The sequence below is a fragment of the Vulpes lagopus genome, chromosome 8 (assembly GCF_018345385.1).
Source record: "Vulpes lagopus strain Blue_001 chromosome 8, ASM1834538v1, whole genome shotgun sequence".
NCBI classification, from domain to species: Eukaryota; Metazoa; Chordata; class Mammalia; order Carnivora; family Canidae; genus Vulpes; species Vulpes lagopus.
The window spans coordinates 72,683,808-72,907,344 of record NC_054831.1 but is presented as its reverse complement, the minus strand read 5'-3'; the positions used below and the strand labels follow the sequence as shown (position 1 = coordinate 72,907,344).

General features: G+C 40.3%; 1 protein-coding gene across 1 annotated transcript; it reads right to left on the bottom strand.

Annotated features, from left to right (window-relative positions):
• Positions 1-52,930: 52,930 nt before the first annotated feature.
• CCDC3 (coiled-coil domain containing 3) lies at positions 52,931-178,648 on the bottom strand. The gene is made up of 3 exons (XM_041768173.1): positions 178,220-178,648; positions 175,557-175,731; positions 52,931-55,574 (listed from the first exon to the last, which is right to left on the bottom strand). The coding sequence occupies exons 1-3, from the start codon at positions 178,591-178,593 to the stop codon at positions 55,299-55,301; spliced, it is 825 nt and encodes a 274-aa protein (XP_041624107.1). The 5' UTR covers positions 178,594-178,648; the 3' UTR covers positions 52,931-55,298.
• Positions 178,649-223,537: the final 44,889 nt, after the last annotated feature.

The window sequence follows — 223,537 nt, the reverse complement described above, 5'->3', positions numbered from 1 at the left end:
GGTATTTCTGTTTTTAATTTTTTGAGGAAATTTTTCCCATAATGACTGCCCTCATTTATACTCACACCAGCAGTGCATAAGGGTTCCCTTTTTTCCATATCCTTGCCAACATTTGTTATTTCTTCTCTTTTTGATAATAGCATTCTAACGGGTATAAGGTGATATTTCCTGTGGTTTTGATTTGCATTTCCCTGGTGATTAATGATGTTGAGCATTTTCTTCATATGTCTGTTGGCCATCTATGTTATCTTTGAAGAAATGTCTATTCAAGTCTTCTGCCCATTTTTAAATTGGATTATTTTTTATTTTTGGTGTTGAGTTGTATGTGTTCTTTATATGTTTTAGATATTAACTGCTTGTGAGATATATCATTTGCCAATGTCCTTTCCCATTCAGCTGGTTGCCTTTTCATTTTATTGATGGGTGATTTTTTTTCATTGTGCAAAAGCTTTTTATTTTAATGTAGTCCCAGTAGTCTATTTTTGCTTTTGTTTCTCATGTCTGAGGAGACCTAGCTATGGCTGATGTTAAAGAAATGAATAGCTATGTTTTCTTTTAGAAGTTTTATAGTATTGGGTCTTACATTTAGGTCTTTTATCAATTTTGAGCTTATTTTTGTGTATGGTGTGAGAAAATAGGCCAGTTTCATTCTTTTACATATAGCTGTCCAGTTTGCCTAACACCATTTATTGAAGAGATTGTCTTACCCCTGTTGTATATTTTTGTCTCCTATGTCATAAATGAATTGACCACATAAGCATGGATTTATCTATGGGCTCTCAATTCTGTTCCATTGATTTATATGTCTATTTTGTGTTGTGTACAATATTGTTTGATTACTACAGCTTTGTAATATGTCTTAAAATACGAGATTGTGATACCTCCAGCTTTGTTCTTTTTTCTCAAGACGCTTTGCCTATTCCCAGTCTTGTGTGGTTCCATACAAATTTTAGGATTTTTTGTTACAATTTTGTGAAAAATGCTGTTGGTGTTTTGATAGAGATTGCATTGAATCTGTAATTTTCTTTGGGTAGTATGAACATTTTAACAATGTTAATTTCTCCAATTCATGAATATGGAATATCTTTTCATTAGCATGTGTCCTATTTTATTTCTTTCATCAGTGTTGTATAGTTTTCAAAATATAGGTTGTTCACCTCCTTGGTTAGGTTTATTCTTGGGTCTTTTATTCTTTTTTGGTGCTGTTGCAAATGAAATTGTTTACTTAATTTCTTTTTCTGCCATTTTGTTATTAGTATTTAGAAATGCAAGCAATTTCTATATATTAATTTTGTATCCTACAACTTTACTGAATTCATTAATTACTTCTAATGTGGTTTTTTTTTGTGGGGTCTTTAGGATTTTTTTTTATGTATGGTATCATGTCATCTGCAAATAGTGACCACTTTGAATGCTTTTTATTTCTTTCTCTTATCTGATTGCAAAGCTGAGACTTTCCAGTGCTATGTTAAATAAAATTGATGAGAGTGGACATCCGTGTCTTATTTTTGATCTTAGAGAAAAAGCTCTCAGTTTTTTACCATTATGATGTAATCTGTGGGGTCTTCATATATGGCCTTTATTATGTTATATTCCCTCTAAACCCGCTTTGTTACAAGTTTTTTTTAAATCATAAATAGATGCTGAATCTTGTCTAATGCTTTTTCTGCATCTATCAAAATGATCATGTGATTTTTATCCTTTGTTTTGTTGATGTGATGTGTCATAATAACTTGTGAATATTGAACCATCCTTGTATCCCTGGAAGAAATCCCACTTGATCATGATGAAAGATCCTCTTAACGTATTATACAGTTGACTAATATTTTGTTGAAAACTTTTACATTTATGTTCATCAGGGGAATTGTCCTATTTTTGTTTTTGTAGTGTCTTTGTCTAGTTTTGGCATCAGAGTAATGCTGGCTTCATACAATGTATTTGGAAACTTTCCTTCATCTTCTATTTTTTGGGAATAATTTAAGGAAAATAGGCATTAAACATCCTTTAAATTTTTGGTGGAGCACACTTCTTATGGTTTGCCTCCCTCTCTGTTTTTATCTTCTTTTATTTTTCCTTTCTTTCACCTATCCTATCTGTTTTGTTTCTTATTCCATATATGCATGAAATCATATGGTATTTGTCTTTTTCTAATTGACTACTTTAGCTTAGCATAATACCCTCCAGTTCCATTCACATCATTGCAAATGGGAAGATTTCATTATTTTTGGTGGCTGAGTAATATTCCATTGTGTGTATACCACGTATCTGTCAATGAACATCTGGGCTCTTTCCATCTTTTGGCTATTGTGGACATTGCTGCTATAAACATTGGGATGCATGTGCCCCTTCAAATCAGTATGTTTGTATCTGTTGGATAAATACCAAGTAGTGCAATTGCTGGGTCATAGGGTAGCTCTATTTTTAACTTTTTGAGGAACTTCCACACTATTTTCCAGAGTGGCTGCATCAGTTTGCATTCCCAGCAACAGTGTCAGAGGGTTCCCCTCTCTCCTCATCCTAGCCAACATCTGTTATTTCCTGGGTTGTTGATTTTAGCCATTCTGACTGGTATGAGGTGGTATCTCATGGTGGTTTTGATTTGTATTCCCCTGATGCCAAGTAATGTTGAGCATTTTTTCATGTGTATGTTGGCCATTTGTATGTCTTCATTGGAGAAATGTCTGTTTATGCCTTCTCCCCATTTCTTGACTAGATTTTTTTGTTATTTAGGTGTTAAGTTTGATAAGTTCTTTGTAGATTTTGGATACTAGCCCTTTAACTGATAAGACATTTGCTAATATCTTCTCCTATTCCACAGATTGATTTTTAGTGGGGGGTTTTTTGTATATTTTTATTGTAGTTTGATTTGTCAACATATAGTTTGACACCCATGCTCATCCCATCAAGTACCCCCCTCAGTGCCCATCACCCAGTCACTCCATCCCCTCCCCCACCTCCCCTTCCACTACCCCCTTGTTCATTTCCCAGAGTTAGGAGTCTCTCCTGTTCTGTCACCCTCTCTGATATTTCCCACTCATTTTCTCTCCTTTCCCCTATAATCTAATCTCTTTCACTAATTTTTATATCCCCCGTATGAGTGAGACCATATGATGATTGTCCTTCTCTGATTGGCTTACTTCACTCAGCATCATACTCTCCAGTTCCATCCATGTTGAAGCAAATGATGGGTATTCATCCTTTCTGATGTCTGAGTAATACTCCATGGTGTATATAGGACCACATCTTCTTTATCCATTCATCTTTCGATGGACACCAAGGCTCCTTCCACAGTTTGGCTATTGTGGACATTGCTGCTGGAAACATTGGGGTGCAGGTGTCCCAGCATTTCATTGCATCTGCATCTTTGGGGTAAATCCCCAGCAGTGCAATTGCTGGGTCATAGGGCAGGTCTATTTTTAACTCTTTTAGGAACCTCCACACAGTTTTCCAAAGTGGCTGCACCAGTTCACATTCCCACCAACAGTGCAAGAGGGTTCCCCTTTCTCCACATCCTCTCCAAAATTTGTTGTTTCCAGTCTTGTTAATGTTCCCCATTCTCAATGGTGTGAGGTGGTATCTCATTGTGGTTTTGATTTGTATTTCCCTGATGGCAAGTGATGTGGAGCATTTTCTCATGTGCTTGGCCACAGCAACTTCTTGCAAGATACACCTATGAAGGCAAGGAAAACAAAAGCAAAAATGAACTATTTGGACTTAATCAAGATAAAAAGCTTCTGCACAGCAAAAGAAACAGTCAACAAAACTAAAAGACAACCTACATAATGGGGGAAGCTATTTGCAAATGACATATCAGATAAAGGGCGAGTATCCAAGATCTATAAAGAAGTTATTAAACTCAACAACAAAGAAACAAACAACCCAATTATAAAATGGGCAAAAGACATGAACAGACATTTCACCAAAGAAGACATACACGTGCTTTTTAGTTTTGTTGACTGTTTCCTTTACTGTGCAAGAGCATTTTACCTTGATGAATTCCCAATAGTTCATTTTTGCTCTGTTTCCCTTACCTTTGGAGACATGAAGTTGCTGAGGCCAACGTCAAGGAGTTTGCTACTTGTGTTCTCCTCTAGGATTTTGGTGGATCCTTGCTCACATTTAGGTCTTTCATCTATTTTGACTTTATTTTTGTGTATAGTGTAAGAAAGTGGTCCTGCTTCATTTTTCTGTATGTGACTGTCCCAATTTTCCCAACACCATTTGTTGAAGAGACTTTTTTCCATTGGATATTCTTTCCTGCTCTGTTGAAGACTAGCTGACCATAGAGTTGAGGGCCCATTTCTGGGCTCTCTATTCTGTTCCATTGATCTATGTGTCTGTTTTGTGTCAGTACTATACTGTCTATTACTACAGCTTTTTAATACAGCTTGAAGTCCAGAATTGTGATGCCTTGAGCTTTTTTTCTAGCATTCCTTTGGCTAATCAGGGTTTTTTTCTGGCTCTATACACATTTTAAGATTTTTTTCAGCTCCTTGAAAAATGCAGATGGCATTTTGATAGGGATTGCATGGAATGTGTAGATTGCTTTGGGTTAAGTAGACATTTTAACAAATCTTTGTTCTTCCAGTCCATGGGCATGGAATGTCTTTCCATTTTTGTGTCTCTCAATTTCTTTCATAAGTGTTCTATAGCTTTCAGAGTACAGCTCCTTTACCTCTTTGGTTAGGTTTATTCCCAGATATCTTATGGTTTTTCGTGCAATTGTAAATGGGATTGATTCCTTGATGTTTCTTGCTTCTACCTCATTGTTGATGTATAGAAATGCAATTGATTTTGTGCATTGTTTTTATATCCTACAACTGTGCTGAATTTCTGTATCAGTTCTAGCAATCTTTGGGTGAAGTCTTTGGATTTTCTTTTTTTTTTTTTTTTTTTTTTTTTTTTTTTTTTTTTTTTTTTTTTTTTTTATTAATTAACTTTTATTGGTGTTTAATTTACCAACATACAGAAAAACACCCAGTGCTCATCCCGTCAAGTGTCCACCTCAGTGCCCGTCACCCATTCCCCTCCAACACCCGCCCTCCTCCCCTTCCACCACCCCTAGTTCGTTTCCCCGAGTTAGGAGTCTTTATGTTCTGTCTCCCTTCCTGATATTTCCCAACATTTCTTTTCCCTTCCTTTATGACTGCAGAAGTCTTTGGATTTTCTACATAAAGTATCATGTCATCTGCAAAGAGTGAAAGTTTGACTTCTTTGCTGATTTGGATCCTTTTATTTTTGTTGTTGTCTGATTACTGTGGCTAGGAAGTACTATGTTGAATAACAGTGGTAAGGGTAGACATCCCTGTCATGTTCCTGACCTTAGGGGAAAAGCTCTCAGTTTTTCCCTTTGATGATGATATTTACTGTGGGTTTTCGTATATGGCTTATTTTCCTTCTATCCCTACACTGCAGAGAGTTTTTATCAAGAAAGGATGCTACATTTTGTCAAATGCTTTTCTTGCATTTATTGAGAAGGTCATATGGTTCTTGTGTTTTCTTTTGTTAATTAGTGATTGATTTGTGGATGTTGAACCACCCCTGCAGCCCAGGAGTAAATTCCACTTGGTCATGGTAAATAATCCTTTTGATGTGTTGTTGCATTCTATTAGCTAGTATCTAGGTGAGAATTTTTACATCCATATTCATCAGGGATATTGGTTTATAATTCTCCTTTTTGTGGGTTCTTTGTCTGGTTTCGGGATCAAATTAATACTGGCCTCATAGGATGAGTTTAGATGTTTTCCTTCCATTTTTATTTTTTGAAACAGTTTCAGAAGAATAGGTATTAATTCTTCTTTAAATATTTGGTAAAATTCTGCTGGAAGACCATCTGGCTCTGGACTCTTGTTTGTTGGGAGATTTTTGATTACTGCTTAAATTTCTTTGCTGGTTATGGGTCTGTTCAGGTTTCCTATTTCTTCTTGTTTCAGTTTTAGTAGTTTATATGTTTCTAGGAATGCATCAATTTCTTCCAGATTGCCTAATTTGTTGGCATATAATTACTCATAATGTTTTTATAATTGTTTGTATTTCTTCAGTGTTGGTTGTGATCTCTTTCCTTCATGATTTTATTTATTTGGTCCTTTCTCTTTGCTTTTTGATAAGTCTGGCTAGGAGTTTATCAATTTTATTAATTCTTTCAAAAAACCAGCTCCTAGTTTCATTGATCTGTTTTTTTGTGTGTGTGTGGGGGGGGTTAGTTTGTTTATTAGAGAGAGTGAGCAAGAGAGAGCACAAGTCAGAGAAGGGGCAGAGGGAAAGGAAGAAGCAGACTCCCTGCTGAGCAGGGAGCCCAGTGTGGGACTTGATCCCAGGATCTTGGGATCATGACCTGAGCTTAAGGTGGACGTTTGACTGACTGAGTCACCCGGGCACCCTGTTCTACTGTTGTTGTTGTTTTTAATTTCTATATCATTGATTTCTGCTCTAATCTTTATCATTTTTCTTCTCCTACTGGATTTAGGCTTTATTTGCTGTTCTTAATCCAGCTCCTTAGGTGTAAGTTTAGGTTGTATATTTGAGACCTTTCTTGTTTCTTGAGAAAGGCCTGTATTGCTATATACCTCACTCTTAGGATCACCTTTGCTGCATCCTAAAGGCTCTTAACTGTCATGTTTTCATTTTCATTTGCTTCCATGTATTTTTTAAAATTCTTCATTAACTTCCTGGTTGACCCATTCATTCTTTAGTAGGATTCTCTTTAACCTTCATGTATTTGTGTTCCTTCCAAATGTCCTCTGTGGTTGAGTTCAAGTGTTAAAGAATTGTGGTCTGAAAATATGCATGGTATAATCTCAATCTTTTTGTACCAGTTGAGACCTAGTTTGTAATCCAGTATGTGATCTATTCTGGAAAATATTCCATGTGCACTCGAGAAGAATGTGTATTCTGTTGCCTTAGGATGAAAGGTTCTGAATATATCTTTTAAGTCTATCTGGTCCAATGTGTCATTCAAAGTCCTTGTTTCCTTGTTGATCTTCTGCTTAGATGATATGTCTGTGCACAGGGTGTTAAAGTCTGCTAGTGTTATTGTACTATTATCAATGTGTTTAATTTTGTTATTAATTGGTTTATAGTTGGCTGCTCCCAAGTTAGGGCATAAATATTTATAATTGTTAGATCTTCTTGTTGGATAGAGCCTTTTATTATACTATAGTATCCTTCTTTATCTCTTGTCACAGTATTTGGTTTAAAATCTAGTTTGTCTTCTATAAGGATTGCCACCCCAGCTTTCTTTTAATGATCATTAGCATGATAAATGGTTCTCCACCCTCTCACTTTCAATATGGAGTTGTCTTTGAGTCTAAAATTAGTCTCCTGTAGACAGCATATTGATGGGTCTTGTTTTTTTTAATCCAATCTGATAACCTATGTCTTTTGATTAAAGCATTTAGTCCATTTACATTCAGAGTAATCATTGAAAGATATGAATTTAGTGCCATTTTATTACCTCTAAAGTCACCATTTTTGCTGATTATCTCGGTTCCTTTCTGGTCTTTGTTATTTTGGGGCTCTCTCTTCTCTCAAAGCATCCCCTTTAATATTTCTTGCAGGGCTAGCTGAGCGTTTACATATTCCTTTCATTTTTGTTTGTCCTGGAAACTCTTTATCTCTCTTTCTAGTCTGAATGACAGCCTTGCTGGATAAAGTCTTCTTGGCTGCATATTTTTCTCATTTAGCACATTGAATATATCATGCCAGTGCTTTCTGTCCTGCCAGGTCTCTGTGGACAGGTTTGCTGCCAGCCTTATGTTTCTACCCTTGTAGGGTAAGGACCTCTTGTCCTTATCTGCTTTCAGGATTTTCTCTTTATCTCTGAAATTTGCAAGCTTCACTATTATATGTTGTGGTGTTAACCTATTTGTATTGATTTTGAGGGGGGTTCTCTGTGCCTCTTGGACTTGAATGCCTGTTTCCTCCCCTAGATTATGGAAGTTATCAGCTATAATTTGTTCAAATAAATCTCCTGCCCTCACCTCTCTTTTCATTTTATGGGATCCCTATTATCCAGACATTCTTTCACTTGAAGATCTCGCTGTTTTCTTGAAGTATCCATGATCTAGTCTTCATGATCTAGTAGTTGTTTTTCTCTCTTTTTCTCAGCTTCCTTATTTACCATCATTTTGTCTTCTTTATCACTGACTCTGTCTTCTGCCTCGTTTATCCTCATTGTTAGAACCTCCATCTGTGACTGCATCTTAGCATTTTTAATTTCAGCCTAATTAAATTTTAGTGCTTTTATTTCTTCAGTAAGGGATTCTCTGGTGTCTTCTATGCTTTTTTCAAGCCCAGCTAGTATTTTTATAACTGTTATTTTGAATTCTAATTCCAACATTTTGCTTATATTCATATTGATTAAATCCCTGGCAGTGAGTACTATCTCTTGTACTTTTTTTAAAAAAAGATTTTATTTATTTACTTGACAGAGAGAGCTAGCGAGCAAGCGAGAGTATAAGCAGGGGGAGTATCAGGCAGAAGGAAGGGGAAAAGCAGGCTCCCTGGTCTGCAGGGAACCCAATGCAGGGCTTTTCATCCCAGGACCCTGAGACCATGACCTGAGCCAAAGTCAGACACTTAACTGACTGAATCACCCAGGTGCTCCCATTCTGTTCTTTCTTTTGGGGTGAGTTTCTCCATCTCTCATTGTCCAGAAAACAAGAAAGAGAGGGAAAAGACAAAGTAAACAACAACAATGCCAGAAAAAAACCAGAAGAAAAGAAAAACAAAACAAAACAAAAATCAAGCAAAAAGTAAAATGGAACAAAACACTAAACTAGATCCTAGGTGTGTGTTTTTGTCTGCTTGTTAAAAGAAACTAGATCTCAAAATAGAAAAGAAAGAAAAACTTTATATACACATATATATGTGTCTATATGTGTGTGTATATATATATATAGAAAATATAATTGTATATATAATAAAATACAGTGAAAGGGAACAAAAATTAAAAATACACATATATAACATACATATAAAAATAAATTTAAGGGATCCCTGGGTGGCGCAGCGGTTTAGCGCCTGCCTTTGGCCCGGGGCGCGATCCTGGAGACCCGGGATCGAGTCCCGCGTCGGGCTCCCGGTGCATGGAGCCTGCTTCTCCCTCTGACTGTGTCTCTGCCTCTCTCTCTCTCACTGTGTGCCTATCATAAATAAATAAATAAAAAAAAAAATTTAAAAAAAAAAAATAAATTTAAAAGGAATTTTTTTTAAGAATTCAAAAAATAAAATAGCTTTTAAAAAAAAACCCTTAAAGACTAAAGAATAAGAAGAAAACACAAATGCTTATACTGTTTTCCCCAAGAGCTGAAGTTTTGCAGTTTTCTATGGTTAGTAAGCTTGGTGCTAGCTGACTGTTCCTGCCAGTCCTCTGGGAGAGGGGCCTATTGCCCTGACTTCCAGGTGTCTTTGCTCCGGAGGAATTGCACCTGCCCTTACCAGGGCGCGGGGCTCAGTATCAGGGGCTCCAGATTCCACTATGTGGCCCTGTTTTACTCCCTGAAGGCTTTCAGCACCAATGGGGGAGGTGGAAATGGCCTGCAAGCAGGCTCTCTCCCCTTCTCCATATCCACTAATATATCACCCCGATTCCGGTTTCTACCTCCTATATTCCAAAAAGTCAATGCTTTTCTATTTGCAGAATTGCAACAATTCTTTTCTCAAATTATGGATTGATTTCACAGGTGTTCAGAATGGTTTGATAACTAGCTGAATTCCAGGGACCAGATGAACTTAGGGTCCCCTACTCCTCCACTGTCTTAACTCCTCTACCTCAGGTTTTCTCTTTTTCTTGATATATCCTACTAAAGGTTTATTAATTTTATCTTTTCAAAGAACCAGCTCTTGGTTTCATTGGTCCTTTACATGTTTTTGGTCTCTATTTGCTTTATTTCTGCTCTGATCTTTATTTCCTTCTTCTAATCTTGGGCTTGGTTTACTATTCTATTTCTATCTCCTTTAGAGGTTAGATTGAGATTTTTCATGTTTCTTGAGTTAGACCTGTATTGCTAGAAATTTCCCACTTAGAACTGCTTTTGCTGTGTCCCAAAGATTTTATTTATTTATTTATTTATTTTTGTCCCAAAGATTTTAGACCATTGTGTTTTTATTTTCATTTGTCTCATTTCTTTTGTATTTTTTGTATATTTTTTATTGGTGTTCAATTTGTCAACATATAGTATAACACCCAGTGCTCAACCTATCAAGTGCCTCCCTCAGTGCCTGTCACCCAGTCACCCCATCCCCCTGCCCACCTCCCCTTCCACTTCATTTGTATTTTTTTTTATTTCTTGGCTGATCCCCAGGTTGTTTAGTAGCACATTGCTTAGCTACTACATATTTGTGTGGTTTTTGTTATCTTCTTGTGATGATTTTGTAGTTTCATCCTATTATGGTCACAGAAGATGCATGATGTGATTTCAATCTTAAATGTATTGGGATTTATTTTGTGTGGCCTAACATCTGATCTATCCTGGAGAATGTTCCACATGCACTTGAAAAGAATGTGTCTTCTGCCTTTGGATGGAATGTTCTGTATATACCTATTAAGTCCGTCTGGTCTAATGTGTCATTCAAAGACACATCTTATTGGTCTTCTGCTTAAATGATCTATCTAAAACTTTAAGAAAGGTGTTAGAGTCCTCTACTATTATGGTGTTACTGTCAATTTCCCTTTATATCTGTTATTATTTGCTTAATGTATTTAGGTGCACCAGAATTGAGTGCATAGATATTTATAATTGTTCTATCTTCTTGTTGAATTGACCCCTTTATCATTATATAATGTCTTTTGTTTCTTATTACAGTCTTTTTTAAGCCCAGTTTTGTCTGGTGTGAGCATTGGTACCTCAGCTCTTTTTTCACTTGCGTTTGCATGGAATATCTTTTTCTATCATTTTACTTTCAGTCTATATGTGTGTTTAGGTCAGAAGTGAGTGTCTTGTAGGCAGCATATAGATGGGCCTTGTTTTTTTAATCCACTTCACCACCCTATAAGTTTAGGATTTTTTTTTTAAGATTCTGCATATAAGTTGAATTTTACAGTATTTGTCTTTCTTTGTCTTATTTCACTTGGCATAATCCAAAGTCCATCCTTATTGTCACAAATGGCAGGATTCCTTTTTCATGGCTGAATAATATTCCATGTGTTCATATAGCACGTTTCTTTTATTCATTTGACCACAAATGAGCACATATCTTAGCTACCGTAAATAATGCTGGGACAGTCATGAGGGGGTACAAATAACTTATTGAGATAGTGATTTCTCTTCCTTTGGATAAATATCCAAAAGTAGATTTGCTGGTTCATATCCTAGCTTTGTTTTTAGTTTTTAGTGAATCTCCATTCACCAAAATTTTTTCATAGTGGCTATACCAATTTACATTCTCACAGGTCACAATTTATAAAGATTTTTCTCCCTTTCAGTAGGTTGCCTTTTTGTTTTGTTATGATAACCTTTGCCGTACAGAAGCTTTTTAGTTTGATGTAATGGTATACTTGCTTTTGCTGTGTTTGTTTTTGGTGTCAAAAACAAAACAAAAATCATTGCCAAGACTGGTGTCAAGGAGCTTACTCCCTACATTTTCTTCTAGAAGTTTTATGATTTCAGGTTTTATATTGACATCTTTAATTTTATTCTGAGTTGATTTTTATCTATGGTATAAAATAGTAATCCACTTTCATTCTTTTGCATTTGGCTATCCAGTTTCCTCGCACCATTTATTGAAGGAGCTATCTTTTACCTATTGTATATTTTTGCCTCTTTTGTTGTAAATTAATTGAGTGTGTGTGTGTGTGTGTGTGTGTGTGTGTGTGTGTGTGTGTATGGTTATTCCCGAACTCTTAATTGATCTACATGTCTGTTTTATGTTAGTACCAAACTGTTTTGATGCTTCCAGCTTTGTTCTTTCATAAGATTGTTTTATAGTTTGGGTTTTTTTTTTTGTATATCCATATAAATTTTGTTTTTTTTTTATTACTGTGAGAAATGCCATTGAATTTTTTAAAAGATTATTTATTTATTTATTTGAGAGAGAGAGCACAAGTAGGGGAAAGGGGGAGGGGCAGAGGGAGAAGAAGACCCCCTACTGATCAGGGAGCCTGATGCAGGACTTGATCCCAGGACCCCAGTATTACGACCTGATCTGAAAGCAGATGCTTAAATGACTTAGCCACCCAGGTCCCCCCACCATTGAATTTTTGATAGGGATTGCATTGAATCTGGAGGTCACTGTAGGTAGAATGAACATTTTAACAATATTAATTTTTCCAATCCATAAGTGCACAGATTATCATTCCATGTATTTGAGTCTTCAATTTCTTTCATCAGTGTTTTCTAGTTTTCAGCATACAAGTCTTTTACCTCCTTGATTAAATGTATTCCTAAATATTTAATTGGTTTTGATGCTATTGTAAATGGAGTTTTTTTTTAAAACACCCCCTCTAGATAGTTTGTTGTTACTGTATAGAAATGCAACTGATTTTTAATGTTGGTTATTTTCTTGCAACTTTATTGAATTTATTTAGCAGTTCTTTGTGGAGTCTTTAGGGTTTTATATATAAGATTATGTCATCTGTCAATGGAGAATATTTTACTTCATCTTTTCCTTTTTGAATGCCTTTTATCTTTTCCTGCCTAATTGCTCTTGCAAGGACTTCTAGTACCATTTTTGAATAAAGATAGCAAGAGTTTTCTTGATCCTGATCTTATAGGAAACTTTCAGCTTTTTACCTTTGACTTGATGTTAGCTGTGGACTTGGCATATACAGCTTTTATTATGTGGGGTAAATTCTCTATCCACTTTGTTGAGAGTTTTTATCATGACTGGGTGTTGAATTTTGTCAGATGCTATTTCTGCATCTCTTGAGATGATCTTATGGTTTTTTATGCTTTATTTTGTTAATGTAGTATATGACTCATTTATGGATGTTAAACCATACTTATATCCCTGGAATTAATCCCACTTCATCACAAAATAGGATCCTTTAAATGAATTATTGAATACATTAAAACCATGGGAAGAGCACCTATTTAAAATCAGGCATGTGGAAGTTTCTTTACCTATGTAATCTTGTGAGTACTTGATTCAATTCTATGGGTTCCTATCATCTTCATTTCACAGATTCAATTCCAGAGCTAACTGACACAATAGCCTTGCCTTTCTACTACTGTCAACTTTCTTCTCTCTGTAATTGAGATCAGACAACCACCATGTAGGGTTACTAGTCAAATCACCAATTCTACAAGGAAATATGGTACATATTTCCACTATCATTATTAATATCATTCCAATGGCTTTAATAAAGGGGGAGGAAGACTAGAGCAATGGAATAAGCATGTCTGCAAGGGCCCTGGGTCAAGTCTCAACTCTGAAGTTTACTAATTGAATGACTCTATGATAATAATAGCTTCCATGGGTCAAACTGTGACTCTCCCAAATTATATGTTGAAGACCTGATTCCCAATATGATGGTATTTATAGATGGGTCCTTTAGGAAACAATAGAGACAAATGAAGTCACAAGGGCAGGACCCTAATCTGATGGGCCTGGTGTCCTTAAAAGAGAAAGTGAAGACACCAAGGAGCTTGCTCATTTGCTTTATCTCGTACCTGCACAAAGGAAAGTCCATAAGAGGACACAGAAACAAAGTAGCCATCTACCAGCCAGGGGGAGAGCTCTCATTAGGAGCTAAATATCATCTAGAAACTCAGCTAGCACCTTGATCTGGGACTTCCAGCCTCCAGAACTGTGATATAATAATTTTTTAAGCTGCCTAGCTTGTGCTACTTTGTTATGATAGCTAAAGCAGACTAGTACATATTTTGATACTGAAAAGTGGGATGCTGCTATAACAAATACCTAAAAATGTGAAAGTGGCTTTGGAATTGGGTAATGGGTAGAGGCTGGATTGCTTTGAGGAGACCATGGATAGAAAAATGAACATTAAGGTGATTTTGGTGATGTCTCAAATGGAAGTGAGGAATATGGTTTTAGAAACTGGAGAAAAGGCTATTCTTGTCATAAGGTAGCAAAGAATTTGGCTGAATTGTGTTCTAGTGTTTTGTGGAAGATAGAACTTGTGAGTTATAAAATTGGATATTACCTGAGGAGATTTTAAAATTTAATGTTTTTTGAGGTATATTGGACATAGCTGAGGAGGTTTTAAAGCAAAGTGTTAAAGGAGTGGCTTAGCCTTTCCTTATCACTTACAGGAAAATGTGAGAGGAGAGAGAGAAACTGAGGGAATTATTAAGCAAAAAGGAACCAGAACTTGAAGATTTGGAAAATTCTCAGGCTTATCTTTATTGCAAAAAATGAGAACATATACTCTGAAGAGAACACTCAGGATGTGGGTGGGACAGAGATGTGATTATCCCAACAGAGACTGCCAGCTTAGACCAAAGGGAACAATTTGGCTGTAAACATTTTCTTTATGCTACACAAAAAGAGAAAAATGACCCCAAAGGTGATCCAGAGATCATCCTGGATGTCACTCCCACCCCAGGCACAGAGTGTGAGGAGGTTTCCTTCTTAGTTTCAAAGATTTCAGAAGATACGGTTCCCCTCCTCAGTTTCTCCATGTCAGGTGGCCCACCAAGGACCTCAAGAGTGGGGCCACTGCAGAGAGCTGGGGGCAGGGCTGCCGCCTAAAGCCATGAGAATGTTGTGGACACTCCAGTGGGCACAGCATTCAGCAAAAGAAGATTATTCCCTATCCTTAAGGTTCAGTGGAATTTGTCTTGCTAGATTTTGGAAAAGTTTGCAGCATGTCTCCTCTTCTTTCTTTCCAATCTCTCCCTTTTAGAATAGGAATGTCCCCATGCCTATCCCACTGTTGTATTTTAGAAAGCATATCACTTGTTGGGTTTCATAGGTTCATAACTGGAGAAGAATTTTGCTCCAGGATGAATCCTACCTCAGGTCTCCCCTATAACCATGATTCAGTTGATACATAGGTAAAACTCTGGACTCAGTGAATGCTGGAATGAGTCAAGACTTTTGGGGCTGTTGGGATGGAATAAATGCATTTTACACGTGATAAAGATATGAATTATAGGGGCCCAGGAGGCAGAAGGTTATGAACCAAATTATATTATCTTCCAAATTTATATTTTGAAACCCTAACCCCCAACATGATTATATCTGTAGTTGGGGTCTTTGGGGGGTAATTAGGATCAAATGAGGCCAAACGGATGGGCCTTGATCCAATGGGATTTGTGTCCTTAGAAGTGGAGGAGGAGGAGACACTAGAAAGTTCACTCTCTTCTCCATGTTTGCCCAAAGGAAAAGTCTGTGAGGACACAGTGTTAAGGTCACCTTTTACAATCCAAGAAGAGAGCCCTCACTAGAAAATGAATCATTTGGTTCCTTAATTTGAGCTTTTTAGCATCCAGAACTGTGAGAAAAAAAATTACTGTGGTTTAAGCCACTCAGTCTGTGGTATTTTGTTATGTCAGCCCAAGCAGTCTAATGCAGTGGCTGACACCATTAGAAGCATTTTACATATGTAACTATTCTGATGATGGATAGGCTGACCCTGAAATGATGTAGGGGTTGGGGGTGGCAATTCCTCACACAATCGGAAGTCCATGTATAACTTTGAATTCCCTGAGAACTTAACTACCAATAGCCTACAACTGACTGAAGCCTCACCAATAGCATAAACTTTATTAACACATATTTCATGCGACATATGTATTATATGCTGTGTTCTTCTTATCATAAGCTAGAGAAGAGAACATTTTGTTAAGAAAATCATAAACTATATTGATAATTCTCTATGTATAATTATTGAAAAAAACAATCTGTGTATAGGCCAGCCAGGCTGGTGAGACAAGGGTGACAGCAGTGGCAGGGATCTGGCTGTGAGATGGTGACGTCCCACAGCCTGGTGGCCTCAGCTAAGCCATGGCAGCTGCTGGGTGGGTCTACCAACCTTGACAGCAGCCTAGAGGCACAATATAGCTGCTCCACCTGCCTGAAGGCATACTCCTAGGCTGTGACCATTGGCAATTGTGGCCACATGTGTGTGTGTGTGTGCTGCCCTCTGGGAGGCCACGGGTGGGGGTGGGGGTGGGGGTGGTGTGTAGTGGGGAAGAGTCTGTATCTGGCCCAGTAGAGGCCTGAGGCAGTTGGCTGGCCCTGTGCAGCCAACTGCACAATTGAGCAGCACACAGAATTGTGGGTGTAAGGGAGCAGAATTTGCTGTACAGCACTGTTCCTGCTCTCTGGACACATCTGTCCACTCCAGCTAGCCACCTGCCTGCCAGCTGCAGGCCCTCTGCCCAATCACCTTGTCAGCACCTAGGGCAACCAGCAGTCCTGCTGGTCCTGGGAACTCCAGGGGCTTCTGACTGCTGTGCTGGCCTTCCTCAGGTACTCAGCAGGGAGCAGATGTGTCTTCTGTGATAGTCACCTTAAATTTGGTCCTGTGAAGACTGGAGCTAGCAATTATAAATAAATGCCATGTGTCTTTTGCTTTCAACTCAAAAATCTCTATAATTCAAGCCTATGTTATTCAAGGATCAGCTTTATACAATAAGGAAAATAATATAACTATCTACTTAATACAAACGAGAAGCCTGAAGCTTAGAAAGGTCATATCCTTTAATGCTGAAAACAGTTCAGGCATGTGCATGCACACACACACACACACACACACACACACACACAATAAAGTACAGGCACTGATGAAAAGATCAGTAGTTGCCTAATGAAAGTCAGTGGGGATTGGCTGCCAAGGGACACAGGGAAACTTTATGGGATGATAGAAATATTCTATATCCTGTTTTATATCATGGTATTGGTTTCATGGGTGAATATATTTGTTGAAACTCCTCTAACTAATATGCTTAAAATGGGAATACTTTATTAAAGGTAATCCATAACTCAATAAAAATGATTAAAATTTTTAAAAGAAAACTCAGATTCTTGCTATTAAAAAAAGATAACTAGAATTAGACTGCTTGGGTCTCAATTCCTGCTTCATTACAAATTGTGTGATTTTGACCAAGTTACTTAATCTCCCTGGTTCTCTCTGTCTCCAGTTCCTCATCTGTAAAATGAGGATAAGAATTTCTACATATACATTTTATTTTTTATATTTTTAACTTGTATTCTTAATATATATTTTAAGACTGTCATAAAAATATTTTATACTATATTTTATTGTTTATGCATTTATCCCACATATATAAATGAGTATGCAACGTGTCAGGCTCCATTCTAGGTAGGAAGAAGGACCCCACTGTTCTAGGAAGTGTAGCAGTAAATAAAACAATATTTCTATGTCCATGGTGCTAATTTTCTAATGGGGGTAGGAGACCGTAGACTAAAAAAAAAAAAAGAAAGAAAGAAAATTGCAAGTAGAGATAAATGCTATGAATGAGATTAAACAAAGTAATGCTATTAGCTAGGGAATGTATTAGAGAGCACACTGAAGGAAAAGTCTCCTGATGGGTGACCATCTTAAGGAGGAGGAGGAGAATTTGCAAAGATCTGAAGGATGAGGGCTCCAGGCAGCAGGAATAGTGTGTGCAAAGACCCTGGGTTGGAACAAGCATGGACAGTCAAGGAATGAAAATCCCAGTATGCCTGGAATGGAGGGAGCAAAATTGCAAGTCAGGAATAAGGGGAATGGTCTGAAATAGGTCCAAAGTGGGCATGGATTAATGACTTTTCAGGAATTATGAAGGCCATGAGAAGCCCTTGGAAGGTTTACAAAGGAAATTAAGAAGATCTAATGTAACATTGAAAGAAATTAGTTATAGAAGCCAGAAAGTTTGTAGGAAGCCGTGGCAGTGGTACAGGCACCAGGCCTTGGGCCATGGTGGTGGCCTTGGAGAAGGAAAGATGTGGATGGATTCTGGATAAATTTTGGTGAAAGATTCAACAAGTCTTGCTTATATATTACATAAAGGGGATGGGAAAAAGAAAAGAATCAAGAATGACTCTTGGGTATTTTTAGCTTGGGCAACTAGATAGATGTTGGTGCCATTTGCTGGAGGTAACAGAGTCTTAGGCAGAAAATCAAGGATTCTGTTTAAACCTGCTAAATGTGAAATTCATAGACAACCATATGGAAGTGCCAAGCATGCAACTTAATATGAGAATCTGGAGCTCAGGGGCAAGATGGATGCTACAGACATGAGGAAATGTCCCTAGCAATATAAAGTGTATTGTTATCACCTCTTGGAATTGCAGGGGCCATCATTTCTCCTGTCTCCTCCTAAGGTACAGTTCCGTCTCCCCGGATGCCTACTGGGAGCTGAAATGTGGGGCAGGAAGGGGAGGTAAGCACAGAAATGGTTCTCAGTGGGCACTGACAACCAGTTACCACATGCCAATGAATATTTCTCTTTCCTGTGGGATCATATATATACTGGCAAACTCCTAACTTCTCCTAGTCTCATGTTCAAGGTCGCTTCTCAGAAAGACCTTTTCTTTTTTTTTAATTTTTATTTATTTATGATAGTCACACACACACACAGAGAGAGAGAGAGAGGCAGAGACACAGGCAGAGGGAGAAGCAGGCTCCATGCACCGGGAGCCTGACGTGGGATTCAATCCAGGGTTTCCTGGATCGCGCCCTGGGCCAAAGGCAGGCGCCAAACCGCTGCGCCACCCAGGGATCCCAGAAAGACCTTTTCTAACCATCCTATGTAAAATATGTCTCTTTTCTTGGTTTCTACCCCCCCACTGCAACATTTCCTCATTCAGCATATGACGTCATTCATATCATTCATTTATAATGATCAGTTTATTACAGTTTTTTGTTCCTAGTCTCCATTGGAGAGAGAATTAAACTGCATGATGGAAAGTAGTCTGCCAGTTTTGGTCACCATTATCAGCCAGAACTAGCACAGTGCCTGACACATGGTAGGTACTCAGTAAATATTGTTGATGAAATGAATGAACTCCTCCTGACTGAGATATGAGTGAATTAATTAGACCTCAAAGCATGTAATGGAGTAGCATTATTCTAAATCACCGAGCCCTCAGCCCAAGATAAGGAATGGATTTTGTTTTGTTTATTGTGGTAACATTTAACATGTGATTTATCCCCTTAACAAAATAGTGAAACTCATAGAAGCAGAGAGTAGAATGGTAGTTGCCAGGGCTGGAATAAGTGGGGAAGGAGGAGATGCTATTCAGTAGATGCAAACTTTGAGTTACATAAGATGAATACAGTCTAAAAAACTGTTTTTTTAAGGATGGCACAGGGAATAATAATGAGGGAATATAGAGGCAAACAAGATGCTAGATTTCCAAGACGCTTGAGTGCTGGGCACCATTAACATCAATTACTAAGTATCATGGTATATGCATCCTTTTTAGGAGGATCATGGTCTGGATATAGATGGATCTACTCCAACTCCCTGCTAAACTTCTCAAACAAAAGACTTTTAAATGTTCGTTGTGTTGTTCTCATGAAATGTCAGGGCCAGCAAGCTGAAAAACCATGTGGCTATTTGCCAACTGCTTGATTTAAAATCTAGTCCCTTCTATGGAAAAGGAAATTGAGAAAATATTTCAAGATTTCTAATCAGGATCTAGCCCCTGCAGGGGAGAAGGCTATTTTTATGTTCCAAGCCAACACACTAGAGAGTTCTGGGAATGCAATATGTATCCAACTTCTTTGAGAAAGACTGGAATGAGAAGCTAAAGGCTAGCTCTCCTTCCAAAGAAGAAGCTGAAAATATCACAGAGGTCTCTGTTTCTCAGCAAGGTCTGTTTTCCAGATCTATTGCAAGATAACAAGAAGGGACACAGTCCAGTTAAAGTAGACCACGAAGTGGCAGAAAAATTATAAAGGGATGTTGAAATGGTGAAGACTTTTGTTAATCTGAACAAAGGGCCTCATACCATTCTGAAGAGTATTTATTTATGAGTGTCAATTAGCCGATAGGGAGGCATAAAGGCAGAGCAAACCTGGCAAAACTTCCATCATTCTAGAGAGATCAGAGTTCATGGTCTGAGAGAAATCATGATGCGTGCGGGAAATTGTTAGCATTTGTTTTTCTTTTGAAATGTTGTTTATGCTCCTCTTTGATGAAAAGCTGTCTCTTTCTCACTAAATAGTTAGTATGATAAAGTGCTGAAACATCTGTATGTATCTATTACAGTATTTTGTAAGGAGAAGGAAAAGGGAGGGCTCAAATCTTTGCAGCCTGAGTTTCCAGGAAGAAGGAACTGGTAACTCTACAGGCCAAAACTTTGCAATAGTGGATTGAGAGTCAGAAAATGGAAAGTGCTTGATTTGTACAGCCTGCTGGCTTTTTGTGCTTGAGACCAAAATGGTGAAACAAGTTAAAAGTGGAGACTTTTCTTCAGAGGTGTAAGAATAGCTCTTTGTGACATGCTTTGTAGATTTACTTTTTGGGTCCTCTGCTTTGTGTGTGTGTGTGTCTTTTTTAAATTAAGATTCATTTGTTTATTTTAGAGAGTATTACCAGGGGGAGGGGCAGAGAAGAGGCAGAGAATCTCAAGCAGACTCTTCACCGAGTTCAATCACAGGGCTCAATCCCAGGACCCTGAGATCATGACCTGAGCCAAAGTCAAGGGCCATCCAGGTGCCCCTGATTTGTGGATTTTAATGTTCCTTTTTATCACTACTGCCCTCCAAAATGCAAAGGACAAAAATCCAATTTTTGAAATGAAAGTCTGAGTGCAAAAGTAAAATTAAAACATAACCCAACAGCATGGGTTGAAAACATGTATAACCGTGACCACCATATGATTTTTAAGCAGAAATGAGTTCTATGTGATGGGAAATAGGATTGTGGGAGAATCCTCCCATTGATTTCTGCTCTTCCTGAGCTGAAAGCCAGTTTAGCTTCCCCAACCCCAATGGCTTCCACCCCCATCATTCCACCCCACTGCGTGTCACTAATGGGCCATTGGTCATGGTATGCACATGAAGGAGGGCTGCTGGAGGCTCAGCCTCATACTGCTTGCAGGGGTGGAAGGTGGATGGGATGAGAATGCTGTAGTAATGGCAGGACAGATAGTCTTCCATCATCGCTGATGCTCATGACCAAAATAAGAAAAAAAATAGGGAAATTTTTTTAAAATCATGTCTTTTAAACTGATGTGTTGACTTGCTCTCAGAATTCTCCATGGTGTGTAATTCTTGGCAATCATGCAAACTGGGTGGATGTGAAAGGCTTATGCCTCTGGGACATTGACAGGGGTTACCTGGAGGAGAGCCATGGAAGGGCTCAGTTAGCTTTTTCCCTCCAGTTGGTGCTTAGAAAAACTTTCCACTTGGCCTTGGATTAGGTAATCTAGAGATTGGCTACAGCCTCCATCTTCCAAACTAAGCATTTGGGTCTGAGTTATTAACTCCAAGTAAAAAACTGCCTTGGGGAATCCAAAGCAAAATCAAACACAGAGAAAGCCAGCTTTAAACACTGCCTATAAACAACAAGGTGCAGGCAGAGCTGCTCTTTGGAAGAGATCCATGTATTTGAACAAGTGTAAAAAATTCAGACCTCTTTATATAGATACAGAGCTGATATATAGATGATATATAGATGATATATAGATACAGAAATTATAAATTGATTTTTTAAAATTTATTGATAGGGAAATAGTACAGAGAAGCTAAATCACCTCCACAACATCACAGAGAAAACATCTCTAAGGAATGTGAATAAAACTCAACACTGTGTGTTTGCCTTTCATAATGATGGCATTCTGCTTGGAAAGCATTCTCTATCATTGAAAGTTCCCCCAAGGACCCTGAACAGTCAACAGAGAGTGCTATAGTCTGAATGTGATGCCTGCCTCAAAACTCATATGTTAAAATTCTAATCCCCGATATGATGGTATTTGAAGATGGGGCCTTGGAGAAGTGATTAGGTCATGAGGGTGGAACCCTCATGATGCAATTAGTTCCCTAATAAGAAGTTACACAGAGAGCTTGCTTCCTCTCTGTTTTCTACCATGTGTGGATAGAAGAAGACATCCAGCTGAAAAATGAGGAAAAAATGTCCTCAACAAATACCAAATCTGCAGGCAACTTGATCTTGGACTTCTTAACTTATAGTAATGGTTTTTTTTAAAGTTTGCTGTTAAAGCCACCCAATCTATGGTATTCTGCTCTAATAGACAAAACTAAGTTAGAGGGCTAAAGAAGGGATTCAAATATAAAGCTGGTCTGCAGTCTTTAGTTCCTTTTCACCCTGGACCTCTATGAGCTTTTGATTGACTCTCATGGTCATTTTTCCCCTGGATGTTGGACTACATCAAGGAGACAATGGGTAATTTATTAGTGCTTCTGATAAACCTGGCAACCTTGGAGGTTGCCAGTCATCCTTCATAAAAATATCTAGCCATGAAAATGGCGAAGACAGTGATCAAAAATGTGTTTATAGGAATCCTCAGTCAACATTATTCTCAATGGTGAAAAGCTGTGAGTTTTTCCTCTGACACCAGGAATAAGACTTCTCGCTACATCTATCCAACCTTGTATTAGAAGTTCTAGCCAGAGCAGTTAGGTGGGAAAAAGAAATAAAAGATATACAAATAGGAAAAGAGGAAAAATCTTATCTTTTGCAGATGATATGATCCTATATAGAGAAAACCCTAATAACTCCACCAAAAAAACTGTTAGAATTAATAAATGAATTCAGTAAAGTTGCAGAACACAAGATCAACATACAAAAATTAGTTGTATTTCTATATACTGAAAACTATCCAAAAAATAAAGTAAAAATCCTTTTAAAATAGCATCAAAAACAATTAAAAGGTTAAGAATAAATTTAACTAAGGAGGTAAAAGATTAGTGGTACAAGAATTGTAAAACTTTGAAAAAATTGATGAAGGCACAAGTAAATGGAAAGATGACTCATGTTTGTGGATTAGAAGAAATAATATTGCTAAAATATCCATATTACCCAAGCCCATTTACACAATCTGAGCAGTCTCTTTATCAAAATTTCAATGTCATTTTCCACACAAATAGAAAAGAATCATGAAATTTTTATGGATCCACAAGGTACCCCAAATAGCCAAAGTAATCTTGAACAAGAACAAAGCTGGAAACATCACACTGCCTGATCTCAAAATAACAACAAAGGCTACAGTAATCCAAACAGTATGGCACTGGCATAAAAACAGACATTTAGGCCAATGGAAGAGAATCAAGAGCCTAGAAATATATCCACACATTTATGGATAACTGATCTTTGACAAGGATGCCAAGAACACGCAAATGGGGGAAAGGATGGTCTTTTTAATAAATGGTGTTATATAAGCTAGATTAATATGCAGAAGAAAGATGATAGACATTGTATTCAGGAATTAACTCGAGGAACATCTAGGTAGCTCAGTCAGTTGAGCATCTAACTTTGGGGTTTACCTCAGGTCATGATCTTAGGGTCATGAGATCGAGCCCTGTGTCAAGCTCCACACTTTGCGTGGGGTCTGCTTGTGCCTCTCTCTCCTCCCACTCACTTGTGTGCTCACACTCTCTCTCTAAAACAAATAAAATATTTTTTAAAAGAAACTAACTGAAAATAGATTAAAGACTTAAATGTAAGACCTGAAATTATAAAACTACTAGAAAACAAGGCAAAATATTCTTGACATTGGTCTGGGCAATAAGTTTTTGGATATACCCCCAAAAGCACAGGCAACAGAAGCAAAATGGGCAGTGGGGTTGCATCAAAATAAAAGGCTTTGGCACAGTAAAAGAAACAATGAATAGAGGGAAGAATCAATATATGGAATGGGAAAAATATTTGAAAACCTTATGTCTATAAGGAGCTAATATGAGAAATATATAAGGAACTCAACTCAAAAACAAGAGAACAACCCAATTTAAAAATAAGCAAAGGATCTGAATTAGACATTTCTCAAAAGAGGTCAAATGACTAACAGGTATATGGAAAGGCATTCAACATCACCAATCATCAGGAAATGTAAGTAAATCTCTCTCCACAATGAGATATCACCTCACACCTATTAGAATGACTATTACCAAACAGATAAAAGATAACAGATGTTGGCAAGGATGTGGATAAAAAGGGAACCCTTAACACTGTTGGTGGGAATGTAAATTCATATGACCACTATGGAAAAACTCTGTGACAAATCCTCAAAAAACTAAAAATAGGAGTTGGGATCAAAATGGTGGCATAGCATGATCCTGGAGTCACCTCTTTAAACAGACAAACCAAATCTATGAGCACATATGTAATAATAGCCTCTGAAATGGACCTGTAAATGGAATAACAGAGCCTACACCCAAAGGATTTTAAAAAAAGCAGCATCACAAAGGGAAAGAGAAGCAGATGCGCAGCACCATCCATGAATGCATTGCAGCAGTAACAGCCACATCCCACATCAGACCAAGGACCAACCCCATCCAACAACGTGCCACAGTTGTGTTCTTGAAACAACAGGAAGGCTACACAACCCACATACAGCAGACCTTTCAGGTGCCTGGATCTGGTGACCAAGAGAGGTTGTGCTCCTGGGCCTCATAGGACATCTCCTACATAAGGCCACTCCTTCAAGATTAGAATAGGTGTCTCACCTACCAAATACACAGAGAGTAAACCAAAATAAGCAGAGAGAAGAGTATATTCCAAACAAAAGAACAAGACAAAACCTCAGAAAAAAAGAACAAAATGATGATAATAAGCAATCAACTTTATAAATAATTCACAGAAATGGTCATAAAGATACTTACTTAACTGGGGAGAAGAATGGATGAACACAGTGAAAACTTCAATAAAGTTATAGAAGATATAATACTGAAGAGACATTATAACTGAACTGAAAAATACATTTCAGGGTTGAACAGCAGACTAGATGAAGAACAGATTAGCGAACTGGAAGACAAAGTAATGGAACTCATCCAGAGAGCAGCAAAATAAAAACATTAAGTGAGGATAAGGGGCATTTGGGACAACATCAAGCAGAATAACATTTGAATTATAAAAGTCACAGAGATGAAAGAGAAAGGGCCAGAAAATTTATTTCAAGAAATAATTGCTGAAAACTTTTCTAATCTGGGGAAGAAATCAAACAGCACATCCAAGAAGCCTAGAACGTTCCAAATAAGATAAACCCAGAGAGATCCACACCAAGACACATTATAATTACAACAATAATAGCTCAGGATAAAGAGAATCCTAAAAGCAGCAAGAGAGAAACAACTTGCTACATATAAGAAAAACTTCATGAGGCTATCAGATTTTTCAGCAGCAATTTTACAAGCCAGAAGAGAGTGGCTTGACAAAGATCTGGAAGGAAAAAATCTCCAACCAAGAACTCTGCTCAGCAAGGTTAATAAACAGAATCTCTCTCAATCGAGAGATTGAGCTTTCCAGATAAGCCAAAGATAAAGGAGTTCATCACCACTAAAACTGTATAAGAAATGCTAAAAGAACTCCTTGAGGCCAAAGAAGAAATGGCACCTACAAGAAGAAAACATACAAAAGTAAAAATCTACTGGAAAAGGTAAATATGTAATGAAGATAATTGATGAATCACATAGAAATCAAGCATAAAGGTTAAATGACAAAGGAGTAAAATTAACTGAAGTTACAATACTTAGACAAAGGAACATAACATAAAAACAGGTAAAATGTGTTCATCAAAAATATAAAATGCTGGATGAGAGCCAAAAGGTAAAACTCCGAAATGTGTTTAAAATTAAATTGCTATCAACTTGAGACAAATTGCTATTTACATAAGGATATTGTATACAATGTCAACCTCATGGTAACCACAAGGAAAAAATTTATAGTGAGATCACAAATTAGGAAGAAGTGTAAACTTAACACTAGAGGAAGTCATCAAACTGCAGAGAGAGAAAAAAGAACAGAGAGGAACTAGAAAAACAGCCAAAAAATTTTAACAGCATGGCATAAGTATGTGTCATCAATAATTACTTTAAATGTAAATGGATTGAATTTACCAATGCAAAGACATGGAGTGGCTAAATGAATAAACAACAAGACCTATCTGTAGGCTGCCTATAAGACACTCCCTTCAGAAGACAGGACACGCAGACTGAAAATGAAGAGATGGAAAAACATATTCCATATAAATGGAAATGGAAAGAAAGCTGGAGTGGCTATACTCTTATCAGACAAAATACACTTTAAAACACAGAATGCAATAAAAGACAAAGAAGGGCATTGCATAATGATAAAAGGATCAATCCAGCAAGAAGATATAACATTTACAAATATGTGACATAGGAGCACCAAAATATATACAGCAAATATTAACAGACCATAGGGGAGAAATTTATAGGAATACAATAATAGTAGGACACTTCTAATACCCTACTTCCATTAATGGAGAGATCATCTAGACAAAAAACATCAATAAGGAACATTGGCTTTAAACCACACATTAAACCAGATGGACTTAACAGACCTATATAGAAAATTCCATCCAAAGACAGCAGAATACACATTCTTTTCAAGTGCACATGGAACATTTTCTGGGATAGATCACATGTTGGGCCACAAAATGAGTCTCAGTAAATTTAAGAAGATTGAAATCCTATCAAGCATCTTTTCTGACCACCATGTGTGAAACTAGAAATTAATTACAAGAAGAAAAATGGGAGAAAACAACAAAAAGGTGAAGATAAAACAGCAGGATACGGAACAATTTATGGATCATCAAAGGAATCAAAGGAGAAATAAATACAGAGAAAGAAATGAAAATGGAAAGATATACTAAAATAAATGGAATGCAATGAAAGTGAGTTTAAGAGGGAAGTTCACAGCAATACAGGCCTATTTTGATAAAGGGCTTACCTCAAGGAAACCATCATCAAAATGAAAAGGTAGGGCAGCCCCAGTGGCCCGGTGGTTTAGTGCCACCTTTAGACCGGGGTGTGATCCTGGAGACCCGAGATCGAGTCCCACGGTGGGCTCCCTGCATGGAGCCTGCATCTCCCTCTGCCTGTGTCTCTGCCTCTCTCTCAATCTCTCTCTCTCTCGCTCTCGTGCTCTCGCTCTCTCTCTCATAAATAAATAAATAAATACATAAATACATACATACATACATACATACATACTTTAAAAAAATGAAAAGGCAGCCTACTGAATGGAAGATTGCAAACCATGTATCCAATAAGGTATTAATACCCAAAAAATATAAAGAACTCCTATAATTCAACAACAAATAAAGCAAACAATCTAACTTAAAAATGGGCAGGGAATCTGAAGAGACACTTCTTCAAAGAAGACATACAGATGGCCAATGGGATGTGAAAAAATGCTAGACATCACTAAGTATTAGGTAAATCAAAACCATAATGAGATATCTATCACCTAACACCTATTAGAATGGCAATTATCAAAAAGACAAGAAATAAGTACTGGAGAGGGTGTGGGGGAAAAGGGATTGTAAGTTGGTGCAGCTCCTGTGGAAAACAGTATGGGGTTTCCTCAAAAAATTACAAATTAAAACTACCATATGACACAGCTTTTCCTCTTCTGGGTGCTGATCTGATGAATATAAAACACTAATTCAAAAAGATATGTGCGCCTCTTATGTTGGTTGCAGCATTATTTATAATAGCAAAGACATGGAAACAACCTAAAAGTCCACCAGCAGAGGAATGGATAAGGATGTGGCCTATTTATACAATGCTCTATTACTCAGCCATAAAAAATGAAACTATAGCATTTGCAACAACATGGATGCACCTTGAGGATATTATGGTAAGCAAAATATGTCAGACCGTGAAAGACAAATACCATATGATTTCACTCATATGTGAAATCAAATAAATAAATAAGTTAATTTTTTTTAAAACCCCTAGATATAGAGAGCAGACTCTCTTAGAGAGAGAGTCTTAGAGATATAGAGAGCAGTAGTTACCAGAGGGGAAGGGAGCTGATGGGTGTGGGAAATAAGTGAATGAGATTGAAAGTATGGTGATGGACAGTAACTAGTCTTGTGATGATTATCTCTTTGTAGTGTATACAGATGTTAAATTATAAAGCCGTACACCTGAAACTCACATAATAAAAAAAATTACAAATAGAACTACCATATGACCCACTAGTCCCACACCTGGGCATATATCCAAAGGAAATGAAATCTCAAAAAGAGATTTTTGAGGGGTGTCTCAAAAAGATACCCGCTTTCCCACATTCATTGCAACATTTACAATAGCCAAGATATGGAAACAACCTAACTGTCCACCGATGGATGAATGAAGAAAGAAGATGTGGTACATATGCACACTGGAATATTATTAAGCCTTAAAGAAAAGGAAATCTTGTTATTTGTGACAACATGGTTCAACCTGGAGGTGAGATGAGCCAGAAACAGAAAGTCAAATAGTGTGTGGTAACACTTACACATAGAATCTAAAAAAGTCAGTCTCTGAGAAGTGGACAGTAGAATGGTGGTTACCATGGCTGGAGGGTTGGGGGAAAGGGGGAAATGTTGATCAATGTGTACAAAGTTTAATATATGCAGGATGAGTGAGTTCTGGATATCTAGTGCACAGGAGGTTGAGTCCAGTTAACAGTACGGTACTGTATACATACTTGAGATTTGCTAAGAGAGTGGATATTGTTATTAACACAAAAACAAAAAAGGTAACTATGTGAGGTGATGAATATGTCAATTAGCTTGATTGTGGTAAACATTTCTCACTAACCATATATCAAAACATCGGGTTGTACATTTTAAATATATATAATTTTTGTCATTTATACCCCCAATAAAACTGGGAAAAAAATATCAGTAGAGATAGATCCTACTCACCAAAGGACAGATTTTTATACCAACAAATTGAATTATTCAAGCCAAATTGTGGCAGGCAAACTCTCAGATGGCTCTCACAGATCCCCTACTCCTGATATTCATGTGCTGTGTTTTATCCTCCCTTTGAGTGGATATGGGATCTGTGACTTGCCTCTAACCAATAGAATATTACCAAGATGATTGGATGTTATTTCTTGATTAAGTTATTAGAACTAATTTACATCTTGCTGGAAGACTTTCTATGTTGCCCTCTTGGCTTGTACACTTTGATGAAGCAATATATACCAGTCTAAAGTATTTGCATTTGGATCAGTTTACCAATATTCAGAGGTGTTCCAAGTACCTGAACTTTTATCTTCTTATCAAGGATCCTCCCCAAAATAATTTGTCCAAAATAAGGTGTTTAGAGATAAATAACCTATTTTACCCTCAGAGTGACTTCTCAATCTCCACTGCATTACCATCATCATATGAAAGGTATTTTATTTTACTTTTTTATTTGATTGGTTTTGTTTTTAAATGCCATGATGCTAGAACCCCATTCAGGTACAACAGAGGGTGGGTTGGGGGTGGCATCCTTTTATTTACATTGTTTCCAAGGACTGCGGGGGGTCGAGAGTCACCAGTTTAGAGTCACATTATATAACTGGCACTTTTAGAATGGCAGTTTTTTTTCTGTTTCCAGCATTCAAAGAGTTAGAAATGTTGAGGTTCACTTTCAAAGTACCCAAGCTACCCAATTAAGAAATGTTTTTAATAAAAGAAAAGAACATTTCAGTGTCTGGTTTGAATTTTCTCATTTTACTGGACAGGAAGAAATGAAATGCCAGGCCATCCAGTTCATGCCCAGCCATCTGGCAAGTGGGGACTCATCTCAGAGGGACATAGCAATGCAGCCAACTCATGATCCTTTAATGGGAAGCAGGATTAATTGGAAAAATCCAGATCATCAAAGTTTCATTTTAGTTCTTTTGTGAGCCTTCAGCAAAAGCTGAAGAAAAGCAGCAAAATTATAGTTTTACCCCTTCCCTCTGTACAGCTCTTAGTGTCAAAGACAACAAGCTCTGTAGACACCAAGGGGGTGGCAGCCAGGAATGAAGAGGGAGGAGAGGAACAAGGGGCTTTTTAATTTCCTCCCTGGAGAGATCATGTCTAAATAACCAGAGTGATTTTGCCACATGGTTATTTTCTTGCATGTTGGTCGTATAAGATGACAAGCAGCTGGGACCACTCGAGGAGGCTTCCTATGGTCCTATAGTCCAGAGAGATGAAAACTAGAAAGGGGATAAATATTTATACACACAAAAGCTTTGGATAATGGCAGTTCACCTGCTCTAGGACATTAGCCATGGAAGAAATTGCTTCAGAGGCAGGATTTTCCTTGAGGCTAGCCGCTGACAGGATGCTGGAACCCATGGAGTAATCCCCATGGCCCCTGTGGTTGGCCAAGGCTGAGGCAAGACATCAGGCCTAGACAGAGCAAGAGGAGGAAGCCTCAATGATAAAGTCATTTTTGCTTCTCTCCCTTCATGTCCCCAGTTGTCAGACTTCTGGGAAGCTCAGTTTCTGATGGAAGGCATCCCTCACCCCTTTATTTTTAGTTCGATGGGCATTCGGTTAGTGTTGCTCAGTTGTGCTCTCCTCTGATAATTCAGAGCAGAATTTGCCACAAGCCCTGCCCTGAAGAAGCCCACAAATTAGTTAGGGAAACAGAAACACAATGAGCCAGAAAGAATCTAGTCAAGACTAGAATGGAAATATGCCCCCAAATGCTATGGGATCACAGAGGAGGGAGTAATTGATTCCAATTAGGGGGATGGGAAAAGCTTCACAAATAGGGTTTAAATGGGTCTCGGTTGTTGTGCAATGTAATGTAACTAACACTACTGAACTGGACTCTTAAAAATGGCTAAGACAAGAAATTTTACATTAGGTTTTTTTATTGAATTAAAAAGAATAATCTTTAGTAAAACTTCACAACATAGATTAGCTAATCACCCAAGGCTTCTCAGTAGATACCCGCTTGTGAACTTTAAAGTGTTAAAGAAGTAAACGTGTTGCTATGGGGAATGAGAATCATGGTAGACTTGGAGCAGATTTGACTTGAATAAGCTTTTCTGAGATGGGACAAAGAGCGAGACAAAAGGCAGGGCAATGGTATAAACAGAGACATTGGGGGCAGATTGAGTTTCATATAGTGTGACTTAGGTTGGGAGGATATAATAAGGGGGGGGGACAGGAAGAACTGAAACCATGCCCTTTTTACTGAGATAAAGTTTGTATAACAAAAAATCATAAGGTGTATAATTAAGCAATATATTCACAACATTGCTCAAACATCATTAATTCCAGATCATTTTTGTCATTCCAGAAGAAACCCTGTACCGACTCTCCATTCACCTCAGTGCCTGGCAACCACTAATCTATTTTCTGCTTCCCTTTTTCTTCCCCTCTTTTCTTGCTGGGATTCCCATTATTGCATGTTGGCAAGCTTGGTGCTATCCTAACAGGCTCCTTAGTCCTTGCTCATTTTTCTTCATTCTTTTTTATTTCTGTTCATCCGACTGGATAATCTCAACCTACCCTTAAGTTCACTGATTATATATTCTGTTTGTCCAAATCGGCTGTCGAGTCCCTCTAGTGAACTTTTTATTTTAGCTATTGTGCTTTTCCAATTCCAGGATTTCTATTTCATTCCTTTTTATAATTTCTATCTCTAACGTATAGTTCCTATTTTGTAAGATGGTGTTCTCACTGACTCTGTTTTGTTCACTATTTATATACTGTAACCTTGCTGAAGAGGAGATGCTTCAGGGTTTTCCCCTGACCTTCCCTGCCATAATAGCCTTAACCCCATAGTTCAGGGATCCAATATGGACATCTACTAGACACTAGGAATACCTATTCTAATCACATACTCAGAAGCTGGGGTAAATAACCACAGTATGGGTTTACAAACCCATAAGATTTACTGTAAGATGGACTTGGGCTAAGACACCATTTACTATATGACCCTCTTAAACATCCCCTCTGACGGTTGGCCCAGGAATAGCTCAGCACCATTATCTAGTCCCATAAAGGTTTTAGGATTTCCTTTTCTCTGGTGCATGTTTATTCTGGTGAGCATCTGCAGGTCCTTGGTAGACAACTAGGAAGGTGTGTGGCATCCTGTAATGTTACTACAGGGTCTTCAAGGGTTTCTGATCTTCCATTTTATCAAAGGACTATCTCAGGTCTTAGAATTCATTGAAGACCTATGACTAACCCATAAGTAGAGACTCAAGGTGAGCTCCTTTTTGAGATATATATCAAATATAAATATTTTATATATCAAATATAAATGAAAATCATGATCAATCCTTTGGATGGCCTCCTTGGTCATGCTTTTCGTTAACTAAACACCCACTCTGTCTCTGCAGGGTAAGCATGGCTGCAGGGTTTCTGTATGCTAGGATCCCATTCTACATTGAAATTAGGGACCCATTTCAAAGACAGCATCCCCCACATTCATCTCTGATCCTCAAGACAGCCACCTCCACTTTCAAGGATAGTAACACTCAATACTTTTATTTTTCATCATTTTTGACTTTGCTGAGATTGTTATGCTATATGTTGGCAAATTGAACTCCAATAAAAAAATTTTAAAAAAGATATAATTGACATACAACATTAATTTGAAGGAGTACAATGTGTTGATGTGATCATTTATATATTGCAAAAATGATTACCACCATAGTGTTACTTAACAGCTCCATCATCTCACATATATACCATTACTTTTTTTGTGGTGAAAGCATGTAAGATTTACTCTGCTAGGATATGATGCCGAGTGAAATAAGTCGAACAGAGAATAGCATATAGCATATGATTTTACTTAGTATAGAATCTAAAAACAGACACAAAAAAGCAGAATCAGACCTATAAATAGAACAAACTGATGGTTGCCAGAGAAAAGGGGGATGGGGCATGAGCTAAATGAGGGAATTGGGGTTGGAGATTCAGGCTTCCAGTTATAGAATGAATAAGTCACAGGGAGGAAAGGTACAGTACAGGCAATATAGTAAGTGGTATCATAATAGTGTCATATGGTGACAAATGGTAGCTACACTTAGGGTGAACATAGCATAGCATAGAGTTGTCAAATCAATATGCTGTACACCTGAAACTTATGTAACATTGTGTGTCAACTACACTTCAATTAAAAAAGGAAAATGTGGTAAATGTTATATTGATAAGTCTAGATAAAGGGTATATGGATGCTCATTGTAAAAAAAAAACGTACTCTTAGCAACTCTAATGTATATAATACAATAATATTATCTGTAGTCACTGTGCCAAATATCAGAACGCCAAGTTAGTCATTTTATAACTGTAAGTTTGTGATCTTTGACAAACATTTCCCCATTTTCACCTTCTTTTTATGTCTGAATAACCATCCATTGTATATATATACACCATATCTTCTTTATTCATTCATTCATTGACAGACACTTAGGTTGTTTCCATATCTTGGCTATTTGTGAATATTGCTACAACAAACATGGGAGTGCAGATATCTCTCTGAATCCTATTTACTTTTTTCCTTTAAATATATACCCAGAAATGGGATTGCTAGATCATATGGTAGTTCTATTTTTAATTTTTTGAGGAACCTTCATACTGTTTTCCATAGTGCCTTGCACCAATTTACCTTTCTGTCAACAAATATACAAAGGTAGCCTTCTCTTCCACCTCTTTGCCAAGCCTTTTAATCTCTTGTGTGTTTTTTTTTTGTTTTGTTTTTGTTTTTTGTTTTTGATGATAGCCATTCTAACAGGTGTAAGGTAATATCTTGTTGCAGTTTTGGTTTGTATTTCCTGATGGTTGCTGATGTTCAGCATCTTTTCATATATCTGTTGGTCATTTGTGCGTCTTCATTGGAGAAATTTCTATTCAGATCCTTTGCCCATTTTTAAATCATATTTTTAAACTATTGAATTGTGTGAGTTACTTACATATTTTGAACATTAGCTCCTTATCAGAGGTATGATTTGCAAATGTTTTCTCCCAACTAGTAGATTGTCCCCTCATTCTATTGATTGTAATATATTTTGAAATCAGACAGTGTGATCCTTCTATGCTTTGTGTTCTTGCTCTAGATTGCTTTGGCTGCTTGGGTCTCTGTGAGTCCATATAAATTCTAGTATTGTTTGTTCTATTTCTGTTGGGTAAAAAAGGCTATTGGAATTTTTATGGGAATTGCATTGAATCTGTAGATCACTTTGGGTAGTGCAGACATTTAAACAATATTCTTCCAGTACAAGAGCATGGAATATCATCCCATTTATTTGTTTGTTCTTCACTTCCTTTTATCAGTGTCATAGTTTTCAGCATACTGATCTTTCACCTCTTTGGTTAAACCTATTCCAAGTATTTCACTGTTTTGACACAAATGTAAATGCGATTGTTTTCTTAATCTCTTTTTGACAGTTCATTATTAGTGTGTAGAAAGGCAACTTATTTTTAGGAGATATACTTGACATATAGCACTGTATTAGGTTTCGGTTACAACATAAAAATAATTTGATAGGTGTATTTATTGCAAAATGATTACCACAATAAGTTTAGTTAACACCCAACATAGCTAAAATTTTTGCGTGTATAAAGACTTTTAAGAACTACTCTCTTAGCAACTTAAAAAAGAAAAAAAAAACAATACAGTATTGTTAACCATACAGTACAGGCACCATGCTGTACATTACATCACCAGGATTTATTTATCTTAGTAACTGGAAGCTTGAGACTTTTTATGACCTTCACTCATTTAACCAACCTCCCACCTCTGCTAGCCACCAATCTTCTCTGTGTGAGTTTGTTTGTTGTTAGATTCTGCATATAAGTGATATCATACGGTAGTTGTCTTTTTTCTGTCTGACTTATTTCATTTAGCATTATGCCTGCAAGGTACATCTATGTTGTCCCAGATGGCAAGATTTCCTTCTTTTTTTATGGCTGAAAAATATTCCATTGTACATATATACACAGTATATTTCCTTTCTCTTTCTCTCTTTGAATGAACTTTGGTTGTTTCCATGTCTTTGCTATTATCAATAATGCCAAAATGAACATGGAGATGTAGATATCTTTTTGAGATAGTGATTTTGTTTTTGGATAAATAGCCAGTGGTGAAATGGCTGAATTATGTGGTAGTTCTATTTTTAATTTTTTGAGGAACATCCATACTGTTTTCTACAGTGGCTGTATCAATTTACATTCCGACCAACAGTGTATAAGAGTTCCTCTTTCTCCACATCCTTGCAGCACTTATTTCTTGTCTTTTTGTTTCTAGTCATTCTGACATGTATAGAGTGATATCTCATCATGGTTTTGATTTGCATTTCCCTGATGATTAGTGATGCTGGATATCTTTTCATGTGTCTATTGGCCATCTGTATGTCTTCTTTGGGAAAATGTATATTCAAGTTCTCTGTACATTTTTAATCAGATTGTTTGGGGGGATTCTTTTAGAGCATTGAGTTGTATAAGTTCTTTATATATTTTAGATATTAACCCTAATTGGATATATCAGTTGCCAATATCTTCTCCCATTCACAAAATTTCATTTTGTTTTAGTTTTTCTTTGCTGTGCAAAAGCTTTTCATTCTGATATCATCCCAATAGTTTATCATTTGCTTTTGTTTCCCTTGCCTGAGGAGACATTGCTAGAAAAACATTGGTACAGCCAAACTTGAATGCTGCCTATGTTTTCTGTTTAGAGTTCTATGATTTCAGATCTTACATTAGGTCTTTAATCCACTTTGAGTTTATTTTTGTGTATGGTGTGAGAAAGTGGTCCAGTTTCATTCTTTTGTATGTAGCTATCCAGTTTTCCCAGCACCATTTATTGAGGAGACTATCTTTTCTCCCATTGTATATTTTCCCCTCCTATGTCATAGACTGACTATTTAAGTGTGGGTTTATTTCTGGGCTCTCTATTCTGTTTCACTGATAAGTGTCTATTTTTGTGCCAGAAGATACTGTTTAGATTACTGCAATTTTGTGGTATATCTTGAAATCTGGAATTGCAATGCCTCAGCTTTGTTTTTTCTCAAAATTGCTTTGGCTATTCAAGGTTGCATGTGCTTATATACAAATTTTAGTTTTATTTATTACAGATTTGTGAAAAATACTGTTGGCATTTTGATAGGGATTGCACTGAGTGTAGATTGCTTTGGGTATTATGGACATTTGCAATATAAATTATTTCAATCCATGAGCATGAAATATCTTTCCATCTGTGTCATTTTCAAGTTCTTTCATCAATGTCTTATAGTGTTTAGAGTACAAGTCTTTCACCTCCTTGGTTAAGTTTATTCCTAGGTATTTTATTCTTTTTGATGCCATCATAAATGGTGGGTTTTTAAAATTTTATTTTGCTGTGTCTTTGTTGTTAGCACTGAGAAACTCCACTAATTTCTGGGTATTAATTTTGTATCCTGTGACTTTGCTAAATTCATTTATTATTTCTAATAGTTTTCTTTGTGGAATCTTCAGGATTTTCTGTGTATAATAACATCCCATCTGCAAATAGAGACAGTTTAACTTCTTCTTTACCAATATGGATGCCTCATTTTTTTTTCTTGTCTGAATCTTGCAGCTAGAATTCCCAGTATTATGTTGAATGAAAGTAGTAAGACTGGACATCCTTGTTTTATTCCTGACCTTAGAGGGAAAGTTACCCATTTTCACTATTGAGTGTGCTGTTAGCTATAAGTTTGTCACGTGACCTATATTATGTTGACGTATGTTCCCTCTAATCCCATTTTCTTGAGAATTTTTATCAAGAATGGATGATGAATTTTGCCAAATGCTTTTTCTGCATCTATTGAAATCTATGATTTTTAAAATTTTGTTGATGTGGTGTATGAAGTTTATTGATTTATCAATATTTGGCCATTCTTTCATCCCAGGAATAAATAAATAAATTACACAGCCATTTAATTTTTCATAGTATTCTCTTGTAATCCTTTAGATTTGTGTGGTGTCAGGTGTTATTTTTCTCATTTCTGATTTTATATATTTGGATCCTTTCTTTTTTTTCTTAATGAGTCTGGATAAGAGTTTGTTGATTTTGTTTACTTTTTCAAAGAACCAGCTCTTGTTTTAATTTTTTTCCTATTATTTCTTTAGTCTCTATGTCATTTATTTCTGCTCTGATATCTATTACTTCCTTTCTTCTACTCACCTTGGGCTTTGTTTGTTCTTCTTTTTCTAGTTCCTTTTGGTATAAAGTTAAATTGTTTGAGGTTTTTCTTGCCTCTTGAGGTAAGCCTGAGTTGCTATATGTTTTCCTTTTAGAACTGCTTTCACTGTGTCCCAAACATTTTGGGCCATTGTGTTTTCATTTTAATTTGTGTACTCCTTTATTTATTTTTTGATTGTTTCATTGACCCATTGGTCGTTTTGTATCATGTTGTTTAGTCTCCATATGTTTATGCTTTTTTCAGTTTGTGTGTGTGTGTGTGTGTGTGACTTATTTCTAGTTTCATACTATTGATATCAGAAAAGATGCATGGTATGATTTCAATCTTCTTAAATAAATTTATTGAGGTTTATTTTATGGCCTGATATGTGATCTATTCTGGAGAATGTGGCATGTGACACTTGAAAATATATGTATTCAGTTGATTTCAGATAGTATGTTCCATACATATCTCTTGTGTCTATTTGGTCCAATGTGTCATTCAAAGACATTGTTTCCTTGTTGATTTTCTGTCTGGATAATTGATCCATTGATGTGATTGGAGGGTTAAAGTCCCCTACTCTTATTGTATTACCATCAACCTCTCTCTTTTTTATTTTTTTTAACCTCTCTCTTTTTTATATTTGCTTTATGTATTTAGGTGCATGTGTTGGGTGGGTAGATGTTTACAAGTGTAACAGCTTCTTGTTGGACTGATCTCTTTATCATTATGTAATGCTTTTCTTTGTCTCTTGCTACAGTCTGTTTCTGAGTCTGTTTTGTCTGATATAAGTGCCGGTACCTGGCTTTTTTTTTTCCACTTGCATTTGCATGAAGAATCTTTTTCCATCTCTTCACTTTCAGTTCAATCTGTATTTGTCACCTTAGATCTAAGGTGAGTCCCTTGAATGCAGTATACTGGTCCAGGAAGCTAGGGTCCATCTGCTTCTCTTCTATTTTTAGAAGAGTTTCAGAAAGATTGGTATTCTTCTTAAATTCTTTGAAAAAATAAATCAGCAAAACTGTCTAATCCTGGGGTTTTTTTAAATAACAAACTCAGGTTTATTGCTCTGGGTCAAACCAGTTGAGACAGGACCTAACAAGCATGAGGGGAATGCAGGGAGTTGGTGAACATTTCCTCCCCCAGTGAAGCTCTCAGCATCTTAGAAAGCTGGCTAGCATACTCCAGATAGACCCAGACATTTTGGGAAGGTTTTTGATTACTGATGGAATCTCCTTACTATTACTTGGCCTCTTCAGATTTTCTATTTATTCATAATTCAGTCCTCGTAGGTGTTATGTTTCTAGCATTTTCACAATTTATTTTACCTTATCCAATTTGTTGAAATATAATGTGCATAGTAGTCTCTTATGACCCTTTATATTTCTGTGGTATCAGTTGTAATGTCCCATCTTTCATTTCAGATTTGTGACTTTTTTTTTGATAACTCAAGCTAAAGGATTGTCTATTTTGTTTATCTTTTAAAAAAAAACAGTTCTTGGTTTCATTGACCTTTTGTATTGTCACTTTGGACTCTATTTCATTTATTTCTGCTCTGATCTTTATCATCTGCTTCCTTCTACAAACTTTGTGATTAGCTTTGTCCTCTTTTTCTAGTCCCTTGAGGCAGAAAGATAGGTTGTTTATTTGAGATATTTCTTGTTTTTCAATGTGGGCATTTGCCATTTGAACTTCCTTTTAGAATAAGTCAATCGGAGAAGGACAAACGTTATATGGTCTCATTCATTTGGGTAATATAAAAAAATAGTGAAAGGGAATAAAAGCGAAAGGAGAAAAAATGAGTGGGAAATATCAGAAAGGGAGACAGAACATGAGAGACTCCTAACTCTGGGAAACGAACTAGGGGTGTAGAAAGGGAGGTGGGCGGGGGTGGGGGTGACTGGGTGGCGGGCACTGAGGAGGGCACTTGACAGGATGAGCACTGGGTGTTATTCTGTATGTTGGCAAATTGAACACCAATAAAAAATAAATTTATTTAAAAAAATAAAATAAAAAAATAAAAGTACTTTTGCTACATCTCATAATTTTTGTGGGGTTTTTTTGTTTTTGTTTTATAAAATTATTTTTAATCAAATTAACCCACCACTAAAATACCATTAAACTATTCTGAATTTATATATTTATCTTTATCAGTCCCATTTATCCTTTCAAATGTGTTTCCTGTTACTAATTCGTGCCCCTATGTTTCAGCTTAAAGTTTTTTTAATATTTCTTATAAGGTCAGTCTAGTGTTGCTGAACTCCTTCAGTTTTTGCTTGTATGGAAAACTCTCTCTTGAAATTATGGAGGACAACTTAAACTTAACTAATTTTTATATATAGATTTTATATCTTACAATTTTACTGAATTTGTCTATATCTGTGTGTGTGTGTGTGTGTGTGTGTGTGTGTGTGTGGTCTTCAGGGTTTTTTTATACATAGTATTATGCTCTCCTTCAATTATAAAAGACAACTTTGCTAGGTATTCTTGGCTAGTAGTTTTTTTTTCTTTGAGCATTTTGAATATATATCCTCCCAGCCCCTTCTGACCTGTGAAGTTTCTGCTAACAAATCTGCTGCAAGTTTTATGTGGGCTCCCTTGTACATAACAAGTTGTTTTCTCTTGGTGCTTTTAAGATTCTCTCCTTGTCTTTAACTTTTGACAATTTAATGTGTTTTTCTCTGTATTCGTCCTTTTTTTTTCAAATCTGCATCTCTAAAAAAAAATCTGCCTAGTGCAAAAAAAAAAAAAAAACCAATCTGCATCTCTTGAATCTACACGTCTGTTTCTTTCTCCAGGTTAAGGAAGTGTTCAGTCATTATATCTTTGAATTAATTTTCTGCCCTTTCTTTCTCTCTTTGCCCTCCAGGGCCCTTATAAATATGTATATTGGTCTGTTTGTTGAGGTCCTATAAATCCTTTAAGCTATCTTTAATAATTTGTCTTTTGCTCCTATGATTGGATGAATTCTACTTCCCTGTCTCAAGTTCATTGATTTTTTTTTCTTGTGATTTATCTAGTCTACTGTTCAATGCCTCTATTGAATTTTTCAGTTCAGTAATTGTATTTTTCAGCCTTGTAATCTGTTAGGTGCTTTATTATATTTCCTTTCTCTATGTTGAAATTCTCACTTTGTTTATGAATTGCTCTCCTGATTTCAATGAGCATCTTTGTCTGTTAATTGAACTCTCTATCAGGTAATTAACTTATCTGTTTCATTAAGATCTGTTTCTGGAGATTCATTTTGTTCTTTAGTTGGGAATATAGTCTGTTTCTTCATCTTTCTTGACTCTCTGTGTTTGTGTCTGTGCATTCGATAAAACAGCCACCTAAACCAGTTTTACCAGTGGTCTCATTGTGGGAGATGAAACTCATCTGTCATCCTAGCTCATGTTCCTGATTGTCTCTTTAACCTTTGTGATTGTCCAACCCACTACCTCTGTTCCTACTGGCTCCCAGGAGTTGAGGGTTGCCAATACTTGTTGGGAGTCCCAAAGGGGAAGACTACAGTCAGCACCTACCTACATGCAAGGTGGACTAGATCCTTAGGCAGTACCTGGGAAAGTATGTACTTAGGTGCCATTTAGGAAGAAATGAAAGGTGGCTGTTTTTGCTTCCTCCCTCTGCATTGGGCCCAGGAAGTATAGCTGTGTGTGTAGGCACACCTTCAGATGCTTTTTTAAAAAATGGGAGTGTAATTGACATACAACAATGAATTACTTTTATATGTATGTCATAGCAAGAGATATTTTTATATACTACAAAATCCCCACAATAAGTCTAATTACCATCTGTCACCATAAGTGTATCACAATATTATTGACTATGTTTCCTAGGCTGTATATTACATTCCCATGACTCATTTATTCTATAACTGGACATTTGGATGTATTAATCCACGTCACCTCTTTCTCTCAACTTCCTCCTTTTCCCCCTTTATTTTTTTTTTAAGATTTTATTTATTTAATCATGAGACACACACACACACACACACACACACACACACACACACGAGGCAGAGACACAGGCAGAGGGAAAAGCAGGCTTCATGCAGGGAGCCTGATGTGGGCCTCAATCCTGAGACTCCTGGATCGTGTCCTGGGCATGAAGGCGCTAAACCGCTGAGCCACCCAAGGATTCCCCTTTTCCCCCTTTCATAACAACAGTTTATTTCCTGTATCCTTGGGTCTGTTTCTGTTTTATTCATTTATTCATTATATTATATTGTTTTATTCATTTATTCAATATATCATTCATTATTCATTTATTCTATTTATCCATTATTGTTGTGTGTATTTTTTAGATTATACATATAAGTAAAATCATATGCTATTTGTCTTTTCTGTCTGCCTTATTTCTTAGCATAAAACATTCATCTTCGATTTCTTTCACTAATGTTTTACAGTGTCAGCATACAGATCTTTCATCTCTGGTTAAATATATTTCTAGATATTTTATTCTTTTCATGCAAATTAATGGCATTGTTTTTTAATTTTTCCCCTACTTCCATATTAGTATATAAAAATAAAAGAGATTTTTGTATATTGATTCTGTAACCTGCTATTTGATTTGTTTATTCCAACATTTTTTGGTGGCATCTTTAGGGTTTTCTATATATAATGTCATCTGCAAATACTGACAGTTTTCACATCTTTCAATGTGATTTGGATGCCTTTCATTTCATTTTCTTGTCTAAATGCTGCAGCTAGGACTTCCAATACTATGTTGGACGAAGGTGGTGAGAATAGTCTTATTATTGATCTTAGAGAAAAGCTCTCCAGTTTTCACCAGTTTGATGTTACCTTTGGGTTTTTCATACATGGCCTTCATTGTGTTGAGGAACATTCCCTCCAGACCCACTTTGTTGTAGTTTTTTATCATAAATGGATGTTTATTTTGCCAAATGCTTTTTCAGTATCTATTGAGAGGACCAAATAGTTTTCTTCCCCTTCTTGCTGTCAGTTTGATTATTACACTGATTGCCTTGGAAATATTAAATCATCCTTGCATACCTGGAATGAATCACACTTGACTGTAGTGAATGATCCTTTTAATGTATTGTTGAAATTGGTTTGCTAGTTGAGAATTTTTACATCTATGTTATTCAGAGATACTGATCTGTAGTTTTCTTTTGTTGTGGTGTTTTTGTCTGGTTCTGCTATTGGGGTAAGCTGGCCTCATAGAAAGAATGAATTTGAAAGCTTTTCTTCTTCTATTTTTTGGAATAGTTTGAAAAGAGTATTTACTCTTGTTTAAATATTTGGTCGAAATCGCCTGTGAATCCAGCTGGTCCTGGACTTTTGTTTGTTGAAATTTTTTTTAATTACTGATTCAGTTTTGTTATTAGTAATTTGTTCAAGTATTTTAGGTCTTCCGGATTAAAGCATTGAGAGGTTGTATGTTTCTAGAAATGTATGCATTTCTTCTAGGTTGTCCAATTTGTTGGCAAATAACTTTTTGTAGTAGTCTCATAATCTTTTGTATTTCTGTGGTGTCAGATTTTAATTCTCCTCTTTCATTTTTTATTTTATTTATTTGGGCTCTGCCTTTTTTTTTTCTTGATGACTCTGGCTAAAGGTTTATCTATTCTGTTAATGTTTTCAAAGAACCAACTCTTGGTTTCACTGATTTTTTCTATTCTTAATCTTCATGTCATTTATCTTTGTTCTAATCATTATTATTTTCTTTCTTCTATTAATTTGGGGATTAGTTTGTTCTTTTCTATCTGGCTCCTAAGGTTAGATTGTTTGAGATTTTTCTTGTTTCTTGAGGTAATACTGTATCACTAAATTTCCCTCTTAAGACTACTTTTGCTGAGTCCCAAAGACTCTGGATTATTGTGTTTTCATTTGTCTCCATGAATTTTTTAAAGTTTCCTCTTCAATTTCTTCATTGACTCACTGATTAATTGAATGTTGTGTAGACCCCATGTGTTAGTCCGTTTTATTTCTAGTTTCATACTGCTGTGGTTGGAAAAGATGCTTAATATGATTTCAGTCTTCTTAAATTTATAGAGATTTGTTTTGTGGCCTAACACATAATCTGTCCTTGAGAATGGCCTGTGTGTACTTGAAAAAATGTATATTTTGCTGTTTGGGGATGTATGTTCTTTTTAAGATTTTATTTATTTATTCATGAGAGACACAGAAAGAGAGGCAGAGACATAGGCTCCCTGTGGGGAGGCTGATTTAGGACTTGATCCCAGGACTCCAGGACCACAACCTGAGCCAGAGGCTGATGCTCAACCGTTGAGCTATCCAGGTGCCTGGGGATGTTTGTTCTGTACATATGTTAGGTCCATCTGATCTAAAAGGTCATTCAAAGTCATTAATTCCTTATCAATTTTCTGTCTGGATGATTTATCCATTGATAATATAAGTTGGGTGTTAAAGTCTCCTATGAGTATTGTATAACTTTCATTACCTCCCTTTATGTCTGTTAAAATTTGCTTTATGTATTTAGGTGCTCCTATGCTGGGTACAAAAATAGTTAGAATTGTTACACACTCTTGTTGGATTGATTCCTTTATCGTTATTTAATGCTCTATTCTGTCTCTTGCTACACTCTGTTTCACAGTCTATTTTATCTGAAAGAAATATTATTACCTCAGCTTTTTTTGGAATCCATTAGCATGAAATGTCTTGTTCTATCCCTTCACTTTCAATCTGTATGTGTCTTAAGGTCTTAAATGAATCTCTTCCAGGCAGCATATAGATGAGTCTTGGTTTTTGATCTATTCAGTTACCACTTTTTTTTTTATTGGAACATTTAGTGCATTTACACTTAAAGCAATTATTAATGGATATGTATTTATTTCCACTTTGTTGTTTTTCTAGTTATTCTCTGTTCCTTCTTTGGCTCTCTTCCCATGAGGTTTGATAGCTTTCTTCAGTGTTATGATTGGATTCTTTTCCATTTATTTTTTATCTATTACAGGTTTTTGATTTGTGATTACCATTGGATTCACATATAACATCTTATGTGTTTGGCAGTGTATATTAAATTGATGGATGTTTCAAACATATCCCAAAGGAACTAAATTTTTACACTTCTCACCACTTTTATGTATATGATGTCATATTTTACGTTATTTTGTGTATACCTTGACTAATTTTTGTAGATATAATTGATTTCATTATTTTTGTGTTGAATAAAACTGACAAGATTGGGTATCCTTATCCTAGTACTAATTTTTTAAGATTTTATTTATTTATTCATGAGACACACAGAGAGAGAGAGAGAGAGAGAGAGAGAGAGAGAAAGGCAGAGACACAGGTAAGGGAGAAGCAGGCTCCATGCAGGGAGCTTGATGTGGGACTCGATCCTGGTTCTCCAGGATCACGCCCTGGGCTAAAGGCAGAGCTAAACCACTGAGCCCCCCCGGGGCTGCCCCCACTTTGTTGAGCTTTTATCATAAACAGAGATCAAAACTGGTCAAATGCTTTTTCTGCACCTTTTGAAATGATCACAGGATTTTTAGCCTTCATTTTGTTAGTATAATAGATCACATTGACCCATCCTTACATCCCTGAAATAAATCCCAGTTGATTGTAATGTTATGAACCTTTTAAGATATTGTTGAATTAAGTTTGCTAACGTTTTGTTGAGGATTTTTGCATGTACATTCATCAGCGATATTATTCTATTACTTTCTTTATGCCTTTGCCAGGTTTTGGTATCAGGTAATGCTGGCCTCAAAGAATGAATGAGTTTGAAGCATTCCTTCCTCTTCCATTTTTTGTTATAGTTTGAGTAGCATAGTTATTAAGTCCTCTTTAAATGTTTGGTGGAATTCACCTGTGAAGCTATCTGGTCTGGAATTTGCTGGGAGGGTCTTGTTTTGTTTTGTTCTTTACCAATTCAGTTTCATTGCTAGTAATTAGTCTGTTCAGATTTTTCTGATTTTTCCCCATTCAGTCTTGGAAGATTTTGTATTTATAGGAATGTATCCATTTCTTCTAGGATTTCCAATATATTTATGTATAATTGTTCATAGTAGTCTCTTATAAACTTTGTATTTTTGTGACATCAGTTGTAACTTCTGTTTTACTTCTGATTTTATTTTTTTAGGCCCTATTCCTTTTTTACTCAATGAGTCTGCCCAAAGATTTATCAGTTTTACCTTTTCAAAGAATTCACTCTTAGTTTTATTGATCTTTTCTACTTTTCTTAGTTTCTATTTTATTTATCTCCACTCTTCTAATTATTTAATTTCTTCTATTAACTTTGGGTATTGTTTGTTCTTCTTTTTCTAGTTTCTTTAGGTGTGAGGTCAGAAACTTTATTTGGGATTTTTCTTGTTTCTTGAGGCTATATCACTAAAAAGAAGTCTTTTAACTGCCTTTGCCATGTGCCAGAGATTTGGAACATTGTGTTTTCATTTTCATTTGTCTGAAGGCATTTTTTTCATTTCCCTTGTGATATTTTTCATTGACCCATTGGTTGTTCAATAGCATGTTGTTTAGCCTCCACGTGTTTGTGTTTTCCAGGTTTCTTCCTGGAATTGATTTCTACTTTCATGCCATTGAGGTTGGAAAAGATGTTTGATATGATTTCAGTCTTCTTAAATTTGTTGAGACTTGTTTTGTAGCCTAACATAGGAGAATGTCCCAGGGGCACTTGAGCAGAATGTGTATTCTGCTGATTTGGAGGGAATGTTTTCTATGTCTATAAAGCCATCTGGTTTAATGTGTCATTTAAGGTCACTATTTCCTTAATAGTTCCTTAATAACTTTCTGTCTAGATGTATCTATCTGTAAGTGGGGGTTAAAGTTCTCTACTATTGGGGCACCTTGGTGGCTCAGTGGTTGAGTGTTTGATCTTTGGCTTAGGACATGATCCCAGGGTCCGGGATCCAGTTTAACATTGGGCTCTTCCTGGGGAGCCTGCCTCTCTCTCTGTGTCTCTTATGAATAAATAAAATCTTTTTTTAAAGTCCCCTACTATTACTGTCAATTTCTCCTCTTGTGTATGATAATATTTGTGTTACGTGTTTACATGCTACTATGTTGGGTGTATAAGTATTATAAATATTATATCTTGTTGGATTGATCCCATTTTCACCATATAATGCCCTCTTTGTCTCTTACAATAGCCTTTGTTTTAAAGTCAATTTTGTCTTTTGTAAGTATTGCTACTCCTGGTTTTCTTTTAGTCTCCATTTGATGGAGTATTTTTTCAATCCTTTGACTTTCTATGTAGGTCTTTAGATCTGAAGTGAGTCTCTTGTAGGCATCATATAGATAACTCTTTTTTTTTAATCTATTCAGCCACCATTTTGTCTTTTGATTGGAGCATTTAGCCCATTTACATTTAAAGTAACTATTGATAGATATGTATTTGTTGCCATTTAAAAATTTTTTGTCAGGATGCCTGGGTGGCTCAGTGGTTGAGTGTCTGCCTTTGGCTCAGGGTGTGATCCCGCTGTCCCAGGATCGAGTCCCACATCAGGCTCCTGCATGGAGCCTGCTTTTCCCTCTGCCTCTGTCTCTGCCTCTCTCTGTGTGTCTATCATGAATAAATAAAATCTTAAAAAAAATTTTTTTGTCTGTTTTGTAATTCTGTTTCGTTCTTCTTTTTCTTTTCTCTTATGCCTTGATGACTTTCTTTAGTGTTATGTTTGCATTATGTTCTTTATTTTTTGTGTATCCCTTATAGGCTATAGGTTGGGGAAATTTTCAGCTGTTATTTCTTTAAATAAATTTTCTGCTTTTCTTTCTCTTCTTCTTCTGGGACTTATATAAGGCTAACATTAGTATGCTTGCTGTTGTCTCAGAGGTCCCATTAACCTCATTCAAAAAATTTTTTTTCCCATTTTGCTGTTCAGTTTGGGTTATCAACCTTGTCTTCCAGAAAGCTGATCTGTTTTCCTTATTGTATAGTCTACTCTTTATTCCCTCTAGTATTTTTCCTTTCTTTATTCTTCAGTGCTGATTGGTACTTTTTCTTTCCAAGTTTTTATTTAAATTCCAGTTAGTTAACATACAGTGTAATGTTAGTTTCAGAAATAGAATTTAGTGATTCAACACTTACATACAACACTGGATGCTCATCATAACAAGTACCTTCCTTAATCTCCATCACTTACTTCACCCATCTCCCTCATCTCCCCGCCCCCCCCCCCCCGCCATTTGTTTCTTAAATTCCATATATGAGTGAAATCATATGGTATTTGTCTTTCTCTGATGGACTTATTTTTCTTAGCAAAATACTCTCTAGTTCCACATTATTGCAAATGGCAGGATTCCATTCTTTTTATGGCTGAGTAATATTCCAGTGTATGTATGTATATACATATACGTGTGCGTGTGTGTATATATGCATATTTACATACCATATCTTTTTTTATGATAGTCACACAGAGAGAGAGAGAGAGGCAGAGACACAGGCAGAGGGAGAAGCAGGCTCCATGCACCAGGAGCCCGACGTGGGATTCGATCCCCGGTCTCCAGGATCGCGCCCTGGGCCAAAGGCAGGCGCCAAACCGCTGCGCCACCCAGGGATCCCTACCATATCTTTTTTATCCATTTAGCAGGCAGTGGACATTTGGGCTCTTTCCATAACTTGGCTATTGCTGATAATGCTGCTATAAACACTGGGGTGCATGTATTCCTTAAAATTACTATTTTTGTATCCTTTAGGTAAATACCTAGTACTGCAATTTCTGGATTATAGAGTAGTTCTAGTTTTAATTTTTTGAGGAATCTCCATATTGTTTTCCAAAGTGTCTGCACCAGTTTGCATTTCCATGATTGGTAACTTTTTATATTTTCTCTTTGTTGAAGCTTTCATTGTGTTCATCCATTCTTCTCCTAAATACAGTAAGTATCTTTAGGACCATTATTTTGAAGTCTTTATTAAGTAGGTTGCTTATCACTGTTTTATTTAGTTCTTTTCTGGGATTTTTATTGTTTTATCATTTGGAACATTTTCCTATTTCCTCATTTTGCCCAGCTCTCTATTTCCATTTATTAGGTAGTTTAGCTATGTCTCTCCATGGAAAAAAATAGCTTGGTACAGGAGATGTCCTACAGGACTCAGAAGTGCAATCACCCTTGGCCACTAGATCCAGGCATTGAAGGGGTGTTTCCTGCATGTGCTACCTGTACTCTCCTGGTGGGTGGGAGGTGGCCTCAGGCCTAGCTGGTTGCCATGCCTGATTGAATCTTTGGGGGCACACTTGTGGGTGGGAGGGGGGTGGCTCCCAGTTATAGCTACTTTTGGGACTTTGATGGGCAAAGCTGTCAACCTGTTGACTTTGAGGCCCAGACAAGGTGTAGGGGTATGTAGAACTCTCAGTAGAGCATGCTTCTAGCATTAACAGTCTAGAGGGAGAACTAAAAATGGTGACCACCAGCAACTGGGATCAGCATGGTAGTATTAGATAGCAAAAACTGTTGCTATCAACACCTCAGTCCCTGGTATTAGGTCAGGCTCCTCTTGGGTCTCTGGCAGGCATTTGAAGATTAATGACTCTCCTTAACCTATGCTCTACACACTCTCTGATCTGGTGTTTTTGCACAGGCTTTTTAAGAGTGGGTTTTCCTTTCCTTACAGTTCTGTAGTTTGCCTAGACCAACCCCCCATTCATTTTCAAAGCCTGTGTTTTAGGGGCTCATCTCTCCTATACAGGACCTAAGGGCTATGGTACCTAAAGTGGAGCATGAATTTTTGCTCCTCAGGGAAAAGTTCTGTACCTTTGAGATTCTTCCCAACCATGTAACTCCAAGCCTGGGGTATTTTGTGCTGTTTTTTAAACTTGGTGAAAACATCTCTCCCTTTTGTCTTTCTTTTTTTTAATTTAAATTCAATCTGCCAACATATAGTATAACATCTCTCCCTCTTCTACCTATCTGCATTATCGTTTGTTGTGGAGGTTCTGTTCATCCAGTTTCCAGGTCCCCTTCAGAGGGAGTTTTTCCACATTTAAGTGTGGACCTAATGGGTCAATGGGATGATGTGAGATCAGGATCTCCCTACACCACCATCTTGAACCCCCTCCTCTGGGCAATTTTTAAAGTATCAAAATGGACCCCATTCTGGGAAATACTAGATGTTCATTTTCTCTGCTGATCCTGATGTGACAGCTGGATTAAGTAGGTCTGTGCTCATTAGCAAGTGCCTTTTTGTTTGTTACAGTCTTGTAGGACTTGTAAACACAAATCCCACTGACTTTCAGAGCTAAGTGTTTTGAGGGCTAGTCCTGAAGTAGAAGTCTTAAAATTTGGGGCTGTAGATGTCACATCCCAAGCCTTCTCTCAAGGAAAAGCCAGTATTTGGAGATTTCCTTCTGATTGTATAGCGCTGTGCGTGGGTGGGCACCATTTATGGCAAGGGCATGTCTAAGCCTTTTCTACTCATTTTGATATAGGTCCTTTTAGTTGTCTCAGCATGGAAGATTTGTGTGGCTAATTTCAGGGTTTCTTTCAGAGGGAATTATTCCATGTGTCACTGTGTCTGTGGGAACAGGGGGGTTCAGAAGCCTTCTATGTTACCATTTTTTTAAAGATTTTATTTATTCATGAGAGACAGAGAGAGAGAGAGAGAGAGAGAGAGAGAGAGAGAGGCAGAAGCAGGCTCCATGCAGAGAGCCTGACGTGTGACTCGATCCCGGGTCTCCAGGGTCACACCCTTGGGCTGAAGGCAGCACTAAACCGCTGAGCCACCTGGGCTGCCCTATGTTACCATCTTTAAAGCTGCCTCAACAAAAGAAACAAAAGCAAAAATGAACTATTGGGACTTCATCAAGATAAGAAGCTTTTGCACAGCAAAGGATACAGTCAACAAAACTAAAAGACAACCTACAGAATGGGAGAAGATATTTGCAAATGACATATCAGATAAAGGGCTAGTTTCCAAAATCTATAAAGAACTTATTAAACTCAACACCAAAGAAACAAACAATCCAATCATGAAATGGGCAAAAGACATGAAGAGAAATCTCACAGAGGAAGACATGGACATGGCCAACATGCACATGAGAAAATGCTCTGCATCACTTGCCATCAGGGAAATACAAATCAAAACCACAATGAGATACCACCTCACACCAGTGAGAATGGGGAAAATTAACAAGGCAGGAAACAACAAATGTTGGAGAGGATGCGGAGAAAAGGGAACCCTCTTACACTGTTGGTGGGAATGTGAACTGGTGCAGCCACTCTGGAAAACTGTGTGGAGGTTCCTCAAAGAGTTAAAAATAGACCTGCCCTACGACCCAGCAATTGCACTGTTGGGGATTTACCCCAAAGATTCAGATGCAATGAAACGTCGGGACACCTGCACCCCGATGTTTCTATCAGCAATGGCCACAATAGCCAAACTGTGGAAGGAGCCTCGGTGTCCATCGAAAGATGAATGGATAAAGAAGATGTGGTTTATGTATACAATGGAATATTACTCAGCAATTAGAAACGACAAATACCCACCATTTGCTTCAACGTGGATGGAACTGGAGGGTATTATGCTGAGTGAAATAAGTCAATCGGAGAAGGACAAACAGTGTATGTTCTCATTCATTTGGGGAATATGAATAATAGTGAAAGGGAATATAAAGGAAGGGAAAAGAAATGTTGGGAAATATCAGGAAGGGAGACAGAACATAAAGACTCCTAACTCGGGGAAACGAACTAGGGGTGGTGGAAGGGGAGGAGGGCGGGTGTTGGAGGGGAATGGGTGACGGGCACTGAGGTGGACACTTGACGGGATGAGCACTGGGTGTTTTTCTGTATGTTGGTAAATTAAACACCAATAAAAGTTAATTAAAAAAAAAAAAAAAGGAAAAAAAAAAAAAACAAAAAACAAAAAACAAAAAAAAAAAATAAAAAAATAAAGCTGCCTCAATACTTTCTTTTTCTAAACTTTTTTTAAAGAATTTATTTATTTATTCATGAGAGACACAGAGAGAGAGGCAGAGACCTAGGCAGAGGCAGAAGCAGGCTCCATGCAGGGAGCCTGATGTGGGTCTTGATCTCGGAACCCCAGGATCACACCCTGGGCCGAAGGCAGGTGCTAAACCACCGAGCCACCCAGGGATCCCAATACTTTCTAAACTATGTGTGTTTGAGGGGTTTTTCCCCCCTTATGATGGGGAGAGTGGAACATGGCCGGATTATGGGAGCAGGAGTCCTCACTGAGGAAAATATTTATGATAAAAAGAAAATATTGTGGGGAGCTAGGTTTTAAGAGGTGCAATATGAACTCAAGAACCTATTGACCCTGGATGTGGTCAATAGGGATGTGCCTGCCTTGAAGGTGGAAGAGAGGAGAGGATGACAGAACCACACAGCGTCAGGGATATTCAAGGAAGTTGAGAAAATATTTCTGAGTGCACTGTGTTTTCTTGGTAAATTTGGAGGAACTACTAATTGTGAGAAAAAGGGAGGTGGCTCAGTGTTAAGGAACATGAAAAAGAACTGGAGATGTGGTGACTGGAAAGAGGGATAGAATTTAAGATAAAGATTGGTAGGAAAATTATATGGAATCCCACCAATACACTCTCATTTCTCACATGCATTGGGCCTTTGTGGTGAGTATTAGAAACAAAAATTATTCTTGTAATAGCTATTGAAGACAGAGGGTCAGGAACCAAGCTAAGCATTTAAATGAACTATTTTATTCAATCTTCTGGATAGCCTTTGAGGTAGAAGTATTTATTATCCTCCTTGTACAGGAGCCAGTATAAAGAGAGAAATCAAGATGGCGCTGAATCCTTGATTGGCCACCTATACTACTTGTATACTACTTGTGTCCACTGGGCAATTTATTTAATCTCTTGAAATTCCAGATTCCTCAAGCATGGGGAACAGGGTCACTATTAGAAATAGTAAATGAGAATATGGATAAAAGAGCTTAATACATGCTGGGTACTTGATTCTTTAAAACCATTTTAGAATATGGACTGTTACTGAACTAACAATTTGATTCAAAGTCACTGATTTGAGTTTATGTTCTCTCTCCCCTAAGAGAGATGGAGTGTTGCACCACAGATGTGAGAATACCTGTTAACTTCTGTTATCAGGCAGGTACCAGGAAAAGTGTGACATAGGCTGGCCTCAAAAAATATTCTTGCGGGGATCCCTGGGTGGCGCAGCGGTTTGGCGCCTGCCTTTGGCCCAGGGCGCGATCCTGGAGACCCGGGATTGAATCCCACGTCGGGCTCCCGGTGCATGGAGCCTGCTTCTCCCTCTGCCTGTGTCTCTGCCTCTCTCTATCTCTCTGTGACTATCATAAATAAATAAAAAAAATTAAAAAAAAAATATTCTTGCAACAGTGGTCTGGAGTCCAAGAAGGGCATTCACATTCAACAACACTGTGGAGGCCTAAGGAACTACCCCACAAAAAAAAAAAAAAAAAAAAAAAAAGGAACTACCCCACACTAGCTGTGGCTCTGTGGCTTCTGTAGTTGAAGGCTTCTAGATGCTGTCTGCCTCTCTTTTGTGATTTGGTGTCTGATGAGGCCAATTGACTTTTCCAAAGTAGAAATCTTGGTCTGCATCTCAGAGATAATGCTACAACAGGTTGGTTAAGCATATCAATTTTGGAGTACTTCTTGGGTTCTTTTCACATAAAAAATTCCCACTAGTATAATAAACAAGTTGCAAGGGCTACAGTGAGATGACAGAGCAGCAGACAACAGGGACCTGGGGACTTCTCTTTGGCAATAGATTCAAATGTATTTTTGTAGACATTGATAAATGAAGCTTCTTGTCCCCCATGAGGAACAGGCCTGGATACCATTGCTTTTCTGCAGGTGTGTGGAGAGGTGGGAACCCTGGGACAGAGAGGGTCAAACCATATCCTCAGGGGAACATCAAAGGAGCTCTGATCTCAGTCTCCTATAGGCCTCAGGTGTGACTCACAGATGCTTCCCCAAACGGTTTTTAAAGTGCTTTTCCAGGCCAAAGCTGGAATCTCCCTGACCCAAAAGAAATACACATGCCTTACCATTGTGGCTGAAATACTGCTCGTATTTATTAAAAAGGTAGAACATAATGCATCTGTAGGGATCCAGGTTCCACAGTTCTCAAAGCACTAGCCGTAAATCACCTTTAGGTTTGTCATTCCCTTGGGTGGAAGCAAAAGTGCTTTAATGAAATGGCCCCAGAAAGAATAAACTATTGTACCATACTATGAAGGATGCTGCTAATAAAGGAGCAGGATAATGTTGGAAAATGAAGCAAAAGCTGCCATTCTATCTAGTTCAGAGTGCAGACATCTCCCCTTACATCTCCCCCTAGCGGCAGCCCCAAGTGACACAGATCCACCCTCCCAACCAGCTGCCAGAGCAAGAATGTGGTTTTCCTAAAGGCAGTGGAAGGGAAATCTGACAGTATGATAGCCATTTCCAATGGAGAGGACAACACTGTCAGGTGTTGCAGTGCCTGGGGTGGTCTAGGGGGAGACTTCCCGATGAGGAACCTGCAGGTTCCATCTGGAACAGCACAGAAGAGAGACTTGTAGATTTGGAGGTCCATCAGAAGACAATTGTGGGAGGATCAGCTGCCTTCTTAATGACAACTGGGACTGGATCAAATGTACCTAAATTAAGGGCTCAGATGTTCTATATAGTGGATACTCTTTGTACTTATAGTACCGTCTTTAAAGGTTTCTTTCCAAACAGGGTGAAGTGCTCTGAGGTCATGTACAAAATCTGACACACTGACAAGTGGACTCTTGTGCAAACATTATTCCCAGGATTGGAAAGTGTTTGCATTCAGAAGCAAGAGTTTGGAATGCCTGGAACCGTGTCTGGCATTTCCACCATAGGCATCTTTGCCACAAGTATTTTCACTGCATAACTCATTGGCCAGAAGGCAATTTGGCCATTGAGGGGCCAAATAAAATAACAAAATATAAAAGAGGGACCTTAATATTATTTCTTCATTTTGTCCTTTTTAAGAGAAGTATCAATTTTCCAATACTGGGATGCATATTTTAACTGGGTTTTGTATTTCATTATGAAAGCCTTCTACATTGTTGTTCCATCTTTAGCATAATGATGTCTGTCCATAGACATTCAAAAGTTCTATGGGACATGCAAAAGAAAAACTATAATGCATTTCTGAGTTATTACAATTGATAAACTACTCTGTATTACAGTATGATATGCAATCTGGCCTTTATACTCTTATTTCACACTTCTAGTTAGTTACTGTATTTTCTATCAAGTCGATATGTGGAGTTATTATCCACTATTTTAAGACCACCCTGTATACTGGTCATAAACTATTAAGAGGCCTAAGATTCATGTAATGTAAAAATGGGAACTTAGTTTGGTTTCATTTCTTTGTCGACAGTTATTTTATCTCTGAAAACAACATTGCCTTTCACCCAATTAAGTGGTGAAAAATGCTTGCACCAAGACTCTGTAGAACTGTGTGAAACAAGATCTTCGGATGCCTGGATGGGAATGAGGCAACATCACTTGATTCCAATAGGTAAGAAGGTGTCTTTGTGGAACAGAAGTTAATAGTGTACTGGGTCAACTCACCTCGAATTCAGAGCAGTTGAGTTAATGAGCAAACCATAAATTTGCATTTAGCAATGGCAGAGATATTGCACAGGCTCCTTCCAGCTCAGGAACATGGTTTGATAAACCACGACCAGTCCCCAACGCACTTCCCCTATATATTAAAGTGGCCCACAGATATCCACTTTAACTCTGGGTAACTGGTGCTGGAAATCAGGAATAATTCATCTTATTCAATTATCTGCTGCTGCTCCCCACCCCCAACTCAAAGCACTACGTGTTATGAGCTATGCTTCAGCTGTGAAGAAATGCTGGTTAGAGTAGGGACACCATGCATGTGTTTATTTACAGACATCCTTGGGTGCTTTGCAAGGCCTCCATCCTCCTTCCGAAAAATGTGACAAATGAGGCACCAGAAGGTTCCAAGACTTGCTGCTCAAAACTAATGGTAGTCCTGGAGCTCAGAGCTGGAGATCACACTGCCTCTCTTCTGAAATAAGGCTCAACCCCTTGATTCTTATACATCTAGAGATTCTAAAATATTCTTTCCACAGTAAGTACACTTTCCTGTGTGCTCCTGAAAGCTGAGGACAGGCCCTCAACAAGCACATGATATTCCAGGATCCTGCCTCTGGATTTGCAAGCAGGGAAGGGAAGGAGCTGAGCAACTAAGAAAATAGCAAGACGTGCCCCCTTAAAGTAGCTAGACACTACCAAATGCATATTAAAAATATCATCCACAAGATTTTTTGACGTAAGTGCACATTAAAACCTATCATCACTTTACATTCCCTGGCAAGAGGCAACATGTTTTAGCAGAGCCAGGCAAGGCCACTACTCAGTCTCTGCTACCCCCGCAGGTAGGTGGCACCTGGTGGCTCCTGCCCCAGGGCATTAATGTGTGGGATGGCACCTGCTGCAGCTGCTAACTTCTCGCTGAGCTTCTGGTTCACCAGCTCCAGGTGGCGACCATTCTTCCGTGCCTGCCTCAAGGACCTCTTGACCTTCTTCACCCGATCCCGAAGCTGCTTGTTACGCTTCTCCAGGGTGGCTACCTTCTGCTGCAGTTTCTTGACATGGTCCTCCTCCTCAAACAGAGCCTTCTGTACTGACGAACACATGAGCTGGGGAAAGAAATGCCATGGGAGAGGCAGGTGAGTTGCTCTAGGGAGGTTTTGTGAAATTTCCCTGGGTGCTGCCAAGCACCCAACACCACAGACTCTGACTTAGCCAATGGCTCCAACCCCAGGATGAGGACAACCCTCAAGGCCTTTTCTTGGTTTCACCCTGTGAACCCTGCCCTAATAGCAAATATAAAGTATCCTCTTTGGGGTACCTTTGATAATTTAATTTTTTAAAGCTGTTGCATGGTTTGTCTTTTTACATGCTTACCAACTTCTATACTATTAATTCCCTGAAGGGGTTGGTGACTTTCCACTTTTTGATTCAGCAATTTTTTGCCTGTTAAATTCTAATCTGGGTTTAAAACATTTTCCAGAAAAGCCAAAATTTGAGGATCAGCCACAAAGGGCCTTCAGGGTATTTCTACTTAACAGGCTTTGCCTGGATTATGCATCAAATACATAATGGAAATTATTCTGGTCATGGCAGGATGGACTTCAAGTACAGGGCATTTTTTAAAACAATTTTTCTTTCTTACCTAAGCCACCTGGTTCTACTTGTGGCTTCAAAAGCAACCAGGCTTATGTCTACCACCCCCTCAGGACCCAGTGCAGAGGCAGCAGCCTCAAAAGCACCCAATCCTTCTGTGAAAGAAGCCTGTTTATCTTAGAGTTTTGGCCTGAGAAACAGACTTCTAATTTAACACACAACTGAAGACCCACTGATAAGACTCTCCAAAGACTGTGGAGGCCAATGGGAGTCATCTTCATACTCCCCCTATGTCCCAAGTTGCCAGTGTCTCCAAGAAAGAAGCTTGTATACACATCTGGCACCCTGGCTTTTGTGTCTGATGCTCAAAGAACACATCCCTTGAGACTATGGCATGTGTGCGAGTTCATCAGGACAGTAGCAACCAGAGAAACACTTCTTAACTGTATCACCAAAGAGCTTGGCACAGAGGGAGCAGACAGAAATGCTCATCTCCCCAAATGGATAGAGATAAATCTGCCAACTTTAATAGTTGCTACCTGAAGTTCTGGTTTCCAACCAGCATGAATCTAAGTGCTGAGATCCTCCCCCTTGAGACACTGAAAGGTCTTAGCACACCCTCCACTACTGGGAGCTGCAAGAATGGAGTAGGCTACTCAGACAGTCACAGAAATTGAGAGACAACCAAGAGTTCATAAGCCAGAGGAGAACGAAAGATGTGGCTTTTTTATCTAAGGCTTAGAAACCAATACAGAGAATAGATCAAAATGAAGAAACAGAGGAATATGCTCCAAGGAAAAAAAGAAGATAAAATCCCAGAAAAAGACCTTAATGAAATAGTGAGAAGTGATTTACCTGACAATGAGTTCAAAACAACATGGATAAAGCTGTCCACTGAATTTAAGAGAGTGACATATAAACCAAATGAAAATCTCAACAAAAAGAAAAAAGTACCTAATAAAAGTGACAGAGTTGGAGAATACAAAACTGAATAGAAAAATAGTACAGAGGAGTTAAACAGTGCACTTGAAGACACAGAAAGAAAGGATTCATGAACTCAATGACAGGTCAGTGTAACTTATCCAATCATAACAGCAAAAATAAAAAAGATTGAAAAATAGTGAAGATAACTTAAGGGACTTGGGGACCCCATAATGTGAATATTGGTCTGCTTGATGTTGTCCCCGAAGAGGAAGAGAGTAATAGGTAGAAAATGTATTTAAAGAATAATGGCTGAAAACTTCCCTAACCTGGAGAAGGAAACAGGCATGTAGATCTAGGATGCCTAGAATAATAAGAGGAACCCAAAGAGATTAATCACAGTATATCTCAGTGCTAAAGTGTCAAAAAAAAAAAAGGAGAGAAGCTTAAAAACGGGGGGGGGGGGGCTTTTTATGTACAAGGGGACCCCCCACCATGAAACAGTCAACAGATTTTTCAGCAGAAATTTTCCACACCCATAGAGACCTGCATGATAAACATGGGCATATCTCATTTTGTTGTGCTTCACAAATACTGCATTTTCTAACAATTGAAGATTAGTGGTGATTTGCTAAACAAGTCTATTGGTGCCATTTTTCCAACATTTGTTCACTTTGTGTCACATTTAGGTAACTCCTGAAATATTTCAAACTTATTAATTATTAAGTGTCATGGTGACCTAGGATCTCTGATGTTATTCATACTTGTTCTAGGGTGTCACTAACCACACCCACATAGGAAGGTGAACTTAAACATGTGTATTCTGACTGCCCCACCAATTGGCCATTCCCCCATCTCTTTCCCTCACCCTGTTCCCTGAGACACAGCAATAGTGAAATTAGGCCAGTTTATAAGCCTACAATGGCTTCTAAGCATTCAGTGATAATTCAGCTTAGTGAGGATGGCATGGCAAAATCTGAAACAGGATGAAAACTAGACACTTTACACAAAATAGTTAGCCAAGCAGTGAATGCAAAGCAAAAATTCTTGAAGGAAATTAAAGGTACTACTCCCATTAACACACAAATGATATGAAAGCAAAAACAGCCTTATGGCTGATGTGGAGAAAGTTTTAGTGGTCTGGAGAGAAGATCAAACCATCCACAGGATTAAGTCAAAACCTCACCCACAATAAGGTTCTAGAGCTCTCCTTCAATTCCATGAAGTCTTAGCGAGGTGAGGAAGCTACAGAAGACAAGTGTGAAGCTAGCAGAGGTTTAAGGAAGACACCATCTCTATAACATCAAAGTGCAAGATGTAGCAGAAGTGAGGATGTAGAAGCTGTAGCAAGTTTTCACAAAATCTACCCGAGATAATGAAGTTAGCTACCCTAAAGAGATTTTCAATGCAGATGAAATAGCCTTCTATTGGAAAAAAGGATGCCATATAGGGCTTTCATAGCTAGAGAAGAGAAGTTAATGGCTGACTTCAAAACTTCAAAGGACTGACTGACTCTTTTGTTAAAGGCTAATGCACCTGGTGACCATAAAGTTGAAACCAATGCTCATTTACCATTATGAAAATCTTAGAGCCCTGAGGTATCATGCTCAGTCTACTCTGTGGTCTATAAATGGAACAAAAAAGCAGGCTGAACACACATCTGTTTACAACATGGTTTACTGAATATCTTAAGCCCACTGTTGAGACTTGCTCAGAAAATAAGATCTCTTTCAAAATATTACTACTCATTGACAATACAACTTGTCACCCAAGAGCTCTGATGGAGATGTACAAGGAGATCAATGTTTTCATGCCTGCTAACACAATAACCATCTGCAGCCCATGGATCAGGGAGTCATCTTATATTTCAAGTCTAATTATCTAAAAAATACACTTTATAAGGCTATAGCTGCCACAGATAGTGAGTCCTCTGATGATCTGGACAAAATAAACTGAAAACTATTCTAGATGCCAATAAGAACATTCATGATTCATGGGGAAATGCCAGAACATCAACATTAACAGGAGTTTGGAAAAAGTTGGTTCCAACCCTCATGGATTACTTTGAGGGGTTCAAAACTTCAGTGGAGGAAGTCATTGCAGAGAAGATGGAAGTAGAAGAACTAGAATTAGAAGTGGAGTCTGGAGATGGGACTGAATTGTTGCAATCTCATGATAAAACTTGAACAGATGACGAGTTGCTTCTTATGGATGAACAAAGAGAGTGGTTTCTTGAGATGGTATCTACTCCTTTTTTTTTTAATTTTTATTTATTTATGATAGTCACAGAGAGAGAGAGAGAGAGGCAGAGACACAGGCGGAGGGAGAAGCAGGCTCCATGCACCGGGAGCCTGATGTGGGATTCGATCCCGGCTCTCCAGGATCGCGCCCTGGGCCAAAGGCAGGCGCCAAACCGCTGTGCCACCCAGGGATCCCGAGATGGTATCTACTCCTGATGAAGACACTGTCAAGATTGTTGAAGTGAAAACAAAGGATTTAGAATATTACATAAATTTAGTTGATAAAACAGAGCAGGGTTTGAGAGGAATGGTTCCAATTTTGAAATTGAAAGGTCTACTCTGGGTAAAATACTATCAAACAGCATCACATGCTACAGAGAAATCCTTCATGAGAGGAAGAGTCAATCACTCTAGCAAACTTCACTGTTGTCTTAAGAAATTTCCCCAGTTACCTCAACCTTTTGTAATCACCACCCTGATCAGTCAGCAGCCATCAACGATTACTACTCCCTGAAAATTCAGATAATGATTAACAATTTTTAGCAAAGTATTTTTAAATTAAACAATTTTTACATACACTAGGAAACAAAAAAACTCATTTTACTTGTATTGTGATATTCAATTTATTGGGGTCATCTGGAACTGAACCCATAATATCTCTGGAAATAAAAAAAAAAAACTGCCAACCAAGAATATCTTGCCCCGCAAAAGTGTCCTTCAGAATACTGAAGGACACTGGAAGTTTTCCAGACAAGCAAAAGCAAAAGAAGTTATCACGTCCAGACCCACCTTTCAAGAAACAAAGTTGTTCTTTAAGCTAAAAAGGAAGGGTGACAATATATGAAAGTATAAATCTCATGGGTAAAGGTAAATATATACTAAAATTCAAAATAATGTATGTTATAAAGGCAGTGGATTAATTGCTTATAAAGCCAATATGAATGTCAAAAAACAAAAACAAAATAACCATACACATATATGTTAATGGATAAAAAGATTGTGACATCAAAAACAAAATGGAAGGAGAGAGTTAAAGTGCAGAGCTTTAGAATGCTTTCAAAAATAAGTTCTTATGATCTTTAAAACAGACAGCTGTACATTGCTTTATATAAACTTCATGGTAATTACAAAGCAAAAACCTATAATAGATACACGAGATAAAGGTCTCTAAGCATACCACTACAGAAAATTATCAAATAACAAAGAGAGCAAGAAAAGAAAAAGGAATAGAAGAATTACAAAATAACTGGCCAACAATGAACAAAATGACAATAAGTACATGTCAATTATTAAAGGTTAGTGGTCTAAAAGTTCCAATCAAAAGACAAAGAATGGTTTTAATGGATCAAATGCATGACCCATCTATGTGCCTACCTATTAAGAACTCACTTCAGCTTCAAGAACACACCACAGACTGAGGGTGAAAGGATGAGAAATGATATCCATGCAAATGGAAACTAAAGGAAAGCTGAGGTAACTATGTTGTCAACAGAAAAATAGTCTTTAAGAGACAGGCTAGTAAACACAGATCACGATATAGTGATAAAGGAATCAATTCATCAAAGGGATAACATCTGCAAGTATTTATGTACCCTTCAGAGGAACACCAAAATATACAAAGGAAATATTTACAGACCTAAAGAGAGAAATAGCGCTATAGTAATAGGGGACTTTACTATTGCCTCCATCAAAAATGAATAGATTATGTGGACAGAAAAATAAGGAAACATTGTACTTAAACTACATGTTAAACCAGATGGACCTAACAGATATATACAGACCATTTCAGAAACAGAAGAATACACATTCTTCTGAAATGCATGAAACCATGGAACATTCTCTATGACCAATCCTATATTGAGCATCACATCACACATCTTAATAAATTAGAAGACTGAAATCCATATATCAAGCTGCTTTTCTAACCAAAATACTATTAATTACAAGAAAATTGGAAAATTCACAAATGTGTGGAGATTACTTGCTTGATCCATTGGTTGAGAGCATGTTTAATCAAAACCAGAAAAAAAAAATACAGAATGCAGTAAAATCTAAGAAGAAATTTCAAACAACCTAACTTTATACCTCAAGGAACTCAGAAAGGAAGAAAATACAAAGTTAATGAAAGGAAGGAAATAATAAAGATCAGACCAGAAATAAATAAGAGAGAGAACAAAAAGACAACAAAAAAGATTAGCAAAACAAACAATAGACCAGGAATCAAAGAGCTGTTACAACTTTTACCACAGATATTGGGCAATGAGAAGAAATGGATAAATTCCTAGAAACATACAACCTAGCAAGAGTGAATCATGAAGAAATAGAAAATCTTAACAGATTACTAGTAAAGATATTGAATGAGCCATCTCTAATCAAAAACTTGCCAAAAAAAGTCCAGAACCAGATGGCTTCAGTGATGAATTCTACCAAACATTTAGAGAAATATTAATACCATTCCTTGTGCAAAACTTCCAAATTGATTTTATAAGGCCAGCAATTACCTTGATACTAAGATCTAACATCTAAGATCTAAGATGACACTACAGAAAATAAATTATAGGTCAATAATCCAATGAACATATGTGAGAAATACTCAAATTATTAGCAAATGAATTTAAATATTAATAAGATCATACACCACAATGAAATAGACTTGTTCCAAGGATGCAAGGGTGGTTTAACATCTTTAAATCCATCAATGTGATATATCATGTTAATAAAATGAAGGATAAAATAAAATAAAATGATGGATAAAAACCATATGATCATCTCAATAAATGTAGAACAAGAAACTGACAAAATTTAACATCCCTTCCTGATAAAAATAGGGAGGGAATATACCTCAACATAATAAAGGCCATATATGAGAAGCTCACAGCTAACATCATACTCTAGTGAAATGCTAAAAGATTTCCCCCTAAGATCAATAACAAGACAAGGCTGCTCACTCTCACTACTTTTAAGTGCTAATACAGCAATTAGACAAGAAAAAGAAAAGGCATTCAAATTGCAGTAGAAAAAGTAAAACTGTCTCTTTACAGACGACATGATATTATATATAGAGAGAACCCTAAAACTCCACAGAAAGCTGTTAGAATAAAAAAGTTCTATAAAATTGCTGGAGATAATATTAATATATTAAAATCAGCTGTGTGCCCATTCTCTAATAACAAACTATCAGAAATAGAAATTAAGAAAACCCATTTACAACTGCACTAGAGTGTATATAAAATCTAGGAATAAATTTAACCAAGAAGTTAAAAGATCTGTACAGTGAAAAACTATAAAATTCAATTTAATCCCTATCTAAATGCCAATGAAATTTTTCACAGAAATGGAATAATCATAAAGTTTTTGTGTGACTACAAAAGTCCCTGAATAACCAAAGCAATTTTGAGCCACAAAGAGGGGACAACACACTTGCTAATTTCCAACTATGTCACAAAACTATGGTAATCAAATAATATGATACAGGCATAAAAACAGACATAAAGATCAACAGAACAGAGTCCAGAAACAAACCCATGCATATACAACCAATTAATTTACAATAGGGAGGGAAGAATATACACTGGGGAGAAGACAGTTTTTTCAATAAAGGGTGCTGGGAAAACTGGACCCCAATCTTAATACCATACACAAAAATTAACTCCAAATGAATTAAATACTTTAATGTAAGATCTGAAAATAGAAAATTCTTAAAAGGACAAATATAGAGTAAGCTCCTAGACACAGGTGTTGGCAATGAATTTTTGGATTTAACAACCAAAACAAAAAAGAAAAAAAACCCCAAAAGTAAACAGGTAAGACTCCAACAAACTAAGAAGCTCTTCTGCACAGCAAAGGAACTATGAACGAAAAAAAAAAAAAAACACCCAGGGTAGACTGGGAAGATGGTATGAGATTCCGGAACTCAACTTGTCCCACAGACACACAGAGACACAGAGACAACCACATGTATTGTAACTCTCCCAGAAAACAACTTGAAGACTGGTAGAACAGATCCTCCACAGCTAGCTGTAGAGAGAAGGCCACACTGAGAAGTGTAGGAAAGGATAGAAATGCAGTCAGGAACCAAACCTCTGATACAACCAACCACAAAAGTGAGAGTCATCACAAGTATGGAAAAAAGAGGACACCAGACTCCACATGGGGCACAACCACCTGCCTCCTAGGGACCCACACAGAGAAAACAAGTCCCTATAATGTCAGGCTTTAACACCAGGAGAGCCTAAGGGTGATAGGAAACTGAGTTCCCACCCTTTAACAGCCCGCATTTCAACTAACTCTGCCCAAACACAGTTTGAAAAGCACCTATGATAGATGTGAAAGAATTGTTGACTAATTTTACGATGAGTGCCAGAAGTGCAGCCATCTGCAGATTTCTCCAGGAACAAAAGTGCTGACAGGTACCATTTTTCCTACCTTCCCCCATCCTAGACAGCCTGATACTTGGAGAGTGTTAACACTGGCTGTCACATCTACCATGATAGCTGCAAACCCCACCCCAGCAGGCAGTCCTCCAATGTGGCTTCTGCCCCACCACACCCAGCAGGCAGCCCAGGATGGGAGTGGTACCTCTCCAAAGTGACTCCTGCCCTGGGGTGGGGGTAGCTAACCCTGTACACACTCTTATACCCACAGCTCCCACAGCCAAGCCTCTCACTGGCTGTGCAGGGAGCAAACCCTACTCATCAGTACACTCACAGCTGTCCTAGTATTAAGTGTAGACACCCAGGTTAAGTGCCAATCCCACCCACCAGCCAGCCTAGCCTCTAAATTGCACAAAAGAGCAAGAATTGTACACAAGTGTGCCCGTGGCATTTACAGTGGGTCATTTCAGCCAGCTGAGCTGAAGGCCAGCTCCACCATCAAGCATACTCACATCAATTATGGTTCAGCCACATACAGGGGACATCCCTGGAGCACTCATGACCAGAGGAAACTGAATCACAGGGCACTAGAGGATCCTATATACAAAAAGCTATCCTTTCAAAACTCAGTCGGCCTACCTAATTCATAGAAACAAGCACAGAGATTTGATGAAATGAAGAAAGGTATAGATCTCAAATGAAAAAAAAAAAACAATGAAACTGGACCACTCTCTTTCACCATACACAAAGATAAACTCAAAATGGATGAGAGATCTAAATGTGAGACAAGAGTCCATCAAAATCATAGAAGAGAACACAGGCAACACCCTTTTTGAACTCGGCCACAGTAACTTCTTGCAAGATACATCCACAAAGGCAAAAGAAACAAAAGCAAAAATGAACTATTGGGACTTCATCAAGATAAGAAGCTTTTGCACAGCAAAGGATACAGTCAACAAAACTAAAAGACAACCTACAGAATGGGAGAAGATATTTGCAAATGACATATCAGATAAAGGGCTAGTTTCCAAAATCTATAAAGAACTTATTAAACTCAACACCAAAGAAACAAACAATCCAATCATGAAATGGGCAAAAGACATGAAGAGAAATCTCACAGAGGAAGACATGGACATGGCCAACATGCACATGAGAAAATGCTCTGCATCACTTGCCATCAGAGAAATACAAATCAAAACCACAATGAGATACCACCTCACACCAGTGAGAATGGGGAAAATTAACAAGGCAGGAAACAACAAATGTTGGAGGGGATGCGGAGAAAAGGGAACCCTCTTACACTGTTGGTGGGAACGTGAACTGGTGCAGCCACTCTGGAAAACTGTGTGGAGGTTCCTCAAAGAGTTAAAAATAGACCTGCCCTACGACCCAGCAATTGCACTGTTGGGGATTTACCCCAAAGATTCAGATGCAATGAAACGTCGGGACACCTGCACCCCGATGTTTCTAGCAGCAATGGCCACAATAGCCAAACTGTGGAAGGAGCCTCAGTGTCCATCGAAAGATGAATGGATAAAGAAGATGTGGTTTATGTATACAATGGAATATTACTCAGCAATTAGAAACGACCAATACCCACCATTTGCTTCAACATGGATGGAACTGGAGGGTATTATGCTGAGTGAAATAAGTCAATCGGAGAAGGACAAACAGTGTATGTTCTCATTCATTTGGGGAATATGAATAATAGTGAAAGGGAATATAAAGGAAGGGAGAAGAAATGTTGGGAAATATCAGGAAGGGAGACAGAACATAAAGACTCCTAACTCGGGGAAACGAACTAGGGGTGGTGGAAGGGGAGGAGGGCGGGTGTTGGAGGGGAATGGGTGACGGGCATTGAGGTGGACACTTGACGGGATGAGCACTGGGTGTTTTTCTGTATGTTGGTAAATTGAACACCAATAAAAATTAATTTAAAAAAAAAGACAAAAGTCCCAGTAAAAGAGCTCAATGAAACAGATAAGCAGTATGGTTGATAAAGAGTTCAAAGTGATGGTCATAAAGATATTCCCTGGACTTGAGGAAAGAGTAGATGAACTCAATGAGAACTTCAATAGAGGCGAAAAGTATAAAACAGACAAAGAATACACTAAATGAAAAGTATACTAGGGAAAAATCAACAGAACAGAGGATGCACAGAAAGGATGAATACTTAACCATTTGCTTCAATGTGAATGGAACTGGCAGATATTATGCTGACTGAAGTAAGTCAAACAGAGAAAGACAATTGTATGGTTTCACTCGTGTGGAATATAAGAAATAGTGAAAGGGACTCTAAGGGAGAGGAGGGAAACTGAGTGGGAAAAATTAGGAAGATAAACCATGAGGGATTCCTAACTCTGGGAAACAAAGGGTTGCAGAAGGGGAGGCAGGTGGGGGAATGTGGTAACTGGCTGACGGGCACTAAGGAGGGCACGTGATGAGATGAGCACTGGGTGTTTTATGTTGGCAAATTGAATTTAAATAAAATATATTTTTAAAAAAGAGGTTGCAGAAGAATGAATCAACTTTCTGGAAGGCACAGTAATTGAAAGTAACAAAGCTGAGCAGACAAAAGACAAAAGTATGTTAAATGAGAAGGGAAGTGGTAGCAGGGTGAGGACCTAAGCTCACCTCATCCCAAGAATACATCTAGAAAACTATCAAGTCATCCTAAACACCCCAGAAATCAACCTGGAGACCAGCAGAACAAACTTCACAGCTAAAGGTAGAGAAGACACCATGCCAAAAAAGGTAGAAAGTATAGAGACATAGTTTGGGAGAGAAAGAGATCATTGTCACTATAGTCATGGAGAAGGATGAAAGACAAGAGTGCATAGAGGAAAATTAATCCCTATAACAAGTGGCTTAGAAAGTGAGAGATACCAAATTTCATGACTTCTGGCAACCAGTGGGGCTTAAAGTCTGAAGTTTTAAAAGTCAGTGGGCTTCAATTGGACAGAGCCCAGAGTGCATTGAAGCTGCTCTTAGAAGGCAGGGCAAAGGGCCTGCAACTTACAGCATGGAAATAGTGATCTTTAAAATACATGGGGAATACAGTAGGGAGGTTATTTGGTTATCTCAGAGTACATCCCCAAAAGGCAGTGTTCATGGAGAGACCCCTTCAGGAACAAGGTGCCATTTCTCTCCCTCACCACTCAGCATAATCAAAGGAGCACCTACAAGAATTAGTGCAGAGCAAAAACACTGGCTACCTAATTTGCTTACATCAAGCCCCCCACACACACACACACAAACACAGACACACACATACACACAGAGTCCAATGGAAGTGCTCTTCCCAGTCATGATTGCTTTAGTCCATCATAGCAGGCCCTGTCCCATAGAAGATCAGCCCAAACCCTTACTGACACCATGTATCCCTACCCAGGAACCAAACACTGCCCATAATTAGCAAAGCCTTACCTTGGCAGATGACTGGCCTGAAAAATAAACAGGCAAGGACTAAACAGCAGAGTGCATGCAGCACACACTGGAGACATTCTGTGAAGTGCCAGGCCTGCTACACAACAGGGTACTACAGGATTTCCTCTTCATAAAGCCATTACCCTCAAGAATAGGAAATGTAGCTGACTTTCCTAACAAAGAAGCAGGCAGAGAGACTTAGATAAAATGAGAAGACAGAGGAATTTGTCCCAAATTAAAGAACAGGAAAAGACCACAGCAAGAGACCTACATGAAAGAGATAGAATAATATACCTGATAGAGAATTTAAAGCCCAAAGATACTCAATGGGCTTGAGAAAAGAATGGAAGGCATCCCTGAGACCCTCAACAGAGAGATAAATAATAATGTAGCAGAAATAAAGGTTAATAAACAAAATGAAAAACACACTTGATGGAATGAACAGCTGGCTGGAAGAAACAGGAATAAATTAATGACCTAGAAAACAGAGTAATGGAAAGAAAACCAAGCTGAACAAATGAGTGAAAAAAGAATTATACAAAATGAAAATACTCAGAACTCAGTGACTGACTCCATCAAATGTATTAACATTGACGTTACAGGAGTCCCCAAAGAATAAGAGAAAAGGAGTCAGAGGATTTATTTGAAGAAATAATAGCTGAAAACTTCCCTTATCTGGAGAAGGAAGCAGATATCCAGATCTAGGAGGCACAGACAACCACCAACAAAAGCAGATCTACACCAAAATATATTGTAATTAGTATGACAAAATATAGTAATAAAAAATAGTAAAAGCAGCAAAAGAAAAACAGTAACATATACGGGAAACCCCATAAGGCTAGCAGGGGATTTTGCAGCAGAAACTTTCAAAGCAGAAGAGAGTGGCATGGTATATTTAAAGTGCTGAATGTGAAAAATCTGCTGTCAAGAAAACCCAACCCAGCAAGGATATTACACAGAATAGAGGGAGAGATAACATCCTTCCCAGACAAATAAAAACTAAATGAATTTATGACCACTAAGCCAGTCCTGCAAGAAATATTAAAGGGGACTCTTTAGTGAAAACAAAAATCAAAAGTGAGAGTATAAAGAAAAGAAACACAAAAGCAGGAAAAAATAAATATTTCTGCAAAAAAAATAAAGGAACTCACAAAATAAAAGGATATAAAATATGAGGATGGGTTCAAACTTAAACAATCATCACCTTAATATAAACTGCTCTATACTGAAGATGTTATATAAAAGCCTAATAGCAACCACAAACCAAAAACCACTAATAAAGGGTGCCTAGGTGGCTCAGTCAGTTGAGCATCCAACTCTTAGTTTTAGCTCAGGTCAAGATCTCAGGGCTGTGAGATCAAGTCCCACAACAGGCTCTATGCTCAGCAGGCAGTCTGCTTGAGATTCTCTCTCTCCCTCTGCCCCAACCCCTGCTTGTCCTCTCTCTCTAAAATAAATAAATAAATCTTTTTAAAAACACTAATAAATATGCAAAGAATAAAGAAAAATCTAACTACATCACTAATGAAAAGGATGAGAGAAAATCTTCAGAAACAACCACAAAAAAAAATAAGGTGGCTGTAAATACATATCAATAATTACTTTGAATGTAAAATGACCAAATACTTCAATCAAAAGACATAGGGTGCTCTGCATCACTTGCCATCAGGGAAATACAAATCAAAACCACAATGAGATACCACCTCACACCAGTGAGAATGGGGAAAATTAACAAGGCAGGAAACAACAAATGTTGGAGAGGATGCGGAGAAAAGGGAACCCTCTTACACTGTTGGTGGGAACGTGAACTGGTGCAGCCACTCTGGAAAACTGTGTGGAGGTTCCTCAAAGAGTTAAAAATAGACCTGCCCTACGACCCAGCAATTGCACTGTTGGGGATTTACCCCAAAGATTCAGATGCAATGAAACGTCGGGACACCTGCACCCCGATGTTTCTAGCAGCAATGGCCACAATAGCCAAACTGTGGAAGGAGCCTCGGTGTCCATCGAAAGATGAATGGATAAAGAAGATGTGGTTTATGTATACAATGGAATATTACTCAGCAATTAGAAACGACCAATACCCACCATTTGCTTCAACGTGGATGGAACTGGAGGGTATTATGCTGAGTGAAATAAGTCAATCGGAGAAGGACAAACATTGTATGTTCTCATTCATTTGGGGAATATGAATAATAGTGAAAGGGAATATAAAGGAAGGGAAAAGAAATGTTGGGAAATATCAGGAAGGGAGACAGAACATAAAGACTCCTAACTCGGGGAAACGAACTAGGGGTGGTGGAAGGGGGGGGGGGCGGGTGTTGGAGGGGAATGGGTGACGGGCACTGAGGTGGACACTTGACGGGATGAGCACTGGGTGTTTTTCTGTATGTTGGTAAATTGAACACCAATAAAAATTAATTTTTAAAAAAAGGCAAAAAAAAAAAAAGACATAGGGTGAAAGAATAAATAAAAAATAAAAGACCCAAAGAGATGACTAGAAGGGACTCATTTGAGATCTAAAGCCACCCACAGATTAAAAGGGAAGGGATGGAGAAATATTTATCATGCAAATAGATGTCAAAAGAAAGCATGACTAGCAATACTTTTATCAGACAAAATAGACTTTAAAACAAAGACCATGACAAGAAACAAAGAAGGACATTATATAATAATAAAGAGGACCATCCATCAAGAAGAAATAATAATTGTAAATATTTGTGTACCCAAGACACCTGGGTGGCTCAGCAGTTAAGAGCCTGCCTTCGGCTCAGGGCATGACCCTGGGATCAGGAATTGAGTCCTGCATCAGGCTCCTTGCAGGGAGCATGCTTCTCGCTCTGCCTGTGCCTCTGCCTCTTGTTCTCTCTCTTTCTCTGTCTCTCATGAATAAATAAATAAAACTTTAAAAAATTTTGTATACCCAATGTAAGAGCACTTAAATACATAAAAATAGTTAATAACAAACAAAAGAACTGATAATAAAACAATAAGTAGGGGACTTTTAACACCACACTTAAATCAACAGACAAATAATCTAAACAGTAAATCAACAAGAAAACAATGGCTTTGAATGACACACTGGGCCAAATGCACTTAACAGAATATTCCATCTTAAAACAGAATACACATTCTTTTAAAGTGCACATGGAACATTATCCAGAATAGATCACATACTGACCCACAAAAGAACCCTCAACAAATTCTAGAAGACTGAAGTCATACCATGCATCTCTTCTGACCACAATACTATGAAACTAGAAGTCATTAACATGAAAAAATCTGGAAAGAACACAAATACATGCCACAAACAATGAATGGGTACCAGGAAATAATGGAAGAAATGAAAACAAAATTGTTTAAAACCTTTGGGATGCAGCAAAAGTGGTGCAAAGAGGGAAGTTTATAGCAATACAGGCCTACCTCAAGAAGCAAGAAAAACCTCAAACAACCTAATCTTACACCTAAAATACCTAGGAAAAAAAAATACCTAGGAAAAGAACAAACCCAAACCTAAAATGAACAGAAGAGAGGAAATAATAAAGATTAGAGCAGAGATAAATGATACAGAGACTATGAAAATAATTGAATAGATCAATGAAACCACGAGCTAATTCTTTGAAGAAAAAAAAAATCAATTAAATTGATAAATTCCTAGCCAGACTTATCATGAAAAAAATAGAAAGGAAGGACTCAATAAATCACAAATTATAGAATAAAAACACCACAGAAATACAATTATAAGAGGACATTATTTCAAAAATGCCAACAAATTGGACAACCTAGAATAGATAAATTCGTAGAAACATAAACTACCAAAACTGCAACAGGAAGAAATAGACTGAGAAACTCAATCGGTAATCAAAAAATTCCCACACAAAAGTCTAGGACCAGATGGCTTTATAGGTGAATTCCACCAAACATTTAAAGAAGAGTTAATACTTATTCTTCTCAAATTATTCAAAAAAAAACAGATAAGGAAGGAAAACTTCAAATTCATTCTATGAGGACAGCATTACTCTAATACCAAAACCAGATAATAACTCCACTAAAGAAAGAGAACTACAAGGTAGTATCTCTGATGAACATAGATGCAAAAATCCTCAATAAGGAGGGCCTGGGTGGCCCAGTTGGTTAAGCACCCAACTCTTAATTTCAACTCAGGTCATCCTCTCAGGGTTATGATATCAAGCCCTGCATCAGACTCCTTGAGATTCTGTCTCCCTCACCCGTTGCCCTCCCCAAATAAATAAATCTTTTTTTAAAAATCCTCAACAAAATACTACCAAACCAAACACAGTACACTAAAAAAAAATCAAGTGGGATTCATTCCTGGGTTGCAAGCATGGCTCCATATTTGCAAATCAATCAACATGATACATAACATCAGAAAGAGAAATCACATCACTTCAACAGATACAGAAAAGCATTTGACAAAGTACAACATCCATTCATGATAAAAACCCTCAACCAAGAAGACTTAGAGGGAACATACCTCAAGACCATAAAGGCCATATATGAAAACCCACAACTAACACCATCCTCAATAGGGAAAAAGAGCCTTTCCCCTAACGTCAGGAACAAGAAAGGGATGTCCACATCACCACTTTTATTCAACATAGTGCTAGAAGTCCTAGCCACAGCAATTGGACAACAAAAAGGAATAAAAGACATCCAAATCACCAAAGAAGGAGTAAAACTTTCACTCTTTGCAGAAGAAAAGATGCTATATATAGAAAACCCAAAAGACTCCACCAAAAAACTGCTATAACTGATACACAAAATTCAGGGAAGTCACAGGATACAAAATCAATGTACAGAAATCTGTTGCATTTCTAAACACCAGTAATGAAGCAGCAGAAAGAGAAGTCAAGGAATCAATGCCATTTTCAAAAGTACCAAAAACAATAAGATGCCTAGGAATAAAACCTAACCAAAGAGGTAAAAGACCTGTACTCTGACAACTGTAAAACACTCATGAAAGAAATTGAAGATAACACAAAGAAATGGAAAGACATCCCATGCTCATGTGTTAAGAGGAACAAATATTGTTACAATGGCTTTACCCAAAGCAATCTACACATTTAATGCAATCCCTGTGGAAATGCCAACATTATTTTTTCACAGACTAAAACAATCTTAACATGTGTATGGAACCACCTAAGACACCCGAAATAGCCAAAGCAATCTTGAAAAAGAAAAGCAAAGCTGGAGTCATCATAATTCGAGACTTCTAGTTCTATTACAAAGCTACAGTAATCAAAACAGTATGTTATAGGTACAAAAACAGACACATAGATCAATGGAACAGAAAACCCAAAAATAAACCCACAATTACACAGTCAATTAATTTTTGACAAAGCAGGAAAGAATATCCAGTGGGAAAAATACCGTCTTTTCAATAAATGGTGTTCGGAAAACTAGACAACATGCAAAACAATGAACTGGACCGGTTTCTTACACCATACTCAAAAATAAATTAAAAATGAATTAAAGGTCTAAATATGAGACCTGAAACCATAAAAAGCCTAGGAGAGAACATGGGCAGTTAACTCCTCTGGTATTGGCCATAGCACCATAGCAACTTTTTTAGGGTGACTATATCAAAACAAGAAGCTTCTGGGGCACCTGGGTGGCTCAGTGGTTGAGCGTCTGCCTTTGGCCCAGGTTGTAATCCCTGGGTCCTGGGATCGAGTCCCACATCAGGCTCCCCACAGGGAGCCTGCTTTTCCCTCTGCCTATGTCTCTGCCTCTCACTCTGTCTCATGAATAAATAAAATATTTTTTAAAAAAGAAGTTTCTGCACAGCAAAGGAAACAACAAAACTAAAAAGCTATGGAATGGAAGAAGATATTTGCAAATGACATATCCAATAAAGGGTTAATATCCAAAATAGATAAAGAACTGCTACAACTCAATACCTCAAAAACAAATAATCCAGTTAAAAAATGGCCAGGGGACTTGAACAGACATTTCTCCAAAGACGACATCCGGATGGCCAACAGACACATGAAAACATGCTCAACATTACTCAACACCTGGAAAATACAAATCAAAAGTACAATGAGATATCACCTCACAGTTGTCAGAATGGCTAAAATCAACACAAGAAACAACAGGTGTTGGCAAGGATGTGGAGATAAAGGAACCTTCTTGCACTGTTGGTAGGAATGCAAACTGGTGTTGCCACTGTGGAAAACAGAGGTTCCTCAAAATGTTAAAAATAGAACTACCTTATGATCCAGCAATCACACTACTTGTACCCAAAGAATACAAGAACACTAATTCGAGCAAATATATGCACCCCTATGTTTATAGCAGTATTTATAATATCCAAGATACAGAAGCAGCCCAAGTGTCCACTGATTGATGAATGGATAAAGAAGATGTCGTATATATATGAATATTCATATATAGGAATATATATTTTTATATATAGGAATATAAATGGATAAATATGTCATGTATATATGAATATTCATATATGTTAATATAGGTGTGGATATATGAATATTCATATATGAATATTAGAATTGAATATTATTCAGCCATAAAAAGGAATGAACTCTTGCCATTTGCAGCAACATAGAAGGAACTAGGGAGGATTTTGCTAAGCAAAATAACTGGAGAAGGACAAATTTCATATTACTTCACTTGTGGAATTTAATAAAAAGACTCTTAACTATAGAGAACAAGCTGATGGTTACCAGAAGGGAGGTAGGGGAGTGTTAAACAGATAAAGTGAATTAAAGAGTATACTTGTGAGAAGCATGTGGTGGTGTACACAATTGTTGAAGCACTCTCTGTATACCTGAAACTAAAATAACATTGTTTGTTAAATGGAATTAAAAGTTTCAGAGAATATTAAAAATGAGAATAAAGAGATCCCCGTGATATCATCAAGCATAATAACATTCTCATTTTAGGGGTCCCAGGAAGAGAAAAATAAGACAAAGGAATAGAAAACCTACTTGAAGAAATAGTAACTACAAACTTCTATAATCTGGGGAAGGAAACAGAAGTCTAAGTCCAGGAAACACAGACCACCCCTAACAAGATGAATTCAGTGAGGTCCACAGCAAGACACATAATTCCAATGACAAAGATTACATATAAAGAGAGAAACTTAAAAGTGATAGGAGGCTATCATGTGACTTACCGACAGTCATTTTGCAGGCCAGGTATGTGTGGCACAACATATTCAAAGTGGTGAAAGCAAAATAGCTACAGCAAAGAATACTCTGACTGATAAGTTTATTTAATTGAGGGGAGGGGGAAAACTAAAAGAAAATTATGAAAGGAAAAAAATTCACAAGTAAAAGCAAACACATAGTAAAAATAATAAATTACTTAAAAAGGCAGTATGGAGGTGAACACACAGAACTAGTGAAATTATATCTAAAAAAGTTAGTCAAGGGATACACAAAGTAAAAACATATAAAGCGTGACATAAAATGTGGAGATGGTAGTAAAATTTGAAAGCTTTTGGAATGGGTTCAAAATTAAGTGACCAGCAACTTAATATAGACTGCTATACACATAGGATGTTATATATGAACTGCATGGTAACCACAAACCAGAAACCTGTAATAGACACAAAAATATATATAGAAAAAGGAATTCAACCATAACTCTAAAGAAAACTATCCACCCACAAGTCAGGAAAGCAAAAGAGAAAGAAAAAGAATTATAAAACCAGAAAACAGTAACAAAATGGCAACAAGTGTATGCTTATCAATAATTACTTTAAATATAAAAACTAAATGTTCCAATCAAGACATATGTGACCAAATGGTTAAAAGAAAAACAAGACCCATATATATGCTATACCCATCTATACCCATCTATGTGAAACTCACTCCCCACCTAAAGACACATACAGACTTAAAGTGAAGGGATGAAAAAAAAGTATTTCATATAAATGGAAGCAATGAAAAAAAAGACAGGTACCAATATTTATATCAGAAAAAATAGACTTTAAGACAAAAATGGAAAAATAGACAGAAAAGGTCATTACAGGGATCCCTGGGTGGCGCAGCGGTTTAGCGCCTGCCTTTGGCCCAGGGCGCGATCCTGGAGACCCGGGATCGAATCCCACGTCGGGCTCCCAGTGCATGGAGCCTGCTTCTCCCTCTGCCTATGTCTCTGCCTCTCTCTCTCTCTCTATGACTATCATAAATAAATAAAAGTTAACAAAAAAATTAAAAAAAAAGAAAAGGTCATTACAGAATGATAAAGGGATCAGTCCAACAAGAAAATATAACCATTGCAAATATCTAAGGACCCAACATAGGAGCACCTACATATATAAAGTAAATATTAACAGACATGAAGGGAGAAATTGACAGTAATGCAATAATAAGACACTTCATCAGTAAGTAATTGGGCTTTGAATGACACTTTAGACCAGATGGACTTACAGATGTATACAGAATGTTCCACCCCCATACAGCAAAAACACACTCTTTCAAGTGCATATGGAAGATTCTCCAGGATAGATCACACATTAGGCCACAAAACAAATCTCATAAAAATTTAAGAGGATTGAAATCATATCAAACATCTTTTCTGACCACAATGGTATAAAACTAGAAATTATATAAGAAAAAAAAACTGGAAGAAGCATGAACACATGGAGGCTAAAACAACATTACTAAATGATTGGGTCAATAAAAGAATTCAAGATTAAATCAAGAAATTCCTGGAGACAAAATGAAAACCAATGGCCCAAAACCTTTGAGATGCAGCAAAAGCAGTTTTAAGGAATATTATAATGATACAGGTCTACCTCAAGAAACAAGAGAAATCCATAAAAATCTAACATTACACCTAAAGGAACTAGGGGAAAAAAAGAACAGAGCCAAAGTTAGAAGGGAGAAAATAACAAAGATTAAAGTATAAATAAATGGAGGAGACTTTAAAAAGCCCAATAGAAAAGACCAGTGAGACTAAGATGTGGTTCTGTGCAGAGATAAACTTGATATACCTTTAGCCAGACTAAGAAAAAAAAAAAGAATGGACTCAAAATCATCTTTTAGATGAAAGAGGAATTAAAATTGATATCATAGAAATATAAAGGTTCTAAGATATTAGAATAAAAATTATATGCCAACCAACTGGACAACCTAGAATAAATGGATAAATTCATAGAAACAAAAATCTTCCAAGGCTGAATCAGGAAAAAAAATAGAAAATCTGAACAGACTAATTACTAGTAACAAAATTCAATAAGTTGTCAAAAAACTCCCATCAAATTCCAGGCCAGATGGTTTCACATGTCAATTCTACCAACATTTATTTGTCTTTTTTTAAGATTTATTTATTTATTTTTATTTATGATAGAGAGAGAGAGAGAGAGAGAGAGAGAGGCAGAGACACAGGAGGAGGGAGAAGCAGGCTCCATGCCGGGAGCCCGACGTGGGACTCGATCCCGGGACTCCAGGATCGCGCCCCGGGCCAAAGGCAGGAGCCAAACCACTGAGCCACCCAGAGATCCCCCTCTACCAACATTTAAAGGGTAGTTAATACCTCTCCTTCTCAAACTGTTTCAAAAAGAAAAAACAGAAAACCTTCCAAATACATTCCACGAGGCCAACATTATCCTGATATCAAAACATGACAAAGACACTCCAAAAATAATAATAATTAGACCAATATCCCTGATGAATGTAGATGCAAAAATCCTCAACAAAATATTAACAAACCACATTCAACAATATTTTTAAAAGATCATTCAAGATCATCAGGTGAGATTTATGTGCAGGCATGTAAGAATGGTTCAATAAATCCAAATCAACCAATTTGATAGATCACAGTAGCAAAGTGTAGGATAAAAACCACATGATCATTTCAATACATGCAGAAAAAGCATTTGACAAAATTCAGTATCTCCTCATCACCAAAACTCTGAAGAAAATAGGTATAGAAGAAACATACCTCAACACAATAAAGGCTATATGTGACAAACACACAATCAACATCAAACTGAATGCTGAAAGCTTTTCCTTTTTTTTTTTTTCATGGATTATTTATTATTATTTATTTATTTTTTTAAATAAATTTATTTTTTATTGGTGTTCAATTTACCAACATACAGAATAACACCCAGTGCTCATCCTGTCAAGTGCCCCCCTCAGTGCCCATCACCCATTCACCCCCACCCCCCATCCCCCTCCCCTTCCACCACCCCTAGTTCGTTTCCCAGAGTTGAGTCTTTATGTTCTGTCTCCCTTTCTGATATTTCCCACACATTTCTTCTCCCTTCCCTTACATTCCCTTTCACTATTATTTATATCCCCCAAATGAATGAGACCATATAATGTTTGTCCTTCTCTGATTGACTTACTTCACTCAGCAGAATACCCTCCAGTTCCATCCATGTTGAAGCAAATGGTGGGTATTTGTCATTTCTAATGGCTGAGGAATATTCCATTGTATACATAAACCACATCTTCTTTATCCATTCATCTTTCGATGGACACCGAGGCTCCTTCCACAGTTTGGCTATTGTGGCCATTGCTGCTATAAACATCGGGGTGGGGATCCCTGGGTGGCGCAGCGGTTTGGCGCCTGCCTTTGGCCCAGGGCGCAATCCTGGAGACTCGGGATCGAATCCCACGTCAGGCTCCCGGTGCATGGAGCCTGCTTTTCCCTCTGCCTATGTCTCTGCCTCTCTCTCTCTCTCACTGTGTGCCTATCATAAATAAATAAAATTAAATTAAAAAAAAAAAACATCGGGGTGCAGGTGTCCTGGCATTTCATTGCATCTGTATCTTTGGGGTAAATCCCCAACAGTGCAATTGCTGGGTTGTAGTTACCCAGGGCAATTTACACGTTTAATGCAATCCCTATCAAAATACCATGGACTTTCTTCAGAGAGTTAGAACAAATTATTTTAAGATTTGTGTGGAATCAGAAAAGAACCCGAATAGCCAGGGGAATTTTAAAAAAGAAAACCATAGCTGGGGGCGTCACAATGCCAGATTTCAGGTTGTACTACAAAGCTGTGGTCATCAAGACAGTGTGGTACTGGCACAAAAACAGACACATAGATCAATGGAACAGAATAGAGAACCCAGAAGTGGACCCTCAACTTTATGGTCAACTAATATTCGATAAAGGAGGAAAGACTATCCACTGGAAGAAGACAGTCTCTTCAATAAATGGTGTTGGGAAAATTGGACATCCACATGCAGAAGAATGAAACTAGACCACTCTCTTTCACCATACACAAAGATAAACTCAAAATGGATGAAAGATCTAAATGTGAGACAAGATTCCATCAAAATCCTAGAAGAGAACACAGGCAACACCCTTTCTGAACTCGGCCACAGTAACTTCTTGCAAGGTACATCCATGAAGGCAAAGGAAACAAAAGCAAAAATGAACTATTGGGACTTCATCAAGATAAGAAGCTTTTGCACAGCAAAGGATACAGTCAACAAAACTAAAAGACAACCTACAGAATGGGAGAAGATATTTGCAAATGATGTATCAGATAAAGGGCTAGTTTCCAAGATCTATAAAAAACGTATTAAACTCAACACCAAAGAAACAAATAATCCAATCATGAAATGGGCCAAAGACATGGACAGAAATCTCACAGACGAAGACACAGACGTGGCCAACATGCACATGAGAAAATGCTCTGCATCACTTGCCATCAGGGAAATACAAATCAAAACCACAATGAGATCCCACCTCACACCAGTGAGAATGGGGAAAATTAACAAGGCAGGAAACCACAAATGCTGGAGAGGATGCAGAGAAAAGGGAACCCTCTTACACTGTTGGTGGGAATGTGCACTGGTGCAGCCACTCTGGAAAACTGTGTGGAGGTTCCACAAAAAGTTGAAAGCTTTTCCTTAAGATCATGAACAAGACCAGGATGTCCACTCTGAACATAGTACGGAACTTTGATTCAACATAGTACTGGAAATCCTAACCATAGAAGTCAGACAAGAAAAACGAAAAGTATCCAAATTGGTAAGGAAGAAGTGTTTATCCCTATTTTCAGATGATATGATACTATACATAGAAAACCTTAAAATTCCACCAAAAATGATTAGATCTTATAAAAATCTATAAAGTTGCAGAATACAAAAATCAATACACAAAATTTGCTGTTTCTGGTACAGTAATAATGAAATAGAAAGGGAAATAAAACTATCTCATTTACAACTGCACCAAAGAAAATAAAATACCTAGAAATAAATTTAGACAATTACATGAAGGGCCCTTTATTCTGAAAACTAGGACACTGATAAAAGAAATCAAAAGTGACACAAATAAATAGAGATACCATACTCATGGATTGGAAGATTATTATTAAAATGCCCATACTACCCAAAGCAATCTACAGGTTCAATGCAATCCCTATCAAAATACAAATAGTGTCGGGGCAGTTAGGTGGCTCAGTCAGTTGGGCATCTGACTGTTGATTTCTGCTCAGGTCATGATCTCAGGGCTGATCTCAGCAGAGAGTTTACTTGAGACTCTCTTCCTCTCCCTTTGCCCCTTCCACTGGCTGGCTGGCTTTCCCTCTGTCTCTCTCCCTCCCTCTCAAATAAACCTTTAAAAAGATACAAATAGTGTTTTTCACAAAAGTAGAACAAAAAAATCCTAAAATTTGTAGGGAACTCCAGAGAAGACCCCCAACTAGGCAAAGTAATCTTAAGAACAAACCTGGAGGTTTCACAATACCAGATTTTCAGATATACTACAAAGCCATAGTAATCAAAACAGTATGGTACTGGCACAAAAAAATAGACAAGTAGATCAATAGAACAGAATTGAGAGCCCAGAAATAAACCCACACATATAATGGTCAATTAATTTATGACCAAAGAAACAAGAATATACAATTGGGTAAAAAGCAGTCTGTTTATTAAATAGTGCTAGAAAAACTGGATAGTTATGTGCATAAGAAAAACTCTAAATGAATTAAAGACCTAAATGTGAGACCTGAAACCTTAAAACTTTTTTTTAAAATGCATAGGCAGTAATCTCTTGGACCTTGGCAATATTTTCCTGGACCTGTCTCCTCAGGCAAGAGAAATAAAAGCAGAAAAACAATTGTGATCACAACAAACTAAAAAGCTTTTACACAGTGAAGGAAAGCATGAACAAGATAAAAAGGTGATCTACCAAACAGATGAAAATATTTGCAAATGATATTATCTGGTAAGGGATTAATATCCAAAATATATAAAGAACTTATTACAACTCAATACCAAAAAAAATAAATCCAACTTAAAAATGGGCAGAGGATTTGAATAAATATAGAGAACTGGTGGTTGCCAAAGGGGAGGTGGTGGGGGTATGGGCAAAATGGGTGGAGGATTAAGAGTTACAAACTTCCAGGGAACCTGGTTTGCTCAGAGGTTGTGTGTCTGCCTTCAGGTCAGGTTGTGATCCTCTGGTCCTGGGATTGAGTCCCACATCAGGCTCCCCAAAGGGAGCCTGCTTCTCCCTCTGCCTATGTCTCTGCCTCTCCGTGTGTCTTTCATGAATAAATAAATAAAATCTTTAGGAAAAAAAAGAAAAATATTATATGTAAACCATACTTCAATTAAAACTTTTATAAATTAAAAAAAGCAAATCCAAACCTATGAAATAGGAAGAAATATTTGCAATTTATCCAATAAGGGGTTAATAACCAAAATATATAAAGAACTTCAACTCAATAGCAAAAAGATAAACAATTTGATTTAAAAATGGACAGAGGACCTGAACATTTTTCCAAAGAAAATACATAATGTCCAACAGGTACATGAAAAGGTGCTCATCATCACTATTCATCAGGAAAATGCAGATCAAAACCACAATGAGAGGGGATCCCTGGGTGGCGCAGCAGTTTGGCGCCTGCCTTTGGCCCAGGGTGCGATCCTGGAGGCCCGGGATCGAATCCCGCGTCAGGCTCCCGGTGCATGGAGCCTGCTTCTCCTTCTGTCTGTGTCTCTGCCCCTCTCTCTCTCTCTCTCTCTCTGTGTGTGTGACTGTCATAAATCAATTAAAAAAAAAACCACAATGAGATATCCCCTCACACCTGTTAGAATAGTTATCAAAAAGACAAGAGATAACAAATGTTGAGGAGGATGTGGAGAGAAGAGAACCCTTGTGCACTTATAGTGGGAATATAAATCAGTACAACCACCATGGAAAACAGTATAAAGATTACTCAAAAAATTAAAAATAGAACCACCATATGACCCAGCAATTCCCCTTCTGTGTATAGATAGAAAATAAATTAAAAAAGAATCTTGAAGAGGTATCTTCACTCACATGTTTACTGCACCATTAGTCAAAATAGTCAAGATATAAAAACTGCCTAAGTGTCCTTACAAGGATGACTAGATAAAGAAGATGTGACATATACAATGGATTATTATTCCTGCTGTGAGAAAGTAAATCCAGAAATTTATGACAATATGGATTGACCTTGAAAACATTATTCTGAGTGAAATAAGTCAAAGAAAGACATGTACTGTATGATTTAACTTATATGTAGAATATTGAAAAGCTAAACTGAGAGCAGAATAGAATAGTGGTTACCAGGGGCTGGGAGGTTGGGGGAAATGGGGAGGTGTTGTCAAAAGTTATAAGCTTCCAGTTTTAGATGACAAGTTATAGAAATCTAATGTAAAGACGGTAATTTTAGTTAATGATACTGTGTTAGATACTTGAAAGTTGCTAAGAGGGTAGATCTTAAATGACCTCACCACAAAAGAGAAGGGGTAGTTAGGTGACAGGATGGAAGGGCTATCTAACGCTCAGGTGGTAATCGCTTTGCAACATATAAAGGTGTCAAATCAACACACTGCACACCTTAAACTTACATAATGTCAGATGCCAATTATAGCTCAGTAAAACTGGGGGGCGGGGAGAGAAAATTGAAAGCAATCTAAAAATACCAATCAAAAGAGGTTGGTTCAATAAATTATAGTAATCCACACAATGGAAACCTCTGCCATCTAAAAGAAAAAGGCAGCAACATATGATTGAACTACAGTGATATCAAAGTTATGTTCTTAATATAAAACTAAAGCACAGAACAGTGTGCATGATGTAATACAAGAGTATAAAAATATGGTATCCATCTCTACCTATACCGAAGTATGCATACGCTGTGTCTGGAAGATGTAAGAAACTGGTAAGGATGGCTGTGGCCAGGGAGCAAGAGGACAGGGGTGAAGAGGAGATTTTCACTGTGTACTCCTTCATACTTTCAGAATTTTGGACTCTATGTTAGTATTCCTTTTATTGTGGAAAAAAAAACCCTCACCTCCAAATTGCTCTATCTACTCCACATGTCACCATTAAGACTTTCACTGCCAAAGTAAGGCTTGAGCTGCAATGTACCTCTGCTTAGAAATCTCCATCGAGCCCCACTGTATACACTGCAGTATAGTGCAATGATGAAACGGCCAGCCTCTGAGGCCACGCTGCTTTGGTTTCAAGTCCTGCTTCTTCCACTGATGAGTGGGGTGACCTTGAGCAAGCTTCTTAACTCAAGATGGTAGGATCTGTGCTACCAAAGATCCTACCAAAGACTCTGCTGGCCTACAGTCCCCCCACGCAATCTCTCCAGAAACTGCCCCTGCCTTAAGAGAGCCACCACACCTGAGGTCACACCTCCTTCCTGGGCACTCACATCAATGACTGGTTGACACAAGGGAATCAAAGCCAGGACCCTCATTCCAACTTGGAATATGTCTGAAGGGAACTCCACCTCAGAGCACTCCACGGGGTAGGACAGGAACCTTTGCTGAGACTACATTGCAGTCCAGCTTCTGTGGCCAAATTCTGCTCTTCCCTCTCCTTCCCATCCCTTCCCCAGAAGCAATCTAAAAAAATCTTCTCTAAAAAAACCCAAAAACCCAAAACAGAACAAAACAAAACAAAACCTTCCTATATACTACTCTCAGCTCAGAGTCTGCTTGCCGGGGAACCTGACCTGCCATACTTACATACTTTCCCCAGCTCATAGGGTTGTTTCAAGGATTTAATGAGTTCACCTGTAAGGTGCTTAGACCCCATACCGCATGCTATGGTTTGAAGGTTTTGTATCCCCTCCAAAATTCCTATATTGAAAATCTAGTATCCAATGCGACACTACTGCAAGGTGGGGCCTTGCGGGCTGGTTAGGTCTTGGCAGTAGAACCCTCATGAACGGGAATGATGTCCTTATAAAAAGTGGCCTGAAAGCTCCCTTTACCCCTCTGCCATGTGAGCATATGACTAGAAATCTGTGACCTGGAAGAGGCTCTTCACCTGACCGCACTGGCACCTTGACCACAGACTTCCAGCCTCCAGAACAGAGAGACAGATTTCTGTTATTTATAAGGCACCCAGTCTATGGAATTTTATTATGGCATTCCCAATAAACTAAGACCCCCTGGTATGGAGGAAATGTTCACTAGATGTTAGCCATTAATTTGAGATAAGGTTCAGTCTCTTAAAACCTTTAACCTCTGTGATTGGGCTCAGCCAACATCTCCAGTCTTACTTCTCATTCTTCTATTCACGTTCTTTGTGCCCAAAACAACCTAGCTCCTGGTTGTCTTTTGGTTTGGTTTGGTTTTTGTTTTTTTCCCCTCATCTCCAGGCCACTGCAATGCTTTCCCATCCTCCTGGAGAGTTGGTCTCACCCAACTGCATCTGGCAATCCTATAACCGTTCCATAGTCCATCTCCTTGCTACTTTCCACAGGTCTTCTGAGTGTATATAACGTCTGCATAGCACTCTCTGGGTATTCACACAGCACTGGCAATAATGTCACCACCCTGGTCACATGACAAACTCAAGGCTACCTTCACCTTTGCCTTTGTAGCCTCCTTTCACTGGCCTTTTTAGGCATATCCCGAAATATCTGAATCTAGTTAAGCGTTCCAAAAGTACCTGTCATTTAATAAAAGGCTTTGGTCCCCTGGAGCTGCCATTGTTAGTGAAGGGGAGACCAACCCATTCAATGGTGCCCTCTTCTGGCCAAAATGAGCCCCCTAAAGAGAAAAGAAGTTGGGCACAGGTGACATCAGAGAACTCCTTATTTATGTTATATAGGACCAGAAATTACCACACTTACTGAGGGCTTCCTATGGCCACATACTAGGCTAAGCACTTTATATCACTCTCTCATTAAATAATGCCCTTTCTAGAAGGTACAGCAGATTCTTCAACCAAGAACAGGATCAAGGAGTCCAAGCAATTTCTATTAAAACAGGAGTACTGGGTTTTAACATGTTTGTTCAAATTTTAGAAGGACAGAATGCAATATTGTGTTGGAACATAACAAACAGAAGGTTAAGTTCTATTTTATGACATTCTTCAAAAGCCACATTATTAAAACAATAAATAAAAGCAGACCTAGTCGAACACAACAAGATCCATCCTCTTGGCGAACTTTAGTGATCACTGCTAAGACATCAACATTCTCCAAGGCCAAGTGTTCTCTACTCTAGGGAATTAGAGCAAGAGGAAGACCACTTTGAAAATAGGCTGAAGAAACCAGATGGAACAAAGGGGTCACCTGGAAGTGTGTGACAGGGGGAGCTAAGATGGGATGGACAGGATGACTGGAGTTCCTTAGTGAATAGGTCATTCTTGATCCCTGTAGCCTCTCCTTGATCTGGATAGGGTTTGAGTTCATGCAGAAAGACACAGAAGGGCTGTTGGTAATTTGTCCAATGTCACCAATCCAGGCTGTGACCCAGGATCCCTTCCCAGGCAGAAGGTCTCTCTCTCTCTCTCTCTCTCTCTCTCTGTGTGTGTGTGTGTGTGTGTGTGTGTGTGTGTGGAAAGTGAGCTAATGCCTGCAAGTAGAGAGACTCTCCACCCTAACAATAGAGGCTAACCCTATAAAACAAGGAAGCCGCCTGAATCTTGCCCATAGCCTCTTGAAGAAGCAACAATTTCTACACAAGAGCTATGCTTTCAAATACATGTGTTTAAGAAATTGTCCTTTCTCTGGGATGCCTTCCAAATGAAATTAATTTCTTTATAAATCTGCTTTTAAAAAATATATAAAAATATGTCATTTGCCCACTTTGCATTGTAGTAGTTTTTGGTACATTGAGGAGGGGAAGAACAAGTCAAGCTGAATTGGGTACATTTCCTTTGAAGAAGAACCAAAGAGAAACAAATGATCCTATTAGGTGACCCCAAAACAATAGATTCCTAATCACTAGTGCTGATTGGCTGAGGAGGAGAAAGCCCTTGCCCAGCAGATGTCTGAGCACCCCCAGCATTAGCCTATGGCAGGGATTTCTTTCTCTGGAAAACTTTACGTGACCATTCGAGTGCCTGCTTCAGGGTCGATGAGCAGATCATCATAAGGGAGCCTATGCTCTCATTCTCAGCAAGACCAAAGGTAGACTAAGACACCTCTTCTTCATCTTTTCAAAATAACATCTTTTGAATTATAAAAGTAAACAGTTGTTTATTCTAGAGAAACTTTTTAAAACTATGTGACCAAAAAAAAAAAAAAAGGCAAAATCATCTGTCATTCTACTATACAAAGATAGCCACTGTTGACATTTCAGTGTATTTCTTCCTAGGATTGTTTCTGTGGGTGTAGACAAATATTTAAACATAGTGAGGATCATGCCACCTTAGACTTAGATCAAGCCACTGGAATCATGCCGTCAGTTCTAATTGTTTCCCTTTGGCATTTTGTCATAACTAGTTTCTGGGACATTCATTTTTGTGCACTCCCATTGAGCATTTCAGTGGGAGCTGGGGAAGGGTGAGTCAGGTGGTTGTGCCTAGCTACCATGAACTGCAAGACTGCTCACTAGTTGCTAACCCTCCTCTATCCTTAGGACCCGAGGCTGACAGGGAAGGTTGCCAAAATGGGCCTTCTGGCATCTGTGAGGCTGAGTGATCTTAGCGCGGTCTTTTGGGTTGTCACCTGTCTCCAATGACAGGACAAACCCGGAGAGTTTCTCACTGGTAGAGTGCCTCTTCCTAAAACCTTTCTAGGTATTCTCTGCTTTCCCTCTACTATGGGAAAGTTTCACAAAAACATGAAAGATTAAGGAACTGTATCCATGTTACCATCCAGACTGACCACACAGAATCACCATAGAGAATCCATAAACCATCAGATCACTTCTAAATGATTTCTAAATTTATTTCTAAACAGTTTCAGCTTCTGTATATGCACTCATTCCAGCAAGAAGCATTTATTATTCATGCTTGGCACCATACGGTGTAAACTTGTACTGAATTATTCTGTAATATACCAATAAACTCTGTATCTAGCTAAACAAAAAGACAGTGCATTAAAAATTACTATTTCATGGCAAGCAGACATACCAAATACTCAGAGAAGATCGTTGCCTTCCACAGCTGCTTTCAATTTAAATAACCACCTATAAAGACAAGACAAAGTGTACTTTCTGAAATGTTAAAAATGAAGAAAGTCAAGTCCAAAAGAAACAACACAAACCAACAGCTTGCCTTTTTAACACTTTGTTCCTCTTCTTGGGATTCAAAAAAGAATGAAAGAGAGAGAGAGAGAGAGAGAGAGAGAAAATGAAAATCTCGACCAGGGATCAGCCAACTACAGCCAGTGGACCAAATCAGGCCCCCTGCCTACTTTTGCGAAGAAAGTTTTATTGGAACACAGCCATGCTCGTTTGTTTACATATTGTCTGCGGCTACTTCTGGGCCACAGCAGCAGGGCTGAGTAGTTGTGACACAGACTGTATGGTCCAAAAGGCCTAAAATATTTATTATTTTCCTTTGCAGGAAAAGTTCCCAAGCCTTAACCTCCAGAGAGGCCCCAGGCAAATGGAGATGCAAAGACAACAGCTGACAACTGCATGGGTTTGGAGGGGAAACTGGGCAACCGAAGAATGAAGAGCAAAGGGACAGGAAAAACATCAGGTATCCAAGTTCCCCAAGATCCTCACTGCTCACACCTCACGCTTCTCACACTACTTTCCCAACACTGATTTGCGATGACTACCCCGGGCTCGCAACAATCCCTTTTCACTCCATCTACTGGACTGCTGCCAATCTCAAACCTCCAGACGGAAATTAACAAAACAGCTCTTGGCAAAACAAGGAGCCAACAGTTCCCAAAATGCTTCCCCAGCGACCCTGGAAAGATACGCTCTCTAGAACCCACAAATGTGCACTGCTCAGGAACATTAATGATCAGTATGGAGATTAGGGGATCAGATTGTCATGCCATTTGTCTCTCAGTTCTAGAAGTTTCCATTGTGCTGTGTTTTCTGACCCAGTCAAGGGCAGGGGATTCCTTCATTCTCTGGGTGATTCAGGAACCCTTGGGGGGTTTTGGTAAGCCTCAGCGGATTCTCCAAGGTCTCTGCTCTGGTCTTTGTTCCATTATTGCTTTAAACCCCTGAGATGTGTGAGGAAGTGGGCAGCAGTGGCAAATCCATGTAGAATGGTTTCCTGAATGATTCAGCACCAACACGCTGGATGATGCCCAGAGCTACCGAAAAATACTCCCAAGCCACGGAAACGACAACAAGGCAGTTCTTCTGAGGACTCTCTGGAGAAACAACCTGAGATTCCTATGACTGTATTTGACTTGGCGTCCGGTTCTTTGCTCCACCCAGAGTCCAAAGAGGAGCCTCCCTGTGCCAGGAGCCCAACAGATGGGAAAGCAAATGCCCCAGACAGGCTGCAGTTGGAAGGTGAGGGAATGAGGACAGGCAAGTGGGGTCTGGGGAGGGAGCTGGAGGAAGACTGCTCTGCCACTGGGCAGCCAGGCTGAGGGTCCCTCTCCACCTGCCTCTCTTCTCCTCTCCCCTCCCTCCCACCACTCTGCCCAGGCAAGTGGGCGGTGGCTAGTATTTTTGAGTAGGAACATGGGATATGAGTGCCTCCACCACAGACTTACTACAAAGGTAAAATCAGGTAATATGTGTTACACATTTGACATAGTATAAAGTGAACAATAAATGGAGTTCTTCTATTATTATTATTCACCTACACATGAGCTTTCCTAACCAAAGTACTTGCTTCCTAGCCACCCTGGGCTCTCTCCCATAGCTATGCCTTTGCACATGTAGTTTCCCCTGCATGGAAAGATCTCCACCAACCCACTCCTCACACTTTTATCCTACCGATAGAATTCTGCTTCTCCAAGTCTCAGTTTAAAAGTCATCTCCTCCGTGAAGCCTTCCCTGTTTCCTCCAGGCAGAGCGCTGTCACCATTTCCTGATTCCACGGTCAAGTGTATCACATTGTGCCCCCTCGGAAAGTCCAGTTTCCTCCTAATTCCATAAACCCCTCAATGACAGTGGTTCTAAGCTTTTTGTCTTTGTAGCCAGCACTCTCGTACACAGCAAGCACTTCATAAAAGAAGGGATGCAGATTGAAATAGAAACAAATTCAGTGACTTATAAATGAGTAACAGAAGCAAAAACTAGCTTTTGAAAGTGGGTGCTGAGTTCACCATGATTTCTCTGAAGTCCTGAGTGAAGAAGAAAGTTGGTTTTGACTATCGATTCTGGGACAACCAGGAACTGGCTTTCAGGACTGCTGAAATTAATGCATTTCCCTTTTCTGATATTCTCCATATACACCCAACTGGCCAGGTTGTTTCCTATATCCCCATACTAAATCCCACAAAAGTTGCAGAACCAGAAGGAGGAAAGGCAGTGACTTTTAAGGAGGGATGTTGAGCTAGAGGACACCCAGGTTAACGCAGGAGATGGGATCCTATTTCAGAAGCTGGCTCCAGGGAGCAGCAATGGCTGGGTGGGGATAGGAGGGGCAGAGGGTCTTAGAAAGCCAAGGCTTTAATCCTCAACTGACCACAATTAAAACCAGGAACATCCGTGCTGTCTTGGGTCACTGGCTGCCATCATGAAGGGGTAAGGTCATTTGTTAAGTTCAGTTACAGAGAAGTAAAGTTCTATCTTGAGATAAATTCACTACGAAGCGTTGCCCCAAGTGAGGCTTACAAAGAGCTTCTCATCTCAGGAGATGCTTGCATGGGGACAAAAAAGGATTTTTTTTTCTAAATAAAGTTCAAAAATGCTGCATATGAGATCTCTCTCTTTGATGTAATACTCATCATTAACATATCAGCCTTGCACACTGGTCCTACATTAAATAAACCTCTTATAACTCTGTTTTACCCCAAATCTCAGCTGACGATGGCATAGCCCACCAACAGGCAGCAAGAACAGACCACAAGGGTGTGGATACTTTGATCCTCTTGGCCAGGGAGGTGCCCAGAGCCGCCAGCCGGTCCACTGCAGCTCGCAGTATTTTATCCAGAGAACTTTTGTTCAATGTCAACTACAAAAATCCTTTCATATGGTTGAAAATGGTCTGAGCTAAGGAGTTCAGTAACTTCTAAAGTTTAATTCTGAAGACATTTTTATTACCACTCATACATAAAATGAATAGATTTCCTCATTAAATCCCCACTGTTCTTTCTCAATAAATATTACTCAATTGTATGCAAGTGGACCTCAGCGATGGAAAAACTGAACGTGTCCCGTTATGTGACATTTCAATCTAGGTTCTAAGCTTCTTGGGGGTGAATCTGCATCCCTCCAGAGAGTTTTGCAAATATCATTTTCCATTGTCTAGGATATAAAGAAGAATGCCAGACCACGGAATACTGATTCTAACTGCCAATGCTTTTTGAGAACTACCAAGGGGAAAAAAAGAAAAAAGTGAAATCACAGATCCCCAGGTAAGGGAGCTGCTAAGCAGTTCTCAGCAAATGCTACGCACTTTCCAAGGTGCAGTGGAGAAAAGACTCCCGGGCAAAATAGGCCCACTACGGACTCGCTGATGCCGGAGTTCCCTTGGAAGAGACAGGGTGCTGTTTGTGGTCACTAGAATCTCAGGTTTTTGCAAATATCTGGCCACCCACCTTCTGATGTGTATGCTCAGCCTCTGTGGCACCTGCAGACTCATGGAGAGGAAAGGAAAGGGCCTGAAAATGCAACCTCTCCCCCAAACCCAGCAGATAACAGATATGCTGCCACTGGGGGGTAGGGGGCCAAGTTCATTTCTGGTATGCACTGGGTATGCTGACCCTCACTGAGTAAGGTACATTGGCCCACTTAATCTCCATGCCTCTGGTCCCTGCTGTTGCCCAAGGGAACAGTAGGTCATTAACCAAGTCAAAGCTTCCACCTTACCCTGTGGGCCTCCGAACTTGATCCAGAGTGATCTAAAGACAGTCCCCCTCTGATCTCAGTACATGCTTTGGAGGATCTAGAGAGTAAGAGGGCTGGGCCATGGCCTCAGCAGTCTATTGAGGAGGGGAACCCGGAGCCAGCCTGCTAGCAGCACCAATGGCCTGACTCCCCTCTGATCTGATGCTCCTTTCACTGAGGTCTTTCAAGGTCTTGAGTTCTGAGTACTTGGGGTCCAGTCTCTAAGCTCTTTCCCTGACAAGGGCAGCTAAGGACCAGACTCTACTTTTCCTCCCAATGGCTAGTATGTTTTCCTGGCATCCTCACTGGCTGAAACCCTAAAGAGCTCCTGCCACCAGCCCTTCTGGGGAATAGGATGGAGATTTACGAGCTGTGAGTATGCTCCTGTTTACTTCTCAGTGACCGATGACTTGTCCACATGGCCACATCCAGGGCCTGACTCAGCATAAAGTCTGTTTATCAAAGCCAGAAACAGGTTTTTCTGCTATTGAATCAAGACAGGTGGCCCTTGGAGCTGTCTCTTCTTTGAGTAGAAAGAGCTGGGAGTGGGATTTGGTGGGATCTTGCTTCAAATCTGGCATTGCCATGCTGCCTATGTAGATGGTTTCCTTCTTTTTTTATATATATAAATTTATTTTTTATTGGTGTTCAATTTGCCAACATGTAGAATAACACCCAGAGCTCATCCCGTCAAGTGCCCCCCCTCAGTGCCCGTCACCCAGTCACCCCCACCCCCCACCCACCTCCCCTCCCACCACCCCTAGTTCATTTCCCAGAGTTAGGAGTCTTTCATGTTCTGTCTCCCTTTCTGATATTTCCCACTCATTTTTTCTCCTTTCCCCTTTATTCCCTTTCACTATTTTTTTATATTGTCAGGTAGAGACACTGATAATCTTGGTGAGAATATACATAAAGGTAGTTAGTAAGCCTTAAAGCCACTAACTGTCAACTATCATCCCTACATATTGCCAGGCTCAATCAGCTCATGTCCCAGAATCAATTCACAGTTAATATTAGGTAAAAATATTATTGGAAAACCTTTAAAGAATAGATGCCAAATGGATACTGAAGCACAGCGATGGGTTTCTGCCAACTTCCAAGGGCTGTCCTTTCTGGTGTGATATCTGGCACAAGCCCTTGTAAGCTTGAAAGTTTCAATAACATGGTCCAGGCTAAATTTACATGTGAAAGGCATGACATTACAAAATTCTATCCAGTGCATGGTTACAGCCAGACTCTGTGACAAATGAAAACTGGATATTAGCTACGAGGAGAATTTTAAATATGCCTGCATTATGATTCCATTAGATAAACAATGCAAGCTATTCCTGGCCACCTCTTCAACCATTTGCTGTTCCATGTTTCTGGAATGCTGTTCCATGACCCTGCATGATGAGCTCCTGTGCAGCATTCTGGTTCCTGTGTCACCTTCTCAGATGTCTATTCTTACCACCCCGTGTGTCAGTGGCCTCCCCGAACGCCTACCTCAGCACCCTGCCCGGGCCCCAAGCAGCACTATCAAGTCTGTGGTTAATTGTGTCTTTCTTACAAGACAATGTAAAAAAAAAAAAAAAAAAAAAAAAGGACCTGGTCTCTCATTTTTACTACTATAGCACTAGTGCCTAATACAGTGCCTGGCACACAGTAAGTGTCCAAAAGAGTAACTGTTGACTCAAATAATGAGATCTAAAACTATTATATGCTAATTTGCTTAAAAATTGGAAACTACTGGAAAACAGAAAAAAACAAAAAGTCATCCTCAAAGACAATTTTCTTTTACATTGGTATGATTTTTTAGACATAGTTATAAACTTGGTATATTTTAAATTTTGAGTTTTGTTTTGTAAATTTATATTTAATTAAAAAATTACAATCTAAGAAGATCATTATTCCACTAACCTTTATCACTTGTTATAAGTTTTTATCTGAGAGACAGAGTGCAAGTACCCTCATGTGCAAGCCAGGGGAGGGGCAGAGGGAGAGAGAGAGAATCTTAGCTGGTTCCACACCCAGTGTGGAGCCCAATGCGGAGCTGATCTCATGACCCTGAGATCATGACCTGAGCCAAAATCAAGAGTCAGATGCTTAACCAACTGAGCCACTCAGGCACGTCTCCATTAACTTTTTAAATAAAGTTATTCTTTAACTTACTCATCCATACTCCTTTTCTTGGGCATACGCATTGCCTAATGCTGTACTATTTTAAATAAGGTTAAAGATAATAACACCACATTTTTCTTTATCGGGATTATTTCTTTTAGGTTGATGTTTGGAAATGAAATTATTAGATTATTAGACTTAAAGTAAATAAACATTTCTAAGAATTTTGCTTTATATTGCCAAATTGTTTTCTAAAAGCACTGTGCTCCAAAGATAAACTCAAAATGGATGAAAGATTTAAGTGTGAGACAAGATTCCATCAAAATCCTAGAGGAGAACACAGGCAACACCCTTTTTGAACTTGGCCACAGTAACTTCTTGCAAGATACATCCATGAAGGCAAGAGAAACAAAAGCAAAAATGAACTACTGGGACTTCATCAAGATAAGAAGCTTTTGCACAGCAAAAGAAACAGACAACAAAACTAAAAGACAACCTACAGAATGGGAGAAGATATTTGCAAATGACGTATCAGATAAAGGGCTAGTATCCAAGATCTATAAAAAACTTATTAAACTCAACAGCAAAGAAACAATCCAATCCTGAAACGGGCAAAAGACATGAAGAGAAATCTCACAGAGGAAGACACAGACATGGCCAACAAGCTCATGAGAAAATGCTCCACATCACTTGCCATCAGGGAAACACAAATCAAAACCACAATGAGATACCACGTCACACCAGTGAGAATGGGGAAAATTAACAAGGCAGGAAACTACAAATGTTAGAGAGGATGTGGAGAAAGGGGATCCCTCTTGCACTGTTGGTGAGAATGTGAACTGGTGCAGCCACCCGGGAAAATTGTGTGGAGGTTCCTCAAAGAGTTAAAAATAGACCTGCCCTACGACCCAGCAATTGCACTGTTGGGGATTTACCCCAAAGATACAGATGCAATGAAACGCCAGGACACTGCACCCCGATGTTTATAGCAGCAATGGCCACAATAGCCAAACTGTGGAAGGAGCCTCGGTGTCCATCAAAAGATGAATGGATAAAGAAGATGTGGTTTATGTATACAATGGAATATTACTCAGCCATTAGAAACGACAAATACCCACCATCTGCTTCAATGTGGATGGAACTGGAGGGTATGATGCTGAGTGAAATAAGTCAATCGGAGAAAGACAAACATTATATGGTCTCATTCATTTGGGGAATATAAAAAATAGTGAAAGGGAATAAAGGGGAAAGGAGAAAAAAATGAGTGGGAAATATCAGAAAGGGAGACAGAACATGAGAGACTCCTAACTCTGGGAAATGAACAAGGGGTAGTGGAAAGAGAGGTGGGCGGCAGGGGGGGGGGAGGGTGACTGGGTAATGGGCACTGAGGGGGGCACTTGACGGGATGAGCTCTGGGTGTTATTCTATATGTTGGCAAATTGAACACCAATAAAAACTTATAAAAAAATAAAAAATAAATAAAAGCACTGTGCTCGTTTAAGTTTTAATTTTTATATGTATTTCCTGAAATTACTTAGAACTTATGTGGGTATATGTGATGTGACTATATAAATTTAGGAGCCAAATTTTTTAAATCCAGAAGGATGCTAGAATAACTTTAAAATGTCTGTGCAGCTCTATACATATTTTGAGTAGATCAAACACTGGAGTAATATTTAATTATCACATAACTTCAAAAATCAGTTCCAAGTTTAGCCATTCTGATTGGTATGAGGTGGTATGTTGCTGGAGGGGAGGTGGGTGAGGGATGGGGTAACTGGGTGATGGGCATTAGGAAGGTACTTGATGTAATGACACTGGCTGATTTAATGCAATGGATGAATCACTAAACTCTACCTCTGAAACTAATAATACATGTTGATTAAATAAATTTAAATTTAAAAAATTTTAAATAATAAAAATTAGTTTCAGGCATATTCTTTTCCTGATCAATCTCCCTATTTTTCTTTAAATACACTCTTGATTCTATATCTTGTTCCTATTGAGGGAATAAAGCAGGAAATTTTATGTTTCATACTGGATTTAACCTATAAAAGTTGCATTATCCCCTCTTCTCATTCCCTAGTTAGAAAAATATGCACAGATGTTCCTAATGACACAAACAAGGATGGTCACTGCAGAACTCTTTATAAGATTGGAAAATTGGGAACAACTTTCATGCTCATCAATTTATAAAGGAACAGCTAAATAAACTATAACTCATCCACCCTATGAAATACTACAGGAAATTAAAATACGAATGGGGACAGAGCTCCAACATATATTACCAGGTTATCAAAAAACCATCAGGTTTTAGAATCATTCATGTTGTAGGATACCATTTATGGGAGGGGAGAGCCCACAAAATTATTTCTAAGGTCCAAATATTGTATATAAAGCCCTGTTCAGAAATCTAGAAGGATCTTTACCATTAGCATGGTTTCCTTTGTGAGAAGCTTGGGTCTGAGTGTGTAAAAGAATCTGTGCTTTTATTTGTAACACATCTTTTATACAGATAATGTATTCAAACTGTTTCACATGGGCAATTAGAAATTATTAATGAGGGGCACCTGGGTGGCTTGGTCAGTTAAGCATCTGCCTTTGGCTCAGGTCATGACCCTGGGATCCAGGGATTGAGCCCTGTAGCAGGCTCCCTGCCCACTGGAGAGCCTGCTTCTCCCTCTCCTCCCTGCTCATGTTCTCTCTCTCTCTCTCTCAAATAAATAAAACATTTTTTTAAAGTATTAAATATTTACAGGTCATATTCTTTGAAGGGATTATCAGCACTTAGGTTGCATTTCTCTCACATACGCCCTGGTACCATAGCACCACATAGTTCCTTCTGTGGGTGCCCAGCACAGCCCCAGCAAGCACCCAAGGCATTAACACTCCACAGTAGAGGTGAACCCTCAGCTATGAAGAAGTCCTCACCCTGCAGGAGTCACAAATACTCTACCATTTGAGGTAAGAAAACCATGCTCAGCAAAGAGGAGGGCTTGCCCAGGGACTGGCAGTGACTCAGAGCCTCGCACAAGTGCAGTCTAGGCTTTCCAACTGTCATGAGGGCGCTAACTGTCCCCGTCCATCAATGACTGATCAGATAAAGAAGATGTGGTCTATGTATACAATGGAATATTCCTCAGCCATCAGAAACGACAAATACCCACCACTTGCTTCCACGTGGATGGAACTGGAGGGTATTATGCTGAGTGAAGTAAGTCATCAGAGAAGGACAAACATTGTATGTTCTCATTCATTTGGGGAATATAAATAATAGTGAAAGGGAATATAAGGGAAGGGAGAAGAAATGTGTGGGAAATATCAGAAAGGGAGACAGAACATAAAGACTCCTAACTCTGGGAAACGAACTAGGGGTGGTGGAAGGGGAGGAGGGCGGGGGGTGGGGGTGAATGGGTGACAGGCACTGAGGGGGGCACTTGACGGGATGAGCACTGGGTGCTATTCTGTATGTTGGTAAATTGAACACCAATAAAAAATAATTTTATTATTAAAAAAATGACTGATCAGAGCTGGTTAATAGCTCTTGGAGGGGGTTCCTGGGGAGGAGATGGTTACTTACCCAAGGCACTAAGATCCCAGACTTGGGACTTCATCTTCACTATATTCTGGTATTAGAGAATAACAGTAACTGCCATTTATTGAGCATTTACTATGTGCCAGGCACTGTACTGGGTGTCTTGGATATATTCTCTTACTAAATTCTGACATTCAGCCCATATAGTAGGTTGCACTATTTCCCCCATTTTAGAGATTACAAAAATACTCAGAGAGCTGAAGAAACCTGCATAGGGCCCCACGGTATGTGATGGAGCTTGAACTTGAAATCAAACCATCTGTCTTAAAAGGCATGCTCTGGAGCTCTCTGATAAACTACTAAGGCTTTCAAAAAAGATGATTTATTTGCAAGCCTGGAAGCTCAAGTGGAGTTTCTAGGGAGCTTAGCTTTCCCGTCTCGGCTTTCCCTGACCCTCGACAGCACGCCCAAAAGGGCACACTCTTCTTGCACAACCACCACCTCCCGGCTGCTCCCATGAAGACAAACTCCATATGATACTTGCCTGGGATGCGGTAGTTCTAATTGCCAAAAAATAAAACTTGAAACCACCCTTCCAGAGGGCTGCCTTCCCCTCCACGTCCATAATCCTGCTTGTGAACAGTCTGGATATTCAATTTAAAACGAATTAGGATGGCAGCTTGAGTGAGGAAGGAGGTCAGCCCCAGATTTCAAGAACTCAGTTAATGAACGTGGAATTCCACTCTGGCCCCTGAGAAAGGTGACCTTTTGACTCATGAACCTTGTACATCCTCTGTGGCCAGAGCCACTGCCACACTGTGACACCATCCCTAGGCCATGGGAGGGCAGCCCAGTGTAGGCAGGGCCCCCCATTCACCCCAACATGGCTACTCACTGGGCTGGAAGCCCCAAAGCCCCACCTGCTGACAGACTTCACTGTCCAGCAGAAAAGTCAGGCTTTATTATTTTTTTTAATGATTGTTTTACCACAATAGAAAAAAAGAGAACGTAAAATGCACCATTTTCACCCTTTTTAACGTATACAGGGTCAGTGGCATCCAGAACATTCATGTGGTTGTGCAGCCACCACCACCGTCCACTCCCAGGTCTTACCTTTGGACTCCCAAAGTATCTCCACCCTGCCCTAACTTCTCTCATTGGGTCCACTTCTCCAAATGGTCCTTGGATTTTCACAGAGGCGCCGTGTTTGTGACCAGTCCACGCTGCTCAGGCTCCTGCATGGCCTCCACTCTGCGGACTTCCTGGGCCTCTTTGCAGGCCTGGGGAGACCTCCCTGCCCAGGGGGCTCAGGCCAGGAGGAGGCCCGGCCCTGCAACCATCCTCCCTCCCTCTTCCTCCTGGCTTTCCTACAGCAGGAGCCCCAGTTACCATCTGGTACCTGCTCGAGCAGCTGCGTGGCCCTGGGCAGTTGACCAAACCTTGTGGAGTCTCTTGACTTCTCCATAAAAGGAGACCACCACCTATCTAGCCTGTGGGGGCAGGGGGGTTGTCAAGGTCAGGCACCTGGGCAGCTGTGTCCCACACTGATGTCCTGCCCCATCTGTCTGATGGCCTCGACCTGCTACTCCCATTCCAGTCCATCACCTTCCTCCCCATTCTCGTCTTCCCTCAATCGACCTCCTCACTCGTCCTATAGTGGGAGGCAACCAGCCAACTGAATTCAAGTTGTCCCAGGAGGTGCAGAAAGTTAAGAGTCTCTCAGTTATTTGAACCCTAATGACCTTGCTTTACCAACCTCTACCCTTTGGAGGAACCTGGTTGAAGATGCCCACTTTAGATGTCCCATCTCACAGTGCAGATTGTGCAAAAAGAGACAACTCCCCAAAAGCCAACTTACAGCCAAGCAAGGGAGCCTTCGAGGCTCTGGAAAATACACTCATGTTCTGATGCTTGCCAAATCACTGATATTCAGACTTAGGACATCCTTTCTGTGCCTCCTCTCTTTGAGAGACAAGAGAGGCAAATCCCTTGACAGGTTTGAAGGATGAGTCATTTATTTTTAAAAGTCAGTCGGGGGAAGGAGACGATCTGGAGTCTTTGAAAGCCTCAGAACACAGGAAAGAAAACGTGTAGACAAAACCAGATTGGAAAGGCCTTCTATTAGACGTCCCATGGGCCCACTGTCTGTAACTTTAATCTTCTGGAAGGGAAAGTCATCTCTGGGTGATGTTCCCCTGCTTGGGGAACACATGCTGGTCACTGGCATTATGTCATTTCTCTGCTCAGAAACCTTCAAAAGCAAGGAGAGCTGCCAGGAGATGATCCTCACTTAGCTTCCTGATTTAAAATTCCTCTTTCACAAGCCCTAAGTTACAGCCGCACTGAACTGTTCTCACTGTTCCCTAAACATGCCCCAAAGATCGCTTCTGAATCTATTCTCGATGATTCCTCTACCCAGCAAGTCTCTCCACCACCATTATCTTAGCCAGAACCTTCCCCTTGGCCTGTCTCTGATGCCACCTCCACAGTCTTTCCTGGATCCCTCCACTGCATGTAATCTACCCACTTGGAAGTCCATGGCACTTGGAGCCTCTCTGTTTGCATCTATCTTGCAGAGGCAACAATTAAGACCAATTATGTTATATTTTGTTATCAAATAGATAGGTCTACCTTTGAGATACACATCATAGTCACGTACACCTCATCCTCCCCTCTACACTCAATGATCAGCTCTTTAAAAACAACATATGGGTCTGTTCCGGTCTCCATCACTCACCACCTCACTCCATGCTTGGAATTTGTTGGGTGCTCAATAAATATTAGTCTGTTAAGCTTTGCAAGCCATAGTCCTACTCTAAGCATACAGCCTGTAGACACAACCTCCCCTGCCATGCATATCTTTGCCAACGTTGATAAGAATGCCTGACCTCAGCAATGCACGTGTCCCTGTGGAATGGCTGCACTTTGCAGAGAAACCAAGAGGGATTAGAATCTCCTTCCTTTGGTGAACTGATGAAACACTAGTTCTGATGTGAGATTGATTTGTGAGCTCAATGTTGTGCCTTGGAAGAGATTGGTTTCAGATGGTTAGAATTGCCATGGCCTCAATTTCTGCTGTAAGTAACTGGCATCATTAATGTAGGCTATACAACCTCCTTGATGAAGCTCAGAGTTTTTAGATCCCTTCTCAATCTCCCAGGAAGCTGCAGAGAAGTCAAAGAGCTGGACATTCCCTATTTCCAATTTATCTTTAAATCACTTTGCCCTACAGTGTGGCTTAAGAAACAAAATGTGTTACACCAGGAGCCTGCAAAGACTTTTAAGCAGAAACAAGCTTGTTATATTCTTCTGTTAGGTCTTAGGAAATCCTATGCCTGTGGGTCGAAGTAGAAATCCTAGAATGCCTCCCGAAGTAGAAATTCATTGCCAAACCAGAATTTATAACTCAGTTGCCATGGCAGCCAATCTGTCACGTTTCACTCAGCCTAAGAATATCTAAAACCTGATAACTCTGAGAACAGGCTAAGTGGAAGAGCCAGGTGTGATCACTGTAAGGGCCCCAGGTTAAAATTCATTTCTCTGCTCCTCATCCACTGCTTTTCTATGGATCTCAAAAAAATCTCTGGCTTCTTCCTCAGAATGTCATCGTTGGGACGGGACACAGGCTTTCAATCTGGAGTATCCAGGCTTTAACTCCTACTCTTCCGCCACATTCTCTGTGTATGCATATGTGTGAGACTCTCCAAAATACGTGGGAAGCATGGGTCTCAAGAGCATGGGGGACCATGGATAATAATGGAAGAAGATAAAGTGAGAATGCCTATGGATTTTCAAGGAAGACTTGCAGTTCTGGAAAGTGAGAACTACATATGACAGTGGTAACACTGTCACATGTGTATAGGATGGGGTTAGCCTGAAGTTCTAGAAGCTTCTGTGAACAACCCAGTAGGTCTCCATCAGTAAGCAGGTTGGTATGGAAGGGGATCCCAGAAAGGGCACAGAAGCAAAGCAGAGATGCTCAAGGTGCCAGGAAATACAACCAGTGGGAGGGCTGTTCATGTCCCCAAACTGGCATGCACTCTTACTCCCTGGGTTATATTCAACAGGTAATTGATCCTAGACAAAAAGATCAAGATTTCCTTTCCCCCCTTCAAAATCCTTTGTGGCCTACATTTAATCAAGAATACTTTCAACATCCAGACCCACTAAATCACATGTTTCAAGGTCCCATAGGCAATCTCTTATCCATTGGTGGCAAATACTGAGCATCTCCTCCCACAAGTGGTCAGCCCCCTGTGGCAAGACAATCCAGCCATAGCTGGTATCCAACCCACTATTTGTGTCTAGCTCAACAACCTAACCCAAAGGTAGATATACCCATATGCCTTATAACAAAATGTAACAGACCCTGTTTTACCTCTTGCTTCTGGAGTCACACAGAATAAAGCCATTTCCTTTTTACAAGGTAGCAGGCCGAAGGTTTGAATACACATTCTACCTTCCCCTCCATCTTCTCTATCCTACGGTAAACATCCCTGGGCACCTGGACCATTTCTCACAGTACAGTTTTCCAGACCCATCATGGTCTGACTCTGCATCTCAAGAAATTCTCCAAACCATCCTGAGATGGTGCCCATAGCTGAACACTGACTGTACTGACCCAGGCTGTCAAAGCTCAAACCTTATGTATGAAGCAATAAGGAGCAGAAGGGAAAAGCTGGAAACACCCAGAAGGCCCAAGACTAAATATGCTACTTAAAAGGGCAGAGACGATCAAATTGGGCACAAAAGTAAAACCCAACAATGTATGCTGTTTACAAGAAATACGCTGTAAATTCAGAGACACAACTAGGTTCAAAGTAAAACAATGGAAAATGTATACATGCATATCATGGAAATACTCTGGATAAGAAAGCTGGTATGGGGCACCTGGGTGGCTCAGTCAGTTAGGCTTCTGACACTTGATGTCAGCTCAGGTCACCATCACATGGGTTGTGAATCAAGCCCGGAGTCGGGCTCCACACTGGGCATGGAGCCTGCTTCAGATTCTCCCTCCCTCTACCCCTCCCTCTGCTCACAGGCTCTCTCTTCTCTCTCGAAAGAAAAAAAAGAAAAGAAAGGAAAGAAAGGAAAGAAAAGGAAAGGAAAGAAAGGAAAGGAAAGGAAAGGAAAAGGAAAGGAAAGGAAAGGAAAGGAAAGGAAAGGAAAGAAAAGAAAGGAAAAGAAAAGAAAAGGAAAGAAAGAAAGAAAGAAAGAAAAGAAAGAAAAGAAAAGAAAAGAAAAGAAAAGAAAGAAGAAAGGAAAGGAAAGGAAGAAAAGAAAAAAGAAAAGAAAAGAAAAGAAAAGAAAAGAAAAGAAAAGAAAAGAAAAGAAAAGAAGAAAAGAAAAAAGAAGGAAAGAAAGAGAAACCAAAGAAAGCAAGCACGCTAGCTAGCATCACCTTTGACGTGGCTAGCTAGTGTGGCTACACGGTTACCAGGAAACAGACTCCAGCACAAGGAATTATTACTTAAGATAATAGGGAGTATTTTATCAAGGGTCAACTCAATGTGAAGACCCTACAATCATAGATGTTTATACTCCTAAACACAAAAAAAAGTATGTCAAGTCAAGAAACACTGATTTAGTACTGAGAGCATTAGAAAGATTAATAAAACATAGTCACTTCCCCAGAGGAACTTCCACTTGCTAAAAAACAAGCCAAAACAAGTATTTAAAGATTTTCAGAGTAGATATTAGCAGCAAAAAAAAAAAAAAAAAGACACCCTAATAGCCCAGTCTTTTTCCTATCAGCTGATGTGATATTTGCCAGCCCCTGTTTTCCATCTCCACCCAGAAAAAGAATCTTTTTTAGAAAATCTTTCTATTATGGAAATTTCCAGAAACACATAAAAGTAGAGAGGTTGTACTGGTATAGTGAACCTCCATGTACCTATCACCATCCATATTCAACACCTCCCAGAATTTACTTCTGTTTCATCTGCTCAATGGTCCTTTCCTATTTTTTGAAAAAGTATTTTAAAGGAAATCCCAGATATCACATTATCTAACCTGCAGATACTTTTGTAGGCTTCTCTAGCTGATGATAAAGGCATATTTAAAAAAAAGCAAAACCTTTAGGGTACCTGGGTAGCTCAATCAGTTGAGCCTCCTACTCTCGGTCTCAGCTCATGTCTTAATCTCAGGATTGAGAGTCTGGGGCCCTGTGTTGGGCTCTATGCTGGGCGTGGAGCCTATTAAAAAAAATACAAAAAAACCATCCCTCATAATTTATCAGAATTAATAATAATTCCTTACTATTAGCTAATACCCAGTACAAATGCCTCACAGATGTTTTTTTCCTTTTCATTTATTCAAATGTGATCCAAGTAAAGCCACTATATTTCATTTGGTTATTAGAGTTCCTGAGTCTTTTTATGCTGTAATAATCCTTTTTCCTTTCTTTTTAATGCCATTGATTTAAGAGAAACTGGGTCATTTATGCCAAAAAGTAGCAAAAAGAGCTCTTTGATTTAAAGATCTCATCTAGAGATGATTACTACCACCACCTAAATAAAGAGCAATAATATGAAAGCTTAAGAGTGAATTCTTTAATATATGCTCTTTGTTTTGAAACACTCTATAGAAATTGCTTCTTCTTGCCGAAGGAATTCACTGAAACTATTTAACTCAATTTGAACCACATTAGAATCCTGTAGACCCCACTAGAATCATCAGGGGCAGAGACATTTTTTTCAATTCAATTTCAGGTGAAATTCCATCTGCATTTCCAAAGCACGAATGAGATGTGTTAGGTTCTATCCATCTCAGACTACAAGCAAATCCCAGAAAATTAACTAAAATGGAGAAAGGTCTTCAGAGAGCCCCGTAAATCTGAAGGAGGTGAACAATGCCAAGTCGTAACTAAGTTTCTTCTAACCTCAAGGCCTGCTGGGGCATATGGGAGCCATCAAGGAATGCAGGTGTGTACACCCAGGGCTTCAGTGTGTTCAAACACAGCCAAGCAAATGGCATTCTCAACGCTTTTCAAACACAGCTTAACATAGATGTACTCAGAGCTTGGAAGAGGTGCCTATGAAAACCACGGCCCAAGGCATACGTGGTGTTAGCCAGCCGGGACCACAGGAACTATTTCTGACACTTGCCCACAACAAACCCAAAATCTTGGGAAGGAAAAGTTCAAAAGGCTCAAAAGAGAAAATACAGGAGAGAAAACAACAAAAGGAAAGAAAGACAAAGCATGAAATGACTGGCCTTTCTTAGCTGTTTCCTGCAAAGGCTCTGCTTTTTTCAGGAATTGTAATTTTGATATGCTCAGTCAGTTGCATCAGTGAACCGAAGGGAAGAAATAGCAGGGTATCATACATCCTCCTGCCCCTTGGCAGGGCTGCATACTGCCATCAAAATGGTCCCTTAAATAAGGGAGGTTGTATAACCTCAGTCAGCTCCTCCTGGAACTCCCTTTAGGGGAGTATAATTTATAACAATAGTCAAGTCTTAATTTTGATCCATATCACCTGGTCAGCCAGTCCGTCCACACTGCCTCCCTGCAGGAGGAGACTCTGCACACGGGTATCTGGGTAATCTGTTCTCTGACTCCCATTCCATTCCCAGAGCAACTGTGAAGGTCAGCCCTCTCCGGAGAGCTGGTTTTGATGTGGCAAGGAGCTCTTGTTCCACTGAGGACATGCCTGGTCCCCCAACATCCAAGAGAGAGGACAGGAAGGGCTCTATCACTGGAGCACCAGTGTTAAACTCTCTGGCACATGCCCAGAGGGAGCAACAACCTGGTGCTTGATGGGCACCAGGTTGACCTCACCTGGAGGGGAGTACGATGGGTAATTTTATGAGTCAACTTGGCTGGGCTGAAGGGCTCCCAGAGAGTTGGTAAAACATTTGCGGGTGTGACCTTCAGGGAGTTTCTGGAAAAGATTAGCATTTGAATTGGTACACTGAGTAAAGATCACCCTCCTCAATGTGGGTGGGCATCATCCAATCCTTTGAGGACTGGATTAGAACAAAAGGGCAGAGGAAGGGCAAATTCTTGCTTTCTGCTTGAGCAGAGATGTCCATCTTCTCCTGCCCCCCTGACACCAGCACTCCCAGCCCCCAGGCCTTCAGGCTCAAACTGGGGCTAACTCCACTGGCCCCCTGGTTCTTAGGTCTTTGGATTTGGACTAGAACTACACCACCAGCTATCCTGGGCCCTCAGCTTCCAGAAAGCAGATCATATGAGCCAACCTCTTCTAAGAAATCTTTCCATCTTCCTCTTGGTTCAGTTTCTCTGGAGAACCCTAATTACCACATTGAAGATCCAGCCAATTGGGACCATCAAGCTAAAAGTGTTCTACAGGGGAAATGCTGTGTAAACAGGACCCCTGCCCAACTCTGAGTTTTATTTTTGCACCATGGCATTTTAGACAAACTATTCAACCTGCCTCTGCCTTTTCTTAAGGTCACAAACTTTGATGTGCCAGGGCCATGAGGGACTCTGATGAGGCCCCTTCACAAAAGCAGAGCTTGGGAGCACTGCATGAGACAGCTGCTCTGCTTCAGTGGCTCTACAGTTTCCCTGTGATGACAACCACATATACAGATGTTGATTATGGAGCCCCCTCTGTCCTTTTTTGCCAAAGATGCTCTCTACCACTATCAGCCACATGCCACTGACCCCCACAATGATGTTCTCATCCTTCATGGCACCCCAGTACTGGTTCAGCCCTTCTCCACTGGTGTGTAAGACCAATATGCCTCCCAATAATGATCCCATATAGACAATCCAACACCATGATCTTGAGTTTGAAGTTTGTTTGTTTGTTTGAAAAATTTTATTTGAGAGAGGGGAGAGCAAGCAAGCATGCAAGTAGGGGAGAGGGACAAGCAGACTCTCCCCTGAGTGGGGAGCCCAACATGAGCTCCCAGGACCCTGAGGTCATGACCTGAGCTCAAGGTAGACGCTTAACTGAGCCACGCAGGCACCCCTAAGCACTACCTCTTAAGGCTGTTTATTTATATTTAAAATGGGAGTAATGATGCCAGTCTTAGAATTTGGGGGAGAATCCAACATAGAAATGTATATGCGAGGTCTCTGAAAACTATAGAATGCTATACAAAAGCAGGCTAAGAAATCAAAGTGGAAGAGGTAAGGTTATCACCTGCAGGGCACAATAGGAGAAAAGCTATAATGGGAAAGAATGGTTTGTTTTTTACCTGGCCCCTGAAACGTCTTTTTGCAATGAGTACATGGGAAGGTAAAGAGTGGTAAAAAGTGGTTTGCAAACATAAAATGAGAAACAATTAACAGTTACATTTTCAAATAAAAATCACTGTTTGCACATGTATATGTAACCATGAGAGATGCTAACTTGGGGGCAAGTTACAATGATGATTTCCTTAGTGTTCCATAACTGAATAGTTAGAACAGAATTCCAGATATCCTCAAGCTCCTTCCTACTCTAGGCAGAACCTCAGCCAAATCATTCTCATCAAATAGGTCTCTAAACCTTTTTTAAAAGCTGTCCAGGAAAGGAGACTGTAAAGTTGGTCTCCAAAATGGTTCAACATTTCTCAGTTTCTCTTCTATTTTTTTTTTTTTTTTTTTTTTTGCATTGACTGTATTTGTTTTTTTTTTTTTTTTTTTTTTTTATTGGTGTTTAATTTACCAACATACAGAAAAACACCCAGTGCTCATCCCGTCAAGTGTCCACCTCAGTGCCCGTCACCCATTCCCCTCCAACACCCGCCCTCCTCCCCTTCCACCACCCCTAGTTCGTTTCCCAGAGTTAGGAGTCTTTATGTTCTGTCTCCCTTCCTGATATTTCCCAACATTTCTTTTCCCTTCCTTTAAGATTTGTGTGGAATCATAAAAGACCCCGAATAGCCAGGGGAATTTTAAAAAAGAAAACCTTAGCTGGGGGCATCACAATGCCAGATTTCAGGTTGTATTACAAAGCTGTGGTCATCAAGACAGTGTGGTACTGGCACAAAAACAGACACATAGATCAATGGAACAGAATAGAGAACCCAGAAGTGGACCCTGGAATGTATGGTCATCTAATATTCGATAAAGGAGGAAAGACTATCCATTGGAAGAAAGACAGTCTCTTCAATAAATGGTGCTGGGAAAATTGGACATCCACATGCAGAAGAATGAAACTGGACCACTCTCTTTCACCATACACAAAGATAAACTCAAAATGGATGAGAGATCTAAATGTGAGACAAGATTCCATCAAAATCCTAGAGGAGTTTCTCTTCTATTCAGTGACAATAGGTCACCTACTTGCAACATTCCCTCAGAAAACATATGTCACAAAAGCAATTTGCAAACATTTGACAGAGTGAAAAGTATAATCATCTATTATTTGGACGGAAAAGTGTTACTTAATTTCTGGTGGCAAACACTGGAAACAGTGGAAAATGTTCTCTCCTCATGATCGAAATGACAGTTGCCCTTGATTTGTGAATGTTCCCCTGTGTTATTAGTAAGAGGGTAACATGACGTAAAGGGGATGGGATGTCATTCTGACATGTGCAGAACCGTCTTCTTGTGCAAACAACAACTGCCACCGCAGATACAGGCTGCAACCATTTGGTTAACAGCTGAAACCCTGTCCTAGAGCAATGAATGGCTCTCAATCAGGGATGATTTTAGCCCCCAAGAGACTTTTGGCAGCATTTGGAGACAGTTTTATTTGTCATGACTTGGGGAATAATGCTACTGCCATTAGTATCAGGGATACTGCCAAATATCCCCAATACACAGGACATCCCTACCGTAAAGAATTATCTATCCCCAGATGTCACTAGTGCCAAGGTTGAGAACCCTCATCCTAAGAGGAGATTTGGAGCCTATATAGAGCAAAGGAGGTGCTTGTAAGGATGGGGCTTTGGTGAGAACTCCAAAGACCTGTGTTTGTCCCAGGCTCTGGTCCCACTCTGACTCTACACAGTGAGGAGCACAAATCACTCTAAAGCTCTCATAATTATACTGCATTCACAAAACTTTATGAATAAGGACAATTATAAATGTCACAATTATCAACTGTATTCATTTCTAATTAGCTATTTACAATGTATGGCAGATATAGTGGAGTGAGAAAAGCCAGAAATCCTCACATGTCTGCATTTCAGGAATATGGTCCTACTTGTGCGCTTCCCCTATGCCAGGTTCTTAATCTGGGGTCCCACCACCCAAAGGGCCTGTGAGTAGAATTCAGAGGCTATGGGGATTTCAGTGGGAAAATATTACCTATTTTTTCACTAATCTCTAACTGAAATAAAGCATTTTACTCTATTATGCATGTGGTCAATATAGGCCACAGCAGTATTAGCAGTACCTGATATTTTATGAGCAATAAAAATCATAAGAATCTTGAGGTGCCCTGTGGCTCAGTGGGTTAAGCTTCTGACTCATGATTTTAGCTCAGGTTACGATCTCAGGGTCATGAGATTGAGCTCCACATCGAGCTCCATGCCTGCTTAAGATTTTCTCTCTTCTTCCCCATCCCCTCCCCCTGCTCACACTCATGCACTCTATCAACAACAACAGCAACACAGGAATCTTTACCTTAATTTTTTGTTCAATTGGAGTTCAATGTGCCAACATATAGCATATCACCCAGTGCTCATCCTGTCAAGTGACCCCCTCAATGTCTGACACCTAGTCTCCCCAAACCCCCGCCCACCTCCCTTTCCACTACCCCTTGTTCGTTTCCCAGAGTTAGGAGGCTCTCATGTTCTAAGGTTATATATTATTTATGTCTATCATCATTACTTGGAATTTATAATTGTTATTAGACCTGCTGCTAGTTCTGGTCTTCTAGTGTATTAATAAGAGAGCATGAGCATTTCTACATTGCAAGTTTGTTTCTCACAATCTGATAACCTATGTACATTTAATTGGTTGCCTTCGTAATCCTGGGCACCTTCTTTGATGCATTTAAAGCAGTCTGAAAAAGGGTCCCTTAGCTGACTGTCAAGAGCTAGATTGTTGAAGAGCTCAATGGCAAAGGAAAGTTTAAAAACCCTGTTGGCTAGGGATATAGTATGACTCAGAATAAGCCCATTCACAGCTTATTGCTGAGGCTAAGGGAGAGCTGATGGTCTCGTGCAAAGTGTGTCCAAGACATTTCACCAAAGAAGACATACACATAGCCAAAAAGCACATGAAAAAAATACTCCACCTCACTTGGCATCAGAGAACTACAAATCAAAACTGCAATGAGATACACTTTACACCAATGAGAATGGCTAAAATTAGCAAGACAGGAAACAACAAATGCTGGCTAGGATGTGGAGAAAGGGGAACCCTCTTGCACTATTGGTGGGAACACAAGCTGGTGTAGCCACTCTGGAAAACAGTGTGTAGGGTCCTCAAGAAGTTAAAAACAGAGCTACCCTATGACCCAGCAATAGCATTACTGGGTATTTACCCCAAAGATAAAGATGTAGTGAAATACCGGGACACCCACATCCCAGTGTTCACAGCAGCAATGTCCACAACAGCCAAACTGCAGAAGGGGCCTCGATGTCCTTCAACAGATGAATGGATAAAGAAGAGGTGGTCTATATTCACCATGGAATATTACTCAGCCATCAGAAAGGACGAGTACCCATCATTTACATCAGCATAGATGAAATTGGAGGGCATTATGCTGAGTGAAATAAGTCAATTGGAGAAAGTTATACAGTTTCACTCATATGTGGAATATAAGAAAGAGTGAAAGGGATCGTTAGGGAAAGGAGAGAATTTTTCCCTGAGTGGGGAAAAATTAGAGAGGAAGACAAACCGTGAGACTCCTGACTCTGGGGAAACAAAAGGTTGCAGAAGGGGAGGTGGGTGGGGGGACGGGGTAACTGGGTGACAGGCATTAGGGAGGTCACGGGATGAGATGAACACTGGGTGTTATATGTTAGCAAATGGAATTTAAATTAAAAATAATAATTTTTTAAAAAGGAGTGTGTTCATTGTTCTGGCTCAGATGGGAGGCCTTCCTGGTCCCCCTGGATGAAAGCTGGAATGGGGGTCTCGGTCTGCATGGAGGCCCAGGCAACCTTATACACACCCTGATATGGAACCTCAAAGGCAAAACAGTCTACCATGTCTCAGTCATTACCCAGAAAGTGAGCCCCTTCAATATGTCACCCTTTGCACTACTTCCATTCCAAATTTCTATGTTCTTATGCCCTTGACCCAGGCTCCCCAAACTCTCTTCCCTCCCCCATCCCTGGAACCTAGTAGTATAGAAAATAAATTCCCAAACATCTTCAACTCATGCAGAGTACACTCCTTCCACCTGGCTGCTTAGCTGAAGCTTGGCTCCTTCCCAAGAACACAGCTTCCCAATCCCTCAGACTCAGGGTTGGGAGGAGGCTTAGCTTCTTCCTCCCCCAACAACTGTATTTCCAAACTGTCCCTCCTCCACTCACATGTAACAACCCTTGAGCTTTTGGACTCAGTCCATCTGATTTTATCATCATCTCCACCTCTTCATTTTGTCATCTACTGGCCTTCTAATCACCAGCTACATTTGTGAGTGCTTTTAGTCTCGAGCCCCTAACTCTGTCAGTATTCCAGGAGACATTAGTAATCCCATGAAGAAGACACCCAGCCATCTTGCCTCCAATGACCTTCGCCCACACTAGTCTTTAGCCACTTTCTCCTACTGCACTATCAATCACCTGGAACCTTCCACCTGTAACATTATGCATCCCATTCTGACCACAAGCTCTTAGAGGTAGTATAGCGCAGTGTAGAAAGATTGAAAATTGATGCCAAACTCCTTGGGTTCAAATCCCAGCTCTACTGCATGCACTAACTGGGAGACACTGGATGAATTATTTGATCTTCCTACACTTATAAAATGTAAATAATAATAGTTCTACCTCATAGGGTTACTGAGAGATTCAAATGAGTTAATGTGTACAAAGCATCCATAGTAGTTCCTGGCACAAAAACAGAACTACTGAAACACTGGCTTGTTTTCATACTTCCAGATTTCTCATGCCCTCACTTCCTTGGTTATTCTTCAAACCTCCTGAGGCTTTTAATCTCCCAACCCTCCATTTCTTCAATACTATCCTTTTGGGGGCAGCTGGGTGGCTCAGGGGTTGAGAATCTGCCTTCGGCTCAGGGTGTGATCCTGGTGTCCTGGTATTGAGTCCCACATCAGGCTCCCTATAGGGAGCCTGCTTCTCCCTCTGCCTATGCCTCTGCCTCTGTGTCCCCCATGAAAAAATAAATAAAATCTTTGTTTAAAAAAATACTATCCTTTTACTCCCATCTTTACCTCCTTCCCTAGCTAGTCATAGTCTCCCATGGTTGCTTAAGAAATTTGTTTAATGGATGGGAGGGGCAAGACGGCGGCAGAGTAGGGTCTCCAAGTCACTTGTCCTCAACAAATTACCTAGAAAACATTCAAATCATCCTGAAAATCTACGAATTCGGCCTGAGATTTAAAGAGAGACCAGCTGGAACGCTACAGTGAGAAGAGTTCGCGCTTCTATCAAGGTAGGAAGACGGGGGAAAAAGGAATAAAGACACAAAAGGTCTCCAAGGGGGAGGGGCCCCGCGAGGAGCCGGGCTGAGGCCGGGGCGAGTGTCCCCAGGACAGGAGAGCCCCGTCCCGGAGGAGCAGGAGCTGCACCAACCTTCCCCGCGGAAAGGCCTCCCGGGGAATTGGAGCAGGATCCCCAGAAAGGCGGGGATGCCCTCGGGCTCCCGGGGACACTAACAGAGGAACTGCGCCCCGGGAGATGCGCCGAGCTCCCTAAGGGCTGCAGCGCTCGGCGGGACCCGGAGCAGCTCGGAGGGGCTCGGGCGGCGGCTCCGCGGAGGGGGCTGCGGGGCTCCGGGAGCAGCTCAGCGGCGGCGGCTCGGGGCGAGGAAGAAGCTCCGCGGAGGGGGCGGCGCGGCTCCGGGAACAGCTCGGAGGGGCTCGGGCTGCGGCTCCGCGGAGGGGGCTGCGGGGCGGGAGCGCGAATCCAACAGCGCAGGCTCCGGAGCACAGGGCGCCGGGACACAGCCCAGGATCCGGCCTCTCCCGGGACAGGCAGAGGCCGGGAGGGCCCAGGACAGCGAGGACGCTCCTGCCCCGAGCTGAGCAGATCAGCGGCCCCGCCCGGGAGCCCCCAGGCCCTGCAGACGGAGAGCCCCGGAGCTACTGCGGGAGCTGACTCCAGGGTCCCAGAGCTGCCCCCGCCACTGTGGCTTCCTCCCAGGGCCTCAGGGGGTGAACAACCCCCACCGAGCCCTGCACCAGGCAGGGGCAGAGCAGCTCCCCCAAGTGCTCACACCTGAGAATCAGCACAGCAGGCCCCTCCCCCAGAAGACCAGCGACACGGACCAGTTCCAGGGAAAGTCAAGGGACTTAAAGTACACAGAATCGGAAGATACTCCCCTGTGTTTTTTCTGTTTTTTTGTTTTTGGGTTTTTTTTTGTTTTTGTTTTGTTTTGTGCTTTTTTTTCTTTCTTCTTGATTTCGGATTGCTTCCCCCACCCCACCCCACCCCACCCTTTTTTTTCTCCTTTCTTTCTTTTTCTTTCTCTTTTTCTTCTCTTTTTCCCCCTTTTTTCTCTTCTTTCTCTTTTTTCTTTTTCTCTTTTCTTTCCTTCTCTCTCTTTTTCTCCTTTTCCCAATACAACTTGTTTTTGGCCACTCTGCACTGAGCAAAATGATTAGAAGGAAAACCTCACCTCAAAAAAAAAGAATCAGAAACAGTCCTCTCTCCCACAGAGTTACAAAATATGGATTACAATTCAATGTCAGAAAGCCAATTCAGAAGCACTATTATACAGCTACTGGTGGCTCTAGAAAAAACCATAAAGGACTCAAGAGACTTCATGACTGCAGAATTTAGATCCAATCAGGCAGAAATTAAAAATCAATTAAACGAGATGCAATCCAAGCTAGAAGTCCTAACGACGAGGCTTGACGAGGTGGAAGAACGAGTGAGTGACATAGAAGACAAGTTGATGGCAAAGAGGGAAACTGAGGAAAAAAGAGACAGGCAATTAAAAGACCATGAGGATAGATTAAGGGAAATAAATAACAGCCTGAGGAAGAAAAACCTACGTTTAATTGGGGTTCCCGAGGGCGCCGAAAGGGACAGAGGGCCAGAATATGTATTTGAACAAATCCTAGCTGAAAACTTTCCGAATCTGGGAAGGGAAACAGGCATTCAGATCCAGGAAATAGAGAGATCCCCCCCTAAAATCAACAAAACCCGATCAACACCTCGACATTTAATAGTGAAGCTTGCAAATTCCAAAGATAAGGAGAAGATCCTTAAAGCAGCAAGAGAAAAAAAGTCCCTGACTTTTATGGGGAGGAATATTAGGGTAACAGCAGACCTCTCCACAGAGACCTGGCAGGCCAGAAAGGGCTGGCAGGATATATTCAGGGTCCTAAATGAGAAGAACATGCAACCAAGAATACTCTATCCAGCAAGGCTCTCATTCAAAATGGAAGGAGACTTGACGAGATAAAGAGCTTCCAAGACAGGCAGGAACTGAAAGAATATGTAACCTCCAAACCAGCTCTGCAAGAAATTTTAAGGGGGACTCTTAAAATTCCCCTTTAAGAAGAAGTTCAGTGGAACAATCCACAAAAACAAGGACTGAATAGATATGATGACACTAAACTCATATCTATCAATAGTAACTCTGAACGTGAACGGGCTTAATGACCCCATCAAAAGGCGCAGGGTTTCAGACTGGATAAAAAAGCAGGACCCATCTATTTGCTGTCTACAAGAGACACATTTTAGACAGAAGGACACCTACAACCTGAAAATAAAAGGTTGGAGAACCATTTACCATTCAAATGGTCCTCAAAAGAAAGCAGGGGTAGCCATCCTTATATCAGATAAATTAAAATTTACCCTGAAGACTATAGTGAGAGATGAAGAGGGACACTATCTCATACTCAAAGGATCTATCCAACAAGAGGACTTAACAATCCTCAATATATATGCCCCGAATGTGGGAGCTGCCAAATATTTAAACCAATTAATAACCAAACTGAAGAAATACTTTGATAATAATACACTTATACTTGGTGACTTCAATCTAGCTCTTTCTATATTAGATAGGTCTTCTAAGCACAACATATCCAAAGAAATGAGAGCTTTAAATGATACACTGGACCAGATGGATTTCACAGATATCTACAGAACTTTACATCCAAACTCAACTGAATACACATTCTTCTCAAGTGCACATGGAACTTTCTCCAGAATAGACCACATACTGGGTCACAAATCGGGTCTGAACCGATACCAAAAGATCGGGATAGTCCCCTGTATATTCTCAGACCATAATGCCTTGAAATTAGAACTTAATCACAACAAGAAGTTTGGAAGGACCACAAACACATGGAGGTTAAGGACCATCCTGCTAAAAGATGAAAAGGTCAACCAGGAAATTAAGGAAGAATTGAGAAGATTCATGGAAACTAATGAGAATGAAGATACAACCGTTCAAAATCTTTGGGACGCAGCAAAAGCAGTCCTGAGGGGGAAATACATCGCAATACAAGCATCCATTCAAAAACTGGAAAGAACTCAAATTCAAAAGCTCACCTTACACATAAAGGAACTAGAGAAAAAGCAACAAATGGACCCCACCCCCAGCAGAAGAAGACAGTTAATTAAAATTCGAGCAGAACTAAATGATATCGAGACCAAAAGAACTGTGGAACAGATCAACAGAACCAGGAGTTGGTTCTTTGAAAGAATTAATAAGATAGATAAACCATTAGCGAACCTTATTAAAAAGAAGAGAGAGAAGACTCAAATTAATAAAATCATGAATGAGAAAGGAGAGATCACTACCAACACCAAGGAAATACAAACGATTCTAAAAACATATTATGAACAGCTGTATGCCAATAAATTAGGAAATCTAGAAGAAATGGATGCATTCCTGGAAAGCCACAAACTACCAAAACTGGAGCAGGAAGAAATAGAAAACCTGAACAGGCCAATAACCAGGGAGGAAATTGAAGCAGTCATCAAAAACCTCCCGAGACACAAGAGTCCAGGGCCAGATGGCTTCCCAGGGGAATTCTATCAAACGTTTAAAGAAGAAATCATACCTATTCTACTAAAGCTGTTTGGAAAGATATAAAGAGATGGAGTACTTCCAAATTCATTCTATGAGGCCACCATCACCTTAATTCTGAAACCAGACAAAGACCCCACCAAAAAGGAGAATTACAGACCAATATCCCTGATGAACATGGATGCAAAAATTCTCAACAAGATGCTAACCAATAGGATCCAACAACACATTAAGAAAATTATTCACCATGACCAAGTAGGATTTATCCCCGGGACACAAGGCTGGTTCAACACTCGTAAAACAATCAATGTGATTCATCATATCAGCAAGAGAAAAACCAAGAACCATATGATCCTCTCATTGGATGCAGAGAAAGCATTTGACAAAATACAGCATCCATTCCTGATCAAAACACTTCAGAGTGTTGGGATAGAGGGAACTTTCCTCGACATCTTAAAAGCCATCTACGAAAAGCCCACAGCAAATATCATTCTCAATGGGGAAGCACTGGGAGCCTTTCCCCTAAGATCAGGAACAAGACAGGGATGTCCACTCTCACCACTGCTGTTCAACATAGTACTGGAAGTCCTCGCCTCAGCAATCAGACAACAAAAAGACATTAAAGGCATTCAAATTGGCAAAGAAGAAGTCAAACTCTCCCTCTTCACCGATGACATGATACTCTACATAGAAAACCCAAAAGCCTCCACCCCAAGATTGCTAGAACTCATACAGCAATTTGGTAACGTGGCAGGATACAAAATCAATGCCCAGAAATCAATGGCATTTCTATACACTAACAATGAGACTGAAGAAAGAGAAATTAAGGAGTCAATCCCATTTACAATTGCACCCAAAAGCATAAGATACCTAGGAATAAACCTAACCAAAGAGGTGAAGGATCTATACCCTAAAAACTATAGAACACTTCTGAAAGAAATTGAGGAAGACACAAAGAGATGGAAAAATATTCCATGCTCATGGATTGGAAGAATTAATATTGTGAAAATGTCAATGTTACCCAGGGCAATTTACACGTTTAATGCAATCCCTATCAAAATACCATGGACTTTCTTCAGAGAGTTAGAACAAATTATTTTAAGATTTGTGTGGAATCAGAAAAGACCCCGAATAGCCAGGGGAATTTTAAAAAAGAAAACCATAGCTGGGGGCATCACAATGCCAGATTTCAGGTTGTACTACAAAGCTGTGGTCATCAAGACAGTGTGGTACTGGCACAAAAACAGACAAATAGATCAATGGAACAGAATAGAGAACCCAGAAGTGGACCCTGAAATGTATGGTCATCTAATATTCGATAAAGGAGGAAAGACTATCCATTGGAAGAAAGACAGTCTCTTCAATAAATGGTGTTGGGAAAATTGGACATCCACATGCAGAAGAATGAAACTAGACCACTCTCTTTCACCATACACAAAGATAAACTCAAAATGGATGAGAGATCTAAATGTGAGACAAGAGTCCATCAAAATCCTAGAGGAGAACACAGGCAACACCCTTTTTGAACTCGGCCACAGTAACTTCTTGCAAGATACATCCACAAAGGCAAAAGAAACAAAAGCAAAAATGAACTATTGGGACTTCATCAAGATAAGACACTTTTGCACAGCAAAGGATACAGTCAACAAAACTAAAAGACAACCTACAGAATGGGAGAAGATATTTGCAAACGACATATCAGATAAAGGGCTAGTTTCCAAAATCTATAAAGAACTTATTAAACTCAACACCAAAGAAACAAACAATCCAATCATGAAATGGGCAAAAGACATGAAGAGAAATCTCACAGAGGAAGACATGGACATGGCCAACATGCACATGAGAAAATGCTCTGCATCACTTGCCATCAGGGAAATACAAATCAAAACCACAATGAGATACCACCTCACACCAGTGAGAATGGGGAAAATTAACAAGGCAGGAAACAACAAATGTTGGAGAGGATGCAGAGAAAAGGGAACCCTCTTACACTGTTGGTGGGAATGTGAACTGGTGCAGCCACTCTGGAAAACTGTGTGGAGGTTCCTCAAAGAGTTAAAAATAGACCTGCCCTACGACCCAGCAATTGCACTGTTGGGGATTTACCCCAAAGATTCAGATGCAATGAAACGTCGGGACACCTGCACCCCGATGTTTCTATCAGCAATGGCCACAATAGCCAAACTGTGGAAGGAGCCTCGGTGTCCATCGAAAGATGAATGGATAAAGAAGATGTGGTTTATGTATACAATGGAATATTACTCAGCAATTAGAAATGACAAATACCCACCATTTGCTTCAATGTGGATGGAACTGGAGGGTATTATGCTGAGTGAAATAAGTCAATCGGAGAAGGACAAGCAGTGTATGTTCTCATTCATTTGGGGAATATAAATAATAGTGAAAGGGAATATAAAGGAAGGGAGAAGAAATGTTGGGAAATATCAGGAAGGGAGACAGAACATAAAGACTCCTAACTCGGGGAAACGAACTAGGGGTGGTGGAAGGGGGGAGGAGGGCGGGTGTTGGAGGGGAATGGGTGACGGGCACTGAGGTGGACACTTGACGGGATGAGCACTGGGTGTTTTTCTGTATGTTGGTAAATTGAACACCAATAAAATTTAATTAAAAAAAAATAAAAAAGAAAAAAGAAAATAAAAAGAAATTTGTTTAATGGATGAATGAATCAATGATCCATAACTTCAACTACATTCTTATCCATACCTTCAACTCTCTCTTTGTCCTTTCTACTAAACACCCTTGACAATACACCTGCCTTAGATCTAACAACAACAAAAAAATCTTTTTTCTTCCTACCCTTGTTTACTGCACCCACCACAACCTTAACTCTGCCTTTGTGTGTATCTAGCCAATTCTCTTTCCTAGTCCTCATAATGATGATTTCTAACCTTTAACACACTTCTCAAACCCCTCTTCACCATTGCCTCTTTCTTCATTCTTGGCAGATAACTTTGCTTATCTGTATCTGTATGTGTAAGGCTTACACATATACAAATACATAGAGAAATAAACACCCCTCAGCTTTCTTCCCCATTCTTCAAATGTATCTGCACCCTCTAATCTTCCTGATTCTAGTAGAAAAGATGTCCCCTTTTTGAGGTAGGTCAGTTTCTACTGCAGTCCTCAACCTCTGTCCAACCCACTGGACCTGTAGGGGTTTTTTTATGGTTTTTTACTTTAATTCCAGTATAGTTAACCTGGAGTGTTACAGTGGTTTCATATGTACAATATAGTGATTCAACAGTTCTATTCAGTACTCAGTGCTCATCATGGTAAGTGTAAATTTAATCCCTTTAACCTATTTCAAACATCTCTCCTCTGGTAACCATCAATTTGTACTCTATAGTTAACAGTCTATTTCTTGGTCTCTTTTTCCTGTTTGTTCTTTTGTTTAAGTTCCACATATGAGTGAAATCCTGTGGTTTTTGTCTTTCTCTGACTCATTTATTTCACTTAGCATTATACTCTAGTTCCATTCATGTCATTGTAAACAGCAAGATTTCATTCTTTTTTAAGGTTAATATTCCATTATATTTATATACCATCTCTTCTTTATCCATTCATCTATCAATGAACATGGGCTACTTCCATAATTTGGTTATTATAAATAATGATGCAATAAATGTAGAGGTACGTGTATGCCTTTGGATTAGCATTTTTGTATTTTGGGGGGTAAATATTCAGTAGTAAAATTACCAAGTCATTGGGTAATTTAATTTTTAACTTTTCCAGGAACCTCCATACAATTTTCCAGAGGGGATGTGCCAGTTTGCATTCCCACCAACAGTGCAAGAGGGTTCCCCTTTCTCCACATCCTTGCCAATACCCGTTCCTTGTGTGGTTGATTTTAACCATTCTGACAGGTGTGAGGTGACATCTTGTAGTTTTGATTTGCATTTCCCTGATGCTGAGGGATGTTGAGCATCTTTTCATTTGTCTCTTGGTCATTTATGTCTTCTTTGGAGAAATAGCTGTTCATGTCTTCTGCCCATTTTTAATAGAATGATTTGTTTTTGAGGTGTGGAGTTTTATAAGTACTTTCTCTATGTTCTATACTAACCTTTATTGGATAGGTCATTTGTAAATATCTTCCATTCAGTGGGTTTTCTTTTAGTTTTGTCAATTGTTCCCTTTGCTGTGCAGAAGCTTTTTATTTTGATGTGGTCCCAATAGTTTTGTTTTGTTGGGGTTTTTTTTTCTTTTCTTTCCCTTGAGACCTATAGCTTTTAAGCTGCATGAGAAGGAAGCTTTCTATTTCATAATGAAGATTACTAGTAGGTAATATAATAGCAAGAGTGGATCAATTCTGTCCAGATATCAGCTGGCTTCAAAGAATAAATGAGACACTCTGTGAAAGTCCATCTCTCATATAGAGACTATCCAAAAAAGTACTGCATGACTTAACAGATTCTGACCAAATCATGACAATTAAAAGAGTGACAAAATCAAGCCTGGTCAATCACATTACCACTGACCAAAAATTAACCTTTCTTACAGAGAATGATTTAATAAAAATATTAACTAATTGGCTAATCCTAAGAATTTCCAGAATATTAAAATTGTTCAGTACCAGCACAGTTCACCAAAGGAGGTTGAAGGCCTTTAAAAGTAGGATAGACCTGGCCAGGGTGGATTAAACACCCATCCTAGGACCCTCACCATTTCTACTTTTTCTTTTGCATGAATAGACCAGACCTAAATGTCTGAAAACATGCAGATTTTTCTGAAAAGCACAGGACCCTGCTGGCAGATGTTTTACACAGAAAAGAAAACAGCTGAAAATACACCAGACTATTTCAGTTACAGAAGCAACAACGCAAAAAGAAAACGAAGGCATCTGGAAAAAGAGTCATTGAAATCATTTTTTCCCTAAGCCACAGCCCTGTTCAGTGTTTCTCCTGGGAGTGAGACTGTACCACTGGGACATGTGACATGGACAGAGTTATGGCCTTTCAGGTATATGGCTGCCACATAGGAGACTGCAATGACAGGGTCTGGAGGGCCTTCTTACCACATGACCCTTGAAGGGCTTCAAGTCTGCAGAATTCATCTGAGGGTCATTCCATAGCCCAAGGTGGGAAAGCAGAGCAAAAAGAGCCTAGGGTCTGCAGTCAAGCACATCCAAGTCTGAATCCTACCCACCACTAACTAGTTGCCTAACTACCACTCACTTAACCTCTCAGATCCTTATCTGAACATATAAGCACATTTCCTTCCTAACATTGGTGGTAAGGATTAAGCTAATAATGTAAATCAAGTGTATACAGAAGGTAGAAAATGAACATTTCTCCTCTGTCTCCTGCCCCTAAATCTAGACAATGCAGAGCAGAGCAAGGAAGCCTCTAGCCTGACCCCTGATGTTACTAGTTCTGTAGAAAGAACTGATCAACAATAGGGAGTGGCCTGTGGAAAGTCTGGAAGTCACTGCAGCCTCTCTTCATGAATAAGGGAAGATAGAAGCCAAAAGAAGGAATCAAATCACAGAAAACCAAACAAAAAAGCAACTAGGGGCCAGCCCTTTTTATTATGGTGTTCTCTCCTGTTTCTAGACCCAGATAGAAAACATATAGAATAAATAGAAATATCTTCTATTTCCGTCAAAAAATGCCCCTTCCCCCAACTCTGAGTTTCCAAGGGAAATCACAGCTCTGACTCCTGCCCGGATTGTGGTGTGTCTGATATAGGCTTGGAGCAACTGCCGCCTTCCTGCTCTGACACTACTTCAGAAAGAGGCATCAGGTGGCAAAGGGGCTCATGACTAGGGGTTTAGCTTGTCAAGGGCCTTGCATATCAAACATCTGCTACGTAGGGATCAGATTTGAGATTCTAGTAAGCCAAAGGATAGGACTGAGAGATGCTTCCTCCAGTTTATGCCAGAAATGGCCAAAGATTCCACACTGGAGCAGTTATTTTCTGCTTAGTTCTCTACAACAAACATTTCTTGAGCACCTACCCTATACCTGGGAGCTAGGTGCCCAAAATACATTAAGGAATCACAGCTGAGTTTACTTTTCCCCTCCATGGTGGGCACACCATCACCTCAAGGTACGAGCTACTGTATCACCTACAGTGTCCACATTCTCAAAGAGATTACAATTTCCCTGTGGCAAGAACCTGGCTCTTCTAATTATTCTATTAATAATTCTTATTCTAATTATTCTGTGTGTATGTGTGTGTGTACAACAGAAGGCAAATGGAAGGTGTTCAGTACTTGACAGAATAGAATATGTTACAACGAATGAATGAAAGTGCCTCTTGCATGAAGACATGAGTGGCTTATAGATTTCCTTTAGGATGATAACTAATAACAGTGGAGATCTGTGGAGACCTTACCAAGGGCCAGGTGCCATGCTAAGCTCAGCTTCCTGACAATCCCGGGGGATGCTTTCTATGATTAGCATCATCCCTAGTTTATAGATGAGGAAGCTGGGTCTACAGGACAGACCCGAGATGTCCCAGCCAGTCAGCAGCAGAGCCAGGCTTTCAACCCCTTTAGTCTGACTCCAGAGTCTATCTCTTAGCCACAGTCTCTCAGGCAACAGGGAGACCATGGCCTCACAGGCATGGATGTCAGGGCTAAGAATCTGATGTGGCTGAAGGAAGGCAGGCAGTGCAAATGCATCACACAGGAAGACATCTCCCCTCGCCTTGGACCCCTCTTTTGTCCTCTTGCTCTCTACTTGCAGGGCTTTTCCTATGGTAGCAGATTGGTCTCTTCAACTTTAATGTGAAGGCCACTGTCAGATAGGATTGGCCCTTCTTAGATCCAGGGTCTTATGCCTTTAGTCACTAAAAGCACTAGAAAAAGATCTGAATCAACTAAAGACCAACCAGTCTGGTCACAATTCAAGTCTGCTCATAAGCCAGTTCACTATCTTGTGACATTATGAGGATCCTGGGGCAGCAGCCGGGCTGTACGTGGATTGCATCATCACAGAAAATTTTAGGGTTCCTGGGAGGGAAGACTCCTGGCTAGCTAAATGGCAAAAGAGCCAGAAACCACTGCCAGTGGCTCCTCAATACTGGTTCTTCCTTTTCCTATCAGAGAGCTCCTAAAGGAACTATATAATTGGGCACCCAGCTGCCCAGTATAAAGACCACATATCTTGACTTGCCTTGAGCCAAATGTGCTCACGTAAGTTCTGGTGTGAGAGGTCAGTAGGAGGAGTATATGCAGCTTCTGTGATGTGCTTCATTTAAAGGGAAAAAGCATGTCTATACCCTTTTCTCCTTCCCTCTGGCTGGAATGCAGACATGATGGCTGGAGCTGGAGTGGACCTTGGACCGTGAGGCGAACTTCATCATGGAGAGACTACGCACGGTGCAGCAACTAGATGGAAGGCCTTGACCCCACAGAGTTCCATTCCAGCACGGATTCCCTAATGACTGTCACATGAGACAGGAACAAACTTCTACTTCAGCCTCCTGGGTTTTCTGGTCCTTGAGCTGAGCCTACTCCTGCAGAACACAGGCCAATTAACCCAACATAACATGACTGGCTTGCTCACTGGAGAAGTTACAGCAGGCTCTCACTCTAAATCAATAGAAGTAATAGCCTGGCCTGTCTCTTTGAGGTCATAGTAAATTCTTGGACAAAAGACTCTTCCCTTAATACCACAGTGTCTGGATTTTCTGACCAGATAAGAGTCACCACGGACTGCTCAGAAAATAGATCACAATGGGTGCAGACTGTTGAGAAAGGAGATGCTCATATCAGGTTGAGGTTATGTACGTTTGGTGATTGTGTAGACCCCAGAGACCTATGCATCAAAATGGTGGCAAGAATGGACTGCGGAAGTGCACTGCACCTATCTGAGTATGCTTCAGGTGCACACACCTGACTTCCCTCCTAGCACACCAACGCTTCCTGTGTCCCCCGCTGTCCCCTCCCCAGGGCCTGCACCCTTTGACTTCTCCTTCCTGTATCTGCTATTTTCTTTACAACACAAATCCAGCCCCGTCACTTCCTGGAAACAGGTCCTTTTCCCATCCATCCTTCCAGAAGCTCTCATGGAGCTTCAGTGGTTACGCACTGAGTAACCCAAGGGCTCTCACTTATAAGCTCAATAAATACTTAGCAAAATAAACTAAATATGATCAATAGGGCTTGAAAGTGTGTATTTGTGCAAGAGAGAATCAACCCAAGGAGTTACCAGGCTGGTCTGCCTGGTGATCGGTCTGCCCAAGGGATTTTTTCAACTAAACATAAAGGACATTGCAGAAATGCTAAGCAAGAACCCAAGGAAAGGAATTCATCCATCAACTATTCAGTGTCTAGCAACTGCCACTGAGATTAGTTCAGAAGCAAACAGCAGAATGTGGTGAAGCATTCTCTATTAAAACAACATGAAATGCTTTGACAGGTCAGGGTTGGTGAACCCCAGGAAAAAAATGTGTATTTGTCATCACCCCCCATCCTGGATTTTCTGGCTAAATGTCCTGCACACCATTGGAACAGAGAAGACAAACATTTCTAAATTTCCTACCTCCTCGCCCATATCAGAAACCCTTAAAAGAGCCCATGTGCTTCAACCAGAGCCGAGTACACAAGTTCAGACCTGCAGTCTTCTCAGGGGAAAGGTGAACTGTCAGGATCATTTATTCAGCACTAACAGTGGGGGCCTCTGTAAGGAAGGGAGTGTGGAGAGGCCACTATGCTCCCACATCTGACTCTGTTTAATGCCCAAAGTAATTACCACAGGGCAGCCTGAGTTACCCCCTCCAGGGGCAGAGCATGCAGTGGGGCATGGAGGACCGAGTTTCTCTGGTAACACAAAGACTAAATGATCTATAGCTCAGTTTGTATATAGCTGCTTGGGTTATAAAAGGCCAAGTAGAAGCTGAAACAATTAATCAACAACTACTTCGTGAGAACTGAGAGAAATAAAGTTTAAAACCCCATGTCAGCCAGCAAGGAATGTTCAACTTCATGCAGGGTTTCTTAGCTTGGAGGCAGTGACCCAGCCGCGGTGGGTTGTGAAATCAATTTAGCAAGTCCCTGCCAGCATTTTTAAATAAAGCAGGATAACAGGAAGTAACAGGGCATCACTTTCATGATTTTGTGAAACTTCTTTTTTGGTTCTAAAATGTTGTTCTTTGGGCCACAGCCAAAAATGTTGGGAAGCCACTGACAGAACAAATGATGGATAAATACACATTCTCCTGGGAACTCCTCTTTTTATGTCTCATGTGCATTCACCTTCCCTGGCATTCAGCCCCCACCTGCAGAGCGACAGATATTGTTCTTCCAGTGTTTGCACCAAAACAGCCATGATAACACCCTTTTGACCAAAATGTGCAAAACAGAAAAGGACTCCTTGTGCCCACACAGAAAGGAGGCTGTTTTGGCTGGGCCAAAACAGATAAAACCAAACAGGTTTCTGTGGTTCTCCCCAAACCTTCTATGTAGCCAAACATAGGGCCGCAAATAGCTAGCACCAGTTAGAACATAAGCTCCACAAGGGAAAAGTTTGTTTGGCTCACTGCTCTGTCCTCAGTTCCTGCAACACTTCCTGGCACAAAGTAGGCCTTACTTGAATGAATAATTTAACAAAGATATTAGGACAATCCCCAAACCCCAAAAACACTTACTGATGTAAACATTTACCTAAACCTACAAATGTTTCACTGAGGTGTAACAAATACGCTTAGCTGGATTTAAGAAAACTAGTTTGAAACAGAACAAGGATTAGGTCTCCAGTTTGAAATGTTTGGTTGGCATCCTCCAGACTCAACTCTAAACTGACTCATGACACCTCTTCCTACCTCCCAAGTTCCCTCCTACCTTTCTAGCAACACCTTCTTCCCTCCTGCTCCATCTTAAAACTTATTAACAAAAATGAACGAATTTGAATTCTCCAAACACATGGGGTTGTTTTAGGATTTGGTGCCATTGCACATTCGGTGTCCTTTGCCTGAAATACTGGCCTCCTTTGAGAGTCCAGACAAATAGAACCACCCTCCCTGAAGTCCCAGGCCAGGTATGACCTCTTCAAAGCCTTACCTGACCAGTGCCCTTAACTGGAGTGCTACCTCTGCACTGTGTGCATGTCTGTTGTGTTTCAAATATCCTGTTGCACTTTATGTGGTATGGCTTTATTCCCTCATGGGATTTTGAGCTCCCTGCAGGTTACAGTGGAGTTTATTCAGCAAGCATTTACAAGAGGTATGAATGAACGATGATCCAATCTGTCCTCTTGGACTCCTTACTGCCCAGTCTTACTTAGCCTGCCTCAGCATATCCCCAGAAGTTATAGATATGGGGAAAAGCTGAGGAAATTAATAAAACGATTCAAATATACACATGCAGATACAATACTGATATGCCCTGAAGCAAAAGGAAAATAGGAAGTAAATGATTAATCATGTTTTCATAAGACTACCATGGAGATGTTATTCATCTGCTACTCAGGCACTAACTATTTATATGTAGGCAGGGAAAATTCTCCCCCGAGTCTCCCTCTTCATTTGCTGAGGGACAATGAGCCAATTGGAAGGCTCACTTAGGTTTTAACCCTCTGTAATTGTAATTTAAGAGGAGCCCCTGGGAGCTCATGGGCGCTCAGCCCAAGGGAATGCTCAGACAGCTTGACCCCAAGTTTGTAGGAAGAATAACAGAAGTCACTGAAAGGCCCTAGTGCAGGGATAGGCAAACTTTTTGGTAAAAGGCCAGTTAATATTTTCAGCCCTTTAGGGCCTCTAGGCCTGTGACAATTACTTATCTAGGCCACTGTAACATAGACACAGCCATATTACAATATGTAAACAGTCAACCAAAGCTGGGAGCCAATAAAATTTGATTTAAACACACTGAATTTGGGGCCCCTGGGTGGCTTAGTGGTTGAGTGTTTGCCTTTGGCTCAGGTCATGATCCCGGGGTCTTGGGATCAAGTCCCATATCGGGTTCCCCACAGGGAATCTGCTTCTCCCTCTGCCTATGTCTGTGCCTCTCTGTGTCTCTCATGAATAAATAAAATCTTTAAAAAATAAAGAGAAACACACTGAATTTTGAATTTCATGCAATTCTGTGTTACAAATTTTTTTTTACATTAAAAATTGTCAAAACCATACCTAGCTACATCCAGGCAGTGGGCTGGATGTAACCCGCTGACCAGGTATGGCCTGTGGACTAAAGTTTGCCAACCTCTGGTCTAGTATGGAAAAGTCATGCTATATAATAATATCTAAAAATCCTCAGTCAGAAAACAAATACTAATTTACCCAGAATGCCCATTCTATTCTAATTCTGACCTGTTCTAAATTATTACTTCCAGAACTTGGATATTTTAAAACCAAACATGATGTTCATGAAAGACATCATGCAACTCAAGTGTTTTTTTTTACTTTGAATGGTATTGTTTTTCTTTCAATGATATAGATTCTTGAATAGGATATATAATATATATTTGCTCAATTATAATCTAACACTCCAAAATGACTGTTATCCATGAAAACTTAAGAGACCTATACAGTCACGATGCGTTTGTCACCTGTGAGACTGCCAATGATAGCCCTGCCAACATCCATTACCATCTGCCTCTCCATTTTTAGCCTATGGACTAGCCCACCTAGACATCACCAGTTGTCATTCACAGCCCAGTACTTCACGCGATCACCACACACCACCCACAACAGCAGACTGTTTTTCCATTTTTTGAGATGAATTATCACTTATTTTTAAAATGTTTAGAATCATTCTATTATTGTTCAGATGTGTCTGGCCTTTAGACTTTTTGATATACCAAACAGAACTATGAGTCACCAAAATTGTTTACTTCCATTTCTATAAAGAGTCACTATAAGATCCTTTTACATACTAAGTTCTTCTAATTCAAAACCTAATTAACTTTTCAAGGACATATTTTGTTAGGCAACCTATAGTCTTTTGCTGAAGAGAATTCCTACTACCTGTTCTCCAATGAGGATTCCACTTTTCATGCCTTGTTACTACAAGTCAGGGTGCTGGGAGCGAAGAGGGGGAGGTAAGTTCAAAGTGAGGCCTGTGGATCATTTGGTTTGTAACCAAGTCCCAGATTCAGTAACTTCATCCTTGTCTTAGTGACTTGTGGCCACTATGTAGCTGTTCTTTCAAACCACCATCCCCGTGGTCGAAAAGAGGAAAACATTCTTACCCCATCATTCTATCCCTTTCAAGATATATTGGGCTGTCCCTGAGGGAGCAAAACAAATTAGGCTCTTCAGACCAATTTTCATCCCTCTAGAATTTCTGTGGAGCAGGAATATGGTTAAGATGAACAACAACAGGCCCTCTGCCCATCACAGCCGGGGGGTCGGCATAGAAATCCACAGGGATACCATCACTCATTCTCTTCTTCCTGCAAACGGAACCTTGATTTTGTCCACCAGCTCAGAGAAAAGGCCCTTCCCAGCTCTAGGAGAGGAATCCTGAGGAGTCTGTTAGACTCTACACTAATAACAGAAATCACCTTTCTTTTGCCACAATATAAGCCTAGAGCTTCTTATGGCTTGGTCTATCATGTGCTGATAATTTAATTCTGTCCAAGGAAATGACAAAGACCTCTCCTTGACCAAGGTTTTGGCCTTGGAGACCCCCCACCCCAAAACCAGGCCTCCACCTTGTGGTGAAAGAACAGTGACTTTGGGCATGAAGGACTCTCTCCACTCTGCCACACTAGGAAACTCAAGCAAACTCTAAAATGGCTTCTAGCTACCTATGGTCATGTCCCTGGCTTGGCCTGGTCCCCCCTTGAGTTCATGTCTAAAAAATCTCAAGGCTGTCAGAAGAATTTACCATTTGTTCCAGCCAACAACCTCAAAGGCCTCTGACCTTACTTTTCATAATATGTTTATTTAAAAACTTACAGTTATGAATCCTTCTCCTATTCCTTTGAGATATCGATGTATCTCCTACAAGCCTAGAGTAGCTTTCTCAAGAACCTGTAAGCCACTCCTTTGAAATGCTATCATTAGAAAGGATAGGACCCCTGTCCCCCAGTCTCTGTGGGAAGGTAGGAGCTTAACTTCGATAGGCCACCTGGGTTTGCTAATGGGTGCTTATCACACTGACCAACCTACCTGCTTTTTGTGATTTTCTACTTGCCTGTCTCCACTCAAGCCCCCTCATTTTCCCTTTAAAGCACCCAGGCACCTCTACACAGATCAGACACGCACTTGCATCTCTTTCCCCTATCATTGCAAAGGTACTGAATGAAATCTGCCTTTACCACTTTTAACTAATGTTGAGGTTTGCTTTTCTTTAACAGAAATATAAAGGTAAGTCTGCTAAAGGACTGCTAGAATTTTTCCCCTCTGATCTAAACAGAAATGAGACCCCAAAAAAGCAAACAAACCAAATAAACCAATAACCCAAGACTATGAAGGAGTTTGGGGAGAAACATCCATTTAAAATAAAGCAGCTATGCAAGGAGGCAATTTCTAGAGCTGCCACCTTGCACCATAAGGGGGACAGCCTTAAGGGCTAAGCCAGATTGCAGATGACAACCTAAGGATCGGATGACCCTAACTGCCAACACTGGACTTATGTTGCCTGGGGCTTCTTGTTATAGTAGACTGATAAATACTCCACTCATTTAAGCTGCTGTGGGTACAGTCTTGAAGTCAAAAGCATACTGATTCAACCCGTAAGGTAAAAAGCTGCCCAGAGGACATGACAGAAAGGCAGTAGTGCCTGAAGAGTAGTACTGAATGAGACTCAATTATAAGTGACAGACACTCAATCCAAAACTTGAGCAGGGAAAAAGGAATATATGGCCAATATCACTGACAAGTCCAGTCCTCGTTTTAAGTTCTGGTAGAGCTGGACTCAAGGGAGCTGGATTCAAGATATGATGATGCCTTCAGAAGTCCCCTCTTCTCTGCTCTGCTTCCCCCCAGCATCAACCTCACCCTCGGTGGGTTCAGCCCATATCTCAATGAAGATGGCCACCAGCAGTATCCGGCATGCCTGCCTCCTGCCTGGCAACTGCAGTGGGAACAGAGACCCTCTGTCCCTATAGTTCCAGCAAATCTTATTGACATGGCTTAAATATCTGCTTATTCCTTCACCACTGGCCATGGCCAGGGAATATGGGTTCTACATGGCCAGACCTAGATTGTAGAGGTGGTCAACCCAGTGGAAAGGACAGTCAAGGAAAGTCAGGGTGCCATTACCCAAAACAAGGCAGGCAGATGCAGCAGCTGTGCACAAGTAGGCAATGAAAAATTCAATCTTACAGTCTAACTGATGGACTACAACTGCCCTAATTCACCATCAACTGGAGTAGGCCGCCACTCCCATCTTGTCCACCCTCATTATTTGACAAGCTACAAAAAATAGGAGTATGCTTTATTATTCCTCAGCAAATACTAATTACCCAAGTCTTCTATATATACACATAGGGGTGAGGGTCCAAGGATCAGCCCATGGGAAATCATCTTTATGGAGGTATCTCTTCCACCCAAACAATAGAATGTTGGAGCTGAAAGGCACCTCAAAAAAAAAAAAAAAAAAAAAAAACGCTTGGTTTACAATAGACAAGCAAACATACAAACACCAGAGGCCCAGAGAAACTAAGTGCTGTGGCCTGAATCTCAAGGCCAGTCAGGGCAAAAGCCAGGGCTGGGGCCACTTCCAGCCCAGTACTTACCACTGTGTCACATGGCACCCAGAACACGTACATGTGAGACTCAAGGAAAATTAGAATTTTCTTTGCTTTCTTTAAAGTTTTCTCAGCGTAACTGTACTGTCCTTGGGGGATGGGGAGGGAAGAAATAATAAAAAGAACAGATATAAGACTTCTGAATAACTGTGGTGTTTTTATCCTTTAGCACTAAAGACCTTTGGCATTGTTGTATTGTTTCTTCATGTTTCTGTTGTGTTTGGGAAGAGATGGGGAGAAAAGCCAGGATGGAGGAAGGCTGGGCAAGATAGACATGTGGTTTGGCTCCTCGTGATCTGAGTCCTGGTGCCTCAGAGGGTGGAAATTCCCCATTGCTTGGTTCAAGGCTTATCTGTTTATTGACTCAGGGAAGGCAGCTGCCAGGCACGGGAGATTTATAATACGTCATTCCAACCCTGACCTATATGGAACAAATGGAAGCCCACAATACTCAATGTGTGTCCAATGCTTCCGAATGAGGCTTAAGAGCTGTCCCACCACAACTACAAGCTATAAAGAATCAAAATAGAAGATGGGGAAACGGAACACAATAGTAGTGGGGAGTGGAGAGCAAAAAATGTGAGAAATAGCTAGGAGACCCCAGAAGGAATCAAGACTACACAACCTTGTCCTAGAAGGCAAGGGTCTAGAAAAGTCCACATTGATCCCAAGTAACTCTGCTGGCCAAACTCAAACTGCCATATCATAAGGTTAGGATTTCTGCTCTGACCCCCAAAATGAGCCCTACCAACCAAACCAAGCAGGGTAGTAAATGGAAAAGCACTCTATAGGATCAAAAGTGCTCTGTACAAACACAAGGGAGTTTTCGCTGACAATTAGACTTTCTCACCCTTTACAGTTTGGGTTGGTATTCTTAGAATATGGTATCTCAGTACAGAAAAGTAGATAGGGGGAACAGAAGAGCAGAAGGGGGGAGCCTAGAAATACACTGTCCACTTAGCAATATGGGTGTCCTTTAAGGTGTTGGCAGAGCACACCACCATCCAGAAATAGCTCTATGTGGTACTGTGAATGAGCATGGGCTTGGAATCCCACAGACCCAAGCCTCAGACAAGATTCTGTCCTCACTAGCTCAGTGGCTTCAGCAAATGGTTTAACCATACCACGCCTCCATTTCTACATCTATGACATAAGAGTAATAACAGTCTACACACCTCAGGACTGTTGTAAAACCCTAGCATCACCAGAGCCCTACAAGTAACTGCTACCCACAAAACGTGCTCTTCCCAACATGTCAGGAAATAATAGAGCAGGTGGGTCAACTCTTTCTTAAGACCAGTATTTCCTTTAAAGCCAAATAGTAGGAATAAAGCCAAATAGCATGTAAAGTAGAGAAAGGGGGAAAGCTTCCATTGGTCTTAAATTGTCCTAACTACGGGATATGTAGCAAAACTATTAATAGAAGTGGTCACTGTAAGCTTTCACAAAGATGTTGGCACACATAACTTCAAGTGTTTTTCCTGTTGCTTCTTCCCAAAGGCTCTGGGATTGTGGTATACATGTATCTCAGCTCTCCAACCATGTCTGCTCTTAAGCCTACAGTAACTCAGTACAGCTGGTGAAGTCCATTAGCTTGATTTCCAACAGAGGGCTTGCTTTGCATCAGGAAGTTAATGGAATTTACGTCCACAGCACAGTAGATGCACAAAGGCTCTCCCACCCCCAAGTATTCAGCCGAAGTCAGCACAGTTCCCTTCCCCTTTCCCGGGGAGGTTTGCTCTAACTACCCTCTCTTACAAAGCTTCCAAGTAGCTAGCTGCAGTCTCAACTTCAAAGAGAATATTCCAGAAATGTAGAGAAACATCCCTGATCCCTTTTTGAGGAGTATAAATGGGAGGAAATGTAAGCCTCTGATAAAGGATGATTATTTGGACTCGTAGATGCTAAGTGCCAAACCAGATAGACTGGCAAACATCAGATTTCCTGCCGTTGATTATAAATAATGGGACATGACTTTCTTTGACAAGATTCAAAGTAAAATTTGATAAAAGCCCAAAAAGCATGAAAACAGAAACTGCCATTTTCACACCAGAGTGAGAGCTCCAAAATTTCTCCCTGCCTTCTTTGGCTTCCCTGAAGTTGAAGGATCTGATATGACAAGTTCCACTGTCAGACAGACACCTTTCCTTTAAAGTCACTTGCTTTAAGAAAAAACACATAACAAGCAGGAAACACCCAAAATCTCTTCAAGACTGTGAGAATAAAATTCAATGCATTAGTGTGAAATGGGTTTTTACATTTAGAACTGCTGCTTCCTGTCTTCTAAAGAAATGAAGAGTCGTTTTACAGTTGTCACCTGTCACATTTAAGATGCCATATCAAGTAGCCAGAACAAAACCCTAAGTCCCAAATGGCATCAAATGCCATCAGATAGAACAGGGACCCTCTTTAAGTCACATAGCATGAAAATGAACTCTAAAATTCAAGATACAGAGGAGATTTCTCAAGTAATGTATCAAGTACGGACCAAGAAGATTATTTTTAGTTATAGCTAAAAAGCTTCAAGAGCCAACTTTTTTCTTCTCCTTTTTCTTGGCTAGGACAGTTATAATTTTTACATGGTTTCTTACAAGTGTGTGTATGTCTCATAAAAAGACATTTAAATTTACATTCATAGACACACAACACACAATTTTCTACCTCCATTCTTCCCCCCATGACAAGCAATACAGTCTAAAGTTTTTGTTTTGTTAAGAAACCTCTGGCTGTTTTAAAAGACTTCTGCTGTTAAATACCACTTTTAACCAGTGAAAGAAAATAGCTGTGGGAAAGAGACTAGTAGGACTGGAACTCATTAACACTTTGGGCAATAGCATTTTTCCTTTATTTAGAAGGCAGGGCTAGCTCCTCCCAATGGAAAGAGGATGACCAAATATGGGCTAGCTGCTCACTTAGTCTCTCTCCTCTTTGCCTCTAAGTATCAATGAGATTTCCTCCCCCGTTTACCTTTACCATCCACCTCTTTGGTTTCTAATAAACCACCACCACTCATAATGCCATTTCTATGGCTGAGGCACTCAGAGTTATCCGACACATAAGTTCATTACAACAAACAGATATATGGCACTTCCCATGCCCCAGGCAGTGTTTGAGGAGTTTTTACATGTTCACTCATTAAGCCATAGGTTACACCACATATTCTTCATAATAATCCTATGGTTTTATTATGTTGGTTGGTTCAATCCTTTTCCCCAACCTAACTAGCCCTAATTTTGTTACAGTTCCACCCTTTTTCTCATGGCCATTACTTTTGGAGAGGCTGTCCCAGGAGGTGGGTCTTTGATGTTCTAAGCTAATTAAGGAGACCACCACCACCACCAACCCCAGGTACAGGTATGCGACACACTTATTTCTGGCCAATGACCTGAGAGAAAGCCTGCTGGTTGAGGGGAAGGGGGATTGATCATGAGAATAATTTGTTTTTAGTAAAAGCCACATGGGATGAGAGAAGGTCTCCCTCTTTTGGATCTTGTCAGGCCTGGAGCTGATGCTTAGAACTGCTGCAGCCTTCTTGCAATGATGAGGGACGCTAACCTGAGGACAAAGGCACCAGAGACAGAAGACCAAGCCAGGAGAGTCACCCGGGGGTACCCAGAGCCCAATTATGTTCTGTCTGGAGCTGCCATAGCTTTTGTTCTTGCCTCATGTGATAATACATTTGCTCATTGTTTTACATTAGTTGAGTCCAGATTTCTTCTACCTGCAGCCAAAGGCAAACTTAATGATGTAGTTAACTCTACAGATGAAGAAAGACAAGCTAAGAGCACAAGAGACTTACAGAAAATTACACTGCTAGTAAATGTGCTAAGAACACATGGACTAAAGGGTATATATAAAATTATTCTGGAGGGTAAAAAAGGACTTTCAAATACTAACATTTTACAAATTGGATGTAGGCATGTATGCATATTTTCACAATCACACACACTCACATACACACTAATCTTAAAATTATGGTTAGCAAGTTCACCACCTAGGGCTCCATATATATTTGATTCCTACTCCTAAAGATTGTTAGATTTTGATTGTGTGTGTGTGTGTGTGTGTGTGTGTGTATGACAGAGAGAGGGGAGAAAGGGAGAGAGAGAGAATAGATATGAGTCACTAAAGGTCTCATAAGGCACATGGAAAGGCAAAAACATTGTTATTAGTTATTAAACCCTAATGCTTTTGACTCTAACAGTTCATCTTAACAAGTAATTAGCCATGACAGGCAAAGTATATACACAGGCAGTAATCTTCAGTTAATTGTTAATGCTGCTTTTCTCCTACAATCATGAGTCATTAACTTCTGGATGCTTATCTTTAAAGAAAAGACTTCATTACTATATACAAACTATAAAATAACATGTAGAAAATGGAGATCCCACTCAAGCAGCAAATGGAATTGAGAATACTACTCACTTCGGATCACCAATCACCAAGTTCTAGGAAAATGAATAACAAGGTCATTTTCACAACTACACATCATTAAGAGTCTCCAGCATTTAAAAAAAAAGTGAATCGTCATCTGAGCATCTTACTTATATGTCCTCTTTACAAGCCTTTGCCCAGATATTCCTAAAGTCATGTCTCAATATACCTGTCATGGTCTGTAGACAAGAAGCATCTGGAAGTGATATATAAATAGGCTGTATTGAATTCAGAGCCCATAGCACCTATTCTTGGGCAAGGAGTTCCTTCTAAATGGTACTATTTATGGGAGGAAACTCCTCTCCACTGATGTCTAGTTTCTCTGTAGAGGGTCCTTCATTAGAAGTAGTTCCTGGTCTCCATTGGGACCCTCACACTGCCCTAGGCAGAGTGAATTCTCACTGGTGTATTCAGGAACAGGAGGTGAGCACGTGTCACTCCATCATATCCTCACCCCTTATCCTCTTTAGAGCTAGCTGACTGCAGGAAGCTGCTAGTCCAGCCTTCTCATCAAAGCTGAAACTGTTAGATCATCAGGGCCCACAGACACGGGCTATGGTTTTCCATGGCTGCCTGAGCCCCCACCCGGGAGGGCCAGTCCATAGAATCCTGAGTTTGGGCATCAGCCTGCTCACCTACAGATAGGAACCACATTTTCCAATGGCATCTTAATCATTTTTTATAAAATTAAAAAAGTTTAAAAATCTTCCACACATTTAACTCAGAACACGGCTAAGGAAGCCAAGGATGACTAATTGAGCTCACTCAAACCCCATTTTCCAAAAATGGAGAGGCTTCCCTACACCATACTTTGTGTAGTACTTGATGCCAGTCAAAGCAATCTCTGGTATTTTATCTCTTTGGGTCATCTCAACAAACCTGGCAAGAACGCAAGTTTTATTATCCCAGTTGGACTCCAGTGTGGAAACAGATCCAGAAATTCTAAGGGACCTGTCCAGGGTACACAGTTCTACACAACGTGTAGATCAACTTCCTGGCTTCTGTTTTTCTGGAATATCTTCCCCCCTAGCTTCCTCTAGCACCATAAGAGTCTAATGAGCTGAGTGACTTACCCAAGATGGGACAGGATGTAGACACAGGCCTCTTTTCACCTCTCCCCTCAAGACAATAGTTCTGCTTTTTTGAAGGCTACTTCAATACATAACACAATGCATTGACTTTGGTGTCATTTAATAAATAGGCTAATTTACCAGAAGCCCCAAGTTTTGCAAGCTTTGGAGGCTTCTACCAGGCACAGAAAATAATTAAATTAATTCTTTTGTCATTGTAAGTGACCTATTTTTCATTCTTAATCAGTATGTCTCTACACAAATTAGAGACTCTTACAAAGTTCTTTAAAAGTCACTCCATAAATGGACTACTAAACTAAGCAATTATAAAGCACTTTGCAAGGCCAGGCGCATCATTAAATCCTGACTTCTCAACTTCTCAGTGTACATAATTTAAATTGGAAATCTATCTACTTCCAGGTATAGATAGTGTCAAGACTAATCTAATACAGAAATTGACCAAGTTGGCATATCTTGAAGGGAAGGAAAGTCCTTGACTGCCATTACATGGCATCAGACCCTAAGTTATCTATTGCCTCCTTCCCCATCATCCCTGGGTGAGGCCTCATAGATTCTATTTACACCATGGAGTAAAACTACCTTGCTAAAGTTAAGTGGGAAAGGGGTCGTTGTGATCAACTGCACCAATGGTGGGGCAGAAAACACAGTGGCTAGTATCCTTTCTAAAATGAATTTTTCTTGTCATAATAGATCCTGTACAGTGAACACATCTTAATCTTTGAGGACCCTCAGAGCACAACTTCGTTATCGTAGACACCTATAGACAAAGCTTTGGAAAAGTGGGAAATTGCTCCCTGGGGTCCTAAATGGCTTCCTTCTTGCCAAATCCAGTGTCCTTTCTGGGCCTTGAATTTCAGTTCATGGCACTACTGCCCTTTTCCTCCTGACTGTCTCCTTGTGTCCATCCCACCACACACACTGTGGTCTTCTGTTCTTCCACTCATGGTTCTCAGGGCTTACTGTCTGTCTGCTGGGCTGAGTCTTATCCCTATTTCCAGCCCCAACTGCAACCAAGCCCCATGGCTACACTCTGTCTCCTCTGAGATGTCTCCTCTTCCTCATGGCTCCAACCAACCCACTCCCAGGCTAGGAACATATTTTGTCTTCACCCCTCATCCCCGCTGCCTGTAGGACAGGACCCTCAATGTCAAACCATCATCTCAAACCATCCACAACCCAGACCAAGCTCATATTTCTATACCAAGGCCTCCAAGGCAGCCCCTCTCCCCAACTTCACTTGTGATATTTTGTTTTTGTCATTATATTCACAGCCACACAGGCTTAAACTCCAAGAAAGCACAGCTTACTCAGGATTCATTCGCACCTTGCCCCCAATTTCCAACACTCTAACTTTGATGCTCCCAAGTCTCTGCCATAGGTCCAGGCCACTTATTTGAGCTTCTGCCTTGTGCTCTAGCCTGGCATTCTGGATGCCCTGCTGGACTTCACTCCCTACCCTGAGCCACACCCCATGCTGGAGACCCGTCTTAGTTCTTGCCAAGTCCCCTCCCACCAGGATAGTAGAGAAACCCCTCCTATAGCCACTTAGAGACCCCAAGTTCCTTTAAAATGAGGAATCCCAGAAACTGACTCAGTCTGGGGTGAACAGCACAGCAGGAGGAAGCAGGGTGGTACAGAAGAACCCCAACTTGGGGTCTGGACTGACCTGGGTTTGAATCCTACTGCTCCAAATCACTTACAAATGTGATTGGGCAGACTGCTTCTCCAAGTCTGGTTCTTCATCTGTGAAATGGGGACATCAACAACCTTGTTTTCAGAATTGTGAGGAATAAAGCAAAATCATAACACTGGTACCAACTACTATGGAGCCCTTACTATGTGCTCTGCTAGAGACCCACAGAAGACAAAGCAAAGCCCACAGCTTGTTTTATTTTTTAAAGACCCGAGGTCTTTTGTGCTGATCAAATTTTTGGGGCACAGTTGGGGGTAGGAGATTAGCTGAGACTTGCCCATAGGGGTGTAAGAAGCAGGGTACCACAGCATAGCACAAGCCCCTAACCCAGCATGGGTCCTAATACGGGGCCCACTGCAGCAGCCTAACCCACAGGGTGAGTTACAAGGCTGAACAGAGGAGGCTCAACAGAGTCCAACAACAGTAGGAGGCCTAAGCAATGGGAAAGGGCAGGACAGCAAGCAACACACAACTCAGCCTCATCCCTAAGTCCTGAAGGGGATCTTCTGGGAAAGGCCACTGGTCCTTGCCTGTCTGGACTGGCACTATCAGTTCAGGGAAAGGAAGGGGGAGCCAACCATACTCTTTCAATATGGAAGTCTCCTTCAAAAGGTCAGAGACTATGATTATCTAGTGGGCTCCCAGCGCCACCTGAAGGCTGTTGCTCTCATGTCAATGAGGAGGCATCCTCTCACTCATGGCACATGCTTCCCAACTTGTACTAGACTTTGTTTTCCCAAATTAACCTGACCCAGGTCTCGTATGCCCAAGGCCTCTTGTAAATGACACCCTAGCTCTTCTCCAAGCAGGATGATGTAGAAAAAAGAAGAAGAAAACACCAAGCAAAACATTAGAGAACCTGGATTCTTTTTCCTACCTATTACCAACCTCTATGACCTTGAGTAGGTCACTTACCTCCAGGTTCTCACCTATAAAGTCATCTGTGGTTGTGAAGGCCAAAAGAGACGTGAAAACATCAAGCACTAGGCAGACATCCAGAAAAGTCCAAGATTGTCAAAGGACACAGCCAATAACCCTTCTAATGGTAGAGGAGAAGGAGCAATGGCCAGAGCATCCCAAATCTGAAATAACCTCAATCACTACAATGAATTTTTTTGGACAGGAAAGGCCTATTGGGTAGAGTGAAAAAAGTAATAATCGCATCCATGCAGAAATCAGGGCCAGGTTCTCAAACTTCCTGTCTGGAGTTTCCATTTGTTAAACAGGCTGTTTTCTGAACCTGGCCAAGCCAGTCTGTGTGTTCCATGAAAAGTGTCATCGACAGAACACAAGAACAGGACAGTTCAGTGCAGGCCAGAGGTTTCCACTGCCACTGAAATGACTGTCCTGCTGGCAGGGACTGGCCACATTCCTTTCCTCCTGTTTTCCTGTGAAATTGTTTTTACAGCTATCTCTACCAGCAGAGAGGATAGAGTAGACGGATAGTAAATGGACAGATTTAAATGATAGATCATATGGAATATGGAAAAGATACATGTGGCCATTGTATCCACTGAAACTTGGCCTTGTAATATCCTTGAAAAGACAGAGGGGTGTGAAGGGCAGGGAAGGAGGAAAGGAATGGTGACACAGCCAGAACAGCAGACGCTGGCAAGTAGAGGGCATGGTGCAAAGACTGGGTGAGCTCTGGGGCTGAGACCTGAACTATAGTTAGGAAGCTCCAAGTGGAGCTGCACCCCCAAGCCAACAGGATACCCCTAGCTTTTGAGAAGAAAGGAAGGAAGGCTAGAGGGTCAATAAGAAGACTAGTTTTCAACAGCAATAGGATCTCCCCCTAAAATCCCCCCCAAAAAAGAAACTGGCACATTGTGTTCTTCCCACAGCCCAGAGAAGCCCCATGTGTACCCAAACCAATGGTCTGCTCATTTCCCCTTTGCCCTTCAAGGTCTGCTAATGATACACTCTTGCCAGCTCCTGTGATGGTAGCAACCAACCCCACGGAGAACAAGATATGATTTCTCCCAGGCACACAGGAAGAAAACTGGGCTACCTCAATGCATCAAAACAGGATGGATGGGAAATGGGGGGGAAGGATAAATACAGCTTCCACAAGACAGCTGGTCCCAACAATCCATACCCTTTCTTGGAAACTTCTTGAAACCCAAACTGAAAGTAGAGTACAGAAGAAGATGGAGGTATGGGGGAGAATACAGAAGATAATCACAGTAATAAAAATAGAACCATTATTTACTGAGCCTTTACTATAAGCACATTAAGTACGTAACCATGAGTTAATATATTTAACCCTGCTAACAACCGCTTACGAAGTAGGGTGTGTGATCCCATCTTTTACATGAGTAGACTGATCCCAGAGTTAGTACTGTCATTCATATTCATGGTTCACATTCACAGGTCTTTTGAAAATGCCTCTGAGGCCTCCAAGACATGATTTAACTGTTACTTTGAGTAACCAAATGGAAAAGGGCAGCATGTCTGGGAAATGCCATTCTGTGTAGCAAAAGAGGAGCATGGCATGCTATTGTTGAAAGCTTCTCTAAGACTGTAGGAGAGAGAAGTAGATGCAGATCTGAGTGGCCCTGGGGCACCCTCTGGTACTGACGCTCTAGAAGAGGCATCTACCCTTCTGAGCAGCTGGGCCCTTGCTGCCCACTATATGGATAGGTTCCCATCATCTTAGGTCACTGCCTAAGGGGTGTGAAGGGCAGGGAAGGAGGAAAGGAATGGTGACACAGCCAGAACAGCAGACGCTGGCAAGTAGAGGGCATGGTGCAAAGACTGAGTGAGCTCTGGGGCTGAGACCTGAACTATAGTTAGGAAGCTCCAAGTGGAGCTGCACCCCCAAGCCAACAGGATACCCCTAGCTTTTGAGAAGAAAGGAAGAAAGGCTAGAGGGTCAATAAGAAAGCTGTGGGGCTTTCTGTGGGCTTTTGGGGTCTCAGAGATCTTGGATTCTTCAATGTATCTTAGAAGAGTAGAAGGCACAGCCATGTTCTTTAATCCCATCCAGGGATAATGGTTGATGACCAGATTTGGATCTTCTTAGGATTTCATTAGAGTTACAGCATAGTCTCCTCAGTAACAGACTAACAGTCCTCCCCTAGTTTAATAGTTGATAGAAGGTGTTTGGAAAATGGTAATTGTATCAGAGACTTGTAGTTCTTAGTGTTTTATATACACTGTCTCATGAAATCATAACCCAGTCAAGGTAGGTATTGTTATGCCTACCTTGTATGTTTGTGACAGATGAAGAATCTGAGGTTCCCATGGTTAAAAGATTTTTCAAATTTCAAGAAGCTAGCAAAGCCAGGAATCAAGGGCAGCCAGGGTGGCTCAATGGTTTAGCACCACCTTTGGCCCAGGGCCTGATCCTGGAGACCCAGAATCAAGTCCCATGTCGGGCTCCCTGCATGAAGCCTGTTTCTTGCTCTTCCTGTGTCTCTGCCCACCCCCCCACCCACAAATAAATGAATAAATTTTTTTTTTAAAGCCATGAATCAAGTCCATGCTACATGATTATCATTAAGTGGGCTTCTGGTCAGTCCCACCCTTAGGTTTAAATTATCTGGTGCTAACTGTGGAAGGAGCCACAATGTCCTTCGACAGATGAATGGATAAAGATGTGGGGTGTGTGTGTGTGTGTGTGTGTGTGTGTGTGTGTGTGTGTGTGTGTGTGTGTGTGTGTACACACAAAATGGAATATTACTCAACCATCAGAAAGGATGAATACCTACTATTTATATCGACATGGGTTGAACTGGAGGGTATTATGCTGAGTGAAATAAGTCAATCAGAGAAAGGCAATTATCACATAGTTTCACTCATATGTGGAATATAAGAAATAGTGAGAGGGACTATAAGGGAAAGGAGGGAAACTGAGTGGGGAAAAATTAGAGAGGAAGACAAACCATTAGTGACTCATAACTCTGGGAAACAAAGGGCTGCAGAGGGAAAGGAGGGTTAGGGGATGGGGTGACTGGGTGCTGGGCACTAAGGAAGGCACTTGATGGGATGATCCCTGGGTGTTATACTATATGTTGGCAAAATTAATTTTAAAAATAAAATAAGATAATAAATTAATTATCTGGTGTTGGGACACCTGGGTGGTGCAGTCAGCTAAGTGTCAATTTTTTATTTCACCTCAGGTCAAGATCCCAGGATTGTGAGATAGAGTCCACTTTGGACTCTATCCTCAGCAGAGAATCTGCTTGAGATTCTCTCGCTCCCTCTCCTCCTACCCCTCCCCTCACTCCCATGTTCTCTCTCTAAAACAAATTTTAAAATTTTAAATTGTCTAGCACTGTGGGCTTTAACCCCTTGTTCACACCTTCTGCCCAAGCCTCTGACTCAGCAGACAGAAGGGGCCACCCATCACCCCACATAAATGTCCTCCACCCAGGGTCTTTTTGTCATTGGCCCATCTTAGAGGGCTTAGTAAAGAAGGCCTCACTGACCCCACTACACCCACCCACCCCTTACACACACGTGCAATCCCAGCCCTCTGCAAGTCCTTCAATAGAAACAAACCAAGGTTTGTTTTGGGCTCAAGACCTGAACAGACAAGAACCTTCCAATGTGCTGTTCAGCTCCCACTCTCTCTGCTGAGTGGGCATTAGTTCAGTCTTATAAAGGAACAGGAACATGATGGGGTTCCAGAAGCCTTTGAAGAAAAATGCTTAAAGAAAAAGCAGATCCATCAAGCCAATCCACCCCTGGTTTTCAATTAGAGGAAGAACGGGTATATCAATACTGAACTATCCCACTTGTGGTCTCAGGACTCAGAAGTCTTCCTTTGTGTAGACGGCCATACTTGCAGCAGGAAGCTCTGAAGGCAGGTGCCCACTGCCAGGCCTCAGGTGAGTAAGTCCTGCTAATAGTAGTTCTGTTGCCATCACCCTCTGCCATTCAAAGGGTGTGAGCCTAGCAGTTAAGATTAAAAAATTGACACATGATACATTTAACCAGCAACTTTTACAGAACTACCTCAAGGCATTTCACTCTTATCACCCTTTAACCATGTTACTGAGGGTGACGGAGTTAACCCAGTCCCAACTGGCATGTGCAAAATTTAACTTCCCCAGGTTTCAATGAGGTGGGATAAAAATTCTGGACAGGTGCAGTCATGGCACCTTGGTCCCTAAGACATACCCTTCCATAATGTCTCCTACTGCCTTAAAGACAAATGAGAATCCCTGCAGGGTTAAGGTTGCTATTATCTGCATCTAAGCCCCCATGTTTCCCCATATGGGGTCCAGGCAGTGGAGCAATCCCATCCCAACCAACTCACAGCTCTCTCTACTCAAAGCCATGTGCCTTGGCTTGGTGAGAAGAAACCTGCTCCTGTCTCTGGAAACCCAGGCCTCTGCCCTATTTCCCTCAGATAGAATAGTAGAAAGATGGACAAGAGCAGCAGCATAAGTGAAGGAAGGGAGGCCTGTGGTCAGCAGAAGATTATGGAAAAGCTTGAATGAAAGCAAGTGACAATTTAGGAGCTGGTAGGCGAGCATCTACTCATTCACTCACTGAGCATTTGCTAAGCAACTGATGTGTGTTAAGCTCTAGGAGACAAAAAGACATGGTCCCCACCCCTCAACTATCTAGCATAATGGAGAAAGATGAGGAGTGGCAGAGATGGGGAGCAGAAGTGACTACGAATTCTAAGACAGAATTGTACCACATGAAGTTGAATTATCAAGGCAAGAATCCACAGCCACAAAGAAATAGGTTATGGAAGTTTTCTTCTTCATCTGATCCATGAACCTACTATTATTCATAATCTTATGATACATACATAATCTTATGTAAAAATACACATAGATCTTGAAATATGCCCTGATAAGCAAAATAATTTCTTGTTAAAAATCCAGTAAGACTAAAGAGGAAAGATGAATGAATTGACAGAGCATAGGAGAATCTTAGGACAATGAAACTACTCCATTTGATACTAAAATGGTAGATACAGGTCATCATACATTTGTCCAGATGCATGGAATGTACAACCCCAAAACTGAACCCTAATGTAAACTATGGACTTCATGTCTGATGATGATGAGTAATATAGGTTCATCTGCAATATATATGCAATTCTGAGAGGGATTTGATAATGGAGGAGACTATGCATATTTGGGGGCAAAAGTTATATGGAAAATATCTGTGCCTTCTATTTGATTCTGCAGTGAATCTGAAATTCTCTAAAGAAAACCTTTTTTAAAAATCCAGTAAGACCACTGGATCATAATATTGACAGGTAGCTTAGTCTATTCAACCTACTTTTAAGATTACTAAACAGAATAGATCTATCAAATCGCTCTGAATGTAAACGGACTTAACACTCCAATCAAAAGACATAGGGCAATAGAATGGATAAACAAAACAAGACCTATTCATAAGCTGCCTAGAGTAGATTCATTTTATACCTAAAGACACCCACAGATTGAAAATGAGGGGCTAGAGAAACATCATGCAAATGGATGTCAAAAGTTGGAATAGCAACTTAGACAAAATAGACATGAAAACAATGACTGTAACAAGAGACAAAGGAGACTATACAATAAAGGAGACAATCCAAAAAGAAGATATAACAACTGTAAATATTTATGCACCCAACAGAAGAGTATCCAAAAACATACAAAAGTTAAGAACAAAAAGAACTGATAAAAAACAATACAATAATTGTAGGGGACTTTAACACCCCACTTACATCAGTGGGCAGATCATCTAAACAGAAAGTCAACAAGGCAACAATGGCTTTGAATGACACACTGGAACAGATGGATTTAACAGATATATTCAGAACATTCCATTCTAAAACAGAATACACATTCCTTTCAAGTGCACAGAATATTCTCCATACTAGATCACATATTAGCCCACAAAACCGGCCTGAACAAATTCAAGAAGATCGAAGTCATGCCATGCATCTTTTCTGACCACAATGCTATGAAACTACAAGCCAACCACAAGAAACCATCTGGAAAGACCACAAATAACATGGAGGTTAAATAACATGCTACTAAACAATGGAAATGAAATTAATAAACAAAATGGTACCTGGAAACAAATGAAAATGAAAACACAACAGTCCAAAACCTTTGGGATGCAGCAAAAGCAGTGCAAAGAGGGAAGTTTATAGCCACCTCAACAAGCAAGAACAATCACAAATAAACAATCTAACCCTATGCCTAAAGGATCTAGAAAAATAAAACAAAACCTAAAACCAGCAAAGGAAGAAAATAATAAAGATTAGAGCAGAAACAAATGATATAGAAACTTAACAGAACAAATCAATGAAACCAAGAACTGGTTCTTCAAAAAAATTAAAACTGATAAAACCTCTAGTCAGACTTACCAAGAAAATAAAGATAAAGGACTCAAAGTCCCAGATCAGAGGAAAAATAACCAACACCAAAGAAACATAGTTATAAGAGAGAATATTATGAAAAACAATATGCCAACAAATTGAATGACCTAAAGGAAATGGGTAAATTCCTAGAAACAAACTAACAAAACTGAAACAGGAATAAAAAATTTTAACAGGCTGATAACTAGTAAAGAAATCAAATCAGTAATCAAACTTTTAACAAACAGAAGTCCAGAACCACATGACTTCACAGGCAAATTCTAGAAAACATTTAAAGAAGAGTTAACACCTATTCTTCTCAATATGTTCCTCCCCTGACCCCCCCAGAAAAAAAAAAAAGAAAAGGAAGGCAAACTTCCAGATTTCTTCTGAAGCCAGTATCATCCTGATACCGATACCAGATAAAGACATTACTCAAAAAAAGAGAACTACAGGCCAATATCCCTGATGAACCTAGATGCAAAAATTCTCAACATAATATTGACAAACTGAATTTAATAATACATTAAAAAATCATTCACCACAATTAAGTGGGATTTATTCCTGAGTTGCAAGTATCCTTCAATATTCACAAATCGGGGCCGCCTGGATGGCTTGGTAGGGTAAGTGTTTGCCTTCAGTTCAGGTCGTGATCCCAGGATCCTGGAATAGAGTCCCACATCAGGCTCCCTCTCCTTCTGCCTGCCACTCTCCCTGCTTGTGCTCTCTGTCAACTAAACAAATTCTTTAAAAATTTTTCACAAATCAATGTGATGGATCACAATAAAGAATCAGAATCATATAATCATTTTAACAAATGCAGAAAAACATTTTACAAAGTATGAGATACATTCATGATAAAAACCCTCAACAAAGTAGGTTTATTTTTAAAAGATTTTATTTGAGTTAGAGAGAGAGAGAATGAGCAAGAGAGAAAGAGAAGGAGCACAAGCAGGGGCAGAGGGAGAAGCAGACTCTCCACTGAGCAGGGCCCCAAAGTGGGGCTCAATCCCAGGACCTGACTGAGGTCATGATCTGAGCCAAAGGCAGGTGCTTAACCAATTGAGCCATCCAGGCATCCCAATAAAGTAGGTTTACAGGGTACATACTTCAATACAATAAAGGCCGTATATGAAAAAACCACAGCTAACACCATCCCTAATGAGGAAAAACTGAGAGCTTTCTCCTTGACATCAGGACCAAGACAGGGATGTCCACTCTCCCCGCTTTTTTTCTTAAAGATTTTATTTATTTATTAGACACACACATATACCAAGAGGCAGAGACACAGGCAGAGGGAGAAGCAGGCTCCACGCAGGGAGCCCGACGTGGGACTCCATCCTGGGTCTCCAGGATCGCGCCCTGGGCGGAAGGCGGCGCTAAACCGCTGAGCCACCCGGGCTGCCCACCCCACTTTTTTTCCAACATAATTACTGGAAGTCCTAGCCACAGCAATTAGACCACAAAAAGAAATTAAAAAGTCATCCAAATCAATAGGGAAGAAATAAAACTTTCACTATTTGTAAATGAAATGATACTATATATAGAAAACTGCTAGAACTGAAACAAATTTAGTAAAGTCATAGGATACAAAATCAGTATACATAAATCTGTTATACTTTTAAACAATACAGCAGCAGAAAATTAAGAAAACCATCCCATTTACAACTGCACCAAAAATAAGATGCCTAGAAATAAATCTAACCAAAAAAGTGAAAGACATATACTCTAAAAACTACAAAACACTGATGGAAGAAATTGAGGATGACACAAAGAAATGGAAAGACATCCCATGCTCATGGATTGTAAGACTAATGTTAAAATGTCTGTACTACTCAAAGTAATCTACACGTTTACTGCAATCGCTATCAAAATACCAATTGCATTTTCCACAGAAACTAAAACAATCCTCAAATATGTATGGAAGCACAAAAGATACCAAATAGCCAAAGAGTCTTGAAAAAAGAAAAGGCAAAGCTGAAGATGTCACAATTCCACTCTTCAAGGTGTATTACAAAGCTGTAGTAATCAAAACAGTATAGTACTGGCACAAAAACAGACACATAGATTAATGGAATAGAACCTTCAACTATGTAGTCAATTAATCTTTAAAAAAGAAGGAAAAAATATCCAATGGGAAAAAGTCTTCAACAAATGGTGCCAGGAAAACTGGACAGCAACATGAAGAATGGAACTGACCACTATATTTTACCATACTCAAAAATAAATTCAAAATGGATGAAAGATCTAAATGGCAGACCTGAAACCATAAAAATCCCAGAAGAGAACATTAGCAGTAACCTCCTTTACATCAGTGATACCAACTTCTTTCTTATCTGGTCTCCTGAGACAAGGGAAACAAAAGCAAGAATAAACTATCTGGACATCAAAATAAAAAGCTTCTGTACAGCAAAGGAAACAGTCCACAAAACTTAAAGACAACTTATGGAATGGGAGAAGATATTTGCAAATGATACATCTGATAAAGGATTACTATCCAAAATAGAGAGAGAAACTTTAAAAACTCAGCACTCAAAAAAAAAAATCTAAATTAAAAATGGGCAGAAGAAGAACAGACATTTTTCCAAAGAAGACATACAGATGGCCAACAGATACATGAAAAGCTGTTCATCATCACTAATCACCAGGGAAATGCAAATAAAAACCGCGATGAGATATCACCTCACACTTGTCAGAATAGCTAAAATCAACACAAGGAACAACAAACACTGGCGAGGATGTGGAGAAGGGAATCCTCTCTCACTGTTGGTGGGAATACAAATTGGAGCAGCCACTCCAGAAAATACTACAGAGGTTCCTCAAAAAGTTAAAAATAGAACTATCCATGGTCCCACAATTGCATTACTGGTTATTTACACCAAAGAACACAGAAACACTAATTCAAAGGGATACAGGCACCCCCATGTTTATAGCAGCAGTATTTGCAATAGCCCAGATAGGGAAGCAGCCCCAGCGTCCATAGATTGATGAATGGATAAAGAGGCGGTATATACATACAATAGAGTATTACTCAGTCATAAAAAAGAATGAAGTCTTGCCATTTCCGACAACATGGAAGGACCTAGAGTATAATGCTCAGGGAAATAATCCAGAAAGAAAAAACAAATACCATATGATTTCACTCATACATGAAATTTAACAAACAAACTGAATGAGCAAATAAAAAAAAAAAAAGAGACCAGTCTTATTTATAGAGAACTGATGGTCACCAGAGAGAAGGGGAGTGAGGGATGGGTTAAATAGGTGATAGGGATTAAGGAGTGCATTTGCAATGTGCTCCAGGTGATGTATGGAATTATTCAATCACTATATTGTACACCTGCAACAAACATAACACGGTGTCAACTAACAGGAATTAAAATAAAAAGTTTAAAAAAATTACTCAACAGGGTGGCTATTATAAACATTAAAAATTTACTTCTCACAGTTGTAGAGACTAAGAATTCCAAGTTAAAGATACCAGCAGACCTGCTCTCTACATAGGACCACTGACTGGTTCAGAGATGGACCTCTTCTCAGGGCAGAAGGGACAAGGGAATTGTTGAGGACTCTCTTAAAAGGGCACTAATTCCACCACATAGGTTCCACCACTGCAATTAAATCATCTCCCAGTCATCACACTGGGGATGAGAATTTCCCCATATGCATTTAAGGAAACACATTCAGTCTATGACAACAGGAATTCTGGGCATCCAGCCAGCCTACTCACCTCAAGTACTCTCTTTGCAAAGAACCCTCTCCATGGCAGGCATCAAATACATGCTGTCCTGGGAGAATCCTACATACCAAAACAGGAGACATTTCATAGCATGCCAGGTTTGGGAGTCTCCTTGCCCACCCTTTGGGATCTAAGATTTAAAGAAAAGAAACGTCCCCTTGGAAGCCTCAAATCTCTTGGTCTACAAGCTCTACACATCCTAAGATGGCGATCAAATATGCCAAAATGCAAGCCATTTGGGGATTTACCAAATTATAGAGCTCCCATCCACCAGCTAGACACTTCTACTCTGGGTCAAGCATGTTGCATAAATACCTCATTTAAATCTCAAAATAATCCTGTGAAAAGAAGTCATGATCCCAGTTTTGCAGATAAAGCAGCTGAGACTCAGAAGCTGAATGACCTGTCCAGTGACAAAGAATTAGTGTGGAGCAATACTAGGATTCAACCACTGGGTCTACCCTAGTCCGATACTCAAGATAGTATCCATCACTTTAGTGTGTACAAAAAAGCCTATGAAGCACCTTCTGCATTATTGCTTGGCATCTCAATGTGCCTGCTAATATTAATACTGAAAAGGAGAGCAAACCCTCTCCCCATATAGTAGCAGATTACAATGCTGACAAAAGCATCTAAAGCTAATTTCCTCAGATCTCTCCAGAAAGCTTATAACTCTAACCGCAAAAGAACCCTATTTGCAATATGAATTGGCTAGAGGGGAAAGAAAGGACCTTCACTAGATTTCAATTAATCAGTGTTTCTTAGAATACAAAATCCAAGCCCTCACAGGGCCTTTCCAACAAGGCTTTATAAGCACTCTGCAAACACTAGGAAAGACTCCTAGTGACTCCTTCAATCATACTACTACGGGTTCTACTTCATTAGTAGATCCATATTAAGTTCCTACTGTCCACAAAAAAAGAATCAGATTAAAAAGACAGGATTCCTGTTCATTAGTAGCTTATAACCTAATTATACACAGATACTTAGAAAAGACGTACCTAGCATAAATGTGACTTAATCTTCCTTAGGAACAACGGGACAGAAGAACAGAGTCAGGCCTGGGCTGTGCATCACTGCATCAGCCATGTGGCTTGAGAGACCCACTGTAGCATTAACAAAAGCGACCTTCCCCCTCTTGCTTGAAAGGCCTGCTCCACTCACCTTAATCCAAAAAAAAAAAAAAAAAAAAGGCATCAAAAGCTTTCAAATGTACAGGTTTAGAGAAAGCAAATAAATAAATGTCACTCTTACCATTTATCACTTTAACTTGACTTACTCTAGGCGATCAGCTTCAACTGTCTAGCGAAGCCTTGGGGTTACAGGACATGGACCTGCCAAGTATCAGTAGGATCTAGACAATGAATGGTACACAAAGAACGAGACCAAGCAGGAAGCTGTGGGCATCGGGCCGGCAGCCAACCTGGGTCTGCAGGGAGAACCCAGGGAGGAAAACCAGACAGAGAGACAGCACAGAGAGACGAGCCTTGTCTCCATGCACAACTACAACCATCGCCCAGAAAACTGAGAAGTTGACCCTGCTCTCCAGGCAGAGAGCAAGCACATGGAAAAGGCCCCTCCTCTCAGAGAAAATAAACAGACATAAATCAGAAGGCACCTATAGAGTCACCATCTGATACTGTGCAAAAGTGTCCTTCCTTTACTTTTTGTGTCCACGTGTGTGGCTGTGTGCGTGTGCACCGGTTCACCTCCTCCTTTGCTATGACCGGTTTGCTTCACTACAAAAGCTGTGACAAATGCTTGCATGCTTTTGGAGCCCTATGCTAGTTTCTAGTTTGTTAACAGATCATTCAAATTACAATTATTGGATTTAAAGTTAAAACTGCATCACTAGGCCACATGCTAAGAGTTGTAGCTGTGGGTGTGTCTTTGTTTTCCTAGGAAATTCTTTGGTGATGCTTCATTAAGAGATTAGATTAGGTGGCTTCTCAGCTCCTTCTAGCTGCGGATATTCTTCATCCTGTATCTGCACAGGAAAAAAATGGAATGACCCTGAGTATATTCCAGGGACACTGACCCTCAGAACATGCTGGCAGCGTCCGGGTTTGCTTAGGTCCTGGAGTGGGGGCAGGCAGCGAGGGGCTGGGGGGATGGGGAGGGGAGAAAGCATGGCTCTGCCAGGTGTCACAGCTGATTGAACTAAAAGAAGGAACCAGCCACGGGAACTGAAGCTTGACAGTGTCCCAGAGGGTCTGTCCAGTGACAGCCGGAGCAGTATGGGGGGAGACAGGAGAGACCTCCTATGGCCCAAGATTCATAGGCGGTGTTTGTTCTAATGCTGAGATCAACTCCCAGAAATGTCCCCTCCTGTCTGTAAAACCACAGGGTGTGCTAAGAAAGGAGAGAGATGAAGCTGCTGATGGATTGCTAGGCAGGATGATGCGGAAGCAAAGGGCCTTCAGGGAGGAGGGGGTGTGGGGATTAAGGCAAAGAGATCTTCCACTTTTGCAAGAAAAGCTTCCATGAGCTAAGATGTCCACAGGGAAAGCTCAGATGGTGGCAGATTTCCTGCTTCCAAGACAGAAGAGGGGAAAAACGATCACCATTTCTTACTGAAAACCACATCCCGATGGCCAGAGATCTTACAAAAAACTCTTGTGCCTCTGCAGAGCCCCTGCACAGACGGTCAGCACATTCAGCCTCCTTGTCCACATGGGGGACAAGGAAACATTAAGAAAAAAAATTAATGAGCAGAAGGATACTTTGGGAACAGAAGTCAGAACTTTGGGAACAGAAGTCAGAACTTCTATTTTCCGGGCTGCAAGACTAGGAATGCTTTATTGCCTTCACTTCCTGTCCTGGAGCACGTTTCCATAAAAACTCTCCAGGACGAGGTTGCCTCCCTTGGCCAGGTGGAGGCTGGCTAGGGGAGTCTCCTCTTAAAGAGTCCAGCAGACCCTCCATGAAGAACCAGATTCCCACACAATTCCCTCTCTTTCCATCTCAGTATACAGAGACTGAGTACTCTGCAAAGGCTTTGGGATTAAAGTGTGAACTTCATTATGCAAGAAATTAAAAATTAAGGAAGAAAGGAAGCCACTCAGTGAAGCTTCTTAACAAACCAGGATGAGAACTTTGTCCTGCTGGCTTCTGACTTTCTGGAATAGATACTGTAAGTGACGGCATCTGTGAGGTAATCCATAGGACTAGAGTACTAAATATTTACAAAGCTCTGAATTTAATTACTCCTCCATTCCCATGCCATGATGACCCACTGTTACCCATTTGCTGACAGAGAAACAGAGTCCTGTTGAGATCGTGTGGCTATCAAGGAGTTAAACATGAGAACTGACTTAGCATGGATCGAAATTCACAGCTATAGTTACATGCTACACATGGATAAGGCTTGAGGACATCATATTAAGTAAAATAAGCCAACTACAAAGGAAAAATATGGAATGACTCCACTCATATGAGATATCTAAAGTAGTCAAACTCCTAGAAGCAAAAAGTAGAACAGCAGTTGCCAAGAGCTGGGAGGTGGGGGGAATGGGGAGCTGCTATTCGAGAAGTCTAGAGTTTCAGTCATGCAAAACGAAAAAGTTTCAGAGATCTGCTAGAAAGCAATGTGCATATAGTTAACACTGTCCTGTACACAAAAATTTATTAACAGGGTAGATTTCAAATTCTATATTTTGTACTACTATAAAAAATCTATAGTTATGGGTGGCTTAGCAGGTGTCTCTGATCCACTTTAAGTGTTACCACAAGAAGTTTGAGGATGTTTAATTTACAAAGGGAAAAGTCTACAGCCATTGGTCCAGTAGGAAGAAATGACAAACACTGACAAAGACCGAAATAGACATTTTACCCAAGAGGCCATACAGATGGTAAACATGTGGACAAAAAGATGCTCAACTCATTAGTCATTAGGGAAATACAAGCTAAGACCACAGTGAAAAGACAGCCCACAGACAGAGAAAATGTTTGCAAATCCTATGTCTGGTAAGGGGCTAAATAGTGGAAGTGGCTTGATATTAATTTTTTTATTATTATCATGTAGGAATCTGACCTTAAACTTTTGATTGCCAAGGCATCCATTTCAAAGACCTCTGTCTTGAATAAATCCATTGCCAGCTGGAGGATACAGCTAGTAGCTGAACAACTAGATAAAAACCCAGGCTGTCCACCCACCGTGAAGTTCCCCTTTTATGAAACCCTGGGTAACCTAAATAAATGACCACATGAGTGGCCCCCCTTTCCCCTTCCTGTGCCCCAATTCCTGCTCTTATGTTTTCAATTCCCCAGTGAAGCACAAACCTTCAAAACCCTAGCCACTTTGCGCTTGGACCCTACTAAAGGGAGAGCCCCAGGTCTGTGTTCCCCTTGCTCTCCCTCACTCTCTGTGACCTTGCTGTGTAGCCCTCAGTGTGTTTGGGTCCTCAAGAACCTGTAATAAGTCCTGGGGCTCCCTCCTTCTCCATAAAGTTGCCTATGGCTGCTGCTGATGTGCATCTCGCAATCAGTAAGAGCCACGGGGTTCACAACATGGCCTCCAATAGGTAACATGTCTATGGGGGCTTCACCACAAGGAGTATAGGCCTGGGCAAGCACCTCAGACATTCCTAGCTAACAGCATTGTTATCAATAGGCTGCAATCTGATGCAATAGTCTAGTATATGGAACATATAAGGTTGTAACTACTACAACCTGATGACAAAAAGACAACCCAATTAAAAACCTAGCAAAAGACTTGAATAGACATTTCTCTAAAGATGTGATAAATGGCAAGTAAGCATACGAGAAGATGCACAACATTAGTTACTAGGGAAACACAAATCAAAACCATGAGATACCACTTCATTCCCAATAGCATCAGTAAGATAAATACTAATAAGTGTCGGTGAAGACGTAAAGAAATTAGATCTTTCCACTGGTTTTGCAGATGCTTTGGGCAAGTTTAGTGGTTCCTCAAAAGGCTAACCACAGAGCTACCACAGAACCCAGGAACTCCAGTCCTAGGTATAAACCCAAGAGAAGTGAAAACATACATCCCACGAAAACTTGTACATGGATGTTCACAGCAGCATCATTCATAATAGGCAAAAATAGAAACAATTCAAATGTCCATCCACTGATGAATGAACAAAATGTGGTATAGCCACACAGTGGAATATTATTCAGTCTTATAAAGGAAGGAAGTACTGATTCATATTTCAGCTTGGATTGATGCTGAAAACATTACTCTAAGTTAAAGTAACAAGACACAAAAGGTCATGTACCATTAGACTCCATTTCTATGATGTGTTGAAAATAGAACCATAGACACTGAAGATTAGTGGTTGCTAGAGTCTAGGAAGAGGGTAGAATTAGGGTGACTGGTAGTGGGTACAGGTTTTTTTTTGGAGGATTGAAAAGGTTTTAGAAATGAAGGATGGTGGTGGTCATACACTTGTGTGAATATACTAAAAAAAAAAAACTGAGTTGTACTCTTTGAAAAGGTAAGTTTTATGGCCTGTGAATTCTAGATTGATAAAGTTGAAACCACAGTAAAATAGGTTTGTAGTACTATCAAAAGGCTGAAACCAAAAACAGTGGGAATACCAGCAAAAATGCTGGCAACAATGCAAAAAAGGAGATCATTCACCCATTGTTGGTGGGAGTATAAATGATTCAGCCACTTTGAAAAATAGTACGCATGTTTCTTTTGAAATGACAAATGGACTTCCATATATGATCCGGCAATGATCCTGGGTATTTATTGCAGAAAAATGAAAACATAGGTCCACATCAAAGCCTTGCCTGAATGTTCGGAATAGCTTTATCTATTATGGCTGACAACCAGAAACTACTTAAATGTCCTTTAGTGAGCCAATGGTTTAACAATGATGGTATGTCCATAACATAGAATATTACTCAGCAATAAAAAGAAATAAAACTTGGATTAAGCTCAGAGAAAGGATGCTGAGTCAAGAAAATCTCAAAAAGTTACGTACTGTGTGGCCTCTAGAACACCTGAAACCACAGAATTATCGATGGAGAGAACAGATTAGTAGCTGCCAATGTTCAGGAATGGTCAAGAGAGAAGGTAGAGCTACAAAGGGGTAGCACAAGGGAGCCTTGGGATGATGGGACAGTCCTGTACCTTAATTGTGGTGGTAAGGACAGAAAGCTATGCATGTGACAAAACTTCATAGATTTTGTATGTGCACATGCATAACTGAATCAGCTCTGTGGACTTTACCAGTCAATACCTGGTTTTGCCACATTATAGTTATCCAAGATGTTTACACTGGAGAAGAGTGGGTGAGGGGTACTGATCCCCCTCTCCCTTTCTCAGCAACTGCCTGTAAAACTATTCTAAAATAAGTTTTTTTTTTGGGGGGGGGGCACCTGGATAGCTCAGTTGGTTAAGCATCTGCCTTCAATTCAATTCATGATTTCAGGATCGTGAGATCAAGCCCTGTGTCAGGCTCCCTGCTCAATGTGGAGTCTGCTTGAGGTTCCCTCTCCCTCTGCCTCTGCCCCTCCCCCTGCTTGTGTTGATTTTCTCTCTCTAAAAGAAATGAGTCTTTAAAAAATAAGTTTTTTTTTTTAAAGTAACTATACAGTGATGGCCTTAGTCAATGTTTAAGAGTAATGGCTGTTTCAGTAACTCATTTGATGGCAAAACAAATGATCACCTGCATGGTACAGCCACAAGCCATCATCTCTATATCACCTCTCTAAGGTGAATTCCTCTCTAGAGGCATCCTCCTCTTCTTACTGTCAGCTGCCCATACTCAAAAACAAGTGAAAAACTTCCAGTGTGGACCCATTCACTTCTGTATCCTCATTTGTCCTCTTTTGCAGCTCTACTGGGCTGTCCCCATTATGCAGCTCTACTGGGCTCTAACATGTGCTCGGTCAGAACCCGAGGCCTTCATTCACACTTTTCTTCCCCACCTATCCAAACCTTTCCCATCACATAAGGTCCAGCAGCAGCAGCAGTATCCAGCCTTCCACATGGGTTAAGGTCTCTAACTGGATACTGGAGTTTGGACTCCAAGTTTTCTTCTATATTCTCCATAATACACAACACAGTGCAAAGAATGCAGGAGGTACTCAAAAATGGAGAAGCAGGCTCCCTGAGGGGACCCTGATGTGGGCTGGATCCCAGGATCCCGGGATCATGACCTGAGCCAAAGGTAGATGCTCAACCATTGAGCCACCCATGTGTCCCTACTCTTGCGTTCTAACCCAACTCCATACCAAAATCTTAAAAAAAAAAAAAAAAAAAGAACCCAAGACTTATTCTAAAGCCCTATCAAGAGGCAAACTGCCACCTTAAGACATTAATTTACAGTGTTCTATTAGTCAAGTGTACAATACAATGATTCAATAATTCTATATATTTCTCGGTGCTCATCATATTAAGTATACTTTTAATCCTCCATTTCCCCCATCTCCCTACACCCACCTCCCTTCCGGCAACCACCAGCTTGTTCTCTGTATTTAAGAGTCTGGGGGTTTTTTTGGTCTTGTTTCTTTATTTTGTTCCTTAAATTCCACCTATAAGTGAAGTCATATGGTATTGGTCTTAAAGCTTTATTTTTAAGGAGGCAAATTACAAGTTAATAGACGCAAATCTTAAAGCAAGTATAACATTTTGCTGCACAAAATAGGATATTTAGCCAACAGCTTGGGGCTGGCCAAGGCCCTGTAGGAACAGGACATAGAGTAAAGGTCTTCAAAAGTAGGGATATAGGAGTGGGTTGATCAAGGACAGATTGGAAGAACACAGGAAAAGCTCCACTTCCAAAGTATATCCTGAATCCAGTCATTTCTCTCTAGTGCCACTGCTGTCCCCCTCATCAAGCTTTTATCACTCAGATTAGACTGCCCCATCCAATGGCTCCCCAGAGCATCAAGGGCTAAACTTCTTACTTTTGCTTAGACAAGTCTGAGTAGTCTGGTTCCTGCTCACCTCTCCAAATTCACCTTGTTCTACTCTTCCCCCACCAACAATGCTCCCTTAACATTTTCTCATCCTCACGCATCCAGGCAGGTTCAGCCATCACTAAGGGCATTGCCTTTTCTTCTACCTGAAATGCTTTAATTCCTCATCTTTGCAATGGCTGGCCCTGTGGGATTCAGATGTCAGTCTGATCTCCTAAACCTAAAGAACCTACCTGTTCCCCTCTATTATACCATCCTTTTAATTCTTTACCAAACACCTATGGTTATCGGATATTTTTCTTATTGACCCAAGGATCTATGGATTTATCGACTGTCCCTCCCTCACTACACTGCAGTGTAAGCCTCAAAAGGCAGGGGGCTCATTTTCTCTTGTTCTCTTTCGAATTCTCAGTATCTCACACATAGTATGTGTTTAATAAATATGCATCAAATAAAAGGTATGGATGAAGAGAAAAAGACAATTACCCTATGTACTTCAGTTTTGGCTCTTTCTGGCCAAAGGAATGGTCTAGTAATGACAATCTGAGAGTAAGTTAATAGTTTTCACCTAAAAGGTAAGTAAGTGAATAGTATGAGGAGGCTACATACCTCAAAATACTTCAAAAACCATCTAGGACAAGTCATCTTACAACACCCAGATCAAGTCCCCTCTCTTCCCTGAGCTCTTCCTAGACCAAGACCTTACTAATCCCTTCTTTCTCTGACTTTTTAAAGTTTTTATTGTCTTGATCAATCATGTAAATTAGGAGATTATTAAATATCACAGTAGTAAGAGGGCCTACCGTTTGAGAAAACCGTGCTGGATCCTGGGAATACAGTAAGTAGCTTACACGGAATTTATACTCTAGATGGGGGACATAGCTATTAAACCAATATTTGCACTAATGATTAATTCTATTTGCGATAAGTGCCACAAAGAAAATTAAGTTTGTTCTAATAGCATAATTGGAGGACAAAAGCAGACCAGCTGGATAGAGGAAGGAAAGCAGGTATAAAGTGAGTCAGAGAAGTAACAGTTACTCTATAAGCAGATATGGGAGGCAAGAGACCACTGGGCAGGAAGAAGGATGAAGATCATAAATAGCATGGATCTGAAGTCAGGAGATCACGATCTCACTTCTAGCTCTGTCACCATCTCCCTACATTCCATTTGACTGGTCCAGGCTCATCTGATTCAGTGTTGTTGTTATTAAGAACAGAAATAATGCTTCGTGTTTACAGAACCTTCTGAAGAGTAAAATCCTTTCATTTTCTACAGATGAAACAATTCCAAAGAACAAAATATTAAGCATGTATTTATTATGTGCTAGGCACAAATATCCATAAAGATGAATGGATCTGCCTAAGACTCACATTAGTTAGTGGGTAGTGTCTCAATTAGAATCCTTCTCTCCTGAATCCCAGCTCTGGATTCTTTCCAAAGGCATCCAAGGCCTTCCACAATGTGGCCTAACCCTAACTATGCATTTTTCCACTATTCTCAATGCTATGTGCCCAACTGTTGAAATCATCCCCAGATCAATGCTTACTCCAGGCCATCTAAAATTCTGGTCCCTAATGTGAGGTCACACAGTTTCACAATTCAGACTGTGAAATGTTCCCTACCCTTGAGTGCTCAAGTACCACTTCCTCTTCTACTATTCTTCCATCACCAAGTTGCTCTACAGCAGTGGTTCTCAAAGTGTGAGGATTCTTGAGGGATCCCAAGAGCCTTTCAGGCCATCCAAGAGATCAAACCACTTTCAGAATAATACTTAGAGGTCTTTGTCACTGTATTGACCTTTGCACTGCTGGCATAGAAGGAAAAGCAAAACTAATGGCCCCTGGTGCAAATCAAGGCACTAGCATAGAATTATACTACTAGTTACCATATTCCTCAGTGCTCTGTGTTGGCAGAAAAAAAAGGCATGCTTAACTTCCTATTTTTGATAAAGCAGTAAAAAAAAAATCATTAAAAGTTGACCCTTGGATACACATTTTAAATACTGTAAAGAAATCAGAAGTACTTATCAGAGTACAGCAGTGATCTCAAGGAAAAGGACTCAGGTGATTGAGTTCTGGGCTGATCTAGTGGCTTTCTTCCTGAAACACTATTTTTGCTTAAAAAATTACAACTGTACTTATAATATTTGAGCATTTAATAGACATTTTCTTCAAAAGAGATAAAGTAAGGCTGTAACTTCAAAGAAAAACACAGTATTTGTTGCCAGTGATAAAGTTCAAGATTTCAAGCAAAAATTGGAATTCTAAGAAACTTACCTCAGTGTGCTTAACATTTTCCCAATGCTAAAAGACTTTCTTGATGAGATGAATGATTATATTTATGGATTTTTTTTAATATTGTATGACTAAAAGTCTCAACATTTATAAGATCTGTGAAATTCTGTGAACTAATTTTCCATATTGTCAATTCATCATGTTACAAAATCATGCATGGGTTAAAAAAAAAATTCCTTTAAAGTACAAGACAGACTAAAGATGGATTTTCCTGTAGAAATCATTGATAAGGTTTCAGGTCCTGCACTGTAACTTTTTTTTTTTAATAAATTTATTTTTTATTGGTGTTCAATTTACCAACATACAGAATAACACCCAGTGCTCATCCCGTCAAGTGCCCCCCTCAATGCCTGTCACCCATTCACCCCCATCCCCCACCCTCCTCCCCTTCCACCAGCCCTAGTTCATTTCCCAGAGTTAGGAGTCTTTATGTTCTGTCTCCCTTCCTGATATTTCCCAACATTTCTTCTCCCTTCCCTTATATTCCCTTTCACTGTTATTTATATTCCCCAAATGAATGAGAACATACAATGTTTGTCCTTCTCCGATGACTTACTTCACTCAGCATAATACCCTCCAGTTCCATCCACGTTGAAGCAAATGGTGGGTATTTGTCATTCCTAATGGCTGAGGAATATTCCATTGTATACATAAACCACATCTTCTTTATCCATTCATCTTTCGATGGACACCGAGGCTCCTTCCACAGTTTGGCTATTGTGGCCATTGCTGATAGAAACATCGGGGTGCAGGTGTCCCGACGTTTCATTGCATCTGAATCTTTGGGGTAAATCCCCAACAGTGCAATTGCTGGGTCGTAGGGCAGGTCTATTTTTAACTCTTTGAGGAACCTCCACACAGTTTTCCAGAGTGGCTGCACCAGTTCACGTTCCCACCAACAGTGTAAGAGGGTTCCCTTTTCTCCGCATCCTCTCCAACATTTGTTGTTTCCTGCCTTGTTAATTTTCCCCATTCTCACTGGTGTGAGGTGGTATCTCATTGTGGTTTTGATTTGTATTTCCCTGATGGCAAGTGATGCAGAGCATTTTCTCATGTGCATGTTGGCCATGTGTATGTCTTCGTCTGTGAGATTTCTCTTCATGTCTTTTGCCCATTTCATGATTGGATTGTTTGTTTCTTTGGTGTTGAGTTTAATAAGTTCTTTATAGATCTTGGAAACTAGCCCTTTATCTGATACGTCATTTGCAAATATCTTCTCCCATCCTGTAGGTTGTCTTTTAAGAGACTCATTTTTTAAGTTCTGATGTATTTTCTTGATTTTAGGATTTTCCTGATTAACTGCAGACTCAAACCTCACTTTAAGAACTACAGATCCTCTTTCCCATTTCTATTTGCTTTTGATCATGATCAATGCTTTTGATCTCATTTTTTGAGATAAAAATAAATTAAATGCTATTCTTTCCCTCCCTGCAATATGTTCTACTCAAGCTTGACTAGATGTTCTTAATGGGACAAATCAAATAAAGATCAACTTCCAGTGCTATTCAAGATAAAACAAGCTGAATACAGCCTATGGCTTTTATTGGTACAATTAAAATCTCTGCACAGAATACAAAAGGCAACCACCTTAGGACTCTGAAAACTAAGAAATTAGAGACAATAGAACCTGAACCAACAGAAGCTGAATCATTATATTATATAGCACCAACTCTAGGACAAATCCCTCTTACCCAGAACATCCAGGAAACAGGTCCCAGTGTATTAGAGAGTATAGAGTAATTCTCTGGATTTTTTTTCCTCTTTTTCACCACCGTGTCCTAAGGCTAACCTAGCCTCAGGTCTGCACAGTCATCATGATATAGGAAGGTAGAAATAGGTAACCTGAGTAGACTCCCCTATTAAAGAAATTTAATGAGTTTGAAACCTTCCAATAAAAGAAAACTCCAGGACTAGATTCACTTAAAAAGTCTACCAAACTGTTATGGACCTAATTGTGTCCCTCCAAAATTCATAATTAGAAGCACTGACCCCTACTACCTCAGAATGTGACTGCATTTGGAGACAAAGCCTTTAAAGGAGTCATTAAATTAAAACAAGGCCATGAGGGTGTGCCCCAACCCCACTTGACTAGTATCTTTATAAGTAGAGATCAAGATGCCTAAAGAGACACTAGCGATGCTCACACACAAAGGGATAACATGTGCACACACAAAGGGATATTATGCCCCTTGCAGAGGGCAGTCATCTGCAAGTCAAGAAGGGAGCCCTCAGAGAACCCCATCCCTGTTGGCACCTTGATCTTGACTTCTTGCCTCCAGAACTATGAGAGAAAAAAATTGATGTTTAAACCACCAACCACAACTGTATAGTATTTTGTTATGGTATCCCTAGTAAATTAATGCACAAATATTTAACAATAACAAATATCAATGCTATACAATCTCATCCAAAAAATCTTATCTAATATCTTATTCAAGAAGAGGGAACAAAACTTATCTTGTGAAGTTAATACTACCCTGATATCCTTTTTTATTATAACTACAAATATTCCTCAGAAATATATTTTAAAATCCTCAACAAATTATTAACAAAATTAGTCCATCATTATATAAATAGTAGGGCTTATCCTGAGACTATAAGTATGGTTCAGCATTTGACTCTCAATGTAGTTCACTTTATTAACAAACTAGAGAAAAATCTCATGATCATCTCAAATGCAGAAAGAGCAGGAAACAAAATTCAACTTCAACTCACAGTTAAAATTCTTAGCTAACTAGAAATAGAAGTGAACATCCTTAGCCTGATAAAAGTTACCTACAAAAAAAAAAAATACTATAGCTAATGTACTTAAAGTAGGCAGCCCACTCTCACCACTATTATGCAGCTCATATGGTAAGTCCTAGCCAAATGCAGTAATAACAAAAGGTACATAGACCTGAAAAGAAGAAGTAAAACATTCTTCACTGACAAAATGATCATTTACATAGAAAATGCAATCTACAAAAAGCTTTTAGAATAAGTGAGGTTACCAAAACTGTGGGTTACAAGGTTAATATGAAAAATGTATCAATCGTATTTCCATATAGCAAGAGACTATTAAAAATAAAAACATTAAGAAGAGTACCATTGATCATAACACTAAAAAAATGAGGTATAAATCAAACAAAATAGGTATAGGATCTGAATGCTACAATCTTAAATATGAAAAGTACAAAACAAGAATCCTAGAGCTAAAGAATACAATAAATGAACTTAAAATTTCAATAAAACAGTTCAATAGCATAACACAAGTGTCAGAAAGGATTGTAAACCTGAATGCAGGCAATGGAAATCATCTAGTCAAAGAAACGAAAAGAAAAAGATGAAAAAGAGCAAAGATAACTTAAGAGACCATCAAGAAAACCAATCGATATGTATTATGGGAGCTTCAAAATGATGAGAGACAGAGAGAGAGAGAGAGAGAGAGAGAGAAAGAGAGAGAGTGAAAGGGGCAGAAAGCCCCTCAAAGCTTACTCAAAAGAAATAATGGCTGAGAGTTTCCAAAACTTGGAGAAAGAAATACACACCCAGATCCAGGACACCCAAAGATTATCAAGAAGATAAACCTCAAGAGACCCATACCAAGACACATTATCATCATACTATCAGAAGTTAAAAGTAGAATTTTGAAAGCAGCAAAAGAAAGGTGACTAGTTACACCCTCCCCAAAAAGACTGTCAGAGGATTTTTCAGCAGATAACTTGCAGGCCAGAAAAAGGTGGGATGATATATCCAAAGCACTGGGGGGGGGGGGGGGGGGGAAGTACCAGCTAAGAATAATAACCTTCAAAAATGAGATGGAAATAAAGATTTCTTGAGACAAACAAAAGCTTAGAGAGTTTACCATATGCCTCATACAAAAAGCTAAGGAGAATTCTTCAAGTTGAAATAAAAGACACTTAACAAACCTAAGAGAATAAGAAAGTATGAAACTCATTAGTTATGGTAAATATATAGACAAAAATAGAATTCTGCAGTAATATGGAACTCCTACTTCTATAAAAGCTAAAAAAAACAGAAGTATTAGAAACACCTAAATTATGTTAATGACTATACTTATCAAAGGTAACTGTGACATTAAGAACACAGAATGTGGGGGATCCCTGGGTGGCTCAGCAGTTTAGAACCTGCCTTCAGCCCAGGGTGTGATCCTGGAGTCCCGGGATTGAGTCCCACATCGGCCTCCCTGCATGGAGCCTGCTTCTTCCTCTGCCTGTGTCTCTGCCTCTCTCTCTCTTTCTCTCTCTGTATCTATCTCTCTGTTTCTCATGAATAAATAAATAAAATCTTAAAAAAAAAACACAGAATGTGGGATTAGGATCAAGATGATTGAATAGGAGGGTTCTGAGCTCATCTCATTCGACAACACACCAAATCTGCAATTACATAGAGACAAGTCTGAGAATAACCTAAAGCCTAGCAGAGAAGGTCCTCCACAGCCAAAGATATAGAGGCCATATTCATCATTTGCTTCAACGTGGATGGAACTGGAGGGTATAATGCTGAGTGAAGTAAGTCAATCGGAGAAGGACAAACATATGGTCTCATTCATTCGGGAAATATAAAACATAGTGAAAGGGATTATAGGGGAAAGGAGGGGAAATAAGCGGGAAAAATTAGAGAGGGTGACAAAACATGAGAGACTCCTAACTCTGGGAAACGAACAAGGGGCAGTAGAAGGGAAGTGGGTGGGGGGATGGAGTGACTGGGTGACAGGCACTGAGGGGGGGCACTTGATGGGATGAGCACTGGGTGTTAGGCTGTATGTTGTTGGCAAATCGATCTCCGATAAAAAATAAAAATAAAAAAATAAAAAAGACAATAGAGGCCATACTGAAAAGGATGGGAAGTGGGGAGACACAGTCTAGTTAGGATCCATACCCCTAGCAGGGCAACCCATAAGCAGAAGGGACATCATAGGGATTGAAGTCCTCCATGAGAAGTGAGGGGTTCAAACCCCACATAGGGCACTCTGAGACTTACACCAAGATGAGCCACCATAATGTTTGGCTTAAAAAAAAAAAAAACACACAACAGTGGAGTTTAATTCCAAGAGAGAAGGGCTATAGAAAACAAAAATTCTGAGACGCCTGGGTGGCTCAGCAGTTGAGCATCTGCCTTCAGCCCAGGGTGTGACCCTGGAGTCCCGGGATCGAGTCCCACATCAGGGTCCCTGTGTGGAGCCTGCTTCTCCCTCTGCCTGTGTCTCTGCCTCTCTCTCTCTCTTTCTCTGTGTCATAAATAAATAAATAAATAAATAAATAAATAAATAAATAAATAAATAACAAAAACTCCACTCTTAAAGGGCCCACATACAAACTCACTTGCTCTGAGACCCAGCACAGAGTAAACAGTTTGAAAAGCACCTGGACCATACATGAAGGACATTTGTTGAATTTTAGGGCATGTGTCAGAGGGACAGAGATCTGTAGAAAATTTTACCCAGGAATTTAGTTGCTGGCAGGTACCATTTTTCTTGCCCTCCTCCTGTCTAGCTAGCCTGACATGGATGGGAACCAGTTCTGACACTGCCCACTCATCTTGCTAACACGGTTTACCATATGCCCACATTTGCACTGCAGATGTGCCTTGCCCATTCGACCCACCCCGGCAGGGACCCATCCAGTGTGGTTCCGGCCACACCACATCTGGCAGGTGGCCTTGGCAGAATGACCCACCCCACTGAAAGCAGCTCCTACTCAGCACACATCCTCAGGCAAAACTAGTACCCCCCCATCAGCTCCTGCTATGCCAGCATGCCCCCCTAACCAGTTCCTACCCGGCCACACCCAGCAGGTGGCCTCATCTGGGACTAGCACCCTTACAAAGTGGCTCCTGTACCCCCCTACACCTGGCTAATGGCCTTGGAAACCATGCCCCACCAAAGCAGCTCCTGCCCAGGGGTAGGGAATGAAGCCCTGTGCAATAGTACACACAGCAACTGCAGGCAGGACGCTCAGCCAGCTGCCACTCACCAAGGGGTACATCAAGTCCACCCACCAGTGTGCCCACCTGTCTCAACCCAGCTACGAGAGGAGGGTGCATGTACCCACTCAGGGGGCACCTCTGGAACACCTGGTTCTGGTGAGCAGTAGGACTGCACTTCTGGGCTCCAAGGGACTTCAAGATCAGGAAAGATCTACCTAATCTGCCTGGTACACAGGAACAAAGACAGAGAGCCAGTTAAAATGAGGAGAGGGGACAACGTTCCAAATGAAAGAACAAGACAAAAATCTCAGAAAAAGAACTAAATGAAATGGAGATAAACAATGCCCTCGGATAGGGATGCTCATAAAGATGCTCAGCAAACTTGGGAGAAGAATTGAAAGAATTGAGCACAGTGAGAACTTCAACAAAGAAAATATTTTAAAACAACTGGGGCACCTGGGTGGCACAGTCAGTTAAGCATCTTCCTTCAGCTCAGGTCATGATCCCAGGGCCCTGGAATCAAGCCCTGCATCGGGTTCCCTGCTCCATAGGGAGTCTGCTTCTCCTTCTGCCTGTCGCTCTCCCTGCTTGTTCTCATGTTCGTGTTCTCTCGCACGTGCGTGTGCTCTCTCTCTCTTCCTTCCTCCCTCAAAAAATATATACATACGTACATACAAATCAGCTGAAGAATAACTGAAATGAAAAATCCACTAGAAGGATTAAACAGCATATTCAAGGACACAGAAGAACCAAGAGGTAATCTGGAAGATAGGGTAGTGGAAACCCTCCAAAATGAACAGCAAAAAGAAAACAAAAATTTAAATATGAGGATAGTTTAAGGGACCTCTGGGACAACAACAGGCAGATTAACATTCCCATTATATGGTTCCCAGAAAGAAAAGAGAAAGGGGCAGAAAACTTATTTGAAGGAATAATAGCTGAAAGCTTCCCAGGTCCAAGAATTAGAGAGTCCCAAACAAGAGGAACCTGAAGATGTTCACACTAAGACACATAATAATTATAATGTCAAGAGTGAAAGATAAAAAGAGAACCTTAAAGGCAGCAACTAGTTATGTACAAGAGAACACTCTTAACACCAAGAATAGATTTTTTTTTCAGCAGAAACTTTATACTTTGCTGTACTCCTTTCTGGCCTATAATCTACATAATAAAATGGAAAAAAACCTATAGCCAAGAATACTCTACCTGGCAAGGTATATCATTCAGAATTGAAGGAGACAAAGAGTTTCCCAGACAGGCTGAAGTTAAAGGAGTTCATCACCACTAAAGTGGTAAAATGGCCTTACAAGAAATGTTAAGGTCATGAAGCAGAAAAGAAAAGGCCATAAATAAGCTTAAGAAAACTGTGGAAGGAAAAATCTCATTGATAAAAGTCAAGAGTATATTGACTAAAAAGCTATTATGAAGGTTAAAAGACAAATAGCAAAATCAAGTAGGTCTACAATAATTGTTTAAGGGATAGACAAAATAAAAACATGTAATATATGGCATAAATTACACAAAATGTTGGAGGGATGTTAATGTAGGCTCTTAGAATATGTTAGACCTTAAGCAACCAACAATTTAAAATAGACTGTTATGCATAGGATGTTATATATAAACCTCATGGTGATCATAACCAAAAACCTTTAATAGATACACAAACAATGAAGAGAAAGAAATCCAAGCATAACAGTAAAGTCAAAGTACAAGGGAAGAAAGCAACAGAAGAGCTACAAAAACACTATATACAAAAATAAACTCAAAATGAGTTACAGACCTAAATGTGAAACCTGAAACCATAAAATTCCTAGAAGAAAATATAGGCAATAACTTCTCTGACACTGGCCACAGAAACATTTTTCTAGATACATCTCCTCTGGCAAGGGGAACAAAAGCAACATTAAACCACTGGGACAATATCAACATAAAAACCTCTTGCACAGCAAAGGAAACAACAAAACAAAATGGCAACCTACTGAGTGAAAGTAGATATTTGTAAATGATACATCCGATAAGTGGGGAGTATCCAAAATATATAAAAGAACTTATACAGCACCAAAAAAACAATCCAATTTTAAAATGGGCAAAGGATCTGAATAGACTTTTTTCCAAAGAAGACATCCAAATGGCCAACAGACACATGAAAAGATGTTCAACATCACTCACCATCAGCATAATGCAAATTAAAACCACAATGAGCTATCACTTTACACCTGTCAGAATGGCTAAAGTAAAAATGACAAGAAATGACAAGTACTGGCAAGGTTATGGAGAGAAAGGAACCCTGGTGCACTGTTAGCAGCTCTGCAAATTGATGCAGCCACTGTGAAAAACACTATGAAGGGTTCTCCAAAAATTTAAAATAGAATTACCGTAGAATCCAGTAATTCTACTACCCAAAAAACACACAAACACTAATTCAAAAAGATATGTGCTTCTACGTTGACTACAGTATTTATAATAGTCAAGATATGGAAGCGACCCAAGGGTCCATCTACAGATGAATGGTTAAAGATGATGTGGGGTACATGTACACAATGGAATATTACTCAACCATAAAAAGGAGATCTTGCCATTTACAACAACATGATTTAGAGGGTATAATGCTAAGTGAAATAAATCAGAGAAAAACAAATACCATACAATTTTACTTATATGTGGATTTAAGAAACAAAAACAAAAGTCTGCTCTTTAAAGATCTCAGAGAAATGCAAGAGAGCAAGAGCAGGGAGAGGGGCAGATGGAACAAGAGACCCAGACCCCTCCCCCCTCTGCAGAGCAGATAGCCTGATGTGAGGCTTGATCCCAGGACCACGACCAGAGCCGAAGGCAGATGCTTAACCGACCGAGCCACCCAGGCACTCCAAAACAGTCTTAAATACATAGAACAAATCGGTTGTTGCCAAAGAAGAGGAGAGTGAGGGGCTAGGTGAGATAGATCACGAGAACTTATGGTACACATATCCTGATGAGCACGGAGAAGTGTACTGTTACTGAACAAATGTAAAATGGTAAGTTAGTTATACTTCAATAAAATTCTGCCAGAAAAATATAATAAATCAACAAAATAGTAGGAAGTGCATAGCTACTAAGGATTCCTTTAAATGTAAATGGTCTAAATGCTCCAATCAAAAGACATTGGGTGAGAGAATAAAAAAAAAAAAAATGAGACCCGCTATATGCTGCCTATAAGAGGCTCGCTTCAGACCTAAAGACACATACATACTGCAAGTGAAGGGATGGAAAAAGTTTTTAAGATTATTTATTTATTCATGAGAGACACACAGAGAGAAGCAGAGACACAGGCGAAGGGAGAAGCAGGCTCCCAGCAGTGAGCTCGATGGGCAACTCGGTCTCAGGACCCCAGGATCACGACCTGAGCCAAAGGCAGATGCTCAACCACTGAGCCACCTAGGTGCCCCAGAAAAAGATATTCTATCCAAATGGAAATTTAAAAAAAAAGGGGGCTAGGGTAGCAACACTTACTAGACAAAACAGACTTGAAACAAAGACCATCACAAGGGACAAAGAAGGGCATTGCATAATGATAAAGAAATCAATCCAACAAAAGGACATAATTATAAATACCTATCCACCTAACATAGGAACATACGAATAGATCAAGCAAATATTAACAGACATAAAAGAAATTGACAGTAATATACTGAGTGAGACCTTAACACCCCACTTATAGCATTGATACATCATCCAGACAGAAAATCAATAAAGAAAAAGTAGCTTTAAATGACATGTTAGATCAGATGAACTCAACAGACACATATGCAACAACATTTCATCCAACAGCAGAATACACATTCTCTTCAAATTCACATGGAACATGCCCCAAGATAGATCACAAGTTAGGCTATGAAAGATGTCTCAATAAGGGGCATCTGGGTGGCTCAGTGACTGAGCATCTGCCTTTGGCTCAGGTCATGATCCCGGGATCGAGTCCTACATCAGGCTCCCCAGAGTGAGCCTGCTTCTTCCTCTGCCTGTGTGTGTTTCTGCCTGTCTCTCATGAATAAATAAATAAATAAATAAATAAATAAATAAATAAATAAATAAATAAAATCTTTAAAAGGAAAAAAGGTCTCAATAAATTTAAGAGGACTAAATTCCTATCAAGCACCTTTTCTGACCACAAAGGTATGAAACTAGAAATTACAAGAAAAAAACTGGAAAAACAAACATAAAAAGGCTAAACAATATGCTACTTACCCAGGGAAGAAATAAAAAAAAGAAATCAAAACGCATCTGGAGATGAATGAAAATGGAAAATTGTTCAAAAATCTCTGAGACACCGTAAAGGTAGTTTTAAGGGGGAGATTTATAGTGATACAGGCCTTTGTCAAAAGAAAACAAAACAAAATAAAAACCTCAAAACAATCTAAACTTACACCTAAAGCAACTAGAAAAAGAAAAACAAAGCCCAATGTTAGTAGATGGAAGGAAATAAAGATCAGAGAGGCAATAAATGATATATAGATTAAAATTACAATAGAAAAGATTAATTAGGAACTGGCTTTTTGAAAAGATTAAAAAAATAAGATCAGGTTTTTTTGAACTGATAAATCTTTAACCAAATCATCAAGAAAAAAAAGAGCAGATTTACACTCAAAAGAGAAGTTACAACTAACACTTCAGAAATACAAGTGATAAAAGACTACCAACAATTGCATACCAACCAATTGGAAAACCTAAGAGAAACAGGTAAATCCCTAAAAACATAGTAACATAATACTGAGTCAGGAAGAAATGTAAAAGCTGAACAGACTATTAGTAAAGAAATTGAATTAGTAATCAAAAGTTCCCAAAACTCCAGAACTAGACACTTAACACCAGTGAATTTTACCAGACTTTTATTTATTTTTTTTTAAAGACTATCCATTCATTCATGAGAGACACACAGGGAGAGAGAGAGAGAGAGAGAGAGAGGCAGAGACACAGGCAGAGGGAGAAGCAGGCTCCATGCAGGGAGCCCGATGCCCAACTGGATCCTGGGACTCCAGGACCACGCCCCGGGCCAAAGGCAGGCGCTAAACCGCTGAGCCCCCAGAAATCTCCTTTACTACACATTTAAAATGGAATTAATAGCTATCCTTCTCACACTATTCAAACAAATTAATGTTCCCAAATACATTCTACAAGGCCAGAATTGCTGTTATCAAAACCAAAAATACTATGAAAAATTATAGGCCAATATTCCTGATGAACATAGATGCAAAAATCCTCAACAAAATAAATTCAAAGATTTATCAGAAGGATCATTAAATACAATCAAGTGGGAATTATTCCAGGGATGACCCAACAACCACAAAAATCAATATGATAATGCACCTCAACAAAATGAAGGATAAAAACCAGATTATTGCCATAGATGCAGAGAAAGCACTTAAGAAAATTTCAACATCCATTTTCGATAAAGAATCTCAACAAAGTGAGTTCCGAAGGAACATACCTCAACATAATAAAGACCATGTATGAAAAACCACAGGTAACATCACACCCAACAATGTAAAGCTGAAAACTTATCCTCTATAATAATCAGGAACAAGACAAGGTTATAGTCACTGCCATCACTTTTATTCAACATAGTACTGGAAGTCCTAGCCAGAGAAATTAAACATGAAGAAAAGGCATCCGAATTGGAATGGAAGAAAAACAATGGTTTCTATGTGCAAATGATAGGACATTAAATATAGGAAACCCTAATATATAAAATCAATATACAGACATCTGTTGGATTTCTATACACTAATAATGAATTATTGGAAATAGAAATTAACAATCCCATTTACAATTGCACAAAAATAATAAAATGCCTAAGAATAAACTTAACCAAAAACATGAAACATATATACCATGAAAATTATAAGGCACTGATGAAATAAGTTGAAGACACAAACGGAAAGACATACCATGCTCATGGATTGGAAGAATTAGTATTTTTAAAATGTCCATACTACTCAAAACAATTTATATATTCAATGTAATCCCTATCAAAATACCAATAGCATTTTTTCACAGAAATAGAACAATCCTAAAGTTTATATGGAACCACAAAAGACCATGAATAGCCAAAGCCATCTTGATAAAGAACAACAAAGCTAAAGGTATCATCCTCCCACATCACAAGCTACACTACAAATCTACAGTAATCAACACATTATGGTACAGGCACAAGGACACAGAGATCAAAGGAACAGAATAGAAAGCCCAGAAATAAACCACATATATAGGGTTAATTAATCTACAAAGGAGGAGACAAGAATATACCATAGGGAAAAGACAGTCTCTTCAATAAATAATGTTGGAAAAAGTGAACAGCTACAAGAAAAGAATAAAATTGGGCCACTTTCTTACACTACATACAAAAACCAAATGTATTAAAAACTGTAAACGTAAGACCTGAAAGTATAAAACTCCTAACAGAAAACATAAGCAGTAAACTCGTGGACATTAGTCTGAGTAGATTTTTGCATAAGTCTCCTCAGGCAAAAGCAACAAAAGCAGAAATTAAAATGAAGCAACAAAAGCAGAAATTAAAACCGCTTCAAACTAAAACCTTTTGCACAGTGAAGGAAACCATTAACAAACTGAAGAGGCAACCTACTGAATGACAGAAGATATTTGCAAAGGATATATCCAATAAGGGGTTAATATCCAAAACATATGAAGAACCCCCATAACACCAAAAAAAAAATCTGATTTAAAAATAGAGGATGGCAAAGGAAACAATCAACAAAACTAACAGGCACCTATGGAATGGGAGAAGATATTCACAAAGGACATATTAGATAAGGGGCTAGTATCCAAAATCTATAAAGAACTTACCAAACTTAACACCTCCAAAAAAACAAACAATCCAGTCAAGAAATGGGCAGAAGGCATGAACAGACATTTCTCCAAATAAGACAAACATCCAACAGACATATGAAAAAATGCTCAACATCACTCAGCATCAGGGAAATCCAAATCAGAACTACAAGGAGATACCACCTCACACCAGTCAAAATGTCTAAAATTAACCACTCAGGAAACATGTTGGCGAGGATGCGGAGGAAAGGGAACCCACCCTACACTGTTGGTGGGAATGCAAACTGGTGAAACCACTCTGGAAAACAGTACAGAGGTTCCTCAAAAAGTTAAAAATAGAACTACCCTACAACCCAGCAACTTGCATTCTTAGGTATTTATCCCAAGAAGATAAAATTAGGGATTTGAAGGGGCACATGCACCCCAATGTTTATAGCAGCATTATCAACAATAGCCAAAATATGAACCCAGATGTCCATTGACAGACAAATGGATAAAGATGTAGATTCTGTGTGTGTGGAATGGAATAGAATTTTATTTAGATAAGAATGAAATAATGCTATTTTGCAATGACGTGGATGGAACTAGAAGGTATTATGCTAAGCAAAATGGTCAGAGAAACACAAATACCATATGATTTCACTCATATGTGGAATTTAAGAGACAAAACAGATGAACACAGAGGAAGAGCAGGAAAATTAAAATAAGACAAATTATAAGAGACTTTTAACCATAGACAACAAACTGAGGGCTGCTAGAAGGGATGTGGGGAGGGGATGGGGTAACTGGGTGATGGACATGAAGGAGGGCACTTGATGTAATGAGCTCTGGGTGTTCTATGCAACTTATGAATCGCTAAATTCTACCCCTGAAGCTGGTAATATGCTATATGTTAACTCAACTGAAATTTAATTTTTTAAAAAATGGGCACGGCAGCCCGGGTGGCTCAGCGGTTTAGTGCAGCCTTCGGCCCAGTGCCTGATTCTGGAGACCCAGGATCGAGTCCCTACATCGGGCTCCCTGCATGGAGCCTGCTTCTCCCTCTGCCTGTGTCTCTGCCTCTGTGTGTGTGTGTGTGTGTGTGTGTGTGTGTGTGTGTGTGTGTGTCTCATGAATAAATAAATAAAAATCTTTTTTAAAAAATAAAAATAAAAAATAAATTTAAAAAAATGGGCAGAGGACCTGACTAGCCACTTTTCCAGGGACATACTGAGGGCCAACACACATGAAAAGATGCTCAACATCACTAATCATCAGGGAAATGCAAACCAAAAGCACCAAGAGGGATTACCTTGCACCTGTTAGGATAGCTATTACCCAAAAACTAGAAGATACCACGTGTTGCAAGGATGTGGAGAAGAGGTAGGTCCCTCATATACTGCTGATGGGAATGTAAATGGATACAGCCACTATGGGAAACAGTATGGGGTTCCTTAAAAAATTGAAAATAGAACTGCCAGATGATCCAGCAATCCCACTTCTGGGTATAAACCCAAACTGGATAAAATCAGTACCTTGAAGACTTACCTACACTCCCCTGTTCAGTGCAGCATTTTTCACTATAGCCAAGACAGGAAACAACCTCCATGCCCAATGGCAAATGAAAGGATAAAGAAGATGAATTGATAAAGAAGATGTGGTTTATGTATACAATGGAATATTCCTCAGCCATTAGGAATGACAAATACCCACCATTTGCTTCAACATAGATGGAACTGGAGGGTATTATGCTGAGTGAAAGAAGTCCTTCGGAGAAGGACAAACATTATATGGTCTCATTCATTTGGGGAATATAAATAGTGAAAGGGAATATAAGGGAAGGGAGAAGAAATGTGTGGGAAATATCAGAAAGGGAGACAGAACATGAAAGACTCCTAACTCTGGGAAACGAACTAGGGGTGGTGGAAGGGGAGGTGGACAGGGGGTGGGGGTGACTGGGTGACGGGCACTGAGGTGGGCACTTGACAGGATGAGCACTGGGTGTTATTCTATATGTTGGCAAATTGAACACCAATAAAAAAATAAATTTATAAAAAAAAGAATCTGGGGGAAAAAAGAAACTGTGGTATGTATACACACAAAGATTATTTGGCCTTTAAAAAGGAGACCCCACCATTTTCAACAATGGACGAAGGATGGACCTTGAGAGCATTATGCTAAGTCAGACAGAGTAAGACAATTACTGTCTGATTTCATTTACATGTGGAATCTAAGAACAAACCAAGCACACACATATACAATGAGTTACCACCGCACACCTATCAGCATGTCTGTTTTTTCTGACCATACCAAGTACTGATGATGCAGAACTGGAGCTTTCATACATTACTAATACAAATCCAAAACATTACTGCCGCTCTCAAAAAGAATTTTGCAGTTTCTTACAAAATTAGACATACACTTACCTTATGACCCAGCAAACCCATCCCAGGTATTTACCCAAGACACACTGAAATTTATGTGCATACCAAAACCTGTACGTGGGTCTTTTAGGTCTAGTAGCCTAAGATTGTGAACAACTTAAATCTCTCTCAACTGACAACTGGATAAATAAAACTGTGGTACATCCCTACAGTGGAATACTCAGCAACTAAAAATAAAGTGAACTACGAATGAACACAAAACAATTATCAAATGTATCATGCTAAGTAAAAGCAGCCAATCGAAAGGGGAAAAAAAGCAACATACTGTATGAGTCCATTCATAAGGCACTCTGGCAAATGCACAACCAGTGTTGGAGATCATATCAGTAGACCCCGTGAGTTCAGGTTAGGAAAGGGTCTGACCAAAAAAGGGCAGAAGGGAGGTTCTTTGCAGTGATGGTACTTTTCGGGCACTGGGTTATAGTTTTGATAAACACACATGGTTGTATAATCACAACTCTTAACAGCATATACAAGAGAGTCAATTTTACTGCATATGGATTTTTGATATTAATGTAGAAAATGAGACAGAAGGCTTCTGCTTACTTAGGCATCCTGTCTTTCTGGATGAGAGACAGGATGTCTAAGTAACAAATGTGTAAAACCCATAAAAGGGTACACCAAACCTACAACAGTAAATAAAATAGTTATCCCTGCCCTTGGGTAGTTTGGACAACCTGAGTAGGCAGGGTCTGAATAGCAGGAAAACAGAGACCAAGTGGTGTGAACAGGATGGCTGCCATCTTTAAATACAACAAAACCCCTTCCCTCAACTATTCTACCCCCTTCACCAGCAGCCTTAGATGTATGAAACCATCCACAGGCAAACTTCAACTCCTTGATGAGTTGTCTACCCTCACTCATGCCCCACCACCCTACTCCCTCATGTTATGGAAAATGTGCTCATTTAGGTCACCTAAGAGAGCTTACTCCTCAGTAATCATTTTACTTGACTTCGCAACAGCTTTTGGCTCTGATGATCACGCATCCTTCTAGAAACACTCTGTATCCTTGACCCTCTGGGCTTTCCCTCTACATCTCTGAATGCTCCTTCTCAACCATTGTTAGCATTCCACAAGGCTCAGTCCTACTCTAGGGCCTATGTTCTGCTCTCCCTATGTGCAGAAAATCCCTGAAAATCTCATTCACATCCAGTCTCAACAGACACTGAATTATTGTTAAGTCCCAAAGGTCGATTTTCCACTTAGAGCTCTTCTAAAAAGCTCCAAACTTACAGATTCAACCCCTATTAAAGAGCTCACTTGGCTCAAAATGACTCAGATGGCTCAAGAACCCCTCAACTCTGTACATTCAGCATCCAACACCTGAATTCCCCTACCAAACCTTTCCTATTCACATCTCTCAGCGTCGGTCCTGGCATGCAGCTCACACACCAGAAACACAGAAGTTAGCTTTGACCCTCCTCTACCTCTTTGTGACCAAACCATCAGGAACACCTAATCTTATTCCCTAAATCTCTCTCAAATTTGTTCACTTTACTCCATCCCTACTGCCTCTACATAGTCCAGCAACTACCTGGGAGCTTTATAACCACTTCCTGTTCTCACCACATCACTTGGATTCCCTCCAACCCAGTAGGTTTTTCAAAATGTAAACTTGATCCTGTTCCCCTTCCTTTCACAGCATAAAAGGTTTCCCATCACAGTTAGGACAAAGCCCAAACCCTCACTAGGTCTGGCCCCAACTCAAGCTCTTGTCCCATCCTCCTCAGTCACTCCCTTTGCTCCAGCCAAGGAGCTTTCTTTCATTCCCTCAAAGGCATCATGCATTGTGCTGCCACAGGAACTTTCCACAGATTCTTTGGACTGCTCTCATATCTCCCTGATCCCAGCATTAACTAGGATGCCTCTTCATCCATCAAATCTTAGCTTCAGTATCAATTCAACAGAGAAGGCTTTCTTTACCCTTAAGTCTAGGTCAGAATCCCTGATTTTTTTTTGGGGGGGGGAGCATATGTTTTCATTTAAAATTATGAAATCATTAATGGGGTCTTTTGATTCTGTCAATCACCAACACTAGGACTATGAGCTTCAGGAGAACAGGGGCTTTGTATTTTGCTCAATATTGAGAAACTAACATCTAAAACAGTAGCTGCTTTATAGTAGGTATACAGTATTTGCTAAAGATTGGACTCTGCAGTCCCACAAACTGATGTCGAATGTCATACATGTCCACACACTTTGTAACAGCAACATACTGGAAACAAAGCTAACCACCTACTAACAGAGGACTTGATTAAATATATTGTGGAATGTTATGCAGCCATTTAAGGCAACTTCATCTACACTGATATAGAAAGATCTTCAAGATCTACTTGTGAATAAAGGCAACTTATAGCCAAGTATGCGTAGTGGGCTGTCACTTGGGTCAAAGGAGACCATAAATAACACAAGTTTGAATTATTTGTTGGATGAAAATACTCATTGAACAGTAACTCTTTGTTTAAAGGGTAGGTGGGAACCAGGTGGGTAGGCATCAGACGTGGAAGAGAAACTCTATTGACTACCATTCTACACTTCTAGATGTGGGACCCACATGAGCCACTTACCATGTGCAAATTAGTTCATCAACCCATAAAAATAGTCCTTGTCCCATGAGATACCTACACCCTCCCCCCCTCAGAACACTCCTAGCAGTCTGTCACACTGCCCTAAAAACATGGGAGACACATGGCCTGGGGCCACCTCCTCTACTGATCTGGTCCTACAGTCATCCCAGCTTGAGTATGGCAGTGCCGTCTGGGACAGTGACAGTTTTCAAAATCTCCCCACAACTCTGACATCTGTCCCAGATGGGCAGATCTCTTTTACATTTTCATACCCCAAATTATCTTAACCCTTACATTCCACACTGCTTTGGCCACCCTGTGCCTCCAGGTCTTCACAACCAGAGTTAACAATCGTGGAAGGGTTAGCTAGGACAACCATTTCCTGGAGGACTTTCTCTTCTCCCTTAGAAGATTCCCTAGAGCCTTATGCTATCAATAACAGAAATGATATAATAATCATAACAGCTCTCATGTACTGAGTACTTACTCTGTCACGCACTATGTTAGAGGCTTTACATATTTTTTTTACCTTTTTTTTCTTACATAGGTAAATCATACTGCATCAACCTTATGATGTAGTTTGTTCCCATTTTACAGGGGGAGAAACTGAGGATAGGTGCCCACCTTCATTCAATCTGTTCTCTCACTTTATGAGGAACCCCATACCAGCTAGTAAAGTCTCAGGAATTTAATTAGTTTATGAGAAGTTTGTTTGTTTAAATGCCAGGGGAATGGGAATGGTCTGGGCTTCTGGAAGAGTACTCTTGACTCCTTTAGTCACAAAATTCAGACAAGACATAGTTATTCTATTATTTCGCTGTGACACGGGAACAGTCAATTCTTACCCTATTATCTTCCTGGATCTCCCAGTCACTGGAAAAAGTTGCCAGCTGCTGCCCTTGAGAACAGTTCGAAAACTGGAAAAGGCTGGAAAACATCCTTCTGTTCTCTTGAGTGTCTGGAAAGATGGCATCTTGGAAATTGACTCCGTGAGGCAAGAGATTATAGTTTTCATCCATCCTAATGGGAACAAAGAGGAAAAAAAGCAGAACTGTAGGCTGTACAGCCATAGGGTATACCAGCTTTAATCAAGAGTTGTAAAGACGGACCATCTTGCCATTACACAACTGGGTCTCACAGGACTCTCGTTAGAGAGTTTCTAAGTGTTTCTCTGCCTCACACTACAGGAGTCCATCCTTAAGGTTTTCCAAAAGGGGAGTTTGGGTGAAGGGTTGCGGGGGAGGGACGTTGTGCTGATGTGTTTGTCTACTTGTATATCTCCCAAGTGGCCTACTTTTTCAGTGTTCCTTGTTTCTCAAAGGAAATGAAAGCCAATTATAATGACCGAGGTTCGAATCCCGCCATTGCTATTTGTCACGTATCTGATTGGAGAGGAGTTTCCTGGATTATCTAAGCTTCACTATTCCAGTCGCTACTCCACCACCATGATGGTGGTGCAAGGACCGCATTAGATAAAGTATCTGGCATAGAGCAAGTGCAGTATAGACATTAACATTTTCATAGAGCTAAGAATAAATAGCCTGTTGGAAAGATAAAGAAATCACGTACAGAGAAGAGAGGGAGAAGTTACCCTCCAGCACAAATAGGGACTCACCAGTGAGCCTCCACTGCCACTTTTCCCTGTGACACTGCCCAGAATCTGTCCTGATCTCACCAGGTCCCAGAATAACAGGGGAGGAATGATTTGTATGCCGTATTGTTAACACACTTCAGGGCAACACAGCCCTGTGAAATGCAAATCTGTCAGACTACCAGTGGACTCTGTATTTCTGCCCTAAACTTTCTGTAAATATGTCAGAGGGAAAGATGAAAGGGCTGGCTGACCACCACAGAGCCACTGGACAAAGCTCTTTCATGATAAAAATCAGGAAAATATAATGTCTGCTCAAGTTCTCCAGCTTTTTTCTTCAGAAAATAAAGTTTCAGCGACTAGTAGCTTTATAGCTGGGTTCTCAGTATCCTTCCTCAAGAAAAACAGGAGAAATCTGAGTTTCTTTGTATCACAGATACCACCTCACTCCTTGCTGACTTTATTTAGAAACTATACTTCCCCAGCAATTTAAAAAAAAAAAGGGGGGGGGGACACAACATAATCTCAGCAAACCGTCCAAGCCAACACAAAGCACGCCATGTATTCTAAACTTAGAGGTTCTGGCTCCAATATGGAAAACATGTGTTGCCATGAGCTTATGAACGTCCCCGGGTGGATCTTATGGTTTTCTTGTTCAGGCTCGTGTGAAATCTCAAGAGCTAAAAGTGAATCTGCAGACTGAAGGCATGGTCATTCCAAAGGTCCTCGTCGCTGCTTCCCGGACTGGGGAGACTGGAGCCACTGCCAGTCTGGACTGTGGGTTCACTCACTCACTAGCTAGATATGTAGGTAACATTCCAGGTCAACGTTTCTCGCAGCTGCTCTAGGGCACTCTAATTCAACCGGCCGCAGCCAATGTATTTGGGGTTCCACCTGCTGTTCTCTATCTCAAACTTCAAACCCATTGACTGAACTCACACGCATGAATTCCATCTTGACTGCAGGCCAACTTTCATGGAACTTGACAAGATTCCAGGGGTCTCCAGTCGGAGGGGGCCTCCTGCCTGCTTCACCTAGACTCTTCAAAGCACTGGGAGCCAGGTCCTCCTCCCCAGCAGGCCCCCCACCTAAATCTCTGCTATTTTGAAAAGCCAGGCACTGAGATCTGCTGGTGGTGGACAAGGGGTGAAACAAAGGGACAGCTGGGCTGCACGCCTCACCATCCCTAACTTGGCATTCAAGCAGGTGCAGCAAAGAGGAACTGGGCCTTCCTTAGCTCACCTGCACAAGTGTGCTGCGGCTTCACTGTGTTTTCATCTCAACCAACCTGGTTTCCCGCGTAGCGAGAGAGGGAGGCAACTGAGGTTCTTCCCAACACAATTTGTTCAAAAATTCACAGGGAGGGCAGAGCTGGAATTCCAACAACAGTCTGACTTGAAAGTTGGTGCCCCCGCCCTCACCATCCCAAGCTATTCCCAGGGAATCCAATTATTTTTTTTTATTTTTTTTATTGGAGTTCAATTTGCCAACATAGAGCATAACACCCAGTGCTCATCCCGCCAAGTGCCCCCTTCATTGCCCATCACCCAGTCACCCCAGCACCCCCGCCCACTTCCCCTTCCACTACCCCTTGTTTATTTCCCAGAGTTAGGGGTCTCTCTAAAAGAATAAAAAGAGGAGCCAAGTGGATTGTTGGAAACCACCTTGGGCTTTTGCCTGCAACACTCTTTGATGCGTTCAGCCCAGAAATCCTGGTTTCTGTTTTTTCAGCGGCCTTGGCCGAATACACCCAGGACCTTTGTCCAGACGTCGCACGGAGCAGGAGAGAATAAAGAGTTAAAAGGAAAGGAGCCCAAGGCGTATTCCAGGATTCCCTGGAGTTCCCGGGCTGGTGCCCCTGGAGGGGGGGGGGGGGGGCGCAAAGAGGCGCGGGCCGAGGTGAGGTGCGGCGCTCACCTGAGGAAGAAGAAGTAGGCGTAGTCCTGGACCACGGTGTGGGAGTGACACGAGAAGTAGCCCAGGCCCGTGAGGTTGAGCCTGGAGCCGGCGGGCACCTCGAGCATGCTGCCCCACGCCTGGTCGCACAGCATCTCGATCTCGGCCGAGTAGAAGAGCCCCGCGTCGCCGGCCTCGTACTGCCACGGCAGGTAGTTGTACGGGCCGTGCACCTCGTGGTGCAGCGCCAGCACCCTGGCGTACACGATGATCTCGGCCAGCTCGGCGCGGCAGCCCTCGCTCAGGGGCCTCCACTCGGACGGCAGCTGGCAGCCGCGGGCGGCGTCCGGCCGGCCGGCCAGGCAGAGCGCGGCGAGCAGCAGCGGGCGCAGCATGCCGGCGGGCGGGGGCGCGGGAGCGGGCGCGGGGCGCGGGCGGGGGCGGGGGCGCGGGAGCGGGCGGGGCGCGGGCGGGGGCGCGGGAGCGGGGCGCGCTAGCCCGGGCGCATGGCGGGGACCCCCGGGCCGCGGCGCGGGGAGAGCGGCGGCCGCCGGGAGCCGCCGGGAGCCGCCGGCGTCGGGGAGCCCGCGGAGCCCACAGCGCCGCCCCGCCGGCCGGCCCAGGGCAGCCCGCAGCGCAGGGCTCGGGCGCCGCTCTCCCAGCCGCGGGGCCCGCCGCGCCCGGCCCTGCGCGCCGCCTTAAGTAGGGGTCTCGGGGCGGGCCGCCGCCTCCTGCCCTGCCCCCCGCGGCGGGGCGTGGGCGGCGGAGGGCGGGGGCGGGGGGGCCGCGGCGCGCGGCGTCGGTGCCCCCAGGCCCCGCGCGGTGCAGGGGGAGCGGGGGCTGCGCGACCGGGTCACCGGCTGCCGCGGCGCGCTGGGCCCGCTCCGGACGCGTGGCCCCCTCGCAGTCCTCGCTGCTCGGCCGCAGGACCCTGCAGGCGCGTTTGCGTGGTCCCGGGAGTTCTTTTATTTATTATTTATTTTTTAAGATTTTACTTATTCATAAGAGACACAGAGAGAGAGGCCGAGGGAGAAGCAGGCTCCACGCAGGGAGCCCGACGTGGGACTCGATCCCGGGCCTCCAGGATCACGCCCCGCCCGGGCTGCAGGCGGCGCTAAGCCGCCGAGCCTCCCGGGCTGCCCTCGGTAGTGCTTTTACAGTCGAGAGATCCGCGGAAATCAAATCTGCCTTTTGCTTTGCAAAAGTTAATTTGGAAGTGCAGCGTGCGCTAATCAACTTTTTTAGGTTCCACCCCCCCCTCTCTCTCTCTCTTGCTCTCTTTCATGTTGCTTATTATCTCATGATAATCTTAGGAAGGCCTTAATGAGAGATTTGAAAAGCCATTCTTGTCCCGATTTCCCTAAAGCTGAGTGATTTATAGAATCCCTGCTTCCAGATTCTGAACCCCCGACACCTGAGGAATAAATTAAGAAGTGAATTCCAACCAGCTTTTCACAAGTCAGTGCCTGAGTCTGAGGAGACCCAGGCTCAACCAACAGTCTCTTTCTCTCTACACTCAGCAGCAGCTCCTTTTATCTCCTAATTGCCCTAAGTGTTCCTAATGTAGTAAGAAGAAGGAAAAAAGGAGGATGTTTATTTGTAAACATGTTTATAGTATTTTTCTATATGGATTACATCGTGCATATATAATCGTGCGTGTAATATGCACTTCATGGTACATGTCATACATACTGTATGTAATATATATTTATAATAAATGTATGAGCAGAACTGCCTTAAAAATGGAAGACTGTTCCACAAGCATCTCATTTACCAAGGTTTCTGCAAGTCTGAGTCTTGGAACCAGCTAACTTCTTCCATTCACTGAAGAGAAAGTTCTTAGGGAATTCCGGAAGGAAAGGTAAAGAGAAAAGAGGATAAAGAAGTGGGAGAGGAAGTTTTGAGGCTGGGCCTCACCTCTCTATGGTCCCCAAATCTTCTTCCTGTGATCCCTAAATCTTCAATTCAGGTGATTTAATTCACCAATGCTTGTTGTGACCTCAGTCTTTGAAAGGTAACTCTGTGGTCCAGACCTGGCCCTGTCAGGCCAGTGACTCTGGAGAAAGAGACCATGAGGAAGCACAGCTTCAGGCAACAGGCGGACATCCATGGGAGGGCGTTGGGCATCCCCAGAAGCGGAATGATCAGGACTCCAGCCAGCCCTGCCCAGCTGGTGAGGGAATGGCGAGCTGCCGCTGACATGCAATCACATTAGCCCAGAATCTGATCAGTGACTCAATCAACCAAGTTCTTGTTCCTACAAAGTCACCTGTGATGAGCCTATAAGCAGACAGAAATAAGAATGAGGGGGACACCTGGGTGGCTTAGTGGTTGGGTATCTTCCTTTGGCTCAGGTCATGATCCCAGGATCCTGGGATCGAGTCTCACATCAGGCTCCCTCGGGGAGCCTGCTTCTCCCTCTGCCTATGTCTCTGCCTCTCTCTCTGTGTCTCTCATGAATAAATAAAAAAAAATTTTTTTAAATAAGAGTGAGGGCTTCTCACAGATAAGAACTAATCCCTCCATAGCTAGTAGTCAGCCTAGACCTTCGATGAATTTTCCAGAAAAACCAGTTATCATTAGAGGGAATCAAATCAACAGTCGTCCTGATGATATGACCCCTCCCCCATACACACACCCGTGGTAGATACCAGACTTTCACAATGGGTAAATGGTGTTCAAGGATGACTTCCAACACCATTTGTCAGCACTGCTCACTTGTCTCTCACTGAATATGTAAATTAGGAAACCTTGTAATGTCATGGTCATAGTCTACTAGGGCTGCCGTAACAAAATACACAGATGATGTGGCTGAAACAACAGGCATTTCTTTTGTTACAGTTCTAGAGGCCAGAAGACCAAAATCCAGACGTCATGAGGGTTGGTTTCTGGGGAGGGCTCTCTTCAGGCTTGTAGACAGCAGCTTCACCCCGTGTCTTCACATAGCCTTTCCTTTCCTGCATGGAGAGAGAGAGATCTCTGATGTCTCTTCCTACTCGTATAAGGACACCAATCCTATCAGATTAAGGGCCCAGCCTTGTGACCTAAGGATGTAATTACTTCCCTAAAGTCTTCATCTCCAAATACAGTCTCATTGGAGGTTAGGGTTTCAGCATGTGAATTTAGAGGGAAAGGGAAGGAAACACAACTTGGTCCATAACAGATATTTAGCAGGTATTCTGTAGGTTTGCTAGAGAAGGAAAGAGAGAGGATATAAAATGCTTGATATTCCCAGCAAGCGGACTTCAACCATGGACAAATTATAATATTAACAACTGCTAACATGTATTCATTGCTTACTGTGGGCCAAGCACTATTGTAAGGGCTTTGAATGTGTTATCTTAATTCTCCAAACAACAATCTGGAAGTACATACTACTCTCATCCTCCTTTTGTAGATAAGGAAACTTAGGCATGGTGAGTTTAATTGACGTACTCAAGATTACAGAGCTGGAAAGTGACTGAGCCAGGATTCAAACCCCAGCATCAGACTCCAGAATATATACATTTAACTACAACATGAGAATATGGACAAAATAGGCAATGTTTTCAAGATGCAAGTGAACCATTCATCTAGAAGCAAATATATGCGTAATAATAACCTTAGCATACTCATCAGTGATGGCTAGAGCAGTATGTAATTGGACAAACATTCATTTTGTATTAACCAGCAGCCCTGCTCTGTGTTAGTCTCATGCTGTAACTTAAACAGATGAGATGGTAAGAAAGCTTTCCCGTTGCATCTTCAAGCATCTCAGAAGCCTGGGAAAGATTTGTTCACTTCAACAGATCTTAAAATCCTGAGTTTTCTTTCCATTTAGACAAGCAAATAAAAAATCAGTATGCATAGCTGATTTCTCCTTGCATAAACTTGACAAAATCCAAACTCTCCCAACACCATGCAGAATGTATTTTCCAGAAATGAGCATCATTGAGAGATTGTCTTTCTCCTAGACTTTTTACAGAAACATCAGTCATGCTTCTCTTCTCTGTCAGGTCTGGCTGAGTGTCACACTGCCTGGGGTTCTTTCTCTGGGGTCATAGGGGGTGTCCTCTGGTGAGCAACTTCTCTTTGGAGACTAAGAATTCCATATAAGCCAAGCTCAAGGTGGCCAGGGTGGGAAGTAAAACTTCTATCAATAAATGTTTGGGCTTAAAAGTGAATGAGCCACTTCTACTCCTTGATTCCAAGACCCATATGTTCTGACTATGGGAAAACAGCACCCTGGATTGTTCCAGATGTTCAAAGCACATCTGGAATTCTTTAATATAGCACCTGTTCCTTTCAGGGTGGGACTCTCAACGGACATAAATGAGTCTTCAGTAAGCCATTAGTGAGCTTTCAAAACTTGTCCAGTTGCTTCTAGTTGATGGAGCAAAGGATAAGACCAGTTGATTCCATGGCCAAGAGCCCACTGCTATTCCCTTTGCAGTAGAAGAAGCAATGCTATGGAAATCACTGATCAGAAACAGTGCTATGGGAGATACCATGATGGGGGGTAAGGTAGTGCTACTGACAGAAGCACTGTGTGGCAGGGAAGGTGTATCCATGTCCAGAACATGCCTGTCCCAATGAGGACAAATCTCTGCCCCCTCCAAGATGGAAGAGGTTCAATGTAATCAGCCTGCCACCAGCTGGCTGGTTGGTTCCCCTGGTGAATGGGACTATATCGGGGGATCAGTACTGGTCTTTGTTGTTCACACAGTAGGCTCTCCGCAGTGGTGTTTGCCAGGTCAGCCTTGGTAAGAGTAAATCTATGCTGTCAAACCAATGCATAGCCTCTATCCCTACCACCATGGCTGCCTTTTCATGGGCCTGCTGAGCAAGCACTGGAGTGGCTAGGAAGAGACAATGATATCCTTAGAGTACATGATTTGTCTGCCTAGTTACTGAGAGCTTCTCTTCAGTGAATGCCTTTGGTCATCATTTATGTGGGACACAAACATCTTATAATCTGACCATTCCAAGAAGTCTATCCACATACCTCTTCCCCAGACATCCTTGTCACCTATTTTCCAAACCTATTTCTTTCAAGTCCCTGGTAATCTATGATGGTTAATTTTATGTGTCAGCTTAAATGAGCCACAGGGCATCCAGATTAAACATTATTTCTGAGTGCCTGTGAGGATGTTTCCAGATGAGATTAGCACTTGAATCAGTAGACTCAGCAAAGAAGGCTGGTCCTCCACAATATGGGAGGGCATCGTCCAATCCACTGAGGGCCTGAATAGAACAAAAAGTGGAGGAAGGAGGAATTTGCACCCCATCTCTTTTTTCTTCCTGCATCACTCCTTTAGCTGGGACATCTCATCTCACCATTAAGTCCCCTGGCCCTTAGGCCCTTAGACTCAGACTGAATCATACCACTGGTTTTTGAAAGGAGAATAGTGAGATCCTGAACAAGGCATAGATTTGATCCAAACTCCTAGAGCTTGGTGCTGGGACTATCCCGTTGGTGCTTGCCCAGAGGCTCCTTACAGCATTCACATTTCCCATAGACACGTTAGATATCACCGGACCTAATGGGTAAACAAAGACCCAAGTGATACAGTGGCTTAAACCACAGCTTGAACTTGCAGTGGGGCATTCTTTTGCTTGTCTCAACTTAAAACTGGTAGCCTTATAGTTGACTCTGTAGACAATCCAAGTAGCACATTCAAATGCTGTATATACTGTATATATTGCTGCCCAAGTACAAAAAGGCTCACCAAGCATTTTTCCTCTTTTTTCATTGCAGGGGGTCCTGCAAGAACAGCTGCAAGAACAGCAGCTTTACTTTCACTTCAGAAAAGTGACATTTTTAAACCTCCAGAAACTTCACTGAGTTCATGGGCCCCTGAGTTTTTGTAGTATCTCTTTCCTACCTTCTAGTTCACATTAGGAAGGCCTCTAAAGTATCTACTACTTTATGAACATCAGAGCCAATCATCATAATGCCATCAACAATGTAGAGAATGATCTTTTGTGGAATGTCAAGACAATCAAGATCTCTATAGAATAAATGTACCAAAGAGTAGTATTGGCCTAGCCTGAGGCAAGACTGTGAAAGTGTACTGCTAGCCCTGACAAGTAAAGGCAAACTATATCTGGTGGTCTTTACAAACTGGCATAGAGAAAAAGACATATACCAGGTCAGCATCTCCGGAGCAAATGCCAAGGAACATGGCAATTTGCTGTAGGAAAGATGCCACACTGGGGGCAGCATTTGAAATTTTAGTTACTACCTCATTAGTTTACAGTAGACTGCTCATTCTTCAAGATCTGTGCGACTTTTGCCCAGGCCAAACTGATGAGTTCAATGGAGATGTGATAAGTATTGTGTTTTGTGTCAGTCTCAGCTGGAGACCAAAGTCTGGACCAGCAGCCCTTGTGGTTCTTATTATGAATACTCAGCAATAACTATCAGTAAACTTTGAAAAACATGTTTATTACTTACAGGTCCTGGAAATTACACAACACATCTGAAGCCACAGAGTAAGCTCACAAGGTAGAAAAACAGCAGGGGCCGCGAGTTCTCCTTTTATTGGAGTTGAGGGTGGGATGCCTAGGCTTTAATAGACTCATTCTTCATTGGTGAATTTAAACTGTAAGAGCAGAAATTTAAAGCATGGGAATAGAAAAACCAGCTGCTCAGATGCTCGTTATCAAAATCAACTAAAATCTCTAAAAGAAAGGAGCCTGAGGGCAGCTTGACTCTTCTTGAGTCCTGTGGCTGGTACTGTGTTTATTCAAGATAGCTGTCTTTGAAGTGCATGCTTCTTTGAAGTGCATGCCTCAGCAATCAAAGCTTAAATCAGGAATTTGCATCACAAAAAAAAGAGAAAAAAACAACTGTCAGGGCTTACACTACATTGCACTACCTGCACTTCTTTCAGGGCTTCAGTGGCAGCATTAGTTTGTGCAATCCCCCCAAGGATTGCAGTATTACTTCTGTCTTACTTTCTTGGTGTGAATGGAAGTCCTAGGGGCTTCCACTTAGCCCTTCCTACCATAGTAGCCATCACCCAGGGGTCAAAGAGCAAATATGGGGATTCTGCTAGTTGTCAACCATGTCTATTCCACTTATACCTTCAGAAACTGGGAAAACAACCAATAGCTGAGTCTCTGAACCAAACTGGCCTGATACAGATCTGATTTGAACTAAACTTCATCTATAATCTGAACATTATAAAATTTCACTTTGGTCTTGAGGCCCTCTGGGATTAATATCATTTCAGAGCCAGTGTCTAAAAATCCCCAAAAGGTCTTGGTACTTCCTTTTTCCAATGTAGTCATTCTGGTCAATTGCCTCTGGTCCTCTTAAAAAATCTTAGAAGAAAAATTGCAATGTATACTTGTGGCAATGGTTTGGAGTCCTTCCTCAAGGGTACCTGGCCTACCCTTCAATCAAAGGGCTGTGTCTCTGTGAATTTACCTATGTCTGGAAACTCGGTAAGAGGACTCTCCTCCGAGGCAACTTAAGTCCGGTTTTCTTCTATGAGGCTTACAGTTTTTCCTGTTATATAGATCAAGCAATATTCTAGTAGACTCCGTATATTTACTTCTGAGGGACATCATGATCAACTAGCCACTGCCAAAGAGCTCCAACATTCAAAACATTCTGATTACTAGTATGTCCCTCCTGTCCTTTACGGTAAACGTATTCACCTGCATTAGGCAGTTGAATGTGACTGCTTGTCCCCTGCTATTTCAAAATCCCATCATCCCCTTTGAAACCAGGAACCCAACTAAACAGTGGCATTCTCTACAGTCATACTTTGCCTAGGAAGAAGAGCAACCACAGAGATTTTTAAGGATGTGGGTGTTCCCCTCACTAATATATATCTCATTGCTTTTGTGAAGGGAGTACCTTTGGGCCATCTTGTGGAATGTAGTTGGGAGTTGGCCAAGCAGGTCACACATAAAACATTCAGTTCAATATTCCTAACTTCATAAGCCTTTGGATTCCCTCCTCCACATTATGCCATGGAAGCTCTGACATATCAGCCTCATTAAATAGATGCTATCATGGACTCTAAATTTTATTCAACCAATCAAGGAAACTATTAGAGCCACTCTAGAAGTACATTGAATCTACAATCTCTAGTAAATGTGTCAGTATCAACAAATTTGGCCAGAACTGGTGTTATACTCAGCCCACTTTAGTTCCACCCAGATTCTTTTGATATATATTGGCAAAGTCTTGCAATACCTTTAGTGTGTAGGCTATTTCCCCCTGGGTAATAGTTGTACCTGCCCCCTCAAGCATACTGAGCTTTGTCCTTAAACACAGCTCTAGCTGACCTTAATTGTGGCTTCAGCTGCCTCGTGGGAGATTCTCCTGCAGTGACAGAGCTGGACCATCCAAAGATGGAGAGACCCAGTACTGCCAATATGTCATTTCCTTCTAAAATAAGTTTGACAAAATCCCAATCAAAAACATGATGCAAGTTTTTTGAGTTTGATTTTAAGAAAATTATTCTAAGTTAATCACAAAATGTAGATGAGGGGCAGCCCAGGTGGCTCAATGGTTTAGCGCCGCCTTCAGTCCAGGGCATGGTCCTGGGGACCCAGGGTCGGGCTCCCTAGATGGAGCCTGCTTCTCCCTCTGCCTGTGCCTCTACCTCTCTCTCTCTCTCTCTCTCTCTCTCTGTGTCTCTATGAGTAAATAAATAAATCTTTTTTAAAAATGTAAATGAGTGAGTTCTTCCTCTTCTTCCTCCCCTTCATATCATTTCCTGAAAAATTCAGTCCTAAACCCTTTGTTTGGGACCAAGCATGTTACATGTCCAACCTGGGGTGGGAAGAGATATATAGGAGACCAAACAAAAATAAGCAGTTTTCCAAACATAACTGCCCATTGCAGGCATGAGCCACAAAGGGTAAGGACAGCTCCATGCAAAGGAGTGGCCCAGCACAGGATGTCAGAGCTCCAGCAGGGTTGGGAGGGAGTCTCTGCATATGAACTGTACGTCATGGGGTTTTGGAACCCAAGAAGGTGAGGAACGTAACCGTGGGGGAAGCAGCCTTTGCAGAGATGCATGTCTAAGTAGGCCAAAAGGGGGCCTTGTAGGGGTAACAGCCCAACATGGGTTTCACAAGCCAACAGGGGTGAGGACACTCACAAGTGTCTAGTACAGGATGTCAGTGCATAAGCCAGTGGGAAGGGCTTCCACGTGGAAGGTGATAACAAGTGCAGAGCGTCAGAGCATGGTCAGAATAAGGTGGTGTGCATGCAGAAGAGCAGCTCAAGGCATGGAGTCGGAGGCTTAGCAGAGTAAAGGGGGTATCCATACTGGGGCAGGCATCAGCAGTCCAGTGAGCGTCAGAACCCAGGTGCATCTGCAGGAGGTATGAGATTGTGGCAATGATAGGCTGAATACACACAGGAAGTTAACCAATTATGCAAATACATTAAGGATAATGGAATCCAGGTTTCTACTGTCAGAGAAAGGAGTTTACAAATATGAAAAGGGAGAGAAACAGAATAAATCATGTGGCTCATGATTATAACAGTTGAAAACAATTATAAATTGTTTTTAAATAATGTACAAATATAAAGGTGTGTGACTATGCATGTATGGATATACATCTTTGCCTCAAAGTCTTAGTGCAACTTCAAGCTTTAATAAACGCAGAAATATACGTGTTACATGCTTATAAGAAAGAGAGAGAGAGAGAGAGAGAATTCTTGATTAAAAGCTCTCAGGAAACTAGCAATAGAAGAGAATTTCTTCAACCCAATACAGAGCATCTGTGAAAAATCTCTTGCTAACATTAATGTGAGACACTGAATATTTCCACTTAAGACCACTCTTACCACTTCTATTCAACACATTATTGGAGGCTGTAGCCAGCATTAGGCAATGAAAAGAAAAAAAAAGGCATTGTGAAAGGAATAGGTAAAATTCCATTTATTTACACTTGACATAATCATGTATCTAGAAAATACAAGTGAATCTAGAGAAAAACTACTAGGACTAATAAGCAAGCTTAACAAGGTGCAGAATGCATGATCAATAGACAAATGTTGGTTGTATTCTATACACTAACAATGAAAATTAGAAATTGAAATTTTAAAAATACCGATTTGGCACACCTGGGTGGCTCTGTGGTTGAATGTCTGCTTTTGGCTCAGGTCATGATGCTGGGGTCCCGGGATCAAGTTCTGCATCAGGCTACCACAGGGAGTCTGCTTCTCCTTCTGCCTATGTCCCTGCCTCTTCCTGTGTGTATCTCATGAATAAGTAAATAAAATCTTTATAAATAAATAAATAAATAAATAAACCCATTTACAGTAGCATCAAATACATGAAATAACTAGAAATAAATCTGAAAAAATATGTGGAAGATCGTACACTGAAAACTAAAAAACATTTACTGAGAAAAATTGAGGATTTTGAGAAATGAGGATATATCCTTTGCTAATCGTTGGAAACTCAATATTGTTCAAGTGTCGATTTTAATCAAACTGATCTGCAAATTCAATGCAATCCCAATCAAAATCCCAGCAGAACGTTCAGTAGACATTAGCAAGCAGATTTTAAAGTTCATGGGGAATGCGAACATCTCAGAATAGCCAAAATGACTTAAAAAATGAAGGGCAAAGTTAGAAAGCTAATATTACCTGGTTTAAAGACATTATAAAGTTAGAGAAATCAATAAAGTGTGCTTTGCTGTTAGTCTCATAGACACATAGGTCAATGGAACAAAATACAGAGTGAAGAAATTAACTCATATATGATTTTCTACAGCTGATTTTCTGCAAAGATACAGAGGCAATCATTGAAGAAAGGGAGATGTTTTGAACAAATAGTGCTAGAACAATTGGATATCTATATGTCAAAAAACAAATCAAAGCAAAACAAAAAAAAAGCCTTGAATCCATACCTTGCATCATCTGCAAAAATTACCTCTAAAGCTTTTAAGAGAAAGCCTCTGATAACTTGGGGTAGACAAAAATTGAGCTTTATCAAAATTTAAAACTTCTGCTTGGGCAGCCCGGGTGGCTCAGCGGTTTAGCGCCGCCTTCAGCCCAGGGCTTGATCCTGGAGACCCGGGATCGAGTCTCACGTCAGGCTCCCTGCATGGAGCCTGCTTCTCCCTCTGCCTGTGTCTCTGCCTCTCTCTCTCTCTCTCTCTCTCTCTCTCTCTCTCTCTCTTTCTGTCTCTCATGAATAAATAAATAAAATCTTTTAAAAATAAATAAAATAAAACTTCTGCTTTTCAAAAGACATGGTTAAGAGAATGAAACATCAAGCTACAGGCTGAAAGAAAATATTTGCAAAGTCTTTATCTTATAAAGGATACATAACCAGATGCAAAAAGAACTCTCAAACCCAGTTTAAAAAAAGGCAAACGACCCAATATAAAAATGGGCAATAATAATAATAATAATGGGCAAAATACTTGAAAAGACACTTCACCAAAGAAGATATCAGGTTGGCAACTAACTGCATGGAAAAATACTTAATATTGTTAGTCACTACAGAAATGCCAATTAAAACCACTGCAAGATACCCTACAAACTTGCTGGTATGGCAAAAATTAAAGAGACTGACCATACCAAGTATTGCTGAGAATGGGAAGCAATTGGAACTCTCATGCTGGTAGGAATGTAAACAATACAACCACTTTGGAAAACAATTTCTTTAAAAGCTAAATAATGATCAAGCCATTCCACTCCTGGGTATTTACCCAAAGGAATTAAAGCATATTTAATACAAGAATTTGTATATCAATGCACATAGCAGCTTTGTTTGAAATAGTCAAAAACTGGAAACAACCCAAATGTCTACCCACAGGTAAATGGGTAAACTAACTGATATATAATGAAATATTACTCATCAGTGAAAAGGAATGAACTATTAATACACAAAAAACATTAAAGAATCTCAAAATAATTATGCTAGGTGAAAGACACCAGATGCTTCAAAAAGTAATATATCATATGGTTTCTTTTATACAAAATTCTAAGAAATGCAAATTACTATGTAGTATCAGAAATAAGATTAGGGGTTGCCTAGAGCCAAGGGAGATGTGAGAAGTATAAAGAGATGTAGTGAAACCTTTGGAGATGATGATGAATATGCTAGTTATTTTTATTGTGATAATGTTCTCAGGAGTATATTCATATGTCAAAACTTACCAAATTGTACATTTTAACATGTGCAGTTTAGTGTATGTCAATGGTAGTAAAGAAAACTATGTTTTAAATTTACATAATTACTATATTGCACTACATACAATTTTAGTCCATTTTCAAATTTTATAACATAAAAGATTTCCTTTATAATTCTAGCTTTCAGATGCTACAAAAAATTAGGGTTTTAGACTCTCATTGGTTTTGCTTTTCTTACTGAGACATAATTGGCATTTCATAAAATTCACTCTTTTAAAGTATACAATTCAGTGGGTTTTAGTATATTCACAAGGTTGCATAACCATTGCTGCTATGTAACTCCAGAACATTTTCATTACCCCAACTTCAGACCCCAGACCCATTACCAATCACTGCCAATTTCCTCTCTAATTTTTGGTAACTGTTAATCTACATTCTATATCTATAAATTTTCTCATTCTGGACATCTCTTATAAGTGGACTAAAACAGTATGTGAACTTTTGTATTAGGCTATTTTGACTTTGCATAATACTTTCAAGGTTTTTGCATGTTTAATATTAATTGGTGCTTCATTCCTTTTTAGGGCTGAATAATATTCTATTGTATGGAAATATCATATTTTGTTTATTCATTAATTACTGAACATTTAGGTTGTTTCTGCTTTTTGTCTATTATGAACAATGCTCCTGTGAACATTCATTTAGAAGTTTGTATATGAATAAATGTTTTCAATTATCCCAGGTAAATACATAAGAGTGGAATTGCTGGGTCATAAGATAAATATATGTTAACATTTGAGGAATTGCCAAACTGTTTTCCCAAGCAATGACAACATTTTACAATTTCACCATCAATCTATGAGGGCTCATATTTCTCTACATCCTCACCATTATTTGTATGTGCTTTTGATTCTAGCAATTGTGTGTTAAACCAATCTTGCATTCCTGGGATGAATCTGTAGATCACTTTGGGGAGTATTACCATATTAATTCTTTCTTCAATGAATGTGAGATGTGCTTCCATTTATTTAGGCCTTCTTTAATTTCTTTCAATGGTGTTTTGTAGTTTTCAGTATATAAGTCATGAACTTGTTTGATCCAATTTATTCCTATGTATTTTATTCTTTTTGATATTATTTGTAAATGGAATTGTTTTTCCAATTTCATGTTTGTCTTGTTCATTGCTAGTGTGTAAAAGTACAACTGTTTTTGTATATTGATTTTGCATCTTGTAACTTTGATGATCTCATATATCTGACAATATTTTTTGTCAATTTCTTAGGATTTGTCTATAAAATATCATGTCATTAGCATATAGAGGTAGTTTCACTTCTTTACCAATCTTAATGCCTTTTTATTTCTTTGTCTTGCCTAATTAGCCTAGCTAGAACTTTTAATACAATGTTGAATAGAAGTGGCAAGAACAAAATCCTTGTCTGTTTCCTGATTAAAGACAGAAGCTCTTAGTCTTTTATCATTAAACATGATGTTAGCTGTGAGCTTTTCACAGATGCTCTTTATCACATTAAGGGTGTTGCCTCCTATTTCTAACTTCCAATTTGTTGAATTTTTTTCTTTAAGGATGCTGGGTTTTGCCTAATATTTTTTCTTTGTCTATTGATTTGATTATGTGTTGTGTTTTACTTCTATTAATACTGTGTATGATTTTCATGTGTTGAGCGAATCTTTCATTCCTGGGACAAATCCTAGTTGATCATGGTGTACAATCCTTCTTATATGTTGCTAGATTCAGTTTGCTAGTATTTTTTCTAGGATTTTTACATCTATATTCATGAGATATTGGTCTGTATTTTTCATTTCTTCTGGTAATGAAGGGGTTTTTTTTCTTTTGTTTTGATATCAAGGTAAGACTGGTCTTATAGGATGAATGAGAGAATGGCCTCTCATCTTTTTTTTTTTTTTTTTTTTGGAAGATTTTATGACTTGGTATTAGTTCTTCTTTAAATGTGTGGTAGACTACACCAGGGAAATCATGTGTTCCTGAGCTTCTCTTTGTAGAAAGAGTTTTGATTACTAACTCAATATCTTTCTCTGATATAAACCCATTCAGATTTTCTAATTCTTTTTTAATCAGTTTTGGCAATTTGTGCCTTTTTAGGAATTTTTCCATTTTACCTAGGTTCTCCAGTTTGTTAGAAGAATGTTGTTTTGATGCATAAATAACAGTTTTGACAAGAAAAACCTAATGGAGATACATCAGGTAACAAATGTGGCCAAGCAAGGGAACCTCCTCTACTGGGAAACAATCCACTGGTCTTAGAAATTCTCATCCATAAAACTATCACAAATAAAACCTTAAAATAAAAATTTATTATTCAAAATTCAAAACACGAAGTGTAGAGAAGTATAAAACTAACCTTCCCAATGATTTTTATTTATAGCATATGTACTTCTGAAGTTATTATAACCTAAGACTGCACTAAGACTTAGGGACACCCTGATATGCACGCATGCACACACACACACACACACACACACACACACTCCCCAGCTCTGTCTACTGAGAGAACCTAGGAGCCATAACACGGCTCCTAGTGCCAGATCTAGGTTTCTAAATATCATTCTACAATAAAGGAAACAGGGCTCTTTGGAGAAATGGCTGATTCCATAGAGTAGTTATGGAATGAGTCAGGAAAATTGCTGTGCCAAAAGTCAAAAAGTAAGGGAGTACTCAGCAAACAATAGGGACATGTCAACACACACACACACACACACACACACACACACACACACACTATCTAGCCTTAAGGAGCTCCCAGTGATCAATTAAAATTAATAATGATAGTAATGGATTATACCCTATAGTTTATTATTTATGACAATTGTAGTTGTAAATAGCTTACTATTTAAAATCGTAAATGCATACATGAATGGATAAATAGAACATTTTAAGGATATGTTTACCTGGTTACATATAGCTCCAACAACATATTTGTTCATTACAAAGGAAAAGAAGAATAATCTATGGTTTAAAAAGCCTGGCAAATATCACCTTCCTCACAATAAACATCCTGAGTAATGGGACACATGGAAATCACATGATACTTGATAAAATGCAATGAGAACATCACTTCTATGATGTTCCTGCTGAAGGTAACACAAACAGTGAAGAAACATCAGACAAACAAAACTGAGGAATATTCTACCGAATAACTAGCCTATAGTCTTTGAAAGTGTTAAGTCCACAAAAATCAATAGAAGACCCAGTAGCTGTTCCAGGTTGAAGGAGATAGAAAAGACATGCAAAAGTGTAAATGCAAAGCATGATTCTGAACTGGGTCCTTTGCTATAAAGGACATTATTGGGACAAGTTGCAAAACTTGAGTAGAACCTGACATTTCAATGATGACAATATATCAGTGTTAATTTTTTATTTCTATGGCCTTGAGTGTAGGAAATGCACACTAACATATTTGCAGGTAATGGGGCATCATGGACCAATTTATTCTCAAATGGTTCCAGAAAAATTTGTTGGTACTAAACCTGCAACTTTTCTGTTAGTTTCAAATTTAAAAAGGAAGGAAAATTACTAAGTAGAATAATATTTAAAAAGGACTGGCAGGAAAAATTTGCCCTTCCAGATATTAAGGTATACTGTGTAGCTACAATGCTTGAAATGGTAGTAACTATGCAAGAAGCAACTGGCATATCGGGAGAACAAAAGAGATCTTGTTCATAAGAACTTAATATAGTATGCGGGAATGACCCAAATTGCCCAAAATGAGGGACTGCTTTATAAACTGTCACACATTTATAGATTAAATATTTATCACAATTGAACATATTTTAATAAATTCCAAATGACACGCACATGATGTAATGCTAAGTGAGAGAAGAGTAGAAATGATCTGTGTTCACATGATGAATTCTTAAGGTTGTCTTGACTGTGGTGGTAGCCATATGGTCATTAATTTTGTTTCATAAATCTGTTCTACATATTTTCCTGACATTTGTTACAACAAAATATCTTTAAAGGACATCAAGACCCTTTATCATATGGACTATATTTCAAATATTGAGCTGCTAAATAGATCAAATTTTAGCAGTCTCCCATGCACATGAGGAACCATGTTCCAAAAAAGTTAAACCATTGCTGTCTGGGAGTGGATAGATACCAAGACCAGGATGTGGACTCCTCTGTGCTTTGGCCACAGCACTACCCTGTGTCCTCAGCATTAGTGGTGAGAGGGACAACAGCTACTGTGATTACATGCCCCCAAAAGTATGTCAGACAGTGAGCTGAGCACTTTACACATATCACTCATCTAACCCTCACGGTAGCCTGCAAAGAGGATATATTACTCTCAGTTTTCAACTAAGGAAAAGCACACAATATTGGTGAATGAAATAGCAGTTCAGACCCTAGTACACTCATTAGATGAACACCAATTTGCAGCTCTATGTCAGGCTCTGGAAAGATATTGGAGACATAAAGATGTTAAGACACAATTCCTACCCTCCAGGAGCTTACTATCTTTTTTTTTTTTTAAATCTGCTTTTCCTTTTTATTTTATTTTTTATTTTTATTTATTTATGATAGGCGCACAGTGAGAGAGAGAGAGAGGCAGAGACACAGGCAGAGGGAGAAGCAGGCTCCATGCACCAGGAGCCCGATATGGGATTCGATCCCGGGTCTCCAGGATCGCTCCCTGGGCCAAAGGCAGGCGCTAAACCGCTACGCCACCCAGGGATCACTGGAGCTTACTATCTTAATGGACTCCAAATTTAGGCCGTTCCATCTATGCCTACAGTTGTTCTCCAACAGGAGTTCCTATCTGTTTTGCCTAAATACAGCCCAGTATCAAATACTTCTCCCAATAGCAATCAAGTTACCTCACCCCAAAGTTAGCAAATGAACAAAAACCCCCAGTAGCTATGATTTAGAGTTATCCTATCTGAATTAGATTCAGAACTTTCTTTGTACGTTTGTCTATTCTTAGAGAATAGACCCAGAGAGATTGACCAGAGACCAACTTAAAGATAAAAGATGTTCTTCCTATTATATCATATTTCCTACTCATGCAGTGCCTTTCTTGGAGGCTCCCAATGCAGCTATGTAAATGTTAACTCGTTCTTCCTTCTGGTATCCTTGGGAGGCAGGAAGCCAATGTTATTTCATAGATAAAGAAGCTGGAATCCCAAGTGGTGAAATGCCTTACCCGGGGTCACATAACTATAGGCAGTTAGGGGTGCTGGGAATGGGGCATGGGGTTAGGAGTCCCTGCCTGTGGCCCCCTGGCTCCCAAATGGGACCTCCTTCTTATGAAATAACTTTGTATGTTAAAACTCTGTTGGAATCTTGCCCCATCATAGGAATGTTACGGGACTGCTGAGAAAAAACTTTAATGCATGGTACGTTTTCAGGAGGTGGATTTATAACATGTAGCCACTGTCTATAATAGTTGAAAATACATCCAATTTGGAGACTAATATTTAGCCAAAATGACCCTTCCAGTGACCATGAGTCTATGACAATCTGTCCTATCGAGAAAGGACAGAAACAGGAGCCTAAAACTCATGGAAGACATCTCAATCTACGCCATTTTGGTGTCTGCATTTCAGGGGGGGGAAATGAGCTAAGTTTGGAGTTGACACGTACCCCATAACAATGCAGTATGCTTCCTTCCTTACTCTACTGCCTTGGTGAAGACACTACCAACAGCCCCCTTCACAGCTGGAAAAACAGAAACAGGGAGACCAGTTGATTTTTCAAGTAATCAAGATGAGGCTTTAAGATTCTTGTATAATTCTAAGTCCATCAAATCAAGTTCTCAACATCCTCTGTGTAAATTTTCAAATATGAAATGGAAATACAAGGCATGGGTTGAGCATTTTATACTCTACTCTGTAATCATCACTCTGTATTTGTTTCAACATCTATGTTTCAACTACTATGGGCCAGGCACCATTCAGGTACCTGAAGGAATAGAAATGAATAAAATAGAGATCACATGCCCATATGGGGTACACACATCCACCAAAAGTCAAATTGATACTATCAATAAATTGGGGAGAGGAAAAATGACCTTTGAAGGCATAACCCTTATCTTAGAAAGAACAGCTTGAAAATCTAGTTCAACATCCTCTTTAAACACCTTCATTTAAATGTATGTGTAACTGACAAGGTTAAAGTAAAGCATGCCAGGTGTCAGGTGAGTCCCTAAGAAGATACGCCCCCTTTATTTATGTTATAAATAACAACAAACCCTTGGAAGGACAGCAAAGTGGTTTTCACTGACCATCCTTTCACATCAATATCCTTGGAATGAAATGGTAAAAAAAAAAAAAAAAAAAAAAAAAAGTCAAAGTTAAGGAGGGGTGGAAAGAGGGTATATATGTGATTATCATAAAGCTGCCCTGAGTTTCCCTGAGATACTGTCAACAAGTGGCTCTTTCCCATAGGAAGTGAAGTCTCCTGGGGAGATAGTAGAAGCCATGGAGGCTGGAGTGGAACAAAGTTCTTAAAAGGGAAGAGCCCTCCTGCTGACGGGAAGGCCCACAGCCGGGCCCACTCAATAGACTGTAAATTCACAAACTGTGCATCCTAGACCAATTTTCACCTCTGCGCACTTGCATGATATCTCAGCTCATCAGTATCTGCTCAGGGAATGTGCACAGCCGATGGAATAGCATGCATGGGAAAGTTTACAAAGACTCCAAACATACATACCACTACGTGTTTTCAATCTGCTGGTTCAATGCTTTTGCCAGCTGACGGAAGAGTTAAAATCCTGTTGAAAAGCTTGCGGGAGAAATGGCTTCTTATTCTAGAGGAAGGATCTCACAGGATTTTTGGCTTGGTGGGACATTGTGATGACCATTAAGAAATGAATAGAATGGGTGGAAGAAGTTTAGGTATTCTCGTGTTTACTACAAAAGCACTGTATTAAAGGGCTTAACAAATATTGCTCTGAAACATAAATGAAAGTAGATAGTGCTGATTACAGCCCTTTTTGGGCATCTAACTGATTCGTTTATAACAAACCCCAAAGGCATCACAATTAATGTTTTTTCCCTAAGTGATTTTTCACTTGGACTCTGCATTTACTAACATTTCTATCTGTGCTCTCATTGCAAAGACGTAGTTGTGGTACTTCAGCAACTTCTATGCCTAAGGTAAAGTACTTTGTAGAAGAGTATCTGCTTTTTCCAAATTTTCCATTACTGACTTTATTCCACTTAAAAATATTATGACTTAGCGCCAGTGACCCCACTTTTATATGTTACAGCTTTTAAAAATAAGCTTTCCAAATCTGCTTTAATAATATGAACACTAGATATAGTGACTGGCACTCATCAGGCGCTCAATGTTTGTTGAATGAATTAACGGATATGTATGTTCCATAGCTATAAATGTACAACTTCAGCTTTTTGAAAGTTTGTTCCACACTAAAACTATTTATTCAGTTTACGTGTTCTCTTGTGTTCTCTAAACATAAATTTGTATGTTTAAACTCAAAAGGGTAAAAAAGAAATAAACTGCAAAGGGTGGGCTTTGAGGGGTAGATTATAGCTATGCTATAAAAGAACTATAAATGTTCTGCTAATTATTTACAAAAATGAATTTTGTGGAAATAACTAAGCTTAACATTTACCAATACAAAGTACATCTAACTCTTCTGGAACAACCTTTTATTTTTGTTTGTTTGTTTGCTTTTCCTTTATTTTTTTATATAAATTTATTTTTTATTGGTGTTCAATTTGCCAACATATAGAATAACACCCAGTGTTCATCCCATCAAGTGCCCCCCTCAGTGCCCGTCACCCAGTCACCCCCACCCCCCGCCCGCCTCCCCTTTCACCCCTCCTAGTTCGTTTCCCAGAGTCTCTCATGTTCTGTCTCTGAAACAACCTTTTAAAGTAAACCCATTCAAAGTACACCTGTTCCTTCCCATCTTCGTACTCTTCTCAATCACAGCTTGATCTTGCCCCCATTTCTAGATCTTCACTAAAGAACAGTTCCCTCCATTTCAAGCGTCTTTGGAGTTAGTGCCCTCCTAGTTGTAGTGCCAAACTTTAGGAAAACTTGTCTTTAAAAACTCTTGCAGCTTTTTTCAAGAATAAGTTATGAGAATTTCAACTCAGACAAGCTCATGTCCTATGACCACCTTCTCTTAGTCTTTTGCTAAGGTGGTTCTGCCCAGAGGAGCAATTCCTTTGCTTAGTTCTCTCTCCTCCTTTCCATGGGGAGAGAATGAAGAGAGAAATACAGAGTGATCTGCCCTGAGAGTGTAAGACTTGTCTTGTTCCTCAACTGGTGACTTCCCCACATCTCATCACCCAATGGGTAGATTCTCCTCCAGGAAGATGGTTATTGCCAAGGGATAAGATTCTTCAGTCCTCTCTTTCTACTCTTCTATTTCTCTATCCCCTCCTACCTCCATCCTCCCACAAAGGATGAAGATTAATTATTTTATTGATGAGAGCCCAGGGCATTCACTAGGTCCCACCTACCAGTGGGCAGGTTCTTGGTATCTTTAGGGGTGCCAAGGGTAACAGGTTAGCAGACCTCTTTCTCTTCAGCCTCCTCCTGTGTAGACTGTGAAAAAGCTGAATTCTCAGAGCATTCATCTATCCCTTTCCCACCTCTTCCACACCTGTAACAGCATGCTAGAACAGGCTTGGGGATCCACACTTCTCTCTACTTCTCTCCCTTCCCGAAGTTTAACCTGAGTGGGTTGTGCCAAGATTTAGATTCATGGTGGAAAGTAGGAAACTCCTCTTAGACCATGAACCTAACACACATGCTTCAAATCAGTTTTTACCAAAAAACCCAGCATTGTCTGGTACCAGGGCCTGCTCAGCTATAAATATAGCAGCACAGGGCATCTCTCATTATATGAACATACGTTATCTGATTGTTGAAGAGAAGCAAAGTCATCATAAAGCAAAACTATGTATTGATAAACTGACTTCTTATAAAATTAATCTCTAACCAAAGCCCTTTTCATTCAAGACATCAATATCTACCTCACCATTATAGCAGATAATAAATTCAAATACAGTAGAGGTGTACTGTGGAAAGGAATGATAAATACTGCAAAAGATGCAGAATTTCATGAAATTAATGAAAGAAATGTTGCAAAACTATTTGAAATATATGATGACATAGCACAATTTTCCAGTTAACAAAGAGAAAATAAACAAGAACAATAACATAAAAGATACTTTAAAAATAAAGATATTCAGGTCACTTGAGTGGCTCAGGGGTTGAGCATCCACCTTTGGCTCAGGGCATGATCCCAGAATCCGGGATCGGGTCCCACATCAGGCTCCCTGCATGGAACCTGCTTCTCCCTCTGCTTGTGTCTCTGCCTCTGTGTGTGTGTGTGTGTGTGTGTGTGTGTCTCATGAGTGAATAAATAAAATCTTTTTTAAAAAATATTTTCAACTATCAAAAGATTAACAAGCACTTGGGAAAAACTAAATATAACTTTTGAATACTTTTACAAAGAATAGCCCTTTGATTATATGGCAAAAGTCAAATGTGAAGTGAAAGATATTTTATCCTGTTGTTACACAATTTTATCTAAAAAGTATTAGCTTTATGTTTGGCTTATCCATTGCTGTGTAAACAAACCAACCATACATTTAATAATTTAAAAGAATGACAGTGTAATATTTCTCACAGTTCTATTAGTTCATCTGATAGCTCTTCCACATCACATGTTATTGACTGGGATGCTGGATTGACAAGGAACTCCAACATGACATCATTCGCATGGCTGGAAGTTGGTGCTAGCCATTAGCTAGGTGTCTAACTTCAAGTGTTTTCTGAAGTCTCAGTTTTCCTCTGCATGGTTGCTTGGGTTTTTCATAACTTAGTGTCTACATTTCAAGAAGTACTGCCCCAAGAGAGCAACACCCAATGTACAAGTGCTTACCAAGTCTCCTATTGCATCAAACTTGCCAAATTCCCATTTTCCAAAACTAATCACAGAGCCAAGCCCAGAGTCAATGTGGGAGAGAATACCAGGAGATAAAGTTCACTGAGGGCCACCAAAGTACAGTCTACCCCAAAGAACCCTCTGGCTTCTAATGGGTCATGTCTATTCAACATTCAAGATACACATACCTTCTTCAAAGATCCCAAGGCCTCATCCCATTATGCCATCAAGTACAGACTCTCATCATCCAAGTCAGGTCTAGAAGCAACCAAATTCTCTTGAGTGGAGCTTTTTTTTTTTTTTTTAAACAGTTTTGTAGTATTAACTATTTTATTTTTTAAAAGATTTTATTTATTTATTAATGAGAGAGAGAGAGTGAGATAGAGAGAGAGGCAGAGACACAGGCAGAGGGAGAAGCAGGCTCCATGCAGGGAGCCTGATGTGGGACTTGATCCCAGGACTCCAGGATCAGGCCCCGGGCTGAAGACGGCGCTAAACTGCTGAGCCACCCAGGCTGCCTAGTGGAGCTCTTTTTGATCTGAAGAAGTGTGAACTAAAGAGACAAGTTTCCTGGTCCTCACACAGCCAACATGCAATGAAGAATTAAGACAAAGAAAGCTGCAGTAGATACTTCTACTCAAAAAGGTTGAAAATGGGAGGCACACAGCAGTTACTGGTCCACGGCAATCTTGAAATCCAGCCAGGCACATGTAGCCAGTTTTTTGATAATGATTCAGTTCTATTCCCTGAGAATGATTTTCTGTGGCTCTAACCTCCACCCTCTGTGCTCTAGACTCTGTTATGAGCTATTATTTTCCAAAGAGAAATGACCCAGGGGTACATTTTTTTTTTCTCAGCTTGCTTTCTCCTCCCCATAGGAGTTTGAGGATCTTGAGGCATCTTCTTATTTTGAATTATCTCTGTCCTTTTAATTGTGTAATTTCATCACATACTTTGTATTTTTTTGAGAGAGAGAGAGAGAGCATAGAAGGAGAGGGAAAGGGAGAAGCAGACTCTCCACTGAGCAGAGCCGAACACGGGGCTCAATCCCAGGATCCTGGGATCATGATCCAAGCTGAAGGCAGATGCTTAACCAACAAAGCCACACAGGTGTACCACATACTTTGGTTTTTTTAGATATCAAATTATAATTCACCTTATTAAATAAAACCACACTCACGAATCTCTTTAAGAAAATCCTCTCTGTTTGGGACTCCAAATCAGAATCATATGGGAAAATATCCCTTAGATTCTTAGAAGTCTTCTTGTCTAGGATCTTTGAGATACTCCTCATATCTTTCAGAGGTCTTACTACAGACCTCGACCCTGAGGGTATATTTCACTACCAGCACCCTGGGTTTCATCTTCAAACCAGGCCATTTCTTAGTTGAGAAAATTGTTTTTTATAGAGACTGGGAATGAAAAATAGCTTTATTACCAAACCCTCACATTCTAGCCACTCTTTAGCCCAAATTCCACTGGAAATTTGTACAGTTCCTTCTTTGGCAGAACTTGTTCCCCCTGTGCTTTAGTATAGGCAGCTAAAAGAAGCCAGATGGTACTTTCCACATATTCCCAGAAATCTCCTTAGCCACATCCACAAGTTCACTAGGTACCCTTTCTATTTCCCATAATACCACAAGCAGTTTTGATCATTGTTCTGCCAACACATAACTCAGGTTCCCTGTTCTTCAGCTTCCGATAGGAATTTCCTCACTAACTTCCAGCCTCCACTAACAATCTCCTTGTGATTCCTCCAAATTTCTCCCTTCCTTCTACAAGACTCAAAGTCAATGCCACATGTCATGGCAAGACCCCACTTTCAGGTAATAGTTTCTGTTCTAGTTATTTGTTCCTGTATGACAACCCACCCCAAAATTTAGCCACTTATCACAATTTGTTACTTCTTAGAACTCTGTGGGTTGACCTAGAGATTATTATGCTTCACATATTGTTGGCTTGAGATGTCTAAACGGACTCTAAGTGGAGTCTGTCTAAAATGGACTCACGTATGTGGCTGGAAATGGTACTAGCTACTGGCTGGGAACTCAATTAGAGTTGGCTAGAGGGCCTCAGTTCTCCACCATGTGGGCCTCTTCTCGTGGTTGCTTATGCTTTCTCATAGCATGGGTTCCTAGAAACATCCCAAGATAATAAGGCCCAATGTGCAAAGTCCTTCACTTGCATCACTCTTGCTAATGTTCCATTGGCCAAAGCCAGTAACATGGTCAAGCCCCAAATCAACATGTAAGAGGACTCATACAAAGAAACATGGTTCATTGAGGGCCACCAAAGTGTACCACACCCCTCAAACCAACACTTGATTTATTCAGCAAATGATTAATGCATAATTATCATTATAAAATTATTTTGTTAATTATGAGCTGAAATAAACTTTTATAAGTTTTTGTTTTATTTTTCAAAAATCCTATTTTACATTGTCTACTATGACATTTTGGTTCCTACTTTAAGTGGATTCCATTTGAATGGACTTTTTCTGGTTATTCTATTTCCCATTTGGTTTTTGTGCCTTAGTTTCACTGTCAGGTCAAGATCCCTTTGCAGAAGAAGAGTTACAAAACAGAATCTGGGCATCACTAGTCCTTGGAAATAATACAATCATAATAGCATCCACATATTAGCCCTCATCCTGACATAGTTTCTTAACTTCACTCATAGAGAATTAAATGGTCACTCTCTCAGCAGCCAACTAGGCACTGGTAGGCAGATGTGGCTTGAAATTATATACAGTAATACCTTCCTCATCAAGCCTAATAACCTACAGCTTTAACAAACTGCTTCTGTCTGAGAATTCTACACAAATTAGTTCTGAAAGGCCTAGAGTCTATACAAAGAACATTTAAACAAAGACATACTTTTTAAATAGAGGTTTAATTTTGTTCTCTGCTACATGTGTAAGTTTTAAATGAAACTTTAAAGAATAAAAGCACTTCATGTTTTATAAGACTATGCAGTCTACATTTGGCATTGGATAGCTGGGTTATGTCTTCTTTACATAACGATAGAAAAAATCTGGAGGGTCTGAAATCACTGAGATTTAGGGTGCACTCTCCATTTTTATTTAATCCTTGATGAAATTACAGGTAATTTGTAAAGGACAAAAAACAGATTTAAAGTCCAACTAAAAGGTATATATGTTGACCATTTTGTTTTTCTCCCATGAGATTCTCTGCTTAATCTATACTAGTCTATGTAACATAAGCTTTTTTTTTTTTTTTACCCCAGCATAAATCTGACAGGTAGTATAACTGAAACTAATCAAAATGCTTCAACAGAGCCAATGATTTCAACAGTGCTGTTTTGAGCCTCCCCAAGGGTGTTGTTAACTATTTTTTCATTTCCTTTTCTTAAACAGATCTATCATCTTACCAGGCACAAACTTTCTATTCCTTTCACGTAACTTCATAAGCAATTAACAAAGAATGCCCCCGCCTTGGAGTTTTGTCATTTTAACTTCAGTTTCCATGGTAATCTCAGTCATTTTTAAAGGACCTATAAATGCTGCTTCAGTATGAGCTCTGTTTCTGTCACATTTGAAAACAAAACTTCCAAAGGCAAACAAGCTAGTCTGTCACCAAGCAAGAAGGTAGGACCTTTATTAGGGATGAGTTTGTGAGAAGCATCAGTGTCTAGGGTTCATACGTGAATTTCAATAGCAATTCCTCTGCTAACAGCATTTCCCAGAACCCAAAGTATACCTCAGGATGTGGTCCACTGTACAGCAAACTCTTTCAACAAATGAATACTGTCTTATATTAAAGAATATAATAAGAAAGAGATTCAATAGCTTACTTCAGAAGTACTTTCTGTTAGTTATAATATATCAGGAATTTCTTCACATCCCTTAATATTGTGAAGTCTTCCCCTTTTTCTTTCTCTCTGAATTCTCAGTACAGTAAAACACTAATCATTCATTCATCCACAGACACCATTCATTGAGCAGCCACCATGTGCCCATATTATATATCAACATTCTACTGGATACTTTATCATTTCATCACTGTAACCTTACAAGGTAAATATTTGCTCCATCTCATTGATAATGAATTAAAGCAATAAAGCAACTATTGATAATAGTTAAAGCAACTGTTGCTTTAACTTGCCCAAGTTCTCATGGTTATACAGCTAGTAAACGCTGGAGCCAGCATTTAAACCTCATACTCTATCTTCTCAATTAGTGATGGAAGCCAAGATCAACACTCCTTCTAGGGAGATATCATTATTCTGCAGTAGAATATTTACCATATGTTTGACTAGGACCCCTTGGCTTGCATGACCAGGTTGATGCAAAAGACAGTGTCACAATGCCAATAAATCAGAGGAATAGCCCAAAACAGAATTTAGAACACATGTGACCCAGACCACCCAGACACTTGAATGACCTTATTAGGGTTTCAAGTTTATTTTTTTCTAATGTGAGTACTCAATTCTCAATTCATAGAGCACCCACAGATGATAGAGAAGAACCAAACTTCTAGGAAATTAAGTGGATTGTCTTATTTCTCATACACACGCACAGGCACGTATGCGCCCACACGCGTGCGCAGATGCACAGGATCAGTAGAGTCCTACTACTAGTCCATAGGATCACCTCACATAATGTTGCCAATTTTTAAACAACCTAGACCTCATCCACTAAGTAAATGGTTTGGGCAGAAGTACAAGGAAGATTAATTGATGGCGTACAAGTACATAGAAATAGGAAATAGATGGACAGTAAAATCTAAAGGGCATTGCCTCTCTAATAGTCAAATCTACCAAAACCAAGATTCTGCCCCTTTACAAACAAGGTATCTTTCCAGACATTGCTGGACTATATAAATGACCTGAGGACAGGAAGAACAGTGTCTTAGTCCCTACCACACCACAGTATCCTGCAAAATGACAGCTATATATTATTAACACTCAACAGATATTGATTAGAATTTCCCTCTGATTTAGAGTACCCTGTTCTACACCTAAGCCAAGTATGTGGGTATGTGATCAAGGATGAACGTGGACCCAGATGAGTTACCAGCTTCTCTCCCTGTGCTGCTATGGTGTACTCTGATCCACTGCTTTTACCACAGGTTCTACCTCCAACTCTCAAACTTCTGGAAATTTCCACAGCATAAGAAAAGTTGTTTTGACATTGCCTCAAAAATAAGTTTTGTTTTGTTTATTTGAATTCAAAACACGAATAACTAAAGGAAATTTACAAAACCCAGTCCTAGCATCATTTCAGGATGCCGTAAATAGAGAGCACTGTTGTGCTCTCCATTTCCAGATCGTTGTCTTACAGATGGAGCCTTTACTAGGTGGAAGTGGCCTCTACATGGCTTCAGTACATTTTGCTCCTATTTCTGCTCTAGCATGTCTTAAAGTATTTTTTCTTCTAACTCCCCAAGAGCTAGACAAAAGAAATTCACTTTTTGGCATGACTCCTATCATGGTCTGGTAACTCGGTTCTGGAATGAATGACCATATCCTTCAAAAACACTTTGCCCGGACAGGCCTCCTACCCTATGGGACCCTTTCAAAAAAATTCAACTTTCCTGTGGTTCCACATTTGTCATTTTGGCTAGACCTGTGAGCTTTTCAAGGACAAGAAACATCATGTTTATATATGTTCCACTGAACCAAGATTATTCTGCTTATTTGATTCGTATTAAGAAAGGGCCATGTTATCCAAAGGTATTTGTTAAAATATCAAGAATACTAAGGAGTTCCTAAATACATAAAGCAAATATTAACAGACCTAAGGGGAGAAGTAGACAGCAATATAATAATAATAGAGGACTTCAATACCCCATTTCCATCAATAGTAGATCATCCAGACAAAATCAATAGAAAGCATTAAACACATTGAACCAAATGGACTTGACGTTTAGAGAAACTTTCATCCAACAGTAGTGGAATACACATTCTTCTCAAGTGCACATGAAACATTCTCCAGGATCAATATTAAACCACAAAAACGTCTTAATAAATTTGAGATTGAAATTATATCATCTTTTCCAATCACAATGGTATGAAACTAAAAATCCATTAAAGGAAGAAAACTAGAAAATTCACAAATATATGAAGCTGAAACAACGTGCTATTGAAAAACTAATGAGTCAAACAAGAAATGAAAGGAGAAATTTAAAAATACCTTGAGACGAATGAAAATGGAAATGCAACACACTAAAAGTTATGTGATACCGTAAAGCGGTTCTAAGAGGGAATTTTATAGCAATAGACACCTACATCAAGAAAAAAGAAAGCTCTCAAATAAATAATCTAACAAGGAACTAGAGTAAGTTAGAAGAAATCAAGCCTAAAGTTAGCAGAAGAAGAGAAATAAAGATGAGAGTGAAATAAATGAAATAGAAATTTTAAAAAGGCAATAGAAAAAATAGATAATTAAAAGCAGGTTTTTTAAAAAGTGTAAACAAGTATAGTCTAGACAAGGCTAGCTAGACTAAACAAGAAAAATAGAGAACTGAAGTAAATAAAATTATAAACTAAGGAAAGACACTATAAGTAATACCATACAAAAACAAAGGATTGCATGAAATTACTATAAACTATATGCCAATGAATTTGACACGGTAGAATAAATTAATAAATTCCTATAAACATACAACCAACCAAGAATGAATCATGAAGAAATAGAAAATCTGAATGGATCAATTCCTAGTAAAAAGACTGAATCAGCAATCAAAAATCTCTAAGGAAGGAATGTCCAAAATCTTCAGACTTGTCCAAATTCAGCAATACATTAACAGGATCACACACCACAGTCAAGTAGTATTTATTCTGAGGATGCAAGATAGTTTGACATCCACAAATCAATCAACATGATACACCACTTTAACAAAATGAAGGTTAAAATTTTTATGATCATCTTATAAATATATTTGATGTGGAAAATGCATTTGATAAAATTCAACATCAATTCATGACAAAAACTCTCAATGAAGTGAGTATAGAAGGACTGTACCTCAACATAATATAGGCCATATATGACAAACCCATAGCTTGTACTCATACCCAATATCATATTCAATGGTGAAAATGGAAAGCTTTTTTTCTAAGGTCAGGAAAAAGATGAGGATATCCACTCTTACCGTTTTTAATCAACATACTACTGGAACTCCTGGCCATAGCAATCAGACAAGAAAAAGAAATGAAAGGCATCCAAATTGGAAATGAAGTGAAGAAGTAAAACTATCTCTGTTGAAGAAAACACAAGTAAATGGAAAGATATTTAGCATTCATGGGTTGGAAAAATTAATATTGTTAAAATTTCCAACTACCCAAAGCAATCTACAGATCCAATGCCATCCCTACGATGGTATTTTTCATAGAAATAGAACAAACACTCCTAACATTTGTGTGGAAGAGAATTGTATGGAAAACAATAGCCAAAGCAATAGCGAGCAAGAAGAACAAAGCTGGAGGCATTACACTTCCTGAATTCAAACTATATTATAGAATTATAGTAATCAAAGCAGTATAGTACTGGCATAAAAACAGGCACATAAATGAATGGAACAGAATAGAGAGCCCCCTCCCAAAAAAAAAACCACCCATATGTGGTCATTTTTGACAAAAAAGTTAAAAATATGCAACAGGGAAAGGACCATTTCCTCAATAAATGGTGTTAGGAAAACTAGACAGCCACATGCAAAAGAATGAAATTGAACCACTTTCTTATACCACACACAAAAATAAACTCAAAATTTTCTTAATATTTATATGTTAAAGACCTGAAACCATAAAACTCCTAAAAGAAAATATAGAGGGTAAGCTCCTTCACATCAATTTAAGCAATGACATTTTTTTATTTAACACCAAAAGCAAAAGCAACAAAAGTGAAAATAAACAAGTGGGACTATATAAAAGTAAAAAGCTTCTGTACAGCAATGGAAATCATCAACAAAATGAAAAGACAACCTACCAAATGGTGAAAAATATTTGTAAATCATATAAATGACTAAGCGGTTACTATCCAAAATAAATAAAGAATTCATACAATTCAATAGAAAAAAAATAATTAAAAAGTAGACAGAGATTATAAATAGACATTTTTCCAAAGGCATACAACTGGCCAATAGATATATGAAAAGGTGTAAACATCACTAATCATAAGAGAAATATGAATCAAAAACACAATATGAAATATCACCTCATACCTGTTAGAATGCTATCATGAAAAAGATAAGAAATAAGTATTACTGAAGACATAGAGAAAATGAAAGCCATATGTACTGCTGGAAGGAATGTAAGGAATGTAAACTGGGGCAGCCACTATGGAAAACAATATGGAGGTTTCACAAAAAATTTAAAATAGTAATACCATATGACCAAGCAATTTCAAAATATCAACTTCTGAATATTTATCCAAAAGAATTGAAATTGCTATCTCAAAAACATACATGTACTTCTATGTTCATTGTAGCATTATTACAATAGCCAAAACATGGCAATATCCTGAGGGTCTACTAATGGATGAATAAAGACAGTGGGATAGATAAATAAAATATTATAATATATAGAGGTATATATAACACATGGAATATTCCATACATTACTCACATAATATTCCATGTAACATATGGAATCATGAAATATTATTAAGCCATAAAACAGAAGGCAATCTTGCTATTTGGGACAACATGGATGAAACTCAAGGACATTAGGCCAAGTGAAATAAGTAAGACAGAGAAAGAAAATATTGTTATAATCTTATATATGGAATCAAAAAGCAAAAACCAAACTCATAGACACAGAGAACAGATTGCAGTTGCCCAATGGCAGGAGGTAAAGGGATTGGTGAAATGAGTAAAGGTCATCAGAAAGTACAAACTTCCAGTTCTAAGATAAATAAGTCCTGGGGATGTTATATAAAACATGGTGACTCCAGTTCAGGATACTGTATCACATATTTGAAAGCTGCTGAGAGTATAGATCTTAAAAATTTTCATCACAAGAAAAAAAATTTTGTAATTATGTATGGTGATGGATGTTTAACTAAACTTACGAGGGTGATCACTTGGTGATATATACATATAGTAAGATCATTACATGACACACCTAAAATGAAGACAATGTTATATGACACTTATATATCAACACAACATATATTATTTAAAAAAAAAAGAAAAGAAAAGAACAACAAGGTGTTATGGTCACCACCCACATACAACTCATGGTTCTTTGACTTTAGGCATCCTACAGTTGGAACCACTTGGGATGACATTTCAGAAAATGGACTTGAGCGGAAATGTTCAGACAAACAAAACCTTTTCCCCTAGGGAGAAAAGCAAAAGCAAAAAGGAGCTGAAGTGTCTAATACTACCAGGAAGTGCCCATCCACCAGTGTGAAGGAATAAGAAGAACGTGGGAAACAGATTGCCCTGGTGAAAAGAGCTGTTACCATGAATCCTACTTTATCTCTTTTGAACTGTGGACATCCATATGTTTACCAGTATTTCCAGAACATTAAAAAAATCCATAAAATATATAGAATTTTAAATTTCAGGTAAACTGTTCCAAACTTTGCACAGATACCTCTTTCCCAAAGGGTTTAAATGAACAATTGTTTTTAAAACTACGCTTTCTCTAAACTCGACAGAAAGTAAAGGCCTTATATTGAGTACCTTTATCACACAACTAACACCCATATTTCTATATAAGATATTTAATTTTTTGTGTTAAATTATTTTGATAAAAATTTCCAAATGTACCCCAAGAGTATAACAAACCCCAGCTACCAGTTATCCACTTAATAATCATCATTTTGCCATATTTCTTTATCATTAATAACTTTTTTTAAGGCTAGAATAGATTAAAGCAAGACCAAGTTTTCAAGTCGTTTTGTTTCAATAGGCATGTTAAAAGAAAAGAATGCTCTAGCACATAACCATAATGCCATTAGCATCCCAACAAACTAACTTGATACCCAACTTCATAAAAGTACCTCAAATGTCTAAACAATCTTTTTTACCATAAGTTTGGTTGAAACACTATATAAGGTATTATGCATCTTAAGGCTCTTTTATATTTCTTTTTTTATGATTTTTATTTAAATTCAATTTGCCAACATATAGTATAACACCCAGTGCTCATCCCATCAAGTGCCTTCCTTAGTGCCTGTCACTCAGTCACTCCATCCCCCCACCCTCTTCCCCTTCCACAACCCTGTGTTTGTTTCCCAGAGTTATGAGTCACTCATGGTTTGTCTTCCTCTCTAATTTTTCCCCACTCAGTTCCCCTCCTTTCCCTTGTAATCCTTTCACTATTTCTTATATTCTACATGTGAGTGAGACCATATGATGATTGTCCTCCAATTGACTTATTTCATTTAGCATCATACCCTCCAGTTCCATCCATGTCGAAGCAAATGGTGGGTATTCGTCCTTTCTGATGGCTGAGTAATATTCCATAGTGTACATATATTACCTCTTCTTTATCCATTCATCTGTCAAAGGACATCAAGGCTCCTTCCACAGCTTGGCTATTGTGGACATTGCTGCTATAAACACCAGGGTGCAGGTGTCCCAGCATTCACTACATCTTTATCTTTGGAATAAATACCCAGTAGTGCAATTGCTGGGTCCTAGGGTAGCTCTATTTTTAACTTCTTGAGGAACCTCCACACTGTTTTCCATGGCTACACCAGCTTGCATTCCCACCAACAGTGCAAGAGGGTTCCCCTTTCAGCACATCCTCGCCAGCATTTGTTGTTTCCTGTCTTGTTAATTTTAGCCATTCTCACTGGTGTGAGGTGGTATCTCATTGTGGTTTTGATTTGATGCCAAGTGATGTGGAGAATTTTTTCATGTGCTTATTCTCCATGTGTAGGTCATCTTAGGAGAAATGTCTGTTCATGTCTTCTGCCCATTTCATGACCAGATTGTTTGTTTCTTGGGTGTTGAGTTTGATAAGTTTCTTATAGATCCTAGATACTGGCCCTTTATCTGATATATCATTTGGGAATATCTTCTCCCATTCTGCAGGTTGTCTTTTAGTTTTGTTGATTGTTTTCTTCCTGTGCAGTAGCTTTTTATCTTGACGAAGTCCCAATAGTTCATTTATATTTTTTTCACACTAGAGCATTGTCCTCCCCACTTCCTCCCCATGCCGTTGGGTAGTTGAAGAAACTGGATCAGTAGTCTTTAAGAAATTGTCACACTCTGAATGTGGTTTCAAAGCCACTCCTAAGCTCTGAACACTCTGGTCAGGTGAGATTTCCCAGAGGAACATTCTTGGGTCTTGTGGGCACTCTATTGCCTTGTTTAGTGAAACTGGCAGGTGTGCAGTCTGAGTGTCCACACAAGCCAGTTCCCCTAGATCTCGGTGAAGGGATGAAACCGATCACTTAGAATCCAAGACACAGCTTTTTCAGGGAGGTCCCTAATAGATTTTACTGGAAAGCTGGAAGACCAGAGTAGCATTCCCATAACTCATTTATGAGAGAGAGCAGCCTAGCGCTATGTAGGAGCTCTGCTGGGAAAGAACAAAAGTTGATTGTTGAAGAGGGGGGGAAAAACAACATTTATTTCCAGAAGAGGAAGCTCGTATCACAGACAAATATATAGGACTTACTAACGCTTAAAAGTAGGGGTTTAATGTCTCTTGTTGGAAAGGCATGTAGCAAGAAGCAGCCTGGGGTGCTCAGATGCGTTTGTTTTGTCTACCCAGCCCCATTCCTTTCTTATTTGCAACACAGAGCCCAGGATCTGCAGATTAGAAACAACAATCAAGATGATGTTTGTACAGCACCTTGTTCCAGGCAGTTCAGAGCACTTGGCAGGCAGCCTCTTGCTCAAGGTGCTAGAACTCCCAGGTGGGAGGGATTTATGGGCTGGCAAGGAGGCTTGCTCTGTGCACCTCTCCCAGCAGTCCCAATGGATTGTTTTGGCCACCTCTTGCACACCTGCTTTCGAGGAGAAAAGCAGTTCCCACTCAACCTGGACTTCTTTCCGGGGTCCAGTTTCCTCTCCACAATCCAAGCAAGCCAGAACCAGAGCCCCTGGAGTAATCAGAAATGAAACTCCAAAGATACACCTTTTGACAAACTGGGAGAACTGCTCAAATGCAAACATGCCTTTGCCTCGGGTCCAAGGAACAAACATTGGCCCGCTGCCAGCTTTATGCCAGGCTTAGTGCTGGGACGTAAAGGGCATGTTCCAGACCTGTCCTCTGGCAGCTGTCACTCTGGGCACCGCTGTGCTCTTCTATGCATCTGTGATCTGTCTCTAAGAAGTACTTCCCTAATGGATTACCACGTAAATTTTTATTCTGTCATTTACACTGTTGTTCAAAGTGCCTTGGGCTACAAATCGATAATAAATAATCTGAGATATGTAGTAGGTTTTGCCTAGGACTATAAAACATTTCACCAACATTGCCCATTAATAGTAAATTAACACCTTGTCTACAGATGGATAGTAGCAGTAGGGCAATAAAGTCAACAGATGGCAGAGGAAAAATCTGACCCCTCTACTAATTTGCATTCTGACCTCAGGCAAGTCACTCCCCACTCCCTGAACCCTGGCGTCCTCTCTATACACAGCATTGTCAGCTGAAAGTCCTATGACCCTCTACTCCTCTCCCCACCGTATTTGGAAATGTCACAGTAACTGCAGCAGATGCATTAATGATGTTAGGGGCCAGGGCAGGGTGCTGTTTCTCCTGCACAGGAACATTTCACAGAAAAAGTTTTTCTGGCCCCAAATGTCAAAAGCCCCAAATTGACCCTGGGTGGTCACTTACACCCAAGTAAATGACCTCTAACCCCCTACCCAGTGTGACAGACTACGTACAACTGTCTCCGAAAGTTCAGCCACAAAGGGATTAGGCTCTATGTTCAAGCAGTCCGTCTCATGCTCAGTGACGTTTCAGAGGGCGTATCAGTACCAGAGGTGAGCAAAGAGAACCAGCAAGGTGACTACCATCTGCAAGGGCCCCACCCACTGTTTCCCCAGATTTGCTTTTTAAGTTCCACCGAAGAATTTAATATTTGTAACCCTGTCAACATGTGTTAACATGTTCACCAGCCCTAGATCAAGTCACAAAAGCAAGCAGGTCCCAGCCTGAGTAACCATCAGGTTAAGCTGTGCTCCGAAGTAAACAGCTGGAGCCAACCAATGAGAACAGGTTTAATAAGTTCCAGGTGGCTTACCTCCTAGTCATCTGCACGCGTGAACTTCCAGGTGGTCTTTGAGGCTGATCCCCGGCTGTTTACAATGCTTCAGTTCTCTCTTTAGCAAATTATTTCTTTGTGTGTGCTAAGAGGCCTAAAATGATTTACCATCTATCTTAACTACATATTTACTCCTTTACGACTAAGAGAATCCATCACTTTTAGAAATCCCACTTAAAATGTTCTTGAAGGGTCAGCTTCAATGAAATACCTCACACTGAGGAATCAAAAATCAAGGCCCCAAAAATAGAGTAATTATTTTATATTTTATATTTAATTAATATATGTCTAGCAGCTTGAAAAAAAAAGATCTCCTCAAAAGTTTGCAAACACACACACACACACACACACACACACACATAAAGCATAGAGAAAGTCAACTTATTCAGCCAGAAATACCTATTAACTTGGGCCTTTTGAGGTTAATTGAAACAGATTTAGCACTTCAGTTGGTTTCTAAAAGTCTTTGTCTTTAATTAAAAATAAAAACTGAAGCTGGATGATTGGTATTTTGACATGCAACCAAGTGTTATTTCTGGTACAACTATACAAACTAAAACGCCACTTGCAGCAAATCTTGTGCATTTTTATGTGAATGTTTGTTTCTACTCATCTCATCTTGGCTCCACACCATTGTATCTTGTTCCACATCAAGTATGCATATGTGTTGACTTCCCCCTCACTGTCTGTAAGTCTATTCCAAGCTTCTGGCAAAGAATCTTGATGGAGACCCCCAGGAGGGGCCAGCAGACAAGGACACTGCACGAACACCCCACCAGCTGGTGGGCTCACTAAGGCCATGAGAAGTGGGCCTCTCCAGACCTGGGAGATCCCAATTGCTTGCTTTCACCTTGGACTAGAAAAGACTCTCAGTGGCAGTGAGACATCATAGATAAAGCATAGATTTTTTTTATGACAGAGGACCCAGATCCAGGTGTTAACTCCACCATTTCTTGCAAATCACTTCAATCCTCTGAGCTCCAACTTCTTCATCTAATGCAGCGGGTTGTGCTAGAGAGTAAATGAGAGAAGAGGGAAGCACTTCAAAGACTGAGAACCTACAAATTAATGCTAATTGTTGAGATGGTGATGGATGGACCGGGCTCAGAGGCCTGGACCAGCTGTGAGCTTCCTATTATCTGAGAGTTTCTTGGATTAGGGCAAGAATGATGTGAGGGCATGTAAGGCAGTGAACCAGGAGGTGTCCAGAGGTCAAGTTAACACCGTTGGTTATCAAGTCTAAAGGGAAAGAGTGCTGGGGCAAGGAAGAGGAGGATGTTAGGGGTAAGGTAGGACATTACATTGGGCAGTGAAAGACCTAGAGCTGGAATGATGGATGGATGGATGGATGGATGGATGGATGGATGGATGTGCCAGACCAGGGCGAGGGCTCCATAGAGGGAGGAAGTGAGAAATGGGCATGGGGCAGGAGGGACAACCCGAAGCTGATTCAGGCCAAACATTGCCATCTCTGGGTCCATACCTTTTCCTTCTCCTTAAGTGCTACTAGACCCAGAGGCTTCAACTTTCTGCTCGGTTACCCCTGAAAATAATTTTTTTAAATGACATGTCTTCTCAAACCCTTTAAGGTTAACATCTAAAATATCTCTTCATCGGTTTAAATAGTTACAAAGGATATAACTGCTGGCAAATGGATATACTCGACACTAAAAAATAAAACTCATATGACCTTCAAAACTGTTTCCAGTGCAATCTAATGCCATAGCAATTTGATATCCACCATAATTCATTTTAAATATACACCAAGAAGCAAAAAATTATTTCATTTACTCCTAAAATTATATTTCCATTCTATTTTCCCCACATAAATGTATGATAATGTAATATTTTCTGCCTGAAATCCTTTTATTGATCACCCATAATTATCTGCAGCAGAAATATGTATAGAATTTGAAATTAATCTTGCCCATTTTAATTAATTTGAAGTTAATGTTTAAAATTTCCTGTGACTATATAACTCTAGGTACCAAAGAAATATTTCCAGACTGAGTTATTATAGATATTATTAATACACAACTTATGAAAACAACAGAAATACAATGTTTGCAAATAATTATTCAACATAAGATGAAAAATTTTTTGGAAAAACTACTCGTCATCAGACTTCTTAGTAAAATAGATGGGATTTCTTATGAATATTATTCCCATCTTGCCATTATGGTTGCTACAGTTATTGTATGCACTCCGAGGCCATTTTCATAAAAGTAAGATTAGAATGGAAGGGTTTTATCATAGCTATGTCAATTACTGAGCCCCTTCTGTACGGCAATCTATCATCAAAGTTATTATTAATGATCTGATTCGCTGACAACTCCATTCGCTGACAACTCTTCCCTCAATTTGCATGAAAGCAAAGAATTAGAAATCATCAGAGTTGCAAGATTAGTCAATAGACACATTCACGTTCTCAAAAAAAAAAAAACAGCATTTGTCAGGCACCCCAGAGAGCTGCGTATCCTGGGGCAATGGAGCATCACAAGAAGGGCAGCCAGTGTGCAAGAAGAACAGAAAAGAGGCTCCACATCCTGCAGGAATGGCTCACTGCCACCCGGCTCTCTGCAGAGCAATTAGAGGCAAATGTGCCCATGGAAGTGGTGGACCTAGAATTTTTTTTTTAATCCTTGCATTTATGTACTCTTAGCAAACCTTTGTGTTAATTCCCACTAGGTAGGTCTCCAAATGTGAAGCCCATTGGGCTAGGACCTGAGTGTCACTGGAGCTGGTGACCCTGGACAGCTGGGGCTTCTCTGACTTCTCCAAACGGCATTCTCCCAAACTGGGTTTTGTGGAATTTTAGTGCCCTTTGAAATGTTAGAGATTCCCAGTGAGGAAGAATTCCCAGGTCAAAGATGCTTGGGAAAAGCTTCCTATTATTATGTACCCCTCTGAAGAGATTCACAATAAAATCTCAATATTAAAGGCTGAAGAAACCTGTCTCTTAATGCAAGTTTTTTTTTTTTAATGCAGGTTTTTAATGCAGAATTTCCCAAACGAAATTTGATCCAGTCCCATTTTCACACACACACACACACGCCCTGGAGAATACCTAGTTATACATAAAGGCACCTTAGTAGTCTGCTATGGTCCTGACAGCTCCAAGCTGAATCTCCCGTGTCTTCCACTACGTGGCCTGACTTACCCAGGACAACTGCAGATCTCTCGAAAACACTCCAAAGAGACCAAGACCTCAGACTGCTTTGTTTCACGGACTCTGGTACCTACGACGGAAATATTACCTTTTGCTGTTGATTTCCTATTGAGTTCATCCATTTTTATTTTTCAATTTTTTTAAAGAGCTATTTATTTTAGAGAGAGCAAGCACAAGTTAGGGGGAGAGGGAGAGGGAGAGAGAATCTTCAAACAGACTCCCCATTGAGTGTGGAGCCTGACACAGAGCTCCATTCCAGGATCCTGAGATCACGACCCGAGCTGAAACCAAGAGTTAGATGCTTAACCAACTGAGCCACCCAGGTGGCCCGAGTTCATCCATTTTTAGATAGAGGCCCTGATAGAACAGGAAGGTTTCTAGGCTGTTGACTTTGGGTAGCAGCCTCTGGGGCCATGAACTTGAAAGTGCTTCCCAAAAAGCCACATGTGGATGATCAGCTTGGTGCTTTCCCAGCTGTCCCCCTGGGTCCCCTGGTCCCCTGGTCATAGGCAGTATAGAACAAGCCAAAAGAGGGTTATAATTAGATGCAAAGTAAAAACCCAAACATATATGAGTGGGATGTGTGTGTGGGAGAGAGACATCGTGTCTCCGTAGATGACTGTTTTTCATTATATCCATGGCCACGTGGGTTTTAACCATCTATTTTGAATTTTCCATATTTTCATTGCAAAACATGAAAAGTCAGCTATATAATAATAATGGTTATGAGCACACAAAGTTCATGTGTCACAGCTGGAGGGAACAGTCCAGGAACAAGGGCCAGGTCACCTGATGTGACTCCTGGTTTAGAATGTCTTAGGTATCTGATTCCTATAAGATATCACCATTGAAAGTAAACAAAAATATGCCCTTGCCACCCTTTCCCTTTATTCACCGAAGAGACTACCGGACTCCGAGTTAGAAATTACTCAGTATCCTGTACACAAGCCCTGAACATGTTGGTTAGTGGGGAGATCCAATTAGACGCTCCATTCTTGACTGGAGCTCAAAATTCAAACAAATCAGTCAATACCTGCTGGAAAAGGAGGTTGGAGAGTGAGCCTGCAGAGCACCTTTCTTCTTGGAATACAGGAACCACAAGGCATGTCTGTGTCTCCATTCGCACTACAGACCTCCTCAGAGCAGGCAAGGTGGATAGAGCCAAAGGCCAACAACACTGATTACTGACTCTACCTCAGGCAGAACCCACTTTGCTCTTTGGAAACCTCTGCCCTCACCTGTGAGGCTGGAAACTCATGCATTTTTATGAGCCTCTGCAAACCAAGGTGCACAAAACTCAAAATAGCTGCAAGAAAAGAGATGAAGAATCAAAACTCGCTTTTGATTGAAACCACTTGAGATTTCTTGGAGAATTATCTCCCCTAATCCCTTTCGTGGGAAGAGAAAGGCAGCAGAAGCCAAATGATTGGCCTGCAGTGTCAGAGGGAGTGAGCCTGGGAATATGAAGGAAATAGAAGAGCCCTCAGCCCTCCAGGTGTGGGGTTCTAGGAGCTAAGGTTGAGAGAAAGCCCCCCTGGAGTAGCTGGAAATAAAGAACAGGAGCAGGACCAGCAGCTGGACACTCACTTGAGGGGAAGGAGGTTTTCTAAAACCCTCCATCAGCAGGCCGTCCCCATCGGCTGGGGGAAATGCACAGGCAGCCAGGGGCTGTCACCTTTCCCTTGGCAAGGAAGGGACCCCCACCCCGTTTCAGGACAGCTGATGCCCTACGTCCTGGTTCCACGTATGCGGGGTGCAGAGCGCAGCTGGAGCGGATTTCCAGCACGCCTGCCTCGGCCTCGGCCCCAAGAAACGATGTTCTCTGCACCAGCACCAGCGCAGCTCTGGGGGGAGTAGCTACGGGAGGGGGGTGGGGCGTAGAAGGAACCTGCGACTCCAGGACGCTTTCCCATCCAGCCCCACAGCGTTGCGTAAATCTGTTGTTTTGTTTGTTTTAAAGATTGTATTTATTCATTCATGAGAGACACAGAGAGGCAGAGACACAGGCAGAGGGAGAAGCAGGCTCCCTGCGGGAAGCCCCATGTGGGACTCGATCCCGGGACCCCCGGATCACGCCCTGGGCCCAAGGCAGACGCACAACCGTGGAGCCACCCGGGGGGCCCCAAAGCTGTTGCTCTGATTCCGCTGGAGACACAGCCGCAAACCTGATAGGTGGACAGGTGAAGTCATCCCAGGTGTTAGCCAGGATGTGAGGCGGACTGGAGGGAAACTCTGTCATGGCCCCGGAGGCGTGTGGCAGGGGAGGGTCTGGTTTCAGCCCGTGGAAGTGGTTGCGCCCGTGGTCGTGGCCGTGACTGGGGACGTGGCTGTGCCTGTACATGTGGCCGTGCCCATGGACGTAGCCATGCCCATGGACATGGACGTGCCCGTGGACGTGGCCGTGCCTGTACATGTGGCCGTGCCCGTGGATGTGGCCGTGCCCGTGGATGTGGCTGTGCCCGTGGATGTGGCTGTGCCCGTGGACACGGTCATGCCCATGGACGTGGCCGTGGCCGTGCCCGTGGACGTGGCCATGCCCATGCATGTGGCCGTGCCTCTGGATGTGGCTGTGCCTGTGGATGTAGCCATGTCCGTGGCCATGCCTGTACATGTGGCCGTGCCCGTGAACGTGGCCATGCCCGTGCATGTGGCCATACCCATGGATGTGGCCGTGCCTGTGGATGTGGCCGTGCCTGTGGATGTGGCCGCACCCGTGGACGTGGCCGTGCCCGCAAGTCTTGCAACCGAGGGAAGTGCAGCCCGCAGGGGCAGCGGGCGGGCACGGCCGCTGTCGCTGTCACTAGGAGGGAGGAACCACATCAGGTGGACTACCCAAAGCTCTAGACGTTGGAATTCCTTTAAGTTATTATTCTGACTGCCCCCAGGTGAACCTCAAGTATCTCCAACTGCTATATTTTATTTATCTATTTTGATCACGGCCTGCAAAGTAGATTGTTTGCTTGGAGAGGAAAGGGGGACTTCTCTTTCAACACTACTTTGACGTTAATATAACGCATCCCTCAGCACGCTGGGTACTGGTGAGGAAAGCCCTGGGGTGTGGCAGAAAGATCTCGGCTTTGGTCGCAAAGGGGTCCTTCGGGTACAAATCCCAGCTCGGGTGTCTGGGCTTACAGTCCCAGTCACAATGATGTGGTCCCAAAAGGGGGAATGACAGCGTTCCCCTTAAAGAGTTGTTGTCAGCTTTGGAGACTATCTGTAAAGCACAGAGCACCAGGGGGCATACAGATGGCAGTTGTCACTATTGTTTTTATGGTATGATTACTGTTCCTTCAAAATCAGGGAAACAGGAGGGGGCACCAGTCCATTAAGGACAGAGTGTAGATACCACCAAGGCAGGGCTGGGGTAGCAGCAGCAGCGGCTGCTGGAGATGGTGGCCAGGAGCTCAGGAGGTGGAGTGCCTGAGACAGGGAATGATCGGCGCCCCCAACCAGGGGAAGGGAGGGCTGGGAGGATGGTGGAAAGGTAACATCCAAATCACCAGACAGGAGGAAAAGTACTAGACTGGGCAGGAGCAGGCTTCAGGACCAAAAGTTCTGCAACAAGATAAGCAGACATGGACCAGAGCCTAGAAAAGTGCTGCTGGGGAGGTGACAAGAGGGGCTCACTTGTCTAGGTTCCTCCTGCACAAGGTGTGCGGCTACTCACCTGAGGGATAAGGATAGGAGGGCCCCTCCTGTGGGACTTTAGGAGGAATCTGGAATGTGCAGACTGCTAGGGTGTACGTTCTCCAAACTTTGTTTATTGCTTACCTGATGAAAGTAGGTACTTTCCATATACATATTTTTATTTACACGTTATTCATCTGCATTGATTACATATAAAATATGGCTTAGATTTTTAAAACACATACATGAAATGGGGTACCTGGGTGGCTCAATCCATTGAGTGGCCAGCTCTTGATTTCACCCTGGGTCATGATCCCAGGGTCCAGGGACTGAGCCGTGAGTCAGGCTCCACACTCAGCGGGAAGTCTGCTCCAGCTTTCTCTCTCTCCCTCTTCCTCTGCCCTTCTCTCCCTCCCCACCCCTCTGCCCCCACTGGCTCACTCTCTAAAATAAATTAATTAAAACACACACACACACACACAGAGATCTCCTATACAACACCATACCCATAGGTAACAGTACTGTATTGTGCACTTCAAGATTTGTCAAGAGAGGAGATCTCATGTTAAATGTTCTTACATAATTTTTTTTAATTGGAAGTTTCAGTGGCTTTTTTTCCCCTGCCCCTCAGTGGATCTTCTTGCACACCCAATTTTGGATACTCCTCACCCCCAAAACGGGAGGTGGAGGAGGCAGGGGAAGGGCATTCGCCTCCATTCTCAGAAAGGTAACAAATCCTTTTTCTTTCTCTAATACCAGTCATCTGAAAGTGGAGTTATTCGCATTTTTTGTTTCTGTTTCTGTAGGTCAGAGGGGTAAAATCAGAGAGAGAGGAAAACGTTTGACTTATGTAATAAAAGCACACGGAGCCCACAGCAATGCTCTTTAGAAAAACAGGAGGTGATGGAAACAGAAAGATTACCACTTCTGCAAGTGAAGGATGTTGACTCGTTATCTTGTGTCACTTACCCTGTGCCTGGTACTTCGTCTGGGACCAAAATAGGAGCTGCCTGCTCTGCTCCTCGTGAGGTGTATGGGCAGGCTCTAGGTCACACAACTCAACGTGTCAGTGGCACAGTGTGGCACTGGGTGCAGCCAGGTAGCCGTGGTAAGGCCCAGAGATCGCAGCAAAGGTGAGCCTCACCTGCTTTACCTGCTCTCAGTCCAGCTATGGCTCAGCCTTGTGTTTGTCCTATTTAGGGCCCGGATTCAGCTCTCCCCGTCTTTGTGCCTACCCTCCCGCTGCCTGGAATGCTTTGGTTCCTCCCCTGCAATCTTCTCCAGATACTCCTTAAGTCTACTCAACTTACAAACTCAGCTTAAGCTTTTCAAAATGGATCGCTTCCACTGATTTGCCCCCCAACTCAGTATCAGTTACAAGAACTAGTTGTTTATTTGCATTTCTGTCTCCCTCTGTTTTGCCATGAGCTCCATGAGGGCAAGGAGTGGGTCTCCCTGGCCTAAGAGTCTCAAGCTGACAGGGGGGACTTCAGTAATTCATGCTCCTGGAACTCCCCCCAGTGTGGGTCCAAACTGGGGAGGCCTCAGCTCCATGTAGTCATTCAGGGACTCAGTGTGGTGCCAACTCTGCCACCTTCATCCTACGATTCCAAGGTCATCCTGGGCATTGATACCCAGCTAGAGGAAGAGGGGAAAGCACAGGAGACTCATAAGCCAAGCCTGGAAATGGGGAAGATGAGGATCACTTTCTGCCACACCACACTGGCCACAACTGCAGCTCCGGCACTGCAACCGAAACCAAGAAGTATAGTCCAGTTGTGCGCCCAGGAGGTGAGGAAGCAAGCTCAGTGGTGAACCAGCAGCCTCTGCCACAGCGTCCCCGGCTGACTCCCACTCCCTGTGAGCCCTCAACCCCAGAAGAGGTGGGTGAGCTTGCCCTTGCAATGAAGGCAGGGTTTTGTAGGGAGCTTGAGCACATTTTCTCTCAACATCTTTCCAGACTTGTGCACAGTGCCATCTGCTGCTCGGAATCAAAAGCAGGAAGGGAGGTGGCATTGGGTCTGGGGATCTGAGGAACCCGGTTAAGATAAAGAGCCAGAATTTAGTGCTCTGGAATCTTCACTGGCTTGGTAACCAGAGGAGATTAGAGGAAATTGATAAGGCAGTCATTTTCTTTTCTTTTTTTTTTATTTTTTTTAATTTATTTATGATAGTCACAGAGAGAGAGAGGCGCAGAGGCACAGGCAGAGGGAGAAGCAGGCTCCATGCACCAGGAGCCCGACGTGGGATTCGATCCCGGGTCTCCAGGATCGCGCCCTGGGCCAAAGGCAGGCGCCAAACCGCTGCGCCACCCAGGGATCCCCAAGGCCGTCATTTTCATCTCCGACCAGTAACTGTGAGGACAAGGGAGAGGAGCTGCTAGGGTGGTTTTGGAAGACTTAATTTTTCTGTGAAATTACTAGGAGGTAAACAGAGAAATGAAAATCAAGAGGAGTATGTGAACGTTCCTATGTTGGAAGGAGCTAAGTCCAAGGGAACATTTGATTGGAGTCATAAGACCTAGATTTGACCCCTGGCTTTGCCACTAGCAGGCTGTAGTTTCCTTGGTTTTAAAATGAGGGAACAAGAAGATATTTGCAGGGCAGCTCCCGTGGCCCAATGGTTTAGCTCCGCCTTAACCCCCCGGGGTGCGATCCTGGAGACCCAGGATAGAGTCCCACATCGGGCTCCCTGCATGGAGCCTGTTTCTCCCTCTGCCTGTGTCTCTGCCTCTCTCTCTCTCTCTCTCTGTGTGTGTGTGTGTGTGTGTGTGTGTATCTCATGAATAAATAAATAAAATCTTAAAAAAAAAAAAAGAAGATATTTGTAGAACCCTTCCAGCTGGGAGTTCTAATCCAGTCATATAATAGACCCTTTTTTTAAAAGTTTTTAAATTCTAGTTAGTTAACATACAAGGCAACATTAGTTTCAAATGTAGATTGAGTGATTCAGCACTTCCATACATGACCCTGTGCTCATCGGGAAAAGTGCGTTCCTTCATCCCCATCACCTGTTTCACCCATCCCCCAGGTCCCCCCTCCCCTCTGGTGACCATCTGTTTGTTCTCTATAGTTAGGAATCTGTTTCTTGATTTCTCTTTTTTCCCCCCCTTTTTTGCTCATTTATTTGTTTCCTAAATTCCACATATGAGTGAAATTATATGCTACTTGTCTTTGACTGACTTATTTTGCTTAGCAGTATACCCTCCAGCTCCATCCATTTTGCTGCAAATGACAAGATTTCATTTGTGGCTGAATAAATATTCCATTGTGTATATACACCATATCTTCTTTATTCATTCATCAATTGATGGACACTTGGGCTTTTTCCATCATTTGAC

What these genes read in the sequence shown, in the direction of transcription:
- CCDC3 (XM_041768173.1), bottom strand. Translation starts at nt 178,593, where the DNA reads ATGCTGCGCCCGCTGCTGCTCGCCGCGCTCTGCCTGGCCGGCCGGCCG. An exon ending in GCCTACTTCTTCTTCCTCAG is followed by an intron (nt 175,732 to 178,219) that starts GTGAGCGCCGCA and finishes TGTTCCCATTAG; the next exon opens with GATGGATGAAAACTATAATC. An exon ending in AGATCCAGGAAGATAATAGG is followed by an intron (nt 55,575 to 175,556) that starts GTAAGAATTGAC and finishes TTCTTTCCCCAG; the next exon opens with CTCATGTGTTCGTCAGTACA.